The sequence below is a fragment of the Moschus berezovskii genome, chromosome X (assembly GCF_049115385.1).
Source record: "Moschus berezovskii isolate FMDL1 chromosome X, NW_MosBer_1.0, whole genome shotgun sequence".
Classification (NCBI taxonomy): Eukaryota; Metazoa; Chordata; class Mammalia; order Artiodactyla; family Moschidae; genus Moschus; species Moschus berezovskii.
The window spans coordinates 129,748,365-129,972,308 of NC_142488.1; the positions used below are offsets into that span (position 1 = coordinate 129,748,365).

General features: G+C 39.9%; 2 protein-coding genes across 9 annotated transcripts; one reads left to right on the forward strand and one right to left on the reverse strand.

Annotated features, from left to right (window-relative positions):
• The first annotated feature begins 20,034 nt into the window (after positions 1-20,034).
• On the forward strand, positions 20,035-51,045 carry F9 (coagulation factor IX). 2 transcript variants are annotated; one of them, XM_055393810.2, is made up of 8 exons: positions 20,035-20,122; positions 26,611-26,774; positions 26,963-26,987; positions 31,161-31,274; positions 38,678-38,806; positions 41,214-41,419; positions 49,211-49,325; positions 50,498-51,045. In XM_055393810.2, exons 1-8 carry the CDS (start codon positions 20,035-20,037, stop codon positions 51,043-51,045), a joined length of 1,389 nt encoding a protein of 462 aa, XP_055249785.1. The 2 variants fall into 2 exon arrangements, with proteins under 2 accessions (XP_055249785.1, XP_088689900.1); XM_088833774.1 differs by lacking the exon at positions 31,161-31,274.
• Positions 51,046-63,647: 12,602 nt separating this feature from the next.
• MCF2 (MCF.2 cell line derived transforming sequence) lies at positions 63,648-186,555 on the reverse strand. 7 transcript variants are annotated; one of them, XM_088834342.1, is made up of 30 exons: positions 148,393-148,432; positions 140,774-140,888; positions 139,474-139,564; positions 123,824-123,943; positions 122,895-123,011; positions 121,145-121,294; positions 120,223-120,356; positions 119,797-119,911; positions 115,831-115,950; positions 113,579-113,770; positions 112,108-112,299; positions 107,714-107,885; positions 106,179-106,226; positions 103,024-103,061; positions 100,220-100,308; positions 98,822-98,888; positions 97,582-97,697; positions 97,399-97,468; positions 95,297-95,389; positions 89,808-89,900; positions 88,950-89,075; positions 88,043-88,264; positions 81,388-81,480; positions 79,333-79,411; positions 78,716-78,782; positions 74,787-74,896; positions 73,107-73,216; positions 69,634-69,746; positions 68,635-68,735; positions 63,648-63,691 (listed from the first exon to the last, which is right to left on the reverse strand). In XM_088834342.1, exons 1-30 carry the CDS (start codon positions 148,415-148,417, stop codon positions 63,648-63,650), a joined length of 3,222 nt encoding a protein of 1,073 aa, XP_088690468.1. In that variant the 5' UTR covers positions 148,418-148,432. The 7 variants fall into 7 exon arrangements, with proteins under 7 accessions (XP_088690468.1, XP_088690466.1, XP_088690464.1 ...); XM_088834340.1 differs by having other exon boundaries at positions 74,775-74,896; XM_088834338.1 differs by lacking the exon at positions 63,648-63,691 and adding an exon at positions 186,300-186,555 and having other exon boundaries at positions 68,624-68,735; positions 148,393-148,461.
• Between the last annotated feature and the right edge of the window lie 37,389 nt (positions 186,556-223,944).

The window sequence follows — 223,944 nt, forward strand, 5'->3', positions numbered from 1 at the left end:
GCATCCATCAGTTGGTGGTCAGACTTTTTGGCCACTAGATGTCCTGATACCCTCATGCACGTCTTCACATGTGAGAAACAGAACATAAAATTCTGGTCATAAAATTTCATAACTCACAAGGTTCTCCTCTACAGGATAAAGAGTATGTCACGAAACATTTTCACATTAATTCTTTCATCTTCTCATTACTATATATCATGAGATATATAGCCACTATCACCCCCACTTTTTATAGATGAGGAATCTAGGATCCAGCAAGGTGGGGCATCATACCCATGGTCCGATACAGTAACAGATCTACAACTCAAACCCATGTCTTCTGTCCCAACAGTCTGCCTTGAATTCACTAATACACCAAAAGTTATGAGACCTGTCATTACAAGGCATGTGAAAGAGAAGCTGTTCCAACTCACACAAAAGGTGTAAAGAAAAAGGCAGCTGTGATTAGAAACATCACTCTTTTCTAGTTCTCTCCATGATAACACAACACCTTCATCACATCACAAAGATGGTTGAGTACTCGTCTATGTATCATGATCTATAAGCAGTACAAGTTCAGACAGGAGCCAAGAAGGACCTCTGCAGTGAGCTAGTCGAGGGGGAGAAGAAAGCTGTGAACAGGCAAAGGTCTAGTCTCTGAACAGAGTGGTGGACAGTCCACTATACTTAGCCCAAAAACTCATGTGGGGAGCTACGATTCTTAAGTGTGGTCAGCTTCCATAGGCCAAGGCAGCTAGCAGCACACATCAGCACCTCAGAAGTGGAAACTGAGCAGCTGAGATTGTAAGGGCCAGGTCCAGGCTCCAGAGAAAGAGTGGGTCAAGAATCATAGACTGGTAGAAGACGGTTTAGAGGAACATGGAGAACTGGCGGGCCAGGTGGAGAAAAATAAGGCAACAGCCCAGTCACATGGCCTGGTTGCATGGGTTCACCTCAAGCAAAGTGGATATAAGCCTGGCAATAAAAGTAGGACAGATCCCACCTGATGATAGGCGTGGAATGATTAATATCCTTTCTGCCTCACGGTGGATTGGGGCGGAGTCCATGGGCTGGAGACTGAAGAAGGCAGAGGCTGACAATCAGAGCTGTCTTTGGGCAGAAAGAATGCTCATCAGTCTATTGAATAGAAGAAACTAACATGGTTTCTCTGCAGGGTTTGATATATGGGGTTGGAACAATTCTGTGACCTTCTTTTGTGCCCCTGTAACACAAACTCATCTCTAAAAACCAGTGTGATGGCTTCTTACACATACCTCCATCGTTTCTTGTGGCTGCTTCTCTTCCAGAAACACAGGAGAGTGTTCTAGCAGATACAAACTTGGAGAGAATGCTGGAGGCTTTGTCTCTATGGGTGAGGCAAGACACCAAGAGAAGTAAAAAGGATGAGATGAAATTCTGCCAGCAAAGTCGCTGGAGAGCATCCATCCTTGGCATGAGATTCTCTTGTCCAGCTGTGCAGACTCGCTCTTTGGGCTTTCATCTTCCAAGTATACTGGTTTGTCTTACTAACCAGGAGGCCATTTGACAGCAATAATTATATCCCTGGTAGTTCAGATGGTAAATAATCCACCTGCAATGCAGGAGACCCAGGTTCAATCCCTGGGCCAGGAAGATACTCTGGAGAAGGAAATGGCAACCCACTCCAGTATTCTTGCCTGGAGAATTCCATGGACAGAGGAGCCTGACCAGTCCATGGGGTCACAAAAGAGTTGGACATGACTTAGTGACTAACTCTTTCACACACTTGTTGTTCAGTTGCCCAGTCATGTCCAACTCTTTGTGACCTCAAGGACACACTTCAGTTCAGTCGCTCAGTCGTGTCCGACTCTCCACGACCCCATGAATCACAGCACACCAGGCCTCCCTGTCCATCATCAACTCCCAGAGTTCACTCAAACTCATGTCCACAGAGTCGGTGATGCCATCCAGCCATCTCATTCTCTGTCGTCCCCTTCTCCTCCCGCCCCCAACCTTTCCTAGCATCAGAGTCTTTACCAGTGAGTCAACTCGTCGCATGAGGTAGCCAAAGTATTGCAGTTTCAGCTTTAGCATCAGTCCTTCCAATGAACACCCAGGATTGATCTCCTTTAGAATGCACTGGTTGGATCTCCTTGCAGTACAAGGGACTCTCAAGAGTCTTCTCCAACACCACAGTTCAAAAGCATCAATTCTTCGGCGATCAGCTTTCTTCACAGTCCAACTCTCACATCCATACATGACCACGGGAAAAACCATAGCCTTGACTAGACGGACCTGTGTTGGCAAAGTAATGTCTCTGCTTTTTAATATACTTAGATGCACCCAAATGTTCATAGTAGCACTATTTACAATAACCAATATGTAGAAGCAACCTAAATGTGCATCAACAGAGGAATGGATAAAAAAGATGTGCTTTATATATATATATGTATGTATATGTATACACACACACACACAATGGAATATTACTCAGCCATAAAAAAGAAAAATAATGCCATTTGCAGCAACATGGATGGACTTAGAGATTATCATACTAAGTGAAGTAAGCAAAGACAAATATCATATGATATCACTTATATGTGGAATCTGAAGAAATGATACAAATGAACTTATTTACAAAATAGAAATATACTCAATAGACATAGAAAACAAACTTGTAGTTACCAAAAGGAAAAGAAGGGGATGGATAAATTAGGAGATTGGGATTAAAAGATACACATTACTATATATAAAACAGATAAACAAGTACCTATTGTATAGCATAGGAAGGTATTTTCAATATATTGCAAAAATATGAGAGAATATAAAAAAGAATTATATGTTTATATATGTATAATTGAATCACTTGTATAATTGTACATCTGAAACTGATACAGTATTGTAAATTAACTATATTTTTTAAAAAGTGTTTTAAATAAAAACTTAACAATGTTGTCAGATGAAAAGAGAATAAAGGAGAAAACTCGAAAAAGGCTCTAATATATGGTTCACATTCCATAAATGAGCATCACTATACAGTTAAAACTGTCTTACTTATGCACAGACCCTGCAGTGAGTTGTTCACATACCCTGTATTCCAGGGAACCTCAACTACATGGAAAGCAGAATAGTGGTGGTTGTAATCCTGGTGATAGCAGCTGCCCTTTATTGATCTATTTATATATACTGCTCTGCTAAGTAGGTACCTTACATGTATTATCTTACTTAATCCTGACCACAACTTTAAGAGGGAGATATCAACATAGAAGCCAACCAAAAGGGTTTTGAGATCAGAAAGTGCTGGATTTGAATTGTGGCTCCTCCACTTAATATCTGCATAAGCTTGAACAAGCCTACAGACCCTGTCTGTCATGGAGCATCAATTTCCCCATCTGTAAAACATATCATTCATACTTCGTGGATTGCAAGGATTTAGACGGGATCACATATATGAAGTTCCTGGCACATGCAGGTGTTTAATGTTAGACTTTCTTCTTTATTTACATTTAATAAGAAAAGGGCAAATGAATGAGTCTACATTACCTTATCACTCCTCAAATCTAAAAATTAAATCCAGATTTGTAGGAAGCAATTTAGTAGAGAAAAAAAGAATAAAAAGCCAAACTATCTTGGAAGAAGTGTGGAGTGGGGCGGGGAATGGAAAGAAAGCTAAAAGGAGATTTTTATCTTAGCTTTTTCCAATACTAGTCCTGAAAATAGAGCTATTTTTATTTGAATGATGTGTTATTTCTCAATTTTACTCACTTGACAACTGCTTCAATAGTTCTTCATGGAGGTAGTGGTTACTGGAAGAAGCATATTGTGACATTTGAATAAACCATTTTTAGCAGCTCCTTTTTGGCCAAATAGAGACAATGTAGGTGTCAGGCAGAGTAAGAAATCAATCCAGTGGCTAACTCCATCTTAATGACAACAAGCCACAACTGCCAGTTCCCAGAAAGTTTCTAACTGGCCTTTTCCAGGAAGATACAAGGTGTAGGCCTGTATAGAACTTTGACAAGTGGCCCCTGCAACAATCTGCCAAGGGCCCAGTGGATACAAACTTATTTCTTCAACACTCCACCCACCCCCTCACTCCACTCCATACCTTTTTCCCCACTCTGACTTCTTTTATCCACTGGGCCCCAAACATTTCAAGTCACCCCTTCAACAGGACAGATAATCTAGTCCATCCAAACGTTCAGCCCCAGCTTCCCTCCTGGCCAAATATTTCTGTCATCTCCCCTTCTGGCTAAAGCTGTTAACTTGTAGGGTAGTGCCCTTTGTGGACCAATCTGGCTCCATAGAAATATTCTGTCCACACACTGCCCTTGCGCACAGCTTCCCAAACCTCTTCTGTCACAGCTGGTGTAGAGCCCTGGCCTGATAAGGATGATTAAGAGAGGGAACCCAAGAATGATTCCCAGCAACCCAAGAACCATCCCTGCAAAAAGTCTGAACTTGAGGACAAGTAGGATTCTCATGAAATAAATCTTCCTCCTAGGGCCTCTCCATCTCTGGTTCACCCTTCCTCCTGCATTGTACCCATTCTAGTTCCTCTTTAAGAGCAGTCCCCACCACCTAAACCTCATGCCTCCTCTCTAACTCTTGTTAGCACCTAGCCATGTGGTTTGGTATTCCCATAAGCCAAGACAAGTGGCAGTCACAGAACTATCTCTGAGTCATTACTGAACACACCAGTCTCTTCAGTGCATGCAAATGCTTCAGCACAACACCTACCCTTCCATTTAAGAAAAATGGCTCTTGGCTTCTATGGGCACAACTACAAGGCTCACTGTGAGACTCCCATAGCATTCAAACCAATTACTGATATTTATACTCTTACTTATTACCAACATGATTTATATGATATGACTGATTTTTATTTATTTTATTTCATGATAAAATTGTAGGTAAAAAGAAGGTAAAAGATCAGGAAATCAGAGCAAGGTGGGAAAAAAATGGTAGAAGGTGAAAACAGGGTCAGGAGTCAAGTTAATACACAAAAAACCTATTGAAAGTAGGAACACCTGCCAACAGCATGCCAGTCATAAAATCAGCCAGTGTGAAGGAAGAAAAGCAGCGACAAGATTTACAGTGCCTCCAGGAAATAAATCAAACAAGAGAAGGACAGGTATTTCTGGTACTAAGACTAGACATTACATTACACAATCCATGAGCAGCATGCTTCCTAGTACTGTTTCCTATAGGATCACTTGCTGTAGGCTGATGACTTCAGGTCAGAGCACTTCTAAGGGAGCCAGAGAGATGGGACCAGCTCTACAAAGATCTGGCTTTAGAATTTAGAGCCTTTAGAATTTCTTTAGGAATTGGTAGTTGACGTAACTTATGGGCCATTCTCCATAAACATGATACCAACAACTGAGTTTTGATTTTTGGCATCAGGAATTCCTAGCAAATGTTCCCTGACAAGTCACTGAAATGGAGCTCCTTTAGACAACCAGCTAAGCACGTGCTTTAGCAGTGAGTCCAGTCCAGCTATAGTAAGTCAAATACTCATGTTAGTTATTTTAAAAACATAAAATAATCATGAAATGTCTAGTCTAGGACAGCATCAATTTCTGGTATACAGTTTAAGATAAGTCACAAGTGTGGCTGATAAGTAAATCATAAGTTTTCCCATGATGCCCTCCTCCTAGGGGCCACCTTCTTATATAATTCCTTTACCCTGAGTGTGGGCAGGACCAGGGCACAATACAAGCTTAAAGAAGTAAGTAGAGAAGGCAATGGCAAGCCACTCCAGTACTCTTGCCTAGAAAATCCCGTGGATGGAGGAGCCTGGTAGGCTGCAGTCCGTGGGGTAGCTATGGGTCAGACACGACTGAGCGACTTCACTTTCACTTTTCACTTTCACACATTGGAGAAGGAAATGGCAACCCACTCCAGTGTTCTTGCCTGGAGAATCCCAGGGACGGGGGAGCCTGGTGGGCTTCCGTCTATGGGGTCACACAGAGTCGGACACGACTGAAGTGACTTAGCAGTTAGCAGCCATATTGGGGAAACCCATATAGCAAGAAACTGTGAGAAACCCCTAGCAGTGAGGGCAGCCAACATAGCGCCAGGGGACCCTCTGTCCTCACACCACCAAGGGAATGAACTCTGACAACCATCCAAGTGAGCCTGAAAGCAGATTCTTCCCCAGTTAAATAACTACACAGTCTGGCTGAGACCTTGACTAACTGGCTAAGACCCTAAGCAGAAGATTAGGCTAAGGTATGTTCACACTTCTGACCCACAAAAATTGTGAGATAATAAATGTGTTATTTTTAAGCCATTAAATTTGTGATAATTTGTGGTGCAGAAAAAGGTACTCAATATAAAAAGACAAACTTGTTTGAAAATGTGTGCCAAAACAGCAGTTCATTTCTTAATTATAAAACAGTTTAACGGTGGGGGCCACCTACCAAAGATAAAAACCTTTGGCTTTAGAATAAAACAGAATATCTTTCTGGCTGCAAATAGCACAGTTACTTAATGATTTAAGTTTCTCCTGGTTTCTGCAAATACAACCATTTTATCCACACAGGCTGTGTCCTTGCTATGTGCAAGCACTGTTACCAGACTCTGGGAGAGCAAGAACAGGAAGGAAAGCCAAGATCCCATGCCCAGGAAAGCTCAAAAGCCACTCCAGGACGCCAAACATATACAAGGGAAATTACTTTCAAGCAAATGCAAAACAACAGGTCACTTGTACTAATGCAAATTAAAGATGTAGAGAATTCAATCAGACAAATAATAAGCACCGTTAAATGCATTTCCACTCAGCTTTTGGTGTTTGGGCGCTTACCTTTGATTGTGGATATGCCTGCTGTTCTGAGAGCTCACCTAAAATACAAAGCAGGGTGCCACTACACTGTGCCCATTACCCCCCACTTCTTCCCCTGCATTCTGGACAAAGAGCAGGCTCATTCATTCTGATCAATGATGCAAGCTCTGCTTTCCTTCCACTTGTCCTGGAACAGAGGAGATATTCAGGGGAAAAGCTGAAGTTTAACAGACTTTTCTCCTTCCTCAGTGCCACTGTATCTGAGTCCATAAGTGATAGCAGTTTCCTTTTTTTTTTTTTCTTATTTAATAAAATTAGGCAGAACGGGAGAAAATAATAGCAGATGAAACAACTGACAAAGGATTAATTTCCAAAATATACAAACAGCTTATGCAACTCAATAACAGAAAAACAAACAGCCCAATCAAAAAGTGGAAAAAAAACCTAAACAGACATTTCTCCAAAGAAGACATACAGATGGCTAATAAACACATGAAAAGATGCTCAACATCGTTCATTATTAGAGAAATGCAAATCAAAACCACAATGAGATATCACCTCACACCAGTCAGAATGGCCATCATCAAAAAATCTACAAACAATAAATGTTCAAGTGGGTGTGGAGAAAAGGGTACCCTCTTGCACTGTTGGTGGGAATGTAAATTGATACAGCCACTATGGAAGACAGCATGGAGATTTCTTTAAAAACTAGGAATAAAACTACCATATGACCCAACAATCCTACTACTGGGCATATACCATGAGAAAACCATAACTGAAAAAAACATATGCACCCCAATGTTCATTGCAGCACTATTTACAATAGCCAGGACATGGAAGCAACCTAGATGTCCATCAACAGATGAATGGATAAAGAAGCTGTGGTACATATACAATGGAATATTACACAGCCATAAATAGGAACACATTTGAGTTAGTGCTTATGAGGTGAATGAACCTAGAGCCTATTACACAGAGTGAAGTAAGTCAGAAAGAGAAAAACAAATATTTTATATTAATGCATATATTGGATTCTAAAAAGATAGTACTGATGAACCTATTTGCAGGGCAGCAATGGAGATGTAGACAGAGAACAGACTTATGGATGTGGGGGGCGGTAGGAAGGAGAGGGTAGGACGAATGGAGAGAGTAGAATGAAAACATATACACTAATACATGTAAACTAGATAGCCAGTAGGAATTTGCTATATGACTCAGGGAACTCAAACAGGGGCTCTGTGACAACCTAAAGGGGTGGGAGGTGGGAGGGAGGCTCAAGAGGGAGGAGACATATATATATACCTATGGCTGATCCATGTTGATGAACATCAGAAACCAACACAAAATTGTAATTACCCTTCAATCAAAAATAAATTAAATGAAAAATAAATTTAGAAACTTCCCTGAAGGCTCAGTGGTTAAGACTCCAAGCTTCCACTGTAGCAGGCATGGGTTCCATCCCGGATGGAGGAACTAAGATCTCACACGCTGCATTGTGCAGTGAAAAACTTTTTTAAAAAATTACATGCTCATTCCAAAAAAATAATAAATTATAAACAAGGAATAAAGGAAAATAAAAACCTGTAATCAAGAACCAGGAAAAAAAATCACTGAAAATTTTGGAGTAATCCACTGTGACTGTAAGTGTGCATGTGTGTGTTAACATCATTTACACACACAAGAACACAAATATGTGAATGCAATCACAACAACATGCTGCTTTCTCTTCAACTGACAATTGAAAGCAACTGTCCATGTCAAACACACTTCCCCATTATTGTTTTTCTGTTTATCTTTGGCTATGCAGCATGTGGTATCTTAATTCCCCTGACCAGAGACTGAACCCATGCCCCCTGCAGTCTTAACAGCTGAACCAACAGGAAAGTCTTAATATGTGGCCTTTTATAACTGGTTTCTATCAGCATAATGTTTCCAAGGTTTACCCATATTGTAGCATGTATGGATTCTTTCCTTTTTATGGCTGAATAATGTTCAGTTGTATGAACTTACCACATTTCATTTAAACATTCATCTGCTAATGGCACATTTTAGTTATTATAAATTAATGTCATTAAGATGACACCACCCTTATGGCAGAAAGTGAAGAGGAACTAAAAAGCCTCTTGATGAAAGTGAAAGAGGAGAGTGAAAATGTTGGCTTGAAGCTCAACATTCAGACAACGAAGATCATGGCATCTGGTCTCATCACTTCATGGGAAATAGATGGGGAAACAGTGGAAAGTGTCAGACTTTTATTTTTGGGGGCTCCAAAATCACTGTGGATGCTGATTGCAGCCAGGAAATTAAAAGACGCTTACTCCTTGGAAGGAAAGTTATGACCAACCTAGATAGTATATTAAAAAGCAGAGACATTACTTTGCCAACAAAGGTCCGTCTAGTCAAGGCAATGGTTTTTCCCGTGGTCATGTATGGATGTGAGAGTTGGACTGTGAAGAAAGCTGATCGCTGAAGAATTGATTCTTTTGAACTGTGGTGCTGGAGAAGACTCTTGAGAGTCCCTTGGACTGCAAGGAGATCCAACTAGTCCATTCTAAAGGAGATCGATCCTGGGTGTCCATTGGAAGGACTGATGCTAAAGCTGAAACTCCAATACTTTGGCCACCTCATGCGACTAGTTGACTCACTGGAAAAAACTCTGATGCTGGGAAGGATTGGGGGCGGGAGGAGAAGGGGACCACAGAGAATGAGATGGCTGGATGGCATCACCGACTCGATGGATATGAGTTTGAGTGAACTCCAGGAATTGGTGATGGACAGGGAGGCCTGGTGTGCTGTGATTCATGGGGTCACAAAGAGTCGGACACGACTGAGCGACTGAACTGACTGAACTGAACATTCATGTACAAATTTTTGTGTGGACATAAATTTTCATTTCTCCTGAGTAAATGAAATTCTACCTAGAAGTAGTTCTTGGGTCACATGGTAATTCTGTGTTTAACTTTTTTGGGAACCAAAAAATTGTCTTCCATGGAGGCTGTACCATATTACATGATGTAGAGCAATGTATGAGGGTTCCAGCTTATCCACACCCTCACCAAACTTATTTTTTTTGCTGATTACAGCCATCTTACTGGGTTTGAAGTTATCTCTAATTGTGAATTTAATTTGCATTTTCCTAATGACTAATGAAGCTGAGCATCTTTTCAAGTCCTTATTGGTCATTTGTATATCTTCAGAGAAACATCTACTTGTATCTTCTGCCAATTTGGGGGGGAGGTCTTCTGCCAGATTTTTAACTGGGTTATTTGCATTTTTTTTAATGCTGAGTTGTAAGAGTTCTTTATATATCCTACTAAAAAGTTTCTTATCAGATATATGATCAGCAATTTTTTTTTCTCCTATTCTGTGGGTTATATAAATACTTTTACTCTTTTAGTAGTGTCTTTTGATGCACAAACATTTTGAATTTTGATGAGATTCAATTTATCGATTTTTTTCCCTTTGGTTGTTTGTACTTTAGGTGTCATATCTAAGAAACTATTGCCTAAACCAAGATCATGAAGATTTACATATGTTTTCTTCTAAGATTTTATAGTTTTAGTTCTACTGTCCATTTCTGAGTTAATTTTTGTGTATGATATGAGGTAGGGATTAAACTTCATTCTTTTTCCAACTTCACTCTTTTTTTTTCAACTTCATTCTTTTTCACATGGGTATCCAGTTGTCCCAAAACCATTTGTTGAAAAGACTGTTACTTGTCCCCATCAAATTGTCTCAGTACCCTTGTCAAAATCAATGACCATAAAATTGAGGATTTACCTAAGGACTCTTTAATCCATTGATATGTATGGTAGGCTTAATATTGGCCCCCAAATATCCCCAGATCCTAATCCCCAGAAACTATGACTGTCTTGCCTTATTTCTGGCAAAACAGAGACTGCAGATGTGATTATTAATAAGAATCTTAAGATGGAGGAATATTCAGTGAGCTCAATGTAATTACAATAACTCTTATAAGAGAGAGACAGTAGGATCATAATCAGTAGGAGAAACAAGATGGACACAAGAGGTTGGAACAATATAAGGAAGCGATATAAGCCAGAAATTTAGGTGGCATCTGAAAGCTGAAAAAGTCAGGGAAAAGGGACTATTCTCTCTGAACTTCCAGAAATAACCAGTCCTGACAACACCTTGACTTTAGCTCACTGAGACTGAATTTCTGACCCCCTTCAGAAGCATAATAATTTATTTTAAGCCACCAAATTTGTAGCAACTTGTTACAGAAGAAATAGGAAACTAATCTGTCTATCAACATGCTACTACTACGTTTTTTAATTACTGTAGCTTTGTAGCAATTTTATTATTTATTATTATAAATATAATGATGTACAGCAGAATTCTAGAACTTATTTTTCATGCATAACTGAAACTTTATACCCATTGAACAATTCCCCACTGTTTTTGCTATTCTGGCAAGCTGTGTCATGTCAGAGTTCAATATACCATTATTTAATTATTACAACTCTTATTGTTGAATATTTGGCTTATTTTCAGTATCTCACTATTATAATAACTATAAAATATAATTTGGAGGTACATTTTTTGTTCATTTATAATCATCATTTGAATTTCTATATCAAAAGAATGAACTTGTGAGGCTTTTGATAAGACCTACATGACCTCCAAAACTCTGTATACCCCCCAACAGCAAATGCAAATACTTTTTCCCCACACCCTCATCAACTTTGTTATCAAATTTTAGACTTACAGATTAGACTATAAACCTAGATGTTAAAAATAAAGCTATAAAGTTAGTATAAAAATATAAGAGAATATCTTTTTGACCAAGAGGCAGGGAAACAATACTCAAACAAAACTTTTAAATCACAGATTATAAAAGCAAAAATTGATGCATTTAATAAATTCAAACTGAGGACACCTATTCAAAAAAGTATAAGAAAATCAGAGTTACCTGACATATGACAGAATGGGAAAAATTACAATTATATAACATTATATAATTATATAAACACTAAAATTATATATAATTTATATAATTATAAAAAATTATAAACAATGTCTAAAACTGATAATGGATTATCTTAATTTCTAGAATATTCAAGAAAAGTCTTCAAATTAACCCCAGAAGAAAAATTGGCAACCGTCATTAGCAGGCAATTTACAAAATGGGAAATTTAGAAGTCTGAAAAGTACACAGAGACATGTTCTAACTCATAATAATAAGGCAAACATCAATTAAAACAAGATGGCACTTTAGCCCTTTTCAATTGTCAAAAATTTTACAAGGCTAATCCCAAGAATTGGTATGAATGTGCAATATAGAAATCTACATGCAGTGCTGCTGGGGGTGTAGGTTGGTGCAGCCAATCTGGAGAACAATCTGGCAGTTCTTAGACAAACCAGAACAGGAATATCCTAAGACCCAGACATTATGCTCCTGAATACATATCCTAAGTAAATGACCACATTATTCCATACAGGTACTCAAAAGAAGGTGTCCACTGTGGCAATATTTGTGGAAAAAGGATGTTTTAAGCAATCTAGATGCCAAACTACTTCTGCTTTATTGACTATGCCAAAGACTTTGACTCTGTGGATCACAATAAACTGTGGAAAATTCCTCAAAAGATGGGAATACCAGACCACCTGACCTGCCTCCTGAGAAATCTGTATGCAGGTCAACAAGCAACAGTTAGAACTGGACATGGAACAACAGACTGGTTCCAAATAGGAGAAGGAGTATGTCAAGGTTGTATATTGTCACCCTGCTCATTTAACTTATATGCAGAGTACATCATGAGAAACATTGGACTGGATGAAGCACAAGCTGGAATCAAGACTGCCAGCAGAAATATCAATAACCTCAGTTATGCAGAAGATACCACACTTGTGGAAGAAAGTGAAGAAGAACTAAAGAGCCTCTTGATCAAAGTGAAAGAGAATGAAAAAGTTGGCTTAAAACTCAACATTCAGGAAACTAAGATCATGGCATCTGGTCCTATCAGTTCATGGCAAATAGATAGGAACAATGGAAACAGTGACTGACTTTATTTTGGGGGGTTCCAAAATCACTGCAGATGGCGACTGCAGCCATGAAATTAAAAGATGCTTTCTCCTAAATGAGTTCTCTTATTTTTTTATTTTTCTTTTTTCAAGATTGTTCTAGGTCTGTTCTAGGTCCCTTGCAATTCGTTATGAATTTTGGACTTAGCCTGTCAGTTTCTATGGGAGGTTAGTTGGGATTATGTTGGTGATTGGATTGAATCTAAAAGATCAGTTTGGGTAATGTCTGAATATTAAGCATTTTGATCTTTGAACATGGCATGTTTTTCCATTTATATGGGTCGTCTTTAATTTCTTTCAAAAATGTTTTGTAGTTTGTATTTTTTATACTTTTGTTAAATTTACTCCTTATTTGATGATGTCATAAATAAAATTGTTTTCATAATTTCAAAAAAGAAAAAAAAAAGATGCTTTCTCCTTGGAAGAAAAGTTATGACCAACCTAGACAGCATATTAAAAAGGAGAGACATTACTTTGCCAACAAAGGTCTGTCTAGTCAAGGCTATGGTTTTTCCAGTAGTCACGTATGAATGTGAGAGTTGGAATATAAAGAAAGCTGAGTGCCAAAGAATTGATGCTTTTGAACTGTGTTGTTGGAGAAGACTCTTAAGAGTCCCTTGGACTGCGAGGAGATCCAACCAGTCCATCCTAAAGGAAATCAGTCCTGAATATTCATTGGAATTACTGATGCTCAAGCTGAAACTCCAATACTTTGGCCACCTGATGCAAAGAACTGACTCATTTGAAAAGACCCCGATGCTGGGAAAGATTGAAGGCGACGACAGAGGATGAGATGGTTGGATGGCATCACTGACTCAATGGACATGAGTTTGAGTAAACTCCGGGAGTTGGTGATGGACAGGCAGGCCTGGTGTGCTACAGTCCATGGGGTCGCAAAGAGTCAGACATGACTGAGCAACTGAACTGAACTGAACTGAAATGCCAATCACTGGGGGAAAAGCTAGGAAAAAATATGGTGTATATACACCAGGCAGCAGTTAGAAGCATCAGACTAAATGTGTGGATAGCAATAAAAATGGGTCTTTTTTTTAAACTTTATTTTTTGGCTGTATCATGTGGCATGCAGGATCTTAGCTCCCCATCCAGGGATTTAACTCATGGCCCTTGCAATGGAAGCATGGAGTCTTAACCACTGGACCACCAGGGAAGTCCCAAAAATGGATCTTAAAATGATGGATTTGAATTCTAAACTTTTACTATACCCTCATTCATATAAATTAAAATGTATACAAAATGAACAGAACAGAGAGTTCAGCACTAAACTCACATGAACAGAACTAATTGTTTTCTGATGAAGGCAGCAAGCTAAAATGAGGGGGAAAGAATCGTCTTATCAATCAGTAGTGCTGGAGAAATCCATATTCATAAGGAAGAAAAAATTAACCTCAAATATTAACCTTACTTCATATACAAGATTTATTCAAGATATATCACAGACTAAAACATAAAAGATAAAACTATAAAGCTTTTATATTCTCAAATTAATGTTCTCAAGATGGTATCTGTTTATCCTCCCAGAGGTACCAATAGTTCAAAAAGAACTTCAGGAAGAAAGCAATGTTTAGCACAAATGAAAATACTAATGATAGAGTGTTAGTTTTCTATTGTCACATAACATATTGCTACAAACATATTGGCTTAAAACAATACCCATTAATTATGTCACAGTTTGGTAAACACAAGAGCAAGTAATCTCAAATAAGACCTTAGCTTAGGATCTCCTAAGGCCAAAGTTGAGGTGTCAGCCAACTAGGCTCCTATCTGGAGGTTCTGAGAAATAACCCATTTTCAGACTCATTAAGGGTGTTGACAAAACTGAATTCCATTTTGCTACAGATCTGAGAGAAGGAAATAGCAACCCACTCCAGTATTCTTGCCTGGAGAATTCCATGGACAGGGGAGCCTGGTGGGCTACAGTCCACAGGGTCACAAAGAGTCAGAGATGACTAAGCAACTAACACACTTAACATAGGTCTGAAATCCCTGATTTCTTGCTGGCTCTCAGCTTCAAGAGACCACTCTTTGGTCTTTCCACATGCCCCATCACCTCCCAGGCAACTTCAAAGCCACCAATGCTTCATCAAATCTGTCATGTACTTTGAACATCTATGACTTCTCCTTTTGCTATCAACTGAAGAAAGCGCTCTGTTTTGAAAGGATATGGCTGACTGGATCAGGCACATGGCAGATAGCCTCCATATCATAATATTAACTGACTTGGAATTTTATTTACCAAAATAATCTCACAAAGGATCTGAAAGTTGAATTTGAATCACAGCACAGAAAAATAGCCCATGACCTGGGTCATAGGTCAGAGTGACTGCCTGCTAAATAGGACCCAGTATCTACTAACATAATAGGCAAAATGTCCAGAATACTATTGAAAACTACTCATCATGCTAAGAACCAGGAAAATCACAATTTGAATGAGAAAAGAGGATGAAGTGACACTAATACTGAAATGAATCAATGTTGGAATTATCTGAAAAGAATATTAAAGCTGGCATCATAAATATGTTTCAACAATCTACTACAGATTATCTCAGAAAAAATTTTAAAATAGAAAATCTCGGCAAAAGTGGAAAAGCTTATTAAAAAAAAAAGGAAATGGAAAATATAAAGCTGAAAAGAATAACTTAAAAAAAAATCTCTCTGGAGAGGCTCAAAATCAGAGTGGAGATGACAGATCGACTCAGTAAACTTAAAAGAGAGCTTACCAGAAACTGAATTCATAGAATGTACTTAATAAGAGAGAAAATACAGACTAATAGAGACTGAGAGTCCTGTAGACCAATAAAATACATGCAACACTGGTGTCATTAGAATCCCATATGGAGAGGAAAAAGAAAGTGGAGCCAAAGATGTAATAGCTGAAAATTTCCAAATTTTGGAAGAAAGACAAATTTTAGATTCAAGAAGCTGAGTGAACCCCAAATACTATAAGGCCAAAATAATCCATACCAAAGCACATCATAACTAAACCTGGGAAAACTAAAGACAAAGAAAACAAAAACTTGATAGCTGCCAGAGAACTCTGATACAATACCTGTAGAGAGGACCAATCTGAATGACAGTAGATTTCTCATTTGAAAACATGGAAGCCAGAAGGAAATGGACATTTCTAGTACATTTTCAAATAGTAGAGGGAAAAAAACAGTCCAGCACAAATCCAGTATCCAATAAAACTATCCTTCAAGTATGAAGGGGAAATAGAAGCATTTTCAGACTTATCTTTAAAGAATGGCTAAGGGACATTCTTCAATGAGAAGCAAGTGATAAAAGAATTGGTTAGGAAGATCTAGCAACAGAAAGAGCAGAGATATGAATATATTTGGTAGACTACCCCTCTCCTCAAGTGCTATGCTGTGCTTAGTTGCTCAGTCATGTCCAACTCTTTGCGACCCCATGGACTGTAGCCTGCCAGGCTCTGCTGTCCACAGGGATTCTCCAGGCAAGAATACTGGAGTGGATTGCCATGCCCTCCTCCAGGGGATCTTCCCAACCCAGCAACTGAACCCAGGTCTCTCACACTGCAGGCAGATTCTTTACGGTCTGAGCCACCAAGGAAGCTCTCATGAGTTTTATAAATAATATTTGATAATTAAAACAAAATAGCATTATCTGGTTATCATGACAGTGATATTTAAAAGTAGAGAAGATTAATGGATGAAAGTAAGGCTTCATACTTAAATGTTAAAATACTGATGCCAGTAGACTCTGATAAGTCACATGTGTATATTGCAGAACTCAAAGCAAAAGCTACACTAAGATACACTTTTTAAAAACCTCTATAAATAAATCAAGATGGAATTATAAAATTTTTTTCAAGTAACCCACAGAAAGGCATGTAAAGAGAATAGAGGAAAGAGAAAAAGAAGGGGGAAAAAAACAATCAGTAAAATGGCAGACTTAAGTACTAACATATTAATAATTATCTTCAATATAAATGGTCTAAATACACACCTATCAGAATGTCTAAAATAAAAAATGATAATACAAAATGCTTGCAAGTATGTAGAGAAACTGGATCACTCATCCATTGCTGGATGGAATATAAAGTGGTACTGCAATGTTGGAATACAACTTGGCAGTTTATTTAAAAACCAAACATTCAACTCTCACATGACCCAGAAACTGCATTCCTACACATTTATCCCAGAGCAATTTAAAAATTATGTCCACATAGAAACCTGTCCATGAATGTTGAAAACACATTATTGCAATAGCAAAACACTGGAAACAATCAAAATGTCCCTAGTAAGTGAATAGTCAAGCAAATTGGCATATCCATACTCCTCAGCATTAAAAAAGTACTAAAACATGCAGCAATCTAGATAGATTTCAAAGACATTGTGCTGGATGAAAAGAGCCAATCTCAGAAGGTCACATACCCTATGATTACATTTATACAACATTCTCACTATAGAGACTGAAAACTGATCAGTTGTGCCAGGGGTTAGGAATAATTGGAAGGAGGGGGAGGGGTGTGATCATAAAATAGGTAGCACAAAGGAGTTGTTTGTGATGACAGAATTTTTCTTCTATACCTGTGATAAAATCACTTAGAATTATATACATAAAATAAACCACTCAATGTCCACTACCTGGTTTTGATATTATCCTACTATATTTATATAAGATATAAACATAGGGAAAGGTATATGGGAACTCTCTGTATTGATTTTGCAATTTCCTATAACTGTTTTTATTTTAAAACAAAATTTTTAAAAAATAAGGTACAAGAATTTTCCTAATTTTAATGCCACAGATTCAAGAACCTCAATGAACCCCAAGAATACCTTGGCTCACTGTAGTCAAATTGCTAAAAATAAATGAGAAGAATATTCACTGCCTTATCATCAGAAACAATGCATGCCAGAAGGCAATAGGACAACTTCTTTAATGTGCTGAAAAAAAAAATTTCAACCTAGAATTGTATATGCAGCCAAATTTGAAACATGAAAGTAAAATGGAGACATTTCCAAATAAAGTTGAGGAAACTCGTCATAAAATAGCCTATACTATCAAAATTATTAATGAAAAGTTTTCATAATGATGAAAAATTGTAACAGATTGAAATTTGGGTCTACCCAAAGAAATGAAGAATATCATAATGGTAAACATGTGACTAAATATATTTTTCCTCATTTTAAAATTTCTTTGAAAGACTGTTGACTTCTTAAAGCAGAATAAGATAATATAGGGTTTATAACATTTGGAAATAAAATGTATCACAACAGCAGCACAAAGAATGGCAGGTGAATGTTGCTATACTATTATGAGTTTTTTATATTACATGTGAAGTGGTATATCAATATGAACTATTATATAATAATATTTATACATTTATTTTCTTTTTTTATTAAAAATTAATTTAATAAATGGTACAAAGCACAATGCCAAAAACATTAACAGTTAAAATTTCACCAAATGAAAAAATACTGTAGAATACACAGTTGTAAAAAGCTACATTAAGTTATTTTACAACTGCCTCAAGCTGCAAAAAGAAAAAAAACCCAATGCCATACCTAAGTTATCCCTCTCTCAAAATAATGCCATTTATGTTATAAACCAAGAGCACCCCATCAAAAGACGGGAACTGCTTTTGTTAATTCATATATATATATATGACTGTATCACTTTGCTATACACCTGAAACAAACACAACACTGTAAATAAAATATAGTACAATATAAAATAAAAATAAGTAACAGACTTTTGGGGCTTTACACCGAGTTAGAGTTCCTATCCGGAGAAGGCAATGGCAAGCCACTCCAGTACTCTTGCCTAGAAAATCCCGTGGATGGAGGAGCCTGGTAGGCTGCAGTCCGTGGGGTCGCTAAGGATCGGACACGACTGAGTGACTTCACTTTCCCTTTTCACTTTCACACATTGGAGAAGGAAATGGCAACCCACTCCAGTGTTCTTGCCTGGAGAATCCCAGGGACAGGGGAGCCTGGTGGGCTTCTGTCTATGGGGTCACACAGAGTCGGACACGACTGAAGTGACTTTAGCAGCAGCAGCAGAGTTCCTATCAGAGGGATAACAGCACCACAGCCGTACTGAAACCTCATGAAGGAGGCACACGAATGACTGGATTACAAGAGTTACAGGAATGAGAGCTGCTCACTTCCCAGAAAGTACAGCTCACAGAAAACCAACAAAGGCACGAGATACAGACTATTTACTTATGAATGTGTAAAACTCAAAAAAGTCCACATTATTCCTACAACATGTTGAAAGTGCTTCAGAATTCACACAATACTAATTTTCTTTTGGTTCTGGTTAAATTATATATACCAGTTTATAACAAATGGTAAAATCTGTAACTCTGTTCAAAGTTTTAAAAGATTACTTAAGAATAGTTTCTTGATTTTCTATGCCACCTTTATAGTTCTGGTTTCTCATTTCTTAATTAGTAAATTCAGCGTGAATTAGTACAACAGCAAAGACACAGATGTGTGGAGCAGTCTTTTGGACTCTGTGGGAGAGGGAGAGGGTGCGATAATTTGGGAGAATGGATTGAAACATGTATATTATCATATGTGAAACGAATCTGACGTGGTTGGGGGCTCCCCACCTTAACACTCTGTGGATTTAAGAGGCCGTTCCTTCCGGAAGTGTATAAATTAGCCTGGGAATATTTATACATTTATTTTCTATACATAAGTATACATGCATACATATATACACTCAAGCATATATACATATGTTCTGAGACAGGGCCCATCTGCTTCACCATATGCGTACACAGCACAATGAAGTTTATAAACTCCTCATTATGAGGAGGAAGATAAAAGATCCACCAGGTAACTCAACAGATATAAGCAGTGGAAACATTTTAATGTGGGTGACAAAATGACTTCATTCTTTCAAACTCTTTACCTTTCAACTATATGACATTAATGTTCCCTGACAAGGACAAGATGGATCCTAAGATGAGTTCTGCAGCCACAGCAACAGCAGCCATTGTACCTTCCCCTATTCTAACAATGGGTCATTTCGAGCTTCAGTCTCAGGTCAGCCACAGTGACAGAAGCCCATGGAATCAGAGGTGAAGTTTAACGATGGCCACTGCCTCCTCTTTTCATTTAATCCAAGAGGCCATTGGAAACAGCCCACTGAGGGAGATAGACACTGTTTCCCAGAAGTAAATACAGATCAGCTTGTACTTTGGAACAATTGGTCAACCTTGCTACTTGCACAATCTACTAACAAAGTTTATGTGGTGCCTGAACATGATCATGGCAGAATCACCGGGCCTCGTCACCATCTGCCTTTTAGGATATCTACTCAATGCTGAATGTACAGGTTTGTTTCCTTTATAAAGTTACATTGAATGTGCTTGTATTTTAAATACAGAAACGTCTGGAACTGTCTTCTTCATTAAATAATGATTACAGGATTTGACCACAAAATTTATGATTCAGTAGTTAGCTTATGGGTTAGTAAGCACTGGTTCTCTGGTAGCTATGCCTTCCTCATTTTAAAAATTAAATAGATTTACAATATTTATAGTATGTTTTTTAAATGGACACTGTTGGGCTTATGATTTGACAATGTAATTCCTTAGACAACAGTCGTCTCCTTGGTTTAAAAAAAAATTGAAAGGGGGAAAATGCTTTAACAAGGAAACAGCAGAATGTTGAGAAAAATTTTCACTTTGTGGGTTCTTTACTCATTACTTTGAAATCAAAATGGGAAACAGAGCAAAAACAATGGTTTTACTTAAACAAAAAGTTTGATTTAAAGACATAAAATGTGATTCAAAATTTCAGAACTATTTAATGAGTCAGACCTCTAATTTTTAAAGTCTATAAAATCGTACACCTTCAATTGATAGTCTTAGAATACAAACAAATTTTTTAGTAATAAGTTGTTATTTTTCACTAAAGTTTTCCATGGGTTAGAAAGAAATTATTTTGTCTGATTCCAAACATCTCGGAGTTGGCACAGGGGGAAATCCAGTGCTCACTTGAGCTCTTAGGACAGCAAAGCAAATCCAAGAATTGACATCAAGAGTACAAACTTAGTCAATGCAATTTACATCACTTGTTTTTTTTTTTTCCACAACTTCAGTGACTTAATGCATTCCCCAAAGGCAGGCACACAGAGAAGAAACTATCCCATTTAGACAAACAGCATGTTCTCACAGGAAGCATTTATCACACTTACTTGTCAACCTATTATAATCAAATCTAGTAATTGACAGTGCCAAGATCAGGGGTGCCAACCCGAAGCATCCCCAGAAAGCAGACTGGCCCTGTGGTTCCCACTCCAGACATGATGTCACACTGAAATGCAGAAATAACAACACATGAATGCAGAGGTTAAATTAAACCAGCAAACTGGGCAGCATCAAGCAATAAAGAAATTTAGCTGGAACATTCACAAAGTAGAACATAAAGCTGTCTTATACACATCTCATCAGTGTGAGATCTAGGAGGACAAAGGATCCAAACTCTTCCTTCGAGATAAGTGGTGAGATGTTGGAGGTTTTAAGAAGGCTGCTGCCCCTTTGAAGACCTCAGATGTAGGAAAAAAGGACAGATTCAGAGACAAAAGATTTTAGAAACTTGGTAAATAATTAAAAGAAGAGATAAGTTTGAAGAAGGGTTAAATATATGACCCTCTGACAATGGTGAGGGGAAAGGGAGTGGAGTCCTCATAGTCAGAGATATTAGGTCCCTGAGCAGAGCACCAGGGGGCTTTCCCTAAGGATTGGCAGTGTCGGTACAGTGCTCTCCTCTGCTGTTAAACTGTCACTGGCTTCTAAAAGTAGGTTCTATGAATGATTTTCACAGAGATGTTGCATTTTCATGGCTGCTGCCCTTAGGTATTACTGCATCAATTTAGAATTTTGCAATCAAATATATTCCATGCAACCAATTCAGTTTTGTAAAGTGTATGGACCCAAGCTGTCCATCTTTCAGAATGAATGAATGAAATAAAATAAAAGACAGCTTCAGTCCACAACACAGTGGTTACTACAGTGCCAGGTACCACCACAAGGTACGAGGGGCTTGGGGATAAGTCAGATTCCCTCTCTGATCTAAAGTTCCATGAGGCCAGGTGAGAGATTTCAATACAACGTGATAAGATGCATCCGTCCGTTCCGTTCTGTTCAGTCGCTCAGTCGTGTCCGACTCTTTGCGACCCCGTGGACTGTAGCCTACCAGGCTTCTCCGTCCATGGGATTCTCCAGGCAAGAATACTGGAGTGGGTTACCATTTCCTTCTCCAGGGGATCTTCCCGACCCAGGGATCGAACCCGGGTCTCCCACATTGGAGGCAGACGCTTTAACCTCTGAGCCACCAGGGAAGCCAGGCACTAAAGGGGCATAGAGAAAGGAACATATTAATGGGGGGACACTGACAGAGGGACAATATTTTGAGGTGGGTCTTAAAAAATGAGTGGGTTCATTCTACTAAAATGCCTGATCGAGGGCATTCTACACAGAGAGGAGCACTCATGTGCAGAGATCCAGATTCACAACAAATGTGAGGTCTTTTAGGAACTCAGTATTCTTTCAATATTGAATACGACAGGTGAGGCAGGGTCAGGGTATCAGATAAGAAAGGCCCTAAACTAAGGAGTTTGGACAAAAGAATGCAATGTGGAGTCATCAGAAGTATAAACATGAATACCACTGACTGCTGACTTAGGCTGCTTGGCCTGGCAACATTCTCATGAACTGTGGGAGGAACAGACGGCCAGACACAGGGAGACCAGTCTTGAGGCCACTGAAATCATCCAGGGAAGGCATGAGAAGAGGGAAAGGAATTCAAGTGGCACTATGGAAGTATTGACTAGAAATGACATGGCTTAACCATCTGGGTATGGAAGGGGAAAGGGTTTAGAGGAAGTGGAAAGAACACGTCCTTGAGCATCTAGAATATGGCCCAGTGCCTAAGAGCATGGACTGTGGGCAGTCTGGCTGTCCACAACTAAATTCTGACAGTGACACTTTAATGCGTTACCTGGGGCAAGTTACATAACCTCTCTGAACCACTGTTTTTCTGATTTATAAAACTGAGATGAGAGCACCTATCTCATGGAACTGCCGTGAGGAGGGAATGAAATAATGGATGCTAACACTGAGCACACTGTCTATCCAGCATGACAGAAATATTAAGGAAACATCAGGTCTTACCAACCACATGGTGATGTACAGTTACAGAGTTGGAAAGATGATCTGGAATTCCAAAGATGTATCTGACTTGAGGCGGATATTTGGAACTCACTGTCATATATATGGCACTTACAACCACGTGTGTGTGTAAGGATCCAGGGAGTGAGCATGGATCTTGTGGCACCTAGTACAGTGCCTGGCAGGAGTGAGTGCACAGAAAAGTGTGTTGAGTCAAGAAAGGACTCAGATGGGGCCTGAGACGGTAAAGAATCTGCCTGTAATGCAGGAGACCGAGGTTTGATCCCTGAGTCAGGATGATCCCCTGGAGAAGGGAATGGCAACCCGCTCCAGTATTCTTGCCTGGAGAATCCCATGGACAGAGGAGTCTGACAGGCTACACAGTCCATAGGGTCGCAAAGAGGCAGACACAACTAAGTGACTAACACAACTGAGTGACTAACACTTTAGGGCTGGACTAGGGTGAGGCACGAAGGGCATAAACATACTTGCATACCCTGAGAAAGCATGCCTCCTTAGATTCTGTGTCCTAGGGGTCTTGTTTACCTCACCCAGTCCTGGCCCTGACAAAGATGTATGGATTGAAGAGGAACAAGGCTGAAACTGGGGGCTGGAGCCTGGGAGAACACCAAACCTCATGGGGCAGGCAGAAGGGGAATGAATGGATGCAAGTGGTGGGTGAATAACAAGAGTCAGTGCACAACGAAGTAAACTATAAACAAGGTGAAAAGATAGTCTTCAGAATGGGAGAAAATAATAGCAAACGAAAACAACTGACAAAGAATTAATCTCCAAAATATACAAGCAGCTTATGCAGCTCAATACCAGAAAACCCAATCAAACTCAATACCAGAACAACCCAATCAAACAGTGGGCAAAAGACCTAAACAGACATTTCTCCAAAGAAGATATACAGATGGCTAATAAACAAGAAAAGATGCTCAACATCATTCATTATAAGAGAAACCACAAATCAAAACCACAATGAGGTATCATCTCACACTGGTCATAATGGCCACCATCAAAAAGTCTACAAAGAATAAATACTGGAGAGCATTTGGAGAAAAGGGAACCCTCTTACACCGTTGGTGGGAATGCAAACTGGTACAGCCATTATGGAGAAGACTGTAGAGATTCCATAAAAAACTGGGAATAGAACTGCTATCTGACTCAGCAGTCCTACTGCTGGGCACACATCCCAAGGAAACCAGAATTGAAAGAGGCACATGTACCACAATGTTCATTACAACACTATTTACAATAGTTAGAACATGGACCCAACCTAGATATCCATCAGCAGATGAATCGATTAGGAAGTTGTGGTTCATATACACAACGGTATATTACTCAGTTATAAAATGGAATGCATTTGAGTGAGTTCTAATGAGGTAAATGAACCTGTAGCCTATTATATAAAGCGAAGAAAGTCAGAAAGAGAAAGACAAATACTGTATATTAATGCATATATATGGGATTTAGAAAGACTGTAATGATGATCCTACATACAGGGCAGCAAAGGAGACACAGATGTAAAGAACAGACTTTTGGACTATGTGGGAAAAGGCAAGGGTGGAATATGAGAGAATAGCATTGAAACATGTACATTACCATATGTAAAACAGATGACCAGTGCAAGTTGGATACATGAAGCAGAGCAGTCAAAGCTGGTGCTCTGGGACAACCCAGAGGGATGGGGTGGGGAGGGAGGAGGGGGGGTCCCCCATCCTGAGATGGGGGGACACATGTGCACTCGTGGTTGATTCATGTCGATGTATGGCAAAAACCACCAGAGTATTGTAAAATAATTAGCCTCTCATTAAAATTAATTAATTAAAAAAAGCAAGAGTCAGTGAAAAGGGGAGAACCAGGAGAGAGTGATTTCATGGAAAGAGCACCCTGAGAAGGGAGAGATCAACAATTATGAGTGTTTTAGAGCAGGCAGCAAATACAGAAGTTCAAAATAATCCTTTAGGAAGTCACTGCTGATCCTGACAGGAGTCATTTAATTATACAGATGGGGTAAAGAAGAGAAAGAGCCACAGAAAAGTGCATTAAGTAAAAAGGAAATTGAGAAAAGGAGGAAGGCAGACCAGACACAGGAATAGAAAGGAGGAGAGATAACCACCACACACCAGCCTGCCCAGGATCTCACTGATCCTGTCAGCATTGCTGGGAGGCAGACAGTCTGATGATGCTACTGTTTACACTTGACAAAGTTAAGCTGCAAAATTGTGTGACTTGCCTGAGGTCTCATAGCCAATAACTGGTAAGACATGTGATTCAAATCCAGGTGTGTCTGCTCTGCCTCCAAACCCCTATTTTTCCACTAGATCGCACTGTAAATGGATACAGACACAGATGCTACTGTAAGAGTGCCCAGGGCCAAGCACAGGAACTAGCGAGCAGAGAGGAGGGCATGGTGGAGGCTGGGAGGCATCAATATGCCATGGCACTCATTGGCAGCTTGTGGCTTTCTCCCAGGGCACCTGGCTGTCTGACATAGCAGTTGGGATTGTGGGGCATTAAGTACTGAAGAAGGGGTGAAGGGAATAGAGAAAGCTGACAAAGGAAGAGTTGAAGAGAAAAAGTCTAAGCTAAATTCCAGGGGAAAGTAAAACCCAAGGGGACTGGAGGAGTGAGAGAAAAGGGAGAGACTGTCAAGGGATTAGCAGGGTCCAAAAAGCGAACAGCTGCAATGGAAATAAAGGACTTTAGTTGTTTCTTCTCCTTTCCTTTTTTCCCTCTTTGGCACTAACAAGAAGACAGTCCCAAAATGCCCTGGAAAGTTCATGTTATAAACATCTCATCCTGTTGAGATGCTATCAGATGTTCTCTTAAGGGAAGGAATAACTCTAGGCAGCTTCTTGAGTTCCTGTCATTAATTATAAATATAGATACTATATCCATATCTCTCTGTCTAGAAAAAGACACATGCACAGAGACAGAGTGAAACAGAAAGAAGAGGCTGAGATGGGGGGGGGAGGGGGGGAGAATTAGGTTAGAGACCTTAATCCTCCAGTGTTCAGGAGTGTTCCTACAGGCTAGGCAGTCAAAGATAAAATAAATCACATGCTGAATCCCAGAGAATGACATATGTCACTGGAATTCCTAGAACACATGCCAACTTAAGGGGCTGTGAGTCTGAAGTTTTAAAGAATAAAAAACATGAACGCAGGAGTTTCTCTTTAATATCTAGTGAGACACCAGGGTTGCCTTTAGGCCTCTGCTCTTCCAAGAGAAACGTGCTGCCAAGTCATCTGGGCAACTGCGTCCTGTAAACACAGGCCAGCCAGGGTGATGGATCACCTTGCAAGGATCTGCAATTAGCTATTTTCTAACGATGACAAAGTGTGAAGTTAACTGCTTACTTGAGAACTTTCTTTTTCATCCAGAGTAAATTCAAATACGATTGAAAATCTGACCTTTTATTACTGGAGCTCTCTTGACTAAAAGTAAAACGGAATTTTAATTCCTAAATCTCCATATGTATACAGTACCATGAGAACATCATAGATTTTGGCTCCATGCCCCAAAGATAAATTGGTTTTGGGATTACTTGGATTAAAAAACAAAGCCTTTCTTAAGAGATGTATTTAATTTTCATGATATTTTCTTTTCCCTAAAGCTAAAGAGTTCTTTTAAATTGCAGTTTTTCTTGACCATGAAAATGCCACCAAAATTCTCCATCGGCCAAAGAGGTACAATTCAGGTAAACTGGAAGAGTTTGTTCGAGGGAACCTTGAGAGGGAATGTAGAGAAGAAAAATGCAGTTTTGAAGAAGCACGAGAAGTTTTTGAAAACACTGAGAAAACTGTGAGTATTTCCACATAACATCCTTCAGATGCAGAACAAAGAATAGAAAAATTTTTTTTTAAAATAGGGAAAAAATCATATTTCCCTTTGGAATTTTATATATATATATATATAATAAATACTATAACAGAGAAGGAATCAAAAACACTGTAAATAGTACCATTAACTTGTCCGCTTTTTCTTTATAGACTGAATTTTGGAAGCAATATGTTGGTAAGCAATTCATTTTATCCTCTCCCGGGTATATGAAACATTCGAGATTTACATACTGCTTTCAAAAGGGCTCAGAAAAATAAGTTAAATTGCTTTTACCCAACATTGAATGGTAACTATCCAAGATAATGGCAATATCTGCTGGCAGAAAACCTTACTTCTCCCTAGGGCTTCAAAAGGAACATGGTTCCACCTCAGGAATCCAGAAGGAAGAAACCAAAGAGAATTGTATCTGGGACTGAATGAGAGTTTACAATCCTCAGTAGAGAATCAGAAAATGCTGATTGTCTTAAATGTTTACTGCTCAAAAGCCTTCTTCCTTCTGGTGGCCTACAAGGCCCTCCTGATTGCCCCGCTCTGTGACCTCCACTCCTCCTGCTCTCCCCCTCACACTCGGGGCACCAGCCATCCTGGCCCTGCAGCTATTCCTTGCATGTGCTACAACTGCTCCTACTTTAGAGTCTTAGCTCTGACTGTTCCTTGCATGTTGAAGATTCTTTGGGCAGGTTCCTGTATGCTCACTCCCACCTCCTTACCCAAATGTCACTCTCTCAATGACGCCTGCCTTGATCATCTCTTAATATGTCAACCTGCCTCCCCCCACAACCCCATCACTTTAGACACTGTATCCTGCTCTACTATTTTTCATAGCACTTTTCACCATCTGAAGTATCATATAATAGTCTTACTTTAACAATTAATTTTTCCCACCTTGCTAGAATGCAAGCTTCATGTTGGCAGGTGTATTCAACTGTTTTGTTTATTGATGTAGTCCTAGTATCTCAAACAGTATCTGGTACAGAAGCACTGAGAAAATACTTGTTGAATGAATCGAAAAAGGAGGAAAAGTCACAACTTTAATGACAACTAAGTTTTAACACTAATTTAAAATCTAGCAGCAGGATTTTGAGGCAGTGTTAAGTTTCTCAGCTTGACTTACCTAAGACCATGTGCATGAACAGAAACTACTCTGGACAGCCAATTCACTGAATTCTTTCAGTTCTATTTTCCCAGATTCCATTCTGTGAACACTAATGGACTTATTCATATTCTTGTGACTAATTATTTCTCCACTTTGTTTTTAAATCATGAGGAAAGAAGAGGTCCACTCTGTTATATTTGCTTTATCTGCCTTTGTCCTTAATAATGAATGCTACCGTGCCAACTTTCTACTGAGGTATTCCACTACAGTTAGTCCAAACAAGTCTTTTCATTCTCTATTTCTAATCTATTTAAAACTCTGAATCTTCTCTTTTTTAAAAGCAAATCAATTTCTACTTTTCCTCCCCATATATTCCCGGCTGCATTTAAAAAACTCTCTTGTCCCCTTTATTACCCATCCCCTCCTCAGTTGGCCTCTCATTACTGAATATGGGTTAATCAGTACCTCTTTAACACCATATTTTGAAGCTGGGCCCCTGCCTTCTAGGCCACAGGCTGTGTTGTTTACTATAACTCGGGTAAAGAAACCTAGAGAACATCAAGGGCATGATTTTGCTGTTGACCTGAAAGAAAAAGACTACAGCAAAGATGGGTTTATTCAGGATCGGCAGAGAATCATAATTCAGAGTCTTCAACCACTGGGAGCCATGTGCAAATTCCTGCAGGACAGAGGGCAGAGAACTGTTTTGAAGAGGGGAAAAGGAAGTGAGGAGGTCATGCACGTTTAGTCACTTTAGTTGTAACTCCATGAACTGTAGCCCGCAGGCTCCTCTGTCCATGGGATTCTTCAGGCAAGAATACTGGAGTGGGTTGCTATGCCCTCCTCTAGAGGATCTTCCTGACCCAGGGATCGAACCCACGTCTCCTGCATGTCCTGCACTGGCAAGTGGGTTCTTTACCACTAGTGCCACCTGGTACAGTAAATAAAGAGTCCCTGGCTTGTCATCGGCTGACTCCTTGCCAAGAAAGAGGTGGAATCTGTCTTCTTCCTGTTGGGCTCTGCTATCATTGGGCATGAGAGCTCTCCCTTCTGGTCTCTCAATTCTATTTAACTGAGGTTTCTGTTTATTAATTTTTTACATTGTCAGTACTGCTTTGTCTACTAAAGACAAGACAAAAACAAGAAGAAAGAAAAAGAAAACCCAATTCCATGCTTCTTTTCACTTTGCAGTTGAGATTACCAAGCACCCCAAATAGCCTCTGCTGTTTTCCCCTCTGTGGGCCTTCTCACACAATGGAGACGCAGGCCCCTCATTCCTCCCCTACCCTCTGCCATCATTTCACCATGGGAAGAATTTGGCTGAAGAAGAAAAACTGCCCAACCACATTAACCAGCGTCTGCCCAGCACTTTACAGTTTACAGACCGGCTGTCACTTTTAATCCTCACACCATCCCTGTGAGCAAAGCATTAGGAGCTTCATTTTACAGAAGAAACTGAGGTTTAGGGAGGTTAAACGACTTGCCAAAGGTCACGCAGCTGGGGAGTCATGGAGCCCAGAAAAGCAGCCAAATTCTCTACTGCCCAACCCCCACTTTCTCTATGACCCCTCCCGCCCTTCAGATCTCAACATGGTTATTCATTAAACCACCACTGAGTAGCCTTAAACAGGAAGCTCTCACTTGGCAAGGTCTTCTCCCTTGCTGTCTTTGACCCCTATTGTCTGTGGCTTTGCCTCAGTCCAAAGTATACACAGACAAGCACCCAAAGGAGGACTAAATGCAGGATAAAATGACACTTATTTTAAAGATATGTCTCAGCAAATGAGTTGCTGTGTAGCTGGCTGCAAGCCCAGAGCTTTTCAGTGAAACATCCTAAATAATTCAGCTCTGTTCATCTGCAATATAAAGTGCAAATGTGGCTCATTTTTTTAGACCAGTCCTGAACATCAATAATAATAAACCAGAGATAATGTATATTGTTTTCACAGAATTGGAACAAACTGAAGTATCTGTGCAAAAGCACATTGGATCAAGGGGCAGAGGGGACAAGGTCTAATTTTTACAACAAGCAGATTTTCCAGAGAGGGACTCTTCCTGAGAAAAGGTTATTAGCCCTCAGACAGTGGGACCTGGATACACGCTCCTGAGAACAAGCATGATAGACACACTACTGCTGTCCTACAGCAGGCAGGGTTCCAGTCAGGAATCTTGGCTCTAACATACGACTGACCATTAGAAATTCCTCTTGAATTGCCCCCTTTCATTCACTGTTTTATTCTTGTGTCATATTTACCGCTTACTCTTTTGTTACTCACACATCAAGCCTTACTGATCTCGCTCCTGGCTTTCTTCAGGGCTCTTCCTCTGCTCAGAGGACGCACCAGCCTCCCTCCTAGTTCTCTTCACCCCTTTACCCTGAAGCTGCCTTAGAGTTGAGTTGAGGCAGAGCTCTGAGAAATCCAACTGAAGGGTTCCCTTCTCATCCTGACCCTTCCCCTCTTACCTATTCTTTGGTCCTGTTTTCTGATGACCAGTGTCTTCAAAGGCTCTCCAGAATGCTGAGAATGTAGAAACTTCAAGAAAGATAGGAAGGAAACATAGCCAATCTATATAAAAACATAGCACATTTTCAGAAGCTTCTCTTTTTTAATTCTTTGTATTGAAAGCTGTTTGTCTCTTTACCAAACCATTTGGGACCTAATCATAGACAGTAGAATATCCTTCAGGAGTCGAGCATCTTTTGGGCTGTTTGGAACCATCACTGGCTACTTAACAGTGAAATGATGAGAAGGGAGGAAGTAGATGCATGTGCACCATGCTGAGGCTGCCAGTTCCCTGAGTGGAGTTGTTGTTACCTAGCTCAATTTGCTCTACAAGACATGCAACAGAGCAAGCCGGGTATGACACGGAGATGATTGCTGAAGCAACATGGTTCGATTTAGAATTAACTCTATCATCATTCTATAAAGAAGGACTGAAAATTTCTCTCACCTTCTGCTGAGTATATCTCTACACTCAGACTTTCTTCTCCCTCATCTTCATCCCTTCAGTTGCAAAAACAATCCACATGCCTTCCTTAGGGTCATTTCTTAGAACAATGTTAGCCTAAAAACCTTTATTAGAATTTTTAGAAACAGGAAAACAGGAGCATCCCATAAGCAGCTGATCTCCGGGTCAGAAGTCCTGCTCTGACCCTAATATTAGGCTCCCCTCTCTATGAGTCTGTGCAGGAAGGACTGGACATTCTAACCAATGTATCTGCTAATTCATCTTCTTAATCTACCTCGAAGATGGAGATCAGTGTGAGTCCAATCCATGTTTAAATGGTGGCATGTGCAAGGATGACATTAATTCCTATGAATGTTGGTGTCAAGCTGGATTTGAAGGAAAGAACTGTGAATTAGGTAAGTAACTATCTTTGGATTACTGGTGGTTCCAAATTTCCCTTTGAAACCAGATGCAACTGGAAATGCAATATGTATGTACCATAATTTTCTCTTAAATTATGGTAAAGAACCCTTTACATGAGATCTACACTCAACAAATTTTGAAGTATATGATACCGTATTGCTAACTCTGTATAGCAGATGTCTAGACTTTATTCCTCTTGCATAACTGAAACCTGGAGAACAGCAACTCCGCACTTGCTCCTCCCCCAAGCTCCTGGCAAGCACCATTGTATTCTCTGTTTCTATGTGTTGGACTATTTTTAGACACATCATATAAGTGGAATCATGTGGTATTTGTCCTTCTGTGATTGCCTTAATTTACTATAATGTCCTCCAGGCTCATCCACGTTGTTGCATATGAGAGAATTTCCTTATTTTTGAAGGTTGAATAATATCCCATTGTATAACATATACTTTTAAAGCTTGTAAAGATGATCAGTTCATTTTATCTGTGGTCATAGTTTCCAGGATGAGTTCAAGAAACCATACGAAGAGCAACAGTAATATTTGGTAACTAGGGCAGAGAAGGAAACGGCAACTCACTCCAGTATTCTTGCCTGGAGAATCCCAGGGACGGGGGAGCCTGGTGGGCCGCTGTCTATGGGTTCACACAGAGTCAGACACGACTGAAGCGACTTAGCAGCAGCAGCAGCAGTAGGAAGTGGTAGGTTCCTAGGTGGCACTAGTGGTAAACAACATGCCTGCCAGTGTAGGAGATGTAAGAAACCCAGGTTTAGTCCTGTGGTTGAGAAGATCCCCTGGAGAAGGAAATGGCAATCCACTCCAGTATTCTTACCTGGAGAATCCCATGGGCAGAGGAGCCTGGTGGGCCACAGACCATAGGGTTGCAAAAAGTTGGACACAACTGAAGTGACCTAGTACGCATGCATGCACAGAACTGGTAATAGTGTTCCACTATCTTATTCATCCTCAATACAACCATTATTCTCCCCATTCTACACAGGTGAGGAAAGTGCAGCTCAAACATTTCAAAATGACAGAAGCAGTAAACGGTTCAGCCAGGACCTGAACTCCAGTTTATCTGACCAAAACCCATGCTTCTAACTGCTATTCACAAAAAGCAAAGAAAACTGACCTATAAAACCATTTGAACTCGACTAAAATATCAACAAAGAAGTTGAAGTCAACTAAGTATAGAATTGGGGTAGGGAAGGCCAAGTCTCCCTTATAATATGTTCTTCTTCACCCATAAGAACCACTTCACATGTGAAATTTGTTGACAAAATTCAGAACTCATTACTGAATTTGACTAAATTGATATATTGGAATTACATAGAAAATCTAGGGTCATTGTGCATCTTTTCTTTGGATAGCCTAGACTTCTTTTTTTCTGAGATTTTGGCAGTTGGAACAGTAAACCCCAAAGTCCTTTCCCTATTTGTTTATTACCTCTGGATGCAGGATTACTGGTACTGCGATTGTGAAAAGCATTCAGTGCTAATGACAGAATCTCTTTCTACTCTGAAACTCCAGAAGAACAGAGGTGCAGTCCTAGGGAAAGAATTCAACACCACAGACTACATGACTAAGGGAAAAGAGTAGAAAATTAGCAGGACTCTATTTAAGCATTATGGCAATCCACCTGACACAGATGAAAAGGGCATTAAAACAAAATGAAATGCAGCAGTTGCACTTGTCCTATAGAGAAGGGGGAAAGTCGTCTCTAATACTGTGCAGAAATCTTTTCAGTGCTAAAGGGAAAACCACTGATCATGTTCCTTTGAGATCCAAAAGATTAAAAGGAATAGAAGATAGGGAAAAGGTAGCAGGGTAAAAACATTTAAAAAGAAAGAACAAAAGGAGATGCATGTGGGTGAACTGGTACCCTGAGCTTGGACTCTCACTCCCTTAGGCTTCACAGTGTGGGGACACTCCAACGCCTGGGTTCCCTTTCCTATGGGCATGCTCATTGGTTCAACATCTCCGAAGTGCTACTAGCATCTGAAAGGTTACAATTTCAAATTCAGATGGATCAAGATAAATCTGATCTTGTTGCTTGGAAGCTTATGGAAACTGACTGAATATCACCTTAAATAATATAATTATTAGAGCTGATGGAATGAAAGAGTCAATTGGTCTCCATTAAGAATGAAGGGCATATCATAGCAAAGTATAACTGAAAATAGTGTTTAATGTTAAATACTCCTAAATGTGAGAGTTGGACCATAAAGAAGGCTGAGCATTAAAGAAATGATGCTTTCACACTGTGATGCTGGAGAAGATTCTTGAGAGTTCCTTAGACAGCAAGGAGATCAAATCAGCCAATCCTAAAGGAAATCAATCCTGAATATTCATTGAAAGGACTGATGTTGAAAAGTCAATACTTTGACCACCTGATGCAAAGGGCCAACTCATTGGTAAAGACCCTGATGCTGGGAAAGATTGAAGGCAGAAGGAAAAGGGGGCAACAGAGGATGAGATGGTTGGATGGCATCACCAACTCGATGAACATGTGAGCAAACTCCAGGAGATAGTGAAGGACAGGGAAGCCTGGCGTGCTACTGTCCATGAGGTCTCAAAAAGTCGGACATGACTTAGCAACTGAACAACAAAATGTCTTCAGTTTAAACATAAAGACACTTTAAAAGAGGCAGAGAGCCCAGAGGAATGTAGTTATAAAAGCACAAAACTGCTATGATAGGTTTTGCTATGTGCATGAGGCTACAGTCCACACAGCAAATGTGCTAAGTCTACAATGGGCACCTTTTCAGGCCCCTCAGGTTCGCCGCATTTTGGTTTGGTCACAGCTCTGTGGAGACACCACAGCCACCACCAACCCTAGCCTCTAGGGTATCTTGAGCCCAGTTGACCATGGTTTAGAAAAATCCTCCCAGCTGCTTAGTTGAGAAACAAAGTAGGCATTCTCTCAAAAAACTCTACCTCAGACACTGCTGCTAACTGCTAAGTCACTTCAGTCGTGTCCGACTCTGTGTGACCCCATAGACAGAAGCCCACCAGGCTCCCCCGTCCCTGGGATTCTCCAAGCAAGAACACTGGAGTGGGTTGCCATTTCCTTCTCCAATGTGTGAAAGTGAAAAGTGAAAGTGAAGTCGCTCAGTCGTGTCCGACCCATAGCGACCTCACGGACTGCAGCCTACCAGGCTCCTCCATCCATGGGATTTTCTAGGCAAGAGTACTGGAGTGGCTTGCCATTGCCTTCTCTGACCTCAGACACTAGAGGAAAGCAAAAGAATATACAAACTCCCATTTAAGCTGTTGCTTCAAACTGAACTAAGGACTGATCTCAAAAGCCACTAGAGAAAAAGCACAGTTCATGGAGTATCGGTGCCCCAAGTCCCGGGCCTCACCCAGTGTCTGAAAGGGAAGGAGATTTCCATTGTTAAGACCTTGTTCTTTTTCCTCTTCTCTTGTTCATCAGGTTCCTCTCCAGGGAAGAGAGGTGCAAACATTCAGGGAATGCTTTCTGGTTTGAACAATTAACTGGCTACTGTGTCCCTTTGGCTGGAATAAAGACCACTGAGTGTCCCCAGCTACACATCCCATCTGAGTCCTTTTCAGATAAATCAGAGTCTGGATGAGTTCGGCCATTCCTGTCTCTTCTAAAGAGTACAAGAGGCATTTCCCCACAGTAAGAGAGATGGAAAGAAAAACAAGCTCAGAAACACTTTTTTTTTTCATTTTGGTAAATCACAGACACTACTAATATACTGTGTATTTCTGTGGAGTAGGGAAAAAAAAAGAAAATACATTGAGTTTAGTTGAAGAGAATATCTTGTTAAAGAGAATATCTTTCATCCCAGTTTTGGTTCTCTTGTCTGTGAATATATTGGGGCAGATGAAGGCAGAGTAAAATGAAGCAGAACACACTAACTTATATAGTAGGCAGGAGGGGAGTTAGATGTGTTTGTGCTAACATAGAGGGAGAACAGACACTGTGAGATGTCCATCCACAGATATTCTAGGGGATTCCCTTGTGGCTCAAACGGTAAAGAATCTGCCTGCAATGCAGGAGACATGGATTCAATCCCTGGGTTGGGAAGATGCCCTGGAGAAGGGAATGTCAACTGACTCCAGTATTCTTGCCTGGGAAATCCCATGGACAGAGGAGCCTGACGGGCTACAGTCCATGGGGGTCGCAAGAGTCAGACACGACTGAGCAACTAAACCAACCAACCAAAGGACCAGGGAGAATCTACACCCAACACGGGCCTAATGTCCAAGTACTCCATAAACAATTGATGACTGAGTCCTACAGTGACTGTCCCTGAGGTGCAGAACTACAGACCTCTCCACTGGAACTCCTTGTGCTATTATTTTCTTTCCAGACTCTTAAGATCTTTACTTGAGGTCAAAAGACTGCTCGTCGGACAGCAATATTTCCCACTGTGTGCACAAACCAAGCCACAAGACAGCAGCAGCAGCAACATACTAGGCCACAAAGTGCAGTGACAAATGGGGGAAAGGATGGAGCAGTCCAGTTACTTAGCCAAGGATGCAGAATCAGGAAAAGCACCTCAACTTTACCCATTCCTGTTGTGCATGGCCAGGTCCGAACTGGTCAGCACCTGCCACCCACCTCTGTGAACTCTGCACATTCTCATATTGACTGAACACTCCCTACAGAGGGTATTTGATTTGGCTGCACACTCTAGTATTGCTTTGCAGCAACAAAATGATTGCTAGTAACATGAGAAGAGCCAGTGATGTAATTACCTTTAGTGAGGAGAAAGGTCTTTAATAAATAAATAAAAAGGACCAAGTGCCATCTTTCTGGCTCCTGCACTTAGTAGATTATTGGCAGCAAAGGGTGTAAAGCTTAGGCTGGTTCCTTTGTCTACCTGGTAACAGTTGATTTGCCTTCCCTCATTTCCTGAAGATCAGTAAGGAACATGAACTAATCATTACTCTAGCCTATGCTACCTACGTAAAATGGAATTCAAAAATTTAGACCTGTCACTCACAAATCCATAATATACTCCCAGATCATACAGTCATTCTGTTAGCCTGAAATCTAAAGGGAAAAAAAAAAGTCTGTGACACGAGCTTATGTGTTAAGGTGTGCAATTCTAGAGGGGCAAGAGTAAGGGATGGGGGAGTGAGAAATGAGGAAAGGAGAGCCAAGAGTAGGAGTCATCTCTCCTCACCTGCAACTGACTGCTTGATCTCTGGGGACTGCTTTCCAAGAAGCCATGTGAGCTGGCCTCAGGAGAGTCAGTCTCAGAAGGGAGAAGAGGTAAAAGAATCTGTCCACCAGCATACATCTCTCGATGGTCAACAGTTCAGCCTGTGCAGCATTAACTCCCCGGCATCACCACGTTGTACGCACTGGGGCCCCTCTGAGAGGCCACGCGGAATCCCAGGCCTCAGCATTAACCCGGGAGCATCAAGCAAAGAGACCAGAGGTCCACAATACAGATCTGAGCCAGGCCATTCAAGGCGGCACCTAGATGAAGCCAAGAGAAGTCCACACAGAGCAAATCACCAACGGGGCTGGAACAGACGTGGGTGGGGGCAACTAAGGTGGCCCACAACAGGTGGCTAACACAGCCATGCATTTTCTAACTGCACTGACAAACGAGCACTTCTCTTGAAAGTTCTACTGCTGTTAAGCCTGTAGGTAATGGGAAGGTGCCTTCCATTCACTGTGTTCCTGCACTGCTCTAGAGGCAGAAATCGGTCCTGGGGCAGCACCTATTTCTCTTAACTCAACAGGTCTCAGCTAGCAAGGCCTGAACCCTGCTACTTCCTGTTATTGAGATGGCATTGGAGAAACAAAGGGAAAGCACAGGAATTTGAAAATACAGAATAAGATGGCAGAAACAAGTCAAATATATCAGGAATCACAATTAACGTGAATTGGAGTTAACGACAATTTTCAGTCTAGAGCTAAAAATCTAATTATATGCTGCTGATCAAAGAGATACCTAAAATAAAACTATACCAGGAGGATAAAATAAAGGGATATAAAAACATTTGCCAGGTAAATGCTAACACAAAGAAACTGGCAAAGCCATCTTAATATCAGATAAATAGAATCCTGACCAAAAAGCATTACAAGAGACAAAGAAAGACATATTATATGAATAAGAGAAATTGTATAGGAGAATAAAGAGAATATGGGCCACTAGACTGTTTATCATTGTCAACACATAGTGTTTTTGGCATTTAGCTCCCTTAAAGGACCTTATTTCATTCTCCTGTGTTGATACATACCCACCAGGGCCAGCTTCAAGTTTGCTTTGAAAAACTGGATTATATTAACAGTGCATACATTCATGCTAAGTCACTTCAGTGATGTCTGACCCTGTGTGACCCCATAGATGGCAGCCCACCAGGCTCCTCTGTCCCTGGGATTCTCCAGGCAAGAACACTGGGATGTGTTGCCATTTCCTTCCCTTATATTAACAGTAGGCACTTGTATTCAGCAAAATATACTGTTTAGGATGAAAAGGTAAGTCACAGAGTGGGAGAACGTATCAACAATGCATATATCCAGCAACTAGAACTCTCATATGCTGATGGTGAGAATCTAAATTTGTATAATTATCTTAGAAAACTATTTGGCAGTATCTACTAAGCCTGAACATATGGTCCAATCATTACACTCATGAGTACATATCCAGTAAATATGCACACATATGTTACCAAAAGATATGTACAAGAATGTTCATTACAGCATTAAACATAAGACCCAAAAATTGGAAACTCAACTCAAATATTCATCCACAGTAAAATGGTGAAGAGAGGTAGTAATATTCGTACAATGGAATGTATTACACAGCATGTAGATGAACTATGGCTATACAAAACAACATGGATGAAGCTCACAGACAAAATGTTAACAGAAACATAGAAGAGTACATAATGGGTGCTCCTCCTTAGATAAAGTTCATGAACAGGTGAAACTAATTCCTTGTTAGAAGTCAGGGTAATGGTAACTTTGGGAAGGAGGAAGTAGTGACCAGAAGGGGGAATTAGGAGAGCTTCTGGGCTGTTGATAAGGTCCTCTGTACTGATCTGTTTACTGTTTAAACAAGTGAAATCACCTTGTGAAAACTCATACCAAAGTTCTAGGTACTTTCTGGGATCTGTTATACTTTAATAAGCAGCTTTTTTCACTGAAGTCTATGATTTTGTGAAAATAGCATATCTACACCTTCAGTTTTATGCCAAATCACATATATTGCTGCCACCATTTTTATGCCATACTAAGAATTTTATCTTTTTCCCCCCCTACTCTTAGCTCAAGGCTCACAAACTTCTCTCCACGAATGCTCTCAGCTTATATTTGACCTGTACCAGAGTTAGTGGTTTCATGTACTTTTTAGGATTGTATGTTAGTTGATGTTATTGCTGTGGATTTTGCTTTCTTTCAGATGCAACATGCAGCATTAAGAATGGCAGATGCAAGCAGTTTTGTAAAAGGGACACAGATAACAAGGTGGTTTGTTCCTGTACTGCTGGATACCGACTTGCAAAAGACCAAAAGTCCTGCGAACCAGCAGGTCAAAATCTAAGTTTGTTTTTTTAAGTTCAGCAGATATGTTTTCCAAATCCATATTTGAACTTTTAGCATCCTACATAATTTCGTTCCTTGTTTTCACTTCCTTTTGAAATCACAGAAAAGACTAGTAATACGGGCAAATTAATTTTTCAAATTGCACCATCATTTTGAATAGAAATTCTGTACTTGTCTTCTGTCTTTTCTGTACCCAATTTTCTCCTTTGACCTCTATATCATGAAGCAATTGATTTGTGTGATTTCTGTGTGCATATCTATAATTCATGAAGTCAAATTAATGTAGTGATCCTGTAATAAAAAAATAAAAGATACATATGTGGTTGACTGATAGGCTTCTAGTACAAGGCTGGTGAATTTTAAGCATGATCTGTCCGAGCATGGCTGGTTTACACTGAGGAAGTTATTTTCTCTCCTTCATTCCCAGCCTGAGTTTACATGCTTGGCATCAGAATAGTTCTGACAACTATCTGTTCTGAGTGTGTCAAGCGGATCAGCACAGTCAATCTATACAGCAGTGGACAAAGCAATGTTTCCCAGTTATGTCAACCATACCACCATATTGACAGCTGACTGGTGTGTGGAGAGCATCTCCACTCTTCACACTGCTCTTCTCTGGAAATGAAGGCAGCAGAAACTTGGAATTTTTTTTTAATGTAAGCTCCACAGGACCAATTATATTTGATAAGTGAGGGGCCTTTTTGAAGCAAACTAGATATAATTTCTTTTGCATTTCCAAAAGCTGATAGCTTATTAAATTATACATTAAATCAAACACCATTCCTCTGTAACTGGGTTCGATACCTATCTTAGCAATGCACCTGGCAGAGGAAATTAAAGAAAGAACCAGAAGATAAGAATATATATAGACTGCACTAAAATGAAGAGTCTAATGCTTCAAGGACCTGCCTGCCTCCCATCCTTCTACCTGGTTCTTGACATACACAGCTTCAAACTAGCCTACCTAGGGAGAAGTATGTGTGTATCTGTGTATCTGTTTTTACCTTTGAAACCTAACTTCCAGTGTAGACAGACAGCAGAGTAGCTAAATCGTTATAAGTCCTTTTCTGTTATAAGAAAGAGAAAAAACGGAGAACCACCTCCAACTATTAAAGTGTTATTCTGAATATAGCCTTAGTTTTAACAGAATAAATAAGCCAAAACTAAAATAAGCTTTTCTGCCTTTCAATAGTAGTGGTCCCTTTTCTCGAGCCAATGTTGATGATTTATATTTATACATAAGTATTTTGAACTAATTTCCTGTTTTCCCAACCACATGCTGTCTTCATGATACTTTGCCACAGCTGGTTGCTATAGAAATGTCTGTTATAAGGAATGTGGATAGAAGGAAAGTGAGAAATAAAATGTGAAGTGACTTTGCTTGACTACAAATTTCCATTCTGCTTCTCCCCATTGTATCAGTAGATGATTTCTTTTCTTTAGGAAATAAACCAACCCAAGGTAAAAGGTAGCCAGTGCCCAGGTAGATGTGGTGGTTATAATCATGTTAGTAATTTATTTAGTTAATACTCAGCAGCCAGGTAATTAAATCACAATGACCTCTCCCCAATGGATACCTAAATTTCACCTTGGAATCTTGAAGGCATTTTGGTCTACAAAAGAAGTCTTAGAAATTCCCTGTCAGTCCAGTGCTCAGGACTCTGCATTCTCACTGCCAGAGGCCTGGGTTTGATCCCTGGTTAGGAAACTAAAATCCCAAAAGCCATGCAGTGTGGCCTCAAAAAAGAAAAAAATGAAATCCCGTTAACAATAAAGAGCAGACATCCCATTTACCTAATTCTAAAATCAAGGTTATATGGCACCAATCCCCAGATTTCCATTCAAGGACAGTACCTGGAAATAAAACTTTTTCGTAAAGAAACAGGAAGTCATTGGACTTCATATAAATCAAAGTGAAGTCACTCAGTCGTGTCTGATTCTTTGTGACCCCATGGACTGTAGCCTACCAGGCTCCTTCATCCGTGGGATTTTCCAGGCAAGCATACTGGAGTGGGTTGCCATTTCCTTCTCCAGGAGATATTCCCGACCCAAGGATTGAACCTGGGTCTCCCGCATTGTAGGCAGACACTTTACTGTCTGAGCCACCAGGGAAGATAAAGTCTTATGAAATTTGATTTGGGAACACCTCTTCTGTTTCCGTAAAGATGACAGATTCCTGAGTCAAATGTCCTTTTCATGAAGCGTTTGAAAACTTTCCATGGAAATAATGCAATTAACCTCTTAGTTTGAGAGTATATTCATTGATTCAATTTTTTAAAAAATACCGATGGGCTTGCTTCTCAGACATGACAAGGATGGGCCTCACTCCAGACTTTTGTCTGCTAGCCAATGAGAAATACCAGGGTACTAATTTTTTTTTTCCATTTGTCTAGTGCCATTTCCCTGTGGACGAGTCTCTGTTTCACATACTTCTAAGAAGCTCACCCGTGCTGAGACTATTTTTTCCAATATGAACTATGAAAATTCTTCTGAAGCTGAAATAATTTGGGATAACGTCACTCAAAGCAACCAATCATTCAATGACTTCAATCGTGTGGTTGGTGGAGAAGATGCTGCAAGAGGTCAATTCCCTTGGCAGGTACTCGGTGTTGACGGTGTGTCAAAACTGGAGTCCAGTGGAAAAGGGACAGGCCAGGTGGGGTCAGACCTATTGGGATGAGGAAAGTGTTTAGGCACGTTTCAGCACAAAGTAGGATGAGGAAATCCCCACAGGTGAGGAGCTGCTGAGAGAGAAATCCAGGGACAGCTACCACACAAGGCCAAGGAGAGTTTGGCACCAAGAACATGGCATAACAGGATTTCCAACAAGCAACAAGGATGTCTGGAAGTGAGGTCACCAGTACTGGGGCTCTGGGTACTACTTCAGCTTCAGCCCCTGGGAGAACTGGACAGAGTCAGAAAGTCTCTAGGTCCAGAGAAACTGGAGTATTTCGAAGGCATTTTTAAAAGAACTCAGGAAGGATTAAGGGAAGAACTGGGGTACTGGACCCAGACAGGGCATAGGAGGTAGGGGCTTGGTCCAAGGCTGTAGTTCTCAAGGTATGGTAGCATCAGATTCTGCTGGGAACTTGTTCGGACTGTACATTTTCATGCTGTGCCCCAGACCTACAGGAATCAGCAACTCTGGGGGTAGGGCCCAGCAATCAGAGCACAAACAAGCCCTTCAGGTCATTCTGACACTGTACAATTGGAAACTCACTGGTCCAAAGGAAACAAACTTGTTATAGTAGCTAGAGTGTGTGTGTGTTAGTGGCTCAGTCATGTCTGACTCTTTGCAACCCTGTGGACATTAGCCCACCAGGCTCCTCTGTCCATGGGATTCTCCAGGCAAGAATACTGGAGTGGGTTGCCATTCCCTTCTCCAGGGGATCTTCCTGACCCAGGGATCAAACCCAGGTCTCCTGCATTTCAAGCAGATTCTTTACCATCTGAGCCACCAGGGAAGCCCAGCAGCTAGGGTCCAAAACACCAAATAGTGGACTCATGGTACCTAGTCCCACATTTCTCCAGGTATGATCTGCAGACAACACACATGAGAATCACCTGTCCATGTTTTTGAGGTAACCAAGGGCTAGATTTGAGACCCATCATTACAAATCTTTTCATGTCTTCCTTGCTGCACACTTAATAGTGAATGCACCTGTTGTCTCCTCCCTATAAGCCTAGGTGAGGTCATCTGGAGTGTTCAAGATCACTCACCCCCACACACATTTACTCACTATTTCATCCTTATGAAGAAAGATTACTGACTGCAGAGGTACCAAGCACCAGGTTTCAGTCTTGTCTTTTCCAAATGTGAAGAGCCATGCTACTCTCTAGGATACTCCAGAAAGACCCTGTCACACTTTCACACTGATTCCTTCCTCACCAGAGAAACTCTCTCTCCACACCCACTGCACCCAATTTCTCACAAAAGGTGACTGGATTTCAAATGCAGGAGATAAACTGAATATACAAGTCACTTTTAGGGAAGTCGCTGGTGGTCCAGTAATTAAGTCCCAATGTGGCGGGGGGGGGGGGGGGGGGGGGGGGGGCGGGAGGGCGCAGGTTCAATCCCTGGTCAGAAAACTAGATCGCACATGACTCAGCTAAAGATTCTGCATGCTGCAACTAAGACTCGGCACAGCCAAATGGGGGGAAAAAAGTTTAAATTCACTTTTAGACACAGACAAAACAGGAAAAAAAAAAAAGACAACCAGAATCTCTCCCCATTTATGAATGAGCCAACTGCCACCAATTCACAGTTAATCTGCAAAGTGGAAATACCTGATTTGATTGCAGACCGAACTGCAACACCCCTGCTGAAGGCCAAGCATCAAGAGAAAGTGAGCAACAGCTGGAGTTGCAACACCACCTAGAAAAGATTCAAAATGCTTTTGTGTCAGTAAAAGGGGATGGGGAATCACACGACCACATGGGTGAAGCATCTTGCAAAGAGGCCCAGATGGAGTTCAGTTTCCTATAGAATAACGAATAATTTGAACGAACTGGAAACGTCTAACCTGTTCAAGAAAAGGGTTAGGTTAGCTGTGGGCTCGGAGAAGGCAATGGCAAACCACTCCAGTACTCTTGCCTAGAAAATCCCATGGATGGAGGAGCCTGGTTGGCTGCAGTCCGTGGGGTCGCTAAGAGTCGGACACGACTGAGCGACTTCACTTTCACTTTTCACTTTCACACATTGGAGAAGGAAATGGCAACCCACTCCAGTGTTCTTGCCTGGAGAATCCCAGGGACGGGGGAGCCTGGTGGGCTTCCGTCTATGGGGTCACACAGAGTCGGACACGACTGAAATGACTTAATAGCAGCAGTAGCAGCTGCTGTGGGCTGGCAAGAGCTGCAGGGCCACAAGAGCAAGGGGGCGACGACTTTTTCTCGGAGGATTTACGGATGAAAGTTCCAGGCAGGCAGGTGGACTCTGTTCCTGGTGAAGAAAGGCTGTTCCGGCCACTTGGGTCAGTCACGGGAGCCGGGCAGCTTGGGGAGCAGATCTGGTCGAGCAGATGCTCGTGGAATTGTTGACTTGAGGCACTGTTCTGTCCCGAGAACCGCAGCGGGGGAACAAGGCCATCCCGGACAGTCGAGGGCCGGGGCTCACCTGCTGGGAGATGAGACAGGGCAGGCTAGGGACCGCGGCCACCCTGCCCCGCTCTGAGACCCTAAGAAGTGAGCTTCACCTTTCGCGCGGCTGTCATCGGCCACGTGCATGCTTACCTTATTCTAGGGCTTTCGGTTCAACTTCCCCACTGGAGGCAAAGCCGCCGCAGCCGCAGCGGGTTGGCCACAGGCATTTCCCAGAACCCCCTGCGCTTCCTGCTGCTCCAACCTCCGACCCCAAGGTCAAAGGCGCAGGAAGACTGACCGATCTCTGACCTCTAATCCCGCATCACAGCGATAGAGGGCCTGGGAGAGAAGCGGAGGCATGAGGCATGAGTTTCCTGCATTTTCCTTCCAGATGCCCAGCTCTGGGTTCAGGGCCCCTGGAGAACTCGGGGACTCTGCAGAGCCACTCAGGAGCCGAGAGAGGAAGCTAGAGGGTTGACTGCACTATATGGGAACAGAAAGGCTATTTCCTAGAGTCGGTATATCCTTGGCGGAGTGAGCAAGTAAAACAGAACGCAAATTTCATACAGCTACAAAGGGAAGCGATGAAAGATGTGAACATTAGAGAAAACAGAGAAATCGCAACACCTATATTATGAGACTACCTTCATCAACAGCTTAAAAGTCAGAAATTGGAGGAAGCAGCACTGAGTTTCCGCTTTCTAAACCTCTCACTGGCTTTTGGTCGTATTCGCTTGACCCTACCAGCCAACAATTCTGAGCATGCGCGAACCTGCCCCCAAGAGCTCCACCCTCCTCTTCTGCTTTGAGTTAGGATCTGTCTGGCCCTGGATGCGATGTGCCTGGTCTTTCTCTTTTGGTTTATCATGGGCCTCAGGTTCCATATTAGCCATACATATTGTATGTTTAATCTGAGATACATGGCTCAGATGGTTAAGAATGTGCCTGCAATGCAGGAGACCTGTGTTCGATCTCTGGGTGGGGAAGATTCCCTGGAGAAGGAACAACCGAGAAACTCACACTTTCACTTTTCACTGTACATTTAATCTTTTGAAGATCATTCTACGAGATTGAGAAAGCCGGAATACAATGGAAACCAAGTGGTTAAGCTCTCTTTAATCCTTTATGTTGTTGTTTTTTAGTTGCTCAGTTGTGTGCAACTCTTGGACCCCGTGAACTGTAACCCGCCAGGTTCTTCTGTCCATGGGATTCTCCAGGCAAGAATACTGGAGTGGGTTGTGCCTACACTGACCTAATTCTTTCCATTTGATTAGGACACACCCCCATGGCAGACAACAAGTAGTTACCATCTGTATACACCGGAACTTTCTCTTTCTCCTGGTGGGTGGGTGGGTGGGGGTGGATATTGGGAGGAAGATAAGATATTACATGAACTTCCTAAGACTATAGATATATCTTCACTTGAAAAGATAATCCCCTATTTTTCTTAGCTCAGATTATACAGTTCCAATTAGCAGAAATGAAAACATGACATATGTAAACTCATCTGGTCCCACAAAACTATTTTGGGCAGAACATGTAGAGAATTCTTCTCTAGGATGGTTTAATGAAGTCTATTTCAATGACTGGGTTTCCCTGGTGGCTCAGATGGTAAAGCATCTGCCTGCAATGCAGATGTCAATACTAGTCTAGTTAACCATTAAAAGCCAAAAGTGATCCTCCCCTCTGTGCTCAGAAAAATGAAGTAGGGCCAAGGGCTGGGTGAATCACACCTGTAGGCTTAATAAGCCATACATCATGTAGAAATGGTTTTGCTCTTTATACATAAGAGAACAAGTATGCAAAGGAAAATTGTTAGGAGGTGGCTAGGTAGGGAGAGTAAGAGTTTACTGAAATGACAGAGAAAGGTCAAGTTTGAGTTAAAAGGTTAAAAAAGGAACAACAGGGAAGCAGCTATTACTCTAGGCTGGCATTGTCAGTGAAGAACATCAAAATAGATATGTGAATGTGTATTTTGCAGATGTATGTGGGTGTGTTTGGTGTGTATCTGTGTGTGTGTGAAAGAGAAAATGCGCTCCTGTTAGGATATGACAAACATTAAAATGTTTGACAAATCAGCACTTGGACACGTTTCTCAGAACATATGCTTTCCTATTTTTCTGATCGTTCTCCAAAGTGATGTCATACAAGAACTTCTCCTTGGCCACGCAGACAGCTCATCCCCAAACAGCTAACATTTAGATAGCTGTGGTCCTGAAGTAGTCAAGTAAACATTGCAAAACCAAGTCACTTGAAATATTTTTAAATGCAAATGTATTTTAGGGCTTTTTCTTGGCAAAGCTGTTTACCAAAATTTCTAATACTAATCAGGAATGGGCAAAAAAAAAAAAAAAAAAAAACTCTCTTCGGGCTTGAAAGGACACAACTGTATTTCTTAGCCATCCACCAGAACAGCGTAGGAGCTCCAGGCAGCAAGTCTTCGGCAGAAATCAGACTAGCTACAACATAGTCTCTGTGCCCGGGGCTGTGGCTATCATTCACTCTGGCCTAACTAGCCCATTAAGCTGAGAATTTGTCCAATTCGCCTCTCATATGGAGGGTAAGCACCATTATATCATTGTATATGAATGCTTAACTCCTGTTACTTGAGCAGATGTATTCAGTTGTAGTCATGAGGCCTAGTAAAGAACAGTGTTGTGCAAATTCGCCTGGTGAAGATACTCACCTGAGGTCTGGGCCAGTTTCAAGAACTGGTGACCAGTGCAGTTGCAGGGCCGTGTCTTCCAAAGGGTCCCGCATTTGTAGTTCAATGCTTTGAGTTTGTGTTTTATAATTCAAGTTCAATGAGACAATGGAGCATGCGTGTGCTGGTGACCTGGAACCTCAAGTCACCGCAGACTCACCTCTCAGTACTGCACAGGGGTGGATTCTTGACCTCCCTCTCCCCTGTCCCCTGGTGCCTTGGCTAGCTCTCTCTCCCCTTTCCCCAGCTGCCCAATGACCACTGCCACCGCCAACCTTGGCACACTGGCATATGCCCCCTCCTCACTGCCAACAGCTACTGTTGTCATCCTTCTCCAGCATAGGCACACAGAGAGTTGAAGCTGGGTGCCCAGACTCTATGCCATTTGAAGAAGGGGCATGGCCACATGGCATCTCACATGGCCAAAAATGCGTCCTAGCACATTTAGAGGGGGAATAACAGGGGCAAACCTCTTGCCTCCCTTCATTCCAGGAACTGAACATATCCTGACACAGAAGTTGAAATCCCCTAGGAGTCACCATTGGCTGTTGATTGCTTTAGTGGACCAGTGGGAAGGGAAGATGGCACTAGGGCACCAGCACAGGGCTGGTGGGAGAGGGGACCTGGCAGCTAAGAGCTGCATTTGTGAGTGCCTGTTCAGTGCCCCCTGGGCACCTGTGAGTGCCTGCGCTCACCCAGTGGCTATGCCCACACATGAGGGAGCCCAACTTTAAAAAGTAAATTCACAACACCATGATAGGTTGTGAGAACCACAGAAAAAAAGCAAAACTGTTTTATTTTAGTATCTTCCATGACAATTTTTCCTATTTTGAACAAGGGGACCTGCATTTTCATTTTGCAACAAGCCCCGCAAATTATTTAGCCAGCTCCTCCTGGAGTAATCACTTTTAAAACATAAAGGTCACTAAGCCATGGAAATTCTGGAACAGAATTTCTCAAATTTAATTATGCATAAGGATATTCCGGAGATCTGCATTTTCTCCCATCCCATGCAGCAAATATTCTGATAAAATCTGGGTGGGCTCCCAAAGCTGCATTTTATAAGCACCCCAGATGCAATTGGTCCACCAAGCATACTAGGAGAAATACTGGGTGCTTAGAACCCTGATTCTGAAGCCAGTCAAACTAGGCTTTGTATCCCAGCCTCACCACTAACTAAGCTTAACTAACTGCATATCTAAACCTCGGTTTGCTCATCTGTATGGAAGTGTCACTCTACAAAGTGTTGTTAGTATTAAATGTACGTGAAACACTTAGCACAATGATTTGTCCATAGTGAGCAATACAGATTCAAAAAAAAATAAGATCATTGTTGAGTCTGGACAGTGGTTGAACTGGTGTTTATTATGTTGTGTGAGTTTTCCTATATTTTTATTTTTCAATATGAAAAACAACAGCTAGAATGAAAGGGAAACCTGTGTTTAGAAAAGAGGGTCAGCCCCATAGGTCTCCATGTGGGAGGCTAGTGCTTTAGTGTCTAGGATTAGCCAGGGTTCAATAAATAGAATTCACGACAAAAAGAATCTTCACCAGAGTATGCCCCCAAGGACCTTCTCAGACTCAAACCAGAAAGGAGTGACCACCCCCTTTTCCTAGTTTATTACGAATGGGCTTATGCCTGAGGCTGTATGTGCTTCAGTAAAAGGGCAGCAGTGCCCACAAAGGGTTTACCAAATGTTGAGTGTGCCCTCTAGTGTTCACACTTCTCAGCTTTCTTCCTGAAGAGGTGGACCAAGGACCTTGAATACACAGGAAGTGAAAATTCTCCAAGTTGATCTAGACATTGAGGTGGTAAAAATATCCATAGTCCACTCTGGTTATACGATGAATGTGTAGATGAAAGAATGGACTGACCTCTTATCTAATCATGCCCAGGCTCAAGGTAGTGCTCAAACATCTCTGTCCCCAAATCAAACAATAGCTTTGTAGATCTTTTAGGACAGGGGCAGCTTACAGATCCAGTGGGGGGAGGTGGAGATGGTAGGGGGGAGACCAGAACGAGTGCACAAGTTCGGCTGTTGCTCCCTGCCTGAATGGGCATAGCACAGCCATTAAGTCCCATTTCATATCATTCTTGTTTAGAAAGGGCTTGAAAAGATCTCCTGGAAAAGTCAGTAGTTTTTCTTTCAAATGCTCTATAGCAAGCAGATTTCCTCGTGCATGGACAGGAGACTCAGTAATCACTTGATCTCCAGGAGTCCAGTCAGCGCATTTCAGAATGTACCAGCCATATCCCCAAGAAGCAATTTATGCTATCAGAGAACCTGACTCACCTGGAAAAGAAACCCAAGGACCCCACATCATCCAAAGAAGCTATTTCCTCCTAGTTTCCCCATCTAGCACACCCCCTGGCTATCACTGCTCATTCTCTTCAATACAGTTTCAAAAATGGCTTTTTTGATTGTGCTCCAGGAACACTAAGACATCTTCAAAACTGACACTTGCCAGAAACACTTCACTTCAGCCCGCACCTAGAAGCCAACTTTTTGCTCACTCCTCTAAACAGCACCCATGTTTTTTGTTGTTGCTGTTGTTGTAGATCAAATATATTATGTCGTAAGATTCATCATTTTGTTTCCACAGGTCCTTTTGCATGGTGAAATTGCTGCCTTCTGTGGAGGTTCCATCGTTAATGAAAAATGGGTTGTAACTGCAGCCCACTGCATCAAGCCTGGTGTTAAAATTACTGTTGTTGCAGGTAAATAAACAAGGGATGGCAATTGTTTGCAACAGCCCTAGATCTTCTATATGACTGCTATATCATTTGGGTGTTGGTTTAGTTGCTAAGTCATGTCCAACTCTTGCGACCCATGGAATGTAGCCTGCCAGGCTCCTCTGTCCATGGGGATTCTCCAGGCAAGAATACTGGAGTGGGTTGCCATTTCCTTCTCTAGGGGATCTTCCTGACCCAGGGATTGAGCCCCCGTCTCCGGCATTGCAGTGCAAATATACTTATCTATTGATGTGTCCATTTCCCCACCAGACTGAGCCTTTGCAAAAGCCATGTCATATCACTGATGCTTGTATCCTCACCCCTGGCACAAACTGTAATCTGCCTTCAATTGACATTTGAATGAATGACCAAATGAATGTATTATCTGTGCTCAAAAAAGCAGTCAAAATCCTTGAAATTGGGAATGAGTTTGAGCAAGCTCCAGGAGTTGGTGATGGACAGGAAAGCCTGATGGGCTGCAGCCCATGGGGTCACAAAGAGTCGGACATGACTGAGTGACTGAACTGAACTGAGGATAATTCATAACAAGTCAATTCATTATCACCTGTGAACAGGATGAGACTCGTAAACAGCATGGGTGAACAGATCCATCTATCTGATGGTTCTTAATGGCTTTTTGCCCTGAAAAGTATGCACTGGCCCTCAATTAAGTTTTACCAAAATCGTAACAATACAAGAATAAGATATTTGACACTTGATTGGCAGGTAATTCAATGGTGCCAAGTGGACACTTGGAGAATCTGCTTCTTTATGTGAAAGGTGATATGTGACTGAAGAGAAATTTATTTTCAGTGGGTGAATATAAGCTGCCAGCTAAGGACAGGGGCTTCCCCGCTGGCTCAGTTAGTAAAGAATCCACCTGCAATGCAGGAGACCACCTGTAGCGCATGAGACTGGGGTTTGATCCCTGGGTCAGGAAGATCCCCTGGAGAAGGAAATGGCAACCCATTCCAGTATTCTTGCCTAGGAAGTCCCATGTACAGAGGAGCCTGGTGGGCTCTAGCCCATGGGGTCACAAGAGTCAGGCACAACTGAGCGACTAAACCACCACAAGGAAGTGATGCTAGATGGACACTTGGAAAACGTGTTTCTTTGTGGGAGAGACTGTGGTTGAAAAAGACATTTCTTTTCTATAGGTGAGCATAACACTGAGGAGCCAGAACCTACAGAGCAAAAGCGAAATGTGATCCGTGCTATTCCTTACCACGGCTACAACGCATCTGTTAATAAGTACAGCCATGACATTGCCCTCCTGGAACTAGATGAACCCTTAGAGCTAAATAGCTATGTAACCCCTATTTGCATTGCTGACAGGGAATACACGAACATCTTCCTCAAATTTGGTTACGGTTATGTGAGTGGCTGGGGCAGAGTCTTCAACAGAGGGAGGTCAGCCTCAATTCTTCAGTACCTGAAAGTTCCACTTGTTGACCGAGCCACGTGTCTTCGATCCACGAAGTTCACTATCTACAGTCATATGTTCTGTGCTGGCTACCATGAGGGAGGGAAAGATTCATGCCAAGGAGACAGTGGGGGACCCCATGTTACCGAAGTAGAAGGTACCAGTTTCTTAACCGGAATTATTAGCTGGGGTGAAGAGTGTGCAGTGAAAGGAAAATATGGCATATATACCAAGGTGTCCCGGTATGTCAACTGGATTAAGGAAAAAACAAAGCTCACGTAAAGAAAAATGCATTTCCAAGGCTGACATATTTGAAATTGAACATGGACAAAGTCCTTTACTAACTAATCACTTTCCCATCTCTTTAGATTTGAGTGTATACCTTCTATGAATATTCCTTTTTCTCTTTATGGGGAGAAGTCTAGCTAGACTTCATATTTTACTAGAATAAGTAGATAAGAAAATGTAATCACTAGAAAAACATACTGTGGTGGGAAATTGTGGACATTCCTTCAGGTCTAGCCCTTGACCAAATTGTGAAGTTAAGTTCTTCATCCTGCCTGTCAGGCATCGTAGTTCTCCACCAGGGCAACTCACTGCTTCTCTGTCCTTAGCAGCATTCCTCATGCCAAATCTTTCTTACATCCCCCCACCAAGTTAAAATTTATTGGATCTGTATTCAGGATATTTGGTCTAGTCCATCACAAGGCCAGCCCCACATTCATCCAGGAAGAACATAGGAGCAGCTGAGAGATTAAAAGTCATGGGAAACACTACTTCTTTTTCAGTACCCTTATTCCTGTATCCTTTACCCTTTCCACCTCCTAATCCCCAAATCACCTTTTCTCTTTCCCTCCCCTTTTCCCTACATAGGCATTAAAGGCGGGAAAGGAAGCATTGTACTGTTTTACTGCTGTGCACCTATCCAACCCAGACTTGCTCTCAGTTTCATCTTGGGCCTCATTTTCATCACAGAGATAAAGTAAGGTGCCTGATCTTGGAGGAAAATTCCTCTCAGACAGTCACATTATTAAAATAATACATAATGGAAGGAATGACCCATCAGAGTAGTTTCCTATGGACTTGTAATTGTGTTGTTACGGAGGTTTGACTAGACATGGTTCCATGAAGGCAAACAGGCATGTCATTATTACCAAGAACACTGACATATAGCCAGGTGAGTTGACACCTGTCAGAACAGTCAGTTTGCAAGTAGAACGAATAGTGTCTTCAAGAAAACTCATTGGTGTGTCTCCGGTGTTGTTCATGGCTAAGGAAGAAATTGCTCAGACCAGAAAAGACGAGCATCATGCCTCCTCAACTGGCGTATCACTACAGTGGAGAGGGCTGCACCAGGCTTACAGACATGTATCATTCCCATGAGCCAGCGAACTCCCTTTTGCTGGTTCCATGCTCACTAGGCCACTTATTTTTTTTTATTACAATTAGGTTGTCTATATTATATTCTTTAGAGGGTTATTGACCAACCAATATATCAATCAATCACATCAATATTTTGATCTATTAGACTATTTCCCTCTGTGAATGAAACTGATGTTCTGATTCACACCGTGGCTTTTCATTAATTTGGTTGACGTGAATAATTTACCCTGCATGTGATTACATGTGGAACTACTGACCACACCATGTTTTGGACCACTTTGACCCCCAAGCTGCTGCTGCCCCTGCCCTCATGTTACCCCCATCCAGGTCTCACACTTGCTGATTTCTTTCAACTTACTTTCATTAATCCATTTTTTCCTTGAGTTTTTCAAATAAAAGTATCAATAAATGTAGTTTTCAATTCCTCAAAAAGTGTTTTTTGTTGAATCATTCAAAGAGAGGGCTCCCAAATACTACATTCGGCAGGACACTCAAAAGAATGCATCCAAATGCCATATGACACAGCAGAGATTTGATACTCTGTTATCACACAGCTTTCATGGGAGGCAGTGTGTGCTGTGTCCTGGTGAGGACAGTTGTCTGGATCCACACAGAACAGAATTGAGTCTAAATAGTTGTGAATATGGCCTTGGATAAGTCACTCCACATTTTAAAAAGAGGTTTTTATTTACTTGACTGTGCCAGGTCTTAGTTGTAGCATGTGAAGTCTTACTCCCTGACCAGGGATCAAACCCGGGTCTCCTGCATCGGGAGCACAGAGTCTTAAATCACTAGACCACCACAGAAGTCCTAATCACTCTACATTTTGTGCGTTGACTTCTGCATTGTGTAATGATAGAGTTTGACAGAATGTTCTCCAAGGGCCCCTGTTGACCTTGTGATAGTGAGTTCACGTTCTCCCATTCTTTTATTCAACAAATAATCAAAGAGTGATTACTGTATGCCAACCTCCAATAGTGTTTATTACATGAGTTCACATTTATATATTTTGTGAGTTAACTAAAATAATGTATGTGAATTGCCTTGTTGTCGCCTACTATGCTACTACACAATAGTTAGTAAATGTTAGCTAAATCTGAATCCATGGTTATCCCACAATAGGAATTATTATATTGAGTATCAGGAGAAGAGACAATACTTTAATAAAAATAATGCCTAGCATTGAGGTTTCATGAACAAACAAAAGAAATCAATCCGGCTATTGTTGGTTAAAGGAGAGAGGAGACACTGATTATCCACCTTAGGTTTGAGTAGGACACTGATTCATGTATGGAAACGCGTTACTTCACATTTGAATGAGGACGCAAGGTCTGTATCTACAGCGCTCTGCGATTGGTAAAAGGGAGCCACTGGCCTTGTTTCCATGGAGACCACCCTTTACAAAGAGAACAATGGGGGCGTGGTCTTACACTTCCTGTAATTGGTCTTCCCTGCGGCAGAGGGAGGAGCTTCTGGGCCCACCAGTCTGGAGCCACAGTCTTTTTTACCCCATGAGTTCAAAAATGACTGCATTCTTTTACCAGTCACCTGGGGCATGTTGCCGCCAGTAAACATTTGGAGCCTTTAAGCCCACCTAAGAGCTTCGGAGCCAGGCCCTCGCTAGAGTCTACCTAGAGCATTTACAGTCGCCATATAAGAATCATTAATGCTTTCAAAATCGCTGTAGCTAGTCAAAATGGGCTGAAACATGCTGCTGCAATATTGGAAGTGACAGATTAAAACAGAACTCTTGCTGAGTGGATAAAAGTGTGTTAATGTAGTGCAGTCATTTCAAGTTGCTGTTTAAGTATGATTGTTTTGGGTTCTTTTGAATATTAGTTGCTGAATGATGACAGGAACAAAATGTCCAATTTTCTCTGCCAAGGGAGAAAGGTTTTCTCCCCTACTTTCATGAACTGTGACAGACCAGTTCAAAAAATTGCTTAATTATAATTCTTAAACCACTTCTGAAAGCTGACAATCCAATCTAAGAAAGTCAGAGCAGCAAGGGCCCTTAGATACTATCCAAATCACTCTGTCCATTTAACAGATGAGGAAATTGAGTCTCCCACTTCACATTGTGGAAGTACAGTACTTTCAATTAGAGCTTTGTCTGTGTTTTTAGGGCAGTGGGGGGCATTCTGCATTGGTGGAAATCCTTTCAGCAAACCTGGGACTGAGCACTGCCTAAAATTCTTGTTAGTGATGCTCAAATTGACAAACAAGTGACCAAATCAACAAGACCATCAGGTAGCAGGGAAGGCAGAGTGGCCATCCAATAACAAACTGGAACCGCAGTCCTGGACTCAGGGCAGCACCTGTGTAGTGAACCTGCAGTGCTGGTGTCTGGCTTTTAGCCCAGCTGAGAGAACTGGGCCTTCCAGGTGTGACATTTGACTTCCAGAGCAAGTTGATCTCTGTTATCTGGCACACAGTCATCCCAGAAACATTTCAGCTCGATTCATTGCAACTGTGCAGGGTTAAACATAGGCAGCACACCAAGACAGCAGGCTACTGCAGAAGTTGTTGTTTGAAAGCTGAAGGAAGGCTTCAAAGGCCAGCCGGAGCTGGGGTGCTAACAATGCCATACAGTCCTGGGTGACAGGGGAAACAGACTTCAGCAGCTGACTGCCCTGTCTGAGCAAAGCACTCAGGGCTCTTTTTGAATCTGAGGCTGATGCTATTTAGAAATCTCAGGATTAAAAAATGAATGCTAGGGTCAGTGGATTAATATAAAACAAAAACTGGGGAGAGGGGGATCTCATGGTTAAAGCCACAAAAATCATGTTCTGGAAACTACGGAGACTGCTGAAGTTACAGCAGGCAAAAAACTTGGCCTGGGAACCGTGTCCTTTCCAACCAAGCCAGGTATCCAGATTACTCATGTTCTCCAAGAGTAGTTTCAAGGTAGACCGTTTCCACTGTGTCTGTAGGGTTATGGCTTGCCTAGAGGTTTCCAGAGTTAATTTCGGCCTCTACTAGGGATAAGGTTATCAGAAGGGAAAAACAGGAGGAAGAAACTTTCTTATAGATAAAGAGGCAATGGCTTCTAGAACAGAGCTGAGGACCTGTCACAGAATGAGAGTAATATTTTGAACTCCTGGCCAGATCATTCCACCCTGGTAGGAGACTGACCTCTTTTTTCCCCCATCCTCACCCCTACCCTGTCCCAGAGAGTTATCTTGATTGGAGAAGGATGGAAATAAGCACATGGATATTCCTGATTCCAAGGACTTCTTTTCAAAAGACTGCTTCTTCGCAATGTTAAATATGATATCCTAATCTAGTGGAGGTGATCGAATTCCAGTTGAGCTATTTCAAATCCTGAAAGATGATGCTGTGAAAGTGCTGCATTCAGTATGCCAGCAAATTTGGAAAACTCAGCAGTGGCCACAGGACTGGAAAAGGTCAGTCTTCATTCCAATCCCAAAGAAAGGCAATGCCAAAGAATGCTCAAACTACCGCACAATTGCACTCATCTCACATGCTAGTAAAGTCATGCTCAAAATTCTCCAAGCCAGGCTTCAGCAATATGTGAACCGTGAACTTCCAGATGTTCAAGCAGGTTTTAGAAAAGGCAGAGGCACCAGAGATCAAATTGCCAACATCCGCTGGATCATGGAGAAAGCAAGAGAGTTCCAGAAAAACATCTATTTCTGCTTCATTGACTATGCCAAAGCCTTTGACTGTGTGGATCACAATAAACTGTGGAGAATTCTGAAAGAGATGGGACTACCAGACCACCTGACCTGCCTCTTGAGAAACCTGTATGCAGGTCAGGAAGCCACAGTTAGAACTGGACATGGAACAACAGACTGGTTCCAAACAGGAAAAGGAGTATGTCAAGGCTGTATATTGTCACCCTGCTTATTCAACTTATGTGCAGAGTACATCATGAGGAACGCTGGGCTAGAAGAAGCACAAGCTGGAATCAAGATTGCTGGGAGAAATATCAATAACCTCATATATGCAGATGACACCACCCTTATGGCAGAAAGTGAAGAGGAACTAAAAAGCCTCTTGATGAAAGTGAAAGAGGAGAGTGAAAAGGTTGTCTTGAAGCTCAACATTCAGAAAACAAAGTTCATGGCATCTGGTCCCATCACTTCATGGGAAATAGATGGGGAAACAGTGGAAACAGTGTCAGACTTTATTTTTTGGGACTCCAAAATCACTGTGGATGCTGATTGCAGCCATGAAATTAAAAGACGCTTACTCCTTGGAAGGAAAGTTATGACCAACCTAGATAGTATATTAAAAAGCAGAGACAGTACTTTGCCAACAAAGGTCCATCTAGTCAAGGCTATGGTTTTTCCAGTGGTCATGTATGGATGTGAGAGTAGGACTGTGAAGAAAGCTGATCGCCGAAGAATTAATGCTTTGGAACTGTGGTGCTGGAGAAGACTCTTGAGAGTCCCTTGGACTGCAAGGAGATCCAACCAGTCCATTCTAAAGGAGATCAATCCTGGGTGTGCATTGGAAGGACTGATGCTAAAGCTGAAACCTCATGCAATGAGTTGACTCACTGGAAAAGACTCAGATGCTGGGAAGGATTGGGAGCAGGAGGAGAAGGGGACAACAGAGAATGAGATGGCTGAATGGCATCACCGACTCGATGGACATGAGTTTGATTGAACTCCAGGAGTTGGTGATGGACAGGGAGGCCTGGCGTGCTGTGATTCGTGGGGTCACAAAGAGTCGGTCATGACTGAGCGACTGAACTAATCTATAAAAACTTGCTGATGCTTCCAGCATGCTGTCTTAGATAGCTTCTGCAAATTAATAATCATGTAGTGGCTCAGGTGTTGACCTCATAAAGCTAAAAGGGTCCCAGGATTTACACATGACATGCTTTAGGAAGAGCTATATATAAAAATCTGTTTTCCTCTTGGAATATATGACAAAAATAAGCACGCATTTTCATGATATTAAAACTCAGCTCAAAAGTAAGTAGCCAAATTAAGAATACACCAGGTCTCTGAGAAACAGCACATGCATGCGTGTTGTCACTTCAGTCATGTCCAACTCTGCAACCCTATGGACTATAGCCTGCCAGGCTCCTCTGTCCATGGGGATTCTCCAGGCAAGAATACTGGAGTGGGTTGCCATGCCCTCCTCCAGGGGATCTTCCTGACCCAGGGATCGAAGCCCCATCTCTTATGTCTCCTGCATTGGCAGGCGTGTTCTTGACCACTAGTGCCACCTGGGAAGCCTCGAGAAACTCAGTGCATGATTGTTAAATGAATGAACCAATGGATAAATGAAATGGAAGGAAAACAACCTATTACTGACCACATCAGAGCAAAACACAGTCATCTAGGGTAAGAATGAGAAATTCACCCTGAACACAGGGAATAGGCCATAGCAAAAGAGACTGATAAATACAGAGAGAATGCCTACATTCATGTCCTTCCAAGGATTATGACAGGAGTTATCATTACTTTCTAGGAAATGTAAAACAGATTAGCCTTACAAGACCGTGGTTATAGTCTTGAGCTCCTTGAGCACATGTGTCAATGTTTCCCAGGGGTAGACACTTCAGAGTGGAATTGCTAAGCTATACAGTATTTACTTCAACTTTATTTGGTATTAGCAAATTGTTCATCAAAGGGTTGTACCAATTTATGTGCCAGTAACATCATGTAAGAGTTCTTGTTTCACATCCTTTCCAGCACTTGGTATTTTGAGGAACACAAGCAGATTTTAAAGCTACAAATTCTCATATGTAAAATGGCTGTTTTGCATTGAATTCAGGTATTTTGAAACTAGCTCTAAATGTATAAGTGTAGCTTTGTGTCTTCCCCAAGGTCAGTAAAGAGACCACTTTAGCTTTTAATATTAGATTCCAAAACATCCACTAGGATTTTTCCATTTTAAGTCATTTTTGTTATGGTTGAGAAGTTAAAGTTCACTTATTTTATCTGTTCTTGTAGCTTGCCATGTAAAAGAGCACATTCACTATCAAACTGAGATTAAAAAAAATATATTCACTAAGATAAGTCTCAGTACATCACGTTCTTTTCATGCTTCAGATCTGTCTGACTTTCACTCTACCCTGCTCCTCTGTTCTATTATGATGTTTTAATTTATTCTCCAGCCTGGGTTTCGTTTGTTTGGTTATATTGGGAGTAATTGAGTTAGTGAGTCTATCTCATGAATACTTAGACAAAATGTATCTTTGAAACAGTTTACATTTTATTTGCTTTGGGCTTAAGCAAAGTTTCATTTACCTTTTTCACAAAGTCCAGCTTCATGGGCTGTTCTCAATACACATTATTAGTCCCACTTTGTATACATTTGCTTCAGAACTTAATGGTGAATTCGTGTATGTGAAATGAGGTGATCAACGAATATAAGGTAGCCTCTCATCAAGTACAAGGGAAAACTTTTTAAATTTTTTAATTAATTTTTACTGGTATACTTGCTTTACAGTGTTAGTTTCTGCTGTCGGAGAAGGCAATGGCACCCCACTCCAGTACTTTTGCCTGGAAAATCCCATGGACAGAGGAGCCTGATAGGCTGCAGTCCATGGGGTCGCTAAGGGTCAGACTCGACTGAGCGGCTTCACTTTCACTTTTCACTTTCACACATTGGAGAAGGAAATGGCAACCCACTCCAGTGTTCTTGCCTGAAGAATCCCAGGGACGGGGGAGCCTGGTGGGCTGCCGTCTATGGGGTCACACAGAGTCGGACACGACTGAAGTGACTTAGCAGCAGCAGCAGCAGTATATATATATGTCAGTCTCTATCTCCCAGTTTATCCCGTTCCCCCCTTCCACCCTTGGTAACCCTAAGTCTGTTCTCTACATCTGTGACTCTATTAAGGGAAAACTTTAGACTTGAGTATGTCTTGAGCTTTAACACAGAAAATACATTTTGAACTAAAGAGAATTTTTTTTTTAAAAAGCCAGTTGTAACTTCTATTAATTTCCTTTTGAATGATATAAAGGGTTTAGTTTTGTCTGTAACATTGATTGGTTGGTTTGCTTGCTGTCCTTGGGCAAACCCCATAAGACCAACTACAAACTGATCATCCCAAATCAACAAAGGGGAAGTGTACTGAAATGTAACAAAAATGACTTGTTTTGACAATTAATTGCTTAAGACTTGATTCACTGAGCACTCTGGAGTCTACTGCTCCTAAGGGAAGACCATTCCTGTGTTCTAATACCTACTAATAACAAGCATTTTTCTCAGAGAAAGTCTGTTAAGTCAAACTGGATTGATTTCTGTCTAAACCTCAAACAAAATCACTGACCTAACTTCTCTTCAAGTGGAGCATTTCTCATACTCTCTTATACTTTCAAAAACATACTCTGAAATTTTCTCTCTTCTTAAGAGAATACCATAGCCTAGAAGTTGGGAAGTCTTTTATAACAACTATATACGCTATATTGTGAGATTCATATGTAACTGTGGAAATGTCAACAATATTATTAGGTTGGCCATAAAGTTCGTTCAAGTTTTTCCATAAGTTCTTACAGAAAAACTTGAACGAACTTTCTGGTCAGCCCAATACTTATTCCTCAGACAATGCATAAATAAAAACTTGAATACACATTTTAATTTTCAGGGAGTTCTTGAAGATGAATTAAATGTTTGATTAAGCAATTGACTGCTGGTACTTCCTCAAAGGAAATGGTAACCAACTCCAGTATTCTTGCCTGGAGAATCCCATGGACGGAGAAGCCTGGTAGGCTACAGTCCACGGGGTCGCAAAGAGTCGGACACGACTGAGCGACTGAACGAACGGAACGGAACGGACTTCCTCAAAAAAGCTAAAAATAAATTTAAAGGCCAAAAGAAATAGTTGAATCTGTGATGGGATCGTCATTAAAACAACTGAAACAACCCAACCAAACCAATGTGATAGGTTTTGATTCTCCTTCTATATTAAGGCATAAGTTCTAACTCCCTAATGAGCTGTGGAAAAGATTAAGTCTAGCAGACCCAGCTAAGAGCCCTTTGCAAAATCAACAGTTCAGAAAACAGCTGTGGGTATCTAGATGCTTTCCAGCTTTCCTTGGACTTCATCAAATGGAAGCAGATTTTTTTCAGTGTGTGGAAATATCCTCTCACAACCATGGCTATCTTACCCCTGAAACCTCATGTACTGCTATCCTACAGATTTGGGTAAAGAAATTTTTTGAGCAAAATATTCTACCCTACCTCTGTGTCTCTGTCTCTCTCAGAGAAGCAAGGCTACAAGTAAACATGTTTTTACAACTTTTCTAGCACTATTTATTAAACTGTCTCTCATTTCCCCACATGCAATGCTACATTCATCAATACAGCAAATTACATATATATAAGACTCTGTTTCTGGGTTTTCTTTGTTCTATGGTATTTTGTCTATCATTGAGCTCATTTTCTTTGTTTTATTTATTACAACTTTATGACAAAAGTGAAGGTAAGCAAGTAACTCAAAATAATTATTGTGTCTTTCAGTTCAGTTCAGTTCAGTTGCTCAGTCTTTAGTGTATCACTAATAAATGAAAGGAAAGGAGTTTTCTATTCTCTGACAAATCATACCAATGTTTTCTTAGGTCAGGCCCCTCCAGGCAATAGAAATTAAAAAAATAAATAAATAAACAAATGGGACCTATCAAACTTACCAGCTTTTGTGAAGCAAAGAAAACCATAAACAAAATGATGACAACCTATAGAATGGGAGAAAATATTTGCAAACAATGCAACAGACAAGGGCTTAATTTCCAGCATATACAAATAGCTCACACAACTCAACAATAACAACAACCAAAGAAAAAAAAAACTCAATTCAAAAATGGGCAGAAGACTCAAATAGACATTTCCCCCAAAGAAGAAATATAGATGGCCAACAGGCACATAAAAAGATGCTCAACATCACTAATTATTAGACAAATGCAAATCAAAACTATAATGAGGTACCACCAGTCAGAATGGCAATCATTGAAATCTACAAATAACAAATGCTGGAAAGGGTGTGGAGAAAAAGAAACCCTCCTATACTGTAGATGGGAACATAAGTTGGCACAGACACTGTGAAAAACAGTATGGAGGTTCCTCAGTGTTCTTGCCTGGAGAATCCCAGGGATGGAAGCCTGATGGGCTGCCGTCTATGGGATCGCACAGAGTCAGACACGACTGACGTGACTTAGCAGCAGCAGCAGCAGAAAACTAAAAATAGGCTAGCATATGACCCAGCAATCTCACTCTTGGTCACATATCAGGACAAAACCATAATTCAAAAACATACATGCATCTCTATGTCCATAGAAGCACTATTCACAATAGCCAAGAGGTGGAAACAACCTAAATGTCTGTCGACAGATGACTGGATAAAGAAGATGTGGTACATATAGGCAATGGAATATTACTTAGCAATTAAAAAGAGTGAAATAATGCCATTTGCAGCAACATGGATGCAACTAGAGATTATCACACTAAGTCAGAAAGAGAAAGACAAATATCACGTGACATCACTTATATGTTGAATCTAAAATATGACACAAATGAACCTATCTATGAAACAGAAACAGAATAATGGATTAGAGAAGAGACTGGGGGTTACCAAGAGGGGAAGGACTTGGGGGAGGGATGGAGTGCAAGGTTGGGGTTAGCAGATGTAAGCTTTTATATATAGAATGGATAAACAAGGTTCTGCTGTATAGCACAGAGAACTGTATTCAATATCTTATGATAAACCATAATGGAAAAGAATATATATGTGTGTGTGTGTGTATAACTGAATTACTTTGTTGTACAGCAGTAATTAACACAATATTGTAAGTCAACTATACTTCAATTTAAAAAAAAAAGAAAGGAAAAGCTTTTTCAATGATACTAAACCAAAAAAAAATATACGAGTGAGTTTAAGGTTGGATATTTTTAATGTGGAATTAATGCAAGTACATTTACATTTTTAGTACATTTATAATGTAATTAAAATTTGAAGACTTAAAGGGAAATTGCTGCTATGTTTCATAGTAACACATATTTATAAGTCCAATAAAATCAACACAGTGCATTACATGTACAAATATAGCATTCATTGTCCAGTGATTGAAACATTAAAAGACTATACTGTATGTTTGAATCTATAGGACTCAGTATTTTCTTAAATAATTAAAATCCTTAGCTTAATACCATGAAAATTAAATGTTTTGTGCAGAGGGGCACCATTATTCAAAGGTTTTAACTCCTAACTCTATCTTCTAGCCACAGGATCAGCAAACAAAAGTGTTTTTTAATATTTTGTTGTTGTTTCAGGAGCATTAATCAAGTGAAATATCAAACATATGGACAGTTTCATGAGTTAGCTATAAATCAGCCATCACAAATTCTAGCAATGGGACATTAGAAGATTTATAATTTACAGGTGCCTTTGAATAAAATACAATTGGTTTGTCATATAAACGGTTACATCAAATGATACCATTGAAATAAATTATGATTTGACATAATACACAAAACTACTTTAAAAGATAAATAATTTGTGTATTATATAGTTGTGTTGTTTTCTGTAAAACCAGTCATCAAAAACCATGCACCTAATATGCTAACTTGATAGTAAAACTCATGATCCATGATTCAAAAGGCAGCAATTTCAAACCACTGACTTTAGTGGCCCATTATACAAAATATTCCAAGCCTAAGTTCAACACTGCATGCAACAACTGAGCCTGTGCTTTAAAACAAGTGATCTTACCATTTACATATTTAAAAGGACATCCATATATATGCATATATTATTAAAGAAAAAGCACACAAAGAAATACAATATAACTTACGAAACTCTGCAGTAGAATAGTTTTTCTAGAAAATTCAAAAGCAAGTAAAGACACTGGAAAGCAGAGCTTTGTTACAGGAATACCTCTTGTGCAAATACTAATATTTAACTTAAAGCTGTGATGTATCTAAATTTCAATGCATAAAATGTAAACTTCAGCATCCTAACTGCAGGATTTTTAGCTTTGGGCCTTTCAAAGACAGCTCTGACAACCCTAAATACCAGTCTAAGTGCAAAAGAGGTCCTTCAGAACATATCCCTTTGGTATATGGTAAAGTCACAAAGATAATGAAATTAAATAATAAAAAAAACTATCAATTACCAAAGGGGTTTAAAATCTCTGATTATCTCTCATCTCTCTTTGGATTTTTGTTTTGTTTTGTTACTGAAAAGTTAGCCCCCAAATTTTTGCCTGTAAATATTCAGAATAATTGATAATATGGTTTTCAGGTGGAATCTGAACACATGCCATGAAAAACCCTACTTGGAAACAAAATAACACTGCACTTTTCACCTGAGGGGATGGAGGGTGTGAAGATGGCTTCTTGCAAGAATGACACAAACTGTGAATGATGAAGTCCACCTCAGTCCTGAGGAAATTCTGTGAATGTCATGGGCAGAACAGGATCATCTGACTCTTGTACTGTTTATCTGTAACACTGAACTAGAGCTATAATCTAGTTCACACCTCCAAAGGAAACCTTATTTTTTAAAGTCTATTCATTCTCCTTTAATTCAAGGGGAACTTAGTTTCCTTGTTACTCAGAGCAGCATCTACAAAATAATGAAGAATGATATTAATACTCAAGTGACTTGTAAGGCCAAAAATGTCCGTGCTATGACTTCTAACACTAAATGTGAGGATTCAAAGTGAAAGTCGCTCAGTCATCTCCAACTCTTTGCGACCCTATAGACTATACAGTCCATGGAATTCTCCAGGCCAGAATACTGGAGTGGGTAGCCTTTCCCTTCTCCAGGGGATCTTCCCAACCCAGGGATTGAACCCAAGTCTCCCACATTGCAGGCGGATTCTTTACCGTCTGAGCCACAAGGGAAGCCCAAGGTCCATCCTAATTTCAAAGGTGATGTCTTTTGGATATTTATTTTAATATGAAAGTTGTTATTCTGTTACATAGTGGTTTATTAAAAGCATCTATTTTACCAACAGCATAATTTCACTAGAAGCAAAATAAAATTCACATCTCATACAACCAGATTTCACAAATATTGTATGAATTATGCTGTGTATATACAGATGAAACATGTTAAGCACATAATTCACAGAGATACCTTTACATTCCATTTGCCAGAATTCAAATAAAATACTCTAATATATATTTTGAAACCTAAGTGCTGTTGACAGTTGCATATGTGGTCAATTTTCATTTCCTAATCCATTAACTGACACACAATACAATCTATTTTTGTAGGCCACATTATACTATTTTGTCCTATGCAATGTAATATGAGGATAGATCTCAATCAGGACCATATGATATTATAGCATTCAACCAAAATCTACCAATAAGTATTAATTTTTGTCACTTTGACCTGTCATAAATGCATGTTACTTGAAAGAAATGTTTATTTTTAAAACATCTAAAGTCAGAACTTGCTAGAGAACGGGGACCTATGGAACCATGTCACCTTATCTAGTAGCATGTCACGCTAAGAGAGTAATACATGCTTTAAATGCCGATGATATACCAATCCATTACACATAACTCTCCCAATGACACTGCAAGAAAAGGATACTGAAAAGTGTACTGACGGTAGAAAGTAGAAAATACAAATGGAAAGAATAGTGTGATATTTTTCCCCAAATAAAATGTACGTACATCAACAAATGTATGTTAAGCCCTTTATTGCCTGAAAAATAAGCACAGGCTTGAAGTAGATTTAAGTTGTTTGTCATGTACTTTTCAAAGAATGGTAATATGTCCTAAATCTACTGTGATTAGTTACAGTAATGGAATCATTTTAAATTAAAACTAATGTGCAATTTTACATGTCCTGCATTACAGTTAGCTAAAATTGAATGTAATTAACTTTGTCCTGAATTAAGTTTGAGGACATCTGGCTCTATATTTAAATGATGATGATAAAAGTTATGGAAAATCTACTGAGTGTTCCTAATGTTGAATAGAAATGCTAATATTATATGGAAGTTAGATGAATGCACTTGGTGTTTTCAATTTTGAATTTTGGAGACCTGAGGACAAGAAAGGCCATTATTTTCTAGTATATACACTGCACTGATATTTCATAGCTTTATTGGCTTTTAAAATATGCTTCATTAAAAATGATTTATACATGTTAATTTACACAGTTCTTTGAGCATGTATTTTAAGTAACTCATGTGTTTCTTTTCTCTCTGTCTCTCATTACTGACTTAAATAAGCATAAAGCAGTTGGGAGAAAGATGGTCTTATTTATTTTCAAACTTAACTCTTTAATGTGTAAGATGGAATCAGTTAATTTGGGGGGAAAATATGATTCATTACAACTATTTGGCTTTTGAAAGTGTTCAAAATGTCACTATCTTGGATTTTACCTTATTTCAACACATACACATTTTTAAAGGGTAAAGTGCTCAGTTCAGCGTGTGCAATGTTTCTTTGTCTGGTACTGTTCCTTTATGGTTAGCACTGTATCTGCCCTGTATAATACAAGAAAGAAATGGTTAACTGCTCACAGGCATGAAGATACTGTCTTGTACTTAGAAGCTTTATGTTTCTAGCTTTTATGTTTAGGTCTATGATGCCCACTCAAATTAATTTTTATGTGTGGAGTAAGGTGTAGGGATGGAGCTTCATTTTTTTATGTGGATACCCTGCACCATTTGTTAAAACAACCTTCCTTTCCCCCTTCAGCTGACACTTTGATTAAACACTGCCTGTGTGCTCAGTTACTCAGTTGCGTCCGACTTTTTGTGACCCCATGGACTGGAACCTGCCAGGCTTCTCTGTCCATGGAATTTTCCAGGCAAGAATACTGGAGTGGGTTGCCATACCCTTCTCCAGTGGATCTTCCCAACCCAGGGATCAAACATGTGTTTCCTGCCTTGGCAGGCATATTCTTTACCACTGCATCATGTGGGAAGCCCATTAGGATCAGTTATATATTAATATATGTGGGTCTATTTCTGAACTCCATTTTTCAATACTTAAGCCAATACCCACTGTATTCACTACCATAGCCTTTTAGTAGCCTTGAAATCAGATATGTAAATCCTCAAGATTTTTGAGATTCTTCTGTTCTAGGTATTTTTTTTTGAAATCAATATACATTTTATAATAAACCTGTCTTATTTTTTTTTATTCAAAAGGGCTTGCTAAAATTTTGAATAAATTATCTGTCAATTTGGGGACAGTGGATTTCTTAACAATAAAATTTCCAATCCTCCAACATGGTAAATCTCTCCTTCTAGTAGGTCATCTTAAATATATCCCAGAAATTATCTGTTCCTGTGAGTATAGAAGCTTTGGACATTTGTTAGATTTATTCATTTTTATTTTATGCTTTATATTACTAATGGTATTTTTATTTCTTTTTTTCAATTCTTTGTTACTAGGATACAGAATTACAATTTACTTTTGTATAATAGTTTTGTATACCATTGCCTTATAAAATTCACTTATTACTTCTAGTAGAGTCACTTTGTGTATAGATTTCCAATGGTTTTGGACATAACAAGATCTGCTAAGCATGAGAACATTGTCTCTTTTCTTTTGTTTATTATCTCTTTAGCTTGAATTATGGCACTGACTAACACTTCCAATATAAGGTTAAATAGAAATGGTGAGAATGAATATCCTTGGCTTATTCCCAATCTTAAGAGGAAAAGCTTCCAATATTTTATCATTATGGTTTTTCACAAGCACACATTTTTCCCTTTATTCCTATCATAGTCAGAGTTGTTATCATGAATGTGTATGGAGTTTTGTGAAGTGCTTTTCTGTATCTACTGAAATGATTACATAATTTCCTCCTTTATTATGTTAATATGGAAAATTACACTGACTTTTTAAGTGTGTAATAAAGAACTTGCTGCTGCTGCTAAGTCACTTCAGTCGTGTCCGTACTTAAACCTACATTTCCCTCAATTTCCCTCAATTTCCCTACATTTCCTACAATTCCCTACATTTCCCTCCCTCTTGAGCTGCATCCCCGAATTTTGATATGTCACATTTCATTTTCATTCAATTTTAAATAATTATAATTACTATTGTGATTTCCTCTTTTTCCCATGTGTTGTTTACATGTGTATCATTTAATATCCAAATATTTAGGGATTATCTATTTCTAGCATAATATCTTTTGACACTGTATAATTCTGATCTTCTGAAGTTTATTGAGATTTCTTCTGTGATCTAATGTATGATCTATCTTGGTGAATGTTCCATGTATGCTGCTGCTGCTAAGTCACTTCAGTCATGTCCGACTCTGTGTGACCCCATAGATGGCAGCCCACCAGGCTCCCCCGTCCCTGGGATTCTCCAGGCAAGAACACTGGAGTGGGTTGCCATTTCCTTCTCCAATGTGTGAAAGTGAAAAGTGAAAGTGAAGTCGCTCAGTCGTGTCTGACTCGTAGCAATCCCATGGACTGCAGCCTACCAGGCTGCTCCATCCATGGGATTTTCTAGGCAAGAGTACTGGACTGGCTTGCCATTGCCTTCTCCGGTTCCATGTATACTTAAAAATAATGGTATATTCTGCAGTTGTTGGGTATAGATTTTGAATAAATGCCAATTGGGTCAGGTTGTTGGTCCAGCAACTTCTGATTACTAATTATCTATACAATTCAACAATTCAATAATTATCAAAAAACCTTTGAAAGGTAGCTCAGATTTAGAGAACCAAAAACAAACAAAAAAATAAGAAGAGATTCCATTTTGGGGATTCCCATGTGACCCAATATTTATAGTAAATCCTATCACACATAGGTTTCATTTCACGCCATAAATGAAATTTGGAATCAAATAAGTTACTCCTGGCCAGTTAGAGTCATTTAAACACAAGAAAATATCACCTAGGATTCAAATACAAGTCCAAAACTAGAAATTCAAAGAAATATGTACACATAATAATAATCTTCTTCACAAACAAGTCTGGGTTTTTTGTGCTGCCTTTGTATAAATAGCTCAGTATCAGGTAAAAAATTTATAAGAATATTGGTTTGTATACAGAAATTTCAAGTGCTAATGATTGTTAACCAATGGTTTTTAACCATTAACTAATGGTTAATAGAAAGGAACATTCTCATTACTTCATAGTATCTTCACACATTAAGTCAGGCACAGAACAGTGTGTTTGTGTGTGTGTGTTCATGAATACACAAGTGAAGTAGAAACCTATCATAAGGAAAGAACATGCTCTTAGAACTGAGTAAAAACACACTGGTAAAGCATTCTTGGATAGTAGGCTGGATCCTTAAAAGTATGTCATCAATATTTAGTTCTGAAGGATCTCTTACAAGGCAGCACTATATATGAACCTTCCTTTCAAACCTATCAATTTTGTAGGGAAAAGTTTGACATGTTTAAAACATCTCTATTAATTAATTTAAAACTATTAAAAGAAAAAAATATTAATAAGTCAACTTGCAGCTTATTTCAAAGCATAGAGAGGTTCTTATCCTATGCCAATTACACTTGGTGGAACTGTAACATTTGTAAGCTTTAAACAAATAGCATACAATCCAGTTCATATTATACCTGTACCTTTGGCATTCCGAAACCTATAGTCACCGATTAAAATCTGCAAACTGTTCCCTGGAATCAGACCTTCTTTTCTTCTGTTTAGATTTTTCACCAACCTAAATAATAAGTGAATTAGTAGCCAATAATGGTAGCAGAAGGTAATAAAATTAATATATACAATGCATTGAAGCTCAAATTTTCACAAAACTATTGCATGTATTCAAAGAACTTCATGACACTATGCTTGAGTCCTTAATCTACAAAGGACTTAGTTCACTAACAAAAAAGGCTATTGCATTATTGTTCCATCATTAATTCACTCTCATGTGTACACTCTTCCACCTTTAGGGTCAGAGTACACAGTCAATGTAGCATTTCAGTTAAAGTTATGGATACAATGAAGGCAGAATTATTTTATATAAAATTTCCAAAAGCTTTATGGAAGTTTCATTCAGTCCTCTCCCAAACAATATCTCCCTCCTGCTTTGGGGTTCTCTGTAATTAAACAGCATATTTGGCAGAAGCATCTTTGCAGTCAGTGCTGTATAAAGTCAGATGTATGAGGACAGAATGATAAGACTAAAAAGTCAGTATTTGAACTAATAAAGCAAAGTGCAGCTATGCTGTAGAAGAGTGAACATGGTCCCTGGCACATAGTGGGCATTTAAACATGTGATGAATTAATGAATGACTTGACCTAATGTAATGTGATTTGTAGCTGTTACAAAGCCCAATATATCAGCTGAAACATCTGAGTCAAAGATAAACCACAAAAGAGCATGCAGGCTCAAAGCATTTCATTCTTTCAAAGCATTCTTCACTCACCAAAGGTTAACATTCCTTTCAGTGAGCTATATAGGCATGGCTGAAGCAATGAAATTGAAACACTGATAAGAAATGTGATATTTCTGCTTCTTGAGACTGTATAACAAAGATACAAGTAAAGCAGAACATCTGATTAGACATCTGTGTGCCCCAGGGGGAGGTTAACATAGTCATGGAGAATGCACCTACCATCGACCCTCAGCATCCTCATGGAGAAGCTGAATGACATCTCCATTTCTAATCAGGAGGTCTTCTGAGCCTCTCTTCCTGCAATCTGCTAGGGCTTTATATTTGCCTGGAGACTGTAAGGTTGTTTTGAAAAATGACATTACAAATTTGAATGCAAAACTACTTGCATAACTGCATGTTCTGTGACATAAAGACTTTGCTCTTTTCCTCAATGGCAAATGTGGTTAGCTGCAGCAGCTTTGTAGGAACAAATAAACATTGAGTAGTTTGTGATGGCAAAAAAAAAAACCAGAACATGTGTTTATTTAACCTTAAGAATTCATTTTTATTTGTGAGAAGAGAATTACAGTGTGAACAACACAGAAAATAACAGAGCCCGACTGATTTAAGTTACATGAATAATAAACATAAATCCAGAAAAAGCATGAAAATAATATTTAAATACTGTTATTTGTAAATTACTCTCATTAAAAAAAATTATCTTGGCACATAAAAAAGGCAATGGCCCTGAACAAAGATTTACAAATGTCCCCAAAAGGATTTCTGTGCTTCATATCATTTTGCACAGGTAAAAATCACGGGCGCAAAAGCTTAGTCCAATAAAAGCATATTAAACCATAATGCTGTGCTTTACTTGGCCTTAATCATTTTGCAGCTAGAATTTTAACTTGATTCATTAATAAGCTAAATAATCCAAGGCACACAGATTGCATTTGGTTACAAGGTAGACAGAGAAGAAATAATAATCGAGTCCAAATGTATTCTGAGATGAGAGTTTTTCCAGCACAGTATCTTAGACATTGGATATATGATTTTACAGAAAAAGAGTACCATAATTAAAAGTGTTTTTTAAATATAAAAGGAAAGTTGTCTATATATGGCAGAAACCATTCACAATACTGTAATTATCCTCCAATTAAATATAAAATACAATTTAAAAGGTTAAAAAAAAAGGAAAGAAAGAATTCTGTGGTATCAAGCCTTTGCACATCCAAAAGAATTAACCTGAAAATATTATCCACATCACTTGGGCTGAACGTCTTTTGAGCAGTACTTTTTATCAAATGGGTCGAGGAGCAGGCAGGAAAGAGCTACTTGCCTGCCATTCAAGAGAGTAGCTTCATTAAAACAGGACAGCCATCTCCGACTCAGGCTTTTCCAAGGGAAGCAGCACCCATTATTTCTTGGTTTTGACTTGATAAAGTGAGGCTAAAAGATAGCTCATTCCAACTTGCTTTGCTGTTTAGTTTGGGAGTTATTTTATTGGGGGGTGTGGAATGCACCATATTATCTTTGTATCTATTTTCCTTAGTAGCACAAGTCAGGGAATTCATGGGAGAAAGGAGAAGAGCTATTAGGCTTTTCTCCATTCACGTCCCCTAAGATGAGAGCATTCTTTAATTTTGCATATTTGCTTTATTTTCTGACATGATAGCTGGAAAAATGTTTAGTGAAAGCTTTCTCAGTTCTTGACCGTCCCTTCGTAGAGCATCATTTACAGCAAACATTGAAACCCCACCCAGCTTCCCCTGACTTGTTGCTCCCATCTGAACAATGACCCCTCCTGTCCTCAGATAATGTTACTTCAGGAAATGAACGTTCTTTTCAGTGATTCTCAAGGTTGGGGGGTTCCCAGGGCCTGCAAGAGTCAAAGTTCTATTATTTGCCTTTTTCATTCTCATCCTCTCACAAGTCTGCTGCTAAGTTGCTGCTAAGTCGCTTCAGTCGTGTCCGAATCTGTGTGACCCCATACATGGCAGCCCACCGGGCTCCTCCGTCCATGGGATTTTCCAGGCAAGAGTACTGGAGTGGGTTGCCATTTCCTTCTCACAAGTCTACTGAGGCATTTTCAAGAGGTCGCCAAAATGTGTGATAGCACAACAGACTGAATGCAAATGCCAGTATGAGAATCTGACTGGCAGTATGACTTCTTTTCTGAAGTCAGATGTTAAATAGATTTGCAAAAAAAAAAATGTTTTTTTTGTTGTTGTTGTTGCATCATGCAGCTTGAGGGACCTTGTTTCCCTAACCAAGGATCAAACCTGTGCCGCTGCAGTGGAAATGCAAAGTCCTAGCCCCTGGACCATCAGGTAAGTCCTTTATTTCTTCATTTTTTTTTTTTTTGGTTGAAAAAAGATATTTCACATACCACCCTTCTCAATACATTTTTTTTTGTTTGAAAAATGCAAATTCACTAAAAAGTTTGAGCACTACTGGTCTAGACAATGAACACTGGACAAATCTCTTACTGACTCTGGACCTCGGTCTCCTCCTGTCAGTTGGAGGGAATAAAGCCTGCCCTTTTTCTCATTAAGACTATGAATATTCAGTGTGAAATCATTTTGTCAACTGTAAACGACCATACAAATATGAATCATGGTCATTATATTATTGATGGAAAAAAATATTCTGTTGCTTTTTCAAAGAAAGCATTCCAGCATCAATGCTATGGAGCTTTGAGACCAAAACTGCCCAACTGAATGTATCCCTCTGAAAAGCACCAAGGAACCGTCCACTACAAAAGTATCATTCCCACCCTCCACACTGGTGACTTCAGAAAACTGGAGATTTAACCTAAACAGTTCTAACTCCCTGGGATAACCCACTAGGAGCCTAATAACACCAAAAACTAGTTCTTCTATAAAACATTTACTTTTACCCTAAAGCAACCTTTATTTTTATGGGGTGTTCCCTTGCTCTAATATGCTAAGATTTGTAGCATTAGCAAAGGAGTACATCAAGGCTCTATATTGTCACCCTGCTTATTTAACTTCTATTCAGAGTACATCATGAGAAACGCTGGGCTGGAAGAAGCACAAGCTGGAATCAAGACAGCCGGGAGAAATAACAATAACCTCAGATATGCAGATGACACCACCCTTATGGCAGAAAGTGAAGAGGAACTCAAAAGCCTCTTGATGAAAGTGAAAGAGGAGAGTGAAAAAGTTGGCTTGAAGCTCAACATTCAGAAAACTAAGATCATGGCATCCAGTCCCATCACTTCATGGGAAATAGATGGGGAAACAGTGGAAACAGCATGTTTTTTGACAGCCTACTAAAATATATTCCTCAGGTGAAATTAAATAGTTTTTAAATGTGTCATATTTATTTCCTATACCTAATCTAGAATCTATTCTAAGTATACCTGAACTTCCTGTTGTGTTCTGATTTTATCTCACATGCCCAGATTGAAAATAAAATAAAACTGAAGATAAAATTGGTCATGATATAAGACTTGGAATGATTATCTCATTAACCAGTAGGGGCTCAATGTATGGCTCAAACAAGTTCTTATAGAGAGAAGTGCTTACTAAATGCTCACGGTAAGACTTATTTCAAGTCTTTTGGCCTTGGAACACCTCTAATAACCTCAAGAATACTGAAAAAAGACTGCCCCCATGTGCCTAATCTATTTCATCAATAAAATTGCTTGAATAGCTTTTATTTATTTATCTTAGTATGTCATTACTAACCATTAGAGGTCTTTCTTCTTCATGGCCATCATAAGAGGAGTAGAAATAGTTACTGGACCATTTCTCAGGCTCATCAGAGACTTTTGCGGGTGATGACATCTCAGTCCAAACTGTAAGAAAATCATGCAGGGTGGCAGTTACTGGTATACCACAAGGAGAGAAGTAAAACGAACTGTAATAATCAAAGCTATACACTTCAATGGTCCAAGAATAGTATCTTTTGTAATAAAACCTCCAATTGGGTTATACTAGTTTAGAATTTCTGATATTTCAGAAAGGGCCTGGAATATCTACACTTCTTTAACTTTTTAGGATGGTTTCATGTTGGGGTTGGTGCAAGTTATTATACTCCTTATTACAGAAAAGTCATCTCTTTCAAAAATTCTTTCTAAAGCATTCTTCCTGGTCCCACTTCAATAACACTTATAACATTCTACCTGGTAATATGGTTATTTTGGACTTATCTCTTTTATTATGCAAGGACCATGTGTTACACACTATGTGTCTCATAAGAACCTGCCTGTAAAAGATGCTTAATTAATAAAATAATTAATAGCATGCATTGAACTGAAATGAATGAAGCACTTGGATGGGGCGAAGAAGTAACAGAATGTCATCTTGGCCACACTAAACTGTGAATGTAACCTTGAACAAGCCATGTCAACTTTCTCTGACTTGGTTTCCTCATCTGTCAAATGAAAGCAGTGATACTAGGCTCTCTCCTGACGGTTCAGGGGGCCACAGTATAGATGACCTGAGAGAAGTGACCTGTAAATGGAGAACTGAAGCTGAGCAAGGTTGTTGTTCCAGTTTCTCCTCAGCTAATAGAGAAGTCTTCCAGATTGAGGACTATCATGTTTAAGCACTAGGAATCAGGCACTCCATTAGCCATTTCTTCAGAGAGGTCTATTCTGTTGATCTGGAGTTGTTTATGTGACCCTCTCAGATGCCTCTGAAGCTCCTTTTACTTCCCTGTTATCACACTATTAAGTTGGATTATCATTGCTTGTTGCATTATCTTTCTACAGTCCTAGCTTTATGGGGATGGCAGCTGAGTGTATCTCAGTTAGACTGTATGCCCAGAGTACTGTAAGATTACTGGCAATCAGGCTGTTATGTTCATTGAAGTAAACAAACTGTTTTAAATCCCTTTAAATGACCAAATTTGCAAAAGAAAAGAAAATATTCCAGTTGTAAATAACTCTTCTCTATCCATTAAACCTATAGTGAGTCACGAGTGCCTCCCTTGCTGCAGTATATGTGTTCTATTCACCTCTATATCCTATGTAGAAGGGGCATCCAAACTTAAGCAGGTGCCAGAAAGAATTTCATGGAGAATCTGTGACATCACAGCTGGCTGGATCTCACTCCTAGAGTTTCTGATTCAGAAGGTCCAGGATGGAGCCAAAGTACCTGCCTTCCTGACAAGTTCCCAGGTGATGCTGATGCTAATGGTCCATGGACCACACTGGTCCACAGACCACACACAGACCACTCTGCTCGGCAGTGCCCACCAGAGAATCTTGCATATATATACAAGACAGAAGAGCTTTCTAAAAATAGGTTAACACTGTTTTCTTCAGTATAAAGTGAATAGATGGAAAGATTTCTGAAAATAACAATGAGAGAAAACAATTTGCACAACCATGAATCCTCCCTTTGGATGACCATTACACATACCTGTATTTGCTTCTGCCTGAACTGATGTGATGGACTCACCAACCTCCACCATAGTGCTGATATGTTCCAACTCAGGTTCCTCAGCGCCTATAAAAGCTCCCTGTTGCCCTCTGAAATAGTAAATATGTAAAAAGTGAGTTTTCTTACAGTCTAAGAGTAATAATAAATTTAAAATGGTATTTCTTCCATTGATACCATGTGTTAAGAACATAATCTATGGGCTTCCCTAGTGGCTCAGTGGTAAAGAATCCATCTGCCAATGCAGGAGACTTGGGTATGATCCCTGGTCTGGGAAGATCCCACATGCCTCAGACCAACTAAGCCTGTGCACCAAAACTACTGAACTTGTTGTGTTTTACAGCCTGGGAGCCCCAACTACTGAGCCCACATGCTGCAACTACTGAAGTCTGCACATCCTAGAGCCCGTGCTCCACAACAAGAGAAGCCACCACAATGAGAAACCTGTGCACCGCAACTAGAGAAAAGTCTACATAGCAATAAAGACCCAGCAGAGTCAAAAATAAATAAATTATAAAAAAAAAAATATAATCTAAGAATCCATTCAAGCAGAGCTGACTTTCCTCTGTATGATAATAGCTCATAATATACAGAAGCTTAAATCCTAGGATCCAAGCCAGTGTGGAAAAAAATGATTCCCTTCTGAACCCAAGGCAGGTATATTATATAAAATTCCTGTTGTATATTATATTGTATACCCAAAATTTCAGTTCAGTTCAGTTCAGTCGCTCAGTCGTGTCTGACTCTCTGCGACCGCATGAATTGCAGCACGCCAGGCCTCCCTGTCCATCACCAACTCCCGGAGTTCATCCAAACTTATGTGCATCGAGTCGGTGTAGCCATCCAGTCATCTCATCCTCTGTCGTCCCCGTCTCCTCCTGCCCCCAATCCCTCCCAGCATCAGGGTCTTTTCCAATGAGTCAACTCTTCACATGAGGTGGCCAAAGTATTGGAGTTTCAGCTTCAGCATCAGTCCTTCCAATGAACACCCAGGACTGATCACCTTTGGGAAGCACTGGTTGGATCTCCTTGCAGTCCAAGGGACTCTCAAGAGTCTTCTCCAATACCACAACCCAAAATTTGCCAGGAGGTAAATCCTAAATGTTCTCACTACAGACACAGGAAAGGATAACTATGTAAGGTGATGGATATGTTAATCAGTTTGACTATGGTTATTATTTCACTATTTATACATATTCTGAGCTACCAGGAAAGCCCATATATTTACACACATATATATATAAATAAAATTATAGGCTTCCCAGGTGGCACTAGTGGAAAAGAATCTACCTGCCAAAGGGGAAGACCCAGGAGACACAGTTTTAATCCATGGGCTGGGAAGATGCCCTGGAGGAGGAAATGGCAACCCACTCCAGTATTCTTGCCTAGAGAATTCAATGGATAGAGAAGCCTGGTGGGCTATAGTCCATGGGGTTGCAAAGAGTTGGACACAACTGAGCATACATGCAATCAACACAATATCAAATCATCAAATTGTACTCTTTAAATGTATAAAATTTTAATTGTCAACTATAACTCCATAAGTTGGAAAAATATAAAGAGCAACAAAAAATCACTATTGTTCTATGAACTTTTAACTTTAATGAATTAGGTATATATATATACATACATTATATGTATATATACTTATATATATGTACATATATATACTTATACATATATAAGGTATATATGAATGATGATTAAAACCTTAATCTGATTAATACTGCTGAGGTACATCAGCTACTATAGAGTCAGTACTGTCTGAAATCTAAAGACTTCCAGACGACATGACAAAATATTGAGTACTGTGAACCCTGGAAAATAAAGACTTCCACTGTGATTTTAAAATGGTTCTCCTAAATGCAAATCAAAACCACAATGAGGTACTATCTCATGCCAGTCAGAATGGCTGCTATCCAAAAGTCTACAAGGAATAAATGCTGGAGAGGGTGTGAAGAATAAGGGAACCCTCTTACACTGTTGGTGGGAATGCAAACTAGTACAGCCACTATGGAGAACAGTGTGGAGATTCCTTAAAAAACTGGAAATAGAACTGCCATATGACCCAGCAATCCCATTGCTGGGCATACACATCAAGGAAACCAGAATTGAAAGAGACACGTGTACCCCAATGTTCGTCCCAGCACTGTTTATAATAGCCAAGACATGGAAGCAACCTAGATGTCCATCAGCAGACGAATGGATAAGAAAGCTGTGGTACATATACACAATGGAGTATTACTCAGCCATTAAAAAAAAGAATACATTTGAATCAGTTCTAATGAGGTGGATGAAACTGGAGCCTATTATACAGAGTGAAGTAAGCCAGAAAGAAAAACACCAATACAGTATACTAAATATGGAATTCAGAAAGATGGTAATGATAACCCTATATGTGAGACAGCAAAAGAGACACAGATGTATAGAACAGTGTTTTGGACTCTGTGGGAGAGGGCGAGGGTGGGATGATCTGAGAGAATAACACTGAAACATCTATATTATCATATGTGAAACAGATTGCTGGTCCAGGTTTGATGCCTGAGACAGGGTGCTCAGGGCCGGTGCACTGGGATGACCCAGAGGGATGGGATGGGGAGGGAGGTGGGAGGGGAGTTCAGGATGAGGAACACATTTACACCCATGGCTTATTCATGTCAATGTATGGCAAAAACCACTACAATATTGTAAAGTAGTTAGCCTCCAATTAAAATAAATAAATTTAAAAAATAAAATGGTTCTCCTAAAGCCTCAGATAAATCAACATACTTTGCACCTGATCTTAGCTACCTGTGAAAGATGATGTGCAACAAAGAGAAAAAGAGCATTTTAAAAAATTTTCTTACTGAAGTATAGTTGATTTACAATGTTGTGTTACTTTCTGCTGTACAGCATAGTGAATCAGACATATATATATATATATACAAATATTCACTCTTTTTTAGACTCTTTTCCCATATAGGTCATTACTTACTATTGAGTAGAGTTCCCTGTGCTATACAGTAAGTCCTTATTAGTTATCTATTTTATATATAGTAATGTGTTTATGTCAATTCCAATCTCCCAATTTATCCTTCCTTTCTTTCCCCCCGGTAAACACGAGATTGTTTTCTACATCTCTATTTCCACTTTGTAAATAAGTTCATTTGTACCATTGAAAAAGAGCATTTTTAATAAGTCTTTCAATGACCCCTACATCATGCAGATGCTGCATGGTGAATTTCTGTGCCAAGGCTTTGAAATAAGTGTGGGGATTCTTTCAGCATATATGCAAATTTTCTATGGAAACTCCAACTTCTAGGATTCCTAGAGGCAGAATACAAGGCCAGATCTCTAAACCATCAGCATAGCTATCATTTAGAACTGCTACCTTCCTCAAAGACTTTGTGACTGTATCCAGGCACAATCCCCCCTCCCTACCCCTGCCACCCAGGAGCCATACCTCCTCTCTAACTACACAGAGAGGCCAAGTCACCAGCATGTGGTCTCTGTCAAGGGACCACAAAGCTGTGGGCCAGTATCAGCTACCAGTACTTCGTCATTCTTACATCCCTCTTTCTCCAATCAGATTGAAGGTGTCCAGAAAATTTTTAAAGAGAAAGCCATGAGTGTAACCACTTTTGCTAGCAGCCTACATGTAACTCCCCCCAGGAGAACAAAGCATTTATAATTTTTTTTATAAGTTAGTCCAAACAATTATTAACATCAGAGAAACAGTGGGATAACTATTAAGGACTATTAGGCTCCATGTCCAAGGACACTACTGAGAAAATGATGTGTTTATAGAATTGGACAAGATATTGTTAAAAGGGTAGGTTGTTTTTCTCTGATAGTTTAATTACATTGTTTCATGTTACACACAGAAAACAGAAGATTGGAAGAATGATATTTCTTAAAGAAGAATCACTTACTCGTCATTCTGCTGAGAAGAAAGATGATTCTGTTCTGTTAACTGATTATGCTGTTCTCGTTTCTTAACTGTGAAATAAAACAAAGCTTATATAAGCATCATTTGGAAGCCATGCTTCTTACTCCCTTGAGGACCAATAACCTTCACATGTGCATACACACACGCCTCAATCCCATTCTAGTTCACCTTCACAGACTTGAAACAGCCAGAGGAAAGGCCAGTCTGAATTTGGAATATAGAAAAGGATCAAACCATGCTGTATTTTATTCAAGACATTCAAGTTTATAACTAGCACCCCTCTTAGGCCAACATTACTAGGCACTGATTACTGAGTTCCCACACAGAGTTGCCTCATGGGAAGGATTTAGAATTAACACATTCAGATTGCTTTATCACTGTAAAACTGCTTCCCAGGCATTAGAGCTCATCTTCTACTGCAAAATTCATTTTCTAAAATAATTCAAACAGCTCCCTGAATCTTGCTCTCCTACTAATGAGTTTAATTATAAATAGTAGAAAGTAAATATTAGCCCCATTCCTTGTAAAAATTATCACAAAATCTGAGTCACTGAGCTGTTCTTATACTTCCCATTCTAGAGAATGAACACTTGAATTTACCTGTCAAAAGTTCCTGTTGCTTCAACAAAATATTTCTGATTTCTTTTAACCACATCATCTTCATATCTATATTCGAAGCCTAAAGATTTAAAAAGTGAGGAAGAAGAAGACATGTTTCCTTTTTAAAAGGATGCTTTATAATAAAACAAGGGTCATTATTACATTAAACATAATCTATATTCTGAACTATCATATTCTTACCCTAACATTTTGATCCTTAAACTTCCCAGAAGCAAATAAACAGCTATCAGATTAGATGAAATAATAGTCAAGACTAATTTGAAACTGCCCTTCAATAATAATGCTTAGTAAAAGTGAAAGTCACTCAGCCATGTCTGAATCTTTACAACCCCATGGACTATATAGTCCATGGAATTCTCCAGGCAAGAATATTGGAGTGGGTAGCCATTCCCTTTTCCAGGGGATCTTCCCAACCCAGGGATAGAACCCAGGTCTCCTGCATTGCAGGCAGATTCTTTACCAGCTGAGCCATCAGGGAAGCCCAATGCTTAGAGAAATGTGAAATATAAATCTCACTTATTCTTTTCTGTGTAGGAGGGTTTTTTAAATATATAAACATTTTCATGTTTAATTTTAGTAAAACAAAACAAGCTCTATTGTTTCTGAAAAGACAATCTATTGCACAGAATTCCCTGGTGGACTATTGGGTTAGGATTTGGTGCTTTCACTGCTAAGGGCCGGGGTTTGATCTCTGGTTCGGAAACTAAGATCCGTCATACCACATTGTAGTGCAGCCAAAAATAAACAAAGACAATTGCTTGCATAACTTCATAACTGATGACAGCATGAAAGTTTCCTTAAATATCCTTCCATTACTTACAAGATGAGTTTGTTAATAGATAAGAAAAATCTTACATCTAAATCAAGCCAAGAGCATATATTTTTATGAATTGTAATCACCTAAGACAGAGTTAAAACAAACAAACAAAAAAAAAACACCAAGCACTGTCAACAGGTCATGATACAAATGCTTTTTGAAATGGCTCTTGAAATGTTCTAATTTCTCTCCTCTTCCCTGAAACAGGTTGAACATTATAGCATGTGTGACCAGAGCTTTAACCACATTCTTTAGAAACAATGACCTGATCTGAACCATCATATCACCTTGTCTCATAATCAGGTCCTCTCTGAATGCTGAGCACAAGAGGAACTCAGCACTGTTATCAATCTGTAACTCTAGAAACTTGATGGGGACAGAAAAGCACCAGCCAAGCTCTTGGCTTCCAGCTCTTATTGATAAGTCTCCTGATGTAGTAACGAAAACTTAAAGCCATAGAAAGCATCACAGACACATCTCAAGTTAAAGAAAACTTTTGCGAACAGAAGTAACCTAAGTGTGCATCAACAAATGAATGGATTTAAAAGGCAATATATATATATATATATACACATACACGATGGAATACTACTCAGTTAGAGGAATGAAATTTTGCCATTTTCAACAATAGGCTGGACTTGGAGGGTATTATATCAAGTGAAATAGGTCAGAGAAAGACAAATATGATTGATATCATGTGTATGATATCACTTGTATGTGGGATCCAAAAAATAAAATAAACTAGTGAATATAACAAAAAAGAAGCAGACTCACAGATACAGAGAACAAACTAGTGGCTACCAGTTGGGAGAGGGAAGTGTAGAGGGGCAATGTAGGGGTAGGGAATTAAGAGGTACAAACTATTAGGTATAAAATAAGCTACAAGGATTTATTGAATCACTTGGGGACTATATCCAATATTTTATTATAACTACAAATGGAAAATAACCTTTAAAAATTATAAATCACTATATTGTATACCTATAACATATAATATTGTACATCAACTATACTTAAATAAAAGAATCAAAGAAAATTTGCTAACTGAAAACATGTTTAACTGTATCACAAAGAATAATCATCAAATAATATTTAGGTGACCTACAGGAAATGACTGAGAATTTCTGTAATATAATCAAAATTATTTTTGTTTGCAAATTCAGACTTTTGTATCTTAACGCAGGTAGAGTTTCTAGAACAATTCTTAAATGACCAACCTGGACAATATAAACTTCTTCCTTTCCAGCATACCAGATTTCAAACTTGCGGTTATCTCCTTTTACATATTCAGTGACTCCAAGTTCATCCATCTACAATATATGTCATGATTTTTATAAGCATTTTATTCTGAAAATGAAATTATATTAAATCGACTCCTATCATACCCATTATATTCTAAATGAAACAGAATTTCTCATTTGTGCAAAATATACTTTTACATTCAAAGAATATGAAATGATGAATATAATCACAGACCTGAGTATTTATGTTTTCACTGAACTATGCACTTATAGTACAGACTACACGCTCCATTCCAGTGACTGAAACAAATGCTATAAATTTGAACATCCAAGAAGTCCACCTAAGATTGAATTGTTATAAATTAACAGTACACTATAAAAACAAATTGTGTCAAACACAGAAGTAAAAGTAGTTAAATATCAGTGAACAAGGTCACCCAAAACTAATTTAAATGGTTTATTTTTAATAATCATAAGCCAGATAAGTTAATCTCATAAATTATTACTTATGTCTATAGAAGTCCTACATGTTATAGACATCCAATTTACAGGTCAGGCAGGAACCAATCAGCTACACAAAAATCCCCTCTATTTCCACCAATCTCTCAGCCTCTCTGGTAAACAATCTGTCATGGGAGAGTGATGTCTTCTTGTAGCCTGTGAAACTTTGACATGCAATAGTCCTTCCTTACCATTGTGCAAAGCACAAACTTTTCCATTTTCTTTTATCCTGTACTGCTAGTAGCTTGGTTAATTCCATTTTGAGCAATTTCACTCCCTTGTACACATTTTCTTTTAGTCTCCTTCTGCCTTCTTTTCTTTCAATTCTTACCTAATTATCTAAAGGAATATCTCACACTCTGTTTCATTTACATGTGTCCCAAATGATCCTAATTAGCTGATAAGCATGGAGGTGGGAGGGGGGTTCAAGATGGGGAACACATGTACACCCAGGGCGGATTCATGTCAATGTGTGGCAAAAACAATACAATATTGTAAAGTAATTAGCCTCCAATTAAAATTTAAAAAGATATATAAAATAAAAAGAGTAGTGCTTAGTGAGATCCCCATATCAAGAAAAAGTAAAGGGATTATACTTAGAAATGAAAAAGCCTGTGACATCTACCCTGAATGTCCTCAGAAGTTACTTTCAGAATGTCCAAAAACCATCTTTATCTTCCCACTCAACCACCCTAACTAAACTACCTTTGTTCAAACATCAGGTTTTAAGATAAATAATAATCTCATATTCAAGCTCTATTTAAACTGATTTTTTTTCAGTACATGGTTTTGTCCTAACAGCATGATAAGATGGAAAGCCCATGAGCTAGCTAAGTGTCTTGGTGCAAGTTGCTTAATCTTTCTGAACTTCCATTGACTCGACTATAAAATAAAAAGAGTACCTATTTCATAGAGTGATAGAAGGATTATATAGCATGCATTAAAGGCTTAGATAACAAGATGAGTTTTTTTAAAGTATGAGTTTGCTTTCTCAGCTTTTCTTTATTTGAATAGCAATAGTTTTGCTATTCTGCCTACATAGAGCACAGCATTATAGATTAATCTTTTGAGTTACTCTGGAAATCTAACAATTATATCTATCCAACTATATTGTTCTTGCTGTTGTTGTTTAGTAGATAAGTTGTGCCCAACTCTTTTGTGACCCCATGGACTGTAGCATGCCAAGCTCCTCTGTCCATGGCATTTCCCAGGCAAGAATGCTGGAATGGGCTGACATTTCCTTCTCCAATATTGTTCTTAGTTCTAAGCAATTCACTACAAATGATCCACTGTAATACAATCTATTTGTAATTCATGTATTGTACATATTTTCTCAAATAATAAAATATAAAGATTTTATTGAAAGGTTTTTAAGAATAGAGGCAGAGTTAAGTTCTAACTATATGAGTACAGTCATATGATATACTATGTAATAAATAATATATATATATAAAACAAAAGAACAAAGCTGATTCTATAGTTATACCATAACTGTGATCTCTGCCTCATCCTTCACATTTTCATTGATGATTTCTGACAGCTGTGAATTTATCTTCTTTACTTCAAAGCATTTTATCTGAAGACATCTTGCTGCATAGGTACTCAGGGCCCCAACTTTTAAACTAATTTTCTGTCTTCAGGGCAGTACAATGATGTCAACTACCTTGTTAAAAAGTCTCCCAATGGATCAAGAACTCTGGGATTATAACCAATAACTACCTATTTTAAGACTTTTATTTATGTATCTGGGATACATAACAGTTACCTCTTGAGTTAGTATTATTTAAAAATTTATCTTCATATTAAACAAAACAAAAAATGCAGCAAGGCTGAACTGCCACGAGGCAATTACAAGCAAGGTATTGGGTATAAAACAGTAACATAACTGTATCTTGAAAACAGTTTCTGGGATCACAAAAAAAAAAGAAAATGAGGATTATATCAGAATACAATTTATAAAAATTAAAACTAAATGGGCACAGAACATTAGTATGTATTTAAAAAGAACACACAAACTGAAGGATGTACATCAAATAAATTAGAATGGTTGCTACAGGGGTAGAGAGGAGATTAAGTACAGAGGATAGAGATAAAAAGGAATGAAGGAATGAAATAAACAAGCAAGAACAAGACCTGCCAGCATGGCATAGGGGTTATAATCATGGAGTTCGAGGCCATCTGCCTGGGTGTGAATCTATGTCCTTGGATGAATTATTCACCTCTCTGGAACTTGGATTGCCTATCCTCAAAAAGGGATTGATAATAGTTCCTACTTCATATAAAGTTGCTATGTAGATTAAATGAATTAACATCAATAACCTATAAACAGCTCCTAGAAAAATAGTCAGTATGACGCATATGTCTGTTAAACTTAAAAACATAGATGAAAATAATAAACGCATGAACTGAGGAATCTGAAGAACTCAAATGTCTCCATTTGACTAACTGTGACTTTAGTGCCTTTCCTTTGCACAGGAGCTGTCGACTTAAAATATAGCATGAAGTCATCATATAGCTGTCAGGCCATGAAATTCCAGCTTGATATGATGAAGTCAAGGCAACAGTTCCTTGAAAGTGCTTCCACATTGATCCTCTCTACCAAGGGGAAGATTCTGAAACCAGAAATCCAAACTCTTATGTAACACACCGATTAGTCCTACCAGCAATTATTTAATTCCAGAATCTCATGTAAGCAAGAGGAAGTAAGCATAGTGAGGCTTATAAGAAACAGCTTAATTTCCATCTTTCTCTGTGAGCAACATCACCATTTTCCTAGTAATCCTGGTCTCAATCCTTGCAGGCATCGGTGACTAATGTCTTTTATTAAGGACACTAGGCGTTATTGTGGAATCAAAGAAAAAACAGGCTGATTTTTCCTTGTAATGTCAGGTATTGTTTATTTTCTGTATCTAGTAAGTCAACAAGCCTGCCTGTTTATATGCCATGGAAATGTTTCTTGCATCTATCCCACCCTCTGTTTCCATGGTAACCACTGTTTGAATTCTCATGAATTGGTTACGTCATACCAATCCATCCTCACTCTGATGTACTTTAGAAATACTAAACTACTCTGTTGGTGTGCCCAATTTGTGATAAATTAAAAGTAAAAGAGAGAGAAAAAGTAAAAAAAGAGAAATCAATACAAGCCAGAAATAGCACATTAGGTAGTAACTAGGTCACTCTACAAATAAAAAGTGAATCAAATGGATTTGGGTCCAACTAGTCTATGAAGATAAAGTACCTTCCCCGGGAATAGATACACAGATAGCAGGAGATCTGAACCCTGTTTGATGTTGATTACAAACTCTTGATTCTCAACCAAAGTTTATTAGAGACATAAAAGACCCTTGGAGATTTTAGGGGCTTGGAGATGGGTGGCTAATATCAAAAGAGCAACAGGGCATTTGTTATGAAAACCGTGAGAGTTTTGAAGAGCCACTGCTGTGGATTCAGCAGAGAAAGTAGACCATAAGAAAAGGTCAGAGACCTAACTGTGGTTAGGAATTCCGTCAGAAACAGCATAGGGTTGTTGGCATCTGGGAAGAATCAAAAGTAGGGCCTGCTTATCAGGGGGCCTCCTGACACAAAGCCCTCATGCCTTCTCAGGACACATGGCCCATCCTCTTTATTACCACTGCTGGATATCTCATCAATTCTCAACTTGCTAACAACCAAGAAACAACAGGCTCACGAGAAATAACCAAAATGATAGTGGCTTGAAAGTTGAGGGTAATAATTTTCTCCATTTTCCAAATTTTCTTTTCTTTTCTTGGTCACACCACACAGCATGCAGTATCTTCCTTGACCAGGGATCGAACCTCTGCCCCTCCCAGCGGGAGCTCAGAGTGTTAACCACTGCACCATCATGGAAGTCCCCAAATTTTCTTTAACAAATGCTATACTGCTTTTACAATGTAGAACTTGAAAGATAAAATTAATTAGGTGTGAAAAAAATCAAATTTGCCAATTACAGACTCCTGTGGATTGGAAGTTCCTCTTCTCAAATGTCAAAACCAGCTGGGAATGGCACTGAATCACCAGTAACTTCCTCACACTATACTGCTCTCATGTGAATACCAAACTAACTGTAGGACAGAATGATGGTTTGGGTTATGGGAGAGAAGAAAGCAATTTCTAAGGATCAGACAGGACAGGTGTGGGCAAGATTCAGCAATAGGTGGCTTTGGAACACCCAGGAAGAGAGGGGATGGAGGAGGGATATGATGGGAATGTGCTAGACATAAAAGTGATCTAGCAGTCCAGCAGTTAAGACTCTGTGCTTCCAGTGCAAGGGGGGCACAGATTCAATCCCTGGTTGGGGAACTAAGCTGAGTGGCGAGGCCAAGAAAAACAACAACAACAAAAGGTGATCCATTTTTTAATTACATTGAAACAAAAGGAAAAAAACTCTTTCCTCTTTGATTCTCCTGTATGATAAAAAGTCCCTGCTACCAAGACCAAGAACTCCACCTGGTGTCACTGGTTCAGTTCAGTTCAGTCACTCAGAACCGTGAACTCCCAGATGTTCAAGCAGGTTTTAGAAAAGGCAGAGGCACCAGAGATCAAATTGCCAACATCCGCTGGATCATGGAGAAAGCAAGAAAGTTCCAGAAAAACATCTATTTCTGCTTCATTGACTATGCCAAAGCCTTTGACTGTGTGGATCACAATAAACTCTGGAAAATTCTGAAAGAGATGGGAATACCAGACCACCTGACCTGCCTCTTGAGAAACCTGTATGCAGGTCAGGAAGCAACAGTCAGAACTATACATGGAACAACAGACTGGTTCCAAATAGGAAAAGGAGTACGTCAAGGCTGTATATTGTCACCCTGCTTATTTAACTTATATGCAGAGTACATCATGAGGAATGCTGGGCTGGAAGAAGCACAAGCTGGAATCAAGATTGCCAGGAGAAATATCAATAACCTCAGACATGCAGATGACACCAGCCTTATGGCAGAAAGTGAAGAGGAACTCAAAAGCCTCTTGATGAAAGTGAAAGAGGAGAGTGAAAAGGTTTGCTTGAAGCTCAACATTCAGAAAAGAAAGATCATGGCATCTGGTCCCATCACTTCATGGGAAATAGATGGGGAAACAGTGGAAACAGTGTCAGACTTTATTTTTTGGGGCTCCAAAATCACTGCGGATGCTGATTGCAGCCATGAAATTAAAAGACGCTTACTCCTTGGAAGGAAAGTTATGACCAACCTAGATAGTATATTAAAAAGCAGAGACATTACTTTGCCAACAAAGGTCCGTCTAGTCAAGGCTATGGTTTTTCCAGTGGTCATGTATGGATGTGAGAGTTGGACTGTGAAGAAAGCTGATCACCGAAGAATTGATGCTTTTGAACTGTGGTGCTGGAGAAGACTCTTGAGAGTCCCTTGGACTGCAAGGAGATCCAAACAGTCCATTCTAAAGGAGATCAATCCTGGGTGTTCATTGGAAGGCATCACTGGTAAGACAGTGCAAATGGGGGAGCCTGGGTCTCTTCCTGTAATTTCAAACTGTACCAGGTAGGACACTAGGGCACCCCCTTGAGGAATGCCTGGGACTGAAGTGTGAGAGGAAGAGAAGGTTACATTCTGCCCTTTCTGGCTCTCATTTCAGGCAGACAAGTTCTGCTTCACCTGACATCTCTATATGACTCCTACCTAAGGTTTCATGGTGAGAGTTTGAGAAATGAGTAGAGAAGGGGGTCCAAGGGTACAAACTTCCAGTTGTAAAATAAATAAACCCCAGGAATGTAATGTATAGCATGGTAACTATGGTGACCATGATTAATAATACTGTACTTTGTATTTGAAACTTGCTAAGAGAGTAGATCTTAAAAGATATCACAAGAGAAAAAAATGTTTTTAACTGTGTGGTGATGGATGTTATTTGTGGCGATCATTTCACAATATGTACAAATATTGACTTATTACACTATATACCTGAAACAAATATAATGTTATAGGCCAATTATACTTCAGTTTAAAACAAAAGATTTTGTTTAGAAAAAAATAAACAAATGTGTGTGACTAAAGTATAAAACCCAGTTATCCAAACTGAAAAATACACAAACCTGAATACAGTATATGTATACACGAGAAACTATTATATTATACAATTCAAAAAGTCTTACTTTCAAACAGTGCTTAAAACTGTATGATGGGTATCGATCACCACCTTCTCCACTTTCAACACGCCTTTTACAAAATATGATGGCTTTTTCGTACAGGAAAAGGTGCCGCTGCATTGGTTTGAATCTAGCAAAATCCTTCATCTTTGTAGTACCTTTCTTGTGTCCAATCCAAACACTGAACGCACCCTGCATTATCATCTTGCCCAGCTCATTTAAGTTTCCCTGGAACAGAAAACCTCAGCTCATTAGTACAAGGCAGAAGGGCATTCAGATCTCTGACAGCATCATTACAGTGTTTAGCCTGATCTACTAAAACCCTGAAGCATAATTTATAGTTTTAAAAGTTTCATTCATCATAACTTTTCACATGAAAACATGCCATGTGTCAGACAATTACAAAATGACTGTGGGACTGGGATATAGAAGAAACCTCCTTTTCCCTGGCTTCATGTCTCCATGTGGAGGTATTTCAGCTGGGCCAACTCTCCCCATGGCTTCCTCAGTCCTAATTGGTGAGTGAGCTCTTCCAGTCCAAGTTTTCCCACGGGGTGGAGCTAACTCTTAAAGATTTGATCTTTCTTCCATCTCTCTATCTTGGACCTGGGCAAAGAGCACTTCTGAGACCATATGTCTCCTTAGAATAGACCCAAACATCCCATCACGTGGGATCTCCCAAGGTCTGCACTTGGGTGTAGGCCTTGTTAGGGACAAGGGGAATGTCATAAATCCATCTGGCTGCTGATCTGAAGCCAATTTTCCACTTAGCATCATAAGTAATAATGCTGACATTTAGATCCTTCATTTGTCTGCCTCTTACATCTTATTTCTCAGTTGTTCCAGGAGAGGAAGAAAGAGATGTTAACATGCTTACCCTGTAAAACTGCAACAATCATGAAGATCTACTTACGATATAGCCATTTATTGCAGTCTGATGCATTAAGTCATTAACTGACTTCAGTAAATCCAGCATTGTGTCAAGTGCCTCCTTTAATTCTACAGATCCGACACAGTCTTTGCTATATTTTAATAGCTCCTGTAATTAGAAGTCAAGAGTTAAACTTAATATTAGGCAGATATTAATAGCTGGAGAAAATGAATATATTTTTGGCTAACATGCTTTCAAGGAGGAATCCAAAGATAACGGCACTTTTTTGAGTAATTTCTTTCACATGCTATCTTTCACATTAATACTATATTTAATAACAATGTCAAAACTGGGGAAGAAATGGAATAGTGACTAAACAGTAGAAAGCCAAGAACATTCAATACTTCCGGGCCTGGCAAACAATAGCTATTAGGACACACTAGAGATTCGTTTTTATAACACATGTCTTTTTGGTCCTCCATGTAGAGCAACTAATTTTATTCACCATGTGTACACCATAGAACATTGTGAAAAGACATTTTAAAACAATCTATGTTGTATTTATACCTAACATGATATTTTAGGAATCCTTTCACATTACTCAGGGATATGCTATCTTTATTTTTCACTGAGAAGGCTCATAGGAAATACAGTCTCAAAACTGTAAGAAATATTTGTTTAGTTCTGCTTAACAACAGTAAAAGTTCTGCAGTCAATTTTGTCCATATATCAATGTAACTTGTATGGACACTTAAACAGCTAAAAGCATAGATTCTACTGCTATATCTAGCCCTCCCAGTCAGGGAGCCTACCTATTTCTAGTGCTTCCTTTTTAATGGCTTTGCTACATCTGACCCAAAAAAGTAAGTAAAGAAAGAAAGAAATGCTTCATGTAATTACCTTCAACAGTAACTGGTATTTAGTGATACGTTGCACTGGTTTCAGTAAATAGGAATCTAGACCAAGTCTGTGTTTTAATTTTCTTTGACATTCCTGTCATTAAAATAGAATTATTAATAAGTTTAAAATAAGACATTTGCCTATAAAAACGCCAAACCTTCACTGATTAGACCCAATGCATGGATGTTTCTTACATCTCAAGGAAAATTTACCAGAAAGATCACTGTCCTATATGGTATGGAAATTGTAAGAGGCAGTATATCTGGAAAACTACAGTGAACATTATTTCAAGGATTGGAAAGAGAAAATCCCCAAATTTCAAAGACTAAAAAAATTATGTGTAAATTCACAGTCATGTTGAATGCTTAAAAAGTCAGGAAGCACTGAATGATCCTAGGTTAACATGACCAGAAATTTCTTCAGAGCATCCAAGAAAATTAACAAAAGGCTCAGTTCCACAGGACAAGACCCAGAAAAGAAATAGGTTGCACTGAATATAAATCAGACTGGGTATGAGAAGAGTTTCCTAAATGTCACAAGAGAAATAAAGCCCTTATCAACTAGTGCTATATTTCATCTGATTACTGGCTTGCTGCCACTATAAATATAAGAGTCATGACTCTGGGTCCTGGGAACAGTGTAGAGTCCATATTTATGGCAAAATGAAGCTATTTAGGATGAAATGTGCATATAGGAAGTGCAGAACACAAAGGGAATGGGAGAGGAGATACCTATGTAAGATCCAGGACCCTCCTCTATATATGGGTAAAATTCGATACATCTAATTCAATTATCAACTTATGGTTAAAAATGGTGAATTGATGCATGTATTTGGCTCTTCTCACTCATGAAATACAACTAACACGATGGAAACATTTTTACAAGGAAAAACCTAAAGTTACAAGATGAGAGAGGGGAAAACATCTACAAAATTTGGAAACTGGCAAAGGGCAAACCAAAGGAACAACTCAATTTATGTTCAAGAAGACCTTTCCCCCTCCTCCAAGAATGCCTTCCTCTTCCTTCTCTGAAAGTTGGAGATGAAGGTGGGGTTTAAAAAACAGATGGTTGTTTAAGAAGTAATTTTAAATGCTTGTTTAAGGGGCGGTCCTAAGATGGTGGAGGAATAGGACGGGGAGACCACTTTCTCCCCCACAAATTCATCAAGAGAACATTTGAACGCTGAACAAATTCCACAAAACAACTTCTAGATGCTGGCAGAGGACATCAGGCACCCAGAAAGGCAGCCCATTGTCTTCAAAAGGAGGTAGGACAAAATATAAAAGATAAAAAGAGAGTCAAAAGAGGTAGGAATGGAGATTCGTCCCAGGAAGGGAGTCTTAAAAAAGAGAGAAGTTTCCAAACAACAGAAAACACTCTCACCGGCGCGTCTATGGCGAGTCTTGGAATATCAGAGGGCAACATAACCGGGAGGAAAAATAAATAAATAATCAAAACCCACAGATTATGTGGCTAACAGCAACTCCCAGCGGAGAAACAGCCCAGACAATCACATCCGCCAGCTGCAAGTAGGGGCTGGACAGGGAGGCGCAGGCTGCACTGCTTCGAGTAAGGACCAGGCCTGAATGCCCCGATGGCAATCTGAGGGAACTACCTTGAGATAGCAACCCAGACTGTGGGATAGCTATCCAGTGAAAAGCCCTAACCTAAGACACTGCCATGTCCATTCACAGAACAAAGGACTGAGCAGAGCTAGCCGGCTGTGGATCAGCCCATCCCCCGCCGGAGAAAGGCAGACGAGGGCAGCCAGAGCCAGAAGGGGGCAATAGCAGCCCCAGAGAGGCATCCTCTACCAAACTGCAAGCAGGGTTCGTTGCTAACCAAGACTTCATGGGATTCTGGACAGTTGACACCCACCAAGAGTGTCACAGCCAGAGATCAGCTCCCCAGAAGAGACATATGGCACATGTGAGAAGGTGCACCCGTTGTACACCCAGAAAACTGAGCGGCTGGGATGGGGCAGGCAATAAGATGCACCCTCCAACTGGGGGTGAGTGCACTCACCAAGCACCTGGTCACCTGAGCTGCTCGGACAGGAAGCAGGAATAGAAGGAACACACCTCAACATAATAAAAGCTATATATGACAAACCCACAGCAAACATTATCCTCAATGGTGAAAACTTGAAAGCATTTCCCCTAAAGTCAGGAACAAGACAAGGGTGCCCACTCTCACAACTATTCAACATAGGTTTGGAAGCTTTGGTCACAGCAATCAGAGTAGAAAAATAAATAAAAGGAATCCAGATTGGAAAAGAAGAAGTAAAACGCTCACTCTTTGCAGATGACATGATCCTCTACATAGAAAACCTTAAAGACTCCACCAGAAAATTACTAGAGCTAATCAATGAATATAGTAAAGTTGCAGGATATAAAATCAACACACAGAAATCCCTTGCATACCCATACACTAACAATGAGAAAACAGAAAGAGAAATTAAGGAAACAATTCCATTCACCATTGCAACAAAAATAATAAAATACTTAGGAATATATGTACCTAAAGAAACAGAAGACTTATATATAGAAAACTATAAAACACTGGTGAAAGAAATCAAAGAGGACACAAACAGATGGAGAAATATACTGTGTTCGTGGATTGGAAGAATTAATATAGTGAAAATGAGTATACTATCCAAAGCAATCTATAGATTAAATGCAACCCCCATTAAGCTACCAACGGTATTTTTCAGAGAACTAGAACAAATAATTTCACAATTTGTATGGAAATACGAAAAACCTCATATAGCCAAAACAATCTTGAGAAAGAAGAATGGAACTGGAGGAATCAACCTCCCTGAATTCAGTCTCTACTACAAAGCCACAGTCATCAAGACTGTATGGTACTGGCACAAAGACAGAAACACAGATCAATGGAACAAAATAGAAACCCCAGAGATAAATCCATACATCTATGGACACCTTATCTTCAACAAAGGAGGCAAGAACATACAAAGGAGAAAAGACAATCTCTCCAACAAGTGGTATTGGGAAAACTGGGCAACCACTTGTAAAAGAATGAAACTAGAACACTTTCTAACACCATATACAAAAATAAAATCAAAATGGATTGAAGATCTAAATGTAAGACCAGAGACTATAAAACTCCTAGAGGAAAACATAGGCAAAACACTCTCTGACATAAATCACAGCAGGATCCTCTATGACCCACCTCCCAGAGTAATGGAAATAAATGCAAAAATAAACAAATGGGACCTAATTAAACTTAAAAGCTTTTACACAACGAAGGAAACTATAAGAAAGGTGAAAAGACAGCCTTCAGAATGGGAGAAAATAATAGCAAACAAAGCAATGGACAAAGAATTAATCTCAAAAATATAGAAGCAACTCCTACAGCTCAATTCCAGAAAAATAAACGACCCAATCACAAAATGGGCTAAAGAACTAAACAGACATTTCTCCAAAGAAGACACACAGATGGCTAACAAACACATGAAAGGATGTTCAACATCACTCATTATCAGAAAAATGCAAATCAAAACCACAATGAGATACCATTTCATGCCAGTCAGAATGGCTGCTATCCAAAAGTCTACATGCAATAAATGCTGGAGAGGGTGTGGAGAAAAGAGAACCCTCTTACACTGTTGGTGGAAATGCAAACTAGTACAGCCACTATGGAGAACAGTGTGGAGATTCCTTAAAAAACTGGAAATAGAACTGCCATATGACCCAGAAATCCCACTGCTGGGCATACACACCGAGGAAACCAGAATTGAAAGAAACACATGTACCCCAATGTTTATCACAGCACAGTTTATAATAGCCAGGACATGGAAGCAACCTAGATGTCCATCATCAGATGAATGGATAAGCAAGCTGTAGTACATATACACAATGGAATATTACTCAGCCATTAAAAAGTATACATTTGAATCAGTTCTAATGAGGTGGATGAAACTGGAGTTTATTATACAGAGTGAAGTAAGCCAGAAAGAAAAACACCAATACAGTATACTAACACATATATATGGAATTTAGAAAGATGGTAACGATAACCCTATATGCGAGACAGCAAAAGAGACACAGATGTATAGAACAGTCTTTTGGACTCTGTGGGAGAGGGCGAGGGTGGGATGATTTGGGAGAATGGCATTGAAACATGTATATTATCATATGTGAAATGAATCGCCAGTCCAGGTTCGATGAATGATACAGGGTACTCGGGGCTGGTGCACTGGGATGACCCAGAGAGATGGGCTCAGGAGGGAGGTAGGAGGGGGATTCAGGATAGAGAACACATGTACACCCGTGGCAGATTCATGTCAGAGTATGGCAAAACCATTACAATATTGTAAAGTAATTAGCCTCCAATTAAAATAAATAAATTTATACTAAAAAAATAAAAAATACAAATATAAGAACATAAAAAATAAAAATAAATTATTGTTTAAGAAGTAAGTAGATATAAACAATTGTTGGTGGGGGTGTGGGGCAATTAGGCCCCTCATACACTGCTGGTAGGAATATAAAATGGTGCAGCAACTTTGGAAAACAATCTAAAAGTTAAACAGAATTGACCTAGCAATTTCATACCCAGGTTCATGGAAAAGAGAAAAGAAAAGAATGTTCACACAAAAGCTTGTACACAAAAGGTGAAGTGAAGTGAAAGTCGCTCAGTTGTGTCCAACTCTTTGTGACCCCATGGACTATACAGTCCATGGAATTCTCCAGGCCAGAATACTGGAGTGGGTAGACTTTCCCTTCTTCAGGGGATCGTCCCAACCCAGGGATCGAACCCAGGTCTCCTCCATTGCAGGTGGCTTCTTTACCAGCTGAGCCACAAGGGAAGCCCACACAAAAGGTAGAGACAACTCTAATGTCTATCAGGTGATGACTGGGTAAATAAAATGTGGAATATCCATATTATGGAATATTATTAAGCCATAACCAGTGTGAAGAAAACAGAAATTCTGCAGGGAGGCAAGAACAACAAAAGAAAGCTAAATTCTCATCTTCTATTTTGGGAAGCAGCAACATAAGTATGATATTTGGAGATATGGAGATAAATAATGAAAGAAATAGCTAAAAAAGCAGAAAGTAGTTGCCTCTGGGGAGTGGCAAATATGTTGGTATACATATTTGTGTATTTTGCAGAGGGTCAAACCACACTTTTATATGTATATATAAAAAGCTTCCTCAGATGGTAAAGAATCTGCCTGCAGTGAAGGAGATACAGGTTTGATCCCTTGGTTGGGAAGATCCCCTGGAGAAGGGAATGGCTACCCACTCCAGTATTCTTGCCTGGAGAATCCCATGGACAGAGGAGTCTGCTGGGCTACAGTCTATAAGGTTGCACAGAGTCAGACACGACTGAGTGACTAACACACACACACACACACACACACATATATATAACTTACTGAAAGCAGAAAATGAATTTATAAATAAGAAATATCCCAGTATCTTCCACAGAGACTTTATCCAATACTTGAACAATTACTATACCTGGAAAAAGGCACATTCTGAATACTTCTTCCAAATTGCCTCTGACCTGGGCTTATTCTGACAATACTTCGCATACATTTGAAAATCATCTTTCTGTGATAAAAAGAAAATGCAAATGTATTAGCGATTTGTGAATGTCTCCTTTTCTTATCAAGAAAGGCTGAGCAAGAGTGAGTGTGGCCGAGCATCACAGGGAATGTGGCTTAAATGGCCAGGTCAGAAGCCTTCTTTATATTCCAAAACCAGCATGCCCAGAAAACCGGAGAGAGGGACACATAATTATCCAAGCAATTTCATAACTTCCACTTACCAAGTTGGAGAGTTAGAGGGAAAAAAGCTTTCTCTGAATGAACTATGAAAACAGACTATTTTTTTTATTACTACGAGCTAACCAGGTACCAAGAGATACACTTTTTCTTTGCTCTCAGTCACTGTTCCCTAGTGAATGAATTTATAGTAACTCCCAAGGTCCTTGGGTCCTCACTGGACCATCATTATTGTACTAGAATCCTGTGCAGTATCTGCTCACCTTCTTCTCTCTCCCTGTTCATTTGACCCTCATCTAATGGGCTACCTCCTACTCAGTCATTAACACTCATCTCACGAGCCATCTCTTCTATACAGCCATCAGTTATACCTCCAGTCAATATCAGATGCACTTCTTGGCTCCTATAGGACCCTTTGTACAACTTTAAGACAGCACAACTGACATTGTACACAGTGGAATCCCTCTTTTCCTATGTGAATAGTCTTGGTATTCCACATTGCCTAGTTCAGTGCTTGACTCAAACTAGGTACTGAATAGTTGATGACTGCTGAATGAATGAACAGATCAATAGGCATTTATTAAACTACTGGTTGCCAAGAACTCTGCTGACCTTACTAGAGATACAAAAATATACAGGATACGGACCCTGCCTCAATCAGTTTTCCATCTAGTTGGAGAAAGAATTCATGAAATTCATGTGTAAACATGCGTAGTACATGTAAAATTCCCAATAAGTAGCACAGACATTAAGTACCAGTTCAAAGGCAAGAGGAGCTGTTGTTGCTTAGGGAATTAGGGAAGACTCTGGCCATGGTTTCAGCTCAGTTCAGTTCAGTCGCTCAGTCACGTCTGACTCTTTGCAACCCCATTAACTGCAGCACGCCAGGCCTCCCTGTCCATCACCAACTCCCAGAGTTTACTCAAACTCATGTCCATTGAGTCAGTGATGCCATCCAACCATCTCATCCTCTGTCATCCCCTTCTCCTCCTGCCTTCAATCTTTCCCAGCATCAGGGTCTTTTCAAATGAGTCAGCTCTTTGCATCAGGTGGCCATGGTTTAAATGCCTTTAAATATTAGGACATGGTGAGAAAGGTTCTGCCTTATCCTTACTATCTTCTCACTCCATAAACACTTACTGAGATAAGATATCTCCTTGGACACTTTCAGTGATCACCTCTATCAAACTGACTCTCAAGTCAAAACAAAACTGATCTTTCAGGAAGTGGAGGAACTAGATAAGCAGAGAACATTGTGAGAGAAAACTCTAATGGAGGAGATTATGATTACGGAACCTGGGAAGTCAATTATACTAAGCACACTCATGGGACACAGAGACATGAGCCTCCTTGAAAGATATTGTAGAATGAAAAGAACACACAGCTCCCTGTTTTGCAAAGTTCCTGTGATAGATGTGTCTGAAAGCCAAACTATATTTGATTTGAAGACTTCACATGTACTAGAGGGGACTATCAGGGCATCTCTCAGGCTAGAAATTAACCAAGACAAGAATGGTGTGCCAAGATGATTCCAACTCTTGCATCTTCACAGCCAGGATGGTCCCTGGACTCCTGGGATCACCCAGGAGTCAGAGGTCACAAGCTGAGCCACTGTAGCATTTGATGCCACAGAATACAATAGCCATTTGTATGCTCCAATACCCCATTCCTGTACCAAAACTTGATTTAGCATTAAATATTTGCTGGAGTGATGTGTCACCTGCAAAAATAAAAGGACATCAAAAATAATGCCTACCTTGTCTCCAAATCTGGAAAATGACATGCTATGTTGGTGGCCTATATATTTATATATTATGAAATATTCATTGAACTAACCCTTTCCAGGAAACAAGGTCCCACTCTTTCTGGAGCATTAACACAATTTTCCAGACTGCTCATGAAAATGCTGTAAAAATTTCAAAGAAAAAAATATGGTTTTATGTGAAATATGCTACATTGGTCAACAACCTTTTAAATAATAATCACAAAAAAAGAAAATTCAATTCAGCAATTACATACTTGTTATGGAATTCATATATTTCTGCCATGTTTCCAAAGAGAACATCCCTTTTACTTCTCAGGAGAGGTGGCATAAGAACAAACATCTCTGGATTATCCATCTCCGCTCTATAGCCCTACCCAAAATAAATACATTTATTCATTTAAAAAATAGTCACATCAACATTCGATTGGGCCACCAAAGATACAAGTACGGCAGAATGTATATGGGATTAGAGGGTAAAGTTTTTTGTAATTTTAATATGCATATCTTCTAGTTCCCCCAAGTTATCCACTATTATTATTATTTTAAATAGCAGGACAAGGAAGTTCAGGTTTTCTACTCAATGGGTAGAAGAAAGGGACAACTTTTTGGCCTTCAGGGTAGCTAACAGGAAACAAAATAGAAACCAGGTATGAAAGATGATATTACAGGTCATTAACTTCTTAAACAGGGAATAAGTGTTTGAGTTTTGCCGGACCAAATTAATATTACTAATATGACATTTGTAACAAGTGAATGCTTTTCTCCCATACTTAGGGCTTTATATCATGATCTCTAAATAGCACCCTGGGCATAATTATAACAATCCACTGTATTCCTAACAGAACAGCTTATCTCTTCTGTAATGAACTCTGAAGCCACAATCCTCACTGCAGAGGAAGAACCGGAATGCACACATTTAACAATCAAGGAAGGAGACAAAAAGAGAAGTTTGCCCAAAGCACTTCCTAATGAATTCCAGAAAAAGAATGCATTTGAATGAGTTCTAATGAGGTAAATGAAACTGGAGCCTATTATACAGAGTGAAGTAAGTCAGAAATAAAAATACTAATACAGTATATTAACGCATATATGTGGAATTTAGAAAGATGGTAACGATGACCCTATATGCGAGACAGCAAAAGAGACACAGATGTAAAGAACAGTCTTTTGGACTCTTTGGGAGAAGGTGAGGGTGGGATGATTTGAGGGAATGGTATTGAAGCATGTATATTACCATATGTGAAATAGATTGCCAGTCCAGATTCGATGCATGAGACAGGGTGCTCAGGACTGGTGCACTGGGATGACCCAGAGGGATGGGATAGGGAGGGAGGTGGGAGGGGGGTTCAGGATGGGGAGCACATGTACACCCATGGCTGATTCATGTCAATGTATGGCAAAACCACTACAACATTGTAAAGTAATTAGCTTCCAATTAAAATAAATTAATTATTTTTTTAAAAAAGACAGGAAAATACAATCTGAGTCACTTACCAACAAAACAGTAAACAGTTCCCTAACATATGCCCTCTCGGTCTGTATCAGCTCATTTAGGACGTGGCTAAAATGAAAGGACCATATTTGTCACTTATTTTATGGCTTTAGGATTGTATTGCAACATTTCATTTATTATCATGATAAATTGTCTAAGATGAAAATTAGCAGTGCAGAGGAATTACCCATGGTTTGGTTTTATCATCAAAATATAAAATTAATTCTATGGTTTCTAGAATAAGTACTACCCACAAGACTCTTTAAAATATATTAAAAAAAAAAAAAGAGGAGTAGGGCTCAGGAGTCATTTTTAAATGAGGAAAAAAAACCAAAACTAATTTTATTTCCAACTCACTAAGCTTAAGAATCATTTACTAAAAACTCACAAAATCTATTCCTAAAAACCTGGGGAATAATTTCTTGGATAGTACAATGTCTGTGCTATTATTCTCCCTTACCCTCTCTCAGAAAATATCATATTAGCATTTTAGACACAATTTTTCCTTTTTCCTCAGTAGTGTTCTGAAGTTTTCCAAGACATGATATGAATTTATAATACTGGTTTTCCCAACTATAGATCACACTTAACTTTCTGTAGTAACTTTGTTTACTATCTCTTTAAAATAAAATACATTTTCCTTCCAATGTGATTTCCAACTGACATTGTATTTAAAATTTATTTCCTCACTCCCCAATGTTATCCATTTAATGTAACTTCTTTTTCTTTGTTTTTTTTTTTTGTGTGTGTGTGTGTTTTGGCCACACCACACAGCATGCAGGATCTTCATTCCCTGACTAGGGATTGAAGCTGTATCCGCTGCAGTGAAAGCTTAGACTCTTAACTTCTGAACCACCAGGGAAGTCCCTAAATTAACTTTTATCCTTGGCCTCTTTTTAATTTAATTTTTATACTTTTATAAATTTAACTAACATTTAACAATCTTTGCATATAACTGTTTCAAACTATTTGTTACTTCCTCCAAACTACTGGTTACTTACTCAAAACTCTGTGATATTAAAATTTAAAAGGTGACTATTCATATGTGTGGAATGTTAATAATATAAAAGTGAATGAAATGATTTTTATTAGTACCTATAAAATCACATTGTATATCTACATAATCTTCTGTAGTTTTTGAAACACTGACCCATTCACTCTCACCTCTTTCATAAAAGAGGAGACTACGAATCTGAAAAGATCTAGTTAATTTTCAAGTCACATAAACAGAGTATAGTTTGGCCAGGACTTCTGACACCTTCTCTAGTGCACATTTGATCAAACCCAGCAGAACCGTATTCTGGGAACTCAAAATTCTAAGTACATTTGCTTTGAACACTGAATCAGAGCCTCCTACTGGTAGATGTGTATATGGGTGTATGTTAATAAATAAAAGATACTTCTTTAAAATATCCAAGCTATTGTCATTGTCCAAATTGGAGGACTGAGCAGAACTTCTCTTCTCCTGACAACCATACACTGCTTCAGTCTGAAATGAAAAGAAAAGTGAAATTAGCATCTATGTAGGTATAGTTCTTCTTCATGGAAATGTAGCCCAAATTAAGTTTTCTTCTTTCTACATTCTAACTATATAGATAAACTAAAAAGTAACACTATGATTATGATTTTTCTCAGAAATAACTTTGATATATACTAGTTAAAAATTATTTTAGTTGCTTAAGAGGACAGATTTAAGATAGTCATTACAATTTACTTTATACATTAAGTAATGTTTCATTTCTGTAGCATTTCGGGGAAACGAGGTTAATTCATAAAAAGCTGATTGTTCTGGGACTTCCCTGATGGGTCAGCAGTTAAGACTCTGCACTTCCACTGCAAGGGGCATGGGTTCCACTCCTGGTTGGGGAACTAAGATCTGGACCCAAAGGAAAAAAAAAAGTTGACTGTCTAGATAACTAAAGTTTATTTACTGAAGAAACAACCTGGCTTTTTAACCTTACTGATTTTTGGTGGAAACCTGGCTAGCAAATATTACATGAATCCTTGAATTCTTTAGGCAAGGACACACAAAATCAGATCCTTTTCCTAATGACTCAGTGGCATCATCATGAACATGAATGAGATGATAAAACCTAATGCACATTCAGGGCCCTGCACATCCAGGGCCAACAAGATGTGCAGAACTGTCTATTGTGTCTTGACATGGCTTTGTCTTATTCATCTTTCTCTGCTCTCTGTCATGTGTCAGAGACCTCCCTGCCTTATTTTGTAGACTCGACAGGACCTGGACTACCCCACTGAGAATTGTGATGGCTATTTGCTCTTCGAAACTATATACCAGGGGTCTTGGCTGTACTCCCAGCTGAGCTTGCAGAAAACCTAACCAAGTAAATGTAGCGTTACTTCATAACAACAACAACCGAAAATGAAGTACAGAGTCTTATCAGCTGAATAGCATCTCCACACAATATGACCTACTTATTACTGATACATGTGGAAAGGAGCAAACATTCATTGACTGATTTCTATTGTATATATTGAGCAGGCACTGTCATAGGTGCTTAACACACCATCATCATATCTAATCCTCATAGCAATTTAGCAAGTGATGGCACACTGATCCCCAATCCCCATATCCATCTTACAGATGGGAAAACCGAGTTTCAGAGAGCTTTCATAAAGGGCCAAGGTCACCTAGTAAGTGATAAAACTGCCAAACCCATGGTCAGCCACCATTATTACATTCCCTCTTTTTAGGGATTTTTTTTGCGTGTGTGTGGACCATTTTTTAAGGTCTTTTCTGAATTTGTTACAATACTGCTTCTGTCTTATGCTTTGGTTTTTTTGGCTACGAGGCATGTGGGATCCTAGATCCCCAACCAGGGATCAAACCCACACTCCCTGCACTGGAAGCACAGTCTTAACCACTGGACCACCAGGGAAGTCCCTCATATTCCCTCTTTAAAAGTGTACTTTGAGTTCTGTATGCTCCGTGTACCAAGTGTTATCATTTTAACTACTATAATTAAGACTGAAAATACTGCATACTGCACTTCTCAGATAGGTATGTGCCATCCATTCCTTACAGGGTTCTGAAATACAAGGCTGAAAAGTTTTGAACCATCAAATTTTAAATGCCTAAGGATTGTGCAAATTAACTTGACTTGGAAGTATATGTGCATTTGGGAACTGGATTGACTAGCTAGATATCTCACCAAGGAAATGTACAGAATCACAGCCTTCTATTTTTACCCTGGGGATATGCAAATGAATAAGTCCACATAGCTATTAAGACAGGCATGACTTGAAACCAGAACCAAAAGACATTGCAGACTAAGGAATTTGGCATTCAGCCTGTTTCCTTCTTGAAACCAGAAACTCTGGGTATAGAACATGATAACCAGACATGTTGTGTCAGTATGGGTCATTTGCTAGCCTGCTAACAACTACATAAAACACTTAGAGCATTACCATGCACCACACAATACTCAAAGTACTTCATAAATACTAGATTATTTTATCTTAGTCATACTAATTCCATAATGAGGGTGTTCTCTTATTACCTCCATTTTACAGATAAGGAAACTGACTTCCAGAGAACTTGCCCAAGGTTATGCAGCCAGTAAACGATGCAGCTGGGCTTAAGTCAGGCATTCTAGCCACACAATCTGTATCACATGCTATCCTGCCTCTGGGAGATACATTCTTGGCCTTATTTACCATCAAGAACATACAAAGAAAATGTAAGATGCTGTAGTTATGAGGCAGCTACTCTCTGCAGATACCAGATTGTCATGAATAACTCAGAAGGAACCTTGAATCTACCAAGAAAAGAATAGGTGTGTTTTTTGAGCCTAGCAGATGGTCCATTAGAACCTGTCCTTTGTCCATGCTTTCTACTTGCAGGATGGAATCACTTATGAAAGGAATTTCCTTTTGTAAAAAGATGCAGCACTTATTTAGCTGAATTGAGGTGCAGGCATGAAAGAGAAACTAGAACTTATATGAGATGTTCTACAGCATTTATTCTGAACTGGAGCCAAGACTTGAGAAACTGCTCATACAACTGGGGCTACGCCAGTACTATAATTAGACACAACGCAGCAGCAGCTTTTTCTTCTAGATATAATAGGCTTTCAAATGCACAATATTGGTTCAGTGAATGAAAAATATGGTTTTAGCCCCATCCCGCTTCTGCAACTACAGCAATAAAGCCAATTTTGAATTAATTAATGATATTTACTTTTGTGTTGCTCTGATTTTGTGTCCAAGTCTTCTTCCCTGATAGAGAAATATGAGAGAAGAATTTCAAACAAGAATTAAAATCAATACTTTCATAAAAATATGTGCATGTGTATTAAAAAGAGAGAGATTAATGTGCCAACATGTTTATATTAGTATTTTAAAATCACACTATATATAACAGATGATTGGTTAGACTTATCTACATGATTTCAACTTCTCATAGAGCATGATTTTGCCATGTATCCATCCATTCTCTCATTCACTGAACATTCGCTGGATTGCTGAGCAAGCATGAAGCTAGGTGTTAGTACCCATGATTATTTGCAGATTTAATGATCATTCTAATACATAAGCATCTAATCAGATTGTAGCTCACTGATTAACTAAATAAAAAACAGTTTCAGAATAAAATCTCAATTTAACTAATAATTAGAGCATCTGGCATTTATTTGGCACATGCTGGACACTATTCTAAGCCCTATATGTGCATTTGCTTTTTTACCTCTCAAATCAACCCTTGAAGATAAATACTACTTCTCTCCCCATTTTATAGGTTAAGCATAAGATGTCCAAGAAGCAGGAGTGGTACACAAACCTGCATAATCTACTATCAGAATTCGTGTTTCTAACCATTCTATATAAAACAACATTTCTGAAGCACATTAAAATGCTAAAACAAAACCAAATAAAACAAAAAAACCCAACTTTATCAAAATTCCAAGCTTCCATCTTTCTGTTCTTCCTGTGTAATTTTTCTCTTTCTGTTTAATCTTTCTGTTTTGTTTACAAAGGGTGAGACCCTGTATCACCAAGCAAGGAGTCCAGATGCTCCTCCAGAGCCCAGGGCATGGTCCAGTCAAAGACTAGGCCATTTAAGTTCCTAAGTGTCAGGGCTGCTAAAAAGAACCCTGCCCACATGGGCTGTGTGCATCACTTCTCACCATGAAAGGAAAAGATTTCTTGTCCTTTATGCCTCTACTAGGAGCCATTGCAAAGCCCACTCAGGGAAAGACTCTGCTGTTAGTGAGTTCTTTAAACTTTATCCTTCTCTCCATTTACTTAAAATATATTCTACACAAGAATTTTTACCTTTATATAATATATATGTAAATGGATAAATATAAATTAGACTTAGTGGCAATTACCATATAAAATTAGTTTCTCAATAAATATTGATGTCCATCACTTTAAAGAAACTTTATATCCAGAGATCCAAAGTTACTTATAAAGGAAACTTAGGGAGCTTTACAAACTAGCTTTTACTAATTAATTCTTTGCAAATACATTAAGGGATGAAAAAGGAATGCATACAAAATTTATGAGGAGTGTATCTTTTTCTAAAAAGCAAGGTATTGGGTTGGCCAAAAAGTTTGTTCAGGTGTTTCTGTAAGACATTACAGAAAAACCAGAACCGACCTTTTTGGCCAACCCAATAGATGTCTTCATTCTTTTAACAATGTGACTATATATATATATATATATATAAAATTCTTGAGCACCTATACTGTCTGCTAAGCTCTGTGTCTGGTACTGGGGCTACAAACATGAACTGAGCTTGCTGCTGCTGCTGCTAAGTCGCTTCAGTCCTGTCCGACTCTGTGCGACCCCATAGATGGCAGCCCACCAGGCTCCACCATCCCTGGGATTCTCCAGGCAAGAACACTGGAGTGGGTTGTCATTTCCTTCTCCAATGTGTGAAAGTGAAAAGTGAAAGTGAAGGCGCTCAGTCGTGTCTGACTCTTCGTGACCGCATGGACTGCAGCTTACCAGGTTCCTCCATCCATGGGATTTTCCAGGTAAGAGTACTGGAGTGGGTTGCCATTGCCTTCTCCAGAACTGAGCTTACATTCTAGCAAAAGAAACAGAAAACAGGCAATTATGTTAAAGCTAGGAAGATATGAAGAGGGGCTTGTTATCCCATAGTATAACACCTGACCAAACTGGGGTGAAGGAGAGGAGGAGAGGCAGGAAGGAAGAACTTACTTTAAGGAAGAGGAGAGAACACGAAGTGTAAAGTCCAAAGGGCAAGACAACTAGGGGCATTTAAGAAGGGAAAGTGGGAAACAGGGAGACTTCTATAGTTGTCAAGGTAACAGATGGGTGTTAGCTTGGATTAGGAAAGTGGCAGTGAGGGCTAGCAGGGCGGGCAGATTTGAAGAAGTGGATTTTTGGACTGGTTAGAGGTGGGGATGCGTGAGAAAGAGGAGCAGAAAAAATGGCATCTTGTTGGGGTATGCTGAGACTGAGCTGCCAATAGGAAATTTAAGGAGGCAAATTGTAAATACAAACTCTGAAGTTTAGGAGAAAGATCTAGACTAGAGCTACAGGTTTTGGAGTTCAAATCATTTTATCTCTCACACACAATGTTCTTCCATAACTTCCCTCTATATGAAATATTAATTCAGCAAAATATTTATTTCATCTTTCTAGGTGCCAGACATGGTGCTAGATACAAGATTCTACTTGATGCAAATTAATAAAGATAAACAAAAACAACAACAACAACAAAGTTTGACTTATTTTCTAAAAAAAAAAAAAAAAATTAACACTGTGTTGATTTGACCAAATCCCATATTTTTTTTTTCACCAAATCTTATACATTTGACTTAGCAATGAAAAGTCTTGAAGAATTATTTGGACCTGATTATTATAATTTCCATTACTCACAGACCAAATAGGTTAAATGAACAGTGTTTGTAGCATAAATGATGCTCTGATTTAATTTAGGAACCATGATGGATAACTGATATAATCATTTATCCGTCCATGTCATTTATTCAGTAGGCTGTCATCTTCCTCATAAATACCTTAGGCAAATTCAAGCTACTCCCAACAAATAGCCTTACTGTGGGTGACACAGTCTCTAAAATTAAAGCAAATTTATTTTAACAAATTTAAGTTAAAATTGTTTTCCTTGTTTTTGTCTTACGAGTGGTCATCTGATAAAAGAGAATAATCTACTTTTTATACAGTTATTTTCCAATATAAGTTTAATACTGAGAGATTAATGGATGCTTATTATGAAAAAAATGAGAAAGTTAACTTTAAGCAGAATGTGAGAAGGAACTGCTGCTGGTTTTACGTGCCAAACTGATTTTTCACATGTATACAAACTCAGAAAATGTACTGACGAAAAGTAATAAAGATGGGTACCTTTTGAAAAAAGTTTACATGCTTGAAAGAAAGAATATCCAACTCCCACTGCAGAAAGAAAGTGTAATGCCATTAAATAAGAATATCGGAAAGAAAAAAAATGAAACAACACAAAACAAAATGTACTTTTAGTGACTAAGGCCTTGAACGGGTCTTGGGCAGTCTTTTCAGAGCTCTGTTCCTCAACCCTTCAGAGGAGTTGAGCTTTTAGAGAACCATAAAGCAAGAGGCCTTCATCAGAGGGAAGGAATAGTCTAGTTTATTGAGTATTTTTAAATATTCTACAATTTTTTAACTTTGTCTTCAGTAGGTATTTCACTTTGAAATCAATAGGCATTATTATTCCTATTTTATAGATAAAACAAGGCAAAATCAACAAAAGAGGTTAAGTGAACTGTCCCCAGTCACACACCCTATGAATGGAGCCAGAAATAGAACTGAGCTCTGTCTTCTGCTTAGGAATATCAACCTATTCTATTTTTATTCTCATAGCTGTTGGTTTTGATCCCCTGTTGGTTTTTCTTCTTATTATTCTTTTTTCCTAGTATCTTCTTAGTATTATTCATTTATGGCAATGCTGATAAGTTTTATTTGTGAGTATATTTTTATATTTAATAACCATTAACTATATGACTTTTATCATCTTAGCCTAGTTACCTGCTTTCATCACTTGGTTTTAATCTGATCTCTCCTGGAGCTGAGCTGGATTTTTATATTCATTATGCCTAGCTCAGGCTTTCTCTGATTTTCAAAGCAGTTCTCATATATTAATGAAGTCTCTGATTCTCTCAGATCAAAGAGATGGAGTTTAGGCCCACCTTCACAAATTTACCTAACTTAGGGCCCCAAAGACCAAACTACTTTCCCCTAAGGGACCCCAGAGGCAGCTCAAGGAAAACCTTGGGGCAATAGTCATCTTATTTCCAGAGTAGCTCAACACGACAGAGAGCATAATTATTTTATCCCACAGAACTTAGAAAACAGAGATAAATATTACACGCTTAAAACAGTCTACAAAGATTAAAACAAGTAATTGAACTCTGTAACAGTTAATTACCAGCAAAATTATTTGATTTACCTGTACCTGTTTAGAAAAGGCAATCTATTTGATTATCTAAGCCATTCACTTACTAGAAGTCTATAAGAACCAAATAATAGTTTATCCCTATAAGTGGCAAATGCATGTATGTATATACTATTTTCATATGCTTCCTTGCCCCTGCTGAAGAAAAGGGTGAATTGTTTGTGAGTTTGATGCTAGTATAAAGTTCATATTCACTGCAAAATTGGGAAATTCAGCCCAGATTTTCATCATCCTGTACTATATTATATTACTACTATGTTTAATTATCATACAATAATCTCTATCATAAGTCCTGCCTTCTGCAATACAATTTGCACATGACCAACGATGCTTAAAAAAAAAACAGTTCCTATTTCTGAGGATTGAAGAATGAGTTCAGTATTTACATTAAAAATAACAAAGTAAATAACAGCAAGAAGAAGAGAGAAAAGGCAAATGTAAGATACTCTACCTTGTGTAGGTGAAAAAAATGGTGCTCTAGATCTGACCAAATTGTCAGAAGCAGGTACTACAAATGGAATCGGCCTCACATGTTTATCTGTCAGGTTTCTGAAACAGGCCTGTTGGTTCTCAAATATACTTCGGATGTTTTCAAGCTTGAGTTGGATGGTCTGCATTTGAACCTGCAAGTTGCATGAGAAACCTATGAAATATTTTCTGAAATGGGGGTCATTACAAATCCTATTACATTTCTCAGTCTCAGACAGATACAAAATTAATTTAGATTTTAATATAGAAATAGAAGAAATTTAGGAAAGTAATGGGGAACAAATTAAGGCATTATTTCACATGGTTACAAAACCAGAAGGTCTCAACCAAAACAACTTGAAGAAATTTATCAAGCAATCATCAAATAAGTCAGACTTATTTGAATAAGGTGATTTAACTTTCATTGGCTGAAAGGGGATAACAGCTAGAAAAGAGGACGTGTTGAGCACAAGAAAGCTACCAAGGTAAGCACTGTCACAGTAGTTTGTTGTGTTTTAGCCTGCAGGACATTCTATAGTTCACCATGTTATACTGGGTTGGTCAAAAAGTTCATTTGGGTTTTTCTGTAAGATGGTATGGAAAAACTGGAATGAACTTTTTGTCTAACTCAGTAAAAGGCTCCTCAGATGCACCGATGGATAATGTACCCTTCTGGCCCTCCTAGATGATTTGAGGCAGCAAGAGTTAGGCTTCGTTGCTTCTAGAGTCAGTTGGTTATCGCCAAGGCCATGTTTCTGATTTTCTGCAGCATGCCCCTAAGATCTGAAGCTAAACATGGATTTAGATACTATTCTAAATTTTAGAGTCAATGAGACACTTTAGCATCAAATAGCATCACAGATGCTCTTATCTATAATGTAGAGAGAGAGCTTGATGGCAGCTGCAGGGGGGTGGTGCTGAACTAATTTAAGCTCTCTACCCTGCCAACACTAGCTTCTACTGCTCCCCATTCCCCAGGTAGACCCATATCCTTCCTTTATCACTTTATCCTCAAACTGAGTGGGAAAGCCAGATCTGTGTCTACAGAGCATCTTCTGGTGGTCACTGCAGCAGGAAGGAAAGATGTTCGGGGTAGACTGTTCTTGATATGGGCCCAATATCCTATGACAGCTTTGGACGTTTCTCGAAGGATGCACAAGAAAATATATGTGGAAGCTGCTAGTAGGTGAAAAGAGTTTAAAAGTAATGCAGTCATGGGACTTCCCTGGTGATCCAGTGGTTAAGATTCTGCACTCCCACTGCAGGGTGCACAGGTTCAATCCCTGGTGGAAGAACTAAGATGCCACGTGCCATTCAGCCAAAAAAAAAAAAAAATGTAATTAAAAATAATTCAAAGCTCAAAAGTAAATTCAGTTCAGTTCGGTTCAATTGCTCAGTTATGTCTGCCTCTTTGTGATCTCAGGGAGACAGGCTTCGCTGTCCATCAGCAACTCCTGGAGCTTGCTCAAACTTATGCCCATTGAATCGGTGATGCCATCTAACCATCTCATCCTCTGTCATCTTCTTCTCCTCTGTCTTCAGTCTTTCCCAGCATCAGGGTCTTTTCAAATGAGTCAGCTCTTTGCATCAGGTGGCTGAAGTATTGGAGCCTCAGCTTCAGTATCAATCCTTCCAATGAATATTCAGGACTGATTTCCTTTAGGATTGACTGGTTTGATTTCCCTGCAGTCCAAGGGACTCTCAAGAGTCTTCTCCAACACCACAGTTCAAAAGCATCAATTCTTCAGTGCTCAACTTTCTTTATGGTCTAACTCTCACAACCATACATCACTACTGGAAAAACCATAGCTTTGCCGAGACAGACCTTTGAGGGTAAAAGGTTGTCTCTGCTTTTTAATATGCTGTCTAGGTTTGTCATAACTTTTCTCCCAAGGAGTAAGCGTCTTTTAATTTCATGGCTGCAGTCATCATCTGCAGTGATTTTGAAGTGCAAGAAAATAGTCTGTCACTGTTTCCATTATTTCTCCATATATTTGCCATGAAGTGACGGGACTGGATGCCATGATTTTCGTTTTTTGAATGTTGAGTTTTAAGCCAGCTTTTTCACTCTCCTCTTTCACTTTCATCAAGAGGCTCTTTAGTTCTTCTTCGCTTTCCACCATAAGGGTGGTGTCATCTGCATATCTGAGGTTACTGATATTTCTGCCTGCAATCTTGATTCCAGCTTGTGCTTCATCCAGTCCAGTATTTCACATGATGTACTCTGCATAGAGGTTAAATAAGCAAGATGACAATATATAGCCTTGATGTACTCCTTTCCCAATTTGGAACCAGGCCATTGTTCCATGTCTGGTTCTAACTGTTGCCTCTTGACCTGCATACAGATTTCTCAGGAGTCAGGTAAGGTGGTCTGGTATTCCCATCTCTTTCAGAATTTCCCAGTTTGTTGTGATCCACAGAGAAAAGGTTTTAGCATAGTCAATGAAGCAGAAGTAGATGTTTTTCTGGAATTCTCTTGCTTTTTCTATGATCCAACGATGTTGGCAATTTGATCTCTGGTTCCTCTGCCTTTTCTAAATCCAGCTTGAACATCTGGAAATTCTCAGTTCATATACTGTTGAAGCCAAACTTAGAGAATTTTGAGCATTACTTTGCCAGTGTGTGAGAAGAGTGAGATAGTGCAGTAGTATGAACATTCTTTGGCCTTGCTTTTCTTTGGGATTGGAATGAAAACTGACCTTTTCCAGTCCCATGGCCACTGCTGAGTTTTCCAAATTTGCTGGTATATTGAGTGCAGCACTTTCACAGCATCTTAGGATTTAAAATAGCTCAACTGGAATTCCATCACCTCCACTAGCTTTGTTCGTAGTGATGCTTCCTAAGGCCCATTTGACTTCACATTCCAGGATATTTGGCTCTAGATTAGTGACCATACCATCGTGGTTATCTGGGTCATGAAGATCTTTTTTGTACAGTTCTTCTGTGTATTCTTGCCACCTCTTCTTAATGTCTTCTGCTTCTGTTAGGTCCATACCATTTCTGTCCTTTATTGCGCCCATCTTTGCATGAAATGTTCCCTTGGTATCTCGAATTTTCTTGAAGAGATCTCTAGTCTTTCCCATTCTCTTGTTTTCCTCTCTTTGCATTGATCACTTAGGAAGGCTTTCTTATCTCTCCTTCTAATCTCTGGAACTCTGCATTCAGATGGATATATCTTTCCTTTTCTCCCTTGCCTTTCAATTCTCTTCTTTTCTCAGCTATTTGTAAGGCCTCCTCAGACAACCATTTTGCCTTTTTGCATTTCTTCTTCTTGGGGATGGTTTTGAACCCTACCTCCTGTACAATGTCATGAACCTCTGTCCATAGTTCTTCAAGGCACTCTATTTATCAGATCTAATACCTTGAATCTATTTGTTACTTCCACTGTATAGTAGTAAGAGATTTGATTTAGATCATACCTGAATGGTCTAGTGGTTTTCCCTACTTTTTTCAATTTAAGTCTGAATTTTGCAATAAGGAGTTCATGATCTGAGCCATAGTCAGCTCCTGGTCTTGTTTTTGCTGACTGTATAGAGCTTCTCCATCTTCGGCTGCAAAGAATATAATCAGTCTGATTTCAGTGTTGACCGTATGGTAATGTCCCTGTGTAGAGTCGTCTCTTGTGTTATTGGACAAGGTTGTTTGCTATGACCAGTGCGTTCTCTTGGCAAACTCTGTTAGTCTTTGCCCTGCTTCATTTTGTACTCCAGGCCAATCTTGCCTGTTACTCCAGGTATCTCTTGACTTCCTACTTTTGCATTCCAATCCCCTATGATGACAAGGACATCTTTCATTTGGTGTTAGTTCTAGAAGGTCTTGTAGGTCTTCATAGATCTGATCAATTTCAGCTTCTACAGCATCAGTGGTTGGGGCATAGACTTGGATCACTGTGATGTTGAATGGTTTGCCTTGGAAATGAACTGAGATCATTCTGTAATTTTTGAGACTGCACCCAAGTACTGCATTTTGGGCTCCTTTGTTGACCACGAAGGCTACTCTGTTTCTTCCAAGGGATCCTTGCCCACAGTAGTAGATACACAGTCATCTGAGTTAAATTCGCCCATTCCAGTCCATTTTAGTTAACTGATTACTAAATTGTCAGTGTTCACTCTTGCTATCTCCTGTTTGAGCACTTCCGATTTACCTTGATTCATGGACCTAACATTCCAGGCAGGAAATTATTCTTCATTATAAGGCAAATATAAATATTAGGATTCTTTGACACCTAACAGTGGCTCTGATATAACCCCGATCGTTAAGAGAACTCTGTAATTGCAATGTGATGTAAAGTTACCTGTGAAGCAGTAAAAGTCTTATCAACATTAACACAACCATAGCTTTTAAAAATTTGTTTCCAGGCCCCCCAAAGCCTCTTACCTTGAGTTCAGGAGATAAAATTATACCAAATTCATACTGTAGGGTTTCAGGATCATAATTTATAAAGGGTAGAGCCATTTCAAGAAAATTTTCAATGTCTTGGAGGGCCTTCTGAGCATCTTCTTTAGACTGAAACTTGTCTATTTCTTGATTAGCCAGAAGGCACTCTCCTTCATCACAGCACTGGCGAGCCTGGTAAGCACACACACAAACCATGAATGAATAAATGAGAAATCTGTTTGTCCCTTAGGAGAGTGTTTATCAGCCCTGGCTGCTATGAATCAAGAATTGTTTTCAGAGCTGTTACAAAGAAAAAAAAAAAATCTCTACTCCCAGAAATTCTGATTCAGTAGCTCTGGGCTGTAAGCTAGGCTCCACAGGTATTTCTTTTTTTTTTTTTTTTTAAGTATAGCTGATTTACAATGTTGTACTAATTTCTGCTGCATAGCAAAGTGATTCAAATGATTCCATTATATATATACATATATATCCTTTTTCATATCCTTTTCCATTATGGTTTATTATAGGATATTGAATATAGTTTCCTGTGCTATAGAGTAGAACTTTGTTGTTTATCCATCCTATATGTAATAGTTAGCATCTGTTCACTCCAATCTCCTACTCCATCCCTCCCTGACCCACCTCTCCCTTGGCAACCAGAAGTCTCTTCTCTATATCTCCACAGGTACTTCAGAGGCACGGCCAAGTTTGGGAAGCCCTGCACTCATTTCATAACAAGGAATTCATTCTGAAGCAGGAGTCTGACCATTCTCTCAACACCAGCTGCATGTTCTTTCCCAAAAATCAATAACTGAAATATGAAATTCTTCGCAAAATCTCAAGTGTAATAAAAATGCATGATGATTGCCGAGCACAAAGAAAATGTTTCCTTGCCAGGGAAGATGTACAGATTAGAATGCTCATGTTCAGATCCAATGACTATACATGATACCCCTATTTTACATTCCACTGCCATGATCAAAACTTCTCTTCACCGCCTAATCATCAAAGGGGTCAGACTCTATTCCATGGAGGAACAGTTTCTAATCACTGTTTGTTGTCAGAACTGTTTCTAATCACTGTTGTTCATAGTTACATTGCTGTAACTATGAAATGTGGAATGAGAGTCAGGCTTGAGCAAAATCCCCCCATGGTTTTTCAAAGTGTTCTAATTGCAAACTATCACCAGAGCAGAGACTTCAGAGATGAACCTAAAATAGGGAGGAAACCATCACCACCACCATGCTCATATTCAGAACAGGGGCCAAAATCCTTACAATCCTGGACTGGCTGTGAATACTGCAAAGTGGACGAATGAAATAGGCATAATCAAACTCAGTTCTTCAGACTTCTTACAAATCTAATTCCAGAGCTAGGCCAGACCCTTGCCCTATAGCCTCTGAGAAGGACTCAGGTAGAAAAAAAATGTATAATTTCTCTTTCAGAAATGCACCATGTCCCGTAACGTTACCTGCTGTAGGAGTTTATGCATTTTAAAGGTCCTGTTGAGTTGTATCCGTTTGGTTCTGATCTCATTTACCAAAATATCAGAAAGGTAACGAAGTTCATTGCACCTCTGACAGATCAAATCCAGGGCATAATGGTGACTTGCTGCGAGCCTGTGTCCATGTATTATTACGAACCGGGCCTTCGCTAACAGGTCCTGGTTTTAAGAAAGAAGGAAAATAATAACTGCAAGATCTCCATCTGAATAGAGGGGGAGAAAACGTAATTAAAAAGGAAATTGGTTGAGCCAGAGAGAGATATTGCCAAGTATACGGTTTGATGTCATACTTCTGCCAGCTGCAAAAAAGCTTCCAGTCATAGTCAGTAGCTATATGTGCATGTGCATGCTAAGTCGCTTCAGCTGTGTCTGACTTTTTGAGGGCCCATGGACTGTAGCCCACCAGGCTCCTCTGTCCATGGGATTCTCCAGGCAAGAATACTGGAGTGAGTTGCCATGCCCTCCTCCAGGGGATCTTCCCAACCCAGGGATTGAACCTGTGTCTCTTATGTCTCCTGCATTAGCAGGCAGGTCATTTACCACTAGTGCCACCTGAAAAGCCTAATGTCATTAGCTATGGCAGCAGTGTCATCGGAAGCTCATGCACTTCTGGTCACAGAAACAGAAAATTAACCAGCCCACCCAGAAGGTGGATGAGATTTGCTCCTCCTGGGAGGTACATATTTAGAACAGAACCAAATATAATCAATGAGATGCAAACCAGCCAAGTGAAAGTTAAGGGACTTTATATCACCTCAGCCATGGAAATCCTGTTAGATCTAGTTGGCATCTACTTGAGGACTTGACAGATTTGAAGAGATCGCCACACGGTTTCCCTGTCAAAACGGAACTCAAAGCTTAGTCTCCATTCTAACTACTGACTGCCTCACCCCTGTGTTGTGACTGAAACATAAAATTTACCATCTTATCCATTTTGAAATGTACAGTTAAGCAGTGTTGAGTGCATTCACATTGCTTTGCAAGATGAAAAAGATCTGGAGATGTGTTACACAACAACGCAGATACACTCAATACTGTTGAACCATACACTTCAAAATGGTTAAGATGGTGAATTATATTTTGAGTGTCTTATGACAATTAAAACTAAAAATTATTCAAAACATAACACAACAAAAGAAAACAAACAAAACAAAAACACACAAAAAATTAGAAGCTCCGAAGCCAGTTTGCCTTCTCTTTTTCTCCAAACCAAAGAGATTTGGAAGTTGCCCCATGATCACAAAGATCTACAAGTACAATTCCAGAACTGGGCACCACAACCACTGCCTCTCAATTTTATTTTTAGATGCTTATGGTGCCAAGAAATCAATTTATTTGTTGAGAATACACCTTAAAAGGGCTTCCCTGGTGGCTCAGCTGGTAAAGAATCCGCCTGCAATGCGGGAGACCTGGGTTTGATCCCTGGGTTGGGAAGGTCCCCTGGAGAAGGGAACGGCTACCCACTCCAGTATTCTGGCCTGGAGAATTCCATGGACTGTATAGTCCATGGGGTCACAGAGAGTCAAACACGACTGAGCTACTTTCACTTTTTCACCTTGCTCTCACATACAAGACAGGAGAGCAAAGCTGGAATGTGTTGAGTGTTAAAGCCTTGAGTCCAAGCTTTAAGACCAGCAGAATAAATGACAGCTGGCTCTCGTGAGTATTTATGCTTTATGTCCATATATCCTAGGTACTGTGCTAAGTGTTTTATCCACAGCATCCAAATAATGTCTAATAATCACTCTGCAAAGTAGGTCATCACATCCCCAATTTATAGATAAGGACACAGAGGTTTAGAAAACTTAATCAGTTTACCCAAGGCCACATAGCTGGTAAGGCTAAATAGACCCATCTATATGAATCTGTGTTTGATTCAGTTGCATATATCAAATGATGGTTATTTAAGGAATAATAATTTTAAGGTTTCTATCATTTCCAAATACCAAATAGCATTCTTGATAAACATTTTTCTAGCTTCTTCAAAATGATGTGAGCTCTTGTTCCTATGGATGGGCCTGAAACAGTTATAATTATATGAGATGTCTGCACGGTCATCTCAGGCCCACACTGAACAGAATAGACAAATATTGTTGAGCCAATTATACAGACTGTTGTTACAAGAGACTAGTCATAATAAGGGTTTATACTACCAAAAGACATCAAAATGTAACTATTATACTCTTTAGATACACTGCATATCTAAAATATAATCTTACCTGAGAATTTTCATCCAAGTTTTCCAACTTTTTAATTTTTTGTTTCACTTGAGCTATAGTCCCTGTTACATCTGCCAACTCCGCTTGTTGGTTTAGTATAAGTTCAGCTTCACTCACGAGCTAAAAATAGGGGAGGAGAAAAAGTCTTCAAAGTGTGCAAATTATTAAGTCTTTTCACCTAATAATCAAGCTTTATAGTAAATGTTATTAATTAAGAACCTCAACATGGAAAAATCGCACATATGGAAAATGTTTTCAGCTATCTTATTCATAGAAATCAATATAATCTGTTAAAATTTAACCTGCTAGACATCAGTGTGCACTGATGATTTATAAAAGATCACTATGTACATGTGAAGGCATTTGTATGTGGACATGTATAGAGGTGTCAGTCAGTCAGTTCAGTCGCTCAGTCGTGTCCGACTCTTTGTGACCCCATGAATCACAGCACTCCCGGAGTTCACTCAAACTCATGTCCATCAAGTTGGTGATGCCATCCAGCCATCTCATTCTCTGTCGTCCCCTTCTCCTCCTGCCCCCAATCCTTCCCAGCATCAGAGTCTTTTCCAGTGAGTCAACTCGTCGCATGAGGTGGCCAAAGTATTGGAGTTTCAGCTTTAGTCCTTCCAATGAACACCCAGGATTGATCTCCTTCAGAATGGACTGGTTGGATCTCCGTGCTGCCCAAGGGACTCTCAAGAGTCTTCTCCAACACCACAGTTCAAAAGAATCAATTCTTCAGCGATCAGTTTTCTTCACAGTCCAACTCTCACATCGATACATGACCACGGGAAAAACCATAGCCTTGACTAGACGGACCTTTGTTGGCAAAGTAATGTCTCTGCTTTTTAATATACTATCTAGGTTGGTCATAACTTTCCTTCCAAGGAGTAAGCGTCTTTTAATTTCATGGCTGCAATCAGCATCCACAGTGATTTTGGAGCCCAAAAAATAAAGTCTGACACTGTTTCCACTGTTTTCCCATCTATTTACTATGAAGTGATGGGACCAGATGCCATGATCTTTGTTTTCTGAATGTTGAGCTTCAAGCCAACCTTTTCACTCTCCTCTTTCACTTTCATCAAGAGGCTTTTTAGTTCCTCTTCACTTTCTTCCATAAGGGTGGTGTCATCTGCATATATGAGGTTATTGATATTTCTCCCAGCAATCTTGATTTCAGCTTGTGTTTCTTCCAGCCCAGCGTTCCTCATGATGTACTCTGCATATAAGTTAAATAAGCAGGGTGACAATATACAACCTTGACGTACTCCTTTTCCTATTTGGAACCAGTCTGTTGTTCCACGTCCAGTTCTAACTGTTGCCTCCTGACCTGCATACAGGTTTCTGAGGAGGCAGGTCAGGTGGTCTGGTATTCCTATCTCTTTCAGAATTTTCCACAGTTTATTGTGATCCACACTGTCAAAGGCTTTGGCATAGTCAATGAAGCAGAAATAGATGTTTTTCTGGAACTTTCTTGCTTTCTCCATGATCCAGCGGATGTTGGCAATTTGATCTCTGGTGCCTCTGCCTTTTCCAAAACCTGCTTGAACATCTGGAAGTTGACGGTTCACATATTGCTGAAGCCTGGCTTGGAGAATACATACATGCATATACATGCACATATATTCCCTAGCTGTATGGTGAGTGGCTCTAGAAACAAAGACCTTTCAGTAGCAATGAGCACACCTAATACCCAGACCTTGGTTTTGAATATCATTTTCCAAGGAAAGAAATTGGGGCTTCATAGGAGATTGGCTGATTCCGGGGCTGAGGGAGAACAGGAATAAGATGAGCTTGGAACATCTCTTTATGCCAGAAAGTAAAGAACTGATAAAAATATTTGGGCATGTCACAAGGACACAACAGCCAGGTAGAAACAACAGAACAGTCAAGAACGTTAATGAGTTAAAAGATAAGAAGTCCTAAGCCCAATAAGTAGATAAATATTGTACTAAAGGGCACTCTTGACAGACATTTTTCTAGCATCTTCAAAATGACTTGTGCTCTTGTTCCTATTGGTGGGCCTGAAACAGCTACAACCTCATGACATCTACATAAAAAATCACCATTTCACAACTATCATAGTAAAGATTGGTTGGAGCAAGAATCATCAACTGATGATAAACTGATGAATTTTTGATGAGGAGCAAGATAATTGCATGGCCTTAAATTTTCTCCCCACATATTGGGTTGGCCGAAAAGTTCATTTGTGTTTTTCCCTAACATCTTCCAGGAAAACCTGAATGAACCTTTGGCCAACCCAGTATTTCCTACGAGTTGCAAGGGTCGGGGGGAAGTAATTGTAGTATGGAGAAATTCAACAGCACCCTGACAGGGTGACCAAAACCCTCCAAAGGACACATCACATATGCGATATTCTTGCTGGTCATACACAGGTTAATCCAATCATGAGACAATGTCAGACAAACTCAAAATGGTGAACATTTTAAAAACACCTGTATTTTTCCAAAATGTCAGTGTCATAAAAGACAAAGAAAGGCTACGAAAACGTTAGAGATTAAAGGCAACTAAAGACACATGACAACTTAATGCAATACCTGACCCTCTAGACTGGATCCTGTGCTGAGGCAGGAAAATGATATAAAGGACATGATTGGGTCAATTGCGAAAATTGGAATACTGATTGCAGATAATAGAAAAGTATCACATTATTTGTAAATGTAAAAAATATGACCACTGTACTGTGATTACACAAGAAAATATTATGCAAGAAAATACTCCTATTCTGTGTGTTCAAGAGGATCTCAAGTTTGAAAATATTCAAGTTTTTTCTTGCAAATTTAAATTCCCACATAAGCTTTTATTTAGTTAAATGCCTAAATATTCAAAACCTATCTGCTATGAACCTATCAGAGCCTATGTCACTATGAGAGACAGATCGTGTCAGTGAGATTCTGACCCACGATAAACAATAATAGTGATCAGAGGCAACAGTGACTTCACAGAACAGACTATAACCACAGGATGACAATGTAACCTGGAGGCAAATTAACATATAAGTAGAGGCACAATGGGTTTGTTCAGGGAAAGTAATGTTGCTGTATGTGTTTGGTTGGAGAGGAGGGACAGACATAAATATCAGGAAAGCCCAAGAGCAATCTGACCTATTCTTTCTTTAAGAAAAGTTTTACCGAGAGCCTAACACTTCAAAATCTGAATCACCAGAGGGAAAAGGCTGGCAATAACTGAGCTGTGGGTCCCCTCCCGCAACTGATTTGACTAGAACAAATGGAATACTAGGCAAGTCAGCCACTCATGGGCAGAAACAGGCTGACCACATGTAAGAGAGAGAAGTGACTTTTCCTTGAATCCCTGGGAAAATACTATGACAGAGACTGGTAGAAGCATGGAGGCCGACTATAAAGGGAAAGGAAAATGAAGCTATGTCTCTTGACCATATAGGATGGATTTTCCAGAAGGACAAAACTAGAATATACTTATAACCTTTTAAATAATGTATAATTAAACACAATTTAATCTCATCCATCAGGCTTTTTTATAAAAATAAGTCACTGCATCAGAAAAAGTGTTTTGTTAGATCATATTAAATGTGGTCAGCATAGGAAGATGGTAGTTTAAAAATCATGAAGGAAGTTAGTATTATTCCCTTGGTAGATTTCCCATAGTCTGAAAGTATTTTATATCTAAAATACATTTGAATATCAAACATCAGTGTAGACAGCAACTTTACCCCTGTCATCTACGTTAGCCCCTTAAGTGCTTTCCCATAAGAAATGAGCCTGAGCCAGAGAAATATAAGTGTTGGCATTTTCGTGGCTGTTTTCTTCATTCTAAGTCAAAGTGCACTCACACTTGCCTCCTTTTCACCTCTCTGGGGGTATACATGGGCATCCTGCATCTTGTGAGACTGCATTTCTGATGATCAAGGAGTAAGAACCTCCAGCATAACGAAAGAAACTGTACCCAAGAAAAGTTTTAACTGACCTCTTGAAAATCCTGCTCAAACTTCCAGAGTTGCAGATACTGCTCCATTTTTAGCTGGTGTTTTTCCCAAAATCCATCAAAAGCTATTTCCATATCATGTACTTGAGTCAGCAATCTTAACAAAGCAAAATCATCATGAAACCAATGATTTGTATTGCAGGTAGGTAGATAACCCTGGTTTGGATGTTAAGAATTATAGGCAAAGTCACAGCCCATGACATTTGGTCCAGGTAGAGACTATCAATGTCCACAGAAACTCCCCTATGAGCAAACTAATTTCTGTGGGACAACACGGGGAGGAGTTCTCAGCTTGATTGCCAGAGGTCCAGGAATACTTTTGCAGGTTAACAGGTAGCCGCAAAAATAAATAATTCCCTTTCAAAAGTATAAGATAAGTAACTCTATACCCCAAAGAATACTACTCACTTATTAATAGTTTGCCAGTCACCACTAGTCTGCTGATGATTTTCAAGTCTTGAACTCACAGCACCCTCGGCATCAGGCACTTCCAGATTTGTTAGCAGAATTTTTCCTTCTTTGGTTACAGCTGTTATATCCTTCTGTACAAAGGCAAAATAGGAAGTGTCAGCCTGCTGGGCACCTATTCTGAATGAGCTGGGTAGAAGGCAGTGTACAGCAGCAGATACAGAATAGAATAGTTCTAGCACAGCCTTTGCTTTCATCACTGAAAAATCAAGAACTACCTCAGTACCACGGAATCCAAAAGCTGCAAGGATCTCCAAGAAGCCTCTGCCTATTGAGACAGATTTACAGTTACCAATTTTACAGGCAGAAGTACCCCAAGGCTCAGTTTGTAGCTTCCTCTCACTGGTAGAAAGTTCTAATTTAATATGGAAGCAACTTAAGCATCCATCAACAGATGACTGGATAAAGAATGATATGGTATACATACATATATATACAATGGAATACTACTCGGCCATTAAGAAAGAATAGAATCTTGCCATTTGCAACAACATGGATGGACTGGGAGGGTATTATGCTAAGTGAAATAAGTCAGACAGAGAAAGACAAATACCATATGATGTCACTTATATGTGGAATCTAAAAAGTAAAACAAACTAGTGAAAAAAGAAACAGAGAACTAGTGGTTTCGGACGGGGAGAGGGAAGCGGGAGGGGCACCATTTCAAAAAAAGGGCCATTTAAATTCAACATATCCAGGACATCCTCCTCTCGTACTCCTCTTTTTTTATGTGCTTTACACCATATAAATATCTCTTTTTGTCTCCCTACCCAGCAATCTGTGTGAAATAGACACACTCAACACCTCTCTATCAAAAGAAAGACCATGGAAAATTTTGGTTTGTCTCCCCTATCAGACATACCTTTAACAGGTGGTACCTTTCAGCACGAATTGCAAGAATTTCTTCTATTGCAGGAATGTCACCTGGTAGTTCTGTCTCAGCCAGTTCAGTTCCAAAGGACTGTAACATCTGAGCCGTATCTTTCACTGTGAGAGCAAAATTTTCTATAGCCTGCAAAGAACCCATGCATGATTCTCTTTATTCTGTGGTAACTTGGCCAGCATATTAAAACCTAGACCAGTAACTATATTAACTTTCATTTAGATATGACAGCAAAGACATATACTATGACCTCTCCTCTGCAAGGAAAGTTGGCATTGGCCTTGACAATAAACCCTAACTTTGCATCTAAGTCCCTAAGAAACTTAGTGAGGTGAAGAGACTTCTTGAATATCTAAACATCTGTACTTATTTCTCAAACAATGATGAAAACTATTTCTTAAATATGTCATGTACTGAGTAATTTGTTTTATTATCTGGCAAAACATTGTGTTTTCCTTATTCTTTTTAATTTTGGAATTGCACAATTGTTTTATAATGACTACTTCTGAAGAGACATGAGAACATGAAAGCCACTTTATTATCATTTATGAGCAAGTGTTAGCATTCGATGGACTAAGATGACAGAGGAATGTTAGTCACAATAATTCATTTCAAATTCTGGAGAAGATTTAAAATTATGACCCCAAAGGTTCTGCTGCCCTAAAATGTCAAGTAAGGTTTGGTTGTTCATTTTGTTTCCAAAATCAGTGACTTAGAGAAAGAAGGACATTTAGAGACCATATAAACCCTCTGTTTACCATGTAACTCAAGGCGTCTACTCTTTTATTTTTAGCTTTCTAGGTTACTAAAGGCAGTTCAGTTCAGTTCAGTCGCTCAGTCGTGTCCAACTCTCCGCGACCCCATGAATTACAGCATGCCAGGCCTCCCTGTCCATCACCAACTCCTGGAGTACACTCAAACTCATGTCCACAGAGTCAGTGATGCCATCCAGCCATCTCTAAAGGCAAGCCACTGCTTATTTTGACAACTCACTTTCATACAAATGAATAGAACTGCTGAATGAAAATAAAGATGAGGAAAATAAAATCCTGATTTAAGTAAATACCATTATTTCCTTCAGAAGAGTTCCCATACCTCTGGAATTAGAAGACCCTTATATGACAAATTCACTCTAGTGAGGCACAGAGCCCTTGCCTATTCATACATTTCTAGAACAGAAGGCATTTTTGCTACAAATTTAACTGCCCCCAGGAGAATCACTAGACTGATGAGATTAATAAGATGACACTCATTTTCTGAGGGCAAGCCATAGGCCAGGCACAGTGTCAAACACGGTACATCTATAATCTCATTTAATCTTCTCAATAACACAATGAGGTAAAGTCTTATTCTTCCCACTGTATAGTTGGAAAAACTGAGGCTGAGAGAGCTTTTACAACTTCCACAAAGTTATATCGATAAAAATCAGCAGTGCTAGGATTTGAACCCAAACCCTTGGTTTCTTCAAGTTACTACATGGCTACAGGAGAGGGTGGGCAGAGTAGGGTCTCCTTATTTCCTAGGCCTCTCATTTAAATGCCATCCTCAGTGACTCTTCATCATTTCTAGATATTTCCTAAGCAAGAAAATCAAGATGTTGAATTATATGTTTTTGAAAAATAGGAACCCCAGAAATCTGTTTTTCCCAAGGAAGAAAAAAAAAATCTAGAACTAGATTTCAAAGCTAACACGAACTACAGGCTCTACAGTAAGGGCAAAAGAAACATACATTTCTGAAGGTGATCCATTCACTGTGGCAGTACTGCAAGGTGCCGCCTAACTCAGTGGTTAACTGCTTGTCATCAATGTATGTCAGCAAATCACTAACTGAGCTCAGCATAACAACCTATACAAATAAGCGAGAAAGATACCGTTAACTGCCCTCCACGGCACTCCCCCACACAGCCAACTGTACAATGAACTTTAGCATTCATTTAGCAGAAATTTCTTTTTTATAAATGGTTCTAACAATTCTCTCCTGTACATCCCCACACACATGGATACGCTACCTTCCCTCAGGGAATAACACTTTTCATTTTCAAAACATTTCTCTGTAAAATGAAAGTAATCTCCATAGAAACCAAAACATCTGATTCTCTCTGACCTAAAAATTTTGCACTGTCCATGGTCAACCTTCTGAAAGAATGTTAAGCCCATGAAAAAAGCAGGGCTTTCTGTAGTAAATTATAATTTATCATGAGGGACTGATCTTTGCAAAAGTAGCAAAATGTATGAGCACTCTTATTCCCAACACTAAAAGTGTATAAAAATATCTTCTGGAAAAAAAAAGCTACTCTGAACTGCTCAGGATGTAAGTTCATGGAAGGTCAAATACATAAAACACACATTTATTTTATTGTCTAAAAATAAAATGTCCTGATTTTATACACACACACAAATGCATACATATATATATATACATATATAACATATGGGACTTACATTTTTTTCAAAACGAACTGCTTTGTTACAAACTGACCAATCTTTATTTTAACAGTAGGGGCAGAAGACTTTAAGGCATTTTGAATTTGCATTTTTGGAAGACAAATTCTAAATTTTTTTCTTTTACATGCGCTTGTGACCACATGTAAAATAACAACAACATGATACAAATTCTTCACAAGAAAGGGTCAAAACACTTAAATAATATATTCTTACCGGTAATTTGAGCATGAAATCTTCCTGACTAAATCGAAATCCAATGTCTGTGAAAGTTCGTTGGAGAAAACTGGTGGGACGAAGGACCAAAACCAAGTGCAAGTTCCCAGGGAATGAAGACTATAGGGAAAAAACAACACAGGAAATAAAGAAAAAAATTGTCAAAACATGCACTCGAGTGAGCACATGGCAAAAAATATATACTCAAAGAAAAAAAATTCTAACGTCATAAAAACCACTGAAAACATAAAACTTAAAAAATGGATGTTGATAACATCTTAAAACACAAAAATAGAAATAAAATGAATGTAAGGTCATCAGGTCAGATCCTCGCAGTGCTTGTGGCCTGGAATTTTCTCAAACTGAAGTCAATCCCACGTTATGAAGCTTCATTTTAAACGTGATTGTTTTTGTACTCAAATTGTTTTTACTCCTAGGAAAATAGAATCAGGAGGCAGGTTTCTAGGATAGCCCTAAAAGCCTAAAGGGAGCTGAAATACTGAATACCTCCAGTTAAACAATGGAAGAAAACTATTTTGTGGACTTGTGTTTTTATTTCATTCAAGAGACATTCACCAAATATCTTCTACATGTTTCCTCCATGTATTTAAGTGAATGATTATCAGGCACTGTTAGCATTCAGTGTACACCAATTAATAACATACAGTCCCTACCCAGCTTGCAAGAAAATGACAGTCTAGAGTCCACTAGCATCATTTACTCTATAGCATGATAAGTTGACAAATGAAACAAGGGATTTAGAATAATATACAACAGGAAGGGGTAGCACAGAGCATCCTAGACCTAGGAATGTCAAAAAGGTCTTGCCTAAAGAGGAATAAAGTGGATCAGACTGTTTTTCTGGTGTATTCATGTTTCCCAACTTCTTAGAATACTGGCACATAGTAGGCGGTCAAGAAGTAACTGTTAAATGAAAGAGTGCAAAAGACAAGGAGGACCCAATGCAAAATTCACAAGGGCTGGAATAATATGGCCTGATATAAGTAATAAAGCACCACATTCAAATGCTTACTGTATGCCAAGTATTTTGTTAACATTATCACAGTTCCTCTTCATAACAATCCTGCGAGGTAGTTAAGCAATCTCCTTTTACAAATAAAGAAAGCAAGGCTCAGAGAGTTTAAGTATAACTTGGCTCAACTGGTGAAGTCTGAATTGGTACCCAAGTCTGTATTACATCAAGAGGTCCCAGTCAGGAAAGCTAGAGGAAGATGCTGCCGGGGGTGGAGAGATGTAGTCATGGGAGATGGTACTAGAAAGATGAGCAGGATCCAGACCAGGAAAGACCTTGGGTCTTTTCCTGGATGCAAGGGGAGACTCTTAAGGGTTTTTAAGTAGCAGAGCAACATAATTAGATTTGCATTTTAGGAGGATCACTTTGGCTTTGGGAATGGACTGAATATGGACAAGAATGGAAGCCAACAGATGAGTTTACATGCTGGAACAGTCATCCAAGCGAGGGATGATGAGTTTCTGAACTAGAGCAACAACAGCAGGAATAAGAGTAAAATTTAGGAGGTATAATGTGCAAAGTATGATAACTAGATGTCTGATGAGAAAAGAAAGGCTATGACAGTCAATTTCCAGATTTCTGGCTTGAGTAACTAACTGGGTGAATGGTACAACCCGCATTGATATGGGAACACAAGAGAAGCAGGCTTTCAGGAGGGGGATAAGATGCTGATTCTTATTCCTGGACCTATTGGGTTGGAAGGGTCAGCAGGACAACCAGATGATGTCCATCAGACAAATGGATGTACAAGGGAGGAGGGAAAGAAACCTAGACTGGGAATATAGAGCTTGGAGTCATCAGCCTCAAAAGAGCAGATTGAAGCATAATAAAGCAAAATATGCTCAAAATGCTTTAAATACAGTCATCTTTCAGGAATGCTGAAATATTAACAATTGAACAAAACTATAAAAGAAAAATTAATAAGATACTCTGGGGGCAGGTATATATGGGAAGTCTGTACTTTCTACTGTGAACCTAACTAAATCTGCTCTAAACAATACAGTCTATTAAAAAAAAAAAAAAGAGTAACTTTCATAGAGGGATAAGACCTAGACTCTGAAATGACATTCAAAAGTGGAAATTTTTTAAATTCAATTTGAGACGGCGATAAAAACATAAACAAGTGGCAATGACAACTAAAGTGAGGGAAAGAGAACTGAGTATGACACAAATAGGGAAAAGAAAGGAGTACAAGCTTAAATCAGTAAATGAAACAATGATTACAAACAGACACAAATTGGGATGGCTATCCAACTGATCACTCCCCAAGGGGGCCATGTCTGCACTACCCTCTCCTCCCATGAGATTCTACATCCCCTCCCCACCAAATTCCTATGCTGAAACTTAAGCCACAATGTGAAGGTATTTGGTGGTGAGGTGTTCAGGAGATGACGAGGTCATGAGGGTGGAGCCCTCATGAATGGGATTAGAGCCCTTAAGAAAGAGACCTCAGAGAGCTCCTTCACACCTTCAGCCATGTGAGGACACAGAAAAGATGGCCATTTATGAAGCAGGAAGTGAGCTCTCACCAGATACAGAATCTGCCAGCATCCTGACCTTCGACTTCAGACTCTAGAACTGTGAGAAGTAAATTCTGTTGTTTATAAGTCACACAGTCTATGGTATTCTGTTATAGCAGCCCATAAAGACTAAGACAGTCTCTTCTTAATCTTAATATTGGTTCCTATTGAGAACTGTTATCTTTCGACACGACCTTGCCCTCCTAACACACAATGATTTGTCATGGGATGAAAACCTGATGTAAGCAGAATCCAAGTCTCACACTAGCATTTTTTGAACTATCACCAAGGGAAGGAAACTTTGAGGGTGCAGTTCCAGGGCCACTGGTAGCCATGACCCCTACACCCAGAGGAAGCTTATTTCAAAGAACAAAGCAAAAAAGTATAGAGAACTGGAAGTAGAGACAGAGAGTCCCAATGATACTGTATATCCTACTGTCTATTATGTTGTTTTCCAGTTGTTAAGTGGTGTCTAACTCTTTGTGACCTCATGGACTGCAGCACACCAGGCTTCCCTGTTCTTCACTGTCTCTTATGTACAAATGTCTATTTTAGTTTATGCTAAGAGTGGGACAATACTTCCTATAGTTGTTACAAAAATTAAAAGAAATAATAAATATAAAGCTACTTTGTCAACCCTAAAAAAACTAATAAGATAGGTTTTTTAAATTTACTTTGGGTTCCTGGACTTAAGGACAGGTAGACTTAGACAAAAGTTTTTTCAAGCTATGGATAAAGGCTTGCTTAAGGGGAAACTCGGACAGAGACTTGTGAGAACTCTGGACCTGTTTCTAGACTGACAGCACTAATTCTATTTCTACCCTGAAATATTCAGTTTAGGAGTTAAGCCTGTCTGTCTTCACATGGGCAAATTACCAGTATTAGTATTATACTTAACTGCCTTGACTCAGCTTATTTTTTCACTTTTAAATGGAATCAAGGGGCTACCCTAGTGGTTCAATGGTGAAGAATCCGTCTGCCAATGCAGGAGACATGGATTCAATCCCTAGGCCAGGAAGATCCCACGTGTCATGTGCCACAACTGTTGAGCCTGTGCTCTAGAACCCAGGAGACACAACTACTGAACTCACGTGTCACAACTACTGAAGCCCATGCCTGTGCTCCGCTGTGAAGCACCTAGAGCCTGTGCTCTGCAACAAGAGATGCCACTGCAGTGAGAAGCCCACACACCTCAGTGAAGAGTAGGCCTTACTCACTGCAACTAGAGAGTAGCCCGAGCAGCAATAAAGACCCAGTGCAACCAAAAATAAATAAATAAATGGAATGGAAAGCATCCTACTTTTGCCAACACTAAAAGCACTCTTATTTTTGTTCTTTCATGGACTCTAGGTTGATATGGTTTCATTGTCTTTTTCTCTCTGACTTTCCTTAATGTCATATTTTCTGGTATTGCATTCAGTTCAGTTCAGTTCAGTCGCTCAGTCGTGTCTGACTTTTTGCGACCCCATGAATCACAGCATGCCAGGGATGACCAACTTAAAGCCTGGAATACTCGCCCCCCTCCAAAACTGGGGGTGGGGGTAGGGGAGGATACTACAGGAACAGAGAAGACCATGTGGTAACTCTCTGACCGAGGTCAGGCCCTGGTCTATACCCTGCCACTGCTAGGAGAACAAGGCTGCCCCAGCAGTCAGGCCCCTGATCACACAATAGGGGACAAAGCAGAAAAGAGAGAGACACAGAATCACTGTCCACAGAATCCATGGGGAAGAGAGTTCAGGCAGGGTTTGGGGGTGTTCAACTGCTCCTAAGTCAGGGATTTCATGTTGGTTGTTTTATTAAATCAGTTATTCTATTTGATAAAACAGTTAGTTATAAACATTGAAAGCTGAATAAAATGCTTCTAAAAATATTTCCACATTCTAATCAAATCATTCTTAAGTAAAACTTCCTGATTATTTTATCATACCTTCTCCTCCCTTAATTCCTTCAAAATGTTCAGTGATTCTCTTATCACAAAAAGCCTACCAAATTTGCATTTCTAAAGAAAAAGCACTATCAAGGATGAACACTTCATTTATTGCCTGTATAATCACATTTGCAATGTTGTTCATTATAGGATAATTTTAGAATCTTTATTGAGCCGCCGTGCAAATCTTCCTAGAATACATGGATCCATTAAACTGATAGCTACTCTCAAATCTAAGCCATTTGAAGGAATAAATAACTTGTTATTTAGTAGACAAAACTACTAAACAACTGGGTGGCACTCAAACAATTCATTTGATTTGTCAGAGTTACATTTTTTAGAAAACTAAATTATATAGTTCAGAACAAGTATATTGTTTCTATCCCTCATGTCCATTAGATCCCATGTATGAATCAGATACACTTGACTTTTTAATCCCAGTCCCACTCACTTATCCTAGATTTAAATATGTGACTGCCAAACTAATTGCAGTAAATCCACAACTTCACATGAATGACTTTTCATAGCTTCTCCCCAGCAAATACATATGCACGCACGCACACACACACACACACACACACACACATATATACACACATGTACATACATTTATATGTCTTCAGGGCCTCTCAAAGCCTTAAGGTAGGGACAGGAGATTGGCTCAATGGCTATAGGTTGGAGTGTTGCTTTTTATTGAGTGACTACTATGAGAATTTTCCTCATTGTGAGCATTACTATGACATGATGCTAAGTATTTTATCTGCTGCAGATTCTGTTTTAACCCTCATTTCACAACTGGAGGAATTGAATGTAGTAGGCAGAATAAAGGTTCCCCAAAAATGTCTACATCCTAATCCCTGGAACCTGTGAATATGTTACAAGGCAAAAGGGACTCTGTAAATGTGATTAAGTTAAGAATCTTCAGAGCTTCCCTGGTGGTTCAAATGGTAAAGAAACTGCCTGCAATGTGGGAGACCCAGTTTTGATCCCTGGGTTGGGAAGATCCCCCAGAGAAAGTCATGGCAACCCACTCCAGTATTCTTGCCTGGAGAACTCCGTGGGCTTTGCCGGAACTCCGGAGCTCCGTGTAGCTCCGAAGGGCTACAGTCCATGGGGTTGCAAAGAGTTGGACATGACTGAGCGACTAACACCTCACCTCACCTTCTGATGTGGAAATGACCCTGGATTATCGGAGTGGGAACAATGCAATCACAAGTAGAGTTATTAAACAGAGGGAGGCATGAGAATCAGAGAAGATATAACAACAGAAGCAGAGGTCAGAGTGATACAGGGCCATGAGCTAAGAAATGTGGGTAGCTTCTAAAAACTAGAATGTCAAGGAAACTGATTAACCTCTAAAGCCTCAGAAGCCCTGTTGATATCTTGGTCTTAGCCTGTTCCGTTCCATTCCGTTCAGTCGCTCAGTCGTGTCCGACTCTTTGCAACCCCATGAATCACAGCACGCCAGGCCTCCCTGTCCATCACCAATTCCTGGAGTTCACTCAAACTCATGTCCATCGAGGCAGTGATGCCATCCAACCATCTCATTCTCTGTCGTCCCCGTCTCCTCCCGCCCCCAATCACTCCCAGCATCAGAGTCTTTTCCAGTGAGTCAACTGGTCGCATGAGGTGGCCAAAGTATTGGAGTTTCAGCCCTAGCATCAGTCCTTCCAATGAAGTGAGACTCATTTGGACTTCTGACCTCCAGAACTGTAACAATACACTTGGGTTATTTTGAGCTACTAAGTTTGTAGTAATTGGTTACACCAGCAACAGGGAACTAATACGCTAAGCTTTTGTGATGCTAAGTAATTCTTCAAGAAATTCTAGCTTACAACAAATACAGCTCCAGACCTTTGAGCTTTCCCATTCGGTTTGGGGAAACGATGTTCCTACATTCTCCAGCATGCTGCCTTACAGATCTCTAATCTGGTTGGTTATATAAACATGAAAAGGCACAGTTTCTATTTTTGCCCAAATAAACCCTAGATTTTAAAACTATAAATCGTTTTGAGAGCTTGTCAAAAAAGCAAAAGGATGTGAGCAAGGTTCAGCCTTGTTTTCTTTGATTGCTTTTTTCTTTACAGAAAAAAAAAGCATGCAGCATTAGAGAGGAAACGACATTGGTTTTAGGCACTGGTTGCAGGTGTTTTTTTTTTCTTTTTTGTAGTTCCAACATGTGACTGCTTAAAGGCGCCTCAGTAAAAATGAACATGTTGCCCATCTTCGCAGGGCTCAGAGCCATTTCTCCATCTCTGAGCCCGGCCCCAGCCCAGCCCTGGGGAGCAGCTCCTACCGGTTCTTCAAATTCAGGGGCAGATAATTCGCTTTCTCTCCTCTTCCCCTCCCAGAGAAGACACTGAATCCCTTCTCCTCATGCCTGCCTTCAGATCACCTGACTATATGGCCTCACAACAGTTGGCACAGCAATAACGACCAAAGGCATCAGTTGATACATTTCACTACTGAAGCCTGGAAATTAACATTGTTTAATGTTATTTTATGCAGCATCTAAAACAGGCTTTTCACACACCCTCTGCCCCCTTTTCAGTTATTCTAGCTACTTCTTTAAAAACTTTTACAAGTGGCTGATACCACATAAAAGTTTGATTATTTTACTATAAAAACAATTTATACTCCTAGAGCTTTTTCTTTTCATCTTTAGGGCAAAGAAATGGGATCACAATAAGAGGGAACCCTTTACTGAAAGCCTAGGACATACGTGCCAGGCTTGTTACGTATATTATCCTATGTAGCCTTTGTAACATTGCAGTGAAGTAGGTATCATGGCCTTTCCACAGATGGGCAAACTGAAGCACAGCGTGGTACACTAACTGCTTGCTACGGCTACCTGCTAAGAAGGAGAAGCACACAGGCCAATCTGAATCCTAAAGCCAAGCTCTTTCCAGGACACTTAACCCTTTTCAGACATGTCCTTCACATCGCACACTCTGAATGCATGCTCAGACTGGGTGCCTTACATTTAGGAATAACTTGACCTTGACATCTACAAAATGGAACAAAAACTAACAGTCAAACCAAATGTTTGAAACAATTTAGCATTACGGAGCCCACTGAACAAGACCATTACAATTTCAAATCATTACAGAGTATTAATACTGAGTTGCTGGCATGTGATTGACCTCAATAAGGTGGGAAGTATCACTTTAGAATATGCTAGAAAAATCTTATGACCTCAAGCAATAGAGAAGAGTTTCCAATGCTGTGGCTACTTCTGCACTCATTCTTCCCACACTGAAAGAGTACAAAAGGGAAGAGTTACTCCACAGGTCACCAAATCCCTTGCCAAGTGACCTCAAGCGTAGGACACTCCCCAGCAATGCTCTTGCCTTGTGGCTCACCCTTCTTGTCCCATATCCATTCTCAACAACCTCCCTCACTTGTTCATAGTCATTACAATTTCCATCAAGTTGAAGCCTATCCGTGGACTCTAAGGCCACTTTACCATCCTTCCAGGTGCCACCTATTGTAGCCTCCAGAATCAGCCCAACACCAGAGATTCTTTCAAGTCAAACCATGGTGTCACCAGCTGAGTTGCAAACTTTTCACTCTGGTCTAGCCGTATCCATGCAAGCACAACAAATCTGTCTTCCACTACGGTTCTAGGCTTTAGACTTAATCCAATCAATTTCATTTCAAGCTAGCTGTTCCTACAGACAACTTCAAGTAATTAATTTGAGAGAAAAAGAGAGGAAAGACACCAAGAAAGATAATAGACACATATGCTATTCCTTAAGGTCCAAACAAATGTCATCTCCTTTGTGAGGCCTTCCCCACCAGCTAGAAGTTTTTCATAATAGTTATTTAAGAATATGTCCTACCTTCTCTACTAGATTGAGAGTTCTTTCAGCTCTGTAGCCATTCTACGTTTACCTGTGTAACCCATATTGTCTGTAGCACAATACTAGATATACTTATTCACTAAGTACTTGTGTGTTGCATTAATTTCTGTGTATATTAAGGTACGTGTATAAACAGAAAGGGCTTCCCAGGTGGCACTAGTGGTAAAGAACCTGCCTGAAAATGCAGGGGACATATGAGATGCAGGTTCAATCCCTGGGTTGGGAAGATCCCCTAGAGAGGATATGGTAACTCACTCCAGTATTCTTGCCTAGAGAATCCCATGGACAGAGGAGCCTGGCAGGCTATAATCCATGGGGTCGCAGAGTCGGACACGACTGAAGTAACTGAGCATGTAAGCATGCATATACAGGAAACGAAGTTCAGAACTGAGAAAACATCTATGCATATAAAGGAATTAGGAATCTTCTTAACACTTAAGTCAATTACTTTTGATAACAAAAGTACTAATGTCAGTTGCACCCAATATTGTAAAGCACATACACAGGCATCTCTTGTGCACCATAAACTGTCTGTTAAAAATCTGAAGCTATTACTCCCATAATACAAAATCATGTGTAGAGCTGGAGACACAATTTTATCAAAATAAAAAGATTCATATGCTAAACTGTAATTTTTAAAATACTATCTTGTGCTAAAAGCTTTATTAGAAAATAAACCAGTTACTCACCCATGGATATTCACTGTCATTCAACAAGAATAAAATTCTTACTGGTTTATTTCCCTAATCTTACTTTTGATTACAAGTGTCATTCTGTTCTATGACTGATTGTCACTCTCTCATTTTTTGTGTGTTGTCTTGATTATTTAAACAAGCAGGTATTCTATTTTAAATCATAGCATCAATAACGTTATCTTAAGTTTTGAAAGAAAAAGAGCAGCACCGAAAACTGGGCTGATGACCAGTTAATTATTAAATTAGCTAATGTTATTTCACATTTCTTCAAATGACATCTAAATAGCCCTTCTGAAATTTGCTGGGAATTTGATATATAAGTGAACCAATGATGGGAAAATTTGAAAATGTATCTGAAAGAAGAGATTTCTAAATTCTAGCTTGTAAATAATGGTGAGCACTTTTTTTCTTTTAAAAAAAGGGAGTCAACGGGCTAGAATTCTGCATCTTTAACATTTGAATTTGGGGAAATACTTTTTTTTAATTTGAGGAAAAACTGAAATCAGAAAGAATTCAAATCATCAGACTTAACATTTTTTCACTTATCCAGTAACACATAGCCTTTTTAAACACTGATAAAGTCATCTGCAGATCTGTCCATGATACCATAATCTACTTGTCCATGGTGAAAAGAAGGATGAATCTTTTTGTTCGATATTATTTTATTGATAACTAGTGACTTTAAGCTACTCTGCCAAATGAGTCAATATTGTTCATACGCTCTTAAATAAATACCATGACGAAGGATGCTTCCTCATAAATTTGATCACATTTAGATCTTGATGCCTTAACATTCCCCTGTGTCCATATCACAGTAATCACATCAATGCAATCCACGCAAATCCAAGTCTCCATTATTGCCCTCCGTCCTGAAAAACCCCATTCAGCAGTTTGTGCTATAGCACCATGCTGCAGCATTCCTGCACTTGAACTTGGGAACAGGCTTTCCAGGACTGCAGGCAGAGCCCTTACCGCATTCCTTCTGAACCTCATCTTGCCTCTCGGGGGAGTTGCTTCTGCCATCTCGCCTATACACAATAACAACACTCTTCTTTTCCAATTGTCAATGCAACATTGATGAAATATGAGCTGCGTCTTAGGTAGTATTTAAAAGCGGCAGCCAAAAATCTCTATCAAACAAAGCTACCGTGGCTGCTTCCATTACCACCCTGGCAGCGCTGCAAAAAAAAAAAAACAAAAAAAAACAAAACCACTATCTCTGATTAGTCAGCTGACAGATCCTTTCCTACCGCTCATTGTAATTCGGAGTCCACACATTCCCCCAATTACTTAGCCTGATTGAACCTCATGGATTAGCTGGTGCTTGACTGCTCAGGAAGATCAGGCTTTTCCTCAGAGTGGAGGAAGAAAAAAAAAACAACTCTCCTCCTAGGGGCTAGATGGGGCTGGCTTTCTCTGCTCAATTTGATTTTTAAGGTGGAATGCTAAGAATCTTTGTGAAGGTAGTATTAACCGATATCTATTCTTGCCCTACCCCGCTATGTAACTTGAAATTCAATTCTGTTTATTATTATTATTATTAAATTCTATTCTGGGGTTAAGCCTGGAAACGGTTAATAGTTTGTGGATTTTGTCCTGATGATAATCTAAAAAGAGCAGAACATACAAAGTTTCTGAGACGGGTAGGAGCCTCTCCCGAAGGAACATTTCCCCAAAACGTTTAACTAAAAAAAACATACATATATATATAGTCTCCTATCATTATGAAGTAGAGCCTAACTGCATAGTTTCTTTAAAAATCTAGAAATTAAGGTCTTCAAATCGAATTATATAATTACTTCACAGACACTAGTTTAAAATAATATACTGAAGACAATTAGATCTATCTATATAATGGCTGTTTCCACAAGAAATTCTTTCTGAATGTCAACTTTTGCTCTTGAAATTAGCTTGTATTCAGTATTTCCCTCTATTGCAAACAGTGTCCAATGGGCTATTAATGGTTGAGATATAATTACTGTGCTTTTGAGTATGGGTATAGAGACTTTTTTTACAAAAAGCCCCCGTTATATCCTCCTCTTTAATGAAAGGGCTTAATGGCTGGGCTTCCCTGGTGGCTCAGAGGTTAAAGCGTCTGCCTCCAATGCGGGAGATGTGGGTTTGATCCCTGGGTCAGGAAGATCCCCTGGAGAAGGAAACGGTAACCCACTCCAGTATTCTTGCCTGGAGAATCCCATGGACGGAGAAGCCTGGTAGGCTACAGTCCAAGGGGTCGCATAGAGTCGGACACGACTGAGTGACGGAACGGGTAGAGACTATACCATAAGCAGAAACATTTAAAATATTTAAATGAAACAATGCTGAAACTAATCTATAGCCAGTCAGATGTCCTCATCACCTGCACCCCCACTCCTGCCTGGCAATTATGCAAATAAAGAGACCTTGGATGCAGAGCTCTTTGCTGGGCAGACTTCTCAGTTCCCCAGTGAGAGAGCAACCCAGGAAACAGAAAGGGGAGCATCACCTCCCAAGAAACAAGTCATTATTCCTTTAATGACGCCAAATCAGTAGTGCTGTGCTGTGCTTAGTCACTCAGTCGTGTCCGACACTTTGTGACCCTATGCACTGTAGCCTGCTAGGCTCCTCTGTCCATGGGGATTCTCCAGGCAAGAATACTGGAGTGGGTAGTCGTTCCCTTCTCCAGGGGATCCTCCCAACCCAGGGATTGAACCCAGGTCTCCCGCATTGCAGGCGGATTCTTTACCATATGAGCCACCAGAGAAGCAGTGCCAAGACCCAATTTCAAAACTGACGCCATATGCCAACCACCCAATGAAAATTAATTTCATCAAACAAGTAGTTTTGGCCAAAAAAAAAAAAAAAGCTGGGCTCGGTGATTTTAAAAATGCCTTATTATAACAAGTGCTATATTTAGTGTTAAATAATTGATTCTTATCATGAACTAAAGTTTGTTCAACAAGCCCAAGGACTGATCCTAAAGGCCAGGGCATGATAAATACCTGGATAAATATCATTCAGCTCCACTGATAGGAGTCTGTAGTACATGGAGGGCAGATGTATTCTCTCCAAAGAAATTTTACCTTTTTCTAAAAAAAATTATTAATGTATTTGTCTATCCACAAGTCTTTGGAAAATGATAGGAAGCAGCAAGTGGAAAGGTCACCAACTGGAATTCATGAAAATTCAATTCTTGCTCCCACTCTTTTGGTTACCTAGCTACCTGACCTTGGATTCATCACATAACCTTTCCAAAATGCATACGGTATATCAACATAATTCCCTCATCTATAGGACAATTTATAAAGACATCCGCCCACAGGACTTAATCAGGAAACAGAGAGAATCAACATCACTTAATAAATGTGAAAGTGTTTGAAAAAGCAAAAATGTATTATATAAAGTCGATGTTTTACTATTTTATTTTGGTGATTTTCATGAATCTGGTATTAATTCTTCTCTCCATTGCTTATGATTAAATACCTCTGGTTTTTTTTTATTTTATTTTTTTTATTTTTTATTTTTTTTATTTTACAATATTATATTGGTTGGTTTTACCATACATTGACATGAATACGCCCCAGGTGTACATGAGTTCCCCCTCCTGAACCCCCCTCTCACCTCCCTCCTCCCTTTATCCTCCCTCTGGGTCATCCCCGCACACCAGCCCAGAGAATCCTGTAACATGCATTGACCCTGAACTGCTGATTCATTTCACATATGACAACATACATGTTTCAATGTCATTCTCTCAAATCATCCCACCTCACCCTCTCCCACAAAGTCCCAAAGACTGTTCGATACAACTGTGTCTCTTTTGCTGTCTCGTATACAGGGTTATATTTCCATCTTTCTAAATTCCATATATATGTGTTAGTATACTGTATTGGTGCGTTTCTTTCTATCTTACTTCACTCTGTATAATAGGCTCCAGTTTCATCCAACTCATTAGAACTGATTCAAATGCATTCTTTTTAACGGCTGAGTAATACTCCATTGTGTATATGTACCAAAGCTTTCTTATCCATTCGTCTGCAGATGGACATCTAGGTTGCTTCCATGTCCTGGCTATTATAAACAGTGCTGCAATGAACATTGGAGTACATGTGTCTCTTTCAATTGAACATTGGAGTACATGTGTCTCTTTCAATTCTGGTTTCCTAGGTGTGTATGCCCAGGAGTGCGACTGCTGGATCATATGGCAGTTCTATTTCCAGATTTTTGAGGAATCTCCACACTGTTCTCCATAGTGGCTGTACTAGTTTGCATTCCCACCAACAGTGTAAGAGGGTTCCCTTCTCTCCACACCCTCTCCATCATTTATTGCATGTAGACTTTTGGATAGCAGCCATTCTGACTGGTGTGAAATGGTATCTCATTGTGGTTTTGATTTGCATTTCTCTGATTATGAGGGATGTTGAGCATTTTTTCATGTGTTTGTTAGCCATCTTTATGTCTTCTTTGGAGAAATGTCTGTTTAGTTCTTTGGCCCATTATTTGATTGGGTCATTTATTTTTCTGGAATTGAGCTGCAGGAGCTGCTTATATATTTTAGAGATTAATCCTTTATCAGTTGCTTCATTTGCTATTAATTTCTCCCATTCTGAAGGCTGTCTTTTCACCTTACTTATAGTTTCCTTTGCTGTGCAGAAGCTTTTGATTTTAATTAAGTCCCATTCATTTATTTTTGCTTTTATTTCCAATATTCTGGGAGGTGGGTCTTGGAGGATCCTGCTGTGATTTATGTCGGAGAGTGTTTTGCCTACGGTCTCCTCTAGGAGTTTTATAGTTTCTGGTCTTACATTTAGCTCTCTAATCCATTTTTAGTTTATTTTGGTGTATGGTGTTAGGAAGTGTTCTAGTTTCATTCTTTTACAAGTGGCTGACCAGTTTTCCCAGCACCACTTGTTAAAGAGACTGTCTTTTCTCCATTGTACATTCTTGCCTCCTTTGTCAAAGATAAGGTGTCCATAGGTGCATGGATTTATCTCTGGGCTTTCTATTTTGTTCCATTGATCTGTATTTTTGTCTTTATGCCAGTACCATACTGTCTTGATGACTGTGGCTTTGTAGTAGAGCCTGAAGTCTGGCAGGTTAATTCCCCCAGTTCCATTCTTCTACCTCAAGATTGCTTTGGCTATTCAAGGTTTTTTGTATTTCCATACAAATTGTAAGATTATTTGCTCTAGTTCTGTGAAAAATATTGTTGGTAGCTTGATAGGGATTGCATTGAATGTATAAATTACTTTGGGTAGTATACTCATTTTTACAATATTTATTCTTCCAATCCACGAACACAGTATATTTCTCCATCTATTAGTGTCCTCTTTGATTACTTTCACTAGTGTTTTATAGTTTTCTATGTACAAGTCTTTTGTTTCCTTAGGTAGATATATTCCTAAGTATTTAATTCTTTTCATTGCAACAGTGAATGGAATAGTTTCCTTAATTTCTCTTTCTATTTTCTCATTATTAGTGTATAGGAATGCAAGGGATTTCTGTGTGTTGATTTTATATCCTGCAACTTTACTGTAATCATTGATTAGCTCTAGTAGTTTTCTGGTAGAGTCTTTAGGGTTTTCTGTGTAGAACCTCTGTTTTAAACAAAAAACTACCATACTGACTTGCCCAAGATGAGGAATAATTCATCATGGGTATGAAAATAATAATGATCTCATTCATGATACCGTGTGAGTGTCAGTGTATTTCTTATACTCGTCAGCAAGTTAGTGGAACAAAAAAGAACACTGGTTCAGAAGTCCAACAACTTAGATTTCTGTCTTGCCTTCACAACTAAACCAACTGCCTCTGGTGGGTGTGGCCTCCGTGTCCATTGTGAGATGAAGGAAGAATTTCATTGGTTGATGATACTGAACTCTCAAAGAAAAACATGGATTGATTTCCAACTTCTCTGGTCTGATAGAGCAAGTTGACCATATGTCACTTCCACAGACAGCCCCACTCTTACCAGCTCAGGAAGCCTATGGGTTCCTCACCTCCCTCTTTGCTATGAAAGAACTGTCAGACAATAACCAGATGAGCCTAATAATGTAAAAAGATCATCTCAGCTGTGGGTAAAACCGCACCTCTCATACTGTCTCCATTAGGGACTCTCTGGGTCTTGGGGAGCTGGGGACTAGACTCTAATCGGGGAGATATGCCATTTAGCAGGTGACTCCCTACCCTCTCTATCCCAGGGGAAAGAAAAATCTAGAAAGATACACACTAAAATGTTAAAAAGTGATTATTTCTGGATGGTTGGATTATTAACTATTGTTTTAAACCTCCTTCTTTATACTTTTCAATATACTATGTGTATACAACATGGCTATTGCTGTTTTATAAAAAGTTCCCATAAAAAACTGCCTTGCTTTGAAAGGCCTAGGAGACCATGAATCTCTTCTCACTCAACTTGAACCATTAGCTACTCATTCTTTCCTATAAGGTTTTCTATTGAGTAGAGTTGTTCAGCTCAATCTCCTTTACCAATTCTTCTCTCTAGTTTCCCACCTCTCCGTTCCATCTATTTTTTTAGCCTGCATCAGAATAAAAATAATCTGTACCCCCACAAACAGAAAGTATAATGCAAAACAAAAATAAGAAGTTACTATAGAATAAATTGGTACTTACTGAGATTTTTTGGAGAGATATTTTGAGAGAAGACCAGGTATCCAATCTTCGATCAAGAATAATGGTAAATCGGGAGTCAGATCCATTTTGCCTAGAAGATAAGAGGAAATAATATGTTTTTCTTAATAGTAACCCAACTTTGCTAAATATGTCCTTACTTCTGATTATTTCATTTACATGTGATGTCTGGCCGGAAGACAGATTTGGGAAGCTATCACAAGGTGCTACAATGGAAGATCAATTTAATTCCATATTCTACTACAATTTAAAATTTCTTTTTGCCAGTTATGTGAATCTTTTAAACAGGCAAGTGCCACTAAAATGGATTTGGAATACTGTGATTTGGGGCATGGGAAAACATTATAGACAGCTCTCCTTCATGACATCAGATTTAACTTCACAGCAATCCAGAATAAGTCAATGATCCATTAATTCATTCAGAAAAACACTGTTAAATCTCTTGCCTGTTCCTTGAGGGAAGGCAGTGTAATGGATAATAAAACTTTTATTTGCTGTAAAGAGACCACTTTCAAGCTTTAAGATGTACAGTGTAAGTTTTGTTTTTTGGGATTTGATTTTTGTTCATGAGTGCTTAGTCACATCAGTTGTGTCCGACTCTCTGCGACCCCATGGGCCATGGCCCGCCAGGCTCCTCCGTCCATGGGATTTTCCAGGCAAGAGTACTGGAGTGGGTTGCCATTTCCTTCTGCATTTTGTTCATAAGACTCTTCATAATATTACAATTTTAGATTAATGCCTTCTTAGTCTTCAGGATTAATAACCAGAAAACATTTCCTTTAAAAAACTTGTTTACAAACTAAATAAAATCTCTAAGGGAGCTTCTGAAACTTTCTCCTTAAAGCATTCTCATCTCAAATGATTTCTAATATCAAGAAGTTACTCCTAATCCATTTCAATATCACTTTTGAGTCTATTTAACTTTGTCTTATTTTATCCTTGGAAGAAATGAAGAATATCTGTCTTAACTATTGGCTAGTGACAGTTTCTTTTAGAGTTTAAAGTATGATCATCATTTTTAACCTATGTTCTTCTGCATGGGGACAAATACTTCTTGGCCCCCAATTTTGTTTTCATAGATCCTCAGTATAATTTTTATAGCAATTTAAGTAGTGGTCAGCTTCTGCTTCTAAGTTATTTCTTATCTATTCTGAAAGTTAGTCTTACAAATCATTTACAATAATAATAGCCACACTAAAACATCATTTTCTTGTTATTACATTCAAATAGGTATCCAAAAAAGAAACCAAATTGAAGAAAACAATGTAATGAAATGCTGTACCTTGCAATAGACGTCAAGTAAATCAGTATATTTGCTATAACTTCTTCTGGTATGCATTTGAAATTACAATTTTCTGGAAACGTAATGATCCAAGCATCATCCTTTCCCCGGCCACCTAAAACAGTATCAAAAACCAAGTTAATATTTATGTCACAACAATGTAAAAAAGAGGATTTTAGATTTGAGAGGGGTGATAAAGAAGACAGATTGGGGCCAATGCAACTTTTATAAGGATGATGACCTCCACAGAAACCAAAAGGCACCATGCCCCTGCTTAAGTGCAAAAAGTGGCAGGGTGGGGCACTTACCCGGGGGCCAATGATTAAGACTCCACGTTCTGATGCAGGGTGAGAGTTCAATCTCTGGTTGGGAAACTAATATCCCACATGCCATGTGGCATGGCCAAAATGCAACAGGGTAGTTTTGAAATTGAAAAGAAGAAAGAAAGAAAAAGGGGGGGGGGGAGACAAAAGAAATAAAGGAAGAGGGGAAGGAAGGAGGAATAAGAGACAGCAAAATGAGGAAAAAATGTCATGGAATGTGTGTAATAAACATAGTTGAAAATATCACTGATCCCTCATATTGGACAACCATGGGTATTGGGAAATAACTGTTTCTATACCAATACTATGAGTTTAAATTCAAAATGAGTCACTGACAGCTTGATAGCAAGTGGAAACCTTGAAAAAATTGACCACTTAGTCATGGTGAACATGAAAGAGTATAGTAAACAAACTATAGGTAATAAGTAATGTTCTAACAGATTGGTGGAAGAAACAACATAAGGAATAATAGCAACAATGGTATAGGAATCTTACTAATGCAAAGAAAGAAAGACCACAAAGTATAAAATTCAGTGTTCATCCCACTCCACAGCCCTCTACATAGCCTGGAGGATAGAGAATGAAAGCCACCTAAGTGCAGGGGTGAACCTTCCATGTGCCTAAGGTCCCATTCTATAGTCAGCCTAACACCTAGGCACAGAGTAGGTGCTCAATACATATTTAGTGTTAAATGGAAGTTGAAGGATTATTTTAGGAGGCAAGTTGTAGGGTGGCCTTTAAATCTGGCTTGCTAAAAGAAAATTTTTGAGAGATTTTGTTGTAATTCTTATTTGGCTGAATTTAAGTGAATAGAGATATAAGATATAAAAAAAATTCAATATGTAATAAAACTATGACAGAGGCAAAGGAAATAAAGTAGAATGATAAAACAACAAATTCCAAAAGAAAGCAAAAATGGAAGGAAAAAACAAAGAACTAGCAGGACAAATAGAAAACAAACAGCAAAATGATAGATTTAAACCAAGCCATATGCATAATCACATTAAATGTAAATGATTTTGACACCTCAATTAAAAGTTAGAGATAGTCTAATTGGATAAAACAATCAAGACCCAACTACATACTGTCTATGAGAAACAGGCTTTAAATATAAAGGCACAATGCATTAAAAGGAAAAAGATGAAAAAAGATATATCATGCTAATTAGTCCAAAGTAGAGTGTCTAGTCAGAGAAGGCACTGGCAAGCCACTCCAGTACTCTTGCCTAGAAAATCCCATGGACGGAGGAGCCTGGTAGCCTGCAGTCCATGTGGTCGCACAGTGTCTGACACGACTGAGCGACTTCACTTTCACTTTCATGCATTGGAGAAGGAAATGGCAACCCACTCCAGTGTTCTTGCCTGGAGAATCCCAGGGACGGGGGAGTCTGGTGGGCTGCCGTCTATGGGGTCACACAGAGTCGGACACGACTAAAGTGACTTAGCAGCAGCAGCAGCAGCAGCAGAGTGTCTAGTATCAGACCAAATAGATTTGTCAAAATTAGAAGATCATTTAATAATCAAATGGTGGTAAATTCATCAAGAGGACATAACATTACTAAGTGCTTATGTATCTGATAACAGAGTTTCAAAATATAAGAACAAAACAAACAAAATACAAGAAACAAAATGGATAGAGCTCCAAGGAGAAATAAACAAATTCACAATTTTAGTCAGAAATTTCACCACCTCTCCCTTAGAAAAAATGGAGTAGCCATCATGGTCAACAAAAGAGTCCAAAATGCAGTACTTGGATGCAATCTTAAAAACAACAGAATGATTTCTGTTCGTTTCCAAGGCAAACCATTCAATATTACAGTAATCCAGGCCTATGCCCCACCAGTAACGCTGAAGAAGCCGAAGTTGAACAGTTCTAAGAAGACCTACGGGGCTTCCCTGGTGGCTCAGAGGTTAAAGCTTCTGCCGCCAATGCGGGAGACCCAGGTTCAATCCCTGGGTCGGGAAGCTCCCCTGGAGAAGGAAATGGTAAACCAACTCCAGTATTCTTGCCTGGAGAATCCCATGGATGGAGAAGCCTGGTAGGCTACAGTCCACGGGGTCGCATAGAGTCGCACATGACTGAGCGACGGAACAGAACAGAACAGAAGAAGACCTACAAGACCTTTTAGAACTAACACCCAAAAAAGATGTCCTTTTCATTACAGGGGACTGGAATGCAAAAGTAGGAAGTCAAGAAACACCTGGAGTAACAGGCACGGAATGCCTTGGAGCACGGAATGAAGCAGGGCAAAGGCTAATAGAGTTTTGTCAAGAGAACGCACTGGTCATAGCAAACACCCTCTTCCAACAACACAAGAGAAGACTCTACACATGGACATCACCAGATGGTCAACACCGAAATCAGATTGATTATATTCTTTGCAGCCAAAGATGGAGAAGCTCCACACAGTTAGCAAAAACAAGACCAGGAGCTGACTGTGGCTCAGATCATGAACTCCTTATTGCCAAATTCAGACTGAAATTGAAGAAAGTAGGGAAAACCACGAAACCATTCAGATATGACCTAAATCAAATCCCTTATGATTATACAGTGGAAGTGAGAAATAGATTTAAGGGATTAGATCTGATAGATAGAGTGCCTGATGAACTCTGGACGGAGGTTCGTGACATTGTACAGGAGACAGGGACCAAGACCATCCCCATGGAAAAGAAATGCAAAAAAGCAAAATGGCTGTCTGAGGAGGCCTTACAACTAGCTGTGAAAAGAAGAGAAGCGAAAAGTAAAGGAGAAAAGGAAAGATATAAGCATCTGAATGCAGAGTTCCAAAGAATAGCAAGGAGAGAAAAGAAAGCCTTCCTCAGTGATCAATGCAAAGAAATAGAGGAAAACAACAGAATGGGAAAGACTAGAGATCTCTTCAAGAAAATCAGAGATTCCAAGGGAACATTTCATGCAAAGATGGGCTTGATAAAGGACAGAAATGGTGTGGACCTAACAAAAGCAGAATATATTAAGAAGAGGTGGCAAGAATACACAGAAGAACTGTACAAAAAAGATCTTCACGACCAAGATAGTCACGATAACGTGATCACTGACCTAGAGCCAGACATCTTGGAATGTGAAGTCAAGTGGGCCTTAGAAAGCATCACTATGAACAAAGCTAGTGGAGGTGATGGAATTCCAGTTGAGCTATTTCAAATCTTGAAAGATGATGCTGTGAAAGTGCTGCACTCAATATGCCAGCAAATTTGGAAAACTCAGCAGTGGCCACAGGACTGGAAAAGGTCAGTCTTCATTCCAATCCCAAAGAAAGGCAATGCCAAAGAAAGGCAATGCCAAAGAATGCTCAAACTACCGCACAATTGCACTCATCTCACATGCTAGTAAAGTCATGCTCAAAATTCTCCAACCCAGGTTTCAGCAATATGTGAACCATGAACTCCCAGATGTTCAAGCAGGTTTTAGAAAAGGCAGAGGAACCAGATATCAAATTGCCAACATCCGCTGGATCATGGAGAAAGCAAGAGAGTTCCAGAAAAACATCTATTTCTGCTTCATTGACTATGCCAAAGCCTTTGACTGTGTGGATCACAATAAACTCTGGATAATTGTGAAAGAGATGGGAATACCAGACCACCTGACCTGCCTCTTGAGAAACCTGTATGCAGGTCAGGAAGCAACAGTCAGAACTGTACATGGAACAACAGACTGGTTCCAAATAGGAAAAGGAGTACGTCAAGGCTGTATATTGTCACCTTGCTTATTTAACTTATACGCAGAGTACATCATGAGGAACACTAGGCTGGAAGAAGCACAAGCTGAAATCAAGATGGCTGGGAGAAATATCAAAATACCTCAGATATGCAGATGACACCACCCTTATGGCAGAAAGTGAAGAGGAACTATAAAGCCTCTTGATGAAAGTGAAAGAGGAGAGTGAAAAGGTTGGCTTGAAGCTCAACATTCAGAAAACAAAGATCATGGCATCTGGTCCCATCCCTTCATGGGAAATAGATGGAAAACCAGTGGAAACAGTGTCAGATTTTATTTTTGGGGGCTCCGAAATCTCTGCAGATGCTGATTGCAGCCATGAAATTAAAAGACGCTTACTCCTTGGAAGGAAAGTTATGACCAACCTAGATAGTATATTAAAAAGCAGAGACATTACTTTGCCAACAAAGGTCAGTCTAGTCAAGGCTATGGTTTTTCCCGTGGTCATGTATGGATGTGAGAGTTGGACTGTGAAGAAAGCTGATCACCAAAGAATTGATGCTTTTGGTCTGCGGTGGTGGAGAAGACTCTTGAGAGTCCCTTGGACTGCAAGCAGATCCAACCAGTCCACTCTAAAGGAGATCAATCCTGGGTGTTCATTGGAAGGACTGATGCTAAAGCTGAAACTGCAATACTTTGGCCACCTCACGCAATGAGTTGACTCACTGGAAAAGACTCTGATGCTGGGAAAGGTTGGGGGCAGGAGGAGAAGGGGACGACAGAGAATGAGATGGCTGGATGGCATCACCGACTCGATGGACATGAGTTTGAGTGAACTCCGGGAGTTGGTGATGGACAGGGAGGTTTGGCGTGCTGTGATTCATGGGATCGCAGAGAGTCGGACACGACTGAGCGACTGAACTGAACTGAACTGCATAACTGATAGAAGGAGTAGCTGGGAAATTCACTAGGAAACAGTACACCTGAACAACAATTTCACCATCGTGACTTAAGTGATGTTTCTAGAATATTCTATCCAACAAAAGCAGAATACACATTCTCCACTAGAGAACACACATTCTCCACTAGAGCACTTGGGAAAAGGTCAAATTCATTCCTTGCCTTAATCTTTCTCAACAGAAACTTAAGGGAGAGTCCCCATTCCCATAGTACTTTTTTAATCAGACTAGACCAAAGTAATGAATCAAACTAGACCAAAATAATAAATCAAATGGTGATAAATCTTTATAACATTCTCGACGTAAAGAGCAAGATGAAGAAAGATAATCATGGGAAATGATGGCATTCACCCAACAATTTTAAAGGAAGTCAAAGGAGAAACTGTACAACTCTGAACCAAGAGACTTAGCCAAGCATGAAACAAGGGGCCTCTACAGATAGGGTATGGTGTAGAACTAGGATTATAAATAATATATAGCATATAATGCAACATATATATATAAGTTAGACTTGCCAAGCAGTATTTAGGTAAAGATCCACTGGAGAAGGAAATGGCAATCCACTCCAGTACTATTGCCTGGAAAATCCCATGGACAGAGGAGCCTGGTAGGCTATAGTCTATGGGGTCTCAAAGAATCGGACACAACTGAGCAACTTCACTTTCACTTTCACTTCCATACCTATCAAAGGAAAGAATGTTGGTTCTTATAAGGGTAGATTCTCATCAACTAATCAATAAACTGTTATCACCGCTGAGTACCCACAAGTGTTGCTGTTGTTGTTGTTGTTTAGTCGCTAAGTTATATCCAACTCTTTGCTACCCCATAGACCACAGCCCACCAGGCTCCTCTGTCCATGGGATTTCCCAGGCAAGAATACTGGAGTGGGTTGTCATTTCCTCCTCCAGGGGGTCTTCCCAGATCAGGGATTGAACCCACATCTCCTGCATTGGGAGGCAGGTTCTTTACACTGAGCCACCAGGGAAGCACAAGTGCTGTATGTACTAGGTAGTAAACATGTGAGAAAAGAAAGGAGGTATTGATATTCTAAATAGGGAGGTTTTTGTTATTTTTAACATTGGGAACACTTTCTTCAAAAGAAACGACAGGCAAGACATATTTTAAAAACTACAAAGATCAGATAAGAAAGGAAATTATGGAGAAGGATCTAGATCGGGAAACAGGTCCTGAGGGTGTTTCTATTTGAACACAATTTTAAAAACACTGAGGAGCTTCAGTAAAATCCCTTAATCTCAATAGTGAAAGCCTATCACACATTTATACCACTTATAAAATGAAAACATAAAACCTCATTAAGTCACCACTAATTCACAATTACTGCTAATTCTAATCATTAAAGCAGAAGCCAGATTGAAGTGTCCAATTAGGATCATCTATAAAGTAAATGCTCATTTGGTAAACCAAGCATGTAGGTATCATTTTAGGAGAAATAATTTAACTACTTAAAAGGAATAAGATGGTCCTTTGTACTTTCAACATCTAAGAAGGATTTTCATACAAACAACACATATACTTGTAAACTGTTCTTATCCATTTAATACAATAAATATAATGTTTAATGGCATAGTTCAAGTTACTCTAACACCTGAAAGCAATTTGCTTGTCTTTAAGCAAAGTTTCCCCTAGATATCTGACCGGATTAAAACAAGAGGGGTGGTTTCCTATTGCTGTATCTCTAAAAATATGTAATGTAGCTTTATTCACAAGAGCCAAAAGGTGCAAGCAACCCAAATGTCCACCAATGGATGAATGGATAAACAAATTAACTCATCATACAATGGCATATTCTTCAGCCTTAAAAAAGGAAGGAAATTCTGATATATGCTACAACATAGAAAGACCTGGAGGACATTATGTGAAATGAAAAAAGCTAGTCACAGAAAGACAAATACAGCATGAGTCCACTCATATGTGGCACCAAGAATAGTCAAATATGTAGATACAGAAAGTATCGATATAATGGTAATTGCCAGGGGTTAAAGGGAGGGAGGAATGAAGGGTTATTTTTTAACCAGTAGAGAGTTTCAGTTTTACAAGACAAGAAGAGTTCTGGAAATGGATGGTGGATGGATGGCTGTATAACAATGTGAATGTATTTAATTTCACTGAACTATACACTTAAAAATAGTTAAGAAGGTAAATTTTATGCTATATGTATTTCATAATGCATACATTATTCACAATTTTTAGAAATAATATACAAATGCATATACATTTTAGAAAAGTCAACTTTTTATCATGTGTATGCTGCTTAATTAGGGTGACTCAGAGCATTTTTAATGAGCATTTAAGTCATCAGAGCTATGGTGACAGGGAAAACCTCAGAGAAGTCTGTGGCTGCCCTCTCACTCAGCCTGCACCCACCTAGGAGATGGATCACACTTTCACTCATCATGGATTTCTAAAGATGTTCCCGAATGTCCAGTGTACAAGGCTGGTAAGCCTGGTTTTAATCACATATCTAAACATATTTAAAACCTCTAGTTATTCTCTAAATGTCCATTTCTTTAGCAACTACATGCACAATGCATAAATGTTTACTGAAATATAAAAATTATATAGCCACCTATAAGAATGACCAAATTACCATTGCTAATGGATTCAAACATTAATCTGATCTTAATATATGAAAATGTCTGCTTACCAGACAGGAAGGCAATCTCTTGCATTAAGGAGTGGCTGATGTCCTTTACACAGAGAAGCACTTCGTCTTCTGTGACAAATGAGAAAGGGAGAGAAACAATAGGCACATTAGAGAACAGCCGGAAACGCACAGGGGATTTCTTAGCGTGCAGGAAAGAACTCTGGGGGTCCCGAAGATCTGCCTCCACAGATGCAAGGCCGACCTTCTTATCTTTACTCCTCTCAGCCACCTAAGAAGAAAATCACACTCTGGATAGTGTCACTGGATAAATAAGACCAGTTGTCCTCATTCTCAGAATCTATACCAGGGGCAAAAGTCCAAACTCTAGGACATCCGGATTTATCTAAAGGGTAGACAGTCACGAAGAGACACTGTAGCATAGTGTCTTCTACTTCTGATAATGCCCTTCTCTCTGTAAAACTTTATTAGTGATTACAAAGCATTTTTCGGGTCCTTTATTGCATTGGATCCTTAAAAAACCCTGGAGAAAGCTATTATTATCCCATGTTACAGGTCAGGAAAAGTGTCAGAGATCGAGTATAAAGCAGTGGTTAAACATACAGCTTTTGAGTCCAAGAGACCTGAATTCCAATCCCAGCTTGCTGCATGTACTGGCTATAAAAACATGTACATGTTACTTAGCCTCTCAGAGTCTCAAGTTTCCTTACCTGTAAACTGGCCATAATAATATATATACCTCACAGGGTGCTGTGCCAACCAAATGCAAAATAACTGACATAAGAGTCAATGTTCCTTGAACAGCAGCCTATTAACTCATCTTTGACCATTAGAGGCGGGACACATCCATGTGATCTTCAGTATATTTTAGTTGTCCCAGATCTTAAGTGCTAATTTGTAATGTTCAATTCTAGTGAACTCCATAGGGGCCCCAGATCAAAGTCCACTACTGCCTCTGGTCCATGAGCCAGGATAACTTTTTCAAAGAAAACGGGCCATCGAACTCAGCTATTCTGGATCATTGGTTTTAATGCCTGTGGTTCCACATTTCTCAGAGAAGCCATGTCTTCCCCCTTGCCCACTGATACAGAGGGCCTTCAAAGACCTGGTCTCCAGTGGTGTCAGGCTGATGACACATTCCCTTTCTTGGTGTTCTTCAGATGGTAGCATATGGAGGGCTTGTATCCAGGCCCATCCTGCTCAAGGGCATTGCACACACAAGTTCTCAAATGACCCACACTAGACAATGGAACAGGGGTTCTGTTACAGAACCACACACACAAACAAAATTTGAAACATAAAGAAATGCATTGACCAATTTATTTTCATAAGATCAGTTCAATTGCTCAGTCGTGTCTGAATCTTTGCAACTCCATGAACTGCAGCACACCAGGCTTCCCTGTCCATCACCAAGTCCCGGAGCTTGCTCAAACTCATGTCCATTGAGTCGGTGATGCCATCCAACCATCTCATCCTGTATCATCCCCTTCTCCTCCTGCCTTCAATATTTCCCAGCATCAGGGTACTTTCCAAGGAGTTAGTTGTTCGCCTCAGGTGGCCAAAGTATTGGAGCTTCAGCTTCAGAATCAGTCCTTCCAATGAAGGATGAGATGGGAGATAGTGCAAGAGGACTAGAACTTTCTCTGCTCTCAGAGGCCTGCACAAGTGGCAATGTTCTATCATTTAGATGAGAGCATTAGGCATTAAAATATTCCTACATAATAAGACCCAATTTCCTCCCCGCTCTGATCAGTAGAAATAACTATCAAGATAAATGGATAAATTTGATGTCAGGTGGCAGATCTGGAAACACTAATATCTGCAACCTGATTCCTCCCATACCATTCAGGCTGTTGCATAGTTATACAAACTATGTCTATTTACTCTACATTTTTAAAAAATCCATTCATGTAGCAAGAGAGGCATCAGGGCATAAAATAAAAGGCCGAGGGCTGGGAGTGGGAGGACTGGACCTGATGCTGGCTTGGCCACTGAGAAGCTCTAGGGTCTGGAGCAAGTCACCTCTACCCCTCACTCATTACCCACCACGGGCAATACAACAAGTGCTCCAAGGCCCCAGACATCCTGAGATCCAACAACAGGTAAAATCCATAGGCAGAAGGAAAACACCCTGATGTTTCTATCATAAAATGTCTTCCACAGCTGTGCTGACAAAATCACATTTCAACACTAACACAAAAGGACAAAATAATGGTTAAAAGAAACAGACTCATAGGGATAGAGAACAAACTAGTTGTTACCAGTGGGGAGGAGGAAGGGGGAGGGGCAACACAGGGGGAGGGGATTAAGAGGTAAAAACCAGTATGTATATAATAAATAATCAGCACAGGAAATGCAGCCAATATTTTATAATAACTTTAAATTCAGTATAACTTTTAAAATTTGTGAATCACTATATTTTTCACCTGAAGCTTGTATTATAAATCAACTACACCTCTAAAAAAAAAATGGTTAAAAGAGAAGATGGTACTATTGGGTTGGTCAAAAAGTTCGTTTGGGTTTTTCATGGCATCTTACAGAAAAACCCAAAGAGACTTTTTGGCCAACCCCAACATTTTAGGGAATGATCACATTCTTGGTTGAAAACAGGGTGAAGGGAGAGGAGATAGTAGGAAAAGGAAACAGAAGCCACAGGGTTATCACTGAGCAGCCACAAAAGACACGGTGGGCTTGTTGCTGAGAACAAAGAAATAGAGTTCAGAGAAAGTTGACACTGAGTTAAACCCAATTTTGTATCTAACTTCTTGAATTTCCACACAGATTTCCCTCAGAAATGTAAAAATGAGAACAGATATGGTTTAGGATGCTCTTCTTGATGACCCTTTAAACTCTTTTACTCTAGAGCATGAGAAATAAAAAGCCTAGGTCACTAAAACTGGATCAGATCCACATTACAGTGTGTTCCTTGTTGACCAGATTTATATTTGATGTAAGACTTGCAGAGCTGCCCCATGCGGAAAATTCAATTGCTCAAAAATGAAAGGCGTGCATTCTCCTTACTTTGGACTAGTTGTGAAACTTCAAAAGGACTGGTTGGGAAAACAAAACAAAAAAGCACTAACGGGATCAATTGGGAGATTGGGATTGACATATATACACTGCTGCTGCTGTTGCTAAGTCGCTTCAGTCGTGTCCGACTCTGTGCAACCCCATAGACCCACCTCCAGGCTCCCCCATCCCTGGGATTCTCCAGGCAAGAACACTGGAGTGGGCTGCCATTTCCTTTTCCAATGAATGAAAGTGAAAAGTGAAAGTGAAGTCACTCAGTCGTGTCCGACTCTTCGCAACTCCATGGACTGCAGCCTACCAGGCTCCTCCATTCATGGGATTTTCCAGGCAAGAGTACTGGAGTGGAGTGCCACTGCCTTCTCCGATATACACACTACTATGTATAAAATCCTGGAGGAGGGCATGGCAACCCACTCCAGTATTCTTGCATGGAGAATCCCATGGACAGAAGAGCCTGGAGGTGTGCTACAGTCCACACAGTTGTGTACAGTACGGACACAACTGAAGCGACTTAGCACAGCAGCACATGGATAAAAAAGATAACTAATGAGAACCTGCTGTATAGCTCAGGGAACTCTACTCAATGCTCTGTAGTGACCTAAGTGGGAAGGAAATCTAAAAAAGAGGGGATGTATATTTACTTATAGCTGATTCACTTTGCTGTATAGTAGAAACCAAGACAACATTGGAAAGCAACTACACTCCAATAAAAAACTTTTTTTACAAAAGGGCACTAATTCAATAGGCTTCCCTGGTGGCTCAGACAGTAAAGCGTCTGCCTGCAATGCAGGAGAACTGGGTTCAATCCCTGGGTCGGGAAGATTCCCTGGAGAAGGAAATGGCAACCCACTCCAGTACTCTTGCCTGGAAAATTCCATGGACAGAGGAGCCTGGTAGGCTATAGTCCATGGGGTCTCAAAGAGTCGGACACGACTGAGCGACTTCACTTCACTTTAACTCAATAGGTAATTTGACGAACACCCTCAAAAACACCCTGATGGAACACTCTTCATTGAAAAGCTCAACCATGTGATTGCACAATCGAACACAATCAAGGACAAATTGAAGACAAGATAAAGAGAGTGGCTGTCAACTCGTTCATTCCATACATTTGATCACGAAGCAACAGAGGCAAGCTTTTATTGTCTTGGCTATCAATTGCAAACTCAATCTCTAACATTTCTTTTATAATATAAAAGGTAGTTGTGAAAATGAGAATACAAGCTCAAAATTCAAATATGAAGAATTTTATACATCCTAAAAGTTGTGGAAACAAATAATATATTTAGGATGGTTTGCAGAGGAGGAAGGTAAACCCATCTAATTAGTTGATTCATTTTGTTAGTGTCACTTGCAGAAAAAAAACCAAAAGGCTTGTCACCTTAATACAGGGTGTCCTTTACAGTTTTTAAAGATTTATTTTGCATCCATTTGTTTTTTAAAAACAAATATTTCTTGAGCACCTACTAAGTGCCAGATTCTATTCTAAACTGTGGATAGATGTTCTAGGTAACAGTAAAGATTCACAATCAAAAAACTTTTGTGAACTACTGGGGTTTAAGCATACTGCAACATTCCCCAGGAAACACAAACATACTGCATGCAACTCCTCCTTGGGTATGGGCTATGTATGCAGTGTTTCCCAAACCTATTCATTCAGGTACGTCTTTGGTTGGTTGGTTGGATGGTTGGTTGATTGGTTAGTCGGTTACTTTTTTCCCTTCAGAGTAAAAGAGAAGACAAACAGAAAGCAACAGAGAGCTTAACCGACTCCATGTAAACAAGCACTTGTTTTAAAAGTCAGAATACTCTACAAACGAAATGACTGCCATGGTAGCTAGAGAAGACCTTTCCCATCACTAAGAGCACTGAAACAAAGGCCAAGCAACTCTGTAGAAAGGAGACTAGAGAGAACAGTGGAGCATGTACGTGGATTTGAGTAAATGATTTTTCGTGTCCCACTTCTCCAAGAGTTTATGCCTCCATGAACTGAATATGTGCTACCATTCCAAGGCATTTAAATTCTACTGAGTTTATTAATGACTCCTATAGGGAAAATGATGGTTTATTTGATATCTACAAGCATTCTCATTTGATAGAAAGCGTTTTTACTCCAGATTCTGGTGTATAACAGCAATGATTCCAGCCGTTGAGCTTCACTTCCTAGTGACATGCTCTCATGTACATTTATCCCTTCCCTGGGGGTTCTGTTCCTATCCCATAGAAGAAAATGAGTTCTGAACCATGCTGCATACATATGCCATTCTGTCCAAGCACCAGAGAAACAGGGCAAATATTAACTGCTTAAAACAGCAGATACCTCTGCTTTCATCTTTTCTGAAAAATAAGATCCAAAAAAGAGGGCATATATGTCTAGTAGTCACGTATGGATGTGATAGTTGGACTATAAAGAAAGCTGAGTGCCAAAGAATTGATGCTTTTGAATTGTGGTATTGGAGAAGACTCTTGAAAGACCCTTGGACTGCAAGGAGATCCAACCAGTAAATCCTAAAGGAAATTAGTCCTGAATATTCATTGGAAGGACTGATGCTGAAGCTAAAACTCCAATACTTTGGCCACCTGATGTGAAGAACCGACTCATCTGAAAAGACCCTGATGCTGGGAAGGATTGAAGGCTGGAGGAGAAGGGAATGACAGAAGATGAGATGGTTGGATGGCATCACCGACTTAATGGACATAAGTTTGAGCAACCTCTGGGAGTTGGTGATGGACAGGGAAGCCTGGAGTGCTGCAGTCAATGGGGTCACAAAGAGTCGGACATGACTGAGTGACTGAACTAACTGTCTGATAGCTGATTCACTTTGCTGTACATCAGAAAGTAACAACATTATAAAGCAAATATACTTCAATAAAAAATGTTTTAAAATGGGGCACAAATTAAAATAGAAAAGGAAATAAAGGAAATGTAGACTAGAAAGTTATAATCTCTTTGCCACCACCAATACGAAAACAGGGGAAAAGTGCTGTGAATGATTCAGTCAGTTCAGTTCAGTTCAGTCGCTCAGTCCTGTCTGACTCTCCGCAACCCCATGAATCACAGCACGCCAGGCCTCCCTGTCCATCACCAACTCCCGGAGTTCACTCAAACTCATGTCCATCGAGTCGGTGATGCCATCCAGCCATCTCATTCTCTGTTGTCCCCTTCTCCTCCCGCCCTCAACCTTTCCCAGCATCAGAGTCTTTTCCAGTGAGTCAACTCGTCGCATGAGGTGGCCAAAGTATTGCAGTTTCAGTTTTAGCATCAGTCCCTCCAATGAACACCCAGGATTGATCTCCTTAAGAATGGACTGGTTGGCTCTCTTTGCAGTACAAGGGACTCTCAAGAGTCTTCTCCAAAAGTAGCTATTTACTGAGCACCTAGAACTTGCCAGGTTTCATGGGATTTCCCAGAATAGAATACTGGAATGGCTTGCTATTTCATTCTCTAGAGGATCTTCCTGATCCAGGGATCGAACCCACGTCTCCTGCTTGACAGGCAGATTCTTTATCATCTGAGACACCAGGAACCACATGGACAGAGGAAACCTGACAGGTTACAGTCAATAGGGTCGCAAAGCGCCTAACACGACTGAGTGACTAATATACAGTTTTTGCCAAGTATGCATAAAGTACTCTGTATGCATTTTCTCTGATCTTACAACAATCCTCCAAGATGGATATTAAAATCCTCACCTTATAGATGAGGTAAGAGGCTCAGGGAGGCTCCCATTCATGCACTTATTTATTTAAGAAATTCACACAGAACAATTGCTAGGCACAGGCACTGTTCAGACCCTAGTAGAAGATTCAGAAGAAGTTTTCACAGTGTCATCCATTTGGTTCCCTAACCTTCAGACAGGCAGAAGAATACAATCAGCTCTAATGCAAATTACTAACTAGATATAGTTTATTAACCTCACATTTTCTTCCAGGAAGAGTTTCATCCCAAACCATATCAAGAATGTTTATAAAACAATCTTTTGCCAGAAATGCCATTATTCTGACAGACTGAAATTCTTTTTGAAGGTTCACTATTGCTGATGTTCACGACTCAAATAAAACTTGGTTTTGTTTCGAGTCCTAAATCCTATTGCAAGGCAGATGGGAGTCTATGAGTGTAATTCTTCCCTTTCAATATGAACATCAAATACACTGTACCGTCTGTAAACAGTAATGACTTCGAACATGCAACAAATTCAAGTGCTGTCTTGACAAGTGTTATGCTTTAAAAGGTGGAACAAATAAAAGGGTAATTCTGAAACCATCACAAAATGAATTCCCGTTAGACTACAGTAGAACAAACTATGCAATACTTTGTTCTGCCATAAAGGTACAGTATAAAAGACTCACATAATCCTGCACTAACAAAGGAAAACCAAGATTCTTGCTACATCCTCCAATCTATTTTATTCAACTCACCAAACATCTACTGGGTTTTATTTGTTCCTCCTGCTAGGTGCTGTGGCCCATTGGAATATGAAAGAGTGTCTCACCACAAGCTTAAAATTAACAGAAGATACGACATCTAAACAACTGGCCATAATATGTAGTACAGTATGTGCTATAATAGAAATATACAATATAGAGTAAAAGAAGGGGAGAAATTATTGCATTGAAATTGAGAGATTAAGAAAAAGGAAGAAAAAAGAAAAAGGATTTCATTGATGAGGTGACATCTGAGCTGACCCTGGAAAACTGGGTGGGATTCAAATACACAGACAGGGGAATAAAAAATGACATTCCAAGTAAAAGAAATGAGGCACCAATGCAGGAGAAGGTGAATGCATCAGGGACTGTATATGTCTTGATATGGGTTGAGTTCAGAGAATGGGATAATCTAACTAAAGCCAGACAGCAAGACTGGAAACAAAAAGTGGAGAACTTTTCCAAGCCTCCAGTGGAGAGCAAGCTTCTGGAACACCTCTGATCCAGGATCTCTGCCTTAGCACAAAGGTATTTTCCAAGCAGGCAACACCTACAACACAGTGGTGGGGCTGGAGAAACTGGCAGAGTCTTGAGTCAACTACCAACTCTGGGTATAACCTTAAGATGTCCCAAGGCTCAGGTTGTTGATAAGCACTTGTGCATCAAAACGTGCAGGAAGGGAAAGGGAAGTCCAAGGCCCTCTCTCCTGTAGTATAAACTCCAAAGAAAACTAGGCCTGAGTACTAAGATGCCCATTTTTTTTTTCAAAAGTTAACATTTTGAAATCTCACATTTGACTCTTTTTCATCCTTCTACCCCAAACCCAATCTTAAGGACCTAAGAACAAATCAAAGCTGTAAAAGGAAAAACATGAAATCAAAAAAATTAATTCCCAGACTTCCCTGGTGGCGCAGTGGATAGGAATCCACCACTGATGGAAGGGACATGGCTTTGATCTCCGGAAGATTCCACATGCTGTGAGGCAAGTCCACCACAACTATTTAGCCTGTGCACTAGAGCCCGTGTTCCACAAGAGAAGCCACCACAATGAGAAGCCCGTGCATGGCAACTAAAGAGAATAGACCCCCCTCACCCCACCTAGAAAAAACCCATGCAAAGAAACAAAGACCCAGCACAGCCAAAAATAAATAAATCATAAAATGAAGAAATAAAATTTAAAAATTAATTCCAAAACTCTTTGTAGCTGGTATATACATATATACATCATTAGATCTCACAATTGTCATTTTAGATGTCATATAACACAAGATGAGCTTCCCAGGTGGCGCTAGAGGTAAAGAACCTACCTGCAAATTCAGGAGACAAAAGAGACGCAGGTTCGATCCCTGGATCGGGAAGTTCTACTGGAGGAAGGCACGGCAACCCATTCCAGTATTTCTCCCTGGAGAATCCCATGGACAGAGGAGTCTGGTGGGCTCCAGCCCATAGGGTTGCACAGAGTCAGACATGACTGAAGTGACTTAGCATGCATGCACACAGAGTGTGTAAAATCATATGCAGGCTGTGATGTTGCAGTATATATACATATTTATACATATATATACACATATATATGTATAAATATACACACACGATGGAATATTACTCAGCCACAAAAAAGAATGAAATCATGCATTTGCAACAACATGGATGGACCTAGAGATTATCATACTGAGTGAAGTTTGCCAAACAGAGAAAGACAAATATCGTATGTTGTCACATATATGTGTAATCTAAAAAAGAAAAGCAAAAAGATACAAATGAACTTATTTATAAAACAGGAACAGACTTGTAGTTGCCAAGGGGGATGGGGGAGGGCTGGATTGGGAGTTTGGAATTAGCAGACACAAACTACTATATATAAAATATATTTTAAAAAATAGGGGGGAGGCTTCCCTGGTGGTCCAGTGGTTAAGAATCTGCCTAACAATGCAGGAGACATGACTTCAACTTGGTCCAAGAAGATCCCACATGTTGCAGGGCAACTAAGCCTGTTCACTGTGACTACTGAGCCCATGTACCTTGAGACCTTGCTCTGCAACGAGTGAAGCCACCACAATGAGAACCCTGCATCTGCCACTAGAGGAGAGCCCCCATTGGACAACAACTTCTTTCAACAACACAAGAGAAGACTCTACACATGGACATCACCAGATGGTCAACACTGAAATCAGATTGATTATATTCTTTGCAGCCAAAGATGGAGAAGCTCCATACAGTTAGCAAAAACACGACCAGGAGCTGACTGTGGCTCAGATCATGAACTCCTTATTGCCAAATTCAGACTTAAATTGAAGAAAGTAGGGAAAACCACGAGACCATTCAGATATGACCTAAATCAAATCCCTTATGATTATACAGTGGAAGTGAGGAATAGATTTAAGGAACTAGATCTGATAGATAGAGTGCCTGATGAACTCTGGACAGAGGGTCATGACGTACAGGAGACAGGGACCAAGATCATCCCCATGGAAAAGAAATGCAAAAAAGCAAAATGGCTGTCTGGGGAGGCCTTACAAATAGCTGTGAAAAGAAGAGAAGTGAAAAAGCAAAGGAGAAAAGGAAAGATATAAGCATCTGAATGCAGAGTTCCAAAGAATAGCAAGGAGAGATAAGAAAGCATTCCTCAGCAATCAATGCAAAGAAATAGAGGAAAACAACAGAATAGGAAAAACAAGAGATCTCTTCAAGAAAATTAGAGATACCAAGGGAACATTTCATGCAAAGATGGGCTCAATAAAGGACACAAATGGTATGGACCTAACAAAAGGAGAAGATATTAAGAAGAGGTGGCAAGAATACACAGAAGAACTGTACAAAAAAGATCTTCACGACCCAGATAATCATGATGGTGTGATCACTCACCTAGAGTCAGACATCTTGGAATGTGAAGTCAAGTGGGCCTTAGAAAGCATCACTATGAAGAAAGAAAGTGGAGGTGATGGAATTCCAGTTGAGCTATTTCAAATCCTGAAAGATGATGCTGTGAAAGTGCTGCACTCAATAAGCCAGCAAATTTGGAAAACTCAGCAGTGGCCACAGGACTGGAAAAGGTCAGTCTTTATTCCAATCCCAAAGAAAGGCAATGCCAAAGAATGCTCAAACTACCGTACAATTGCACTCATCTCACATGCTAGTAAAGTCATGCTCAAAATTCTCCAAGCCAGGCTTCAGCAATATGTGAACCGTTAACTTCCAGATGTTCAAACTGGTTTTAGAAAAGGCAGAGGAACCAGAGATCAAATTGCCAACATCCGCTGGATCATGGAAAAATAAGAGAGCTCCAGAAAAACATTTATTTCTGCTTCATTGACTATGCCAAAGCCTTTGACTGTGTGGATCACAATAAACTCTGGATAATTGTGAAAGAGACAGGAATACCAGACTACCTGACCTGCCCCTTGAGAAACCTGTATGCAGGTCAGGAAGCAACAGTTTGAACTGGACATTGAACAACAGACTGGTTCCAAATAGGAAAAGGAGTACATCAAGGCTGTGTATTGTCACCCTACTTATTTAATTTATATGCAGAGTACATCATGAGAAAAGCTGGGCAGGAAGAAGCACAAGCTGGAATCAAGATTGCTGGGAGAAATATCAATAACCTCTGATATGCAGATGACACCACCCTTATGGCAGAAAGTGAAGAGGAACTCAAAGCCTCTTGATGAAAGTGAAAGAGGAGAGTGAAAAAGTTGGCTTGAAGCTCAACATTCAGAAAACAAAGATCATGGCATCTGGTCCCATCACTTCATGGGAAATAGATGGGGAAACAGTGGAAACAGTGTCAGAGTTTATTTTGGGGGGCTCCAAAATCACTGCGGATGCTGATTGCAGCCATGAAATTAAAAGATGCTTACTCCTTGGAAGGAAAGTTATGACCAACCTAGATAGCATATTAAAAAGCAGAGACATTACTTTGCCAACAAAGGTCCGGCTAGTCAAGGCTATGGTTTTTCCCGTGGTCATGTATGCATGTGAGAATTGGACTGTGAAGAAAGCTGATCGCCGAAGAATTGATGCTTTTGAACTGCGGTGCTGGAGAAGACTCTTGAGAGTCCCTTGGACTGCAAGGAGATCCAACCAGTCCATTCTAAAGAGATCAGTACTGGGTGTTCACTGGAAGGACTGATGCTAAAGCTGAAACTCCAATACTTTGGCCACCTCATGCGAAGAGTTGACTCACTGGAAAAGACTGATGCTGGGAGGGATTAGGGGCAGGAGGAGAAGGGGACAACAATGAATGAGATGGCTGGATGGCATCACCGACTCGATGGACATGAGTTTGAGTAAACTCCGGGAGTTGTTGATGGACAGGGAGGCCTGGCGTACTGCAATTCATGGGGTCGCAAACAGTCGGACACGACTGAGCGACTGAACTGAACTGGACGAAATTAGTGAAAGCTCGTGCACAATAATGAAAACGAAGTACAGTCAAAAAATAAATAAAAAATTAATCAATTCAAAAAAGAATCTATAAAAAAATATAAAAACAAGGACTCACTGTATTGTAGAGGGAACAATATTTAATATCTTGTGATAACTATAATAGAAAAGAATATGAAAAAGAGTATGTATATATTTGTATATCTGAATCACTTACACCAGAAACAGAACATTGTAAATTAATTATACTGCTATTTTTTACAAAACTGTTTATCCAGTATGATGTCAACTATATAATTAACAAACAAACAAACAAAAAAACTAAGAAAACTAACTTCAATGTTAACAGGGCTTTTCCTCTGGGCCATAAAAATTTTTTTGCTATATTTTTCACTTTTTTTTGGTAATGATCATGTTCACTTTTTTAAGAGCAGTTTTAAATTATAGCATAATTGATGGGTAAGTACAGCAATCTGCTATATACACCCTGCCCCTACATATGCATAGCCCCCGTAATCAACATCACTCATCAGAAAAGTACATTTGTTACAACTGATGAACCTTCAATGACACATGACTGTCACCCAAAGTCCATAGTTATGGTATCATGCAGAGTATTTTCACTGCCCTAAAATTCCTCTGTATTCCACCTATTCATCTCTCCCACAAACAACCCATGGCAATCACTGGGTTTTTTAAATTGTCTACATAGTTTTGCCTTTTCCAGAATGTCTTATTGTTGGAATCATACAGTATATAGCCCTTTCAGATTGGTTTCTTTCACTTAGCAATATGCATTTTAGGTTCCTCTATGTCTTTTCATGGCTTGCTAGCTAATTTCATTTTAGCACTGAATAATATTCCATTCCCTGGCTGTACCACTTTTTACTTATCCATTCTATTTTCCTTTTTTGGTAAGTTGTGTTTTCATTTTCATTTAATTCAAAATATTTTTCTAAAATTGCTTTGAGATTTCTTCATTGACTCATGTTATTTAGAGGTATGTTGCTTAATATCCATGTATTTTAGAATTTTCCAGTTATCTTTCTGATATTGGTTTCTAGTTTAATTCCACTGTGGTCTAAGAACAGCCATCATTTGATTTACACTCTTTTAAATGTGTTAAGGTGGTACATTGTGGTAATATTCCCTATAAGCCTGAAAAGAATCACTTTTTAAATTATATATTAATTTATATTTATTGAACTATAATTCACATACCAAAATTTCATCCTTTTAAAGTGTACAATTCGGTGTATTTTAGTATATTTAAAAAATTTTGCACCATCACTGCTATTTTTATTTTTTTTAATTGGAGAATAATTGCTTTACAATGCTGTGTTGGTTTCTGCTGTACAACAACATGAATCACTTATAAGTATACATATATCACTTCCCTCTTGAGCCTCCCTCCTACCCCACCCCCATCCCACCCCGCTATGTCATCACAGAGCACCAAGTTGAGCTCCCTGTGCTATATAGCAGCTTCCCACTAGCTATCTATTTTACACAGGGTAGTGTATATATGCCAATGCTACTCTCTCAGTTCATCCCACCCTCACTTTCCACCATTGTGTCATCACCTCTATTTAACTCCAGAACATTTCCATCATTTCAAAATGGAATCCTGTAAAATGCAAAACAAAACCACAATGAGATACCACCTACACCTGTCAAAATGGCCACAATCAAAAAGAATGCAAATAACAAATGTTGGTGAGGATGTGGAAAAATGGGAACCCTCGTGCACTGTTGGTAAGAAAGTAAATTGGTGCCGCCACTGTGGAAAACTGTATGGAGGTTTCTCAAAAAATTAAAATTAAAAAAAAAAAAAGGACTACCATGTGACCCAGCAATTCCACTCCTAGGTGTATATCCAAAAGAAACTAAAACACTAATTAGAAAACATACATGTACCCCAATGTTCATGTGTGTGTGTTAAGTCGCTTCAGTTGTGCCTGATTCTTTGTGAACCTACGGACCATAGTCCACCGGGCTCCTCTGTCCATGGAATTCTCCAGGAAGAATACTGGAGTGAGTTGCCATTTCCTCCTCCAGGGAATCTTCCTGATCCAGGGATCAAACCCAAGTCTCTTATGTTTCTGCATTGGCAGGTGGGTTCTTTACCACTAGCGCCACCTTGGAAGCCCAAAGATCATAGCAGCCTTATTTACAATTCAAGGTATAGAAGCAACCTTAATGTCCATCAACAGATGAATGGATAAAGAAGATGTGATTTGTGTATATGTATATGTATGCTGCTGCTGCTAAGTCACTTCAGTCGTGTCCGACTCTGTGCGACCCCATAGATGGAAGCCCACCAGGCTCCCCCTTCCCTGGGATTCTCCAGGCAAGAACAATGGAGTGGGTTGCCATTTCCTTCTCCAATGTGTGAAAGTGAAAAGTGAAAGTGAAGTTGCTCAGTCGTGTCCAACCCTTAGCGACTCCACGGACTGAAGCCTACCAGGCTCCTCCATCCATGGGATTTTCTAGGCAAGAGTACTGGAGTGGCTTGCCATTGCCTTCTCCAATATGTATATGTATATATATATATAAAATGAAATATTACTCATCCATTAAAAAATGAGATTTTTGCCACTTGCAGCAACATGGATAGACTTTGAGGGTAATGCTAAGTGAAATAAGTCAGACAAAGAAATATACTATATGATTAAACACTTATATGTGGAATCTAGAAAATACAAGAAAAAATAAAAAATTTAAAAAGACAATGAACTAGTGTCTAAAACAAAAAAGAAGCAGAAGTACAGACTTTGAGAACAAACTAGTGGCTATGGGGGAGAGGGGCAATATAGGGGTGAGGAAGTTGGAGGTACAAACTATTGGGTGTAGGATAGGCCCAAAGATGTACTGTACAACATGGAGAATGTATCCACTATTTTGTAATAGAAGTAAATAGAAAAATTGTATTTAATTTTTTAAAACTTTCTGGGAAAAAAAAAAGAATTCCTGTAGCATTATAAGTCAGTACAGAAAGAGTTAACATAGCAGGCCTCCACTGCTTACCCTTAGAAAGGCCAAATTGCAAAGTAAGCCTTTGGCTGGCATCTAGGAAATTTGACTCAGGAAGTAAACAATGCAGATTATGCTAAACACCTGCTTTCCTTTAGGGAGCAAGGAAATGTTGGTACCTGCTAGTGATAGAGTGCCTATGTGACAACCCACCACTATCAACCCTGCAAGAAGCCTCTAAAAAGAGTCCCTGACTAGGCACATTTCACATGTTTCACAACTTGTTGCTGGGGGAACTATTTAAGCACATTATTTGTGACTCCACTTGGAAGAGAACCCTTGAAAGCTTGTGCCTGCCTTTCTCCAGACTTTTTATCATGTGCCTTTCCTCTTGCTGATTTTGCTTTGTATCTGTTTGTTGTAATAAACACCAGCTATGAACACAACAATAAGCTTGAGTCCTGTGATTCTGCCTAGAAAGTGATTAAACCTGGAGTGGTCTCCAGTTGGTGATACCAACACACAGTCAATTCCCCAAAGGAAGAAGTAAAACTATCTCTATTTGCAAATGACTTGAATGTAGAAAATAATAAGGAATTCACACAGGGACAAAAAAACAATAAAGCATTTTAGTATTAATAAGCAAGTTCAGCAAGAGTATAGTATATTATTATAGTATATTCCAGCTGAGCTACTTAAAATCCTAAAAGATGATGCTGTTAAAGTGCTGTACTCAATATGCCAACAAATTTGGAAAACTCAGCAATGGCCACAGGACTGGGAAAAGATCAGTTTTCCTTCAAATCCCAAAGAAGGGCAATGCCAAAGAATGTTCAAATTACTGTACAATTGCACTCATTTCACATGCTAACAAGGTAATGCTCAAAATCCTTCAAGCTAGACTTCAACAGCACATGAACTGAGAAGTTCCGGATGTTCAAGCTAGATTTAGAAAAAGCAAATGAACTAGAGATCAAACTGCCAACATCCGTTGGATCATAGAAAAAGCAAGGGAATTCCAGAAAAACATCTACTTCTCCTTCACTGATTACAATAAAGCCTTTGACTGTGTGGATCACAACAAACTGTGAAAATTCTTAAAGAGATGGGAATACCAGGCCAACTTACCTGCCTCCTGAGAAATCTGTATGCAGGTCAAGAAGCAACAGTTAGAACTGGACAGGGAACAATGGACTGGTTCAAAATTGGGGAAGGAGTACATCAAGGCTGTATATTGTTTAACATCGATGCAGAGTACATCATGTGAAACGCTGGGCTGGACAAATCACAACCTGGAATCAAGACTGCCAGGAGAAATATCAACAACCTCAGATTTGCATATGAAACCACCCTAATAACAGAAAGTGAAGAGGAACTAAAGAGCCTATTGATGAAGGTGAAAGAGGAGAGTGAAAAAGCTGGCTTAAAATTCAACATTCAAAAAACTAAGACCAAGGCATCTGGTCCCATTACTTCACAGCAAATAGAGAAAAAGTGGAAGCAGTGGCAGATTTTATTTTCTTGGGCTCCAAAATGACTACAGCCACGAAATTAAAAGATGCTTGTCCATGGAAGAAAAGCTATGACAAACCTAGACAGCACATTAAAAAGAAGAGATATCACTTTGCTGACAAAGGTCTGTTAGTCAAAGCTTTGGTTTTTCCAGTAGCCACGTATGGATGTGAGAGTTGAACCATAAAGAAGGCTGAGTGATGAAGAATTGATGCTTTTGAACTGTGGTGCTGAAGAAGAATCTTGAGAGTCCCTTGGACAGCAAGGAGATCAAACCAGTCAACCCTCAAGGAAATCAACCCTGAATATTCACTGGAAGGACTGATGCTGATGCTGAAGCTAAAGCTCTAATACTTTGGTCACCTTTAACAAGAGCCGACTCATTGGCAAAGATTGAGGGCAAGAGGAGAGGGGAGTGACAGAGGATGAAATGGTTGGATGGCATCAATGACTCAATGGACATGAATCTGAGCAAACTCCAGGAGATAGTGAAACACACGGAAGCCTGGCATACTATACAGTCCATGGGGTCACAAAGAGTTGGATAGGACTTAGTGACTGAACAACAGCAAAGAACCTGTAGACCTCAGTATTGGGTTGCATAGCCCCACCCATTAGTAGAAAACTGGGCTGAAGATTTACTGAGCCTGGCCCTGCCCATGAAAGCAAGACCCAGTTTTCCCCACAGCCAGTCCCTCCCATCAGGAAGCTTGCACAAGCCTCTTATCCTTACCCACCAGAGGGCAGACAAAAGAGGCAAGAACTACAATCTCACAGCCTCCAGAACGAAAACCACAATCACAGAAAGCTAACCATAAAGAACATTTGGTAATCAATAATAAAAAGGTAAATATAATCAAAAGTGGACAGTGGATTTGAATAGACACATCTCTGAAGAAGGTATAAAACTGACCAATAAGCACATGCAAAGATGCTCAACATCATTTATTCATTATGGAAATACATATCAAGACTACAATTAGATAACACTTCACTCCCACGGGAATGGCAATAATGAAAAAAGATGGACAATAACAAGTATTAGCAAGTAAAAGTCACTCAGTAGTGTCCGACTCTTCGCAATCCCATGTTCTATACAGTCCATGGAATTCTCCAGGCCAGAATACTAGAGTGGGTAGCTGTTCTCTTCTCCAGGGGATCTTTCAAACCCAGGGATCAAACCCATGTCTCCTGCATTGCAGGCGGATTCTTTACCAGCTGAGATACCAGGGAAGCCCAGTTAACAAGTAATGTGGACAAATTAGAAACCCTATATAGTGTTCAAGAGAATGTAAAATGGTTCAGCCCATGTGCAAAATGGTTGAGCAATTTCTCAAGAAGTTAAATCATATGACCTAGCAATTTTACTTCTAAGTATATACCTGAAAGAAATTAAAACACACATCTACACAAAACATGTACAGAAATCTCAGTAGCATTATTCATAATAACCAAAAGTAGAAACAGAAATGTCTATCAACTGAAGAATGGGTAAACAAAATGTGGTATATCCATGTCATGGAATATTATTCAGCAATAAAAAGTAGTAAAGGACTGATACATGCTACAACGTGGATGGATCTTGAAAACATTTTGCTAAGTGAAAGAAGCCACAAATTATAAGATTTCATTTTATGAAATATCCTGAATAGGCATAGAGAGAGAAATAGTAAGTAGACTAGTGCTTGCTTCTTTTCAGTTCGTTTCAGTCGCTCAGTTGTGTCCGACTCTGCGACCCCATGAACCACAGCACGTCAGGCCTCCCTGTCTATTACCAACTCCCAGAGTTCACCCAAACAAATGTCCATCGAGTCAGTGATGCCATCCAACCATCTCATCCTCTCTCGTCCCCTTCTCCTCTTGCCCTCAATCTTTCCCAGCATCAGGGTCTTCTCAAATGAGTCAGCTCTTCGCATGAGGTGGTCAAAATATTGGAGTTTCAGCTTCAACATCAGTCCTTCCAACGAACACCCAGGACTGATCTCCTTTAGGATGGACTGGTTGGATCTCCTTGCAGTCCAAGGAACTCTCAAGAATCTTCTCCAACACCACAGTTCAAAAGCATCAATTCTTTGGCACTCAGCTTTCTCACATCCTTACATGACCACTGGAAAAACCATAACCTTGACTAGACGGACCTTTGTTGACAAAGTAATGTCTTTGCTTTTCAATATGCTGTCTAGGTTGGTCATAACTTTCCTTCCAAGAAGTAAGTGTCTTTTAATTTCATGGCTGAAATCACCATCTGCAGTGATTTTGGAGCCCAGAAAAATAAAGTCAGCCACTGTTTCCATTGTTTCCCCATCTATTTCCCATGAAGTGATGGGACCAGATGTCATGACCTTAGTTTTCTGAATGTTGACTTTTAAGTCAACTTTTTCACTCTCCTCTTTCACTTTCATCAAGAGGCTCTTTAGGTCCCCTTCTCTTCCTGCCATAAGGGTGGTGTCATCTGCATATCTGAGGTTATTGATATTTCTCCCAGCAATCTTGATTCCAGCTTGTGCTTCCTCCAGCCCAGCGTTTCTCATGATGTACTCTGCATATAAGTTAAATAAGCAGGGTGACAATATACAGCCTTGATGTACTCCTTTTCCTATTTGGAACCAATCTGTTGTTCTATGTCCAGTTCTAACTGTTGCTTCCTGACCTGCATGCAGGTTTCTCAAGAGGCAGGTCAGGTGGTCTGGTATTCCCATCTCTTTCAGAATTTTCCACAGTTCGTTGTGATCCACACAGTCAAAGGCTTTGGCATAGTCAATAAAGCCGAAATAGATGTTTTTCTGGAACTCTCTTGCTTTTTCGATGATCCAGTGGATGTTGGCAATTTGATCTCTGGTTCCTCTGCCTTTTCTAAAACCAACTTGAACATCTGGAAGTTCACGGTTCACGTATTGCTGAAGCCTGGCTTGGAGAATTTTGAGCATTATTTTACTAGGATGTGAGATGAGTGCAACTGTGTAGTAGTTTGAGCATTCTTTGTCATTGCCTTTCTTTGGGATTGGAATGAAAATTGACCTTTTCCAGTCCTGTGGCCACTGCTGAGTTTTCCAAATTTGCTGGCATATTGAATGCAGCACTGTCACAGCATCATCTTTCAGGATTTGAAATCCTGCTTTCTTAAAGTGGTTGCTTAGGGCTGGGGAATGGAGAAACTGGGAGGATCCTAGCCAAAGGGTATAGGGTTTCTTTTAACAATAATGAAAAGCCCCAGCATTGGTTTCAGTGATGGTAACACAATTCTGAATGTGCTAAAAACATTGAATTTAACACTTTAAATGGGTACATTATATGTATGGTATGTTAGTGAAGTGAAAGTCACTTAGTCGTGTCTCTTTGCAACCCCATGGACTATTCTCCAGGCCAGATTACTGGAGTGGGTAGCCGTTCCCTTCTCCAGGGGATCTTCCCAAACCAGGGATCGAACCCAGGTCTACCGCATTGCATGCAGATTCTTTACCAGCTGAGCCACCATGGAAGCCCATGGTATGTTAAGTGTATTATAATAAAGTTGTTACAAAATAATAAATCAAGGAAAGAATCACTGTTTGTTAGAAAAATGTTCATCTGATTCATCTGAGCAAAGGATGCCCTTTTTCTACCTCTCCTTCCAAAGGAATTTGAACATGGAAAAACAAATAAAAGTGGGTTCAACTTTTGAAAACGTGTGTTAAGGATAAAAGATGAAGGTTGTGGGGCCTCCCTGGTGGCTCAGCTGGTAAAGAATCTGCCAGCAATGCAGGATACCTGGGTTCGATCCCTGGGTCGGGAAGATCCCCTGGAGAAGGAAGTGGCAACCCACTCAAGTATTCTTGCCTGGAGAATTTCATGCACAGAAGAGACTGGAGGGCTACAGTCCACGGGATCGCAGAGATTCAGACACCACTGAGCGACTAAGTAAAATAATAATAACAATAAAGGGATTTTTTTAAAAAAGATAAAGGTTGTGCATAAAGGTAAACCACAATGACATCACACGATCAGTAAGTTCACACAGTGCTTATATTTCATTGTTATCTTGGGTGATGTAGAAATATAAAATTATATTTTCATACACACAAATATTTCTTATAGAGTTAATATAACACAGTACTTTTGAATGCATGCTTCAAAGGCAGACTGTCTATATTCCAATTCCAGTTCTACCACTTACAAGCTGTATCACCAAGGAAAAGTTGCTTATACTCTCAGTGTCTCAATTTCCTTTATTGGTAAATGGAGAAAAAACATGACAGTAGCTATTTCATTGTGTTATTGTAATAAGTTGTTAATATGAAAAGGCTTGGAACAGTGTCTAATATATGGCATTACTGAATACACTTTGGCCATTGTTATAGAGGAAAGAAAAAAAATAAGATTATAATTTAAAAGGTTTACTGTACAAGTCAGCATTGAGGCAGTGGCAGATAATAACTGGGTTAGCATTATGGTTCTGCAAAGAGTTTCATTCCCACCCCTCCCCAAACAGCCACAGCTGTTCCTGGCCAGAATACCACTCCCATCTTTCAGTTCATCTGCAAACAGGGGAGTAGGTCACGGTTCCTTATCCATATCTAAGGTTTTATATACAAGGAAAACTCTGAGATGGTATTATCTTTGAATATAAAAATGGAACTTTCGAGTTTGAAAAACAGGGAGGAGTTTTCCCTTATTGGTCTCATGGGGGACTAAACATCCTCAAAAATCTTCCTTCTACAAAACATAAAAACATAGTGGAAAAAACAAAATTAAATTATTTCCAATTTATTTTCCTGCTCAGTTGGCAGGAAAGACAAGGAAATCTTCAAAGGCCAAAACCATTACAAGGGCAAATATCCTGAGAAGCCAACAGAGAATAGTAGTTGCCCCAGGGCAGCTGCCAAATCACAGGTGACTTAAAACCTAGTTTTAATGGTCATGTATTGATGGAGATTCAAACCCTACAGCATCGGGAATCAGATCAGAGAAAATGTGTATAATCTGTGGGTAGGATATTCTAAACAGGACACAAGGAGCACAAAGCTTAAAGAAAAAGACTGATAATTTAGGCTATACTAAATGTAAAATTTTCTTTCATCGAAAGACATCACAAAGAAAGTGATGACAAGACAAATTAGAAGCAGACACTGCGATACATATGTGACAAATAATATCAAGGATATATAAAAGATTGTAAGTCAATTTAAAAAAGAGACAACGTGACAAAAAAATGGAAAACAAAATAACAGGAACAAGCATTTCACAGAAAAGGAAATAGGAATGTTCAATAAACATTTGAAAAGATCTTCCAAGACATTTGTAAAGTGTGAAATGCAAATTTCAAGGACAGTAAGATAATCTTTTATACCCAACACTTAAACAAAAATTTTATTTTAGCACAAAGTATAAAGGGACTTTTTAATTATATGTAACATAGGCAAAATTATTTAACTCAATAAACTTTTAAGGAATTGCACATGTTCTCATTCTTTCCATTGCCAATCACCTTAATTCCTCCAAAGTCAAAAACAAGGTAAGACCTTTCAAAAAAGTTTTGCTCAGTCCGCAGCTGTCATGTCAATTAGTCCACAGTTCTCTTGGTTGGGCTTCTCTGATCTCCAATGGAAATGGACACACTTCAAAATTCCCCACCTATAATCTTTGGGATCCAATTTCCTCAAACAATTCACTTTAGGACCACATTTAGGGTCAGGAGATGGATCTGTCTGGTTCTGAATTTGACACCCTGAAGAAGAACTAAAAAGCCTCTTGATGAAAGTGAAAGAGGAGAGTGAAAAAGTTGGCTTGAAGCTCAACATTCAGAAAACTAAGATCATGGCATCTGGTCCCATCACTTCATGGGAAATAGATGGGGAAACAGTGGAAACAGTGTCAGACTTTATTTTTTTGTGCTCCAAAATCACTGCAGATGCTGATTGCAGCCATGAAATTAAAAGATGCTTACTCCTTGGAAGGAAAGTTATGATCAACCTAGATAGCATATTAAAAAGCAGAGACATTACTTTGCCAACAAAGGTCCATCTAGTCAAGGCTATGTTTTTTCCAGTGGTCATGTATGGATGTGAGAATTGGACTGTGAAGAAAGCTGATCGCCGAAGAATTGATGTTTTTGAACTGTGGTGTTGGAGAAGACTCTTGAGAGTCCCTTGGACTGCAAGGAGATCCAACCAGTCCATCCTTTTTTTTTTTTTTTGAAATCTTTTACATATTTATTACATATGTAATAAATAATAATAAAGAAAATTATTGCAAAATGACATATTTGTAATTTTGAGTGTTTTTCTGTTAACAAAGAAGATTTATTTCTTCATTTATTGAAGTCTTTAAAAAATATTTCAGTATTAGATTTCAGAATTTTCCCTGTAGAGTTACTTCGTTTATTTTTTTTTTATTTTTATTGGAGGCTAATTATTTTACAATATTATATCGGTTGGTTTTGCCATACATTGACATGAATCTGCCCCGGGTGTACATAAGTTCCCCTTCCTGAACCCCCCTCCCACCTCCCTCCTCCCCTTATCCTCCCTCTGGGTCATCACCGCACACCAGCCCCGAGCACCCTGTAACATGCATCGACCCTGAAACTGGCGATTCGTTTCACTTATGATAATATAGGAGATCAGTCCTGGGTGTTCATTGGAAGGACTGATGCTAAAGCTGAACCTCCAATACTTTGGCCACCTCATGCGAAGAGTTGACTCACTGGAAAAGACTCTGATGCTGGGAGGGATTAGGGGCAGGAGGAGAAGGGGACAACAGAGAATGAGATGGCTGGATGGCATCACTGACTCGATGGACATGGGTTTGAGTGAACTCCGGGAGTTGGTGATGGACAGGGAGGCCTGGCGTGCTGTGGTTCATGGGGTCGCAAAGAGTCGGACATGACTGAGTGACTGAACTGACTGGAAAAGGCATTAAGTTCAAATCATATTCACTCCTAAGCTATCACACCCAGAAAAGTACAGATTGTTGGGTTATACCAACCCCTAGTAGCACAAAAAGGATTTCTAAGGGAAGCCAGGAAAGGGAAGGAAGGAGTGAGAGGCTGGAAGGAGAAAATGGGAATACAAATGAGGAACCCACATTGCAAAACCACTTATGTATCTTCTTCATTTAGGCACCAGCCACTCTCATCATCTGTGTATTTCTCCTTTCAACAAACTTTTGTTAGACTCCCATCTGTTTCCAGGCCTGTGCAGCGATGGGGGACACACAAAATCAGTGACTCACTGGCCCTGCCTCAGGGGCTCATCATCTGGGAGAATGCAGTGACAGCTCAGAGTTGTGAGTGTATGTGTGTGTGTGTCTTATTCACTTTGTTGTATAGCAGAAACTAACACAACATTGTAAAGCAATTATAATTTAAAAAAAAAATGACTTGTAAAGTCGACATGAGTTTGAGTGTACTCCGGGAGTTGGTGATGGACAGGGAGACCTGGCGTGCTGTGATTCATGGGGTCGCGGAGAGTCGGACACAACTGAGCGACTGAACTGAACTGAACTGAAAGTCAATAGGCAATATGAAGAGCCTCACACTGACAAGAAAATGTTAAAAACTGCAGCATAGAGACTTTATTTACTCTTCTCCACTGTGAAAGCTCTTTTGTGACTTAATCGTGTGCCTTTTAAAATTTACACTCCATAAAAATTGACAAGATCTTTGCTAAATGTCAGAACTCTGGTAAAGGGCTCTTTAAATTGGCCAAGAGTATATATATTATATACATTTTTCATATATGTTTTATACAATTCTACATCATCTTCAAAACTATACATTACCTGTCATGAAAATAAATGTCTTTGAGAATTAGCTTCCATGAGTACTTCTGAAAGCACAGGTTTAAAAAAAACTTCTTCATCACACAATTTTGAGTGTTCCAGATTATTTCTTAGCAAGAGAAATTTTGGGGAAAAAAAGCATGTAAATCAAAGGGCCATCACTTTATTCATCTAAATCATACTCATTCAAGTACCCACAGTGCACATGATCAGGGACAGGTTAGAACATGAGCTTAAAATCAAATCACAGTCCCCAACCACCACAGTCACCACCACCACTAGATAATTCTAAACACAGTGGCTTAGTAACAGGTAAATATTAACATTAGCCACTTTTTAAAATTTTTATTATAACATCAGGCCTTTCAAAAGCAGCTATTTAAAGCACAAGCTATAAAATAAGACAAGATGACCCACTAATGCCAGAACTCACAATATCCACGTAGGCATATGACTAAGTGCCAGATCTCCTATTCCATGGCTATTCATCTCTTCTTAGGTTCAGAAAATCTAATTTTGAAATACACAGCATCTGCAATGGTAAATCCGATTATGATGACTTATAAGGCAAGCAAAAGAACACACAACGTCTGTCAATGGTCCTTGGAAAGTGTCAACGGAAGAAAGCAAAACTGACCGTCTTTTGGAAACTGACAAGTAGAAAATGGCAAAGAAAACCAGGGCGGCTGCTTTTTGTGCTGTGACTAATCACGTGACCAGGCTGGCACGTACAAACACAAAGATGTCCTGCAAATATACACATTACTTTTCAGTGTCATCAAAGACTCTAAGAATACATAATCACACCATTTCAGTTTAAGTAGGGGAAATATTATTTAAAATAACTTCCTATGTTTTTCTTGTCTTCAGACTGCATATTGAGCAGCTAATTCTTCAACTTCACTAACAGTGGCACAGGGGTACAAGTGAAGGTTTGATGAACAGAGAACCCAGTGCCTTGAATGTGTAGAAGCCTGTCTTCTGTGAAAGGGAAAAAAAAAACAACATGATTTTATATATCTTATATTTCCTGTACTCTTGCGTGTATCACACATTTTATAATGAAATCACCTTTAAGCAAACCCATTCAAATGCAAGTCACAGTTCAACATAAGGGGGAAGATTACAATTTGGTAAAGTGCTTAGATAGACATGAATTCTATTTTTTTTTTAAGTTAGCTCTTTAAAAAAAACACAACTATTTACTTATTTGGCTGAACGAGATCTTGGTTGAAGCATGTGAGATCTTTTTTTAGTTGCAGCAAGAGGGATCTAGTTCCCTTTCTAGGGATCGAACCCAAGCCACCTGCATTGAGAGGACAGTCTTAGCCACTGGACTACCAGGGAAGTCCCATACATGGATTCTTTGTTTTTCTCACCATTTATTTAGAAATAAGCTCGTTGTGGGCAGGAATTTTTGTGTTTTGTTCACTGAAATACCCCAACAGTGTCTAGCATACAGGAGGTGATCTACACATGTTGAATTTATGTATCTATATCCATATAAAATGTCTACACATCCAAACTGACTGCTTATAAATAACTTAAAAACCAAAAACAATTTCTTTCTCTTATTTCACTTAGCATAATACCCTTCAGGTCCATCCACTTTGCTGAAAATAGCAGAATTTAATTCTTTTTTATGACTGAGTAATACTCCAGTGTGTGTGTGTCTGTGTGTGTGTATCACATATTCTTTATCCATTCATCTGTTGACACTTAGGTTGCTTCCATGTCTTGACTATTGTAAATAATGCTGCTACGAACACTGAGGGTGCATGTATGTTTTCTAATTAGTGTTTTTGCTTCCTTTGGATATACACCCAGGGATTGAATTGCAGGTCATATGGTAATTCTTTTTTTTTTAATTTTTAGTTTTTTGAGAAACCTACATACTGTTTTCCACAGTACTTCACATCCTCACTAACATTTGTTATTCCTGGTCTTTTTGACAATAGCCACTTAGACAGGAGTGAGGTGATACTTCATTGTCATTTTGATTTGCATTTCTCTGATGATTAGCAATGTTGAGCATCTGTTTATGTCCCTGTTGGCCATCTGTACATCCTCTTTTTAAAAATGTCTATTCGAGTCTTCTGCCCACTTTTTAATCAGGCTGTTCATTTTTTTATTATTTATTTTTAACTGGAGGATAACTGCTTTACAATATTGTGTTAGTTTCTGCTATACATTAACATGAGTCAGCCATAGGTATACATATGTTCCCTCCCTCTTGAACCGCCCTCCCATCTCCCTCCCCATCCCACTCCTCTAGGTTGTTACAGAGCCCCAGTTTGAGTTCCCTGAGTCATACAGCAAATTTCCACTGGCTATCTAATTTTACTTATGGTAAAGTATATGTTTCAAAGTTACTCTCTCAATTCATTCCACCCCCTCCACCCCCACTGTGTCCACAAGTCTGTTCTCTATGTCTGTGTCTCCACTACTGCCCTGCAGATAGGTTCATCAGTATCATCTTTCTAGATTCCAGATATATGCATTAATATATGATATTTGTCTTTCTCTTTCTGACTTACTTCACTCTGTATAATAGGCTCTAGGTTCATCCACCTCATTAGAACAGACTCAAATGCATTCCTTTTTATAGCTGAGGATTATTCCATTGTGCATATATACCACAACTTCTTTATCTATTCATCTCTTGATAGACACCTAAGTTGATTCCATGTTCTAGCTATTGTAAATAGTGGTACCATGAACATTGGGTACATGCGTCTTTCTCAATTATGGCTTCCTCAGGGTATATACCCAGTAATGGGATTGTTGGGTTGTTCATTTTTTTTTGATGTTGAGTTGTATGAGCTATTTATATTAGGTTGGCCAAAAGGTTCATTTGGGTTTTCCACTAGATGCTATGGAAAAACTCAAATGAACCTTTTGACCAACTCAATATATTTTGGATATTAACCCCTTATTGGTTATATGATTTGCAAATATTTTCTCCCATTTTGTAGGTTGCTTTTTTGTTTTGCTGCGCCAAAGCTTTTAAGTTTAATTAGATCCCATTTGTTTATTTTTGCTTTTATTTCCTTTACTTTAGGAGACATCTAAAAAAATATTGCTATGATTTATGTCAAAGAGTGGTCTGCCTATGTTTTCCTCTAGGAGTTTTATGGTTTTTCCTCTTACATTTAGGTCTTTAATCCATTTTGAGTTTATTTTTGTATATAGTGTTAGAGAATATTCTAATTTCATTCTTTTATAGGTAGCTGTCCAGTTTCTTAGCAAAAACTTATTGAAGAGACTGTCTTTTCTCCATTGTATATTCTTGTCTCCTTTGTCATAGATTAATTGATCATAGGTGCATGAGCTTATTTCTGGGTTCTGAATTCTGTTCCATTGATCTATGTATCTTTTTTTGTGTCAGTACCATACTGTATGGCATTGCTTATATGTGGAATCTAACAAGTACACAAACTAGTGAATATAATAAAAGAAACAGACCCACAGATATATAGAGAACCAACTAATGGTTACCAGTGGGGAGAAAGAAAGGGGGAGGGGCAATATAGGCTTAGGGGATCAAGAGGAACAAACTATTATGGATAAGATAAGCAACAAGGATATATTGTACAACAGAGGGAATAGAGTGAGTATTCTATAATAACTTTTATTTTTAAAATATTTTTTAAAATTGTGAATCACTATATTAAATAATTATAACTTATAATTCTTGTTCTTATAATTTTATTTATTTATTTTTGCTGTGTCTTCATTGCTGGGTAGGCTTTTTGTCTAGCTGTGGTAAGCAGGGGTTACTCTCTAGTTGCAGTGCCCAGGCTTCTCATTGCAATGGCTTCTCTTGTTTCAGAGCATGGGCTCTAGGGTGTGCCAACTTCAGCGGTTATGGCACATGGGCTGAGTAGTTGAGGCTCCCAGGCTCTAGAGCACAGGCTCAATAGTTATGACACCCGGGCTTAGTTGCTCCACGGTATGTGGGATCTTCCCAGATCGGGGATTGAACCCATGTCTCCTACATTGGCAGGCAGATTCTTCACCACAGAGCCACCAGGGAAGCCCAACTGTAACTTGTATAATGTTGTACATTAATTATACTTAAACTAAGAAATAATAATAATATAAATCAGATTAACATGCTAAAGCAAATTGAAACTTTGACAACAGAGACTGCACATTTTCCTAGTACAACAGCTGGAGCTGTGATTGTCTTTGGAACCTGCCTAAGAATCAAGGCCTAGTCAATTCATTACTTGGGAACCCAATACATATAGGTAAATTTTGAGAGGGACTGAATCTTACCATAAAGAGAACTAGATATGTGGTGATTTACTGTATGTAAAAAATCTGGATAAGTAATTGTGTTTCCTGCTTAAAGCATCAGCAAATCCACGGCAGAGTTGGCCCAAGCTTAACTGTCCAGCCACCGCAATCTATTTTCCTAAAAGATACCTGCTGCCAAGGGAAGTGGATTATACATTTGATTGACAAATGGTATTGTCCAGCATGAGAAGGTCTTTTGCAGATTCCTGGTCAATATGATATAAAAACACATGCTTCTCATTTTCCCTATGTTAACCCACTCCAGTCACACACAGACTCACATATCAAATACTGAATCACAAACACTAAGGGAATTGAGTTTGTGATTATATTTTGTTGTTGCCTTTGTTTTCATTGTGATTTTGTTTTTCTTCAGGAGAACTCCTGCAGATATTTATGTTTTTTCTTTTTTTGCCCCTTAAACTGTTAGCAATGTCTCTAGAATTACCATAATAGGAATGAAATAATATATCATATTAATATATCATAACTCTAAATTCTTGAAAATCTACACATGAATAACCATCTAATGTGAGCACTGATGGGCCAGAAAAGCATTAGAGTCCATAATTATCAAATATCTTAAGTATGAATGCACTATATTAGGGGGAAACCTCAATTTGCACAATAAAAAAATGAGATTCAGACATTCCCTAAATTGATCTACAGAGTCAATGCAATCCCTACTAAAATCCTGGCAAGTCTTTTTATGCAGAAAATGACAAACTAATCTTAAAATTAATATGGAAATGCAAGTGTCCCAGGATAACCAAAACAATCTTGAAAAAGAACAAAGTGGGAAAACTCACAGTTTCTGATTTCAAAATTGAGTACACATTTACAATAATCAAGATAGTATGATACAAGTATAATGACAGACTTACAGATAGATTGGTGGAATGGAATTGTCCAGAAATAAACCCTTACATCTATGGTCAACTGATTTTAAACCAAGGTACCAAGACATTTTAGCAGGGAAAGAATGTTCTTTTCAATAAATGGTGCTAGGAACACCTGTGTCTAGGCACATGGTTAAAAGGATGAAATTGAACCCGGAGCTCACACTGTATACAAAAACCAACTAAAAATCTATCAAAGACCAAAATGTAAGACCTAGAACTATAAAACTCAGATGAAAGTATAAGTGGAGTTCTTTGTGACCTAGGATTAGGTGGGGCTTCCCAGGTAGTTCAGACGGTAAAGAATCTGCCTACAATGCAGGAGACCTGGGTTCAATCCCTGGGTCGGGAAGATCCCCTGTCAACCCACTCCAGTATTCTTCCCTGACGAATCCCATGGACAGAGAAGCCTGGGGTCGCAAAGAGTCAGACACAACTGAGCAACTAACACAGCATAATGATTAGGTAATACTATATATGACACCAAAAGCACAGAAGACAAGAGTAAAAAAACAGGTCAACAGGTACATACAAGAAAAGATGCTTAACATCACTAGTCACAATGAAAATGTAAATCAAAACCACAGTGAGATATCACCTCACACCTTGTAAGAATAGCTATTATCAAAAAGAGAAGAAATAACTAATGTTGGAGAGGATGAGAAGAAAAAGGAACCCTTGTGTTAATGTAAATTGGTGTAGTCACTACGGAAAACAGGATGGATGTTCCTCAAAAAATTAAAAATGAAGACTTCCCTGGTGGTACAGTGGACAGGAATCCATGTGCCAATGTAGAGGATACAGGTTCGATCCCTGGTAGAGGAAGATTCCACATGCTGAGGAGCAACTAAGCCCGTACACCACAACTATAGAGTAGCCCCCACTCTCTACAAATAGAGAAAGCCTTCTCACAACAATGAAGATCAAGTGCAACCAAAAATTTTTAAAAATTAATTACAAATGAAACTGCCATATGATCCAGCAATTCCACTTCTGGGTATTTAGCCAAAGAAAATGGAAACAACAACTCAAAAAGATATATGCACACTCATGTTCATTGCAACATTATTTACAAATAGCTAAGACAGAAAAAACCTAAGTGTCTATCAATTCATAAACAGATAAGGAAGCTACGGTATATATGTACAATGGAATATTATTCAGCCATAGAAAAGAAGGAAATCTTGCCATTTGAGAAAACATAGATGGACCTGAGGGTATTATGCTAAGTGAAGTAAGTTAGACAGAGAAAGACAAATATCGTATAATGATTTCACTTATATGTGGAATCTTAAAAAAAAACCCAAAGTGAACAGACTGATGGTTGCCAGAGGCGGGAGATGGAATAGGGGTGGGAGACATGGGTGAAGGAAGTCAAAAGGTGCAAACCATAAGTTATGAAATAAATAAGTCATGGGGATGTAATGTACAGCAGAGTGACTATAGTTAAAAACACTTTACTGCATATTTGAAAGTTGCTAACAGAGCAAATCAAAGTGTGGTGATGGATGTTAATTAGGCTTATTTAGGTAATCATTTCCAAATATACAACTATTGAATCATTATATCGTATACCTGAAACTAATATGTTGATTATATCTCAATTCTAAAAACAGAGACTCAAAATATAAGTGGAGTTCTTTGTGACCTAGGATTAGGTGGGGTTTCCTGGGTGGTTTTGAAAACAGAGACTCAAAAAAAAGAGAGAAATAGGCAAATTTGACTCCAATGTTAAAAAGGCTTGTGCTTCAAATGAAACCATCAATTAAATGAAAGATAATTCACAGAACAGGAGAAAATATATGCAAATTAATATTTGATAAGGATCCTTGAATCCAGACTACATAAAGAACTCTTACAACTAAACAGCAAAAAGAGAAATAGCCCAATTTAAAAATGGGCCAAGAATCTGCACATTTATCCAAAAAAGATACAGCATACAAGTGGCCAATAGACACATGAAAATGTCCTCAGTTTCACTAGCCATTTGGGAAATGCAAATCAAAACCACAATGTGAAACCACTTCACACCCACTAGAATGGCTGGAATCAAACAAGTCCTCAGAAGGATGTGGAGAAAATGGAACCCTCCTACAATGATGATAGGAATGAAATGTTACAGCTGCTTTGGAAGTCAGGGAGTTCCTCAATGATTAAACTCTACAGTGACTCTATGACCTAGCAAATCCACTCCTCCATATATACTCAAGAGAAGTGAAAACATGTCCACACAGAAACTTGTATAAAAATATCCATAGTAACATTATTCATAATAGATAAAGATGGAAATAATTCAAATGTCCATCAACTGAAGAACCTATAATTAAAATATGCAGTCAGATAAGAATGAATACTGGCACATGCTACAATATGGATGAAACTTGAGAACATTATGTTAAGTGAAAGAAGCCAGACACAAAAAATTATATATTCTATTTATCTGAAATGTCCAGAATAGGCACATCTTTAAAGACAGAAAGGATATGAGTGGCTGCCAGGGGCTGGTGGGAAGGACTGGTGGGAAGAAATGAGGGGTCATGGCTAATGGGTATGAAGGTTTCTTTTGGGGGTGACGGGAATGTTCTAAACTTGTGGTAATGAATGCACGACTGTGATTATACTAAAACCTACCAAAATGTATACTTTAAGTGGGTTAATTGTATGGCATGTGGGCTTCCGGCATAGTTCAGTTGGTAAAGCATCTGCCTGCAATGCGGGAGACCTGGGTTCGATTCCTGGGTCAGTAAGTTCTCCTGGAGACAGAAATGGCAACCCACTCCAGTATTCTTGCCTGGAGAATCCCATGGACAGAGGAACCTGGCAGGCTACAGTTCATAGGATCACAAGAATTGGACACGACTTAGTGCTATCTTTCTTAAAGTTGTTTTTTTAAAAAAAAACAAAAAAACAAAAAACTAGAAGGGATCCTATTTTTCCCATCTGCCTTCTTGCTAACAAAACTTTTTCCACCTTCCCTTTTCAGATTAATGCAAAAATTATCTGAAAACGGAGCAGACAAATCTCCGTCAAGTTGCTGGCTCATAATTTTCTAGAGATGAATACACAAATGTAAATTATAAGTGCTGTTAATAAGTCTGGTTTCCCAGCATCTGCGGGGTGAACCAGACAACTTAACTTATTCCTGGCAAAGGCAGCAATATCACTGGTAAATATTTGAAAGTCAAAAAGGAGATAATCACCTTTCGAAGTAAATTTCAGCATATTAAAATGTCACCACATTTGCTAATTCAACTATTTTATAAAGTCCCAAACTTTATTGTAAGTATAAATTGTTCCTTCTTTCCAATATGCCATCAGCTTTTTATTTTTTCATTAATACGTGCATGTACATGTGCTTAGTCGCTCAATCATGTTCAACTCCTTTCGACCCCATAGACTGTAGCCCACCAGGCTCCTCTGTCCATGGGATTCTCCAGGCAAGAATACTGGAGTGGGTTGCCATGCCCTCCTCCACAGGATCTTCCCAAACCAGGGATTGAACCCAGGTCTCCTTTATTGCACACGGATACTTTACCATCTGAGCTAACAGGGAAGCCCTTCCATTAACATATGATTGTTTTTTTAAAAATTATACCATGAACTGAAAATGATAGGAGGTAACTGATAAAGGTCTTCTCAATTGGAAAGCAATAGTGGCTACTTAGTATTTCTACTGAAAAAGAATAATATGGGAAGGAATTCATCTGCCACAGGAACTTAAGTCGCAAATGACTAAACTGAAGATTTCTTATGCCCATAAAGATTAAGGATTGTTTAGCACTGAAGTTTCTCTCTTTGGAGAGCTCTCCTAGACCTCTTCTTTTTTGTTGTCAAGTCACTAAGTCATGTCCAACTCTTAGGACTGTAAGAGTTGCGATCCCATGGACTGTAGCATGCCAGGCTCCTCTGTCCTCCACCGTCTCCCAGAGCTGGCTCTAATTCATGTACATTGAGTTGGTGATGCTATCTAACTATCTCATCCTCTGTTGCCCCCTTCTCCTTTTGCCTTCAATCAGACTTCTTCTTTACCTCCAGGAATAGATTATTTTGGTTCCAGACTCTGAGCAAAGGAAAGTGAGTCAAAGTGACCTGTGAGCAAATCGGACAATGCAAACATTTGAACAACAAACCACAGAAATGATTTGTCTCTTTGGAGCATGGCTTCCACTTGTGCTCTATTAAATAAGATCTGGGGAAAAGGTCATCCCCAAGTCTTTATTGAGGGAAACAAACAACTGTCCCTTCTCACTGATCTCTTCTCTAGACTCTTTCATCCAGGCTTTAAATACCACCTACAAGGCTGATGACGCCCAAGTTGATATCCCCAAGCCAGATCCCTTCCCTGAAGACCAGATCTCTATATCCATTTGCCAATTCAACAACTCTGCGTGGACATCGAATAGACACCTCAAGTTATTAGGTCCTAAACCAAACAAAATGTGTGGATGTGAGAGTTGGACTGTGAAGAAGGCTGATCGCAGAACAATTGATGCTTTTGAACTGTGGTGCTGGAGAAGACTCTTGAAAGTCCCTTGGACTGCAAGGAGATCCAACCAGTCCATTCTAAAGAGATCAGTACTGGGTGTTCACTGGAAGGACTGATGCTAAAGCTGAAACTCCAATACTTTGGCCACCTCATGCGACGAGTTGACTCACTGGAAAAGAATCTGATGCTGGGAGGGATTAGGGCCAGGAGGAGAAGGGGACGACAATGAATGAGATCCCCACAACCCTACTCATAGTCTATTTACTCACATTTTGCAAACAACACTAACATGTGTGGTTCTCTCGTTTCCTAGCTCATAACACATCAGAATGGGCAATGAAGGAGGGAGATTAGAGGATTAGGCAGTAACTGCTGGTTGGTAGAAACAGTTAAAATAACAGCAGCAAGAAATGGTAGCTATGAGGGGTGGGAGGGAGGCACAAGAGGGTGGGGACATATGTATACATATAGCTGATTCACTTTGTTGTACAGCAGAAACTAACACAACATTGTAAGGCAACTACACCTCAAAAAAAAAGAAAAAGAAATGGCAGCTAACAGAGAGGGGATATATGGAAAGATTAGAAAACCAGGCATTGCAAATTAAGAGGCAGAACAATCTGTGCCCAATTTAATGCGAGGACAAACAGACCCACCATGGTTTAGGAGCCCTTGAGGCAACACTATATAGAACAAATTAAAATAACTAATGCTATTATAAGGATAATCTTGAAACATCAGGAAAAGATGTAATTATTTCCAGGTTCAGGAGTCAGGAAGGTAAATTATCTTTTTGAAAAGCTTTCCATCTAAAATGGTTAGATTGGGAAGAGGGGAAAAAATCAAGCACTAAAAGTGCTGAAACCTCAGTTACCCAGAAAATCATTTATGTGGAATAACTCAGAAATTAGTGTTACCCAGTAAGTGACCCATTATCACTGGAATCCATTTTATACCACGTTGCAACGTGTATTAAATAATTAACTTTTGGTGTGATTTACACGTCTTTTTTGTTGTTGTTTTGATTTACACAGCTAAACTCTGACAAAATCAAATTTGCAGTGAACAAGTTTTCACAACTGCTTCTCTGAGTTACAGATACAGATTGCATTCTTTTGGGCTGCAAGGAACGAAAAACATTTCTTTCTTTTTCTTTTCTTTTTTTCTCCATCACAAGGTAAGGAAAGTGTGAGGGGGGAAGACACCTTTATTCAAGGGCAAATTCAAAAGGTAATTTTATACTAAGTGTGGGCTCCATCCAGGCTAGATTTTCTGAAAGATAACCCATAGAAGTCATTTAAGAAAAGAACTAGGATGCCAGGAATTGTTTGATGGGCGCCACAGATCACTGTAAGAAATAATATTCACTTCTTCCCAGCTCTAGACCTATGGGTCAGCTCTCCCTGAATGAAGAAACCACATAACCAAAACTGAACCCCAAATTTCCTCTCCCTCCTCCATTCCTGGTCTTTTATCTCTCCCTGCCTCATCACTTTAACGAGAAACCTACAATTGACCTAATCTCCTGCGTTGTTCCTCAAACCTTACAACTAGCCACCAAGTCAAATCAATTCTACTCTCTCAGTTCCTCCAGCTTCTCGCCTTCTCCCCATTCCCTGAACTGACTCAGTCCATGTCTTCATCCACTCTTGCCCAGCTTGTTCCAACTACTCTCTAACTGGCCGCCCTAGTTTTGTACTTCCTCCTCTGCTCTATATGCCACACACTGGGGTCCTCCCTACAACCGCCAGAGTCATATTTGCAAAAGTAAGAAGCTCCACCACACACTAACACAGCCCACCACTGTGCACCCTGTGCACCCGTACAACCCTGTGCAGCAGCCTTGCTCTATTCCCCTATTCACAATGTTCTGACGGCTCCCCATTGCCCTACAAACAAAGTAAAGCCCTTTAACATGCCTGATCCAGCCTCTGCCTACTCCTCCAAATTGATCTCCTATGTGTTCCACACTTTCCACTCCCATCATTACAAAAAGAATCCTCCAACCTACTCTGCTGTCCCCTTTCTACTCTTTTGGCCACATCTTATTTCCTCCTTTACCTGGATGACCTCTCCCTACCTTTCCCCACCACATTCTGTGCTCAGTCTCCAGTCCACCTGGACATTTGGCTGCATCCTTAAAGTTGCAGATCCTTCTTCACCCACTCCCTGAAGTTTTCCCTTAACTTCCTCAGTCGAGTCAGCAGAGCCTTTTCTGGCTATGCCACAACGGATCCTGCACAAACAGGTGTAATTTGTTTATTACACCTTGGCACATCCTGGTAGCGGGCAGGCTATAAATGATCATCCTTGAAATATCTCTCAGAAAGTTCTGTCTCACCATGAAAAGCCTTGTAAATAATTTTTAAATAGATGAAATCCTTTCCACACATAAAACTATCATCCTAGGGTGCATGTCCTAACAGCCAAGTAGCTACAGACCACTCCCAGGATGTTCTGTTGGTCCAGTCAGCTACTAAAAATGCTGAAAGGCAAAACAGCACTGTTTGCCCGTGTGAAAACACAGCACAGCAACCGGTGTCATTCAGGTGCTGCGACTTACAATGCTGAGGCGACAGAAGCCGGCCAACATGCTGGAGCCTACAGAGGTATGGAGGATGAAACACCGCACCCAACTATAGAAACAGAAATCACTGGAGTAGAAATGTCACTGGAGTTCATAGCATGGCTAATTTAAAGTTTGTTAAGAAAGCATACATTTCTCCTATGGAGATTTTTTTTTTCAGTCTCAGTTTGTTTGCAAGAGGCAAACACAAGACGCAAAGGACTCCCCACACTTCCCTGAGCTGCAGGTTCCAGTGAGGGTCTGGCATAAGCATTTCAAGCCATTCCAGACGCTCAACACCTGAAGAAGGAGCACGTGCCCCATTACCACATTCCCCTTACTGCTTGATCACACCTGGAAACCCATAGTAGGTGTGTATGCTAAGTCGCTTCAATCGAGCCGGACTCTGTGCGACCCCAAGGGCTGCAGCCCGCCAGGTTCCTCTGTCCATGGGGATTCTACGGGCAAGAATACTGGAGTGGGTTGCCATACACTCCTCCAAGGGATTTTCCAGACCTAGGAATGGAACCGGTGTTTCTCACACCTCTTGCAATGACAGGCAGGTTCGTTACCACTAGCGCCACCTGGGAAGACTGGGAAACCAATAGTGCCCACCCCCAAAACCAAACGTGGAGGACTTCTGAAAGAGCTTAAGCCACTGCCTTGGCTTACTGGGGTCTAACTACAGGGGTTGGCCTAGAAGAAGGAGGCAGAGTATTTTGAACATGTGTGGTGGCTATCTGATTTTTCAGAAAATTGTCTCCAAGTCTATTGCTGGGGATGCCAAAACTTCCTGGGCCAGGCTGACCACCTGCTAAGGCAAAAGCACCACGGGCTGCCGAGGAAGACACATCCGTGAATTGCAGTACCTCGAAAACTTGCCTGAAAAGCCCTGGATGAACGTAAGAGAGCAGAGCTGCACCCTCCCCATCGCCCGGCGCCTCTGGCGTGGAAAACGCGTGTGCATCGCTGTGTGCACCACGGCCGCCAAGTGACCGCGTCCACGGTCCCCCAATCGCCGCTCTCATCCCTCACCCACACCTCGGCAGTGGCAGACGAAAACTTCTGCCTTTACAGCGAGGACCCGGGGAGACAGGAAACTCGTGGACCCAGCTGGAAGGACGCACTAGTCCCGGTGAGAAAGCCCAAGGCGCTGGAGGCACGCTTTCTCTACAACGCGCCCTCCCAGCGCGGTGCCAAGGGTCTCCGAATTCGAGCGCTTTTTTTTTTTTTTTGTATTTGCTTTCCCCAAATTTGCGATTCAACCCCCAGTCCCCGCTTTTGCAGCATTCATACAAAGGAAATGCACTTTCGGGAGGCGGGGCGGGGGGCATCTGGTCGGCGGGATGCAGAGTTGGAAGATATGGCGCAGCCCCACGTTCCCCGGAGGGCTGGCTCAGGTCCCCTCTCCGCTCCCCGCCCGTCCCGGAGACGTCCTCGCACCACCCGGGCCTTCTCACGGTCCCGCGGCAACGCGGCCCGGGACCGGAGGAAAACGGCGGGCGAGCGAGCGGCGCCGGTGGAGGGAGGACAAAGTGTGCCCGGCGGCCGGGCGGCCGGGCTTGAGCGCGCGCGGAGAGGGGCGCGCGCCGGGCGCGAGAGGGGAGCTTACTTGCGACGGAGGCTGCTTGCAGCAGGCTGAAGTAGCTCTTGCTGTACTTATCGGAAATCCGCACGCGCTGCAGAGCCATGGACATGTCCACCTGCAGAGGGATGTCCTGGGTAGCCTGCACGAACGCGCCGCCGTCCCAGTTCCGGGGCAGTTCCCGGGTACTGTCACTCGGCGCCGGGGTCCGGGGCTCCGGTGTCCCGGGCGCCTGCCTGGGGGCCGTGTCCAGGTGGGACTGGGAGCCCGCCGCCGCCGCCATCCTCGGCGGGGAGCCCGGCCGGGACAGCTGGCCCGGCCCGCCGCCGCCCTCCACCGTGCAGCCGGCCCCGCTGGTCCGGGCCCCCGCGGGGGGTTCCGCCGCCCGCCGGCTCGCTGCAGACACCACCACAGCCCGACGACCCCAAGCCCTCTCGTGGGGACCCGGGCGCCAGAGGCAGAAAGCGCGGCGCGCCCAGAGCCCGGGAACTTGCTCGGACTTTGGGACTCCAGTCGGGCTCTTCTGGCGTGGCCGCAGAGAGCAACTCCTCCCGGGAGCGCACACACGCCCCCTTTTAGCTTCCCGAAGGATAGGGGGCGGGGATGTGGAGGAGGGACTCCGGTAGCCCAAAGGGAGAACCCCTGCACATTCGCCCATTGTCGGGGGAGGGGAGGCGGCCGGGGCGAGCACACGCGGTGGGAGGAGACGGCCCGGCCTTGCACTCCCAGGGTAACTCTTGCAACTCTTGGCGGTTCATTAGCATCCCATCCGGCTAGCCCTGGCCTAGACACAGATTGGCCACGCGCGGGAGTGGCTCAGTGAGAACACTTGCTCATGGCCCTGCCAAGGTTGCCTACCCTTGCCGGTGCCAAGAGTGCTCTATAGCCCTGGAGGGTCTGAACGGGTCTGTGCCCTCCCCCCACCCCCACCCCCAACGCAAACACCCACATCCACACATCCCGCCCCCTTCGGGGTGTTAAGTCCTGTGTCCTGATTCTCAAACGCTGGGGTCTCAGGAAGCGCCCTGTAGAGACACCTGGGCTGCCATCCCTCACCGGCTTTGGAATCTTGGCGTGTCCTAGAGAGAGGGCTCCAGAACGCAGAACGCAGAAGAAAACCGGAAGGCAAGAGGAGGCGACCCCTTAAAGCAGCAAGAAGTGGGAAAGAAAAGGAGTCGACCTCTTTGCTTGTCCCAAAGCCCCCGGAGATGGGATCGATGAACTACCGGACTCCGCAGAGCCCTGGTGGGGAGTGGGGGGCGGTTGCTGCCCAGAAAGCTGTGGCCACTGGGGGAGAGGCCTGGGAATGTCAGCATAAAAACTGCAAGTCTGAAACTCAGTGCCATCGGAATTCACGAGTTTGCTCCAGCGCTACAAGTCTTTATGGGAATTGCAACTGCCACTTCTTTCTTGTTGAATCCTCATTCTTCTCAAAGTGTTCTGGCAAGAGAGTGGTCTGATATTACATAGGCCAATTATTCCTGGTCCATCTTTTAAAGGCTTTATGGGAAATCACTGATCTACACCTCTTGAGAATGCCTGAGGGAGGAAATGCACGTGTGTGCGCGCACACACACAAACACACACCCTCTTCCTCTAGGCAATTTAAGTTCTGTCTGAATGTGTCAAGTTAACAGGCACAATGTTTTCCAGCCCCTCTCTTGAACGTGTGGAGACGTCCCCTCTACATTGTGGACAAGATGACATTAAGAATTCCACTGACACCATAGTTGTTCTTTTACAACAACTTTATTTTAATAACTTTAAGATAAATAAAAATAGCAGTTTCTAAAACTACTAAAATGACTATATAGGAGGATATTTTTTATAATCATAGGGTGGAGAAGGCTTTACTTAGCATAACAAAAAAAGTATGAAATTGATCCACACATGGAAAGATGCCTTACTGTACTGTCAAGTGAAGAAAGATGCAAAAAGATATTTATAGTTTGATCCCACTTCGTAAACACTATACATCTGTTTATGCTTAGAAAGTGGTTAGGAAGGATACAAATTGCTAACAGTAGTTATCTCGGGAGGGTAAAATTAGGAATCAACTAATTATGGGGAGTTATCACTTTTTGCTTCATATATTAAAATTTTCACAATGGGCAATTTTTTTTGTAACACATTTTCTAGATAAAGAAGGAAACAAAAAAATAAACTTAGGTTCCGAAAGCTATTAGAAAATTAACAATGAAAAATAATTTTCTAATTATAAAAGGAATAGATGCCCTGATTTCACATTATGCTACAAAGTGATAGTAATCAAAACACTATGGTACTGGTGCAAAAACAGACACATAGGTCAATGGAACAGAATAGAGCCCAGTAATGAGTCCACATTTATATGGGCAGTTAATCTATGACAAAGGAGGCAAGAATATACAATGGAGAAAAGAGCCTCTTCAGTAAATGGTGGGCTTCCCTTGTAGCTCAGCTGGGAAAGAATCTGCCTGCAATGCAGGAGACCTGGCTTCGATCCCTGGGTTAGGAAGATCCCCTGGAGAAGGAAAAGACTACCTGCTCTAGTAGTCTAGCCTGGAGAATTCCATGGACTGTATAGTCCATGGGGTCGCAAAGAGTCAGACACAACTGAGCGACTTTCACTTCACTTCACTTCAGTAAATGGTGCTGGGAAACCTGGACCACTTTCTCACATCATATACAAAAATAAACTCAAAATGGACCAAAGACTTAAATGTAAGACCTGACTTCCTAAAAGAAAACATAGGTAGTACACTGCTACATGTTGCATAAAAAGTTGTTAAAAGAGTAAATTCTAACAGTTCTCATCACAAGGAAAATTTTTTTTCTATTTTTTAAATTTTGTATCTATATGAGATGAATATTCACTAAACTCATTGTGGTCATCATTTCATGATGTATATAAGTCAAATCATTACACTGTATACCTTAAACTTATATAGTGCTGCATGGCAATTATATCTCAATAAAACTGGAAGAAAAAAAGGATCATCATCATAAAAATAAATCAAAAAGATCAATAAACTGACATAAAATGTAAAACTTCTGTGTAATTAAAACTCATTAAAAAAGTCAAACCACAAATGGGAAGTCTTTCGCAAAGAAATAGTTTCCAAAACAATATGATCCTTCAAGAGATATAGAATAGCCAAAACAATCTTGAAAAAAATACTGTTGGAGGACTCACACTTGCCAGTTTCACAACTTACTACAAAGTTTCAATAATAAAGTGGAAACAGTATGACACCAACATTAGAACAGACTTATAGGTCAGTGGAATATAACTGAAAGTCCAGAAACAAACCCTTACACCTAGTGCTAAGTGCTAAGTCGCTTCAGTCGGCTCCAACTCTTTGCGACCCCTTGGGGACTGCAGCCTGCAAGGCTCCTCTGTCCATGGGATTCTCCAGGAAAGAATACTGGAGTGGGTTGCCATTTCTTTCTCCAGGGGATCTTCCCAACCCAGGAATCGAACCCAGATCTCCTGCATTGGAGGCAGATTCTTTACCGGCTGAGCCATGAGGGAAGCCCAAGAATACTGGAGTGGATAGCCTATACCTTCTCCAGGGGATCTTCCTGACCCAGGAATTGAACTGGGGTCTCCTTGCAGGCAGATTCTTTACCAACTGAGCCACCAGAGAAGCCCAGACCTAGAGTCAATTCTTTTTTGACCTTGATGCCAAGACAATTCAATGGAGAAAGAAAAATTTTTTTCAACAAATGGTACTGAGACAACTGGATATCTATGAGCAGAAGAATGAATTTGGACCTGTACTTTACATCATATACAAAAAGTATTCAAAGTATATTAATGATCTAAATGTAAAAGCTAAAACTATAAAACTGTTAGAAAAAAACAGAGGCATAATCTTAATCACCTTGAATTTGGCAATTGTTTGTTATATATCACACCAAAATCACAGCAACAAAAGAGCAGATAAACTAAGTATCATAATTCTTTTTAAAATCATCATTCAAAGACACTATCAGGAAGACTTCCCTGGGAGTCCAGTTTTTAGATCGCCAGGCTTTCACTGCTGGGGGGTGGGTTCAGACTCTGGTTGGATAACTAAGAATTCTACAAGCCGTGTGGTACAGTCAAAAAAAAAAGAGAGAGCGAGAGATACTATCAGGAAAATAGACAACTCACAGAATGGGAGAAAATATTTGGAAATCATATATCTGTCAAGAGTCTACTTTCCAGAATATATAAACAATTCCTACAACTCTAAGATAAAAAAGACAAACCAGTTTCAAAGCGGACAAAGGATTTAAATAGACATTTCTCCAAAGAAGATATACAAATAGTCAAGAAGGAGGTAGAAAGATGTTCAACATCATTAGCCATCAGGTAAATCCAAGTCAAAACCACAATGAGATACCACTTCAAGTCCACTAGAATAATTATATTACAAAAAAGACAGACAATAACAGGCATTGATAAAACAGTAGAGGAAATGGAACCCTCATTCATTGTTGACGAGAATGTAAAATAGTGCAGCCACTGTGGAAAACAGTCTAGCAGTTCCTCAAGAAGTTAAATATAGAGTTACCACATAACCCCAGCAATCTCACACCCATGAATCTACCCAAGAGGAATGAAGAAGTGTTCACACAGAGAGCTGTACATGAATGTTCAGAGCAGCATTATCCATAATAGCCAAAAGGTTGATACAACTTAAATGTCCATCAATAGATGAATGGATAAACAAAATGTGATATATCCGTACACTGGATTATTATTGAGCTTTAAAAAGGAATGAAATTCTTGTACATACTACAATGAGGATGAACCTTGAAAACAAGATGCTTAAGTGAAAGAAGCAAGTCAAAAAAACCACATGTTTTATAATCCCATTTATGTGAAATGTCCAGAATAGGCAAATGTATAGAGACAGAAAATAGAATAATGATTGCCAGCGAATGGGAGGATGGAGGGAGTATGGGTAACAACTGAAGGGATTAGAATTCCTTTTTTGGGAGAAGAAATATTTCAAAATTCATTGTGCTGATGGATGCTCAAGTATGTGACTATGTTAAAAGCCATTGAACTATTTTTCTTGACGTATAGTTGATTTACAACATTATATTAGTATTAGGTATACAACATAGTATTTCAAAAATTGTATAGATTATATGTCATATATACTTATTATAAAATATTGGCTATATTCCCTGTGCTGTGTGTTCCCTATATATCCTTGTTGCTTATTTATTTTATACATAATAGCTTGTACCTCTTAATCCCCCACCTATTGTTCCCTTCCCACTTTACCTTTCCCCACACATAATTATGGTTTGTTCTTATATCTGTGAGTTTTATTATATTTTTTAATATTTTTTATATATTGTTTTATTTTTTTAGATTTCACATACAGTATTTGTCTTTCTCTGTCTGACATTTCTCTAAACATAATACCCTTCAGGTCCATTCAAGTTGCAAATGGCAAAATCTCATTCTTTTTTATGTGAGATGTAGTTCATTGCATATATATATACACCATATATTCTTTATCCACTCCTCTGTTGATAGATACTTAGGTTGCCTTGTTAAAGCCTTTGACTTGGATAGTTTGTTTGGTTTGTTTGACTGAGACATAGGCATGCAGGATTTTAGTTTCCACAAACTTTCTGGAAAGCAGTTTGGCAATCAGAATTGAGACCCTGAAAATGTACATATCCTTTGACTTAGCAAATCTCCCAGGAGTTTCCCCTACAGAAGTAATCGGAGCTTTGGTCACAGTTCCTGAGCCACTCCCCTTCTGTCATGACCCTTTGTGCTATCACTGATTCTCATCAGTATGAGGACAGGAAAAAGAGCTTATTAAGCGCTGTCTTCCGGGGCCTGGAATATAGCCGACACTTGAAATATTGGTTAATTGAATGGGTGAATAAAGTAATAATGGATGAATAACAGTTTTTTAATTTACTGTGGACCATTACTGGAAAAAACACTAATCTCAGGGTTTCTAAAGGCTAAAAGAAGAAAATGTAACAAACTATTATGTATAAAATAGACAAGCAACAAAAATCTACTGTACAGCACAGAGAATTATGCCCAATATCATATAATAACCTCTAATGGCCACCTCATGCGAAGAGTTGACTCATTGGAAAAGACCCTGATTCTGGGAGGGATTGGGGGCAAGAGGAGAAGGGGATGACAGAGGATGAGAAGGCTGCATGGCATCACCGATTCAATGCACATGAGTTTGGGTGAACTCCGGGAGTTGGTGATGGACAGGGAGGCCTGGTGTGCTGCGATTCACGGGGTCGCAAAGAGTCGGACACGACTGAGACACTGAACTGAACTGAATGGAGTATAATTTGCAAAAATACTGAATCACTATGCTGCACATCCGAAACTAACACAGTATTATAAATCAACTATACTTCAATAAAAAAAGAAGAAAATACATGACTCTATTCTCCAATTTGCATAACACATTCAGATCTACCTACCTGCAACTGCTCTTCGGTGCAATCGTTGGGGCCCTTGCTACAGATCAAACAATAGAACATCTTTGGAAATCAGGTCCTGTGGTATTTCAAGGCTGAGGGTGAACTAGGCTTATAACAAATTCCTCTTTCTAGTAACAGTGATGAGATAAGATTTCATTCCATTTGTCTAAATCCATAAATCTCACCTATCCTAGGTAGAACAGAGGGAATCTGAGTAACAGGAATCAGTTCACTTCAGTCGCTCAGTCGTGTCCAACTCTTTGCAACCCCATGGGCTGCAGCACGCCAGGCCTCCCTGTCCATCACCAACTCCCGGAGCTCTCAAACTCATGTCCATTGAGACAGTGATGCCATCCAACCATCTCATCCTCTGTCATCCACTTCTCCTCCTGCCTTCAATCTTTCCCAGCATCAGGGTCTTTTCCAATGAGTCAGTTCTTCTCAACAGGTGACCAAAGTATTGGAGTTTCAGCTTCAGCATCAGCCCTTCCAATGAATATTCAGGACAATCCTTTAGAATGGATTGGTTGGATCTCCTTGCTATCCAAGGGACTCTCAAGAGTCTTCTCCAACACCACAGTTCAAAAGTATCAATTCTTCAGCGATCAGCTTTCTTTATAGTCCAACTCTCACATCCATACATGACTACTGGAAAAACCGTAGCTTTGACTAGATGGACCTTTGTTGGCAAAGTAATGTCTCTGCTTTTTAATATGCTGTCTATGTTGGTCATAACTTTCCTTCCAAGGAGTAAGCGTCTTTTAATTTCATGGCTACAGTCACCATCTGCAGTGATTTTGGAGCCCCAAAAAATAAAGTTTGCCACTGTTTCCCCATCTATTTCCCATGAAGTGATGGGACCAGATGCCATGATCTTTGTTTTCTGAATGTTGAGCTTCAAGCCAACCTTTTTCACTCTCCTCTTTCACTTTCATCAAGAGGCTCTTTAGTTCTTCTACACTTTCTGCCATAAGGGTGGTATCATCTGCATATCTGAGGTTATTGATATTTTTCCTGGGAATCTTGATTCCAGCTTGTGCTTCCTCCAGCCCAGCGTTTCTCATGATGTACTCTGCATATAAGTTAAATAAGCAGGATGACAATATACAGCCTTGATGTACTCCTTGACGTACTCCTTTTCCTATTTGGAACCAGTCTGTTGTTCCATGTCCAGTTCTAACTGTTACTTCCTGACCTGAATACAGGTTTCTCAAGAGGCAGGTCAGGTGGTCTGGTATTCCCATCTCTTTCAGAATGTTCCACAGTTCATTGTGATCCACACAATCAAAGGCTTTGGCATAGTCAATAAAGCTGAAATAGATGTTTTTCTGGAACTCTCTTGCTTTTTCAATGATCCAGTGGATGTTGGCAATTTGATCTCTGGTTCCTCTGCCTTTTCTAAAACCAACTTGAACATCTGGAAGTTCATGGTTCACATATTGTTGAAGCCTGGCTTGGAGAATTTTGAGCATTACTTTACTAGTGTGTGAAAGTGAAGTCGCTCAGTCGTGTCCGACTCTTCTCGATCCCGGCTTCCTCCATCCATGGGATTTTCCAGGCAAGAATACTTGAGTGGGTTGCCATTTCCTTGAGTGCAATTGTGAAGTAGTTTGAGCATTCTTTGTCATTGCCTTTTTTTGGGATTGCAATGAAAACTGATCTTTTTCAGTCCCATGGCCACTGCTGAGTTTTCCAAATTTGCTGGCATATTGAGTGCAGCACTTTCACAGCATCATCTTTCAGGATTTGAAATAGCTCAACTGGAATTTCATCACCTCCACTAGCTTTGTTCGTAGTGATACATCCTAAGGCCCACTTGACTTCACATTCCAGCATGTCTGGCTCTAGGTGAGTGATCACACCATCGTGATTATCTGGGTCGTGAAGATATTTTTTGTACAGTTCTTCTGTGTATTCTTGCCTCCTCTTCATATCTTCTGCTTCTGTTGCTGCTGCTGCTGCTAAGTCACTTCAGTCGTGTCCGACTCTGTGCGACCCCATAGACGGCAGCCCACCAGGCTCCGCCATCCCTGGGATTCTCCAGGCAAGAACACTGGAGTGGGTTGTCTGCTTCTGTTAGGTGTATACAATTTCTGTCCTTTATTGAACCCATCTTTGCATGAAATATTGCCTTGGTGTCTCTAAGTTTCTTAACGAGATCTATAGTCTTTCCCATTCTATTGTTTTCCTCTATTTCTTTGCACTGATCACCGAGGAAGGCTTTTTTATCTCTTCTTGCTATTCTTTGGAACTCTGCATACAAATGGGTATATTTTTCCTTTTCTCATTTGCTTTTTGCTTCTCTTCTTTTTACAGCTATTTGTAAGACCTCCTCAGAGAGCCATTTTGCCTTTTTGCATTTGTTTTTCTTGAGGATGGTCTTGATCCCTGTCTCCTATACAATGTCATGAACCTCTGTCCATAGTGTAGAGATTAGATGTGATTATATTATACAAAGGACTGTATCAAGTTGCACACTGTGCTAGGTTCTTTGCTTTGTACAATAACGGGTATCTGCCATTTTTGTCTGCTTAGCACCTGTGTACTTCAGTATTCCTATGTAGAACCATCCCTGCTCCACTCTAAATCTACGTGGTGCACACAAGACTGCCAGTAACCACATACCCACCACCCCATTCCAGGGTGGAAAGGTGACCCAGGCCTAGTAGCTCTATGTATTCTGTTTCTTTGGCCACTGTGATAGGTGTAAATCAATGAGATAGCATCCCAGGACTTTCTGGAGCCAGTGAAAGGGAGAGTAAATCTTTTCTGGAATTGTCAGTTCTAAGAGTGAGGTAAGTCTGAGACTCAGAGAGAACCTGCAGTTGCACAGATTAAACCGTTTTCTTCTGTGCTTACAACTATTTGCAATTGGATTTCTATCATTTGCAACCAAACAAACCCAACTAATACGTCGTGATTAATGTAACACATAATCTCATCTAATTCTGGGTTGGCATCAGGGCACCTTCTGTATGTATACATAAACCCACAAAAGCATGTTGAACATAGAGGCATCCCTTTGACACCAGACCTCCAAGATATTATAAACTAATTGATCTGAGCCCAGGCCCTGCGGGGCATGACTTAAAGTTTATCCCTCCTCAGGAAATTCCACAGAAATCTTTTCATTCATTATCATTTTCAAGATTTATTTATCTATTTATTTATCTTACTTTTTGGCTATGGTGGGTCTTCATTGCTGACAACAAGGGCTTTCTCTAGTTGTGGCGAGTGGGGGCTATTCTCTACTTGTGGGGCTTGGGCTTCTCACTGCAGTGGCTTCTCTTGTTACAAAGTATGGGCTCTAGGGCACTCAGGCCTCAGTGGTTGTGGCACTCAGGCTCAGTACTTTCGGCTCCTGGGCTCTAGAACACAGCCTCAAAAGTTGTGGCTCACAGGCTTAGTTGCTCTGCAGTATGTGGGATCTTCCTATAGCAAGGATTGAACCAGTGTCTCCTGCATTGCTAAGTGGATTCTTTACCACTGAGCTACCAGGGAAGCCCCTCAGAGGGAAATATTTTAATTTCTGTCATTTGTTAAAGGAAGTGAGTACTTCAAACTTTGCCCTGTTTAGATGGTCAAATGGTTTTGGTTTTTCTTGGCTGTGGTGCCTGTGTGATCTAGTTTCAAAACCAAGGATCGAATCCACACCCCATTCACAGGAAGCAGGGAGTCTTACTCACTGGACTGCCAGGGAAGTCCCATTTTTTTCTTTCGTTTCTTTTTTCGGCTTTGAGGTATAATTAAAAAAAAAAAACAGTAACTTTAAAATGCTTTCAGAATATTTCCAATGCAATTATACTTGTCGTGGAGAAAACAACTGTTCCTATAAATGTTGGCAGTCCTTTTATGAAATGCTTTGGGTACCTACTCAGAGTATAAGAAAATATTGGAAATGTAAATGTTAACTACTTGGGACTAAATTTGCGTCAGAATTAGAAATTTGGAATCATTACTCCCCAGCTCGAATTTTTGACTAGGACCACGTCTTTCCACATTAGCCATGATGAATGAGTTCAGGCTTAAACAATGAAATGGAAATCGATTCTACTGCTGAATTTCTTTACTACCCAAACAAGTAGTTATTACGGTGAACTGAAATTCTGAAGAGTGTTAATGTAAATAGCTTAATTAAAAAAAACCACTTTCACCAGAGTGGTTATATAAGTCACATGAGGATAAAAGAAGTGCAAGTGTTCAATCTAAAATAAAAATAAATAAATTTTAAAAAACTAATTAAAACAGAAGTAGACTCATAGATACAGAGAATAAATTGGTTGTTGCCAGAGGGAGGGGGTGGGGTATAGGTGAAATAGGTGAAGGGAGTTAAGAAGTACAAACTTCCAGTTATAAAAAAAATAAGTCTCTAAAATAAATAAGTCACAGAGGTGTACAATATGGAATATAGTCAATAACATTATAATCACCTTGAATGATGACAGGTGGTAACTAGACTTATTGTGATGACCCTTTCAAAATGTATATAAATTACTGGGCTTCCCTGGTGGCTCAGATGGTAAAGAAGCTGCCTGCAATGCGGGAGACCAGGATTCAATCCCGAAGTTGGGAAGATCCCCTGGAGAAGGAAACAGAAACCCACTCTAGTATTCTTGCCTGGAGAATTCCCTGGACAGAGGAGAATGGAGGGCTATAGTCCACGGGTTCACAGAGTCGGACATGACTGAGTGACTAACACTTTCACTTTTCATAACTTATTGAATCTGTGATGTACACTTGAAGCTAGTATCATATTCTATGATACAATTATACTTTAATAAAAGAAAGTATAGGTAATAAACCAATGCTAAATCCATAATTATATTTGTTCCTTCATTATTTCTCAAATAATATATTCTTTAGTAACAATGAGCAGTGAAATATATAAAACATGCTGTTTACTTTATGTAAGGCCAAATTTAAAGATGCAAGTCTTTGTAAGATTAGCGGGTCACAATACAGAGAACAAACTAGTGGTTACCAATGGAGAGAGGAAAGGTGGAGGGGCAAGATAGGGGTAGGGGAGTAAGAGGTACAACTGTTAGGTATACAGTAAGCTACAAAAGGACTTCCCTGGTGCTCCAGTGGCTAAGACTTCATGCTCCCAGTGCAGGGGGCCGGTTCCATCCCTGGGCAGGGAACTGTATCCCAGAAGTCACATCTAAGAGCTTGCATGCCTCCATGGTGAAAGGGAGATTCCATGTGCAACAAATCACACTTGGTGCAGCCAAATAAGTACATTAAATAAATAAATATGTAAAATAAAATAAAATAGATTTTTAAAAAGATCAGCAGGTCACCATCTTCATTTGCTATAAGCCAGGGTTGCTGTTATTACTACTACTACTAATAATGTGTCCCACCCTCATTTTCACAGTTCATTTTCACTCATACTTTAAGTACTTTTTCATCTCTTATCTCCTTTGATCCTCCTAAGAAACCTATAAGGTAGATACAGTTTATTTATCCCCAGTTTCTAGGTGAGGAAACTGAGGTTTTGAGAGACTGAGTTGCCTGAGCTCATGCTATTAGTTTGTAGCAAAACTAGAACTAGTCAGTTAACTAATTTTAGCGTTTTTGAAGTGAGGACAATCACACAAATGAATTGTGATTTTCAAATCTGGACCTTGAGTATATTATTCCAAACCAAAATTTTTTTTTTAATTTCTCAGACTTCCTCTTTCTTAAAGCAGTCATGGTCCTTACAAAGTGTAGTCTCCCAATCCATGAAGAAATTCACCTATTAACAATTGTAATATCATCGTTTAAGATTCTACTTTTCTAGTACCCATGCTTTTTTTATTTTGGTAGTAGTTGTATTGAGACAGAATTCATATACCATATAATTCTTCCATTTAAAGTGTATAATTCAGTGCTCACAGTTGTGCAATGAGTATAATAATTTAATTGTAGAACACTTCACCCCTCCAAAAAGAAATCCATACCCTTTAGCCATCACCTCCCAAGCTCCCCCAGGAGCACCAGGCCTAGACAGCTATTAACCTACTTTCTGTCTCTGTGGATTTTCCTATTCTGGACAACTTTATAGAAGTGGAATAATATAACATGTGACCTTCTGTGTCTGATTTCTTTCATGTAGCATACCATTTTCAAGGTTCATCTATGTTGTAGCATGTGTCAGCACTTCATTTCTTTCCACAGTTTAATTTTCCACTGTGGGACTTCCCTGGTGGTCCAGTGGCTAAGACTCTGTGCTCTCAAGGCAGGGGGCCTGGTTTTGATCCCTGGTCAGGGAGCTAGATCCCACATGCTGCAACTATGACCCGACACAGCCAAATAAATAAATAATAAATAAATATTTTTTAAAATATAATATTCCATTGTATGGTTAGACCACATTTTGTTTATCCACTCATCAGTTGGTGAGGGATACTATTGAGACCTTGATATTTTTGAACTAACAAAATATTTTTTTCTCCTTAAGCATTGTCATTTAAAAAGTCTAATCTTGAATGTACACAGTTAAAATTTTAAACCAGAGCTACACTCACTTTCAAAGCTTAGAACCACCCTTTCCTGTGTAAAATCTTTCCAAGGTCACTTACTGTTGGCGAGCTGATTGACTCTGGGTTACTTGTGGGGTTAAGCATCTTTTCCTGTTTCCAAGTTCTTTATCAGTTCTCTTGGAATCTGTACCCTTTGTCTGTTTCCACAGGTCCAGAAGGAGTAAACTTAGAATGAAGTGTGAATGTAAAAAAAAAAAAATTTGTTGGGGAGAGGGAAGCTAAGAGAGGGTGATGATGAGAGGGGAAGAATGGGGGCCTTAGGCCCAATTCCCAGCTCTCTTCTTGATCTTGATCACCTCCTTTTCCCTAATTTGGATTTCCTCTTTTCCTCCCCGCTTTTTCATCCCAGCCAGATTTCTTTTCTTAGGATCTTATCCTTCTTCCTCTATGATAATTTATTCTACCCAAGATCTTTGTCTGTCATCCTATCTGGAGACACTCAAGCCAAGACAGAACAGCCTCATCTGAGCCTCCCCCAGGAGGAACAGTGTGTTACAGGGAGAAAGATAACCTTATCTCAGTATTTAATAAAATGCTGATTTTTTGTGTGACTTGTAACAAATACCCTTGCAGTTGGAGAAGAATTTCACCACCACTACCAGGTCACTGAGCCTGGGCTGTCAATTAAGACCTGGATAGTCTATAGCATTGGACTGGATTTTAGCCACCAGTTGTGCTTCTGTTTCTATTGCAGACCTCTCCTGGGCCCCTGTGGTTCTTGGGATGCAAAGAAGGACACTCCTTTCCCCACCTTCTTCCCACTACATGGAAAAATGAGCCTGAGTGTTTTGAAGCCACAGGTGAAATTCACTATTGATTTATTCTCTAAGAGATCACACTATTATTGTTTTTAAATGTATAAATCCACAAAGATGAAGAGAATGGGAAAGGGCCTCTGAAACAGGAGATTTCACCACAATTTGGAAAGTCAAAACTGGATAAAGGCTGATTAGATATGAGAGAGCCAAAGCTGAATAAGGGGAGGCTGGAACTCAAAGAAACCAGATATGGATCAAATGGAGCCAGTTTGCCTGGGAGAACCCTGGAAAGTCTGGGGATTTGGAAATATCAGGTACTCTGAAAGGTGACAGTGAGATGTGCGCCTAAAAACAGGAAGATTCATGAAAAGACTTTGTGTGGGCAAGGTCCTTACTGTCCCCCCAGCTGCACCCCTTACACCTTAGACCCCAGCCACACATAGCACTCTCACTCCAGTGAAAGAGCAGAGATGTTGCAGCAGAAATGAAATGCCTTCAAAAAAAATCCAAAATCTGCTACTCAAGGGTCTCCCATCATAGGGCTCTCTTTCTTTCTTTTTTTTTTTTTACGATTTCTTTATTTACTTTTGGCTGTGCTGGGTCTTCATTGCTGCACGGGCTTTTCTCTAGCTGCAGAGCAGGGTCTACTCTCTAGTTGGAGCGTGCAGTTCTGATTGTGATGGCTTCTCTTGTTGCAGAGCACAGGCTCGATAGAATTGTTCACCTTTAGCTTCTTCAGCATTATTGGTTGGGGCATAGACTTGGATTACTGTGATATTGAATGGTTTGCCTTAGAAATGAACAGAGATCATTCTGTCATTTTTGAGACTGCACCTAAGTACTGCATTTTGGACTCTTTTGTTGACTATGAGGGCTACTCCATTTAAGGAATTCTTGCCCACAGGAGTAGATATAATGGTCATCTGAATTAAATTTGCCCATTCTGGTCCATTTTAGTTCACTGATTCCTAAAATGTCGATGTTCACTCTTACCATCTCCTGCTTGACCACTTCCAGTTTTCTTCATTCATGGACCTAACATTCCAGTTTCCTATACAATATTGTTCTTTACAGCATTGGACTTTACTTCCATCACCAATCACATCCACAACTGGGCATTGTTTTTGCTTTGGCTCCATCTCTTCATTCTTTCTGGAGTAATTTCTCCACTCGTCTCCACACTTCTCCTTGACTGATATAAGTCACCAAATGCAAAGACAGACCAAGATAAACAGCAAAAATAATCTGGCCCTGCCTCCTTCCCCACACTCCTAGCACTCTGCTTCCTGGTACACTTTGTTCTGCCCATTTTAGCCTTCTTCCTGTTCCTGCAACAAGCCCGTTCTTAGGTCTCTGCTCAAATGTTATCTCTGCAAAGACAACTTCCTAGGCACTCTATTCAAAACAACAGCCCCCCACCAGTCCACCTATTGCATTGTTTCATTCTTTCATAGCAAAGATGATTTTCTTCCATTAAATTATATGTTTTCACATTTCTTAGTGGACTGTACAACTACCTTCATGAGCTTGGAAGCTCCAGGACAGGTACCTTTTGTGTCTTGTTTATTGTATCGTCATCACATGAAATAGTGCCTAGATGACAAGATGACACATGGATGGATGGGTAAGTGAAAAAAATCCATGGAAGTAACAGTCATAATTTAGGGAATGGAGACGTTTAAAAACAATGCTAATTGTTTATACACTGTAAGATTTAAGTCATTATTATAAACTATAAACAATAACAGTATACTATGAAAAAGGAATGGGCTTCCCAGGTGGCGCTAGTGGTTAAGAACCTGCCTGCCAATGCAGGATACATGAGATACAGGTTCAGTCTCTGGGTAGGGAAGGTCCCCTGGAGGAAGTCATGGCAACCCATCCCAGTATTCCTGCCTGGAGAATTCCATGGATGGACAGAGAAGCCTGGCAGGCTACAGTTCATGGGGTCACAAAGAGTTGAATGTGACTAAGTGACTTAGCATGCACGCATGCATGAAAAAGGAATAATCAGAGTTTAATAAAAAGAGAGAGCTCTTAGAGTGGAAAATGATTAGCAACATTTAAAAAATTCCATTAAAGGGCCAATTTCAGGCTACTATCTCAATGTCACTGAATGTGAAGTTGGGAAGAAAAACACAGTGTTGGTTGAGACAGGCTGCTCTGAGCCAATTCCTGGGCACCAGCAAGGAACAGGGGGGCTGATGCATTAGAAACTGTGATGTGCCATTCAGGTCCCTCTTCTGGAGGTAAGGATTTATTCTTCCATTTGCTGAAAATGCTGCTAGATAAATTGCTTCTGCTGTCAGCATCCCACAGGGATTGCCTAAACTGAAAAGAGCTACCCAAGCCAAGGTCCTGGTCTCTGCCAAGGGCAACCCAATGACTGAAGAGCATGGGGTATCAAGATCTAGCTCCCTTGCTCCAAACAGGAGCCACTCTGACAAATAATCCCATCTCCAGAACTTACTAGAGGGGCTGGATGAGGCTTCTGTTCAGGATGCTTCACCAGTTGACTTCTGCCAAATCCATCTTCCTTCTCTTCCCAACTCCTCCACAGGAGTTCATCTCAGTAACACATCTTAACAAGACTCCTGTATCTATTTTCTTTCTGACGTCATGAATTGATGTCAACAGATGATAGTAAGGAGAAAGAGTGGGGGTAGGAATTCCTCTTCCTCCTCTTCACTGTTTTTAGAGTGGAAAACTGGGTTTCTAGGAAAGTATAGTGCGGGTTGCCTGGCAGTGTTGAGTGAGAGAGCAGAGACAGAAAGAATGAATTCAGGAGGCCCAGAATCCCACAGAAGCCCAAGAGAGAAAGAAGAAAGAAAATGGGGAGGGGCATTTCAAAGATATCAGAAAAGAAATAGAAGAACATTTTTTCTAGAACTGAAAAACACAAGTATTTATATTAAAAGGGCCCATCGAAAGCAAAGTGAGATAATTTTTTTTTAAAAAAAGAAGTACACTGAAACACACCCTTATGAATTTTTCAGGATACCAGGGATATGAAAAAGAACTCAAATATTTCCAGAGGGGTAAAAATAAATTGGGATTGAACTTCTCAGTAGCAATACTGGACTCTAGAAACTACTGGAAAAAATACATGACAAATGGAGGGAAAATACTTTTCAACTTAGAATTCTTTACTGAGCCAAAATCCCAAAGAAATATGAAGGTAGACTGAAGATATTTTACAGCCATGCAAAGAATATTATTTAAAAAGTTTGTCACCCATAACATTTCTTAGGATGTTACTAGAGAATGTAGTCCCTCAAAATTAAGAAGTAAATCAATAAAGAGGAAGACAAGGAATGTAGGAGAAAGTGATCCAGTCTATGAGCACAAACAAGGGAAATGCTAGAAAAGCTGATGTGTAGGAATCCTGGAAAACAACCAGCTCAGGAGGGATGAGAACAGAGGGCTCTGAGATGGGAGCTGCCTCATCTCTTTGTACCTCCATCTAACCAAGTTCAACTACGCTTTCATTGGGGCCTTTTCGTCCAACCAAAGAAGCTTTAAGAACTCTGCACCTCATGGGGGAATTTCCCTGCTGGTCCAGTGGTTAAGACTCAGGCTTTCACTCCCACAGAGCAGGTTCAATCCCTAGTCAGGGAACTAAGATCCCACAAGCCATGTGGTTTGGCTAAAAAAATAATAATAATTAAAGAAAAAAAGAACTCTGTAACTCAGAGAAAGAAGAATTGGAGTCTCCAACACTTCACTCTTAGAAGGCCCCCAGGCTCCTTACACAAAGGGGTCCTTCTCCAGAAACTTCCTCCCCTCCAGAAATCAATATCATAGAGCAAGAAGAAGACGTCGTTTTGCCTCAATAGATACCACTCCACCAAAATGTGAGATTATCACATTCTTTCACAAAATTGTTCTTCAGACCTTTTTCTTTGGTCTTCAAGTCTATGCTTCCCAGCCACCTTTTAGGGACCAAAGTTGTTTCCAGGCATTTTGGTCCTGGGAAAATATGCTTAAAATGAACTGGTCACAGGTATGGAAAGGTCTTGTACTGACTGCAAGGGAATAATTTAGTATTCAAATTTATAAGCCAATCTTGCCTACATTCAGTAGCATGAGGCACCCTCTCATATCCTCATCATTATAGGGCTCAGAGTCTGAGACTCTTGGATTCCATAGAGAACCGCTCCACCACCACCACCAACATACAGCTGTCCCATGAAGGTCAAGAACAAAGAGCCAGCAGACCAATCTGGTGCACCAGGAATCCCAGCTTTACCCCTGGTGAAATCCCAAACCAGAACTGGCAAATTCATGCCTGTATTTCCTTGAAGTCCCTAATTATTTTAGGAGATACCTGAAAAGGAGATAAAGAACTGGGGGAGAACTCTGAAGTAGGTATCTCAATCTGAATGTATGAATATACCTCAACAAGAGCTGCAGGGACTTCCTGGGACGTCCAGTGCCTAAGATTCTGTGTTTCCACTGTAGGGGGCTGGGGTTTGATCCCTGGTCAAGGAGCTAGAGGCCTTCCCTGGTGGCTCAGTCAGTAAAGAATCTGCCTGCAATGCAGGAGACCTGGGTTCGATTCCTGAGTTGGGAACACCCCTGGAGGAGGGCATGGCAACCCATTCCAGTATTCTTGCCTAGAGAATCCCCATGGACAGAGGAGCCTGGTGGGCTACACTTCATGGGGTTGCAAGGAGTCGGACATAACTGAGCGACTAAGCACAGCACACAGGGAGCAAGATCCCACATGCTGCAACTAAGACCCAGCATAGCCATATTAACACAAACAAACAAAAAACAAGAGCTGCACTGTGTCCTGCAAATCACTAGCTCTAGAACTATGGGGTTCTAGGGAAAGGAGTGCAAGGGACTGGCTATGGTGGATGCTCTTTTGATAGTATTATTCCAAGATAGACTTACTCATGCCTAAATTCATTTCTTGTATTAGTCTAAGGCAGAGAAATCCTTACCACAGATATTGGTTCTTAGGACTGTTGATGCTTATTTTCTGTTTCCTCAGCCAAAAGGAACCTTGGCACATCACAGCCTCTCCCTGGCCCTGAGAACAAACTCATGCTTGCTTTTAACTTCAAATTAAACATGAATATTTGGAAGAATGTTTCAAAACCAACCTGTTTGAGCAACTAAAAGTATAGAGAAGACTTGACTTGGAGCAGAACTCAGAAAACAGTTTTATAAGCCATACACTGTATCACAGTGAAGGAGGAGGACCTACAAATTTTTAATTACAAGGACAAGGCTGGGAAAATGGAGCTTCTGCTAGAAAGAAGTAGCCTGCCAGGTTGTAGGTTGTAAGCAAAATAATTGTGCATGTGTGTTGATTGGTTGATTTACAATATGTTAGTTTCTGGTGTACAGCAAAGTGATTCAGATACATAAACAGATAGATACTATATGCACACATATACATTCTTTCATATTCTTTTGCATTATAGTTTATTACAACATATTGAGTATAGTTCCCTGTGCTATACAGTAAGCCCTTGTTGTTTACCTAATTTATATATAGTAGTGTATATCTGCCAATACCAAACTTCTAATTTATTCCCTGCCTCTTTCCACTTTGGTAAACATAAGTTTATTTTCTATGTCTGTGAGTCTATTTCTGTTTTATAAATAAGTTCATTTGTATCATATTTTTTAGATTCCACATATAAGTGATATCATATAGTGTTTGCCTTGTCTTACTTCACTTAGCTTGATAATCTCTAGGTCCATCCACATTGCTGCAAATAGCAATATTTATTTTTTATTGCTGAGTAGTATTCCATTGTGTATAGGAGGGTTCCTTTTTCTTCACACTCTCTCCAGCATTTATTATTTCTAGACTTTTTCATGACGGCCATTCTGAGGAAAGTGAGATGATACCTTTATAGTTTTTATTTGCATTTCTCAGATAATTAGTGACACTGAGCATCTTTCATGTGCTTACTGGCCATCTATATGTCTTCTTGGAGAAGGAACTGGCAGCCCACTCCAGTGTCTTGCCTGGAGAATCCCAGGGACAGAGGAGCCTGGTGGGCTGCCATCTATGGGGTCACACAGAGTTGGACATGACTGAAGCGACTTAGCAGCAGCATACGTCTTCTTGGGGAAATGTTTATTTAGGTTTTCTGCCCATTTTTTGATTTGGTCATTTGTTTTTGTTGTTGTTGAGTTGTCTGTATATTTTGGAAATTAATCTCATATCAGTTGTATCATTGGCAAATATTTTCTTCTAGTTGTCTACATCATCTCCTCCCTCTCTACATCTCTAATTTCAACTTCTACCACTCTCCCTCCATTTTGGTCACACCGATCTCTTGGCAGTACCTCCAATATGCCACGTAAATGGATCTGTGCAGTGGGAACAGCCAGGATAACCCTCATATGTTCATCCATATATCCCTTTCTTGCTTATTTCAACTCTCTGCTCAAGTGTCACCATGTCAGAGAGATCTTCCACTACTATACCTAAAACAGCATTTTCTGAACACTTGCCTTGATTGTATGTTCATTAAACTTCCTTTGTAATGTGAAAAATGCCTGACATAAAGGTAATTGGACACAGAGAAAAAAATACTGGCAAAATATGTGACAAAATATACTTTTTCCTAATACACTGATACAAAGGGTTCTTTCAAAAAAGGAAGGAATAAAAATGAGCAACCGAATAGAAAAATGAGAAAAGAAATGTAAACTGCCAAAAGAAGAAATACATGTTTAAAATATTTAAACTCACAAGAAGCAAAAAGAAAAAAAAAAAAGCAAATACTGCGAAGACTAAAACACTATTTTTCCTCTAAACCTATGGTTGACAAATTTTTTCTGTAAAGATCTAAATAGTAGAAGTTTCCATGTTGTGGGTCACATACAGTCTTTGTCGCATAGTCTTCATCATCTTTTTTTTTTTTTTGGTTGCACTGCATGGCTTGCAGGATCTTAGTTCCTCCACTAGGGATTGAACCTGTGCCCCCTGCAGTTGGGAGCATGGAGTCTTAACCACTGAACCATCAGGGAAGTCCTCACATCAGAATTTTAAATATGCACATTCTTTGCTCCAAGAATTCTCCATCTTTGATTTTATATCAGAAGTTAATCCAGTAAGTGTGCAAATATTTTGGTTGAGAGTGCATTGTCACTCCATTCACAGTAGCAGGTAGGAAGAGGAAAAGGAGAAAGTTACACAGGCATCAAGCAGGCAATGGTAAAATAATCCATGGTTGGCACTAGTGGTAAAGAATCCACCTGCCAATGCAGGAGACATAAGAAATGAAGGTCGATGCTGAGTTGGGAAGATCCCCTGGAGGAGGGCGTGGCAACCCACTCCAGTATTCTTGCCTGGAGAATCCAATGGACAGAGGAGCCCGGGGGGCTGGAGTCCATAGGCTCGCAAAGAGTCGGACATGACTGAAGCAACTTAGCACGCACTCATGAAATCAATAAAATACTACACAGTGATTTCAAAGGATGCTATATATCTGAATCAGTTAACGTGAAAAGGTCTTCATGGCCTTTCTGGTTAAAAAAATATATATAGGAAATAGCAACCAACTCCAGTATTCTTGCTTGGAGAATTCCATGGACAGAGGAGCCTGGTGGGCTACAGTCCATGGGGTCACAAAGAGTCAGACATGACTGTGCGACTAACACACATGTGTATACCCATGTTAAGTATATATGCTTGCATAGAGATACTCTGAAGCATATAGTTAACAGGAGTGGAGTAAGATGTTACATGACTTATTAGGTATTGCTTACTTTTGAGAAGGTGACATTATAGTTAGAAAAAATAAAGCTCTTATTAAATTAGAAAGACATCAGGTGAACCAAAATGGATTTTTGCCTGAAATGCAATAATTTTCTTCCAAAATTATTCTTACAATAGGATCATGGTAGATATTTTTCTCTTACCTCTTACCTTGGTTGTGGGATATTTCTTCACAGCTGCTCCAGCAAAGCATAGCTGCTGCACCTTACCTTGGACAAGGTGTATTTTCTCAAGGCCGCCCCTCCTGACTTGAATGTGGAGTGGTTCCTCTCAGCCCTCCTGCGCCCACGCAGCCACCGCCTCTTGGACGTGGGGTAGCTCCTCTCGGCCGCCGCCCCTGACCTCGGGCGTGGGGTAGCTCTTCTTAGCCACGCTTCTGCGCGTGGTCGGTTGTGCAGCCCTCTCATGTCTGCAGTGCCGGAGCTGGCGTCTCGCGTAAGTGAAACCCAAATAAGACGGTAGGTATTGCGAGGGGGCATCAGAGGGCAGACACACTGAAATCATAATCACAGAAAACTAGTCGATCTGATCACATGGACCACAGCCCTGTCTAACTCAATGAAACTAAGCCACGCCGTGTGGGGCCACCCAAGACGGGCGGGTCATGGTGGAGAGGTCTGACAGAATGTGGTCCACTAGAGAAGGGAATGGCAAACCACTTCAGTATACTTGCCTTGAGAACCCCATGCTGCTGCTGCTGCTGCTGCTGCTAAGTCACTTCAGTTGTGTCCGACTCTGTGTGACCCCATAGACGGAAGCCCACCAGGCTCCCCCGTCCCTGGGATTCTCCAAGCAAGAACACTGGAGTGGGTTGCCATTTCCTTCTCCAATGTGTGAAAGTGAAAAGTGAAAGTGAAGTCGCTCGTGTCCGACCCATAGCGACCCCACGGACTGCAGCCTACCAGGCTCCTCCATACATGGGATTTTCTAGGCAAGAGTACTGGAGTGGCTTGCCGTTGCCTTCTCCGTGAGAACTCCATGAACAGTATCAAAAGGCAAAGTGATAGGATACTGAATGAGGAATTCCCCAGGTGGGCAGGTGCCCAGTATGCTACTGGAGATCAGTGGAGAAGTAACTCCAGAAAGAATGAAGGGATGGAGCCAAAGCAAAACGAATACCCAGTTGTGGATGTGACTGGTGATAGAAGCAAGGTCTGATGCTGTAAAGAGCAATATTGCATAGGAACTTGGAATGTTAGGTCCATGAATCAAGGCAAATTGGAAGTGGTCAAACAGGAGATGGCAAGAGTGAACGTTGACATTCTAGGAATCAGTGAACTAAAATGGACTGGAATGGGTGAATTTAACTCAGACGACCATTATATCTACTACTGTGGGCAGGAATCCCTTAGAAGAAATGGAGTAGCCATATTGGTCAACAAGAGTGCGAAATGCAGTACTTGGATGCAATCTTAAAAATGACAGAATGATCTCTGTTCGTTTCCAAGGCAAACCATTCAATATTACAGTAATCCAAGCCTATGCCCCAACCAGTAACGCTGAAGAAGCTGAAGTTGAACGGTTCTATGAAGACCTACAAGACCTTTTAGAACTAACACCCAAAAAAGATGTCCTTTTCATTATAGGGGACTGCAACGCAAAAGTAGGAAGTCAAGACACACCTGGAGTAACAGGCAAATTTGGCCTTGGAGCATGGAATGAAGCAGGGCAAAGGCTAATAGAGTTTTGCCAAGAGAACGCACTGGTCATAGCAAACACCCTCTTCCAACAACACAAGAGAAGACTCTACACATGGACATCACCAGATGGTCAACACCGAAATCAGATTGATTACATTCTTTGCAGCCAAAGATGGAGAAGCTCTATACAGTTAGCAAAAACAAGACCAGGAGCTGATTTTGGCTCAGATCATGAACTCCTTATTGCTAAATTCAGACTGACATTGAAGAAAGTAGGGAAAACCACTAGACCATTCAGATATGACCTAAATCAAATCCCTTGTGTTTATACAGTGGAAGTGAGAAATAGATTTAAGGGACTAGATCTGATAGAATGCCTGATGAACTATGGACGGAGGTTTGTGACATTGTACAGGAGACAGGGACCAAGACCATCCCCATGGAAAAGAAATGCAAAAAAGCAAAATGGCTGTCTGGGGAGGCCTTACAAATAGCTGTGAAAAGAAGAGAAGCGAAAAGAAAAGGAGAAAAGGAAAGATATAAGCATCTGAATGCAGAGTTCCAAAGAATAGCAAGGAGAGATAAGAAAGCCTTCCTCAGCGATCAGTGCAAAGAAATAGAGGAAAACAACAGAATAGGAAAAACAAGAGACCTCTTCCAGAAAATTAGAGATACCAAGGGAACATTTCATGCAAAGATGGGCTTGATAAAGGACAGAAATGGTATGGACCTAACAGAAGCAGAAGATATTAAGAGGTGGCAAGAATACACAGAAGAACTGTACAAAAAAGATCTTCACGACCAAGATCACGATGGTGTGATCACTCACCTAGAGCCAGACATCTTGGAATGTGAAGTCAAGTGGGCCTTAGAGAGCATCACTACGACCAAAGCTAGTGGAGGAGATGGAATTCCAGTTGAGCTATTTCAAATCCTGAAAGATGATGCTGTGAAAGTGCTGCACTCAATATGCCAGCAAATTTGGAAAACTCAGCAGTGGCCACAGGACTGGAAAAGGTCAGTCTTCATTCCAATCCCAAAGAAAGAAATGCCAAAGAATGGTCAAACTACCACAAAACTGCACTCATCTCACATGCTAGTAAAGTCATGCTCAAAATTCTGCAAGCCAGGTTTCAGCAATATGTGAACCGTGAACTTCCAGATGTTCAAGCTGGTTTTAGAAAAGGCAGAGGCACCAGAGATCAAATTGCCAACATCCGCTGGATCATGGAGAAAGCAAGAGAGTTCCAGAAAAACATCTATTTCTGCTTCATTGACTATGCCAAAGTCTTTGACTGTGTGGATCACAACAAACTGGAACATTCTGAAAGAGATGGGAATACCAGACCACCTGACCTGCCTCTTGAGAAACCTGCATGCAGGTCAGGAAGCAACAGTTAGAACTGGACATGGGACAACAGACTGGTTCCAAATAGGAAAAGGAGTACGTCAAGTTTGTATATTGTCACCCTGCTCATTTAACTTATATGCAGAGTACATCATGAGGAATGCTGGGCTGGAAGAAGCACAAGCTGGAATCAAGACTGCTGGGAGAAATATCAATAACCTCAGATATGCAGATGACAGCACCCTTATGGCAGAAAGTGAAGAGGAACTCAAAAGTCTCTTGATGAAAGTGAAAGAGGAGAGTGAAAAGGTTGACTTGAAGCTCAACATTCAGAAAACAAAGATCATGGCATCTGGTCCCATCACTTTATGGGAAATAGATGGGGAAATAGTGGAAACAGTGTCAGACTTTAATTTTTTGGCTCCAAAATCACTGCGGATGCTGACTGCAGCCATGAAATTAAAAGACGCTTGCTCCTTGGAAGGATAGTTATGACCAACCTAGATAGTATATTAAAAAGCAGGGTGGGATGATTTGGGAGAATGGATTGAAACATGTATGTTGTCATTTGTGAAACGAATCACCAGATCAGGGTCAATGCATGTTACAGGATGCTCGGGGCTGGTGTGCGGGGATGACCCAGAGGGAGGATAAAGGGAGGAGGGAGGTGGGAGGGGGGTTCAGAAGGGGGAACTCATGTACACCTGGGGCGGATTCATATCAATGTATGGCAAAACCAACCAATATAATATTGTAAAATAATTAGCCTCCAATTAAAAAAAAAAAAGCAGAGACATTACTTTCCCAACAAAGGTCCGTCTAGTCAAGGCTATGGTTTTTCCAGTGGTCATGTATGGATGTGAGAGTTGGACTGTGAAGAAAGCTGATCGCCGAAGAATTGAACTGTGGTGTTGGAGAAGATTCTTGAGAGTCCCTTGCACTGAAAGGAGATCCAACCAGTCCATTCTATAGGAGATCGATCCTGGGTGTTCACTGGAAGGACTGATGCTAAAGCTGAAACTCCAATACTTTGGCCACCTCATGCGAAGAGTTGACTCACTGGAAAAGACTCTGATGCTGGGAGGGATTGGGGGCGGGAGGAGAAGGGGACGACAGAGAATGAGATGGCTGGATGGCATCACCGACTCGATGGACATGAGTTCGAGTGAACTCCGGGAGCTGGTGATGGACAGGGAGGCCTGGCGTGCTGTGGTTCATGGGGTCACAAAGAGTCGGACACGACTGAGCAACTGAACTGAACTGAGATATTTTTCATCATTTGAACAAATAATTTTACTGGCTTCTTGTGTTTTTTCTTGTACTGAAAGTACAAAGTTACTCGTTAGTTTGTCATCTTATGAATATTCTTTTAGGAAATCAATCATGCATTTTAATTCTTGCCATTTCTTTTTCTCAAACTTTGTGTGAACATTCACTGTCATTGTAAGATCACCATATTCTCAAACAAGGGCACAGAGAATGGAACTAGAAGAATATCACACACTGACCACTGCTGTACAGAAGCTAGGCTGTGGAACAGTAGAGAGAAGATGGATGGTCTGAGCACTCCAAGTGCATCACTCTGTAATTTGCAGGCAATTCGTCCTCAGTTACTGCATCTTGCACATTTGCGTATTTGAAAATGAACATGTTAAAGAACAGAAATATCACAGCCTTGTGTTCTACATAGCACTTCACTTGTACCATGTTTTGCACAAATGAGCAGCTTTTATGGATCAACAATGTATAATTCAGTATTCAAATAGGCCTTACTGACAAAATAGGACTTCAGATGAAAGCTCTTACCTCAGAAATGGGATGCCTTTTTTCTTGGAGAATAACTGTTATTTTTTGTGTTTGCATTTTGTTTTAATTGTAAGAGTTGTATATGCTCATTGTGGAAGATTTTCAAATTATGGAAAAGCATAAAAAAAACAAAAACAAAACCTAGCCTTAATTACATTATCTAGTGACCACCATGATTAATATTATGACGTTCCCCCCAGTCATTTTGAGATCAGAGTGTTTATAATTATGAAATTTTTTTTACTAAGAATTAGAGTGTACTCATTTCCCATTAGCAATATTTTTTAAATAAGTGTGAAAAAACACGTCTTGGATTTCAATATCAAACTAGTCACAAAATAAGGGTAATGGATTACATTTGTACAACGTGTTCTTCCACAGTTCTATCATTAACAATTTCAAACAGACAAAAATGCATTTTAAATACCACAAGGAAAATCGAAGTGGAAAAACACCCACTAAAATTTAAATGCTGGAGTAGACAATGTTTTCAATCAATGGTCAGAAGATTTTTTATAATCCAAAGGAGGGTCAATGTTACTCACAACCTTTGATGACACTTTAGTGATGGACAAAAAAGTTAAAATTGCTCTTTAAGTTGTATATACAGGCCCACTTTAAGGCATAAAAGGAAAACAAGATAAAAATCTGTCATCCCTTTCTAGTTCCAAAATTATTCAACAGAACAGATAATTTAAATGTCAGAAAAAGGCTTTTCAAAAGCTACCAGAAATATTGACAAATTATATAAATAATTTTTGCCTAATATTTTTGTCATTTAAGAGGTATTCTTACTAAAAAACACTTTCTGAAGTCTTCACAACAATTTTACCTGTTAAACAATCATGCTATTCAATGAAAATTCAAGGCAAATTTATATTTAGATTTCAATAGTACATGTTCATCCTTAAAGGTTATAATTTGTTTTAAATAGCACAACCATCTGTCCTGTGATGGCTCACATGAGTTTAATTATTGGAGAAGTTTGAGTGGAATTTCTTCCATGAATACGCATCCTGCTGAACTGTACTGAAAACAAGAGATTTGACTCTGACATTTTTATCCTACAATAAAATTACAGTCGAGTTCATGATTTTTCAGCGGTGTAGATCACTAATGTCTTCTAACTTATACATTACATTCAGCTCCTGTCTATCATATCATATCATAAAGCAGTTGTTATTCCTAAAATAATTTTCTTTAGTCTTATTTCCTTCTTTTCAAGTTTGTTTAAGTTGTCATTGCCACTTTTTTTTCAATTATACATTTTTATTGAGGTAATAGTGGTTATATGTTTCATGTGTACAACCTTATATTTCCACTTCTGTGTACACTACAGCATGCTCACCTCCCAAAATTTAACCATCCGTCCACCATACAGTTGACTCACTTTACCTGTTTCCCTGTCACCCTCAATCTCCATCCTGCTGGTAAACCACTACTCTGCTCTCTAAATCTATATGTTTATTTTTCCCAGGGCAGATTTGTGTCAATGTATGGCAAAACTAACCAATATATTAATGTAAGGTAATTTGCCTCCAATAAAATAAAAAAAAATCTATATGTTTATTTTTGTTTGATTTAGTTTCTTGTTGTTGTTTTTTTTATATTCTACATATGAGAGAAATCATACAGTATTTGCCTTTCTCCCTATGACTTACTTAACATAGTACCCTCAGCGTCCATCCATGTTGTTAAAAATGGCAAGGTTTCATCTTTAATGGAAGAATAGTTTTCCATTATATATATGTATTCCATTATATATAAATACATATATATGCATGTATATACATATATATTTTAAAAAGCAGAGACATTACTTTGCCAACAAAGGTCTGACTAGTCAAGGCTATGGTTTTTCCAGTGGTCACGTATGGATGAGAGTTGGACTATAAAGAAAGCTGAGTGCCGAAGAATTGATGCTTTAGAACTGGGTGTGGGAGAAGACACTTGAGAGTCCCTTGGACTGCAAGGAGATCCAACCAGTCAATTCAAAAGGAAATCAGTCCTGAATATTCATTGAAAGGACTGATGCTGAAGCTGCAACTCCAATACTTTGGCCACCTGATGTGAAGAACTGAATCATTTGAAAAGACCCTGATGTTGGGAAAGATTGAAGGCAGGAGGAGAAGGGGATGACAGAGGATGAGATGGCTGAATGGCATCACCGACTCAATGGGCATGAGTTTGAGTAAACTCTGGGAGTTGTTGATGGACAGGGAAGCCTGGCGTGCTGCGGTCCATGGGGTCGCAAAGAGTTGGACACAACTGAGCAACTGAACTGAACTGATAATATATACCACATCTTCTTCATTCATCTGTTGATGGACATTTAGGTTGTTTCCATGGCTTGGCTATTGTAAATAGTGCTGCTATGAACATAGGGGTGCATGTGTCAATTCAGGTTATAGTTCTTATCTTTTCTGGATATATGCCCAGGAGTGGGATTGCTGGATCATATGGTAGTTCTGTTCTTAATTTTTCCAGGAATCTCTATTCTGTCTTCCACAGTTGCTGTACCAATTTCCATTCCTACCAACAGTGTAGGAGGGCTCCCTTTTCTGTATATCCTATCCAACACTTATTTTTTACCTTTTAGATAAGAGTCATCCAATCTCATTGTGATTTTGATTTAAGTGTCCCTGATGATTAGTGATGTTGACTATCTTTTTGTGTTTCACTTACTGTTGGCCACCTGAATATATAAGGAAGAATTCTTATAACATTCTCAGAGTCAATGTGGTCCTGTCAACATCTTGATTTCAGATTTCTAGCCTCCAGAACTATTACAGAATGCAATTTTAAGCCATGAAGTCTGTAGTAATTTGTTCTGCCATCCCTAAGAGAGTAATTCAGGGACACATGGCTTGACAACAGTATACGTGAAAATATCTGGGCCAAAAGTCTGATGTGACTGATAAAGAACGCAAATGCTGCCCTGGGCCACAGTAACAGAACCAGAGTTCATAGACCAAGAAAAGAAATTTTCGACCATATAGCCACAGTATTGCACTCTGTGCTTAGTATCACAGTTCAGGGATGAATGGGAGCCTAGTTAGAGGCAAGTGACCAGGAAGGTGATTGTTTTGGAAAGCTGTTCATACAAAGGATGAGTTAACATCATTAGAGATGGGCCTGTAAAAGGGGTGGATGAACATGAGAGCAATCCTGAAAGACGTGAAAGGCTTTGTCAAAGATGGAGTCACCTGGTTTTGTATTGCTCCAGGAGGCAGAATTGGGTCCAGCAGGTGGAACATAAAAGCAAGAGAAAAGTTATCTAATGACTGTTAATTGTTGTTCATTGTTTTTGTTCAGTTGCTGAGTCATGTCCAACTCTTTGCAATCCCACAGACTGCAGCATGCCAGGCTTCCCTATTCTTCACTATCTCCCAGAGTTTGCTCAAACTCATGACCATCGAATCAGTGATGCCATCCAACCATCTCATCCTCTGTCATCATCCTCCTGCCTTCAGTCTGTCCCAGCATCAGGGTCTTTTCCAATGAGTCAGGTCTTCGCATCAGGTGGCCAAAGCATTGGAGCTTCAGCTTCAGCATCAGTCCTTCCAATGAATATTCAGCACTGATTTCCTTTCGGATTCACGGGTTTGATCTCCTTGCTGTTCAATGGACTCTTAAGAGTCTTCTCCAGCACCACAATTCAAAAGCATCAATTCTTTGGTGCTCTGTTGATTATAGACACTCAAAACATTGGAAGTATTGGAAAAAAGAAAATATATAGGTTTCATAATTCCAGAGATATGACATCTGGTTCTGTCTCTGCAGTTGATTGGTTGTGTAACTCTGGACATCATTTCTTATTTGAAATTCAGTTTTCTTCCATGTAAAAATAAGGGTTTCAGTTGGATCCTTCCCCAGAGTTTCTTTGCTTTAGGTTACCTCCCATCCTATGGTTTAATAAAAATGTTAAGATGATTTCTAATTTCTTAGTATCTAGTCTGCTAGGTGTCTGAACATGATCTCATACACTGCAAGGTAGTAGGTGACTCCCATTCAACAGATTACATCACAGGGATTTGTGACTTGCACGAGGTCATACAACCTGCATGTGGTTGAGCTACAAGTTGAACTCAGATCCTCCTGCTTCTCCTTTGCTTTCCCTATGTCATGTTGTATTTTCTACACTATACTGACCCCTTGCCACCAAGTGAATTTAGCAAATCATCAAACTCTGTCAAATTGCTCCTTGGAAATCATTTATCAGTTCAGTACAGTTCAGTTCAGTTCAGTCATACAGTCATGTCTGACTCTTTGCAACTCCACGGACTACAGCACACCAGGCCTCCCTGTCTATTACCAACTCCCGGAGTTTACCCAAACTCATGTCCATCAAGTCGGTGATGCCATCCAACCATCTCATCCTCTGTCGTCCCCTTCTCCTCCTGCCCTCAATCTTTCCCAGGATCAGGGTCTTTTCAAATGAGTCAGCTCTTCTGATCAGGTGGCCAAAGTATTGGTTTCTGCTTCAGCATCAGTACTTCTAATGAATATTCAGGGATGATTTCCTTTTGGATTGACTGGTTGGATCTCCTTGCAGTCCAAGGGACTCTCAAGAGTCTTCTCCAACACCACAGTTCAAAAGCATCAATTCTTTGGTGCTCAGTTTTCTTTATAGTCCAACTCTCACATCCATACATGACTACTGGAAAAACCATAGCCTTGACTAGATGGACCTTTGTTGGTAAAGTAATGTCCTGCTTTTTAATATGCTGTCTAGGTTGGTCATAACTTTCCTTCCAAGGAGTAACAGTCTTTTAATTTCATGGCTGCAGTCACCATCTGCAGTGATTTTGGAGCCCCCCCAAATAAAGTCTGCCACTGTTTCCCCATCTATTTGCCATGAAGTGATGGGATCAGATGCCATGATCTTCGATTTCTGAATGTTGAGCTTTAAGCCAACCTTTTCACTCTCCTCTTTTACTTTCATCAAGAGGCTCTTTAGTTCTTTTTCACTTTCTGCCAGAAGGATGGTATCACCTGAATATCTGAGGTTACTGATATTTCTCCCAGCAATCTTGATTCTAACTTGTGCATCATCCAACCCAGTGTTTCTCATGATGTACTCTGCATATAAGTTAAATAAGCAGGGTGACAATATACAGCCTTGACTCACTCCTTTTCCTATTTGGAACCAGTCTGTTGTTCCATATCCAGTTCTAACTGTTGCTTCCTGACCTGCATACAGATTTCTCAAGAGACAGGTCAGGTGGTCTGGTATTCCCATCCCTTTCAGAATTTTCCACAGTTCATTGTGATCCACACAGTCAAAGGCTTTGGCATAGTCAATGAAGCAGAAATAGATGTTTTTCTGGAACTCTCTTGTTTTTTCGATGATCCAGTGGATGTTGGCAATTTGATCTCTGGTTCCTCTGCCTTTTCCAAAACCAGCTTGAACATCTGGACGTTCACAGTTCACATATTATTGAAGCCTGGCTTGGAGAATTTTGAACATTATTTTACTAGCATGTGAGATGAGTGCAGTTTTGTGGTAGTTTAAGCATTCTTTGGCATTGCCTTTCTTTGGGATCGCAATGAAAACTGATCTTTTCCAGTCATGTGGCCAGTGCTGAGTTTTCCAAATTTGCTGGCATATTGAGTGCAGCACTTACACAGCATCATCTTTTAGGATTTGAAAAAGCTCAACTGGAATTCCATCACCTCCACTAGCTTTGCTCATAGTGATGCTTCCTCAGGCCCACTTGACTTCACATTCCAAGATGTCTGGCTCTAGGTGAGTGATCACACCATCGTGATTATCTGGGTCGTGAAGATCTTTTTTGTACAGTTCTTCTGTGTATTCTTACCACCTCTTCTTAATATCTTCTGCTTCTGTTATGTCCATACCATTTCTGTCCTTTAATGAGCCCATCTTTGCATGAAATGCTCCCTTGGTATCTCTAATTTTCTTGAAGTAAAATTCTTACTGGAGAAGGGAATGGCAGACCACTTCAGTATTCTTGCCTTGAGAACCCCATGAACAATATGAAAAGGCAAAAAGATAGGACACTAAAAGAGAAACTCCCCAGGTCGATAGGTGCCCAGTATGCCACTGGAGATCAGTGGAGAAATAACTCCAGAAAGAATGAAGAGACGGAGCCAAAGCAAAAACAACACCCAGTTGTGGATGTGACTGGTGATGGAAGCACAGTCCGATGCTGTAAAGAACAATATTGCATATTAACCTGGAATGTTAGATCCATGAATCAAGGCAAATTGGAAGTGGTCAAACAGGAGAAGGCAAGTGTGAACGTAGACATTCTAGGAATCAGTGAACTCCAATGGACTGGAATGGGTGAATTTAACTCAGATGACCATTATATCTACTACTGTGGGCAGGAATCCCTTAGAAGAAATGGAATAGCTATCATGGTCAACAAAAGAGTCCAAAATGAAGTACTTGATTGCAGTCTCAAAAGCAACAGAATGATCTCTGTTCGTTTCCAAGGCAAACCATTCAATATCATGGTAATCAAAGTCTATGCCCCAACCAGTAATGCTGAAGAAGATGAAGTTGAACTGTTCTATGAAGACCTACAGGACCTTTTAGAACTAACACCCAAAAAAGATATCCTTTTCATTATAGGGGACTGGAAAGCAAAATTAGAAAGTCAAGAAACACCTGAAGTAACAGGGAAATTTGGCCTTGGAGTACAGAATGAAGCAGGGCAAAGGCTAATAGAGTTTTGCCAAGAGAACGCACAAAGAGGGTATTATTGGTCATAGCAAACACCCTCTTCCAACAACACAAGAGAAGACTCTACACATGGACATCACCAGATGGTCAACACCAAAATCAGACTGATTATATTATTTGCAGCCAAAGATGAAGAAGCTCTATACAGTTAGCAAAAACAAGACCAGGAGCTGACTGTGGCTCAGTCATGAACACCTTATTGGCAAATTCAGGCTTAAATTGAAGAAAGTATGGAAAACCACTAGACCATTCAGGTATGACCTAAATCAAATCCCTTTTGATTATACAGTGGAAGTGAGAAATAGATTTAAGGGACTAGATCTGATAGACAGAGTCCCTGATGAACTATGCATGGAGGTTCATGACAGTGTACAGGAGACACAGATCAACACTATCCCCATGGAAAAGAAATGCAAAAAAGCAAACTGGCTGTCTGAGGAGGCCTTACAAGTAGCTGTGTAAAGAAGAGAAGCAAAAAGCAAAGGAGGAAAGGAAAGATAGACCCATTTGAATCATTTATCACGCAATATTAATTATCTCAAACACACCAAAAATCAGAATGCTTCTGAGACATGCAAATAGTTATGCCAATGTCTATGCATTAAAACATCCATAAACGTAATTCAGAAAGGAAAAATAAACCCAGGGCTTTTTTCTCATCATTGCATCTGCAACGCCTGGTCTTCCTCTATGAAGAGAAGCTGATTGGTGGCCCCTGGGAACTTGAGACAGCTGGGGTGACTGGGCTGGGAAGGATGGAAGTGAAAGCAAGAAACAGTAGCAGCGTCCTGTGGAGTTTGTACAAAAAGGGAACACAAATGGCACAGCAAGTTCCAGCTCCTTACAATTCCACAGAAGAGGGGCTCCACTCAGAAACAGGTAGGAGAGGCCTGGAGGAAGGTCTTGAACCAAGGAGATTTTACATGATTCTGGAGGCCTTGGGGTGGTGAGCGGGCCCCTGTCTGGAGAGCTCAGTAGAGCTTGAGATCCAGGCACGTCAACTTCTGACGCTTATTCTTCTGCATTTCTAGTCAGTTACATGTTGTTGTCACTTAAAAAGTAATTGGTGGGAGACTTTTCTGTTGGTCCAGTGATTAAGAATCCGCCTGCCAATGCAGGAGACACGGGTTCCATCCCAAATGCAGGAGGACAACTAAGCCCGTGTGCCACAACTACTGAGCCTGCGCTCTAGAGCCTGGGAGCCACAACTACTGAAGCCTGCGTGCCTACAGCCTGTGCTCTGCAACGAGAAGCCACTGCAAAAGAGAAGCCCATGCACCGCAATGAAGAATAGCCCCTGCTCACCACAACTAGAGAAAAGCCCACGCAGCAATGAAGACCCAGCTCAGTCAAAAATAAATAAGTAAATAAAATCTTAAAAATGGGTGGGGAAAGTTAAGAGGAAGAGAGCAGTTTTAGATCTATACACGTCACAAACTCCAATACTTTGGCCACCTGATGGAAAGAACTGACTCATTGGAAAAGACCCTGATGCTGGGAAAGATTGATGGAAAGAGGAGAAGGGGACAACAGAGGATGAGATGGTTGGATGGCATCACCGACTCAATGGACAGGAGTTTAAGCAAACTCCAGGAGTTGGTGATGGACAGGGGAGCCTGGCGTGCTGCAGTCCATGGGGTCGCAAAGAGTCGCACACGACTGAGTGACTGAACTGAACTGAACTGAACCAGTATCTCTGGTCCCAGAATTGCTCTAGGCATTAAGAATACAGAAGTGCCTAAAGCAGACAAAATAGCCATCTATTATTTGCAAAGCTGCATTTTAAAACTTGGCACAGCTTGCGGTGGAAATAACATCCCTGACTTGAATTGATCCATGTAGTCCAGAGACTTCACTGGCTGGAAAACTGAAGTCACCTTTCCAATATGGCTTCCTGTCCCCAGTGAGGTTATTGCATGGAAGATCCAGGAATGGAGAAGAGAACAGAGCAGACTCTAGGCTGGCAGCCCTGAAAGAGAAAGGGCCAGAGAAGATTGAAATACACACACGTGTATACATGTGCACCACAAAATAACCCCTTCTGCAGACTTACCAGTTAGTACTTGAGTGAGTGGAGAGGGGCAGAAACCTTGTTCTACATTCTTCAGAGAGTGAGAGTTCGTATTTTATTTAGGTAGAAACATAAAAGGGAAAAATTTTCCCCTTGTTGATTGAAGCTTTTTATTGAAATCCCTTGTGAATTTTTCTTGAATTTGGAATGGTGAATTTATCTAGATATTCTTACTCCTTCATTTAGCTCTAGTATTTATGCTACAGCATCTTTATTATTACTAATTGAGAAGGCTGTATTATACAAAGGCCTTCTACTAATTATGTATCCATAAAATCATATGACTCCAACTTTCCTGCTCTGCTGTTCTGTGATGATGGGGAGTGACCCCTTCAAGCTGCTTCTCAAGGAAGCAGCTGGCTTCCAGCTGGGTCCAGCCCATGGCAGGCACCGGCTGGAGGCTGTGGGGCAGGCAGGAGAAGCCAAGGCATTGGTACCTTAGGCTGCGTCTCCAATGGTGGCTGACACTTGTGTGGGCCCAGCCGCTCCAGGTAGGTCCACCATCATTCCCGTTTCTGCCAAGTGGACCAGGCCCTAGGATCCAGGATCTCCACCTTCTCCTTGTCCCCTCAGCCTGAGTGTTTCTGGCCTCCTGTTGTTGTTCAGTCAACAAGTTGTGTCCGACTCTTCACGACCCCATGGACTGTAGCATGCCAGGCCTCCTACTCTAATCTCTGGGCTGCTTTACAGAGTCCCAGTTGGGGACTTCCCTGATGGCATAGTGGTTAAGACTTTGCCTTCCAAGTCAGGGAGTGCAGGTTTGATCCCTGGTCAGGGAGCTAAGATCCCACATGTCTCGCGGTCAAAGCCATAAAAAAATCCAGAGCCCCAGTTGGCTTTGCCCCTCTGCCATCACTTGTGTAATCAATTCCCTTTTTAAGTTCCCTCCGTTTTAAATACATGGAATGGTCTGTTTTCTACTTTGGAGCTTGACTGAGGCTTTTGGCTAGAAAACTATCTTCATTTACATTTTTCTCAGATCATGAAAATGAACTCTGTCAACTGAGTGGAAAGGAAAGAGTGTTCCACGGAAAACTGATGTCTGATGATGAATTCCACGTTAGATGGTTTATGCAAAAAGGTTTCCTTGGTCCAGTGTTTGGAGTGGATTAAAAGAAGTCAAATGGGTTTAATATTAGAGTTCTTACAGAGTTGTAACTTAGGGCAGTCATACACAGAACTTCCCAAAGTTATTTAACCAGAGAGTGCCCTCTTTTAAGGATTTTCTAATAACATTCCCCAGGACTCTAATGCTTCATACAACCCAGTTTGGGAAATCATAAACACTTCAGCCAGACTTTTTGCTAGAAGTGGGGTAGAATCATTTGAGATGGACAGTGCCTTCGATATTCCCACGTTCTTTAAGTGATGTACATATTTTAGATACCAGGTGGCTAGCTTGATGTCTCATTATTAAATTGAAGGAGGTTATTTGCATTCTCTAATGGCAGAAAGTGAAGCAGAACTGAAGAGCCTTTTGATGAGGGTGAAAAGAGGAAATGAAAAAGCTGGCTTAAAACTCAACATCCAAAAAACTAAGATCATGGCATCTGGTCCCATCATTTCATGGCAAATAGATGAGGAAAAAGCAGAAACAGTGACACGTTATTTTCTTGGGCCCCAAAATCACTGCAGATGGTGAGTGCAGCCATGAAATTAAAAAAGACATTTGCTCCTTGGACGAAAAGCTGTGACAAACCTAGACAGCATACTAAAAAGCAGAGACATCACTTTGCTGACAAAGATCCGTATAGTCAAAGCTATGGTTTTTTCAGTAGTCATGTATGGATGTGAAAGCTGGACTGTAAAGAAGTTTGAGTGCTGAAGAATTGATGCTTTTGAACTGCGGTGCTGAAGAAGACTCGAGAGTCCCCTGGACTGCAAGGAGATCAAACCAGTCAATCCTAAAGGAAATCAACCCTGAATATTCATTGGAAGGACTGATTTGAAGCTCCAATATTCTGGCCACCTGAAGTGAAGAGCTGACTCATTGGAAAAGACCCTGATGCTGGGAAAGATTGAGGTCAGGAAGAGAAGGGGGCAACAGAGGATGAGGTGGTTGGATAGCATCACTGACTCAATGGACCTGAGTTTGAGCACAGTCTGGGAGATAGTGAAGGATACAAAGCCTGGCATGCTGCTGTCCATGGGGTTGCAAAGAGTCAGACACGACCCAGGGACTTAACAACTTGTATTCTCATTCAGATGAGGCAGGGGAAGTTGGGTTAGGAAGATCAAACTTGCCTCAAGAACCACCTGAAAAAGCAGTACTTGAGGGAAACCCAGTACAACATCAAATGAGATGAAAGAGAAATTCTGGCCCAGGGCATTCTGAGGGCACTTGCCTCAACCTTAAGGGCATTAGCATGACTCTTGTTCATGGTCTGATTTGGGTTAGACCATCGCGTCCAGATGGGCCCATAGGAAAAGGGACTTCAGGAATTTCCTCTTTAATTTTTGTAGACTCCAGCAGACATGCTTGAGGAGTGCTAGACAGACCGCAGGGTAGAGTAGCAGAAAACACATGGATCAGACCTAGGTTCAGTCCTGAGGGACCAGGGACAAGATAATTAACTTATCTGAGTCTCAGTTTCTTTATCTGTAAGAATT

Excerpts from the sequence above, each read along its gene's own strand:
- F9 (XM_055393810.2), top strand. The coding sequence starts at position 20,035 with ATGTGGTGCCTGAACATGATCATGGCAGAATCACCGGGCCTCGTCACC. Across the intron at positions 31,275-38,677 it reads AGGAAAGAACTGTGAATTAG|ATGCAACATGCAGCATTAAG; the intron begins GTAAGTAACTAT and ends GCTTTCTTTCAG. Across the intron at positions 41,420-49,210 it reads GAGGTCAATTCCCTTGGCAG|GTCCTTTTGCATGGTGAAAT; the intron begins GTACTCGGTGTT and ends TTGTTTCCACAG.
- MCF2 (XM_088834338.1), bottom strand. The coding sequence starts at position 186,555 with ATGGCGGCGGCGGCGGGCTCCCAGTCCCACCTGGACACGGCCCCCAGG. Across the intron at positions 97,698-98,821 it reads AACTGTTTACTGTTTTGTTG|GGCTATAGAGCGGAGATGGA; the intron begins GTAAGTGACTCA and ends TATTTTGGGTAG. Across the intron at positions 69,747-73,106 it reads AAGAAGAAAGACCTCTAATG|TCTCCAGGCAAATATAAAGC; the intron begins GTTAGTAATGAC and ends ACAACCTTACAG.